The 288,358-nt window shown below is 43.3% G+C and overlaps 8 protein-coding genes, 1 non-coding gene and 1 pseudogene across 18 annotated transcripts in view; 5 read left to right on the top strand and 5 right to left on the bottom strand.

Annotated features, from left to right (window-relative positions):
* Positions 1–20,861: 20,861 nt before the first annotated feature.
* LOC145354866 (C-C chemokine receptor type 4-like) lies at positions 20,862–23,719 on the bottom strand. Its single transcript, XM_080206421.1, has 2 exons — positions 23,136–23,719; positions 20,862–21,348 (listed from the first exon to the last, which is right to left on the bottom strand). The coding sequence occupies exons 1-2, from the start codon at positions 23,717–23,719 to the stop codon at positions 20,862–20,864; spliced, it is 1,071 nt and encodes a 356-aa protein (XP_080062547.1).
* A 20,245-nt stretch (positions 23,720–43,964) lies between these two features.
* On the top strand, positions 43,965–47,493 carry LOC145352504 (chemokine XC receptor 1-like). Its single transcript, XM_080202455.1, has one exon. It carries the CDS (start codon positions 43,997–43,999, stop codon positions 45,071–45,073), a length of 1,077 nt encoding a protein of 358 aa, XP_080058581.1. The 5' UTR covers positions 43,965–43,996; the 3' UTR covers positions 45,074–47,493.
* Positions 47,494–62,862: 15,369 nt separating this feature from the next.
* LOC145360281 (C-C chemokine receptor type 4-like) lies at positions 62,863–65,157 on the top strand. The gene has a single exon (XM_080215416.1). It carries the CDS (start codon positions 62,887–62,889, stop codon positions 63,979–63,981), a length of 1,095 nt encoding a protein of 364 aa, XP_080071542.1. The 5' UTR covers positions 62,863–62,886; the 3' UTR covers positions 63,982–65,157.
* Positions 65,158–74,230: 9,073 nt separating this feature from the next.
* LOC145360261 (C-C chemokine receptor type 4-like) lies at positions 74,231–111,448 on the bottom strand. 6 transcript variants are annotated; one of them, XM_080215354.1, is made up of 5 exons: positions 111,254–111,448; positions 105,132–105,486; positions 86,817–86,863; positions 85,546–85,659; positions 74,231–75,464 (listed from the first exon to the last, which is right to left on the bottom strand). In XM_080215354.1, the coding sequence occupies exons 4-5, from the start codon at positions 85,570–85,572 to the stop codon at positions 74,415–74,417; spliced, it is 1,077 nt and encodes a 358-aa protein (XP_080071480.1). In that variant the 5' UTR covers positions 85,573–85,659; positions 86,817–86,863; positions 105,132–105,486; positions 111,254–111,448; the 3' UTR covers positions 74,231–74,414. The 6 variants fall into 6 exon arrangements, with proteins under 6 accessions (XP_080071480.1, XP_080071491.1, XP_080071509.1 ...); XM_080215365.1 differs by having other exon boundaries at positions 105,197–105,486; XM_080215383.1 differs by lacking the exon at positions 86,817–86,863 and having other exon boundaries at positions 105,197–105,486.
* Positions 111,449–111,870: 422 nt separating this feature from the next.
* Positions 111,871–264,026, top strand: fyco1a (FYVE and coiled-coil domain autophagy adaptor 1a). Of its 4 annotated transcripts, XR_013888544.1 has the most exons (19): positions 111,871–111,938; positions 114,064–114,149; positions 116,988–117,094; positions 119,725–119,850; positions 126,130–126,236; positions 131,321–131,464; positions 141,666–141,759; positions 143,639–146,236; positions 147,493–147,585; positions 147,728–147,846; positions 149,922–150,089; positions 151,928–152,077; positions 167,285–167,496; positions 169,528–169,675; positions 239,128–239,241; positions 241,195–241,405; positions 255,143–255,252; positions 257,413–257,562; positions 263,722–264,026. XR_013888544.1 is itself a non-coding variant. In XM_080202378.1 (18 exons), exons 2-18 carry the CDS (start codon positions 114,092–114,094, stop codon positions 257,492–257,494), a joined length of 4,641 nt encoding a protein of 1,546 aa, XP_080058504.1. In that variant the 5' UTR covers positions 111,871–111,938; positions 114,064–114,091; the 3' UTR covers positions 257,495–258,662. The 4 variants fall into 4 exon arrangements, 3 of the variants coding, with proteins under 3 accessions (XP_080058504.1, XP_080058513.1, XP_080058522.1); XM_080202378.1 differs by lacking the exon at positions 263,722–264,026 and having other exon boundaries at positions 257,413–258,662; XM_080202387.1 differs by lacking the exon at positions 263,722–264,026 and having other exon boundaries at positions 111,888–111,938; positions 114,061–114,149; positions 257,413–258,662.
* LOC145361890 (U2 spliceosomal RNA) lies at positions 139,692–139,883 on the top strand. Its single transcript, XR_013889889.1, has one exon. It is a non-coding gene; the product is annotated as a U2 spliceosomal RNA (small nuclear RNA).
* LOC145352498 (NADH dehydrogenase [ubiquinone] 1 beta subcomplex subunit 10 pseudogene) lies at positions 172,832–173,331 on the top strand (annotated as a pseudogene).
* LOC145352494 (C-X-C chemokine receptor type 6-like) lies at positions 202,001–203,797 on the bottom strand. Its single transcript, XM_080202429.1, has 2 exons — positions 203,719–203,797; positions 202,001–203,393 (listed from the first exon to the last, which is right to left on the bottom strand). The coding sequence occupies exon 2, from the start codon at positions 203,356–203,358 to the stop codon at positions 202,297–202,299; it is 1,062 nt and encodes a 353-aa protein (XP_080058555.1). The 5' UTR covers positions 203,359–203,393; positions 203,719–203,797; the 3' UTR covers positions 202,001–202,296.
* Positions 212,879–215,369, bottom strand: LOC145352489 (C-X-C chemokine receptor type 6-like). The gene is made up of 2 exons (XM_080202414.1): positions 215,279–215,369; positions 212,879–215,083 (listed from the first exon to the last, which is right to left on the bottom strand). The coding sequence occupies exons 1-2, from the start codon at positions 215,285–215,287 to the stop codon at positions 214,016–214,018; spliced, it is 1,077 nt and encodes a 358-aa protein (XP_080058540.1). The 5' UTR covers positions 215,288–215,369; the 3' UTR covers positions 212,879–214,015.
* A 5,733-nt stretch (positions 264,027–269,759) lies between the features above and the next one.
* Positions 269,760–288,358, bottom strand: part of LOC145360250 (C-C chemokine receptor type 9-like) — a 23,282-nt gene continuing 4,683 nt past the window's right edge. For both annotated transcript variants that reach the window (XM_080215332.1, XM_080215340.1), the window contains exons 2-3: positions 276,389–276,455; positions 269,760–271,223 (exon numbers count right to left, since the gene is read on the bottom strand). In XM_080215332.1, coding sequence (XP_080071458.1) covers positions 270,129–271,223; positions 276,389–276,391 — 1,098 coding nt within the window. In that variant the 5' untranslated portion in view covers positions 276,392–276,455 and the 3' untranslated portion in view covers positions 269,760–270,128. The remainder of the gene's footprint in view (positions 271,224–276,388; positions 276,456–288,358) is intronic.

Below are 288,358 nucleotides of genomic sequence, written 5' to 3'. Positions count from 1 at the left end.
CCTTAGAACTTGGAATACAGTGTTCAATTCTAGTCGCCACACCACCAGAAGGATGTGGAGGCTTTGGAGAGGGTACAGAAAAGATTTACCAGGATATTGCCTGGTATGGAGGACATTAGCTATGAGGAGAGTTTGAGGAAACTTGGTTTGTTCTCACTGGAATGATGGAGGGTGAGGGGTGACCTGATAGAAGACTACAAGATTATGATGGGCATGGACAGAGTAGATAATCAGAAGCATTTTCCCAAGGTCGGAGAGGCAATTACTAGGGGCCATGGGTTTAAATTGCGAGAGGCAAGGTTTAAAGGAGATGTACAAGGCAAGTTTTTTTACACAGAGGGCGATGGGTGCCTGGAACTCGCTGCAGGGGAGGTAGTGGAAACAGATACGATAGTGCCATTTAAGGGGCGTCTGGAAAAATACATGAATTGGATGGGAATAGAGGGATATGGTCCCTGGCAGGATGGGAGGTTTTAGCTCAGTCGGGCAGCAAGGTTGGTGCAGGCTTGGAGGGCCAAAGGGCCTGTTCCTGTGCTGTAATTTTCTTTGTTCTTTGTACACAGGAAAGGCAGGGGTGTGGCATCAGATGACAAGCTCCTCCAGAGAGCCAGCACAGACACAATGGGTTGAATGATCTCCTCCCTGTGTGGCAATTATTTTAAGATTTTATGCATTAAATTGGATCTGTCATTTGACCGCCCATTTCACTAGTCTCTCTCTATCCACCTGAATTCCAATACTGTCCTCCTCCTCACTGCTTACTAAATTCCTGAGACTTGTATAATCTGCCAACTTTAAAATGATGCCCTCTATATCCAAGTCCAGATCATTAATTTACATCAAAAAGTAAATAGTGATGCCATCAGCATGGGTTCAATTCCCGTACCAGCTGAGGATGTTCGTGAAGGCCCTGACTTCTCAACCTTGCCCCTTGCCTGAGGTGTGGTGATCCTCAGGTTAAATCACCACTAGTCAGCTATCTCCTTCATCTGGGACTATGGTGACTTTACCTTTACCCTTCAGTCCTCCAGCAGGATTTTCCGCCCACGCTCGCCCCAAGGCTGGAATTTCCTGCCTGAGGTCAATGGATCTTTGTAGGATCTGCCCCCGCTTGCTACGATCCCCCTGGTCGGTGGAATGGGACCATTCCAGCTTCATGTCGACCTCCAGGGACAAAACTGTGTACTGTTCTCCATTTTGAGAAGTAACTTCATCACTGCTCTCTGCTTCTTGTCTCTAGCCAACTTTGCAACCAGACTGCAAATACCACTTAAATCGCATAAGCCTCAACTTTGCAAGTGATGTTACTGTACAGTACTTTACACCAGAGAGTATTTACACCATACCAGTACTCTACACTATGCAGTGTTTTATGCAATGTGGTACTTTATGCCACACAGTACTTTACAACATGCAGTACTTTATACTATACAGTACTTTACACCATACAGTACTTTACAACATGCAGTACTTTATACTATACAGTATTTTACACCATGCAGTACTTTACACCATGCAGTACTTTACACCATGCAGTACTTTACACTATACAGTACTTTACACCATGCCGTACTTTACAACATGCAGTACTTTATACTATACAGTACTTTACACCATGTAGTACTTTACACCATGCAGTACTTTATACTATACAGTACTTTACACCATGCAGTACTTTATGCCATGTAGTACTTTACACCATGCAGTACTTTACACTATACAGTACACCATGTAGTACTTTACACCATGTAGTACTTTACACCATGCAGTACTTTATACTATACAGTACTTTACACCATATAGTACTTTACACCATGCAGTACTTTATACTATACAGTACTTTACACCATGTAGTACTTTATACTATACAGTACTTTACACCATGTAGTACTTTACACCATGTAGTACTTTATACTATACAGTACTTTATACCATACAGTACTTGATACGAAACAGTACTTTACACCATGCAGTACTTATGCCATGCAGTACTTTACACCATGCAGTACTTTACGCCATGTAGTACTTTACGCCATGCAGTACTTTACGCCATGCAGTACTTACACCATGCAGTACTTTACGCCATGCAGTACTTTACGCCATGCAGTACTTTATACTATACAGCACTTTATACTATACAGTACTTGATACAAAACAGTACTTTACGCCATGCAGGACTTTACACCATGCAGTACTTTACAACATGCAGTACTTTATGCTATACAGTACTTTATACCATACAGTACTTGATACAAAACAGTACTTTACACCATGCAGTATTTTATAACATGCAGTACTTTATGCTATACAGTACTTTATACCATACAGTACTTTACAACATGCAGTACTTTATACTATACAGTACTTTACAACATGCAGTACTTTACACCATACAGTACGTTACACCATTCAGTACTTTACACCATACAGTACTTTACAACATACAGTACTTTACAACATGTCGCCGACGACATGAAGGTTGGTGGTGTTGTGGATAGTCTGGAGGGATGTCAGAAGTTGCAGCGTGACATAGATAGGATGCAAGACTGGGTGGAGAAGTGGCAGATGGACTTCAACACGGATAAATGTGTAGTGGTCCATTTTGGCAGGACCAATGGGATGAAGGAGTACAATATCAAGGGTAGGGGTCTTAGCAGTGTTGAGGAGCAGAAGGATTTTGGGGTCCAGGTCCATAGGTGGAGGATGGAGTCAAGAAGGCGTATGGTGTACTGGTCTTCATTAATCGAGAGATTGAGTTTAGGAGTCGGGAGGTAATGCTGCAACTTTATAAGACCCTTGTCAGACCCCACTTGGAGTACTGTGTGTAGTTCTGGCCGCCTCACTACAGGAAGGATGTGGAAGCTATTGAGAGGGTGCAGAGGAGATTTACAAGGATGTTGCCTGGATTGGGAGGCATGCCTTACGAAGATAGGTTGAGGGAGCTAGGTCTCTTCTCCCTGGAGAGACGAAGGTTGAGAGGTGACCTGATAGAGGTTTATAAAATGGTGAGAGGAATAGATAGGGTGGATTCTCGGAGGCTATTTCCCAGGGCTGAAATGGTCGCTACGAGAGGACACAGGTTTACGGTGCTGGGAAGCAAGTACAGGGGAGATGTCAGGGGTAAGTTTTTCACTCAGAGGGTGGTGAGTGAGTGGAATCGACTGCCGTCGGTGGTGGTAGAGGCGAACTCACTGGGGTCTTTTAGAAGACTTCTGGTTGAGTACATGGGAGTTAATGGGATTGGGAGTTACAGATAGTTCTATGGCCTGGTAGATATGGATATGATCGGTGCAACTTGTGGGCCGAAGGGCCTGTTTGTGCTGTAGTGTTCTATGTTCTATGCAGTACTTTACAACATGCAGTACTTTATACTATACAGTACTTTAAACCATTCAGTACTTTACACCACGCAGTACTTTATGCCATGCAGTACTTTACAACATGCAGTACTTTATACTATACAGTACTTCATACCATACAGTACTTGATACCATACAGCATTTTACACCATGCAGTCCTTTACACCATACAGTACTTTACACCATATAGTCCTTTACACCATACAGTACTTTACACTATACAGTACTTTACACCATATAGTCCTTTACACCATACAGTACTTTACACTATACAGTACTTTACACCATTCATTCTCCCCGTGTCTGCATGGGTTTCCTCTGGGCACTCTGGTTTCGTCCCTCAGTCCAAAGATGTGCAGGTTAGGTGGATTAGCCATGTTAAATTGCCCCTTAGTGTCCCGGAATGCGTAGGTTAGAGAGATTAGCAGGTAAATGCAGTAGTTTATACTATACAGTTGTTTATACTATACAGTACATTACACCATTCAGTACTTTACACCATACAGTACTTTACAAAATTCCTGCTGAAAGTCTAAAACTGCATGACCTTCATCTCTTTCTTTTTCACTCTCTTTTAGTGCCTCAATATAAATGTTCCACTGACAAGGGAAATATGTCTCAGATTTTGTAGACCCATACAGGCTTATCTTTGAACACAAGGTGTGAAATCAGATTAAAAATTGCCAAGGTATAAAACTCCCCCTCCCCCAAGTGTGTGACAGAAATAGACGGGTTTGAAACCTTCTCACCGCCAGCCAACTCTTTCATCTTCTGAACCTGCAACAACAGTGCACTGATGAGCAATTTTATTGCTTCTGCGATCCAACACCTTCCTCCTTAACAAAACCCACAATATAGTCACTACTTTTCTGTCACACACCTAAACTACGGCAAGCTCCTATCACTGGATTTCACATTAACTACACCTCTCCAATGCCCCTCTGGCACATTCTAGCCAGGACATTTTGTTCTGTCCATTTTGCCTCGGTTTTTAAAATGTTTTATTCTCTATCATCCAGTAAGCTCCACCCCAAGTTTCTGCTCAAGACAGCCTCTCCCCTTCAGTCTTTCCAAAGTAACTTACCATCCTTACAAATTTCAACCTCCCTCTCAGCACACATTTTCCCTCTCAATTCTGCCTCTGCTGCCCTCATGTCGTCTCTTAGCCTCTCTCACTGTAGAATCTTCCTGACCCAAAGTCACAGCCACCCCTGCTATCTCATGGCAGCCCTTCTATTCTCATCAGCTCCAGCACAGACAAGGTCAGCGCCAATCATTCCCTTGTCTCCCTTACAACTAATCCCACTTCCAGCCCATTACCTCCTCTGTCTGTCTCTTGATAAACCCTACACCACCCCCCCCCCCTTCAAATTACTCAGTACAACACTGGGAACCTCCCAGCTGTCTTGCTTTGAGGCCACCATCCGGCACCAGATTTCCGTAGCTGTCATTTGTTCAGGGGGCCTGGGGTGTACTTGTACAAAGAACACAAAAAAAGCTAGCATGCAGGTAGAACAAGCAATTAAGCGATCAAATGGCATATTGGCCTTTATTGCAAGAGGATTGGAGGACAAGGCTGGGATTCTCTGGCCATTTACGCCCTGCTGTCACTACAAGCGAGGGCAGAGAACTTGGCACTTGGCCAAATCTCTGTTCACTGCAGCAGGACCAGAGGATCCCACAGGCATGAATGGCCAGAAAATTCCCCTGCAAGAAAAAAGAAGTTCTTTGTACATTTGTACAGGGCTTTGGTGAGACTCCATCCTGTCAATATAGCATGCACATTATCCCGCTCCCTTATTTTCTCCGTCTTTAAGAAAGCATACTGCACTGAGCAAATTCAAATTATCACATAGAGTCATAGAGGTTTACAACATGGAAACAGGCCCTTCGGACCAACTTATCCATGCCATCCGGTTGTTACCACTAAGCTAGTTCCATTTGCCCACATATGGCCCATCTCCCTCTACACTCATCTTACCTATTTAAGAGGCAAAATTGTACCCTCTATTACTGCCTTTGGCAGTTTGCTCCAGACACACACCAGCCCTGTGTGAAAAAATTGCCCCTCTGGACCCTTTTGCATCTCTCCCCTCTCACCCTGGTTGGTAACCAACATATTGAGGGAGGCAGCTACTGGTCATCAGGACACTTTGGTATACCAGGGAACAAACACACACTCAGATTCCCAACAGGCACAACCAGTATTGTTCGCTGGAGCGGGCGGAGTGAAGGAGCACTGAGTAAGGTAAGCGATTGCCTTTCAAAACCTTTTAAAACCATTTAAAATCATTTTCGCAGGCTTTTTCGTGTTTACTGCTTTAAAAGTACAAAGGGAGTGGCTCGCGGGGATTTGTGGGTAAGGAGTTTTTCAAACAGCGCCAGGTTTAAAAGGAGGCCTGCTGTAGACAGCGGGCAGCGGAGTGAGAGGGAAGTGGAGTGAGCTGTTAGGGCTTAGGATCAAAGGGCTTTGGAGAAAAGGGCCAGGTGAGTTTGACTTGAAAACTGTGTTCAGTATTACTAAAGGGGAATAATGGAGGGGCATGTGATGTGCTGTTTCTGTATGATGTGGGAGCTGGTGGACCCCCGGGTCCTTCCCAGTGACCATGTCTGCAGTAAGTGCAGGTTGCTGGAGGAGCTACAGCTCAAAGTAGATGAGCTGGCCTCTGAGCTTCAGAGACTGAGGCTTATCAGGGGGAGGGAGGGTGCCATTGATAATGGGGTGCAAGAGACATCCACCCCCCCTAGACTGGCTCACTCTAAGGGTCAGGAACAAGAGGGGGCTGCTGAGAGGAAGAAGGAGGGTGGGGAGAGGAGGAAGGAGGGTGGGGACTGAATGCCTCAGCCTCTCAATCTGCATAACAGGTTTGAGGTTCTTGCTTCCAGTGTGGACAAGAATGAGGGCTGTGAGGTTGGCGAGCAAACTGCAAACAGTACAGTGATGCAGACACAGAACATTGACAAAGAGAAGGTGAAAAGGAACGTAGTCGTAATTGGGGACAGTGGGGTTAGGGGTATTGACACTGTCCTTTGTCACAATGACAAAGTGCACAGAAGGGTGTGTTGTCTGCCTGGTGCTCGGGTCCAGGATGTTGCATCTGGGCTGCAGAGGAACCTGGAGTGGGGGGGTGAGAATCCGGTCATGTGGGTGCCAACGACATAGGCAAAATGCGAACTGAGGATCTGGGGAGGGAGTATGAAAAGCTGGGAATGGAATTAAAAAGCAGAACCGACAAGGTGGTTATCTCTGGATTACTACCTGAACCATGTGCAGACGGGCATAGGGTAGATAGGATTAAAGAGGTGAATGGGTGGCTCAGGGATTGGTGTGGGAGGAATGGGTTTGAATTTATGGGGCATTGGCATCAGTATTGGGGTAGGTGGGACCTGTTCCGGTGGGATGGTGTTGGTCTGAACCATGCTAGGACCAGAGTCCTGGCGAATCGTGTAGATAGGACTGTAGATAGGGCTTTAAACAAATCGGGGGGGGGGCGGGTGCGAGGGTAGGTGAAATTACAGGGTCTAAAGTAAAGGAGAGGGTACAGGTATGGGAAGAGGCCAAGGATGTCCCAATAATAAAGGGAGTAGGGGGCGTGAGTAATGTTGGTAGCGTTCCTGCAAATAGGGTACAGGTGAAAGCTGGGATGAAGACACTTTATCTGAACGCACAAAGCATTCGGAATAAAGTGGATGAGCTGGTGGCGCAGATCAGCACAAATGGATATGATCTGGTGACCATTACAGAGACGTGGCTGCAAGGTGACAGGGACTGGGAGCTGAATGTACAGGGGTATCAAGTGTTTAGGAAGGATAGGCGGGAGGACAAAGGTGGGGGGGGGTAGCTCTGCTGATTAAGGATAGCATCAGGGTGGTAGTAAGGGAAGATATAGGAGCCAAAGAGCAGAATGTGGAATCGTTGTGGGTGGAGATTAGGAACAGCAAAGGGAGGAAGACGCTAGTGGGTGTTGTCTATAAGCCTCCAAATAATGATCTGGAGGTGGGGCGGGCTATTAACGCGCAAATAAATACAGCGTACAAGAATGGAATGGCGATAATTATGGGGGATTTCAATGTATATATTGATTGGTCGACCCATGTTGGACGCGGTGGGCTTGAGGAAGAGTTCTTGGAAAGCTGCCGGGATAGTTTCCTTGAACAGTGTGTGTTGGAGCCGATGAGGGTGAGAGCTATCTTGGATCTGGTGTTATGTAATGAGGCAGGTAGCATTAGGGACCTTGTGGTGAAGGATCCTCTTGAAGAGTGATCATTGTATGGTGGAGTTTCTGATGCAGATAGAGGAGGAGAAAGTGGGTTCCCGGACATGTGTCCTTTGTTTGAACAGAGGGGAGTACGATAGGATGAGAGAGGAATTGGTGAATGTTGATTGGGGGAGGACATTGGAAGGTAGGTCTGCTGAGGAACAGTGGAGGATCTTTAAGGAGATCTTCCTTGGTGCTCAGCAGAAATTTATTCCGATGGTTAAAAAGGATCGTAGGAGGAGAGATAATCAGCCGTGGATAACGAAGGAGGTAAAGGGGAGTATTAAATTAAAAGCTGATGCGTTTAGAGTGGCTAAGAGTAGTGGGCGAGAAGAGGATTGGGAGAGGTTTAAATATCAACAAAGAATGACGATGAAGTTGATAAAGAAAGGAAGGATAAACTATGAAGCTGGGCTAGCGCTAAATATGAAAAAGGATAGTAAGAGTTTTTATAAATATATAAAAAGGAGGAGGCTGGCTAGGGTGAATGTTGGACCCTTAGAGGATGAGAGGGGGGATTTAGTGGTGGGGGATGAGAAAATGGCGGAGGCCTTGAATAGCTTTTTTGCTTCGGTCTTCACGGAGGAGGACGTGAATAGTTTGCCGGGTGTTAATGATGGAAAGATGGTAGGAGTGGAGGGCCTGAATGACATTATTGTTACTAGAGAGGCAGTGCTCGACAGACTAGAGGGACTGACGGTGGACAAGTCCCCAGGACCAGATGGAATGCATCCAAAGGTTCTGAAAGAAATGACGGAGGTGATAGTGGATGCCTTGATGATTATTTTCCAAACCTCGCTGGATTCTGGGGAAGTGTCGGAAGATTGGAAAACGGCTAATGTTATGCCGTTGTTTAAAAAGGGTAGCAGGCAAAAGGCAGGGAATTATAGGCCGGTTAGTTTAACGTCTGTTGTAGGTAAAATGCTTGAATCCGTAATTAAGGAGAAAATAGCGAAGCATCTTGAGGAGAATTGTTTGATAGAGCAGATGCAGCACGGTTTCGTTAAGGGGAAGTCGTGTCTGATGGATTTATTGGAATTCTATGAGGATGTGACTAGTGCGGTGGATAGAGGGGAACCGGTGGATGTAGTGTTTCTCGATTTTCAGAAGGCGTTTGATAAGGTGCTGTACAAGAGGTTGTTACAGAAGGTTAGGGGGCATGGAGTTGGGGGTAGGGTGTTAGCGTGGCTAGGGGATTGGCTGTCAAATAGGAGGCAGAGAGTGGGTGTCAATGGGCGCTATTCGGATTGGCGGTTGGTGACTAGTGGAGTGCCCCAGGGATTGGTGCTGGGGCCTCAGCTATTTACCATTTATATAGATGATCTGGAGGAGGGAACCGAGTGTAAGGTGTTTAAATTTGCAGATGACACAAAGATTGGTGGAACGGCAAATTGTGCGGAGGGTGTGGAAAGTCTGCAGAGGGATCTAGATAGGCTGGGCAAATGGGCGAGGAACTGGCAAATGGAATTTAATGTTGGCAAGTGTGAGGTTGTCCACTTTGGTAGGAATAACGGTAGGAAGGACTAGTACTTACATGGCGAAAAACTGCAGCAGGCGACGGTGCAGAGGGACCTCGGGGTCCTTGTGCATGAGTCGCAAAAACCCAGTCTGCAGGTGCAGCAGGTGGTCAGGAAGGCGAATGGGATGCTGGCCTTCATAGCGAGGGGGATTGAATATAAAAATAGGGAGGTCTTGCTGCAACTGTACAGGGCACTGGTGAGGCCGCAACTGGAGTACTGTGTGCAGTTTGGTCGCCGCACTTATGCAAGGATATTTTGGCCTTGGAGGGAGTGCAGAGGAGGTTCACTAGGCTGATACCGGAGTTGAGGGGGTTGAGCTATGAGGAGAGGCTGATTAAACTAGGCTTGTACTCGTTGGAGTTTAGAAGGATGAGGGGAGATCTCATTGAGACATACAAGATGATGAATGGGATGGATAGGATAGAGGTGGAGAGGTTCTTCCTGCTCAAAAAGGACAGTAGGACTAGAGGGCACAGCCTCACGATAAAGGGGGGGCAGTTTAGAACGGAGTTGAGGAGGAACTTCTTCACTCAAAGGGTGGTGAATCTCTGGAATTCTCTGCCCGTTGAAGTGGTGGAGGCTGCCTCGCTAAATATATTTAAGACGCGGTTAGATAGGTTTTTGGTAGGCAAGGGGATTAAGGGTTATGGGGAGAAGGCAGGAAAGTGGAACTGGGCCACTTCAGATCAGCCATGATCTTATTGAATGGCGGGGAAGGCTCGAAGGGCTAGATGGCCTACTCCTGCTCCTAGTTCTCACGTTCCCATGTTCTTATGTTCTTATGTATTCAGATCTAAACACCAGAAGATAAAAGCCCACCTCCTGTATACCTGAGACACTGCCTATGAAATACATTGCCAATTGAACCTTAATTATTTTTCATTATAAGACTGGGTATCGTACAGACGCTTACCGTTAGAATGACAGGCAACCTATAGAGTCTTAGAGGTACACAGCGCAGAAAAAGGCACTTCGGCCTATCGCATTTGTGCCAATTGAAGACAAGCCACTTAACTATTCTAACTGTACTCTTCGCACACAGATTAAAAATAGCAAAACTTTATCCTAACTTTTATTCTCAAAATGTTGCAGCTGAAGACCTGTTCTCTGGAACAAGTTGCACGTTACACGTGTCCACCTAAACTGTTCCAGTACAGAAACAAACACCGTTTCTGCCTGACAATGTGGAAAATTACCCAGTATGCCCTGGCCACAAAAAACAGGGCAAATCCAACCTGGCTAATTATCACCCTGTTTCGTTTAACCGTCAGCAAAGTGATGAAGAAATCACCAATGGTGCTGTCAAGCCACAAATAATCTGCTCATTGATTCTCAGTTTGCGTTCTGCCTGGAATGTTCAACTCCAAAACCCATTGCTTGCTCCACACAAGGGCAGTAAGAGATGAATTGAAGAGATGAGGTCAGAATGATTTCTTGATATCAAGACAACATTCAATCAAATAACCCAGAATACAGCTGTAGATCATCAATGCTTCATCAATGGCCTTCCCTCAATCAGAAGACCAGAAACAGGGTTGCTTGCTGATGATTGCACAGTGTTCAACTCCAGCCATAATTCCTCAGGAGTTGCAATCCGTCTGTGCATGCAGCAAGACCTGGAAATATTTAGGCATGAGCTGATATACAAGTAACATTTGCTGCACTCAATTCCTTGGAATGAGCAATTCTTTAACAATCCAAACAGTCCAAAGATGTGCGGGTTAGGTTGATTGGCCATGCTAAGATTGCCCTTAGTGTCCTGAGATGCAAGGTTAGAGGGATTAGTGGGTAAAATCTGTAGGGATATGGGGGTAGGGCCTGGGTGGGATCGTGGTTGGTGCAGACTCGATGGGCCGAATGGCCTCTTTCTGCACTGTAGGGTTTCTATGATTTCTGTGATTCTATGAACCTCCCTTTTACATTCAATGGTATTACTATCACTGAAACCCCCACCATCAACATCCACTCAGTTGTGACGACTAGAACCTGCCAGAAACTGGAAATTCTGCGGAGAACCTCTCACCTCCTGACTTCCCAAAGCCCCTCCACCATTTACAAGGAATAAATTCTATTTGCCTGGATTGGCGCAACAGCAAAAAAAAACTCCAAATGTTCAGCACCATCCAGCACAAAGCAGCTTGCTTATCTGACCCCACATTCACTGCCTCTACCACTGGACACATTTCCGTTGAAATGTGTGCCAACTACAAGTTCTCAGTCAGAAACTTGGCAAGATTCCTTCAACACCACCTCCAGAATTCCCGACATTTGTCTTCCAGAAGCAGAAGAGGAGTAAGTGCTTGTAGACACCATCATATCCAAATTCCACACAAGATGGCTTGGATATTTCTATTGCTGTTTCTTTATCATTGACCGGTCAAAATCCTGGAACTCCTGACCCAATAACACTGTAGGAGTATCTCGACAACATGGACTGAAGGAATCCAAGAGGGAGCCTCACCATTGCTATCTGCAGGGAACCAGGGATGGGCAATAAATGTCGCCCTTGATAGCAACACCCATATCCCAAACTCAATCTTCCCCAATAGGCATAGACAAAGGCCATAGATAGAAGAGGGCACTCACAATGTTAAAATGGTGGCGCGGGCTCGTTGGGCCGAAGGGCCTGTTTCCCGTGCTGTGTTGTTCTTTTGTTCTTTTTTTTGATGATTTGAAAAAACTGAGCACTTGAGCAGGAAGAAAGAGTCAAGACTTTCGCACTTACAGACACATGATGAATTGTGTGTGGCCATTAATCAGCTGTACTTTGAGGAAGTTGAAATCCTCTTTATTATTTCACAGTAATTTCACAGTAACTTCATTGCAGTGTTAATGCAAGCCTTACTTGTGATTAGTAAACAAACCTTTAAAAAAAAGCTTTACTTTCATAAATATTTCAGGTTGGTGGTATCCATTCTATTCCTTCCACCAATCACTTTAAATCTGTGCCACATTGTAATTGATCATTCCTCAGGGGAAACAAGTCTTCCCTGTCTACTCTACCTTGACCCCTCATAATTTTGTACACCTCAATCATGTCACCCCTCAGACTCCTCTGCCCTAATCACATGGGTGGCACGGTAGCACAGTGGTTAGCACTGCTGTTTCACAGCTCCAGGGTCCTGGGTTCAATTCCTGGCTTGGGTCACTGTCTGTGTGGAGTTTGCACATTCTCCTCGTGTCTGTGTGGGTTTGCTCCAGTTTCCTCCCATGGTCCAAAGATGCGCAGGGTTAGGTTCATCGGCCATGCTAAGAAATTGCTCCTTAGTATCCAGGGATGTGTTGGTTAGAGAGATTAGTGGGTATGGTATTGGGATAGGGCCTGGGTGGGATTGTTTGGTGCAGACTCAAAGGGCCTCTTTCTGCACTGTAGGGTTGGATGAACCTATCCTCATAGCTGCAATTTTCAAGCACTGGCAACATTCTTGTAAATTTCTTCTCTCCTCTTTCTGGCACAGTTACGTCCTCCATGTAATGTGGTGACCAGAACCGTATACAAAATTCTAGATGTGGCCTAACCAGCGTTTTATACTGTTCCAGTATTACATCCCTGCTTTTGTGATCTATACCTTGTTCCATACCAGTAACAGAAAGCGTTCCACATGCCTTCTTCGCCACCTTATCTATCTGTCCTGCCACCTTCAGGGACCGATGGCTCCTACCTTCCCAATGCTGAGGATAATGTAACACGTATCAGACGTAAGTGAGACCTTGTTCCGGTGACAGCACCATCGACTTGGTCTGAATTGTGTTTAGATGGAGCTTCATTTCATCAGTTGTAAATGAGTTCACTCCATTAGGGCTCCAATAAATATCCCCGGTCCGCAGGAATCACTCATCTGTTCAGCCTCCTCATTCTAAGATTGGAATTTAGTGCAAAATTCCAAGGCAAGATTCATGGCGGGAGGAGGCATGGAATGTTCCGGGAGTGCGTGAATTGACAGAGGAGTTAAATGGCCCACAGGAAATCAGTGAGACAGCAAGCCAGCATGAATGCAGCAGGAGGACAATTATGTTTGTTAAATATATTGTTGGGAGAGCGTGTATTGAATGTAATTAGATGCAACTTTTGGGGTTAAGTGAGTGTTGAGCTGGGATCAAAGGCTGACAGATCTCTGACCAGTGGAAGTTATTGAAATAGGAGTGAAATTTTCCTGTCCCGCCCACCATGGGAATCGCAGTGGGCAGGGCAGGACCATGCAAAGGTCCATTGACCTTGGGTGGGGTTTTCCAGTCCTGGGGCAAGCATGGCTGAAAAATCCCACCAGAGGTGTCTCTCCCAGGCAGAAGGCCAGCCATTTTGCAGCTGCCGACCACAAGAGGGCAGAAGGAGTTTACAATTTAGGACGTACATCAACACATCAAATCCAAGGCAGCAGCTAATGGAAGGGTTAAAATCAAAGCCCTACACTCAATATTGTGCGACATATGAAGGGTGGAGGAAGCTCACTGAAGGAGGCACTTTTATCGTAGGGGGAGGGGTGGAAAAAGGGCCAAGTAATTGGATGGGGCCCATGCCTCACCTCTCCTAATTGGCTGGTCACTGGGCAATCGTGGACCACTGGAGAATTGCAAGCCGCTCTGGAATCCGCCTGAGTTCCAGGAATGCTGGCGGAATCCGAGTTTCATGAATGAAATCCTGCCCTGTGACAGCATGAGCTGGTGCTAAGTTAAGGCCATCACCATTGGGTGGCACTTTGGCACAGTGGTTAGCACTGTTGCCTCACAACGCCAGGGACCTGGGTTTGATTCCTGGCTTGGTGACTGTCTGTGCAGAGTTTGCATGTTATCCCCATGTCTGCATGGGTTTCCTCCATGTGCTTCAGTTTCCTCCCCTAATCCAAAGATATGCGGGTTGGGTGGATTGGCCAGGGGGACTAGCTAGGATAAATGCATGGGGTTATGGGGCTAGGGCCTGGGTGGGATTGTGGTGAGCGCGGACACAATGGGCCGAATGGCCTCCTTCTGCATTGTATGATTCTATGATTCATTGAGTCCAGTGTATTCATTTTCCCAAGGCTTGTGATTCTGCAGGGCCAGGAAGTGCATTGCCTTCCAAAGGGAAAAGGCCACTTTAGGTGCTAAGCGTGCAATTAATGAGACTTAGTACACGTGGCGAAGCTGTCAGCTCCTGTCAGTGTTGCATTAACTCTTGGAGAAGTGATGGAATTGGCAAACAGTTCAAACAACCTGCTTTCTTTGAGCTACAGGAGTCCAAGAAACGAGATGTCTCAACAAGGAGATAAACGATTGGGAGAACTCCGAACATGAGTGATTAAAGGATAACCTTAGTGGCTGATGTAATAAATGTGCACGGAGGAGCAAAGTAATGAAAATATTGAAAGATTGTTCAGCAGCATGAGCCGTTAATAAAACTGTCCGTCGAAGGATTTAAAACAAATAACCATGAGTTCTTATCTGTGACACCTACACCATGTAGGGTGCAGCTGTTCAAGAAGATAGCTAACCACAACCTTCTCAAGGGCAATTAAAGATGGACAATAAATGTTAGCTTTGCCACTGACACTCCAATGAAAAAGAGTGAAAAATGGAGAATGGTTTTTACTGGGCCATCCTATAATCATTGTATAAATCATAGAAGATTGTGGGGAGATGCCGGTTTTGGTCTGGTGTGGGCACAGTAAGAAGTCTCGCAATAACAAGTTGAAGTCCAAACCTGTTGGACCCAGTGTTGTGACTAGAAGGAGGGAGGTTACCTTATGGTTGACCCATCCATAGGTTTGACGTGCCACCAGCACTGAGCACCGTTAAAAAGAGGGAGCTCAGAAATGCAATTCCCAAAATGCAATGAGCAATTTGTAACTTGTGGATTTCTTACAGTTATTCCAGCTGTTGCCATTCCGTTGTTTTCGGCCTGGAGTATTGGGCGGGATTTTATGGCCTCGCTCCAACAAGATCGGAAATTCCCGCCCGAAGTCAACGGGACATTTCCATTGTCCATCCCTCGTCCGCTCCAATTCTGTGGCGGGCAAGTCAGTAGAGTTCTGGCGATTGTGTCAGTCTGAGTAACAGCAGCTCTAGGTCTTTAGGCCACCAAGTGTCACCAGGCAGCCCCAGATGATCTAAGGTCAGGAAACTTTGATACAGCTTCCCATTAAACAGGCAAAGGGTGCCCTCTTCAGGCAGCTCTCAGTATCCACACCTCCACCACATACAATAGAGTTTTACTCAAAGGCTGGCACAATTGGATCGGGCTGAAGCACAGGCTCTTGAGATGGCTCCAGCCTCTGCAAATTAACTCTGTGTTTCTTCACTAACTTACGTCTCGTAAGATAGTGACCCAGTCCTTTTTTTATTCATTTATGGACTGTGGGTGTTGCCTGCTGGACTAGCATTTATTGCCCATCCCTGAGGCCAGTTGAGTCAATTACAGAGCTGTGGCTCTGGAGTCACATGAGGGCCAGACTACGTAATGATGGCAAAGAACATTAGTGAACCAGATGGGTTTTCCGGACAATCGACAATATTTCCATGGTCATTGCTAGATTTTAAATTCCAGATTTTTATTGAATTCAAATCTCACCATCTATCATGGTCGCATATGAACACGGGTCCCCCGAGCATCACTCTGGGTCCTTGAATCACTAGTCCAATGACAACACCACTACATCACTGCCTCCCCTGCCCACCACAACTCCTGAGGGCCAATTTATTCTGCTTCCAAAATTCTTCACAAAGATTGGATCATCTATCGCAAATGCTTTTTCTACTTTTCACAAATCATGGTTCCTATTCTGCCCCGTCTTCAGCCTTCCTGTCAAATTCGGAACTGCCAGACTCAAACAGGTCCTTAAGCGTTGACCCATTAGCAGCTCAGCTGGCGCTATTCCAGTGTTACTATGCAAGGTGGGTCTATAAGCTAACAGACAACATGCCTCTTTAGTTTCCAATGAAGCGCGGTAGCACAGTGGTTAGCACCGCTACTTCACAGCTCCAGGGACCTAGGTTCGATTCCTGGCTTGGGCCACTGTCTGTGTGGAGTTTGCACGTTCTCCTTGAGTCTGTATGGATTTCCTCTGGGTTCTCTAGTTTCCTCCCACAATCCAAAGATGTGCAGGTTAAGTTGATCGGCCATGCTAAAAAAAAAATTTGGTCCTTAGAGTCCTGAGATGTGTGGATCAGTGGGATATGTATGGATATGAGCCTGGATGGCATTGTGGTCAGTGTAGACTTGATGGGCCAAACAGCCTCTTTCTGCACTACAGGGATTCTATGCGGTGTTTTCTTCTTAGATTTTTTGAATTTATTCATTAGTGTCACAAGTAAGGCTTACGTTAACACTGCAATGAAGTTACAGCCACATTCCAGTGCCTGCTCGGGTACACTGGGGGAGAATTTAGCATGGCCAATGCACTTAACCAGCACACCTTTCGGACTGTGGGAGGAAACCCACACAGGCACAGGGAGAACGTGCAAACTCTGCACAGTGAGCCAAGTCGGGAATCAAACCTGGATCCCTGGCACTGTGAGGCAGCAGTGTTAACCACTGTGCCATTCCTTTATAACAGCCTTGAATGTTTGTACTGTGCGTTCAGTCAACCTATTTGATGCGGGGCGACATGGTGCCATACAGATGTTTTATTTGATTAAGTCCAAGAATCTCTGGAATTTGGTACTTGTGAATGCTGCACCACAGTCTGAGGAAAGTACTTCTGGTATGCCGCGGGTAGTGAAGCACAGGCGTAACTTCTCAAGTGTGACGTGTGAAGCTGCGGACTTCATTTTGAATACCTCCATTCATTGCAAATGGGCATCCACGAACAAAAGGAATATCGCACTTGTTATAATTCAGGTCAGAAACTCCAAAGTGTTTTATGAAGCCTGCCTGGATCACAAGTTTTGCATTTTGAATTTGGCTGGGGTAAGCATGAGATGTTTCACTTCAGGCATGATTCAAATGACCCACTAGGGAGCTTTTATCAAACAAAATTTATTGAAGAATACAGTTAACATGTACAGAAAGAAAATTAGCAAAAACATTTACCAATTACAAACAAGAAAAACAAATAACAATGATATTGTATAAACCTTCACTGCTAAATACTGTTCTGACCAAACAAATCTCATAAACAAAACCTTTGCCACAGGTATACCTTTAATGGTCTCTAAATGGATCAATGTGACCATCATGAAATTTTACCCTTGGCCATGGGTGTAGGTGGGCTGTAGCTGGTAGCTTTTGTGGAACTGGCACCTGCCACTTTGCTAACTGGGATGGACTAGCACCTGAAGACTAGGCATCAATGGGGCACTGTGGGCCATCAGCAGCAGCAGAATTGTTCTCAACCACAGACGGTAACCTCATGGCCCAGCAGATCCCCCCCTCTACCATTACCAAGGGGATCAACCCTGGTTCAATGCAATGCAGGAAGAGCATCCCTAAAAATAAGGTGTCAACCTGTCAAAGCTGCAACACAGGACTCCTTACATGCCAGGCAGTGATAACAGCACATGCCCAGGGATGGCGATGCTGGGTGTCTGACACATTATCTTTAATTTCGTGAGAGCGACTATGTCAGCCTGTTGCTTGAGTAATCTATTTATCCCAATTTTGGCACAAGCCTCCAGATATTAATGAGCAGGACTCTGCAGATTCGGCAGGACTGAGTTTGCCGTTGTGGTTTTTCAGCTCCTAGGTCTCCCCGATTTCATTGTTTTTTTTGTGGCCTTCATTATGGTCAACTGAGTGACTTGCTCGGCCATTTCAGAGACTGTGTAAGAGTCAACTACATTGCTGTGGGTCTGGAGTCACAGCTAGTCCAGACTTGGTAAGGACGGCAGATTTTCTTCCCCAAGGGCATCATTGAATCATATAGACTTTTGCCAAAATCAGCAAGTTTCATGGTCACTACTTAAAGGCTCTTTTTAAAATTCCAATTCTACCAGTTGCCATGGTGGGATTTGGATACATGTCCCAGATCATCAGTCTAGATCTGAATTACTATTGCCTCTCCCTGTATCGTAAGGTATATCTGAAGTTGTCCAATCCCATTTTGCCCCAGGCTGTTGCTAGGCAGTTTTACGAGGGGTGGATGCCCCTTCCTCCTCCCATTCCCCTTTGACCCTGCCCACACCTTGTGAGTTTTGCCCTACTTAGATCAGTTTCAGCCAGTTGAACTGAACCGCAAGTTAACAAAAGTTCAACTTTGAGCCAAAGAAACAACCTTAATACTTAGTCAGCAAGGCTTTCTTAAAGATGAACAGTCTCAGTTCTCACTAAAAGCAAATTACTGCGGATGCTGGAATCTGAAACCAAAAGAGAAAACACTGGAAAATCTCAGCAGATCTGGCAGCATCTGTAAGGACAGAAAAGAGCTGACGTTTCGAGTCTGGATGACCCTTTATCTGGACTCAAAACATTATCTCTTTTCTCTCCTTACAGATGCTGCCAGGCCTGCTGAGGTTTTCCAGCATCTTCTCTTTTAGCTTCAGTTCTCATGTAATCATTTGCAGACACCAAGTCCCTTAGTTTCACCATCGGCACATGGTCTATCGATGGGCAATTTTGACCTTTCTGCAGAAAAACACACTTTTAACCCTTGCCTAACGAAGCAATAGTCACAAAACTGTCGGTTTTTACATTTCTTCAATCACCTGATCTTCGTTTGTTCAACCACTCTTTGCCTATTGCTGAAAGGAGGGCTGTCAAGAGCCATTCACAGGTGTGAATATTGCATCTAAAACAACTCTGTCTACAACCATTGGAAAAAACCAGGTTAAAATAAAACATGGGAGAAAAACGCAGTTACAAAATAAAACTGGTTTACAAACATGTGCTGACCCTCAGCCTAAACCCACATCAGTTGCAACAACTTTATGAAACTGGATTTTCAGCATTAAGTTCATGTATCACCTCTCATTTGTAGTGGAAGGCTGTCATAGCAAGCCTGGGGATTACTCTGGGGGCCTGGGTTCAAATCCCACCCTAGAATGTGGTGAAACCTGAATATATTAAAAATCTAATGACTTTTTTAATACCCTTTGCCGATTATCATAAAGAAGCCATCTGGTTCACTATTTATTTGTATCACAAGTAGGCTTGCATTAACATTGCAATGAAGTTACTGTGAAAATCCCCCAGTCGCCACCCTTCAGTGCCTGTTTGTATAGTCTGAGGGAGAATTTAGCATAGTCAATGCACTTAACCAGCACATCTTTCAGACTGTGGGAGGAAACCGGAGTGCCCAGCCAAAACCCACAGAGTCATGGGGAGAATTTGCAGACTCCGCACAGACAGTGCCCCAAGCCAGGAATTGAACCCAGGTCCCTGTCACTGTGAGGCAGCAGTGCTAATCACTGTAGTACTGTGCTGCCCCAGGTCCCTGGTGCTGTGAGGCAGCACTGCTATCAACTGCGCCACTGTGCCATCTGAGGTCTCTGGTGCTGTGAGGCAGCAGTGCTAACCACTTATACCCTGTGCCGCTAATGTCCTTTAGGGAAGGAAATGTGCTGTCCTTATCTGGTCTGGCCTACATGTGACTCCAGAGTCACAGCAATGTGGTTGACTCTGAAATTGCCAAGCCCAACATCCCAATGATGGAATTTAAAAAAGTAATTTCTGTCTCCCCTTTCAAAATAAATTTTACATCCCATAAAGATTGTACCTGTAAAGCATGTGGGATTATAGTGGTCAGTCTCACTGTATTGCACTCAATAGGATGCAGGATCTGTACCTGAGAATACAATTAGTCTTTAACTATTGGATAATAGATCCACAGTTCTATTTGTGTTAATTGTCTTGTCAACCATTCGAGCACCCACAAGGCTGGGCTATGTAACTCGCTGAAATGTTTGGATCCAGTGGGTTCGATGGGCCTTAACCAGTAATTGACTTGTATTCCAACCATTATCTTGCAATTGAGTCTATGTCTATATATGTCCTGTTTGTGAACCCATCTCCCCACTCACTTGATGAAGGAGCAGCACTCCAAAAGCTCGTGCTACCAAATAATCCTGTTGGATGTTAACCAGGTGTTGCTTGACTGTTTCCTATGTCACTAACGGGCTATTGTATTAATCTACCCAGCAGTCAGGCTATTCCTCTTACAAATCATGATATGAAAAATATTATGTCTTACTCCAGTGTGAGATTTGCAGATGGATTTTATGGTCGGACATGGCTTAAAAGTAGCGTAGGTTTTAAATAAATGTGTGAACAGAGCATAAATACATCTATTTACAGCAGTTCCATATTCGAGTCACAGGGTGGGATTTTACTGCCTCACTCGGGTGAGACTGGACATTCACGCCCGAGGTCAATGGAAACTTCTTTTGTTGAACTCTCACCTGTGCTGATTTTGTGGCAGGTGAGGTGGTAGAGTTCAGGCCATAGAATTACAAAGGTTTACTGCATGGAAACAGACCCTTCAGCCAAATTGTCCATGCCGCCCTTTTTTTAAGCTAGTCCCAATTGCCTGCATTTGGCTCATATCCCACTATACCCATCATACCCGTATAACTGTCTAAATGCCTTTCAAAGGACAAAATTGTGCCCGCCTCTACTACTACCTCTGGCAGCTTGTTCCAGACACTCACCACCCTCTGTGTGAAAGAAACTGCCCCTCTGGACCCTTTTGTATCTCTCCCCTCTCACATTAAGTCTATGCCCACTAGTTTTAGACTCCCCTACCTTTGGGAAAAGATATTGACTATCTAGCTGATCTATGCCCCGCATTATTTTGTAGACCTCTATAACATCACCCCTAAAATGTACAGAAACAGTTGAATGTTGAACTACATAACCGTGGATTATTCATGGTCACCAGAAGATTGTGAACAGACAGAGGTAGTAACATGACGTGAAGTAAAATGAAGGTTTTTGCATGCTTTACATCTAAGAAGTCAAAAGCACAACATCCACGGAGGTACAATCTTAATCTTTCACCCAAAAATGCATCAATGACTGGGTTCAAACAGCAATGTACAAATATGATGGATTCAGTGACTTGCTGGGTAATACTGAGATATATGCGGAGTTGACAACCAGTTAAAACTTCCAATTCTCTCAAAAACTCCAGGAACGTCGCTATATTGTGCGGTACCCAAAATAAAAAAAACACTATCTCAACAGCAATGATCATTTTTATGGCTTTATGCTTCTTATAACTTTTGTTTTTCAGCAGAGTCTGAATTATTCTTGTATAACAGAAAACCATTACGACCATTGGAACCAAAAAACCAACACATAGGCTGGGATTCTCGCAAAAATGTTCTAATTGTGGAATTCACGGGAAAACTAGTGTAAATCATGCTGGTTTTATCAGTGGGAGTTCACACTAAACTCTCCCATACTCTATGCAATGCAGAGACCACCAGTGCGAATATCATTAGATTTCAGATGGCGTGGCCTATTCCCACCAGGGAAGCTGACAGTTTAGGGCCTCTGAACTGTCAGCCTCCCCATTTGCTGGCCAGCCCAGGACCCTTGGGGTGCTGTCCCCACCCCCCCAACCTCCTCACATCCCAATCACAGCTCCCCTGATCAGACTTGGCCAGTCCCAGCCCCTGTCCTGGACTGCCTGATCATCAGCCCAACCCCCCTGCCCCGGCAGTGACAATCCTCCCCATCCCCTCCCCAGCAGACCCCACCCCCCCCCCACCCATCCTGTCCTCCCTGCCCCTGCAACCCCCCCCCCCACCCCCCCAGGTGACCAGAACCCACCCTCCCAATCCCACCCCGATCTCTGGCCTCCCTCCAGCCCCCATCAATCGAAATGATAGAATGGCAGTGGGACCACCCCCACCGATCGCCCCCTAGGCCCCAGCCTCCATAGGCCCCACTCCCTTGGCACTGCCCCATGCCTGATATGCAGTGCCAAAGTGCCTCCTTGGCATGGGCTTTTTGCCCCTTGTGCAGCGCCAGGCAGCCCAGTCTGGAGCTGCCAGGGTGCCCATGCCCTGAGGCACCACCCCCTCACTGCCCGACCCCGGTGTGATTGCATCCCATTCACTCCAGCCGGTTTGTCCCAGTGGTTCTATGAAAGCGGAGAATGTAAAAGAATTTGTAGCCAAAACTTGTATTAGAATGTGTGTCAAAGAACTGTAGCTGAAACTTGTATTAGAATGTTTTTCTTGAAGTAGATTTAGGATGGGTGATGGGATAAGACTAGTATAGTTAATCAGCTCAATGTGTGTTACTTAATGTAATTAAGTATAACTGATATAATCAATGCATGCGATCCAATGAATTTAGTATAGTAATCACTCATTTGTGAATGTAAATAGTAGCCACATGGGAGAACAATGGACACTGCCCAGTTGTCCAACTTGATCTGTGACAGTAGCAAAAGAGAGAATAAAGTCAGCATGTTTTTCTTTACTATTCGGCTTGAGCTAGTTAAACTATGATTAGTAGGTAAGCAGAATGGTCTAGACAAGGGAAAAGGTTTAACCACCATGGTTTCAAAAAGGAAAGAGATGTAACAATGAATGACCAATCTCAAGCGAGATAGATAAAGGGTCGACCCAGAAACAATGGTGGCTAAACAAGATTGAATTTTGAAAGAAAGATAAGAGTCTTGAGATATGGAGCTGTAAGGTGTATAAAAAGACTGTAAGCAGAATGGTTCAGTGGAATGTTCCGGACATCCCGGCTTTATTCTCTTGTGCTGGAAAATAAAGTCTACTGCTTGGAGGATTACAACTCAGACTCTCTGTTTCAATCGGGTTAAATAAGTTGTCGTCTTGGGGAACCACGACAGGAACAAGTCTGAACCCCAGTGGAGTGAAATATTCCTTAAGGGGTGGGAGATGCCAGCGGGCCTGAAGAATTCATCCCCGAGCCCGGTAATCACATTAAAATAACATTAAAATCAAATACAATGTACTTACCTGGTGTTCCCACTGGTTTGCAGCATGAGTCAGATATCCAGCACTGGGAGATGCGTATGCGACAGGAACATGTGCGCAAATCCTGCAAATGCCCGGACACAGATTCTTCCACCTAGAAAATTAGCATGCATGAGTGGGAGAAATGCCCCCATAGTCTTTGAAAAAGTTTCCGACTCGACGAGTTTTCTGGGAAGAAAGTGTGACAAACTTTTCTTCCATCAATGCTGCCCGTTTTATTAAACATCATTGTGGGAAGAGAGGCGAATGTAACTACGCACCACATCACTGCACTCGAAATAATCCTGTTTCGAACTGTCCTAGCTCTGACTGAAGACACAGCGTGAACAATTGCAAGGTAGCGGTCTATACTTATCAGGATTATGAACATTAGGCCACCATAGTAGCCAAGCATATCAGCGACAATAATGATCTTGCAAAAGACATCGCTCCCCCCCCAACCCCCCGCCCCGATCCATTCATCTGCGGCCAAATAAGCCCAGAAGGGAAGCATTAGAACAAAAAGCAAATCACAAAATGCCAAAGTGTTTGTAATATTCTTCAACTGTTTGTATTTTAGTAAAAAGTACCTTCCAATGAGGTTCATCAGCAGCGCAAGCATAAGTTCATTTTTCCAGCAAAAGTAAATAAAATTCATTGCAGATCCCATGTCACAAGAAGAGAAACTGTCTCCATAGTTGTAACTAAAGTCACTGAACACGCTCAGCGGCATTTCAAATGTGTTTGTCACGGAACTCACCTCCCAGTAAACTAGAAACAAACAAACACCCAGTCAGTGAAGTTTATCATTGAATTAGTTCACAGTTGGATTTACAGAACTAGATTACAACTTGGTTCAAACTTCAATCAGTCCAAACTAGTAACAGTGCTAAACATGTGATGTTTCAGTACCTATTGGTCATAAAGGCCAAAGCACCAAAAATGGAGAATTCACTCTCTCCAGATTCATAACTTTAATGATGTACTTTAATGAATTATTAATTTAAAATCAGTTATGAATAAAATTTAGGAATTAAGCTACTTGTAAATAACTCTTACTTTTCTCTCAGACTGGTAAAATGTTTCAAGTTAAAGTTTATTTATTATTGTCACAAGTCGGCTTACATTAACACTGCAAATGAAGTTACTCTGAAAATCCCCTAGTCACCACACTCTGACACCTGTTCAGGTACACTGAGGGAGAATTTAGCATGGCCAATGCACCTAACCAGTATGTCTTTCAGACTGTGGGGGGAAACTGGAGCACCTGGAGGAAACCCATGCAGACACAGGGAGAACGTGCAAACTCCACACAGGCGCTGACCCAAACTGGGAATCGAACCCAGATCCCTGGCATTGTGAGGCAGCAGCGCTAACCACTGTGCCACTTTGCCATCCTGTAAATGTATGTTCTCTCAATGGCCACACAAATTATTGCTTTTGAATTATTGCCTGCAGCTCAAGAAGGCAAACAGAGCTCACCACCATCTTCTCTGGGAAAATTCAGGATGGGCAAGAAATGCTCGGTTTGCCAGGGAGTTTCATACTCCTTCACAGTGTAAGAAAAAAACCTCCCCATTAAGCAGCAGTGATCTCGTCTGTCATGTGCCTCCTTGAATCTTATCCTCATAAGACAGCAAGAATGTTGTCATCATGTGGTTTCACCAGATGGTAGCTGGAAGTTCCCTCTGGTTTAGGTTGTGAAATTGTGGAGTTTGGGCCGTTGAAAACAATGACTAAACCTGCTGGCAATGCCAGATTAGTTTCAACCTGGCCCTGAAACCCTTACCTGATTTTGGTAACTGTGTCAATTCGTTAACAAGTTTGGTTTAGTTCTTTCACAACCTCTGCCATTAACTTATTTATCTGAAACAAACTAGTCTTGTATCACATCGCTCAAAGTTAAACCACAAAGGCGAGAGTGGCAAAGGCTGAAAAACAAAGTCAGTCTGAAAAAGCACCAGGAACTATTATGGGCCCAACACTTCCTTATAAAATCACGGTTGTCCCTTTGTGGTCTATTCGTACAACACAAATTCCATTAATTAACTCAGTTTTCATAATTACTGGTATTGTGAGCTGCAGAAGGCTTTGTAGACCAAAATTTCATTATCCCAGAGTTTCACTAGTTCTTCTTCCCAATCGGGACCAGAGTCCTTCTCCCCATTTCAAATCTTGATACACAATGAACGTTGGCAATCCTGTGTGCCACCCTTTTCAGATTAATTCTGTGCTCTAATTCTTCTTGGGGTTCATAAATTTATTGTTATATTGCCAGTATAAAAGATTAGTCTCCCATCAGTTGCCAATTTCCTGAAGCTCATTTGACTCCATAGAGATTGGTATTTTCTGCTATCGAGTCATTGGCTGTAACCACCTACCTACACATCATTTAAAGCAACTTGTAGAAACTGGATTTTCACAATAAAATTCATTTGAATCCCTATGTTTACAACTTTCCCTTCTCATTACAGGCTTCCCATTCTGCATTTTAAATAGAATAAGATAGTGTGCACAATCATTTGGTGTGTGATTATAGAATCCTACAGTGCAGAAGGAGGCCATTTGGCCCATCAAGTCTGCAATGACCACAATCCCATCCAGGCCCTATTCCCATAACCACATGCATTTACCTTAGCTAGTGCCCCTGATACTAAAGGGCAATTTAGCGTGGCCAATCTACCTAACCTGCACAACTTTGGACTGTGGGAGGAAACCGGAACACCCAAAGGGAACACACGCAGACATGGGCAGAACATACAAACTCCGCACAGACAGTGACCCAAGCCAGGAATCGAACCCAGTCCCTGGTGCTGTGAAGCAGCAGTGATATCCACTGTGCCACCATACTACCCATTTGTCGAGAAGAATTTATTTGAAATGTGCTTCTTACTAAGATCTTATGCCAATGGGTGGCTAATGGCTGACAAAACCAATTCTAACTTATGTGGTTAATTATTTTATAAGTTTTTTTATTATTTACTCTTTCATAATGGCTTGGCCAAAAATTATTGCCCATATCTAATTGCCCTTGAGATGGTAGTGATGAGCCACCTTCTTGAACTGTTGTGGTCCATGTCATGTAGATACACCCACAATGCTGTTAGGAAAGGAGTTCCAGGATTTTGACCCAGTGACAAAGGAACTACGGTATAATTCCAAATCTAAATGGGATGTGGCTTGAAGGGGAACACTTGCAGATGTTTCATGTGTCTGGTCCCCTTGTCTTTCTATATGGTACTGGCCATGAGATTGGAAGGTGCGGTCAAAGGAGCCTTGGTGAGTTCTGCAGTACATCTTGTAAGATTCTGTAAAAGTTACCTGAGCAACAATACGGGTTACTACAACAAGGCACATATCTAGATCATTGGGCTTATCAAGAGTACGAACTAAGCCTTAAAAGGGTATTTCTGCTCCCTTAACAGTCATTCTGTTACATGTTCAAGCTCATGGGTTTGTATAGAATGTATTCTGCTGTACTCTGCAGAGAATTGTCATACAAAAGCTCTCGGTTCAGACCTTCCGGATGAGGTAGCCACAGTTTCTGTAGAGGCAGAGGTACATGGAGGGCGGCATCAACCTACCCATCAGAGGATTCCTCAATGACTGCAGCAAGGACAAAATGGATCATTGTTGCCTTCTCTTCAGTTTAACCCAACACAGTCACCACTGCCTCATCTCCTTCACACCCACCTTCAACTAAATCGCCGAGACCCAGTCCTAGAACATTTCACACGTCAACTCTGAGTGTGACAGTAATCATCACCTTATTAAATCAGGCAGCACAAAATAAGCAGCCACTTTCCATCTAACGTCAACCTGCACAAATAACAGGCTGGTTTGGAGTGTCATTTTGAATACAGAGAGTTCTCATAAGCCTTTGTCCTTTCTAATTGTTTTATTGGCATCTGTTGAAGGTCCTGAGCACGTGCTATTTTTTGGGGGGCTTTTTACTCTGGAAGTTAGTGTTTGCAAACAAGACCTGTTTTACTAGTGCTCCTGATTTCACAGTTACTACTGATATTACTGTTCTGCTATTGTTAAACTTTGTTATTTATGTACAGAAAAACTATGATTCTTCATCAAAGCATCTGAAAACCTTATTTGTGGTCTCAAGTTACCACATCTTTCTGGTAAAGAGGAGAAAACGACAAGTGAAGTGTTCATTGTGGCAACACAAATTTGCATACAGGGAGTAGCTAGCTTACACTGGTGAATTTATTTGACAGAATTTCAAGGCTGCCTCACCGTGGCTACATTAGGAGCAGTCAGAGAGTTTAATGAGAGTTTAATGAGGACTGGAGTGAATACATGGAGGGGTTACAGTATTTCTTTTTTTGGAGAGGTTGTAGTATTTCCTTTTAGCAAATGGAACAGGAGATAGGATGAAGCAACTGTCAGTTCTCCTGAGTGTGTGTGGGGTGAAGGCTTATAAGTTGATGAGGAACCTGGCCACGCCATGGAAGCCAGAATGATTTCATTTGCAGATTTAATTGCTCTAGTCTATAATCATCATCGTCCCAAAGCCCTTGGTTATTGTTCAAAGATTCAAATTTCATAGCAAAGGTTTACCAGGCTGATTCCTGGGATGGCAGGTCTGTCATATGAGGAGTGATGAAGTTGGTTAGGACTATATTCGTCAGAGTTTAGAAGAGTGAGGGGGGGGATCTCATAGAAACTTACAGAATTCTAACAGGGTTGGACATGGTGGATTCAGAAAAAATGTTTGCAATGATGGGAGAGTCCAGAACTGGGGATCATAGTTTGAGGATAAGGGATAAACCTTTTAGAACTAAGATTAGGAGAAATTTCTTCACCCAGAGAGTGGCGAGCATACTATTCACTACCACAGAAAATAGTTGAGGCCAAAACATTGTCTGATTTCAAGAAGAGATTAGATACAGCTCTTGGGGCTAAAGGATCAAGGGATATGGGGAGAAGGGGGGATCAGGATATTGAATTCGATGATCTGCCATGATCAAAATGAATGGCAGAGGTGGCTCGAAGGGCCAAATGGCCTACTCCTGTTCTAGTTTCTATGTTTCTATGAAGGTGACCAAGAATGTTGAGTAGAAATTTCCAGATGTGTTGAAGGATATACTGGGTACATTGCATGGTACAACTGGGAATATGTCCCATTCCACAAACAGGCTCTCTTTAGCAGAATTGTTGTTGAGTAGAAGGCTGAAGTCTCATCTGGATTTGCTTCATCCAGATCTCAGTGCAAAAATGAGCAGGATACAAGAGAAGCAAAAAGGAGGGACACGACTCTCACCCCCAAAGTGAGGCAGTTCAAACTGGATGATCAGGTTTACATTAGCAACTTTGGTAATAATAACTGGGAAGAATTTTAAACCAGAATGGACCAGTATCTTTGGTGATGAAACTGCAAAATGGAAGAGTTGAAGATACCAAGACCATCTTAATTTGTGTAATGACTTAGAGTCAGTAAGAGATTCTGAATCTGCGACTGTTACAGATAGCATGGCAGGAAGTAATGTTGTTGCAGGCAGGAAATGGTTACTGTGCGTCCAGGTTTATCAGTTGACTCTGCTGGGGAAGTGAAAGAAGAACATCCACGCGTAGATTCTCAATCTACTTCTTCACCTCCAATTCCACATCAACTTTTACAAGATTCACCAGTGGTATTATGCAGGCCACAACACGACCACAAAGCCCTTGACAGACTTATGTCAAGGCATTACTTTGTTATATTTCTGTCCTGATGGAAAGAGAAGTCTTACAGAGCATCATTCTGAGTACAGAGTGTTCTTATCAGCCTTTTTCCCGATGTAATTGTTTTACTGGCATCTGTTGAGGGTTCTGAGCACGTGAAGATTCTTGGAGGGTTTTTCAGTCTGTAAGTTAGTGTTCCGTAGAGAAAACCTGTGTGCTGGTTGCTCCTGTTTCATAGCAATTGCTATGAGTTACTTTTATTATTAAATTTCAACGTTACTTATAAGATGGTCATTCTTTAAACAACACATTTGACTACTTTTATTTGTGGTTTCATGTTGTCACATCTATTTGGAGACGAGGATGAGATCTCTGTCCATCCACCGCTTAATCTGCTTCACACTTACTGGAGACTGTGCCAGTGCCTTGAGTAAGAAAATTGTCTCAGGAGGTGTAAGAAGAATTTTCTGTGGTGTCCCACTGGGGTGCCCTGTACTTAGTTTGACCTCATTCAACCAATATATAGATTGCAAATGACAGTGTATAGTTAAAGAATGAAAAAGGAATTTATTTGCTAATGCACGCAGCAGGAGAAAGACACAGTCAATGAGGATTGACTGCCTCCTCTGAGCTAATCTCGCAATTGTAAAATAGTTATATTACTCTGGACATTTTAATATCCCGCCCAACCTCAACAATCAGACTGGAGGGCCCAATCACACAATATTACACATTATTACCTTAGCCAATAATGTTCCACCTGTCAACAGGAATAGGAGATTGTTAGCTCATTGCCCCTGTACATTCCACCCTTGTTACCTAGGAAACCTAACCCACATCAATCCCGGTAACGAAGGCCACAGCCTGCAGCTGCAAATTTTTATTGGCAAAAGGGAGCAATTCTCTGCTTGAATCTGGCCTCTCCTTGTCAGATTGTGAGCCTTCCCCAGCTTCACTACCCATGAACAAATCCACTCCCTTACATACCAGGCCTATTAAACTTGCATTCGCAAATCCAAAAACAGATAAGGGGGCTGCTGCCTTTCTGTGCCCCAATCTGTTAAATGAATTCTGCCTGTCTACCATTGTGTTTCCCCCCACGCTGAATTCAGAATGAGATTGGCCAAGGCACACAATACATATATATTGAAAATACAGTTTAAGCTAATAATACTTAGTTAATTTGTGGTTTTACAGTTTATAATACCTTTGCACATTTTGTTCCAGGCACATTGTGAATTCTTATCATATATATATAATGAACTGCATACTTACCTTAACCTAGTCTACTGGTTATAGTAAAACTAAAATGAAGGGCCTCATATTAAGAATTCTATACTACCCCTCCATCAGGAGGACACAATACCTTGGATGGCAAATTCAGCAATGGAAAATGACTCAACGTGTCCGCATTTGCCTCAAAATTCCCCCCTCCGCCCGTAACACAATATTATACTGATAAGCTGACAGCATAAGGGCCCAGCGCTGAGGCCATGGGAGGAATACATTTTGACTCATTGAAAAGACTCAATGTGGTCAGTGTATATGGTTAATGAATGACCATTTAGGTACTGATGGAAGCTTTTCACCGTGAAAACAATAGCTAGACCTTCTTTATCCAACTTTGGATATCCTTTTTCAGCCTTCGTCAGCCAATAGGTTTTTCGAACCTGTCCTCCATTAAATGAGAAAGTACCTACCCAACACTCTATCTGTAATCTCAAGTTACCACACAGGCCATGGCATTGAGGTAAACTGGCAGATCGACATTCTGCTGCCAGCCTAATTAAGTCTGAAATGAATTTTGGGTCTCATCCCACCCTTCCAGGTATTTGGGTGGAGGCAGGAAGACCTGCCAATGTTTGGGGAGACCAACCACTGAATCTGGTGACCCTGGTTTCCCTGGACCTGTTGTGGTATTGGGCCAGCTACTCCTGGTGGTGGGTCACCCTCCTCAATAGGGTCTTAACTGGCCACCAGCAAGAAGATGCATCTCTGAATCCCAGTGCCAGCCTAAGCAGAATAACCTGTTGCTATCGTCCCTCAGGGTATCAGTGGCTGTACATCAGCCCCTGATACCCGCAATGAAGGACAGGCTGCCATGATGTTGCTGCAAATGATGGTGGAAGACTCCAGGTGATTGTTGGTTTCTCTTCTATCAATGTTCAGAAGATCAGTTGTGGTGATGTCCATTGAGCTCCATTCTTTTTGTAGCCTTGGGTTCTCACAACTCAGAATCCTGCAGCAGTCCCCAGCCTTCATTGGGATCAGATGGCACATCCTCACCCACTTTCTGACCCTCCAAGTACCCTTGGCTTTATGAATCATCTAGTACCAGGTCCTGACTGACACAGAGTCAGCCTGAACCTGAACAGGGTCTGGGAATGGAAGGGCATCTGTTTCAAGTAGTGAGATCTTCAGTGCTCGTGCCAAGGAAGAGAAGGTTGTACTGCGAACTCTGCCATCCTTCATCTGCTCCTCTTCTTCATCTATTCACTTCCTCTGCGTCTTGGTCCTTGGCTCTTTGTTGTTTTCGTGGATTTGCCAAGAAGAAGGGTACAACCCCCCCAAAAAAATGTGTCAGCACAACTCCCTTTGGACTAAAGAAACAGGGAAGCTTCTGGCTGTGTGTTGTTTTGCGGGATACTTTGGTGATTGTATAGGGATAGCACCACTGATTTGGTACCGAGTTCAGCATCTCCGATAGTAAGAGCAGAATGTTCGTCCGTCAGCTGTGTGGTTTGTCTCTCAGAGAAAGTAAGCTTCTTGGTGTACATGATGTTCTAATGTGCCCCTGGCCTCTCACAGAACCTACGTGACTGTTTCTCTTGCAACAGGATTGAGTGATTTAGGCAAAAGGAAGCTGCATAAGACAGCTAAAACTGCTAACACCCACAGTGGATATGACAACAGAGTTAATATTTCACATTAATAAACTTCTGAAAGATATCAGTTGAAGTGACCAGCCAAGTTGAAATGCCTGTAAACTACAAGGCAGCAGATCAAGAGCTGGAAAGTTAGATGAAGTTGGGTAGCGCTTATTTGGTTGTTACAAACGTGATGGGCCAAATGGCCTCCTTCTGGGCCATAATCTTTTCTCATGATTCACTAACACATTGAGATACTGCGCCCCATCCACCACCACCCCTCTCATTAGACTCTTTCTGTCTATCCCCTATGTTCAACCTAGCATTCTTATCCCTCTCCAACCCAGTTAAACTGATAAACATCTGCAACTCATTGTGTTTAAGTTGGTACTCTTCCCTTCTCCTTTCAGATTTTATATTGAGGACAGTTCCCCACATCAACACCCCAAACATTCTCATGCCCCTTCTCTGTTGCTGCTCTCATCTCCGTTCTGATCTCGAAAGTACCACTCCCAGAATCTCTCTACTTCCATTTCCAACTTTTGCTGTAAGTATCCCTCCCCTTCAATTGCCAACTATTTCTCCCTTTTACTGCCACATATTTTCATACTTTTGCATTACCATCAATTTCTCCATTTACTCCCCCTTCACGGCCCTAGTTACTTGTTCTATTTCACTTAATTCCCTCCCCATTGGTCATTTATTTTCCTGTTTGCCTCCATTTGGTTGTCAACCATAGAATCATAGAATTGTACAGTGCAGAAGGAGGCCCTTTGGCCCATCAAGTCTGCACTGACCAGAGTTCCACCTTGGCCCTATGTCCATAACCCCACCCATTTACCCCAGCTAGTCACACTGATTCTAAATGGGAAATTTAGCGTAGCCAATCAACCTAACCTGCACATTTTTGGACTGTAGGAGGAAATCAGAGCACTCGGAGGAAACCCACGCAGACACGAGGAGAATGTGCAAACACCACACAGACAGTGACCCAAGCCGGGAATTGAGCCCGGGTCCCTGGCACTGTGAGGCAGCAGTGCTAACCATCGTGCCACCGTTATTGCCATTATCATCCACTTCCATATTTACTCTTTTATTTCTGTCTACCATTCTGTCATCACTGCATTTCAAAGACACAAAGGATGGGATTCTCCGGCTGCCTTACCCTCAAGGCCAGAAATGTCCACCCGACGTCAACAGACCTTTGCATGGTCCGTCCCTCATCTGCTACAATTCCCTTGGCGGACGGGGCAGGATAGGAAAATTCCACCCAACAGCATTTCTTGCACTCTTCCACAAAATGTTCCGCTCTGATGTCCAAGTTCAAGTATGGGCATGGAAGTTGGATTGATTCCCGTTTAGAGAGGAGGAAGGGGGAGTGGAATGCAGGACAGTTGAATATACACTGAATTGCTTTGTTCAACTCATTACTTACGCATTCATATGGAACAGCATCCTGTGACCTCAGAGTCGTGGAAGAAGTGAGACTTGTCAGGTGCAAGCCGCTTTCAGTGGTGAAAGTGGGCGTTCTATTTCCCGCTGGAACTCGAAGCTCAACCTGCCTTTACAGCTCCAGTCCCAAGACACTGGGAAACTAATTTTTGTTTGCAAGCCTCCTCACAGCGCCAGGGACCCAGTTCAATTCCAGTCTCAGGAAACTGTCTGTGTGGAGTTTGCACGTTCTCCCCATGCTTGCGTGGGTTTCCTGCAGGCGCTCCGGTTTCCTCCCACAGTCCAAAGATGTGCCGGTTAGGTGGATTGGCCATGCTAAATTGTCCCCTAGTATCGCAAGATACAAAGAACAAAGAACAAAACAGCCCAGGAAACAGGCCCTTCGGCCCAATGAGCCCGCGCCGCCATTTTAACATTACGAGTCCCCCCTCCACCCATGACCCTTATCTATGCTTATGGCATTCCACATTGAGGGAAAACTAATTTAGGGACAATTTATTACACCAATCAGCCTAATAGCACATCTTTGGGGTGTGGGAGGAAACCAGAGCACCTGGAGAAAACCCACGCAAGGATGGGGAGAATGTGCAAACTCCCACAGACACCGGCCCAAATCCATGTGTCTGCACAGCAAACAGTGATAGTCACTGAGCGGTTGTGTTGCCCAGCATCTGGTCCAGTTTAAGCGGATACTAACGACATGAAGTACTAGGCTATTCTCGAAACAACCAAGAGCAGCCCTCGTACAACCCATCGCGTGTATGCCCCTTGTTGGACAACAAGGCGGACCGAAGCACCTGTGAATTAAAAGAGAAAAACATTAGTATCATCCCCATCCTTATACGTTACCAGGGACATCCCAAGGCTACTGAACCTTATTTAAAACAATCTCCTATATCCCTCCATCTCCAACCCACTCATGTGCCTGTCTAAGTAACTCTTAAACAACTCCAGCATGCCTGTCTCCACCACCTTGCTTGGCAGAGCATCCCATACCCCCACTACCCTCTGTGTGAAAAACCTCCCTCTAACATCTGTGTTATACCTCGCCCCCCTCACCTAAGCCCGTGGCTCCTTGTAATGTGCGTTTCTAACATAGAAAAAAGCTTACCACTGTTTACTCTATCTATACCCTTCATAATCTTATACACCTCTATTAGATCTCCCCTCAGTCGCCTTCTTTCAAGGGAAAACAGCCCCAGTTTGCTCAATCTTTCCTCATAACCCAGTCCTTCCATACCAGGCAACATCCTGGTAAACCTCCTCTGCACTCTGTCCAGGGTCTCCACGTCTTTCCGGTAGTAAGGCGACCAGAACTGGACGCAGTACTCCAAATGCGGCCTAACCAACATTCTACTCAACTGCAACATTAGACTCCAGCTCTTATACTCTATACCCCCTCCTACAAAAGCTAACATACCATAAGCTTTCTTCACAACCTTCTCCACTTGTACTGCCCCATTCAAAGACTTGTGCACTTGCACCCCCAGGTCTCATTACGTTTCTATACGCTTTATAGGTCTACCCTTTATCATGTAACTCCCCCCTATGTTATTTCGGCCAAAATGCATCATCTCACATTTATCAGGATTAAACTCCATTTGCCATGTATCTGCCCAATGTACCAGCCTATCTATATCCCGTTGTATTTCCAGACACTGCTCCTCACTGCCCGCCAATCCAGCCATCTTAGTGTCATCTGCAAATTTGCTGATCACACCACTTACTCCCTCTTCCAAGTCATTTATGTATATTACAAAAAGAAGTGGTCCCAGTGCTGAGCCCTGCGGCACACCACTAGTGACAGACCTCCAGCTGGAAAAGGGCCCTTCCACTACTACTGTCTGTCTCCTCTTACCAAATAAAAAGTCTGACAACACCAGGTTTTAGTCCAACCTGGTGTTGTCAGACTTTTTACTGTGTTTACGCCAGTCCAACGCCGGCATACCCACATCATGTCCTCTTACCAAGCCAGTTATCAATCCATCTAGATACCTGGACTTGTATTCCATGAGCTTTAATCTTTTCAACCAACCCACCATGAGGGACTTTGTCAAACGCCTTACTGAAATCCATATAGACGACATCAACGGCTCATCCTTCGTCAACCGTTTTTGTCACCTCCTCAAAAAATTCTACCATATTCATAAGGCAAGACTTCCCCTTAACAAAGCCAAACTGTGTATTCCTAATCAGATTGCAGTGCTCTAAGCGCTCATACATCCTATCCCTAAGAATCCTCTCCATCAGCTTGCCTACCACTGACGTCAAACTCACCGGATATTTTGGTTAGGGGAATTGGCGGGGTAAATACATGGGGCTATGGGAATAGTGCCTGGGTAGATGTTCTGTTGGAGAGTCGGTGCAGGCTCAATGGGCCATATAGCCTCCTGCAAATATCCCTGCGCAGCCCACCTTCCCATTGCAGGTGAGACTAGAAATTGCCACCCCAGTGTAAGTAAAGATTTGATTCCAATTTCTGAAATTACTATTTATCATAAGGACATATGCCATTAGATACCATCAGTATCCATACCATTAGAGGCAGGAGGTACCATTTCCAGTAACACTATTTATATAGAAGGGTTGACAGCAATTTTATGCACTCAGTGTATGATATAAGGGAGATGCAGCAGCAGTTTCTGTTGCCAAGAATAATCTAATGCAAGTTACCCAATATGAAAACAAAGCAAAGAAAAGGAAGTCTATTTCTCTTTCTTCTAATTCATCTGCATTACAGCTAAAGATCATTCTTTAAAGTCCTGTTAGTTACTTCCTGGTTCCATAATGAGGGATAAGTCCCGCTGACCTAAGGATAATGAAGAGCTTGCAAGTTTCACATTGTAAATTTTGGCATTATAGAAGGGAGGATCCGGGACAAGGTTTGTGTTTTAGAAGGCATAATATTTGACCATAAATAATTTAGAAATTTGATAAAAATTTCATTGTTAAAAAGCAATGGTATTGGACAAGTAAAAGTGAAGATGTTGATTTGTGTATGTTATAATGGAAAATACTAGATACGTAGAAAGGAAGGTTCTTGTTCATATTTGTAGATGCATTTTAGATAGGACACAAAATACCAGGGCTACTATATGGATTTCAAAAGGAAATGTACTTGGCTGAAGGTTTAAGATTGTGTTCACATTTATCCTTTAAAAAAAGTATGGTACATTACAAAATTGTGGTCTATGTGATAAAGGAACATATTTAATGATTGTAGATGTACTTTAGAAAAGGAAGTTCTTGTACAGAAATGCTTCTACACTCATTGAGAAAGAAAGCAACATGGCAAAGAATGTTGGCACATTTTACAAAGAAATCTAGCTGGACAGTTTGACCAGATGTGTGTAATTTGCTTGACAGAATCTGTACATCTACATGTATTTACAACCTTAGGAACAGGGCAAAGTTTATATCTGTACCTATTTGGGGGATTTTATATGTGCTTTGAAAAGACGGCTATTTGAAAACATTTTCATGCATACTCAAAAAGGTGTAGTAATTAGCAAAGGGTTTAGAAGTTGCTTCACGAGGTCTGTATTTGTGTTTTGACTCAGAAGTTTCTTAGCAAGGCTTGGAAATGTATAGAAGACACTGACCAAGTGCTCCTACACTTTGAAGCGAAGACATTTGGGAATATTTGGAAGGGATGATACTGGTAGACATTAGATGGGAAGGAATTTGATGTGATTTACTGGTGCATTATACAAGGAAGGTATTTGGCAAGGATTGTTTGTGTGTTTTAGAAAGCGTAAAAATTCTGAAGTGGAAGTGCCTGAATCAGCTTTAATCCTGTAGAAAGGGCTGGTGTGTGTGGACACTATAGTGGGCATCATTCTCGACAATAGCGTGAGCACTTTGAAGACACGAGTGTATAGTTTAAGGAAGAAAAATTATTACTTTCAACTGATTACCTATATCATAAGGAAGAGATTATTTATTTTAGGCTGGTAGATCTGGGCGGCACGGTAGCACAGTGGTTAGCACTGCTGCTTCACAGCCTCAGTTTGATTCCCGGCTTTGGGTCACTGTCTGTGTGGAGTTTGCACATTCTCCTCATGTCTGCGTGGGTTTCCTCCAGGTGCTCCAGTTTCCTCCCACAGGCCAAAGATGTGGGGTAGGTTGATTGGCCATGCTTAAATTGCCCCTTAGTGTTCTGAGATGTGTAGATTAGAGAGATTAGCGGGTAAAACATGTAGGGATATGGGGGGTAGGGCTGGGTGGGATTGTGGTCGGTGCAGACTTGATGGGCCGAATGGCCTCTCTCTGTACTGGAGGGTTTCTATGATTTCTATGGTAGTGTTGGTATTGGGGTGGCATGGTGGCGAGGTGGTTAGCACTGCTGCCTCACAGCACCAGGGACCCAGGTTCGATTCTGTGTGGAGTTTGCATGTTAACCTCATGTCTGCATGGGTTTCCTCCAGATGCTCTGGTTTTCTCCCACTGTCCAAAGGTGTGCGGGTTAGTGGAGCAGTCATGTTAACTTGAACCTCAGTGTCAGGGGGATTATCAGTGTAAATGCATGGGGTTATGGGGATAGGGCCTGTGGAGGATTATTGTCAGTGCAGGCTCAATTGGTGAAATGGCCTCCTTCTGCACTGCAGGGTTCCTATGATTCTAACTCTTTAAGTGCCTTCTTTTTATTCAATCTAATGCTTCCTCCTGTACTGTGTCTTGGTTCACAAGTGCAGCGAAGCTGCAATGAGGAAGAGATAATGGGCACAATTTTCCTGCTGCACTCGCCCTAAAAATCCCATCTGTGGTCAACATTGCCAGGGACCCAGATTCGATTCCTGGTTTGGATCACTCTCTGTATGGAACTTGCACGTTAACCCTGTGTCTGCGTAGGTTTCCCCCGGTACTCTGGTTTCCTCCCATAGTCCAAAGATGTGTGGGTTAGGTGGATTGGCCATGCTAAATTGGGCCTTAATGACAGGGGAATTAGCAGAGCAAATGTTTGGGGTTACAGGGATAGGGCCTGGGTGGGATTGTTGTTGGTGGAGGCTCGATGGGCCAAATGGTCTCCTCCTGCGCTGTAGGGATTCTATGATTACAAGGAGGCAAGAACTTCTATTTTGGCCTAAGTGAAACAGGTGGGGAGAAATGAAGTTGTTTTGCTCTTTTCTTGAGAAATAAAGCTGAGCTAAGCCGAAACTTGTCCGTCCAAATCTTTATTTGTTGACGAAACACCGCTCACTTCTTGATTCTACAGCAGAAGGTGGATTTTGCCAAGTAAATATGAAATGAAGATCTTGCAGTTCTCAGTTTCAAGACTACAGTAGTTTCTGCATTATTGAGGAGCCGTTACGCAACGAAGTTTGCACTTCAGATGGGAGGCTGTTTAGAATCAGAAGCCTCGATAATTAGGGGGCGGACAGTGCATGGATGTTGGAAATGGCCAAGAACCCTGTGAAGTTGAAGGCACTGATCCTGCCACAGGATCTCATTAAAATTAATTGGATCCAAATGTGGGAAAACAAATTCTTCTCATCTCTACTTGGGTTTTTTTAACAATGATATTATATTGTGCATATTTTGTTGCACTTAGGCTATTTGACTTAAGGGGCGGAATTTTACCAGCAAGTCTGCCCGAGGTTTGTACGATCCCATCCGAGGCCAATGGAGAATGATGTTCTCCAAGCCTCATCCACCCTTGGAATTGGGGCAGGCATGCTGATAAAATTCTGGCCAAAACGTCTATGCCAGTGTTTAAGCTTCTTCTCATCTTTCTTAACCTAACTCATAAGAACATAAGAAATAGGAGCAGGAGTAGGCCATCTAGCCTTTCGAGCCTGTCCCGCCATTCAATAAGATCATGGCTGATCTGAAGTGGATCAGTTCCACTTTCCCACTTTCTCTCCATAACCCTTAATTCCCTTGTCTATCAGAAACCTATCTACCCGTGACTTAAATATATTCAGCGAGGTAGCCTCCACCACTTCAACGGGCAGAGAATTCCAGAGATTCACCACTCTTTGAGTGAAGAAGTTCCTCCTCAACTTCAATCTAAACTGCCCCCCCCCTTTATCTTGAGGCTGTGCCCTCTAGTCCTGCTATCCTTTCTAAGCGGGAAGAATCTCTCTACCTCTACCATATCTATCCCCTTCATTATCTTATATGTGTCTATAAGATCCCCCCTCAGCCTTCTAAACTCCAACGAGTACAGATTCAGTCTATTCAACCTCTCTTCATAGGCTAACCCCCTCATCTCTGGTATCAGCCTAGTGAACCTTCTCTGCACCCCCTCCAAGGCCAATATATCCTTCCGCAAGTGTGGCGACCAAAACTGCACACAGTACTCCAGCTGCGGCCTCACCAGTACCCTGTACAGTTGCAGCAAGACCTCCCTGCTTTTATATTCTATCTCTACTCTGGCAGCATTATTCTTTCTCCCTCCTGTGTTTGGCTTCTAGCATTCCCTAAAATACATTCCTTATTTGCCGTAGGCAACAAATTCCACATTCTAGCCACTTTCCCGGTAGTCTAGCCTGTGGTATGAAAGTGTAGCTGTGGTTTCAGCAACAGAACGGTTTGAGGCAATGGCAGAAATGTTGGTAGAAGTGAAAGCGACCTTCCAGTCTTTGTGGTGGCATCAGAAGCTAAATTCAGTTAGAAGGGCGAGGTTGTACCTGAGAGAATGGCTGGTGAGGGCAGAGGAAAGGAAAGTGGAGATTTTGGGGAAAGCTGCGGCCAACAGCTTCGGACTTCCCAATATTCAACCGGAGGAAAGGGAGCTCATCCAGGACTGAATCTTCAAAAGTCAGGCTAATAATACCAAATCAGTGGAGATGGAGAGAGGGAGAAAGCGGGTATTAAATTCTTTCCTACTGGGGAATATCTACAGCTGCAGGGCAGCACAGCGGTTAGCAATATTGCCTCACAGTGCCAAGGACCCAGGTTCAATTCTCGGCTTGGGTCACTGTCTGTGTGGAGTTTGCACATTCTGCCCATGTCTATGTGGGTTTCCTCCAGCATCCTCCCACAGTCCAAAGATGTGCTGGTTAGGTGCACTGACCATGTCCTGGGATGCGTAGGTTAGAGGGATTAGCAGGATAAATATGTGGGGTTATGGGGATAGGGCCTGGATCAGATGGTGGTTGGTACAGACTCAATGGGCCAAATGTCCTCTTTCTGCACTGTAGGGATTCTATGATTTGAACCCATTCCACAGACAGGCATCAGGGAACACAGGTCTTCTCTGCAGTCTTACTTCCCTCCACACTCCAAATGACAATTGCCATCTCATGGTGGCTCCGGGCAGATTACCCCTTACCCAGGGTCACCTGACTTATTTCCTTAAAGGAGTATGCCCCAACATACATAACAGTGGGATATAGCTAAATGTCATTGGTGCTTCTGATACCATTTCTTCAGATGATGTTGCAAAGGGGCAATATATTGATGAGAAGTAAGTGTGATGATGTGATGCACCTTTAAAGGCAGCGTATCTAAACTTTCCACTCATTGCTATTCATTGCAAAATAGGATATGAGGCACAACACCACTTATTCTGTAGGCAGAACAGATTAGCAGTCCTACACATCAGAGATAGCCAGCCAGATACCACTGCCTTTATATAGTTGTATCTTCAAATAAAGAATCCACATTATTTTTCTATCAGTAGAACATAGAACAGTACAGCACAGCACAGGAACAGACCCTTCGGACCACAATGTTATGCCAAATTAAACTAATCCCTCCTGCCTGTCCATATCTCACTTTCCTTGCATATTGATGTGCTTATCTAAAAGCCCCTTAAATGCCCCTATTGTGTTTGCCTCCACCACCACCCTTGACAACGCATTTCAGACATCTATCACTCTCTGTTTAAAAAACTTGCCCTGCACAGCTCCTTTGAACTTTCCTCTTCTCCCCTTAAGTGCATGCCCCCTAGTGTCAAGACATTTCAACTCTGAGAAAAATATTCTGACTGTGAACCCTATGCCTCTCATAATTTTATAGACTTCTATCAGGTCTCCCCTCAGCCTCCACTGCTCCAGAGAAAACAACACTAGTTTGTCCTGGCTCTCCTTATAGCTCATACCCTCTAATCCAGGCAAGATCCTGATAAATTCCAAAATTGTGTGGGTGAGGTTGATTGGCCATACAAAAATGACCCTAGTGTCAGGGGATTAGCAGGGTTAACATGTGGGGTTACAGGAATAGGGCCTGGGTGGGACTGTGTTGGTGCAGACTCGATGGGCCAAATGGCCCATCGAGTCTGGCACTGTAGGGATGGCACTGTAGGGATTCTATGATTCTATTCTACGATTTTAAACCTCTTCTGCACCCTCTTCCAAAGCCTCCACATCCTTCCTGTAACGTATCAACCAGAATTTAATGTGTGTAGTCCTTTCTCAAATAAAAAAATCCACATTAATGTTCCATCAATTCTTGTTGTATGATTGGTACCTTTACTAAACAGAAGATGACAATAATTGGGGGAAGCTAGGGAAAACCTTGGGGGTTTCCAGACCTTATGATATTGGGCTTAGAAGAGGAATGATTGCAGGGGGTTCTTTGATAGGATTGGATAACTGATGGCAGATGGAGGTAATTCTATTTGGCAGGAGGAAAATGGAATGGTTGACCATGTTAGTAGTTACTAAGAGGTTGAGAGAGATGAGGGAGGAAAACGCAGAACTGTCAGTTTCTTTCATTGAGTTTATACTGGTTACAGAATTCCACACATATTCCGAGAGGGAAAATCCTCGGATACCAGAACTTCCGTTTGAAACAGGTGGGAGGTCATCACTATAAGCAAATCAGGGTCACAGAACATTATAACAACCATTTCTTAAACTTATCCCTTGATAATGTTAAGTTTTAAGTTTATTTATTAGTGTTACAAGTTGGCTTACATTAACACTGCAGCGAAGATCACCTAGTCGCCACACTACGGCTCCTGTTCGGGTATACTGAGGGAGAATTTAGCATGGCCAATCCACCTAACGTGCATACCTTTGGACTGTGGGAGGAAACCGGAGAACCCAAGGAAATCCACACAGACATAGGGAGAACGTGCAGACTCTGTACAGACAGTAACCCAAGCCAGGAATCGAATCCAGGTCCTTGGCGCTGTGAGGCAGCAGTGCCACCGTGCCACTTCCTAAGGAAGAGAGTTCCACACTCCAATAAGAAAAAATTTCTCCTCATTCAGTCTTAAATGGGAGTTGTCTTATTCTTAAACTTTGTCCTTGAATTTCCCCCACAAGAGGAAACACCCTTCTAGTTTCCACCCTTTCCAGTCCCTTTGAGATCTTATATATTTCAATAAGATCACTTCCCATTCTTTTCGATTCCAATGAGTATTGCCCCAACCTCTTCAACTTTTCTTCATAAGCTAGCCAAACCCAGCATCCCCGGACTGAGTTGAGTGAACTTTCTCCAAACTTGCTAACACGATTATGTTTCGATTCCAAACGAGAAGACCAGAACAGAAAACATTAACCAGATGTGGGCTGGAATTCTCCAATCTCACCCATGGCTGGTATTCTCCAGTCCCGCTGCTGTGAATGGAGTTTTGGCTCAACACCAGAATTCTCCGTTCTGATGGGCAGTGGTGGCGGAGCGTACAACATCGAAGAATTCTGGCCATGTTCTCACCAAGACTACAGCAGCAGTACAATTTCCCCACTTGGATGGCACGGCGGCACAGTGATTAGCACTGCTGCCTCACAGCTCCAAGGACCCGGGTTTGATTGCCAGCTTGGGTCACTGTCTGTGTGGAGTTTGCTCATTCTCCTCGTGTCTGCGTGGAGTTTCCTCCGGGTGCTCCGGTTTCCTCCTACACTCCAAAAATGCGCGGGTTAGGTTGTTTGGCCATGCTAAATTGCCACTTAGTGTCAGGGGGATTAGCAGGATATATACATGAGGCTATGAGGATAGGAACTGGGTGGGATTATGGTTTGTGCAGACGCAATGGACTGAATGGTCTCCTTATGCACTGTAGAGTTTCTAAGTTCTAAGTTATATTTCATTCCCCTTGCAATAAACACCAACATTCCACTTGCCTTCCTGAACTCTTGCTGATTTACCTTACTTGACAAGGTGTGTACATTATCATGTGAATGCAAGATATTAAAAAGTATTTTCGACCTGCTTGAACCATAGAACCATAGAAATAATACAGCATAGAAGAGGACCATTCAGCCCATCGAGTCTGCACTGACCCAAAGACACCAAGATATCCTTTCTAATTCCACCTTCCTGCACATGGCCCATAGCCTTATAACTTACAGCACTTAAGGTGCAGATCCAGGTGCTTTTTAAATGAGTTTAGGATCTCTGTCTCCACCACCAACTCAGGCAGAGAATTCCAGACACCCACCACCCTCTGTGTGAAGAAGTTCCCCCTCATGTCCTTTTGCCACTTAACTTGAATCTATGGCCCCTGGTTTTTGAACTCTCTGCCAAGGAAAACAGATTCCTCCTGTCTACTCCTTCCTTATCTCTCACAATTTTGTAATCCTCAATCATATCACTCCTCAGCCTTCTCTGCTCCAATCGCTCCTCATAGCTACAATTCTCCAGCCCTGGCATCATTCTAGTAAACCTTATCTGCACTCTCTCCAGAGCAATTATGCCCTTCTTATGATGTGGTGACCAGAACTGTACACAATACTCCAGTTGTCGTCTCACCGGTGTTTTATACAATTCCAACATTGTATCCCTATTTTTATATTCTATACCTCTGTCAGTGAAGGAGAGCTTTCCACGTGCCTTCTTTACAACCTTATCTTACCTGCACTGCTACCTTTAGGGACCTGTACACTTATGCATCAAGATCTCCCACATCATCCACCCCTCTCAGTATGTTTTCATTCATTCTTTAGAAAGGAAAATACTTGGCGTGTTATAAGGGAAGGCACTTGAGCAGGTTTGTGCACATGTTTGGAAGCTGTATTAGATTTAATAGCCATCTAAAAATGATTTCAAAGATGCTGTTAAGAGGTTTATTTTGTGTTCCCATCCAGGAATGGTCACACAAGACTGTGTTTGAAGAATCCAACATGCCGACTGCGGAACCTGAATTCTCTACTTTCGATTATTACTATGATTACTATGAAACTGATCTTGACCTTGTTTATTTATGTGACAATTATGAATCCCACTTATTTGGAGCCGTATTTACACCGGTCTTGTACAGCCTGGTCTTTATTTTTAGCCTGGTTGGGAATACCCTGGTCTTGTGGGTTCTGGTGAGATATGAGAAGTTGAGGAGTGTGACAGACGTCTTCATTCTGAATCTCGTCACCTCCGATCTGCTTTTCGCCTTCTCGCTTCCATTCTGGGCTGTGGATCACACGTCTGGGTGGGTCTTCGGCAAGGCCACGTGCAAAGCAATGAGTGCAATCTTCTTCATCGGTTACTACAGCGGGATCTCGCTGCTGACGCTGATGACTGTCGACAGATACTTCACAGTTGTCCACCCTGTGTCTGCTGTCAGAATCAGAAAGATCCCCTACGCTGTAGCAGTTAGTTCAGCCATTTGGGTAATTAGTGTCTTTGTAACAATCCCTGAGATGATTTTCTCTGATACCTTGGCTGGCGAGAATGGAATCGTCTGCACCAGTGACTACCCACCCGAGAGTGCTCACATGTGGGTACTGTTAGGATATTATCAGCAAAATATCTTGTTCTTCTTAATCCCCTTTGTTGTAATTATCTTCTGTTACTGTCGAATTCTCAACACTGTCATTCGGTGTAAAGCGAGGAAGAAGCTCAAAACAGTGAAGGTTATCTTTTGTATTGTGGTGGTGTTCTTTGTGTGTTGGGCACCTTACAATGTTGTCATCTTCCTGTACTCCTTGGTGGAACTCCAGGTGCCAGCGTTCTCGAGCTGCGAGATGGAGAATGGATTGATATACGCGTACTTCATTTCCCGGAACCTGGCTTATACCCACTGCTGCCTCAACCCCTTCTTTTATGCTTTTGTAGGCTCAAGGTTCAGAAAACATTTAACCCAGATAGCGCGTAGATATTTACCTTTCACAAGGATCCAGAAACAACCCAAATACAGACGCAGAAGCCGTCCTATGAGCAGCTCAAACGAGTATTCCAATGCTTCCTCCACATTTAGCCTATAATTTGATCATTGGCCAGTGCAAAATAGAACAGACATTTACAGCATGAGGTCGATCCAGCCAATTCATTTTCTGCAAGATAGCGATTGAATACAGTATGGGAAAGATCCAATCCCATCATTTATGGGGCGATAAATCCAATGCAACCATTTACAAAGTGCAGTAACAATGAGGGAAAGCTGAATTTACAAGGCACCATTAACAGCATGCATTTATATAGCGACCTTTAACTCCCCAAGCTGTTTTTCAAATGCATCATTAGGCAAAATTTGGCCTCATACCCCAGAAGCAGTTGTTAGGACACCTTGGTCAAAGAGCTCAATTTCAAGGAACATCTTAAGGGGAGAGAGAGAGAGAGAGGTAAGCAGAGAAACAGGGGGATATAGGGAGGAAATTCCATAGTTCAGGACACAGGCAACTAAACACATTGACCGAATGCAAAAATTGAAGGAAGTAGGTTCAATCCCACCATTTGTCGGGAAGTGAATCCAATTGAACTCTTTAGACTGAGAATCACTCACGCTAGCATTAACTATTCCAGATACTTTACAGTGTGAGGTACACTCAGGTGAACACTTTATACTGTGAGAAATATCCAAACCATTACAAACGAGAGCCATAAAAATCATATTGTGGTCAGGATCAACTTTGGCTGAGTAGTTGCCTAAACCACATGGGCTACAGCCATTCTTGAAAGCATCTCACCAACACCTCTCCAAGGGCAAAACGCCAAATATACAATACTTTCAATCTGTCTTTATCCACCAGCCTAGTTACCTCTCTAGAAGATTCAGCTGGGTTGTTGAGAGGTGACTTCCTTTTCCAGAAGCCATGTTGTAAATCTCTATAACATCTAAACTGACCAGGTGGTTCTCCTGGGCGCTTTGATCCCTTCACCGATTTCCCTGTAACTGAGGTTAAGCTAATGGGCCAATGATTCCCTGGATTCTGATTAGTTGCCTCTTTTGAATAAAGATGCTAACACCCCCCTTAGTTTCCCTACCAAACCATCTACAATAGCACAATCAAGGAATCTAACAATATCATGCATTTTTAATCTGAACTTGATTTTTGTGTGGTATACCTGGGTAGATCAGTTGATATAAATCGTTAAGCCTCATTACCTGCACCAATTTCAATCAAAATTACTTGTCTCCCTGTGAGAATAAACACCCAATGCTTTTCTACATCTCACTGCTTCTAAACAGACTAACTTTGGCATGGTGGAACAATGGTTAGCACTGCTGCCTCAAAGCATCAGGAACCCGGGTTTCATTCCTAGCTTGGGTCACTACCTGTGTGGAGTTCACATGTTCTCCCCGTGTCTCCATGGGTTTCGTCCGGGTGCTCCAGTTTCCTTCCACAGTCCGAAAAATCTGTGGGGTAGATGGATTGGCCATGCTAAGTTGCCCTTTAGAGTCAGGGAGACTAGCTAGGGTAAATGCATGGGGTTATGGGGATAGGGCCTGGGTGGATTGTGGCTGGTGCAGAATCGATGGACTAAATGGCCTCCTTCTACATTATAAGATTCTATGATTCTAGGAACTCCTTGCATTCTGCCATCCACCCTGACAGGGCCTTCTGCAAATCTAGTATCTCTCACATTCCCTAATCGGAGCTAGGATTGGAATGATCTCAGCCCAGCAACAGCAGAATCCACCCTACTTTTGCAAACATCTCCGCTGAATTCAAATAAATAGAGTTTTCATAGCTAAGATGGATGTGAAAAATCACCAGAATGTTAAACAATCTTCTACTGTCTATAGTGCACTGGTTCAATTGTCCCTTCTGAATTTAAATCCATAAAATTGCAAGCCTTGCTGTCACATCAATTTAGTGGCTTAAAAGCTAAGTTCATCTCAAAAGTGCTATTTTAACACATGTTGAAGGATGGAGGATGACAGAATGATTATGGGTTTAATCTAGACAGAATAATTTTGGAGGCTATTTCAGGGCAGTACTGGAGTAGTGTTCCAGTATTGTTTTATTAAAATGCACTTTATCTTACTAAACTGCAGACTAATTTTTATTGTCGCATTACCTGCCTGTTATATCATTCGGTGATTCTTCCTTAACTGTATATTACTTCATTCACCATTCATAAGTGTTCACTATCTCACTAACTGTCCAATCTCTCATTAACTTGTTGTGTAAGTGTAAATTATCAATTATCCTTACCACAATCACTTGTTATTTAATTACTTGTGCAATATCTCATTAGACTCAATGTTATTTGATTGAACAGTTTTGTTATTTTCATGAGGTCCTGCCTTCTCAACCTTGCCCCTTGTCTGAGGTGTGGTGATCCTTTGTAAAATCACCACCAGTCAGCTCTCTCGCCTCAAAGGGGAAAGCAACCTACGGCCATCTGTGACTACGGCAACTATCTTACATATTGCATTATTTCATTAAATTGAACGTTATCTCATTAAAATTTACATTTGCTTATGAGTTAAATGTTGCCTTATTCAACAGCATTTGACACCATTAATCTATAAGCATTTCGTTAAGTAGATGTTGGTTAATCAAGCAGAGTATTACCTCATTCATCATGACATTACACCTTAGTTATCTCATTATTTTTACATTAACTCATCATCAAAAACAATAACCAACTCTAATTTAAATATTACCAATAGCGTAAAAAAATGTCCCAAGGGACCTCACAACAGCATTATGAGTGAAAGATTGGTATCAAGCCAATGAAAGAGAAATCAGGACAGGTGACCAAAGTTGGGTCAAAGAGGTTGGTTAGGAAGAGTGTTTTAATGAGGAGAAGGATGTGAAGAGACAGAAAGATTAAGGGAGGAAATTCCAGAGCTTAGGGCCAAAGTCAACTGAAGGCACGTCCGCCAGTTATTGGGCAAAGGAAGTGTTGAATACATAAGAGTCCAGAGTTGGAGGAATGTAGTTCCCGGATGCGTGTTCGGGAAACTAGGAACAGAACTAGGGAGGTCCTGGGGGAATTTGAGCATGAAGTTTTAAATTGAGGCGTTGATAAATCAGGAGTCATGTAGAACTGTGAGCATAGGGCTAATAGTTGAGTGCAACTTGATGCAGGTTAGAATCCAAGCCACAGATCACAGTTTTATGGAGGCTGGAATATGAGGTAAGCAAAGGACAGCATAGCAATTGTCGAATCTGGGGGTGACAAAAGCATGTATGAGGACTTCAACAGAACATTGGCAGAGGCAGAAGCAGAGGCAGATAACATTACAGGAGTGGAAGAAGGCAGTTTTTGATTTGATTTGAGTTATTATTGTCACATGTATCGGTATACAATGACAAGTATTGTTTCTTGTGTGCTATACAGACAAAGCATACTGTTCATACAGTGCATAGGGGAAAGGAAAGGAGAGGGTGCAGAATGTAGTGTTACTGTAATATCTAGGGTATAGAGAAAAATGAATTTAATATAGGGTATGTTCATGCAAAAGTCTGATGGCAGCGGGGAAGAAGCTGTTCTTGAGTCAGTTGGTATGATCTCAAACTTTTGTATCTATTTTCCTGATGGAAGAAGGTGGAAGAGAGTATGTCCGTGATGTGCGGGGTCCTTGATTATGCTGGCTGATTTTCCGAGGCAGCGGGAAGTGTAGATGGAGTCAATGGATGGGAGGCTGGTTTGCGTGACGGACTGGGCTTCCTTCACGACTCTTTGTAGCTTCTTGCAGTCTTGGACGGAGCAGGAGCCATACCATGTTGTGGTACATTAGAAAAGATGTGGTCCATCTGTAAAGTTTGGTGCGAATTGTAGCAAACATGCAAAATTTCCTTAGCTTGCTTGTGATGGAGAGAATATGGGGGTGGAAGAACAACTCAGGGTCAAATAGGATGTTGAGGCAAGCACTTGGTTCTAGCCTGGGACAGTAACCAAGGCAGGGCATGGAATAGATGATGAGGGGATAGAAATTGTGGTCAATGTCAGTAATGACTGCTTCCAAAAACAAAGAGTTGACTCTCCCATCCTGCTGTGATATGTTTTTAACGCACCGGGAGAATCACTTGTTGGTCAATTCATGGGATTTGCACATGTATTCCTGCCAGAACCACACTAGAAATTGGGGGGAATACCAGGTAATTTATTTTAATATATTTTACATCTCTTTTTAATGCGATTAGCGGGCCCAGGACTGAATTCTCCAGGCCCGCTGGTATCTCCCACCCCATCAGGAGTATTTCTCTCCAGCAGGGTTCAGACTAGCTCCCCATTATCAGGGAAGTATTGGGAGACCCAGCTCGAGTGAAGGAGGGACAATCGGGACCCCCAGGGGGTTGGGGAGCGGGGAGTGCTGCCCCCAGGCATGGGCACTCTGGCAGTGCCAACCTGTGTTCCCTGGCACTGCTCAAGGGGCAAAGTACTCAAGCCCATCAGGCATGGGGCAGTGCCCAGAGGGTGGGGTCTAGGAAGGAGGGACAGGACCTAGGGGCGATGGGTGGGGGGTCCCGCTGCCATTTTGCATGGGGATCGGTCAGGGCTGGAGGGAGGCCAGGGGTGGGCTGGGAAAGTTAGTCAGCAGTGGAAGTCTGCCAGGTGGAGGGTCTACCTGGGGAGGGGTGGGAGTGTGGGGGTTGCTGGGAGGGATCATCACTGCTGGCTGTTCTGCTATGAATGGCTCACCTCGTCATCCCCCAACACCTCTGCATCTTTTGGGTGTCACCTACGAGGTCCGAGTCAGGTGTTTGATGGAGTATTCCATTTACCTGGATTAGCGCAATGACAACAACACTCGAGGAATTTGATACCAGCTAGGAATAGACAGGCCGGTAGCCCATTGAAGTTCTGAAACAACCACTTCCTTCAAGAGCAGAAACATTCGTAGCCAGGGCATGTGCAGTCTATAGGACCAACCTCCCAAATCCTTGACTTCTATCATCTAGAAAGACAAGGGCGGAAGGCCCATGGGAACCTCTCAGCTTCAAGCTCCCCTCTGGGAGCTCCTGACTTGGAAATGTATTATTGCTGCTGGATAAAAATCCTGAAGTCCCTTGTCTAACAGCACTGTAGGTGCACTATCAGCACACAAGAAGGAGCTCAAGAAGGATGCTCACCACCAGTTAATCAAGGGAGCTCCAATGAGCAATAAAGTGTTTAATAAGTTGCCAGAGATGCCCTATCACAAGAATTATTTCTTTAAATGTTAGATGTTTAATTACTGGTATAAATACTGGTACACTGATTTTATTTGATACGATTTGATTTGACTTATTATTGTCACATGTAATGGGATATAGTGAAAAGTATTGTTTCTTGCGTGCTTTACAGACAAAGCATACCATTCATAGAGAAGGAAAGGAGAGAGTGTAGAATGTAGTGTTACAATCATAACTAGGCTGTCAAGAAAGATCAGCTCAATGCGAGGTAGGTCCACTCAAAAGTCTGATGGCAGCAGGAAAGAACTGCTCTTGAGTCGGTTGGTACGTGATCTCTTTTTCCAGATGGAAGAAGGTGGAAGACAGAATGTCCAGGGTGTATGGGTCCTTGATTATGCTGGCTGCTTTTCTGAGGCAGCAGGAAATGTAGACAGAGTCAATGGATGGAGGCTGGGTTGAGTGACAGGCTGGACTGCATTCACCATCCTTTGTAGTTTCTTGTAGCCTTGGTCAGAGCAGGAGCCATACCAAGCTGTGATACACCCAGAAAGGATGCTTTCTATGGTGCATCTGTAAAGGTTGGTGAGAGTCATAGTGGACATGCACGCTATAATGGCAAAACATACCACCCATGAAGTACATAGGGGTAAAGGAAAAGGAGAGGGTGCAGAATATAGTGTATTTAGAACACATAATATAAATTAGAACTATATAATAGAACTACATAATAGAGAACATTATGGGACTCATACTTAGCTGTTTGTTGGGACTAGAGATCAGAAAGACCAGACGTTCTGTGGACGATCAGCACGTGCTAAGAGTAGGCTGCACGTGTACAGTTCAAAACCATTCTTCAGGCCGAAGATAGGCCTGCTCATCAAAACAAAAGGACTTCAATTGCAGACCGTGCATGTACAGTTACATGTGTGGCTGGCATCTTTACAGGGAGCAATGTGTTATTTACTTTGGAGAACTAGTACCATACATCAAACTAAAGTGGCTGCCAATACTTCACACAATCAGATTGAGTTATGCATCATCACTAATTCATTGATCTTTCTAATCTGAAGAGATTTGAGAATCTGACAGAAAATACTGATGTTTTAAAGAAGATTCTGCCTCTTAATAAAGTGTTGTTTTTTAATTCATTCATGGGACATGGACATCTCTGGCTGGCCAGCACGCATTGCCCATCCCTCGCTGCTCTTGTTCAGAGGGCAGTTGAGATTCAACCACATTGCTGTGGCTCTGGACTCACATGCAGGCCAGATAGGGATGGCAGATTTCCTTTTCTAAAGGACATTAGTGAACTAGATGGGTTTTTCCAACAACTGAGTCACGGTCACCAGGAGATTCTTAATTCCAGATATTTCCTTATTGAATACAAATTTCATGGAATTCGAACCCAGGTCCCCGGAATATTAACTGAGTCTGTGGATTAATAGTCTGGTGATAATAGTACTAGGCTATCACCTCCCCTATTAAAACTAATAAGCTCAGTACAACATTGCAATAGTTTTCCTTCCTGTTTTGACCAATCCTTCTGAGTCACTAAATATTTAGAAATATTTATTCACAATGCTTGTAAATTGCAAAACAGAAGTCATTAAAATGAGTCAAAGTACTCGTGTTCAGTAATAGTTCTAGATTGATCTTGTCACTCTGTGTAAAATGGTCCGACACTTTCTCCCAGTGTCAATAAAACGCCCATGAGCTAAACATTCTGAGTGACCTGCTGAGCAAGTGAGCTGTGGAAATCGTAGAGTCCACAAGCTGAGGCCGCATTGCCATAACCAAATTAGAAAGCAAAACGAGTAGAGGATTTTCTACATAACCTGCTTTGTACGTGTCACTGGATTTCTGTGTGAGCCGGGGAGCAATGCCGTTACGTAGATACGTGTCAGTTGGCCACACTGTGTTGGCAGCAGACATAGTGGAAACACAGAAGAGGATGTGAAAACTCAGGAGACTGGGTGCGGAGTGCCAGAGTCAAGAAATGTCCCAGAGACAGAGAGGGACAAGGAAGGGAAACAGGGCAAGGTCTCAAAATGAAATCCCGGGTAAAGGACAAAGAGAGGGGACAGAACCCGATCCCAGTTAAGAAAAAGAGAGAGGAGCAGAGACATAGGGTGGTATTTTCTGGCTGCGCTCACCCTTCCCCAAAACTGGAAAATCCGACCCGAGGTCAACGGACCTTTACATGGTCCTGTTCCCCCCCCTACAATTTCCATAGCGGGTGGGACAGGAAAACTCCTCCCATAGACTCCAATTCAAAAATGGGCTGTAGGGACCAAACTTTAAGTGAAGTGAGCTGCTCAACAACATAGTCCTGGTCATCAAAGAGGGCCCCAAAGAAGCCCTGCAGATCCAAACCAGCAGCCAAAGGTTGGTGAATCCATGCTACGGATCCTGGGGACAACCTTTGGAGCAGTGGTGTTCTGCTGGGTGCTGCTGAAGAGCTGAAATTGTGCAGGTGAGTTGATGCTTGAGTGCATTCAAAAACCCAGAGGAACAGAGCCTCAGGAGATGAGACTGAAACCTTGCAAGGTGAGCTGTCATTGAAGCTGTCCGAGTTGGAACAATCTTTGGAGAGAATTCTGAGGCGAGATCTTCAGATCTTCAGAAAATTGGAAACAGTGAAGGCGAAAAATACAGTATTCGGCTATGGTGCACTTCATTCTCTACTCTTGAGAAAACCAAACGAAGGCTTTTGGAGTTTCAAACAAGGCCTTTATCACAAACAATAGAACAGGCTAGCCCCAGTGCTCCAAATAGTGGTTCATCAGAGAGAGCCCCAATCTGGGAATTATACAGACATTTATAGTTACCAATCAGAGATGTACATTTACATATAAATTATATCTATATCCACTCACAGCTATCAATTAGGTTTACAACATGCATAAGGGTATAGTTGTCTAATTACAACTTGCGCACGTCTACCTAATTATAAAATCACCAAGCACATATTTCTTTCTACATAATTATGAAATCATTTTTTTAGCCAGTGGCATATCAACTCCCTGAGTTTCCTCCCACAGTCCAAAGATGTGCGGGTTAGGTGGATTGGCCATGCTAAATTGACCCGAGCGTCAGGGGGATTAACAAGGGTAAATGCATGGCATTATGGAGATAGGGCCTGGGTGTGATTGTGGTTAGTGCTGACTCGATGGGCCAAATGGCCTCCTTCTGCACTGTAGGATTCTGATTCATTTTGTGGGGTCTACCTATTCTGCTTTAAATGCTTCCTTCAATGGCATAATATTTAAGGGTTATCTTCCTGCTGTTTTGTAGAGGTTCTAGAGTCCAACAAGCACACACAATATGATATTCTGATTCTGATCAAAATTCCACAGTGCTCACCATATGCCAAGCCTTCCTTATGGATCATTTATCCTTTAAATCCAGCCCCTTTCCTCTCTTCTCCACGATTCAAATCTGTAGCTATTCTTAAAGGTCGCATTGGACATACTCTCCGGTAGGGCTGCCAAGATGAATTATAAAGCCCCTTTTACTGGGCCCATGCCAGTCGAATGAGTACTAATTCATGTCTGTCTCGATGAATTTTAAGTAAATGTATTTTGTCCAGGGAGACAAATAAATGTCAGGGAATGGCTCCAAGTCTCATATGGGCAGCACGGTAACACAGTGGATCGCACTGCTGCTTCACAGCTCCAGGGATCTGGGTTCAATTCCCAGCTCAGATCATAGAACCCTACAGAATCATAGAACCCTACAGTGCAGAAAGAGGCCCTTCGGCCCATCGAGTCTGCACTGAACACAATCCCATCCAGGCCCTAGCCCCATATCCCTACATATTATACCCTCTAATCCCTCTAACCTCCACTACCCTGGATACTAAGGGGTAATTTCTTAGCATGACCAATCAATCTAACCCACACATCTTTGGACTGTGGGAGGAAACCAGAGTACCTGGAGGAAACCCACACAGGCACGAGGAGAATGTGCAAACTCCACACAGACAGTGACCCAAGCCGAGAATCGAACCCAGGATCCTGGGGCTGTGAAGCAGCAGAGCTAACCGTTGTGCTACCGTGCCACCCACTGTTTGTGTGGAGTTTGCACATTCTCCTCATGTCTGCGTGGGTTTCCTCCAGGTGCTCCGGTTTCCTCCCACAGTCCAAAGATGTGCGGGTTAGGTTGATTGGCCATGCTAAAATTGCCCCTCAGTGTCCTGAGATGCTTAGGTTGAAGGGATTAGCGGGTAAAATATGCAGGGATATGGGGGTAGGGGCTGGGTGGGATTGTGGTTGGTGCAGACTCAATGGGCCGAAGGGCCACTTTCTACACTGTAGGGTTTTATCCTTAATATCAGACATAGCCTCATTTAACATGAGATAGAGATGCCGGCGTTGGACTGGGGTGGGCGCAGTAGGAAGTCTCACAACATCAGATTAAAGTCCAACAGGCTTATTTGTAACCACGAGCTTTCAGAGCACTGCTCCTTCATCAGGTGAGTGGAGAAGTAGGTTTCGCAAACACGGCGTATATATGTATAAACAGAGACACAACTGCAAGATAATTACAGATTGGAACGTGAAGCATGATTGGAATGCGAGCCTTTACAGGTAATCAAGTATTCACAGGTACATACTGTGTGCATGGACAGAGGGATAATCACAGGTTAAAGAAGATCAATTAACAGATCTCTGATGAGATTTTCACATGCCTGTCCTTTGATTTGTGCCTCAGTGATCCTGATTATCCTTTATTGTTGTATTGAATTAACTGCCGAGTTTGCACATCTAAATAATCCCCCAGTATCTCCCACATATATACATTTATATTGTATCCACGATTCAGGAGCAATTCTGGAAATATAATCATCATTGATCCTCTGCAGGTGGACTTAATTGCATTGAGATGATCACAGCGAGTGGAAGGTAAGATTGTTTATAACCTGGAAATATTATAGGATACCCACTGGATAAGCCCTCTACTGTACATCATGCAATAGAATTTTAGCTTTCCCAATCCTGACTAATCCAACTGTTTGGACTTTGGTTAGGGTTTTGATAACCACAAATAATAAGATTATGACATCTAACATCCACACAACCCAATCTATCCATTACTTGTGTACATAATTCTTGACAATTAATCCCTCAAGCCCAGGTTCCATGACATTGCGTAAATATTTAACCATAAATTGCCCTCTGAGTCTTTTTCATCTGAGTCCCATCCCGGAGAGTGTTACAAACGGGCTGCCCCTTTTTGAATCCCTCCCGAATTGCCGCTGTATGGGGTGGCTATATTACTGGGTTCCCATGCTATTGTCCTATCCCATCCTTTCTCAGGCCATCCACAATCTGGATCAGTGATTCAGATTGGCATCTCTAAGGGTACAGATACCATACACTTTCCCATAGCTCCTCGCCACAATGGTGTGATTACCTGCATCCAATGACTGGTGAAAGTTACTCAATCGATACCCAGATGTTAGGCTTCTTGATCCAATCTCCTGTTCCGCTGGCTGGTGGCTGAACGTACTATCCAGGATATAGGCATGATCTGATCCTCACGTCCACCATCGGTGACTCCCATGACTTCACAAATGCCACCAGAGTGAATAGGAATCTGCGAAAATATTAATGTCGTTCTCCACCAGTCAGGTGGTTGCCAGGTTTTTAGGGTCCTTGTACATCTTTTTAGTTGAGTATCATGCTTCCACTGACTTCCCGTCTTTGTATCGACGAGTGCGCGCCCATCACTTGTCATAATTGCCTCATACGGTCCATGCCTCTGCGGTTGAAGGCCGCTGCCCCCTGGTCCCAACTTCACCATTACCCTATCACCAACTTGTAGTACTTTGGATTTTTCAAAATGCAGAACTCTCGCTAAACCCTGAGCTGTCTGTCAGCCTCTGACCTTTTTTTTGGACTATGTTGTCTTAGTCCTTCACATCTTGTCTCATTATTATTCTTGATCAATTTCTTTCTCTCCTCTAACTCCTGACTCAGGTGACCTGTGCCACAGGAAAATCCACTTCTCTTTTTTCGAGCTTCCCCTTCACATAATTTGTGTTAAATTCCATTAATATTAACTCGAATGTGATCTCTGAATAATTAGACTGATGCTCCTTTCTCCCTGACACTCCACACCTGCAGATCACCTCACTCAGTATCACTCAAAATAATTTCATGCAAGGACTTCAAGTATTCTCCAGTTTTCCATTTATCTGTATCCAGCTTATGGATATTTCTCACCTGGTTTACTTGCTGCGAGGCCCTTAATTGTTCCCATCCAAATTCTTTACCTTTTCACTATGATGTTGTTCATTTCTTTTTGGCAGGTTCTGGTGCGAAGAGGTTCCTCCTCAACTCAGTGAGTGGAGAAAGAGGAGACCAGTATCCTCGAGCTTGCATCATCTCTTGATCTGAATATCACCATCACCGTTCAGATGCAGATACTTGTGTGGACTTTAGAAGCGCCATTAGAGGAGACATCGACACATGGTGACTCATAGAGTACAGGTACACAGATGCTAGGGCAAAGCGCAGGAAAATGAGCTTACGAGACAAGCACTAAAGACTTGCATGAGGGTGACTATTTACACATTTGTCAATACCTGTGGATAAATGATTTGTGATTCTTTTTCTTTTACTTGTGAATCTGGTTTTGGCATTTTTCTTAACTGAAGTGAGGGTGAGACCTAGAAGTGAAGGTCAACAATTTGAAAGTGGTTACAAGAGGATTACAATGTGTAAGGGTTATGTGGCTGATGACAAATGGGGTCTTTGAGATCTCAGGAAGACAAGGACTCCGGTGGCCTTTTCGTCTCCCCCTCTTTCTCCTCCTCCTGTACCTTGAGCTGTTTGATCCCCAGGTGGTGGCAAAGGCTGAACCCTCATGGGGCAAAAGGTTGCGCATCGTGAAGCAGACACTGACACATCTGGATATCCACTGTGCAGTGCGTTGCGATGAATTTAGGATGTCCAATGCAATACTAAATGAATCAGCAAAGTGTTAGGGAGCAGAGGAATGAGGAGTAACATAGTGTCCTTAGTGAACAGGCATGTTGGAAATCATTGGCAAATAGAAGCAGAAATTTTGGTGTGATGGATAACCTCAGCAATTAACTTAGGTGACCATCGGAAGAGTTAGTGTCCAGGCCAGTGGTAGACAGGGACGAGTAATGATACAACTGAAACTGCACAAGGCTAGGGTTCCAATCTCAAGTTCTTTAAATTTCGCAGCATACTTCTCCATTTGACTTTCCCTAAAGAAGAATTACGCATGCTACACCAGTCATTTGGCAGACTCATCACAAAACTAGCTGACAGCAAAATAAAGCATCCTCTCAGTTTCCAACAGCTCGTGGAAGATCGCAATCATCACAGAGGAGGGAGGCAGTCGGTCCAACTTCATTCATCTATCAGGTAACTTGTGTGAAGCAGCATCTCCCAAGGTCAGTGCTGAAGTTATTACTAAAGTGTGAACTTTAATAGCCTTTGTCTGCTTCCTGTACTGTACCAGGTCATTTTCACCTAGGCTTTTGCTATTCCAATGTCCATCCAGATCATCTTTGAAGTGAGTACTGCAGGTTGAAAGCCCAAGAGAGGGTTTTAACCCTCTCCACAGCCCTGACCTGACTCCAATGTCATGGGGACTTACCCACCCTGAACAAGAGTCAGTGAATTACCATAAACAGTTAATTGAAAGCAGATCACTAGTTGACTGTCCATTTGTTGCTGGATGAATAGCTGAATCTGAGTTGTATCTGAATGGTATATACAGAACCTGAGAATAGGGCAATTAGTAACAGAGTGTTACAGAGAGGGCATGAGTCAATTAGTAAACTGACTAAAGATTGTAAACTAAATTATTTATTCTTCTTTTTAAACTCAATTACTTGATTGATTAAGGAGCTACTGAAGTCGAATTCAAAATTAATAAATAAGCTAAGCCTTTCTTTACAGAGTTACAATTAAGTAAATAATAAGGGAGGCCAACGAGAGAATAGGACAGTCCAATTAAACTGACAGACCCAAAATAATGACATAAGCTCAGTCTAATCATATTAAATCTGTTTGATCAGTTAAATGTCAGCAGGTCTGGCAGCATCTGCCCCCATATCTCTGTCACAGTTTACCCTCTGATTTCAGCTTTGACAAAGGGTCATCTGGACTCGAAACATCAGCTCTTTTTTCTCCTTACAGAGGCTGCCAGACCTGCTGAGATTTTCCAGCATTTTCTCTTTTGGTTTCAGATTCCAGTAGTATGTTTTTATCCTCTGATTTCAGCTTCTCTGCCGTTTGGCCTTTCACACCTTCTATTCTCTTTATGGCCTGCCATTTGCACCCCTTAACCTTTCCCCTTGTTTTTGTGGCTGTGACTCTTCTTTTGTTCCCTCACGCTACAGTATAAATATATCCCATTTGCTATGCAATTTAGCTTTGACAAAGGATCATCAGGACTCGAAACGTCAGCTTTTTTCCCTCCTTACAGATACTGCCAGACCTGCTGAGATTTTGCAGCATTTTCTCTTTTTGTTTCAGATTCCAGCATCTGCAGTAATTTGCTTTGAACATTTAAATGTGAATCACCATACACTACTACACTTGTTACTACAGCGGTGTCTCTGGAAGAAGAGGATAGATAATGTTAGCCATTAGGTAGCGTGCTGAGGCTGTACAATGTGAGAAATGGAGATTAAGATGAACTCATCTGTGGAAAATTCCTATGGCCCTGAATGTTGAAAGCTAACACTGGCTCTGCGGGGGAAGACTCCATGAAAGCTGGAGGTAAACCACCACAATATTGATTTAGGCCAAAAAGAAATCAAAACTCAGGGCCCATATTAGCATCTTAATGTAGTTAACTAAGGAGCCTAGCTCCTCCATATGAGGTAGTGTTCTGTTGTATTAGCTTGTCCAGCATCCAGGAACATCAAGTTTACAGGTAGTCTAAGTGATTGTCCAGCAAGGAGCCATGGCAGGTCTCGACTAACAAAGTAACTATTTAAAACATACTGGGTGGAACTTTACCGTCTTGCTCAATCCAAGACCGGAAAATCCCGCCCATGGTCAACGGACCTTCCCCACTGTCTGCCCCTTGCCCGCTCCAATTCCCATGGGATGGTAAAATTCCGGCCACTGACTCAACTGGGACATTGGCCTTCCTGAGCCCCACATTAAAACCAATGCTGTGGCCTACGACAACCCACCCCACCTCCCAACACCTACCCCCCTCCCCCCCAAGTCTCCAAATGATATAATGAGCAGCATTTAATGTAAGTGACCAGGACTGCGGCTGGGCTAGTAAAATGCCCACCTAAGATTGCTGTGTAACACAGGTCATGGGTCACAGGGGAGCCAGGGTGAGGGAAGGGTTCAACAGCAAGGGCAGAGGAACTGACTCTCAATAAGCCCCACCTTCCCCAGAGGACATAAGAACATAAGAACATAAGAACTAGGAGCAGGAGTAGGCCATCTAGCCCTTCGAGCCTGCCCCGCCATTCAATAAGATCATGGCTGATCTGTCGTGGCTCAGTTCCACATTCCCGCCCTCTCCCCATTACCCTTAATCCCCTCTCTTATCAAAAACCCATCAACCCGCGTCTTAAAAATATTTAGCGAGGTAGCCTCCACCACTTCATTAATGAGTCAGATGGGTTTTTACAACAAATTCCATTGCTTCATAGTTACCTTTACTAGAAATAGTTTTTTTTAAAAAATTCAAGCCTTATTTAATTGATTTTAGATTCCAGGAACTGCCATTGTGGGATTTGAACTCATACCCCCAGAGCATTAACTGGGGCCGCTGGATTACTAGCCCAGTGGCATAACCACTGCACCACTTTGCCCATGTCTGAGTGGTCCCATTATAATTTTTAGGTGTGTCTATGTGGTGAATGCTTGAAACACACTGCCAGAAGAAGTGGTGAAAGCAGGATCTATAACAACATTCAAGAGGCACCCGGATAGATACATGAATAGACAGGGAATAGAGAGATATGGACCATGTGGAGGCAAGAAAATATTAAGAGGCATCTGTGTCGGTTACTTTGTGGTCTATGTGGGCAGTTAAACAATCCTTCAGTTGTATAAAGACTTAGTCAAACATCAAACAGGAGTGTTGTATTCAACTTTGGATATCAAACCTTAAGATGTGGTATAGTGTAGATTCACACAAATTCACATATTAAGGATGTGGCACAGTGGTTAGCACTCAGAGTGCCAGGGACTTCAGTTCAATTGCAGCCTTGGGTGATTGTGTGAAGGCTGCAAATTGTCCAAGCATCTGCGTGGGTTTCCACTGGGTGCTATTGCTCAAAGATGAGGTTGCTTGGCCATGGTAAATGCATGGGGTTGTGGGGGAGGGCCTGGGTAAGATTCTTAGAACCATAGAACACTACAGCACAGAAACTGGCCTTTTGGCCCTTCTTGGCTGTGCCAAACCATTTTTCTGTCTAGTCCCACTGACCTGCACCTGGACCATATCCCTCCACACCCCTCTCATCCATGTACTTGTCCAAGTTTTTCTTAAATATTAAAAGTGAGCCCGCATTTACCACTTTATCCGGCAGCTCATTCCACACTCCCATCACTCTCTTTGTGAAGAACCACCCCCAATATTCCCTTTAAACTTTTCCCCCTTCGCCCTTAACCCATGTCCTCTAGTTTTTTTCTCCCCTAGCCTCAGTGGAAAAAACCTGCTTGCATTCACTCTATCTCTACCCAACATAATTTTTTACACCTCTATCAAATCTCCCCTCATTCTTCTACGCTCCATGGAATAAAGTCCTAACCTATTCAACCTTTTTCTGTAACTCAGTTTCTCAAGTCCCAGCAACATCCTTGTAAACCTTCTCTGCACTCTTTCAACCTTATTAATATCCTTCCTGTAATTAGGTGACCAAAACTGCACAGAATACTCTAAATTCGGCCTCACCAATGTCTTATACAACCTCACCATAACATTCCAACTCTTATACTCAATACTTTGATTTATAAAGGCCAATGTTCCAAAAGCACTCTTTATGACCCTATCTACCTGTGATGCCACTTTTAGGGAATTATGTATCTGTATTCCCAGATCCCTCTCTGTTCTATTACACTCTTGTGTCCTACTATTTACCATATATGTTCTACCTTGGCTTGTCCTTCCAAAGTGCAATACCTCACACTTATCTGCATTAAACTTGATCTGCCATTTTTCAGCCTATTTTTCTAGCTGGTCCAAATCCTCTGCAAGCTTTGAAAACCTTCCTCACTGTCCACTATACCTCCAATCTTTGTACCATCAGCAAATTTGCTGATCCAATTTACGACATTATCATCCAGATCATTGATATAGATGACAAACAACAATGGACTCAGCACTGATCCCTGTGACACATCACTAGTCACAGGCCTCCACTCAGAGAAGCAATCCTCCACTACCACTCTCTGGCTTCTTCCATTGAGCCAATGTCTAATCCAATTTACTACCTCTCCCTGTATATCTAGCGATTGAACCTTCCTGACTAACCTCCCATGCGGGGCCATGTCAAAGGCCTTACTGACGTCCATATAGACAACATCTACTGACTTTCCTTCATTCACTTTCCTGGTAAACTCCTCAAAAAACTCTAATAGGTTAGTTAAACATGACCTACTACGCACAAAGCCATGTTGACTCTCCCTAATAAGTCCCTGTCCACCCAAGTATTTGTAAATCCTATCTCTTAGTACTCCTTCCAATAATTTACCTACTACTGACATCAAACTTACTGGCCTATAATTTCACGGATTACTTTTTGAGCCTTTTTTAAACAGCGGAACAACATGAGCTATCCTCCAACCATCTGGCACCTCACCCATGGATACCGACATTTTAAATATATCTGCCAGGGCCCCTGCAATTTCAACACTAGTCTCCTTCAAGGTCCAAGGGAATACCCTGTCCAGTTCTGGGGATTTATCTACTCTGATTTGCCTCAAGACAGCAAGCACCTCCTCCCTTTTAATCTGTATAGGTTCCACAACCTCCTTATTTGTTTGCCTTATTTCCGTAGACTCCATGCCAGTTTCCTTAGTAAATACAGATTCAAAAGACCCATTTAATATCACTCCCATTTTTCTGGTTCCATGCAAAGCCAGCCACTTTGATCTTCAAGAGGACCAATTATGTCCCTTATTATCCTTTTGCTCTTAATATACCTGTAGAAGCTCTTAGGATTGTCCTTCACCTTAATTGCCAAAGCAACCTCATGTCTTCGTTTAGTCCTCCTGATTGCCTTCTTAGTTTCTTGCACTTTTTATACTCCTCAAGCATCTTATTTGTTCCCTGTTGCCTATACATGTCATACATTTCTCTCTTCTTCTGTATCAGAGTTGCAATATCCCTCGAGAACCAAGGTTCCTTATTCTTATTCACTTTGCCTTTATTCCTGACAGGAACATACAAACTGCACTCTCAAAATTTCTCCTTCAAAGGCCTCCCACTGACCATCTGCGACTTGTCGATCACAGTGATATAACCCACGTTTCCACTTCCTTTCTCACAGATCAGAATCGCCCCGTCAGACGGTAACACGAACACTGCTCTCCATCAGTGCTTCTCCAAACTTCACACCAAGGTAATGGGGAGATAGAGGAAATCATTTTTTATTCCATTCTTGCTGGTACGGTTTTATCAAAGGTTTGTTAGATATAAATATTTATTTCTCTCTTCCACAGTTTCTCAGGTATCTGGCACTTCCTCTGTGTCGAGTTCGTACCATGGATTACAATTCTACTGACTATAATGACAGCTATAAATATGATTATTATGATTACAACTCGACAGATTACACAGATTTTGTTCTTCTGTGTGAGAATGCTAATGTTAAATCCTTTGGAGCCGTGTTTACACCTATCTTGTACAGCCTGGTCTTTATTTTTAGCCTGGTTGGGAATGCCCTGGTCTTGTGGATTCTGGTGAGATATGAGAAGTTGAGGAGTGTGACAGACGTCTTCATTCTGAATCTCGTCACCTCCGATCTGCTTTTCGCCTTCTCGCTTCCATTCTGGGCTGTGGATCACACGTCCGGGTGGGTCTTCGGCAAGACCATCTGCAAAGTAATGAGTGCAATTTTCTTCATCGGTTACTACAGCGGGATCTCGCTGCTGACGCTGATGACTGTCGACAGATACCTTGCGGTGGTGCATCCCCTGTACGCTATCAGAGTCAGAAAGGCCCACTACACTGGGGCAGCCAGTCTGGCTGTTTGGGCAATTAGTGTCTTTGTAACAATCCCTGAGATGATTTTCTCTGATACTATGGCTCAGGAGACCGAAATCCTCTGCACAAGTATCTACCCACCCGAGAGTACTCGCATGTGGAAACTGTTGGGACAATGTCAGCAAAATATCTTGTTCTTCTTAATCCCCTTTGTTGTAATTGTCTTCTGTTACTGTCGAATTCTCAACACTGTCATTCGGTGTAAAGCGAGGAAGAAGCACAAAACAGTGAAGGTTATCTTTTGTATTGTGGTGGTGTTCTTTGTGTGTTGGACACCTTACAATGTTGTCACCTTCCTGTACTTCTTGGTAGAATTCCAGGTGCCAGTGTTCTTGAGCTGCGAGATGGAGAATGGATTGATGTACACGTACTTCATTTCCCGGAACCTGGCTTATACCCACTGCTGCCTTAACCCCTTCTTTTATGCTTTTGTGGGTACAAAGTTTAGGGCACACTTAATTAAGCTGCTGAGTAAATGGTTCCCCTGTGTGAAAATCTGCCAAGAATACAGCACCACTAGCAGCAGCATCAAACACAATAGCTCCCAGATTTTTTCAGATAACGAGCTGCCCCTCACTTCGATCAGGGATTGAAATGTAGGCCCCTGACAAAGGTAGCCAGAATTTAAGTGGTCTGTCTGGGCAATGCCTCTACCTGTGTGCTGGACAGGGCATGGCTGGCGGCTCAATGTCAGCGTTCACCTGTCCTGGGCCTTCAGTGGAATCCAGCTGATGGTTGGCATGAGGCAGGGCAAACCTCCCCAACGATGGCAGGGGCGAGGCTCAACAGGGTTTCCAAGTGCCATCATCACAAATCTGGCCATGCATGGGATCTCAAAGACAGAATTTATAAAGGGAGGAAAAATGGCTGGTGCTCGAGCAGCCCCCTTAGTGATATAGGCGCTCACCATTTGTAGCAAAATTAGGGAACCATCCCGGAATGTTCATCAGGATTGGCTACTGGGAATCCCAGCAGCACAAGCCAAGGGTAAGTGTATAGATTGCTGGGTCCATGGACATATGAGCCCAGCCCTGGTACTGAAGGATGGAAAGGGCCCTGCTAATGCAACAGAATGGGTCAGTCTAACAGCCTCCCCTCACAAAAATGGATCAGCTGCAATCTTCCCTTAGCAAGTTGGGTCACTTTGACAACAACTCAGCCCCACCCCACCCCTTCACTGGAATGGGTCGTTCTGATGGTCCTTCCCTCAGCAGAATGGATCAGCCTGATGTTTTCTCCACCACCCCTCACCCACCCCCTTCACCAGAATGGAGCAAACTAACAATTACCACCCCCAGACCTCCACTGTGAGAATGGGTCAGCTGATAAGAGCACCTTCTTGCTGACGTATGTGCAGTCAGATTATAATTTTGTACATAATGTGTCGGTTGGGTTTTTATATTATGCAACTGAAATCCAATTGTATGAAGATTCACACGTAAAATACATGAAATAAAAAATTGAGTTTGCTGCAGTTGCGACAGTACCGAGAAATGTGGAAAGCTAAAGTGTTACAAGATATATGAGATGTTAAAATTACGCAAGAGGTGTTAAGATTGTGCTACAGGGTACTAAAATTGTGCAAAAGGTGTTAAAATTATGCTAAATTTTCTGAGCAGTCAGCTACCGCATTCAGAGCAGTTATACAGTGAACAAACGCTGAGCACAATTAACAGATTAATGTTGGTATTGTTGAGCTATCTCTGTCTTAGGAAACTGAAATTATTATGTCAATGAAAATCGTTTTATTGAATGTCAAACTTGTAGAAATGGAATGCAATAAAGTCATTATTTGAAAATTGACTCAATGTTGGACTGTAATGTGAAATGAAAACCACTCGAGAAAACTGAGAAGAACTCTGAGCAAAGGCTTAAATCTCCAAGACTAGGCAGGTCTCTATAGCTCCTGAAAGCTTTAGTGGATTCAGGCAATCAAGTTGCCCGAGGTAAGTGAAGTGACAGCACATATCAAACCTATTGTCCACTGTCATATGTGAGGGGAAGTATTAGAACCTGTTATTAGGGACAGAATGACATACTTAGGTAAGAAAAAGAGTCAACACGGGTGTCTAAAGGTCTAATAAACCTAGTTGAATATTACTATAATAAGGAGTATAATATCAAGGGTAGGAGTCTTAGCAGTGTAGAGGATCAGAAGGACTGTGGGGTCTGGGTTCATAGGACTCTTAAATTGGCCTTGCAGGTGGAGGATGTGGTCAAGAAGGCATATGGTGTACTAGCTTTCATTAATCGAGGGATTGAATTTAGGATGTGGATGTGCCGGCGTTGGACTGGGGTAAACACAGTAAAAAGTCTGACAACACCAGGTTTTAGTCCAACCAATTTATTTGATAGTAAACTCACAAGCTTTCGAGTCCCCTTGAAAGCTTGTGAGTTTACTATCAAATAAATCGGTTGGACTAAAGCCTGGTGTTGTCAGACTTTTTATTGAATTTAGGAGTCAGGAGATAATGCTGCAACTTTATAAGTCCCTTGTCAGTCCCCACTTGGAGTACTGTGTGCAGTTCTGGTCGCCTCACTACAAGAAGGATGTGGAGGCTATTGAGAGGGTGCAGAGGAAATTTACAAGGATGTTGCCTGGATTGGGTGGCATGCCTTATGAGGATACGTTGAGGGAGCTAGGTCTTTTCTCCCTGGAGAGTCAAAGAATGAGAGGTGACCTGATAGAGGTTTATAAAATGTTGAGAGGTATAGATAGGGTGGATTCTCAGAGGCTATTTCCCTAGGCTGAAATGGTCGCTTCGAGAGGACACAGGTTTAAAATGCTGGGAAGTAGGTGCAGAAGATATGTCAGGGGTAAGTTTTTCACTCAGAGGGTGGTGAGTGAGTGGAATCGGCTGCCATCGGTGTTGGTGGAGGTGAACTTGCTGGGGTTTTTTAAAAGACTTCTGGATGAGTACATGGGATTTAATGGGATTGAGGGTTATAGATAGGCCTGGTAGGTAGGGATATTTTCGGCGCAACTTGTGGGCCGAAGGGCCTGTTTGTGCTGTAGTGTTCTATGTTCTATGTTCTATTATTAAAAATATTACAAGGGTGAAGGACATGTCTGTGGGTGTTTTTGTAACATCCAGTGTTTCCTGAGACTTGAGTAATGTAGACGTTTGCGGAAACAATGATAAGAAATAGTGGTGAAAACGGCACTCAAGAGTTCATACCTCTGCCACAATGTGTTAACTCAACATTATTACAGCTCTTTGGTTGATGTCCTGTAACTACAAAGCTGAAGAAAAATATTTTTATTAAGAACTTCCATCTCATTGAGGAAGTTTCAGACCAATCCATATTCAACAATCTGCTCTGAAAATTCTGCTCACATTTTGACAACTATGGACAAATTGAACCATAGCAGATCTGACAATCCCCAACATTTGAAATTAAAAATCGTGCAACATTTGTAAAAGAAAAGTGCTATCCTCCAATGTTAATGAAACTTTTAAAAGAATTCTAGGATTGCAATCTGCATCTTCACTGCAGAGTAACCAATCCTTCCTTCCTTGGGTCATGACCAAACTTTAACCAAGTGTTGTTCAAATATGCCCCCATTAATTTTAAAGATATAAAGTTTTAAAGTTTATTTGTTACTCACAAGTGAGGCTTATATTAACACTGCAATGAAGTTATATGAAATTCTCCATACTCCAGCACCTGTTTGGGTCAATGCACCTAACCAGCACATCTGTCAGACCATGAGTGGAAACTGGAGCACCCGGAGGAAACCCACGCAGACATGGGGAGTACATGCAAACTCCACACAGATGGTGACCCAAGCTGTGCCACTTTGCCACCCTATATTATTATAGAATGAATCTCTACAGTGCACAAGGAGGCCATACAGTCCATCAGATTTAAACCAACTCTCTGACAAAGCATCTTACCTGGGCCCTATCCCTGTAACCTCACAAATTTACCCCACAGATCCCCCTAATGTAGACACCTTGGCACACTAAGGGGATTTAGCATGGCCAATCCACCTAACTTGCACATCTTTGGAATGTGAGAGGAAACTGGAGCACATGGAGGAAATCCACGCAGACATGGGGAGAATGTGCAAACTCCACACAGACAGACACCCAAGGCTTGAATTGAACCTGGGACCCTGGCGCTGAGGCAAGTGTAACTAACGTGCCACCATGCCATCTATATTGATTACAACAAAAAGGGGTGAAAATATCACCTCTGCCCATCTTCAGTGGTAGAGGTAAAAACATCCCTAAGTAGACAAACTCATCTAAGATGACTGAGCTGGAAATCTATGGAGTGAAACATATGAGAAAAAGAACATAGAATCAGTGAATCCCTCAGTGCAAAAGGAGGCCATTTGGCCTGTTGAGGCTATGCCAACAACAATTCCACCCAGGCCCAATCCCCACATATTTATACAAGCTAATTCTGCTGACACTGAGGGGCAATTTAGCATGGTCAATCAACCTAACCCGCACATCTTTAGAGTGTGGGGAGAAGCTGGGGAACCTGGAGGAAACCCACACAGACATGAGGAGAACATACAAATTCCAGACAGGCAGTCATCCGAGGCCAGAACTGAACCCAGTGAGGCAGAAGTGCTAACCATTCTGCCACCACGCTGCCTGTTCAGCGCAAGGAATGGCTGGAAGTGAGTGCCACACACAAGTCGAGTCCAATATTGGGGCGGAGAATGAAAAGTGAGCTGGAAATTCACCAACCTTTCCATTAAGCCAGCATCACCAAATGTTGGCAAATTAGGGAACCTCCACCTTCCCCCAGGCAGTTGGCTGGTGTAGTAAATATTTATATGTAACATAATTGCTCAGACCATTGGACGCATCAGCCATTCATACCCATGATCCAAGCCTATTGGCAATATGAAACCCTTCGCAACCCTTCCCCTTTCCTCCAAGTATTCCTTAACTTGCAGCTTAATATGCAATGAAAGACTCACATGCATTAATTTATTTCCCACAACTATGCTCATACCCTTCCTGGAAGCTATTTCAAGGGCAGTTGGGCAATAAACACTGGCCCAGTTAGGAACACTCATTTCCTGTGAATGATTTAAAAATAAAAAGTTTCCTGACATCTGGGTTGGATCTTGATTGATGAATAAGCATCTGTCACGCACTGCATATTCCCTACAAAGAAGACATTTGACCCATAACCAGACAGGAAGCTGGTGAGGAGCCCCAAGCCTTGAACCATCCATTTAGTTGGAGAAGGAACTGGCAGGTTGGCACACGAGAAACAAAGTGGGAAATGGGCACATAGGAGGAGAAGGGCCAGTGATAAGTTATTCAGTATTTCTCCGCCTTTATTCTTTCGTGGGCAACCATGTGGCCATCACTGCCAAGCTCAACATTTGTTGCCTATCCATAATGGCACTTGAAATGATGAATTTATGGGCCATTCTGGAGGGCAGTTGAGAATCAACCACATTACTGTGGGTCTGGAGTCACATGAAGAGCAAACCATGTAAGGATGGCAGATATTCAGGGTGGCATGGTGGCACATCAGCGCTGATGCCTCACAACACCAGGGACCTGGTTTCGATTCTCGGCTTGGGTCACTGTCTGTGTGGGGCCTGCACATTCTCCCCGTATCTGGGAGGGTTTCCTCCGGGTGCTCTGGTTTTCTCCCAGAGCCTGAAAGACGTGCTGGTTAAGGTGCATTGGCTGCGCTAAATTCTCCCTCAGTGTACCCGAACAGGTACCCGGAGTGTGGCGGCTGGGGGATTTTCACAGTAACAAAATGCCATTTCACGTTAATGTGAACTGTTCAGTGTTTAGCCTTTTCTGGTGCTGTGGAGGAGGTCCTGTGGTGCAGTGCCAGTGTCCTTACCTCTTGGTCAGAAGTTCCAGGTTCCAGGCCCGCTTCAGGACATGGTGGCCACGGAAGGTGCATTCAGAATGTGGCCAAGCAGGTGATTCAATGACCTGTAAGTCCTAAATGTGCATGATAGCAGGTAGGAAGAGCAGGAGAGTCTCCTAGTTAGCCATACTGTAGAAGGCAATGGCAAACCACTGAAATGCTTTGCCAAACATAATCATGGACCAATCCAATGAATGCCCATGATTGCCAATGCCATCTTTGAGTGTGGAATCAAAAGGAGGAATTCTTCCAAGAGATCATCACCCCCCCGACCTGCTGAGTATTCCCAGTATTTTCCATTTTTATAGTCCAGTCCCCTAGAATCTCCAGTAGGGGGCAGCACGGTGGCACAGTGGTTAGCAATGCTGATTCACAGCAGCGGGACCCAAATTTGATTCCCGGCTTGTGTCACTATCTGTGTGGAGTTTGTACGTTCTCTCCATGTCTGCGTGGGTTTCCTCCGGGTGCTCCAGTTCCCTCCCATAGAAATGGGAGGATGTGCAGGTTAGGTGGATTGGCCACGCTAAATTAACCCTTAGTGTCAGGGGGACTAGCTGGGGTAAATGTATAGGGATAGGACCTGGGTGCAGGATCGATGGGCTGAATGGCCTTCTTCTGCACTATCGGATTCTATGATTTCACTTTTGATGTTGGATAAATATTATTAACAAAAATAATTGCCTTATTTATTATAAATTTATATTTAAAATTACAGACATTGACTTTCACAATCCCATTCAGTTATTAATGATAGCAGATTTGGAAACTGACTAACAACAAAACATACAAATTTGGGCCCATTTATGGTGATGTATTGGATTTGCAAAATTGCTATGTCAGTGTGCATCAGTCTATGCATCACTGCAAGCAGTGGAAATATATTTCCGCAATCACAGGTCTTAGTTCCTGTTTAGTGATGCTTTTGGGTTAACTTGTAATATCGAAACTGCCTCCAGAAACATTCTGGCATGCTATTTCCCCATGTAGTGATGGACTGGCACTTAATGGTGGTGATTGGATTAAATCATTAGGAATGGTCAGAGAAAAGTAAGTCTCACACTTCCCTTCCCCTTTGTCAGAAGCCCAGGCTGTAAGAACAAGGAGTCTGGTTATCCCTGGGAGCCGGTGATAATGCCAATGACAGTGATCCAGAGGCCTGGACTAATGCTAAGGAGACACACTGGGGAATTTACCATCCCACCTGCCACAGGAGTCGTAGCAGGCGGGACGGGGGAGGGGGGGAGGGAGGGGGGGAGGGGGGCGGGGGGAGTAGGGGAGGTGGGGGGTGGGCCTGCGGATCTTGCAAAGGTCTGTTGACCTCGGGCAGGATTTTCCGGTTCTGGGACAAGCACAGCCGGAAAATCACACCCATTAGTTCAATTCTCATCACCGCAGCTCGAGGAATTTAACTTCAATGAATGAGTCTGGAATAAAATATAATGTAATAAAATACAATAATGGGGTGTCACGGTGGCACAGTGGTTAGCACTGCCGCCTCATAGCAGCAGGGACCCAGGTTTGATTCCATGCTCTGTCTGTGTGGAGTTTGCACATTCTCCTCGTGTCTGCGTGGATTTCCTCCGGGCGCTCCGGTTTCCTCCCACAGTTCAAGGATGTGCAGGTTAGGTTGACTGGCCATGGTAGATTGCCCCTTGGTGTCCCAAGATTGGTAATAAATGTGTAATCAAACCAAATCAAAATGTGTGGGTTAGATTGATTGGTGATGATAAGTTGACTCTAATGTCAGGGAATTAGCAGGGTAAATGTGTGGGGTTACGGGAATAGACCCTGACCAGGATTGCAGCTGGTGCAGACTCAATGGACTCAATGGTCTCCTTCTGCACTGTAGGGATCCTATTCTGTTCTAATCTATTCTAAAATGCTAGCAATAATCATAAAACTACAGAGTGGTTGGAAAAACCTCATTTGGGGAGGAAGCCTGCTGTATCTTACCTGTGCCACGTTTCAGCCCCCACCAACATGATTGATTGTTAATTGACTGCTCTGTGAAACCATTCAGCTAATAGACTACAAATGCTGGCCTTGCCTGCAACACTCATGTCCTATAAGTGATGTGGAGATGCCAACGTTGGATTGGGGTGGGAACATTAAGAAGTCTCACACAGGGTTAAAGTCCAACAGGTTTATTTGGAATCACGTGCTTTGAGAGCGCTGCTCCTTCCTCAGTCTCACCTGATGAAGGAGCAGCGCTCTGAAAGCTTGTGATTCCAAATAAACCTGTTGGACTTTAACCTGTTGTGAGACTTTTTACTGTACGCATCCTTTAAACACGCGGGATGGAGGCGCCAACAAGCTGAAGAATGGGCTATTTGTATTGGCATTTTACTGATGCATGTATCATAACCAGTGCCAGCCAGGTGGTAGTGGGGAGGCTAATATTGTCAGAACACTTCTCAAAAGCAACCAGCACCTCTTAAACAGCAGGTGCAATCTGGCTGCAAAATCTTGTGCTCCAATCTGGAGGAAATAATTGAACTATTGTATGACAACGAGGGATAAATAATTGCCAAGGTTCTCTCTTACTGCCCTTGAGACAAATAATGGAGAGGAGGAAGGGCTGTCCTTTCCTCCCCCTGGGGAAATACTGATTATCCCACCATCACAGCGACTTTCTTCAAACACCTCATAAAGTTTTTGCACTTTGTCTACTTATTCTGTATGTTATTTTGTACTAATGGGGCGACAAGGTGGCACAGTGTTAGCACTGCTGCCTCACAGCACCAGAGACCTGGGTTCAACTCCCGACTTGGGTCACTGTCTGTGTGGAGTCTGCACGTTCTACTCGTGTCTGCATGGGTTTCCTCCGGGTTCTCCGGTTTCCTCCCACAGCCCGAAAGACATGCTGGTTAGGGTGCATTGGCCATGCTAAATTCTCTCTCAGCGTACCCGAACAGGCGCCAGAGTGTGGCAACTAAGGGATTTTCACAGCAATTTCATTGCAGTGTTAATGTAAGCCCACTTGTGACACTAATAATTAAACTTTAAACTTTAAAACATATGGTACTGATTCTGCCGGGAGAAAGTGACGGAAAGCATCAGATAGTGAACAGCTGCTGGAAAAGGAGGAAATAGAAGCAGCATAAATACCCGCTCACATGAGGAGAGCTCACATGTTATAATCAGCTCATCCTATCTGTATAAATGTCTTCAGGTGCTTTCAGCAAGTTAACTCTTGTGATATTCTTACAGTTAAGCTGCGGGTAATAGAGAAGCTGGTCTAGAGCTAATGCTAAATATATCAGAGCATGGTGGAGCCACCATGATGCCTTCCCCCCATTCTCCCTCAATTGTCTCTTGGGCTAGCACAGAGCATGGAGACCACCCTATTCAGTATGGGTTGGGTAATTGGTCCCATTAACACTAAATGAGATCAAAGAAAGCATGGAGAATTTGCAGTGCAGAAGGAGACCATTTGATCCACGGGATGCAATTTTACCGCCTCGCTCATTCCAAAGAATAAATTCCCACCCCAAGGTCAATGGACCTTCCCATTGTCCACCCCTCGCCTGCGCTGATTCCTGTGTCAGGCGGGGCAGTAAACTTCCGGCCACTGTGTCTGTGCCGCTCAAAAAACGGCAATTCAGCTTAATTTCTCTGGCCCACGCTTTGGGTCATGGCTCTTCAAGCAGACGCACAAGTACTTTTTAAATGGAATGAGAGTTTCTGTCTTTGCCTCCCTTTCAAGGAGTGAGACCACTCTCCTGATGGAAAAATGTTTCCTCATCTCCTGTCTAATCTAATTACTTTAAACCATTGTCCTCTGGATATATAGATCGTATGTTGCAGAGTCTTATGACAATGCTGGAGACTCCACAGCAACCCTGGAGACTCCATAGCAACCTCGGAGACTCCATGGCAACCCTGCAGACTCTGAAGCAATTCTGAAGACTCTATGGCAACACAGGTGGCTGGCAAGGAAGCTCATGTGATTGCCATTTTGGTTTTGGCAGCTATTGCTGTAAGAAGCTCCCAGAGTGACACATCAATCCGCAGTCCAGCATTCTGTTCTCCAACAAAGTCTTTAGGCCCTTGTCCTTGGCCCAGTATGTATTCTTAAGATGACCACTTGCCAGTGCTCCATCCTCCACTCCACCCTTGCTGGTGGCTGGTTAGCCAGCCAAGGCTGGGGGCTGGATGTAATGGAAGGGGGGGGGAGGTGGTGTGGTTGTGGCGATGGTGGAATGTAAAATCTTGGAGCTGAATACTGGATCATAGAATCGTAGAATCCCTACAATGCAGAAGGAGACCATTCAGTCCATTGAATCTGCACTGACTTTCAGACACAGTATATTATCCAAGTGCTCTCCCCCCACCCTATCCCCATAATCCCACATATTTACCATGCCTAATCCATCACACCTACACATCTTTGGACCCCAGGGGCAATTTAGTATATCTTTAGAGTGTGGGAGGAAACCGGAACACCCGGAGGAAACCCACACAGACACGGGGAGAAGGTGCAATCTCCACACAGTCACCTGAGGCCAGAATTGAACCCGGGTCCCTGGCGCTGTAAGGCAGCAGTGCTCACCACAGTAAAATTCTGCCGCCCTGTATATCACCTCTGAAGTAAATTCAGGATGATCCTCAAGTGCAAAAATCAATGGTACTTTTGCAAGTCACCCATTGCTATTTGCTCTTCACTAACTGAGTTACATGAACTCTGACCCCGAATTAGTTTGAAACCCAAGATTTATCAAGTGCACAGCGGATTGTGTGATGAGCCTATTTATTAAGCTTTTATTTATTTGTCATTTCTTCGAAGTATAATTTTCAATGCAAGCACCCAAAGTAATAATCAGTTACAACAAATGCCCAACCATGAAATATGTAGACAAAAAAATCTTACCTAAGTGTTGAGAAGCAGTATTGTGAAGAGGTAAATTTTTGCACAATGTAGCCAAAAATCAGCCGACACAACGCAGGCTTAGGGAAAAGACTAGACAAAGCCAATTTATTGTGTCCTGCTGGTTTGACTGCTAATGAAGAGTAAAACAATACTCTCTGCTGCTTTACTCTTATTACAACAAATCAATTTTGTTTACATGCCTTCAAAAAAAAACAGAATAGGTAAGTAGCAATAGCTCGAGAAATTACAAATATCCTCCAAACAAGTCCTTTTTTTAAAAGGAATGCCAGACTACCAGTTATTTGTTGTGTCGTTACCCAGGGAACCGTCAGAATTTTCCAAGTGGGTATTCCTGGTGACATATTGACGCTGGTAACAGGTTATACCATATGGGAAACAGCGGTCACAGAAATGGATGAGGTGCTTTCTGAATTTTTGGCCCACAAAAGCATAAAAAATGGGGTTGAGGCAACAGTGGAAATATGCCACAGTGTAGGAGATGGTGTACGCATAATCCAGATGTATCTCCAAATCACAGTCTTCAAACTCCAGCAACTCAAGTTCCAGCAGCGACTTCAAGAAGATCATCACATTGTATGGTGTCCAACATAAAAAGAATACCACAACAATGGTGAATATAACTCTCAGCGTCCTGTGCTTCTGCACTGTTCTACACTTCACCAGTGTCTGAATTATCCTAAAATAGCAGTACACAATGATGACAAGGGGGAGGATAAAGAACAGTATATTTTGTTGGTAATATCCTAACAGTTTCCACGGAACTGCGTTATTGCGTGTGTAAAGGTTGTCACAAATAGTACCATTGTCTGTCAGTCCAGCAAAGAAAAAGTCAGGGATGGTCGCTAAGGCGCTGATTAGCCAAACAATCACACTTGTCACTGTGGCATAGCGAACCTTACGGGACCTTGCAGCAGACACAGCATGAACCACTGCAAGATAGCGATCAATGGTCATCAGTGTCAGGAACATAATGCCACTGTAAAAGCCTATGTAAAATATACCGCTCATTAACTTGCACATAGCAACTCCAAAGATCCATCCTTTTAGGTGATGGACTGCCCAGAAAGGGAGACAAATAGCGGAAAGCAAATCTGAAATGGCAAGATTGAGAATGAATATGTTTGTTATGCTTTTTAGATATTCGTATTTCACAAGTACCAGCAGAACCAGTCCATTCCCAACGACACTGAGCATTAAAACTACCATATAGAAGCTGGGCATGAGGGCTGCCCCAAATGTGTTGACGCTTTCTTTCTCGCAGAGGTATTCATAGTCGCCATACTCAGCTGTGGTCTCCATCACGGGCAACTCAGCAGAGACCTGTTTTCACAAAGAGAATATTATTTTCATGACTTGTGGATGAATTGCTTCTCAGTGACTCTGACGTCATAGAATCATAGAATCCTTACAGTGCAGAAGGAGGCCGTTTGGCCCATCGAGTCTGCACCGACTCTCTGACAGAGCATCCCCCAAAAGCTTTCCCCCCCACCGCCTATCCCCATAACCCCACACCAGCCTTCCATCCATTGACTCAGTCTACCCTTCCCGCTGCCTTGGCAAAGCAGCCAGCATAATTAAGGACCCCACACACCCTGGAGATTCTCTCTTCCACCTTCTTGTCGGGAAAAATATACAGAAGTCGGAGGCCACCGAGTCAAGAACAGCCACCATCAGAGTTTTGAATGGATCTACCTCGCATTAAGTTGATCTTTCTCTACACCCTAGCTATGACTGTAACACTACATTCTGCACTCTCTCCTTTCTTCCTCTATGAATGATATGCTTTGTCTGTATAGCACGCAAGAAACAACACATTTCACTGTATGCTAATACATGTGACAATAATAAATCAAATCAAATCACATTTACCATGGCTAATCTATCTAATCTATACATTTTGAGACACTAAGGAGCAATGTTTTATTAACCATGGCCAATCCACCTAACTTGCATACTTTTGGAAATGATACCATTGAATCCAACATCTCAATGTGCCTGCCTGAAATTCTTCCTCTGCCTGCCTCAGCGCTTGCCTGATGCTGTTTAAATCTCCACTGGAATAGCAGCAGGGTGAATTACGGATCAAAATGTTTGCGGGCAGGAATCCCCTGGTGCATTTTCAACAATTTGCTGGTCCTGTGGAGGCTGTGCTGGTTTTCTAACCAGATAACTCTTCAACAGGAACTCCAGGAAAGTGACGAGTGGCCGTTCTGGGAGTGTCCCAGTTGTTTTGTAACCTCTATCGTCCTAGTACCAGGTGAATGGCAATCTGTGAGGGGAGGGAGTCTTGGGCAGCAATTTCCTGGTGCCAATATGAGTGTACAGCAGGCCTGTCAAAGTGTATAGTCCCTCAGGGGAGCGTACTGTAAAGCTCCCCCTTAACTGGATCAGCTAGGAGAATGCATGCCGGCTGAATGAAGATGTATAAAGTTGTAGAAGGAGAGGTATGGGATGCAGGCTGAGAAAATGACCTGGAATCATAATCTTCCAGTTCAATTCTCCTCCTCTTTCCCAGAGGCCCTGCAATCAATTCCTCTAATGGGACATGGGCGTCACTGGCTGGCCAGCATTTATTGCCCATCCTTTGTTGCCCTTGGTCACAGGGGCAGTTGAGAGTCAACCAGATTGCTGTTGGCTCTGGAATCACATGTAAGCCAGACCGAGTAAGGACGGCAGATTTCCTTCCTTAAAGGGCATTAATGAACCAGATGGGTTTTCTCTGACAATCGAAAATGGTTTCATAGTCATGAGTAGATTCTTAATTCATCGAATTCAAATTCCACCATCTGCCGTGGCGGGATTCAAACCCAGGTCCCCTGAACATTAGCTGTGCTAACATGTATACCCAACTGAAAGTTAAATGTTGAATTTGCTTTAACCAACAGCATTCCACATCATAATAACTCACTGAGCAAAATAAAATCTCCTTATCAACACCCTGGCATTTTTGCCGTTTATTTTAAACTTGTATGCTCAGATTACTGGCCCTCCTGGCAGTGGTTGTAGTGGGTGACTTTAATCTTCCTGGAGTGGATTGGAAGGGGCCTAGAGCTGGGGATACGGAGGGTGAGGAGTTTGTAAAATGTGTTTTGGAAGGGTCCCTAGAGCAGTATGTAACTAGCCCGACGAGGGAAGGGGCTATACTGGATTTAGTGTTGGGTAATGAGCCAGGGCAGGTGGTTGAGGTTGAGGTAGGCGAACATGTGGCTAACAGTAACCACAAGTCTGTCTACTTTAGGATAAAAATGGAAAGGGATGAGTGCCGGCCGAACCGGAGGGTGCTGAACTGGGGTAAGGCGAGCTATAGCCGGATTAGGAGGGAGCTGAAGGACACTGATTGGGAGGGACTGTTAGCTGGCAAGTCCATGGTTGGCAAGTGGGAGGCTTTTAAGGGCAAACTGAAAATGTTGCAGGAGAGGCATGTTCCGGTTAAGCCGAAGGATGGGAAAGGTAGGATTAGAGAGCCGTGGATTACAGGGGGTATCGAAGACTTGGTGAGGAAGAAGAGGGATGCGTGTGTTAGGTCGAAACAACTGGGTACGGAGAGTGCGCTGGAGGAATATAGAGAGAGTAGGAGGGAGCTAAAAAGGAGAGTTAGAAGGGCGAAGAGAGGGCATGAAATGGCTTTGGCTGATAGGATTAAGGAAAATCCAAAGGCATTTTATTCCTATATTAGGAGCAAGAGAGTAGTTAGAGGGAAAATTGGTCCTCTTAGGGACAAAAGTGGGGAGTTATGTATTGAGTCGGAGGGAATGGGGGAGATCCTGATTGAATACTTTGCGTCGGTATTCACGAAGGAGAGGGGTTTGGTGTCGTGCAGTGTCTTGGAGGGAGCTGTGGATCAGTGGCAGGAAATATCTATTACGAGGGAGGAAGTGCTAGGGCTTTTAGGAAGCGTAAGGACGGATATTATTAGCGTAAGGACAGGAATTATAGGCCGGTTAGTTTAACGTCAGTTGTAGGTAAAATGTTAGAATCTGTCATCAAGGAGGAAATAGCGAGGCATCTTGAGGGGAATTGCTTGATACAGCAGACGCAGCACGGTTTCGTTAAGGGGAAGTCGTGTCTGACAAATTTACTGGAGTTCTATGAGGATGTGTCTAGGGCGGTGGATAGAGGAGAGCCGATGGATGTGGTCTTTCTTGATTTTCAGAAGGCGTTTGACAAGGTACCTCACAAGAGGTTATTGCAGAAGGTCAGGAGACATGGAGTTGGGGGTAGGGTGTTAGCGTGGATAGAGGACTGGTTGTCAAATAGGAGGCAGAGAGTGGGGGTCAATGGGTGCTATTCGGATTGGCGGTTGGTGACTAGTGGAGTGCCTCAGGGGTCGGTGCTGGGGCCTCAGCTATTTACCATTTATATAGGTGATCTGGAGGAGGGAACTGAGTGTATGGTGTCGAAATTTGCTGATGACACCAAGATTGGTGGAACGGCAAATTGCGCGGAGGGTGTGGAGAGTCTACAGAAGGATCTAGATAGGCTGGGCGAATGGGCCAGGAACTGGCAAATGGAATTTAATGTTGGCAAGTGTGAGGTGGTCCACTTTGGTAGGAATAATGGTAGGAAGGACTATTACTTACGTGGAGAAAAACTGCAGCAGGCAACGGTGCAGAGGGACCTCGGGGTCCTTGTGCATGAGTCGCAAAAACCCAGCTTGCAGGTGCAGTAGGTGGTCAGAAAGGCAAATGGGGTGCTGGCCTTCATAGCGAGGGGGATTGAATATAAAAGTAGGGAGGTCTTGCTGTGGCTATATAGGGCATTGGTGAGGCCGCAGCTGGAGTACTGTGTGCAGTTTTGGGCGCCGTACTTATGCAAGGATATTTTGGCCTTGGAGGGAGTGCAGAGGAGGTTTACTAGGCTGATGCCGGAGTTGAGGGGGTTGAGCTATGAGGAGAGGCTGAATAAACTAGGCTTGTACTCGTTAGAGTTTAGAAGAATGAGGGGAGATCTCATTGAGACGTATAAGATGATGAATGGGATGGACAGGATAGAGGTGGAGAGACTCTTCCCACTCAGAAAGGACAGTAGGACTAGGGGGCACAGCCTCAAGATAAAGGGGGGGCGGTTTAGAACGGAGTTGAGGAAGAATTTCTTCACTCAAAGGGTGGTGAATCTCTGGAATTCTCTGCCCGTTGAAGTGGTGGAGGCTACCTCGCTAAATATTTTTAAGACGCTGGTTGATGGGATTTTGATAAGAGAGGGGATTAAGGGTTATGGGGAGAGGGCAGGAATGTGGAACTGAGCCACGACAGATCAGCCATGATTTTATTGAATGGCGGGGCAAGCTCGAGGGGCCAGATGGCCTACTCCTGCTCCTATTTCTTATGTTCTTATGTTCTTATAAAGCTCCGGGGCCTGATGGTATTTATCCCAGGCTGCTTAGGGAGGTGAAAGATGAAATTGCTGGGCCTCTGGCGCAAATCTTTGTCTCTTCTTTGGACACAGGTGAGGTCCCAGAAGACTGGAGGGTAGCAAATGTGGTACCGCTGTTTAAAAAAGGTAGTAGGGATAACCCTGGAAATTATAGACCGGTGAGTTTGACATCGGTGGTAGGGAAATTAATGGAAAAAATACTTAGGGGTAGGATGTATGAGCATTTGGAGCGTTGCAATCTGATTAGGGATACGCAACATGGCTTTGTTAGAGGGAGGTCTTGCCTTACGAATCTGGTAGAATTCTTTGAGGAGGTGACAAAAACGGTTGACGATGGGAGAGCCGTTGATGTCATCTATATGGATTTCAGTAAGGCGTTTGACAAAGTCCCTCATGGTAGGCTGGTAGAAAAGGTTAAGGCACATGGGATACAAGGCCAGGTAGCTAGGTGGATTGAGAACTGGCTGGGCAATAGGAGACAGAGGGTAGTTGTGGAGGGGACCTTTTCAGGCTGGAGGCCAGTGACCAGTGGTGTGCCGCAGGGCTCAGTACTGGGACCTCTCCTCTTTGTAGTATACATAAACGATTTGGAAGAGAGCGTACGTGGTGTGATCAGCTAGTTTGCGGATGACACCAAGATGGCAGGGTTGGCAGATACTGAGGTGGAATGTCAGGTGATACAACAGGATATAGATAGGTTGGTACATTGGGCAGATAGGTGGCAGATGGAATTTAATCCTGACAAATGCGAGGTGATGCATTTTGGAAGGAATAATGCAGAGAGGAGCTACGTGATAAAAGGTAGACCGATTAGGAGTATAGAAATACAGAGGGACCTGGGAGTGCAGGTTCACAGGTCTATGAAGGTTGTGACACAAGTGGAGAAGGTTGTGAGGAAAGCTTATGGAATGCTAGCCTTTATAGGAAGGGGTATAGAGTATAGGAGCTGCCATCTAATGCTTCAGTTGTACAGAATGTTGGTTAGACCGCATTTAGAGTACTGCGTCCAGTTCTGGTCACCTTACTACCGGAAGGACGTGGAGACTCTGGAGAGGGTGCAGAGGAGGTTTACCAGGATGTTGCCTGGCATGGAAGGACTGAGTTACGAGGAAAGGTTGGAGAAACTGGGACTTTTCTCCTTGGAAAGACGGAGATTGAGGGGAGACATGATAGAGGTATATAAGATACTGAAGGGAATAGATAGAGTCAATAGTGAGAGGCTGCTCCCTAGACTGGGTACAATTACGAGAGGTCATGATCCAAGGGTGAGGGGGGAGAAGTATAATTTGGATGTGAGAGGAAGGTTCTTCACGCAGAGGGTCGTGGGGGTATGGAACGCGCTACCGAGTAGGGTGGTGGAGGCAGGAACGTTGGACTCGTTTAAGGTTTACTTAGATAGACACATGAGCGAAACAAGGATGGAGGGTTATAGTAGGGGGTATTAAATAGGGTCAGAGCCTCAGGAGACACCGGAAATGCAGACTTACATGTTAACGTTTTTGTCTTTTTATTCCGCAGGTGGAGGTCCACCTTGTTGTCAAACGAGGGGCATGCACATGGTGGGTCGTGCGTGGGCTGCTCTTGGAGGTTCCGGGAGTGGCCTAGTACTTCGTGTCGGTGTGTGTGCTTGATCCTGGACCGGTAGACGGGCGCTGCAACAGCTCAGTGACTAGCACTGCTAGCTGTGCAGATACATGGATTTGGGCCTGTGTCTGTGGGAGTTTGCGCATTCTCCCTGTGGTTGCGTGGGTTTCCTCTGGGCGCTCCGGTTTCCTCCCACACCCCAAAGATGTGCTCTTAGGCTGATTGGTTTACCAAATTGACACTATTCTCCCCTGAATCTGGCTAAGTTAGGGGTTCCACTCGCAGACACGCAGGGCAGGGTAGGTGTAGGAGGATGCAGCGGCGCGGGGTCATTGGGCCGAAGGGCCTGTTTCCCGTGCTGGGTTGTTCTTTGTTCTTTGTTCTTTGGAACCATCTTATCCCTATCCACTCTATCAACCAACACACCTCCCGTTTCAATTTTGAACACAAAATTGTGTTTTGTGGCTGGGAGAGATCAGTGATAGGGCAGCATGTTCCCAGGACTTACAGTCGAGGGATACTCAGTCACAGATCAGTAGGCCACACCCCCTTTTTATTCAGCCCTAAATGCCATAAACCAGATAGGTTTAAAGGTCTTTGACAAGACAGGGAAAAGTTAAGCGTATAAAGTAAGTGGGTCGGATTTGGGAGGCTGGGGGGTGGTGTGGAGTCCTGTGAGGGGGCGCAGGGAGTTTGAGTTAGGTCAATGCCAGAGACACCCAGAAGCGACAAGCGTTTTCATTCTTCTAATTGTTTCCGGGTAGCTAGTTGGAACCACCTGTAGTTTGTGATTGAAATCATATTTTTGGATGGTTCGCAGTGATTTGATTTTGATTTGTTTTATTATTGTCATATGTATTGATATAATGAAAAGTATTGATCCTTGCGTGCTAAACAAAGCATACCGTTCATCAAGAAGGAGAGGAGAGGGTGCAGAATGTAGTGTTACAGTCATAGCTAAGGTGTAGAGAAAGATCAACTTATTATGAGGTAGGTCCATTTAAAAGTCTGATGGCAGCAGGAAAGAAGCTGTTCTTGAGTCGGTTGGTACGTGACCTCAGGCTTTTGTATCTTTTTCCCGACGGAAGTAAGTGGAAGAGAGAAAGTCTGTGGTGCATGGGGTCCTTAATTATACTGGCTGTTTTGCCGAGGCAGCGGGAAGTGAGGACAGAGTCAATGGATGGGAGACTGGTTTACAGGATGGATTGGGCTATATTCGCAACCTTTTGTAGTTTCTTGCGGTCTTCGGCAGAGCAGGAGCCATAGCTGTGATACAACCAGAAAAAATGCTTTCTGTGGTGCATCTGTAAAATCTGTGGAAGGCAATTGTCCAGCGGAAGTTTGTAACCCAGATTTACCTCTCAGATACGCTGCCCTGAAGCTCCGAGGTCACTTCCCAGGTTTTTCAGAGTCAGAATTACAATGAATTGTCACTTGGAAGAACATAAATAACAACCAACATGGATTCGTTGATGAACCTGATTTGAGTTCTACAATTAAGTAACAAAGAGAGTTGCTGGAAGTGGTAGATTTGCATGTGTGTGGAAAAGGAGTCACATTACAGACTTGATGGCAAAATTGAAACCCATGTGATTGAAGGGAGGACCTGGATATAAAAATGGCTAAATTACAGAATGTAAAGATGCCGGCGTCTTACTGTAAAATACAGAAAGCAGAGAGCAGCAGTGAACTGTTGTTTTTAAGACTTGTGTCCTCCAGAGGGCAGATTAGGACACTGTATATATTAATGGCTTTGGTTTGGGTTTGCGGGTGAAATTTCAAAGCTTACACAGAACACAAAGCTTGGGAATGTCATAAACAGTGAGGGAAACAATAATAGACTTCAGGAGGACATAGTCAGACTGGCAAAGAGACAGACGCTGACAGACAAAAATTTAATGCACGAAATGATGAAATGATGCATTTTTACAAGTGAAATTGTGAGGTGCGATATAAACTAAATGGTACACGGATGGATTCAAAATTGTGGGTCAAATTGAAAGACTGAGGTTGCAAACAGTCTGGTTCAGCCCCAAACAATTACCCTGGGGAATGGGTGGCTAGGGAACGAAAGCTGGGGCGGTACGCAGATCACAGCTTGCGTCTTCCAAGAATTGAAGTGGAGGAAATTACTGCTCATCCAATATTGGATGTCAGACAAGGGACACGCCAAGTCAAAGGCAGTGGAGATGTGCTTCATTAGTGCGCTCATGGAATGACATTACCAAGAGGCAGCATTGCAAACAAACTAGAAACTTATGGCAGAGATGGAGGCCATTCAGCCCATTGCGCCTGTGCTGCATTTGAATGAGAACGGACGAGACTTTATGGCCTCGCTCATCCTGAAACCGTAAAATCCCACCTGAGGTTAATGCACTTTCCCATGCTTCATCCCTCACTGGCTCTGATTCCCATGTCAGGCAGGACAGTAAAATTCCAGCCCACCTTTTTTTGTGTGTGCAATCCTAGGAATTCCTCATTCATCAGTACCTGCCCACATCCCTTTTAAACTCCCATCACCTTTTTGGGTAGACTGTTCCTGATCATTCTAATTCCCCGGATTTTAAAAAAATCACCATCTCCCCTCTGGATCTTTTGCCAATGATTCAAACCCTTTATTGAACCATTTACCCAGAGGGAATAGTTATTTTCTTTCCATTCTATCAAAGCTTCTCCTCATCTTCAAAACCTCAGCTAAGTCAACTCTTAACCTTCTCCAGTTCAAGGAGAGGTTTTCCCATTTCTTCTCCTAACTGAAGTCCCCCACCCCTGGTAACATCCTGGTGAGCATTCTCTCCATCCTTCCTGAGGTCTTTACATCTTTCCTGCATTGTGTTGCTCCGAACTGTCCATCATACTCCAACTGAGACCAAACCAGTGATCTGAAAAGTTTTAGCACAACCTCTAGCTTCGTATTTAAAACATCAAGTAACCTTAAAAATCAAGTAAAAATTAAAAATCAAGTAAAATTTTTAATTCTAGTTTTGATGTAAGGTCTCAGAGCTGATGTGTGCCTCCCTACCAACAAGACACACGGAGATAAGGACACCTCCTATATCCTATGATCTTATTAATTTCTTGATTGGTAAGGGGATCAAAGGTAAGGGGGCAGTGGCGGGGGGAATGGGGTTGAGAAACTTATCAACATTGATCGAATGGCAATGCAGAATTGATGGGCCTAATGACCTAATTCTGCTCCTGGTCAAAGCCATTGCAATGCTGATGATATAATTACAGTGCCTGGAAAGATCGGGGATCATCTTGGAGTATGCGCCCAGAATGGTAAAGCACATCGCATACTTCATGAATTTACACTTCGGAAAGAACTGAAGGTAGATACTGAGTGAGAGCCTGGCGATTATACTGATGGTAGGGTGCCAGTCTTTGAAGTAGGAAGCAGCAATGACACCTGGACACTGAGAAGCAGACACTTTTGGAATACTTTTGCAAATATATATTGTAGCGTTCAATCATTCTGTGTTTGATTATGTAAGTCTATTTGTTATTGATGCTTACTATGCTTATTTGGTTAAGCCTGGGTGCAGACTCCCAAAAAAAGTAAACACATGGTAGAAAGAGCTGGAAGCCACATGTGGAATAGATATTCAAAGCATTGTAAATAAAATCTGTGACACACAGAAACTAGTGTCATTTCTGCATAGATCAGAGATATAAAATGTGCAGCAAATAGAGGAAGATTATGGTATTGTTTTAATCCATAAAATTCTTTATCTCTTCTCAACGATCGCTAAGTCACTTCACCGCATTTAGTGTGCCAGTGGAGTCAAATACTGAAAAGACATAAACACAGGACGTAAGGTGTTTCTGAAAATGAATAAGAAAGCTTGGTTCACCAAGCTAGGAGAAAAGCCAGTGAAATGCATAACTGAAACCATGCAGAGTTAAATAGCAGTGATGTAGTTTGTCACCTCTCTCTCTCCTAGAACACCAGAGCGGTGGAACAAATGTTTCATGGGATCAGCTTCGCTGATTACTCTAATATCTTAAAGTTAATTTCAAGTCATTACATGCAGCATTGTGTGGCTCAATGGTCACTAATTTTACTTAAAATCTTGCCTGTGTAGTATAATGGTCTGGCACATATATGCCAGAATTCTACCGCCCCGCCCACCACAGGAATCGGAGCGGGCAAGGGGCAGATGAAGGGAAGGCCCGTAGATCTCAGACAGGATTTTCTGGTCTCGGGTTGAGCCAGGCTGTAAAATCCCACCCATAGGGTTGATGTAGGACTGAGTAAAGTACTGCTCGCAGAGTGATTGATCCATGACCTGCACCCAGGGATTAGGCAGAGCTGTGTGTATCAGTGAGTATGGAGACAATGCCTAGTTTGTATCCTTTACTCTATATTTTCAAGTAGTTCAAATAGCCAAAAAAGTCTTGCAGTTAATCTACATATGAACATAAAGACTTCTTCAAGACCTACCGAACTGTAACTAACACTGTATGACATGGTGGCAGCAGTGGGCACTACAACAGTTTGCAGCTTAGAATCCTTCCAGAATCTCTCCTTCCTGGAACATCAACTGTCTGCTGGCACCTGGAAGATGACATTCAAAAACAACTCTTCATTAACGGTTAACATTTCTTATCTAAGACAGTTAATCTTGCTTGAGGAAAACTAACACAGAAGGTCCGGCAGATGCAGGCTACTGATGGTAAAGACCTGGTCATAAGGCATCAGACTCAATAGGAGCAGCAGGTATACTACTGTGGCTATAGTGATGAAGAGATCAGTGGACCAGTGCCATATATACGTGAGTATGCACAAAGTGGTGCAGTCAACAATATTGCTTTCACGGTCACAGCTGTGCCAGGTTCAGAGCATCTTGTCACTTTATCTTCTCACAATCCCTGGAGCTGGCACATCCATTCTTAACTCATTTTCTTTTCTCCTGCAGATCATTTAGAGTCAATCAGGCACATAAAGAGGAGAAGACAAAGGGAGATGCTGGAGAGGCTGATCTCTGTCCCTAAGGCTTTCAAACATTCTATCTTTGTCCGACACCCCACCTTAAAGAATTCGGCTGGGGTACGGAGGGCACTAATGCTGGAAGTGACAGAGTGAGATTCACAGCAGATAAGGTTGCCCAAGGAGCAGAGAGCGGCAGTGTGCTTCATAGCACTCAGCAGAAGCTGCAAAGACAGTTACTGGAGAGCTAGGATTTCAAATGTCATGGATCACATACCAAAAAGAGCAACAGAACTTACGTACTCAGAAAAAGCCTCTCTCAGAAAGTGCTGCTGATGTAATTGTGCTTGCACACAGCGGCAGCAGGGAAGTATTGTCTTCATTGCTGAATTTAACACCAGGGGCATGATTATCTGCCCATGCTCACCTGAAAACTGGAGATTCCTGTCTGAATTCAATAGACCTTTACATGGTCTGTCCCCCTGCCCCAACCCCCCCACCCCTGCTAGAATTCTAGGGGCAGGCGGGATGGGAGAATCCCAACCTGGGAGTTTTGGGACCTTGATTACTGGGAGAGTAGGAGCAGGTGTGAATCAGATGAGCTTGATTGCGTGCCTTTGATCCATGGTCTTCTCACCAGGCGTGCAGTTACCCAACCCCAATGCTCTCCCTTGCTTTAGAATTAGCCTAATTGTATTGACAACACAAACATGTAGCATTTGTCAAAAATTATTTAACTAGTCAACAAAACACAAAGTATGGCTTTAAAGTAATGGTTTGCATACCTAAGCACAGCGAAATCCTTTTAATTCAATGGAGGGAAACATAAAATCTGTGGAGAAAGGAGTCAAACGTCAACTAAAGGGAATGTGGTTACTAGGAGAAATTTTCCACATATATCTCATGGAAATTTGAACATAATTGTTTTACATTGAGCTGAATTATTGTATTTTCTCTCTTTTGTCCCCAGTGGAGCAGTGATTAGCACTGCTGCCTCACAGCACCACGGAACCAGGTTCAATTCCCAGCATTGGTCACTGTCTGTGTGGAGTCTGCACGTTCTCCCTGTGTCTGCGTGAGTTTCCTCCAGGTGCTCCGGTTTCCTCCCACAGTCCGAAAGTCATGCTGACTAGATGCATTGGCCAAGCTAAATTTTCCGTCACCCAAACAGGTGCCGGAGTGTGGCGTCTAAGGGATCAGGTTTGTGTCGGTTGCTTGATAGGACATGAAATAATGTTGGGGCCAAAATTAGTGGATCTCTCTGCACACTGTGGAGATGAGACTGAAAATTCGTTTAGAATCCATATGTCCCAGGCCCTAGTCTTTCCAAACAATTTCCTTTATCTACCTGGATTAGTTATGAACATTCCCACCACCAGAAACCAGGCCAGCTGATGAAGAAAGAGCAATGTCAAACGGTACGAACTGCTCAGTCAGAATTGTTTTTAGTGCCCTCTGTCAGACAGGACATTGGTTGATAAGGAAGTAAATACACGAGCCTGCCAATCGGCTAAAAATTTAAATTTGTGCCCATTATGTGAGCAGCCCTGGCATGGCTGCATTTATTTCTGAATCTTAGTTGCTCATTATGGGTCAACCACTTAGTGTGGAACATTCCAACAGGGAAGGGTATCACCTGGTGGATGACCATGTGGGAGGGGGAGGCAGTGGCATTGGGGTGTTGTCACTGGGCTAATAATCCAGAAACCCAGGGTAATGCCCTGGGTTTGAATCCAACCATGGCAACCATTGTCAATTGTCATAAAAACCCATCTGATTCACTAATGTTTTGGGGCAGCAGGGCAGCATAGTGGTTAGCACTGCTGCCTCACAATGTCAGGGACACTGGATCAATTCCAACCTTGGGTCACAGTCTGTGTAGAGCTTGTACATTCTCCGTGTGTCTGCGTGGGTTTCCTGTGGGTGCTCTGGTTTCCTCCCACAGTCCAAAGATGTGTAGGTTAGAGGGATTAGTGGGGATGTATGTGAGGCTATGCAGAGAGGGTAGGGGTGCCTGGGTGGGATGCTTTGTTGGAGAATCATTGCAAACTCGATGGATCAAATCTGTGGGGATTCTATGATTCTATTGTGATCTGGGATACTTAGCAATGCATACAAATAATATCTAGAAAGTTGCTATATGCTCTCATTGTGTGGGCGTACCCACTACTGTCTGTGTGCCTTTTGGGAAACCCAGGATATTCTCAGGAGCAGTGCCTGTTGACCTCACTTCAAGCTGCCAAGATTCCAGTTCAGTACTAATAAAATGATGTTCATGAAGTCACCAGAATCATTTATGGAGCAGTTGACTAGCCTTTTGAAAGCATATTTCAAACCTCCTGATAGAGCTAGGGTAAACAGTGTAGTCCAAGTCAGCTATCTGAGCACTATGGTAGCTTGGTGTATACCATGCAATTTCCCAGTAAGTTCATCAGGAAGGGCAAAGTAAGAGGAAGAAGTGTAAATGCATCAGGGTGATCAAGTAGCCCATGCTACACAAAGGAGCCATTTCCCAGCTGCAAGGCATTTTTGAGTCCGTCTGTTGTACCTGATTGAAGATTGCAACCGGAGATTGGGGTCAATGCCTGGTTCCTTCTGTAAGTCCATGGTCTACACTTTTGCCCCTGGCCTCTCAAACTTCTCATTGTCACTGCCCAGTTCTCCTATCTCACCGGTGCTTTGTACATCATGCTGTGGCATACTCTATGCCACAATAGTTATAGTCAAATGGATGCATCTCCGTTGATGCTTAAGCTACACAAATTGCCAAAGTGGAATCAGGGGAGGGAATTAATGCATTTCAGAACTGCCAGGATGCTTGCCATGTTCTTTACGTGTTTGTGGCCGACATAAAGCAGCCAGCATGATCAGGGACCCCACCCACTCTGGACATTCTCTTTTCCATCTTCTTCCATCGGGAAAAAGATACAAAAGCTTGAGCTCATGGACCAACCGATTCAAGGGTAGCTTCTTCCCTGCTCCCATCAGACTTTTGAATGGACCTATCATATATGTACGTGACCTCCAACTTTTGTATCATTTTCCCAATAGAAGAAGGTGGCAGAGAGAATATTCAGGGTGCGTGGGGTCCTTAATTACGCTGGCTGCTTTGCCAAAGCAGTGGGAAGTGTAAACAGAGTCAATGGATGGGAGGCTGATTTGTGTGATGGATTGGGCTACATTCATGACCTTTTGTAGTTTCTTGCTTTGATACTTACATCCATTTCACAGTCTGCTTCTTCTGAAACCTAGCTTTATCCTTCTCTGTTTACATTTCCCAGTTTCATGCCATCTGCAAACTCTGAAATTATGACATATAGGGTGGAACTTTCCCAACCTGGGAATCACAGCGAGCGGGACAGAAAATTTGGTGGACCGTGCAATGGTCTGTTAACATTGGACAGGGATTTTCAGTCTTGGGGCAAGCTCAGCTGGAAAATACTGTCTGTGTTTATATATTTGTGTGCATGTGTGTGTGTGTTTGAGTGTGTGCGTGTGTGTGTGTGTTTGGGATATATAGATCTCTTTCCTAGTCTGACAAACAACCATCCACAACTACTCGCTTGCTTTCTGTCTTGAAGCCAGCCCAGCTCACTTCCTGTTTTAACGTCAGTTGGACAGAGGGCAGGTGACCAACCAGCTGCCAGGAGGTAATTCCCTCATTTCAATATTTTAATATGTCCATTAGTATTTTTTTCGATATCCACTCCGATGGTGAGCGATAAAGATTCCCAGGCTACAGGGAAGCGAGGTCTGCTGCATGGAGCAGGTAAATGTATTTCCAGCACTGTTTGTGTATCAGGAGCAGGAGCGCTGCATCCCACAACTTGCGAGGGGCAAGGTTTAAAGGAGATGTATGAGGCAAGTTTTTTACTTAGAGGGCGGTGGGTACCTGGAACTCGCTGCCAGGAGAGGTAGTGGAAGCAGACATGATAGTGACTTTTAAGGTGCGTCTGGACAAATACATGAATAGGATGGGAATACAGGGATATGATCCCCGAAAGAGTATGGGGTTTTAGTTCAGTTGGGCAGCATGGTCGATGCAGTCTTGGAGAGCCAAAAGGTCTGTTCCTGTGCTGTAATTTACTTTGTTCTTTGTTCATTGAAAGGCACTTCAAATCCCACAGTTCATTGGGAGGTCTCCTGTCCTCCACCAAAGGACATCATCCCCCACCGATCACTTGGGGATGATGTTAATCCTGACAGCAAAGTGGTGTCAGTAATTCTGCGGTGAGCTAGTAAAATCACACCCTTTGTCTCTGGACAAATACATGAATAGGATGGGAATAGAGGAATATGGTCCCTGGAAGGGTAGGGTAGGGGAACAGCTGGCTTCCCTGGAGAGCTAGGTCACCCCCCACCCCAATATTTGCCCCTCCATCTGAGAACACATGGAGGGGCAAATCTTCAAAGAAATCTCAGAAAGATAGAAAAACAGTAGCATTGTGTTAATGTGGGATTTCAATTATTTCAATATCACTCAGGAATCAAGGGAAAGAAGAATTTCTGAAATTCAAGATAATTTGAATCAATTCCAGCTTCCCAGACTATCTAGAATCACTACAGTTTGCCTACTGTCACAACAGTTCACAGCAGACCCCATTTCCCTGGCCCTGCACTCAACCCTGGAACACCGAGATAACTAGGACACATATGTCAGACTCTTATTTATTGACTACAGCTTAGCCTTCAACACTATTAGTCCCATGAAACTCATCTCCAAACTCAGTACCTCGGCACCTCCCTCTGCGAATGGATCATGAACTTCCTAACTCAAAGGCCACAATCAGTAAGGATAGGCATCAAAACCTCCTCCATGACAACCCTCAACACTGGTGTCCCACAAGGCTGTATTCTCAACCCCCCTACTATACTCCTTATACACTATGACTGTATGGCCAAATTCCCCTCCAATTCAATTTTCAAGTTTGCTGACAATACCACCATAGTGGGTCAGATCTCAAACAATGACGAGACAGAGTCTAGGAATGAGATAGAGAATCTGCTAAACTGATGCAGCAAAAATAATCTCTCCCTGAATGTCAACAAAATGAAGGAGATTGTCATCGATTTCAGGAAGCATAAAGGAGAACATGCCCCTGTTTACATCAACAGGGACGAAGTAGAAAGGGTCGAGTTTTTAGGCGTCCAGATCACCAACAACCTGTCCTGTTCCCCCCATGCCGACACTATAGTTAATAAAGTCCACCAAAGCATCTACTTTCTCAGAAGACTAAGGAAATTTGGCATGTCAGCTATGACTCTCAGCAACATTTTCAGATGCATCATAGAAAGCATTCTTTCTGGTTGTATCACAGCTTGGTATGGCTCCTGCTCTGCCGAAGACCGCAAGAAACTATAAAAGCTCATGAACTTAGCATAGTCCATCACGCAAACCTGCCTCCCATCCATTGACTCTATCTACACTTCCCGCTGCCTCGGCAAAGTAGCCAGCATAATTAAGGACCCCACGAACCCCACACATTCCCTCGTCTATCTTCTTCCGTTGGGGAAAAGGTACAAAAGTCTCAGGTCACGTACCAACTGACTCAAGAACAGCTTCTTCCCTGCTGCTGTCAGACTTTGAATGAACCTACCTCGCAATAAGTTGATCTTTCTCTACACTCTAGCTATGACCGTAACACTACATTCTGCACTTTCTCATTTCCTTCTCCATGAACAGTATGTTTTGTCCGTATAGCACGCAAGAAACAATATTTTTCACTATATGTTAATACGTGACAATAATAAATCAAATCAAATCAAATCCATCTCCCTATTTTCCTTCAAAAACTTCCTTAAAAAAACCCGATTTGACCAAAGCATTTAATCACCCTGCTGCTCCTCTGGTTCAGTATCCTGTACTAACTAAACCTCTGTGAAACACTCAGGGACAACCTTCTGCATTAAAGATGCTACATAAACTCAGGTTACTGATTAATCCTACTTTGAAATGTCATGGAACAAATATAAGCTTAAAGCACTTTAATGGATCTCAACAAGTATAGGGTTATGAAAGGGCATTTACCTACGTTCTTGTGACTTTTTTTATACTCATGAAGGTTCTGGCTGTGGCTCAATTGGCAGCATTCTCATCTCCAACTCAGAAGGTTCAAATCTCACTCCAGAAACTTGAGCACAAAGTGTAGTCTGAGAATACAGCGCAATGCTCAGAGAGTGCTGCACTGTCAGAGGGGTGGCATGGTGGCACAGCGGTTAGCACTCACAGCGCCAGGAACCTAAGTTCAATTCTGGTCACTGTCTGTGTGGAGTTTGCACATTCTCCCCATGTCTGCATGGGTTTCCTCCGGGTGCTCCGCTTTCCTCCCACATCCAAAGATGTGCGGGTTAGGTTGATTGACCATGCTAAATTGACCCTAGTGTCAGGGGGATTAGTAGGGTAAATATGTGGGGTCGCAGGGATAGGGCCTGGGTGGGATTATGGTAGGTATAGACTCGATGGGCCAAATGGCCTCTTCTGCTCTGTAGGGATTCTATGTGCTGCCTTTATTATGAGATCTTTAACCGAGGCTCTGTCTGCTCTCTTAGATGGATGTAAAAGATCCCCCGATACTATTTCAGGGAACAGCTGGAGATTTATCCCTGGTGTCCTGATCAATATTTATTCTTCAATCAGCATCACAAAAGAAATCTGGTCATTGTCACGTTGTGGTTTTTGAGAACCACATTAGCTGCAGTGTTTCCTACTCTGCAACTTTAAAAAAATCCTTCACTAGTTGCGAAGTTGTGAATGGCACGGCGTTAGCAGAAGTCTTTCTTTCTCTGACTTTCACTGGCATTGATTCCGTGGGCATTCTGGGCACCTCAACTGATTTTTCTTCACGTCTAACAGTCATCTTTTTCCCCTACGTATTACGATGTGGATGGAGCAAATCAATTCCATTGGCAATGGAATAACTTCACACGATGCATTTTTGCTGATGGCCAGAGGCCAACCGATGAGAGACATGTTCTGCCACAAGTGCCACATTTGAAGTGGTTATCAAATGCCATTGTGGCTTACAGTGTTGGAGTCCATTGCCAAGCCACTGTAACCACTGATTTTCATGGCTGTAAACTCAGCCTGGAGGTGATGTAATTTCCCTGACATCAGCTAGTGTCTGCCAGGTACAAAAATAAATATTTAGGGCCTTTAAATCATGTTTATAAGCATCCTTGAAGTAGAGCTTTGAATGTTTTACAGGTCTTTAGCTCTGGCTCCATATAGAAATTCCATGGGTAAATGTACATTTTCCTTCCAGAGGATGTGCCCAAACCTGCTTGTTCCTCTCTTTGATGAGTGCCAACATACTTGGAAGATTTGTCTCTGAGGAGACTGTCACATTGGTGACTGACTTTCCGTAAGATGCCCAGAATCCACTGCAACCAGCAAAGATGAAAGTTGTTGAGCCTCCTTTCTTGACAGATGTACATCATCCATATTTCACAGCCTGTCCACAAGGTGTTGAGAACAAAGGCCTCATAAACTGGCATCAAGAGTTAACTTGATGCTGATACAAGTGTCTTTTGCACATAACCTGCTGATGTCACTTTTACATAATGATGCACACGATGGAAAGTGGCACAGTGGTTAGCACTGCTGCTTCACAGCAGGGACCCAGGCTCGATTCCCAGCTTGGGTCACTGTTGTGAGGAGTCTGCACATTCTCTCCATGTCTGTGTGGGTTTCCTCCAGGTACTCCAATTTCCTCCCACATTCCAAAGATGCGCCAATTAGATGCATTGGCCAGGCTAAATTCTCCCTCAGTGTGCCCGAACAGGCGCTGAAGTGTGGCGACTAGAAGATTTTCGCAGTGACTTCATTTCAGTGTTAATGTAAGCCTATTTGTGACACTAATAAATGAACTTAAAACTTAAAGCATTACTATATCATTACCATGATTATTAACCTATTTTACTGCACATACATCTCTCAGGAATCTCTTTTATTTCCCTTCACTTGCCTAGGATTGTTTTCATCATCATGTCTGCTCTTCCCAAAAGCAGATCCTTGGTTCAGACTACACTTTCCATATCACTCCATCCTGTGCCATTTTTTTCATTTGACAATAATCTCTTCCGATTTTCAACCAACATTGATAGTTTCTTCCTTCCTCTTAAAAATCTTTTCTCTGTGACGTTTTTTACAAATGTTTCCTCTTAATGTTTGTCCTTTGATTTGAATCATTATTATTGTCACATGTATCAGCATACAGTGAAAAGTATTGTTTCTTACACACTATACAGACAAAGCATACCATTCAGAGAGAAGGAGAGAGTGCAGAATGTAGTGTTACAGTCATAGCTAGGGTGTAGAAAAAGATCAACTTAATGCAAGGTAGGTCCATTCAAGTCAGCAGGGAAGAAGCTATTCTTGAGTCGATTGACGCGTGATCTCAGATTTTTGTATTTTTTTCCCAATGGAAGAAAGTGGAATAGAGAATGTCTGGATTGTGTAGGGTCCTCAATTATGCTGGCTGCTTTTCCAAGGCAGCAGGAAGTGTAGACAGAGTCAATGGATGGGAGGTTGGTTTGCGTGATGGGCTACATTCACCACCTTTTGTAGTTTCTTGCGGTCAGGGACAGAGCAGGAGCCATACCAAGTAGTGATAGAACCAGAAAGAATGTTTTCTGTGGTGCATCTGTGAATGTTGGTAAGAATCATAGCAGACATGCCAAATTTCCTTTGTCTTCTGGTTAGCTTTCTTAACAATAAATGTCTTACTATAGTGTTTTAACCATTGTGTAGTAATCCTATCCAGTCCCTCTGCCTTTTCTGAAATACTTTCATCAAATTTCTTCATTCATCCATTCTCTCCAGCATTTCATCATTTGTTACTTTTCCTCTACACCAGATCCTTTCTAATCTCCTCCAAGCACGCATTTCAAAGCTACGTAGTAAGTTGATCTCCTTCAGTAAAGTTCACATCTCGCACCCAAACGAAACAACACTCCAAATCTGGCTCTTTAAAAGTCACCTCTTGAGTTGTTTATTCCGTTTTCCAGTCAGTAACCATCTTCTGACAAAATATGAGCTTTCTCACTTCTGTCCTTGTTCCTTTTTCTTTGTTGCACTTTCAATCTGCAGAGATCATGCTTCCTAAATATTTGAATTCTTTCACCTGTCTAAATTCTCTTTCTTCTGAAAATATGTGAAAATTTTGCAACATGAATCACAATGATGGGAAGGCACAGAACTACATTGGGGATGACTCTTTCAGATTTTCAGGAGGAGGAAGGACAAAAGGAGCAATTGCATAATCATAGAATTATAGAATCCCTACAATGCAGAAAGAGGCCATTTGGCCCATTGAGGCTGCATTAACAACAATCCCACCCAGGTCCCATCCCCATAACCCCACATTTTTATCCTAGCTAATCCCTCTGACACTAAGGGGCAATTTATTATAGCCAATCAACCTAACCCACACATCTTTGGAAGAAACCGAAGCGCCTGGAGGAAATCCATGCAGACACGGTGAGAATGTGCAAACTTCATGCAGAGAGTCACCCGGGTCCCTGGTGCTGTGAGGCAGCAGTGCTAACCACTGTGCCACCATGCCGCCCATAATAAATGAGTCAGCGCAGTTGACAGTTTGGACAGGAATGCTACACTTGCGTAAATTTTGAAAAGCATTTGATTGAGTTGACTGGGTTAAGCTCTAGACAGTGCTGAACGACATTGGAGTGGACTGGAGAGATAGGTGGCTCATGAGAGATCTATTTATGGGACAGACAGTAATGGAGGGGTATCAGAATCCTGCGTATTTAGAAGTGGATTTTGACAAGGATATGGCTCATCACTAATCCTCTTCAGTACCTTCATTGCAGCAATAATCAAAGAGGGTTTTAAAGAGACAGAACCTGACATTCAGATTGGTGGGAGCCGGGGATGGAAGTTATAACATCAATTAGATTTACAGATGAAGAAGCCCTTGTAACGAGCATGGTAACATGATTAGAAGAATCTGCAATGGCAAGCATTAACTGTGGGATGAAAGTGAACATTGACAAAACAAAGGCAATGCATACAGAATCATAGAGTCATAGAGGTTTACAGCGTGGAAACAGGCCCTTCAGCCCAACTTGTCCATGCCGCCCTCTTTTTTAACTACCACGCTAGTCCCAATTGCCTGAAATTACTCAAAATCACCACGAAATATTCACAAAAGAGAACTAGAACAAATGCAAGAATTCAAATATTTAGGATGGATAGTATCTGCTGATGGAAGGTGCAATTAAGTAACAAGAATGTGGATCGCAATGGGAAAAGCTAAACTCAGGGAGAAGAGATAGACACTTACCTGAAAGCAGAATAAACAGCTCAGAAAGGTGACTTATGAAGAACTTGATTTGCTTGGGATCCTGATATTAAACGCAGCACTCCAGGTGCCATCATATAAGATTGATTAACTTAGAATCGAGTGGGTATTCCAAACTGGGACATTTAATCCACATCCTTTAGGCACGGTAAGCCCAGTGGTTAGCACTGGGGTTTGATTCCCGGCTTGGGTCACTGTCTGTGTGAAGTTTGCACGTTCTCCCTGTGTCTGTGTGGGTTTCCTCCAAGTGCTCCAGTTTCATCCTACACTCCAAAGGCATGCTAGTTAGGTGCAATGGCCATGCTAAAATTCTCCCTCAGTTTACCCATACAGGCGCCGGATTGTGGTGACTAGGGGATTTTCACAGTAATTTCACTGCAGTGTGGATGTAAGCCTACTTGTGACTAATAAATAAACTTTAACTTTTACTTTAGGCTTACATTAACGCTGCAATGAAGTTATTGTGAAAGTCCCCTAGTCGTCACACTCTGGCACCTAGTCGGGTAACACTGAGGGAGAATTTAGCATGGCCAATGATCTAACCAGCCAACTGTGGCATATTAAGGAAAATATTTCTCAAATGATTCACCTAACCTGCATATCTTTGGACTCTGGGAGGATACCACAGCACCTGAAAGAAACCCACGCAGACACAGGGAGAATGTGCAAGCTCCATACAGACAGTGGACCCGAGGCTGGAATTGAACACAGGTCCCTGGCGCTGTGAGGCAGCAGTGCTAATCACTGTGTCTGGAAATGCAAAGCTTCCCTGGGCATGATGAAGTGATAATTTTCCTGCATCTCTCCACAAGAGATGCAAGGCAAGGAGCTGAAAATAGCCCCATGCACTTGTCTTGATTGTATCAACACATGATCCACAGCTAAGGGAAGGCGATCTCAGCCAACTGGGCAAGATGAGTTACAAAAGTAGGGAAAATACCAGCTGACCTAACCAGCACGCCTTACGGATTGTGGGAGGAAACCACAGCACCGGAGGGAAACCCGTGCAGACACGGGAAGAACATACAGACTCCGCACAGATGGAGACCCAAGCCGGGAATCGAACTCAGGTCCCTGGCACTGTGCTAACCATGCCTTGCCTTACTATTTGACTAACACTGAGGGAGAATTTAGCATGGCCAGTGCACCTAACCAGCACGCCTTACAGACTGTGGGAGGTAACCGGAGCATCCGGAGGAAACCCACGCAGACACAGGGAGAACGTGCAGACTCCACACAGACGGTGACTCAAGCCGGGAATCAAACTCAGGTCCCTGGCACTGTGCTAACCATGCCTTGATACGACACAGGTCACAGCTTTTACCCATTAGGCTATCAGGGCATCCATATTGAATGAGCTGGCATAGAATCATAGTGGGTACAATACCACTGTTTAATTCGGTTAGAAAATAGAAAATGATTCACAGATTGTACTTCAGGTGGGGAAAGATCTTTGTGTCAAATTGAGAAATTGCAAGTTGGTCCAAAAGGTTTAACTTCTCATTAATTATCACTTCTCACAAATTGATCATCAACTACCATGAAGAAGAACCAGTTGCTTATTTCCTACCAAAATAATTTTCCATTTTAAGAACATAAGAACATTCTGGCGTCAAACTTCAGATCTAACAGCTCTATGAATAAAGGGCCTCTCTCTCCCATCTGTACATTACCTTCTCTACCATGAGAGCATTTGAAGTGCTTCATTTAATTTCAGTACTCGTGCAAGGGGGAAAAAAGAGGCTCGTGAGAGATGTGATGTGACTGGGTCAAGGCTATGACACTCTGCATGGTCAAATATCCTGCGCTATTTATGTGAAGGCATGTTAGACATTTCCCTTACCATAAACACTGAGGAAACAGTGGACTGAGACAGGCTGTCATATCACTGCCTCTGATCACGCTAAATAACACCGCTACTGGAAATGGCTAATAAATTCTGCTATTTTGGGTCCATGGTGACAGATTATTTTTTCTCGATGCAGAGCTTTGCACACACAGAGGGAAAGCAGCTGCCACTTTTGGTCAACTCTGAGAATAATAGTAACATCAAACTGACAGCAATTTGAAAAATACATAACGGAAAATGTAACAGACATGCTACATGCGTGTACCATGGAGTTGGGTGTCTGAATCATAGAATTCCCATAGTGCAGAAGGAGGCCATTCGGTTCATCGAGTTTGCACCGACCACAATCGCACCCATAGCCCCACATATGTACCCTGCTAATCCCCCTCATGCCAGGGTCAATTTATCATGGCCAATCCACCTAACCCGCACATCTTTGGACTCTGGGAGGATACCACAGCACCTGAAGGACACTGGGAGAATGCGCAAACTCCACACAGACAGTGGACCCAAGGCTGGAATTGAACACAGGTCCCTGGCGCTGTGAGGCAGCAGTGCTAATCACTGTGTTTGGAAATACAAAGCTTCCCTGGGCAAGAAGTCATAATTTTCCTGCATCTCTTCACAAGAGATGCAAGGCAAGGAGCTGAAAATAGCCCATGCACTGGTCTTGATTGTATCCACACATGATCCATAGTTAAGGAAAGGGGATCTCAGCCAGCTAGGGAAGATGAGTTACAAAAGTAGAGAAAAGACCAATATTTAACCAACCTGGTTTCATCTGGTATCTTCCAAATTGGTGGGATTGGAGTTGAATCATTTCAGAAATATTTTCCTTAATATGCCACAGTCGGAAAACACATCTACTTCACAGGATTTGTCAATAAATATTGATCAATTAGATTTCCTCTGGAAAACTCACTCAACAACAAGAAAGCATTGAAAATACACAACCTGGCTATCTTGGCACTCTTCAAACAATATGAGAAAGTACTTTATTGCAATTTAAATTTTACAGTCGGAAGCAAAGGATGCTTTAAATGACATGTATTTACTCACTTTTTGGCAGCACAGAACTGATCGGTCGACAAATCTGCATCCATTCTTAACACTAATGTACAACCAACAGTCACAACAAAAATCTAGTCAGTCTTTACTGCATTTTTAATTGGGTTATGGACAATAAAGCTTTACGTCATGCTGAGAAAACAAGTTGGTGTTCTACAGACTGTTCAACATCAAATTGTCATCTGACTCACACCAACACCTACAATTCTAAGCCAGGTAGGAACAAATGTTTGCAAACCTTATTTTGATTGTAATCAGCCAGGGCTCGTAGGCTTTCAAACATTTACTGCAGTCACTCCAAATGACCCTTCCCTTGAGAAGATCCGCAAAAAAACGTTGAAATGAAATCTTTGCCCTTCCTATTTGGGATATTATCAAAAGGTTCACTTGTGTTTTTTCTCCAACCACCAAACCACTGCTGTGAATTGTTCTGAGCAACCTAAAGTTTCTATGTGGAATAGAAACAGTTACCAGTCATCCAATGTAATTTGCTTTAGCTCTTTAAGAGAAATATTTGGTGGGGGTGATGTGCAAAGGTTGGAGGGAGGTGGTAGGAAATGGACTAAGTTCTAAGCACTGTCATGATGACAGTTAAAGACTAGATCAGAAACTCCAAAGCATATTATTAAAGTTAGCCTAGACTCTAGCTTTCTTTTTAATTTTGGTGTTATGGTTTCGCTCCAGGTATGATTTAATTGACCACGAGGAATCTTTTATTAATGCAAACTTTATTTAAGAACACAATTAGAATGTAACAAAAAGAACTAGCATTACTTTTATCAATTAAAATACTTAAGCACTTACGGATGCAGAAAGACACTTGCCTTCTGACTCCCAAACAGTAGTTTCCACAGAAGTTCTACCAGCAGATCTTTAGAGAAAGAGACCTAGTTTCTGGCAGATACCAGTCTCCAGACTGTAGAGGAGACAAAGCTACATGGCACTGTGGCACAGTGGTTAGCACAGCTGCTCAGAGCGCCAGGGACCCAGGTTCGATTGGGTCACTATCTGTGCAGAGTTTACATATTCTCCCTGTGTCTGCGTGGGTTTCCTCTGGGTGCTCCAGTTTTCTCCCACAGTTGCGGCTATACAGGAGGGGAGGGATAAGAAAGGAGGAGCAAATTTGATAGGGGATTTGATGGTTTGGGGAACAGACAGGTGTTTCTGTGGCCACAGATGTAAGTTGAGGATGTTATGTTGCGTCCCTGGTGCGAGGGTCAAGGATGTCACACAGCAGTTGCAGGACATTCTTGTAGGGGAGGGTGAACAGCCAGAGGTTGTGCACTGGTACTAATCATTCATGATATGCAAATGCATGCTATTCAACACCGTCAGTTTGCTCAAGGGGTTGGACCTTGTTTGATATGATCAGATCACCTGTGTGAAGGCAAGTTAACCAAAAACAACTTGCGTTTACTCAGCTCCTTTAACATGTGCACAGTGTTTTACAAGAACATTATCAAACAAGATTTGTCACTGAGCTGCATGAGGGAGATATTAACTGAGGTCCAGAAAAGCTTGGTCAGAGAGGTACATCTCGGGAACATCTTAAAAGAAGAGAGAAATAGAGAGGGAGAGAGGTTCAGGGAGGGAAGGCCCATGATTTTGAGGCAATAAACCTTTACTGTGCCCAAGATTTTGACTTGCTTCAGCTGAGATATGTGGATTTTGCTTAGTGTCTATGATTGGAACCTGCATACCAATCTTCTTTCTTCCCATTATTTTAGGCTCTCAGTTTAGTTTTTCCTCCTGGAGTGACATTATTCTATCCAGCTGCGGCCTCACCAATGCCCTATACAGCCGCAGCAAGACCTCCCTACTTTTATATTCAATCCCCCTCACTATGAACACCCTACACACGGTTCCCTCCTCCAGATCATCTATATAAATGGTAAATAGCTGAGGCCCCAGCACCGACCCCTGGGGCACTCCACTAATCACCATCCGCCAATCTGAATAGCACCCATTGACCCCCACTCTCTGCCTCCTATTTGACAACCAATCCTCTATCCACGCTAACACCCTACCCCCAACTCCATGTCCCCGACCTTCTGTAATAACCTCTTGTGAGGTACCTTGTCAAACGCCTTCTGAAAATCAAGAAAGACCACATCCACCGGCTCTCCTCCATTCACCGCCCTAGACACATCCTCATAGAACTCCAGTAAATTTGTCAGACACGACTTCCCTTTAATGAAACCGTGCTGTGTCCGCTCTATCAAGCAATTCCTCTCAAGATGCCTCGCTATTTCCTCCTTGATGACGGATTCTAACATTTTACCTACAACAGACGTTAAACTAACCGGCCTATAATTCCCTGCCTTTTGCCTGGCACCCTTCTTAAACAACGGCGTACCATTAGCCGCTTTCCAATCTTCCGGCACTTCCCCGGAATCCAGCGATGCATTAGTGTCTACCTAACACTTCATATTAATTTAATGCTGCACTTTTTGATTTGATTTGATTTGATTTAATTTATTATTGTGACATGTATTAACATACAGAGGAAAAGTTTTGTTTCTTGTGCGCTATACAGGCAAAATATACTGTTCATAGAGAAGAAAACAAGAGAGTACAGAATGTAGTGTTACAATAGAGAGTTTAAAAGAGTTAGAATGAAGTTTTAGAAGCATAGATCGAGAGTAAAAGATAGAATTAGAAGGTATGCTGGGCACAGCTTGCAAGAAGTTGCCTCACTCCAGTGCCATCTTGGAATTGCACTGCACTCATCAATAGACACAAGCCATTTTTTTACCTTGCTTTGATGCGCTACATGATTAATCAGGACCATTGTCTGACATCTCTAGTGTCTTAATGGGTTTATTTCTTTCTTACCAACCAAACGCTTGTACACAAATTGATTTGAGATTCTTGCAGCTAGATCACTGCCTTCTCCACACTGGATATGGTTCCTTTTCTTTTTTATGATAGTATTTGTATTCAGTATTCTAGCTTTCTCTCCTGACTTTTCTGTAAAGGTCCTCCTTTTCTCCATTGTCTTGTACTTGGAAGACTTGTACTGTCCCTCAGCTTAGTGCACAGCCTCATCAATACTCTTCAGTTGATGATTAACCAGTTCTGCATGCGTCAATAATTCTCTTGAGAGCAAGTTTCTCTTGATGTACTGTCATATCGTGATCTCTTGTGCCTAAGACAGTTCTATCTCTGATCAGATCATCCTTCATTTGCTCAAACTCATAATGTTCAGCCAGGCATTTCAAGGCTTATGCGGGCAATTGATACTAGCTTAGTGTAATACTGGGCGGCGTGGACAAGTTGAGCCGAAGGTCCTGTTTCCTTTCTGTAAACCTCAATGACTCTCTAACAGCCACATACTGAACAATATTCTCCCTCTTGTCCTGAGTTGTTGGGTTTAACACCTAGCATTCATAAATGACATTAGTAGAGGGTCAAAGTGGGTCTCCAAGACCTTCAAAATTTCACAAGATTGACTTTTCTGCTCTTCAGTGATGTCTAGGATGTAATGCAGCTTGCAAAACTCCTTCCCCAGCACTGTTGCTGCTCCTAGATTCAGGTTTCTTGTCTAATTCTGTGGCAATTTCACTGTTCTGCTATTGAGACTGAAAAAAATTCTAGTTCCTTTCCAAATCTGCCTTTCTCTTCCATAGGAGCGGTTGTGGAATATTAAAAGCCATACTGATTCACCCAGTGACCAATCTCCAGTGTTTTAACTATTTTCTTACGGTTGTTGGCTCTATTGCAGCTGTCAAAATCCAATCAAATTCAGTTGCGCACTCCTGCATTCTCCATGTGCCACGTAAAATGACTTCTCTCCCAATCGTCAACTCACAAAAGAATGAAATCAGAGGTTACATAGTACTGGCAAGCCATAGTACACAACAGACGACCATTTCTCAAGTGATTACCTGCAAAGGCCTATCTGTCCTCCTGTGCATGCACACTCTATCTGTCATGCCAAGATTCTGGAAAGCCAACTGGAGAGGAAACTGTGACAAATTCTGAAACTGAAACACGTTGATTGTTGAGCCTGAAGCCTGGGGTCACCTGCCTTGCCGTACCTTGCCCAAGGAGCCTGAAGCTGCTTACAGTCTGCTATTGTTGCAGTAGCTGGTCTTGCTACTTGGGTCATGGTGTCAGAATCGTTTTTCAGAGACCCTTACGTACTTGATGCAAGAGCAAGACACTGATCTGTATAAGAAAACCCAGTCCTTTATTTTCAAGCAAGTACAAGCTCTTTGGAGCATCGCTTTACTAACTCAGAACAGTGTTCTGAGCTTAGCCGAGCGATACTACCTCGAACGGGGGGAATCTCCCCTTTTATACTCTTTTTACGGCAATTAATCACGTACACGCAGTGTAACCTCACCCAGCTTAGCAACAGCAAAAGTAAGTACAAATACAGTATGTGAGTAAAAATATGTTGAAAACCCAACCCCCAGTTGCCATCAAAACTGCACGTCCACCATTGCTCCTGTGTGAGATAGCAACTGTTCTTCTCATATATCTTGGGACGTTACTTTGCCCATAAAGTGAATGTTATCTCCTTCAAACAAGGATAGCATTTAGCCAAGTCCAGTCTAGACTGATTTAATAAAGCAAGAGTTTGTTATTTACAAGGCCAGGGTGACAGTTCACAATAAGGGAGTGTGCACTGGTATCAGCACAGGTTATTTCAAACAAGATGCAGTTAATCACAGCTTTTAAGCTAATGGAGACCTTTCACTTTACCTTAAAGCAGTCAGCTGCATTTGCAATTTTGCAGAATCTCAGCTTGCAAAACCTTTTTTACAAATGGCCAAGATCATAGGAGATTCATGGGATGTTAACCCCTTAGCGTCTCAATGGTATCGTTCTGTGATTTGCTTTGCAGTCAACTTCATCAGTAGACCGTTGCTTTAATTTTTAACCTCAAGGGCAGCTTGAAATCAGTTTTTGTGCTTGTATTGTGGACTGGTTGTTGTTTTATTCATAACAGTACAACTCTTAGAAAGCCACCAATCTGTGGTCTGTGGCCTTCAGTCTTAAAAGATGGTGGTTTGCTCTGTGGTGGTCAACTCTGGTGTAGCTCAGAATTCCCACTTTGGGAGAGCAGTTTCTGCAAATTTACTACAGAGGAAGATAGTGGACTGTGAAGGGGCACAATTCACTGGCCTCTGTTTTCCCTGGACCCTCTTCTCAGCCAGCTGAGCTTTGCATATCTGCTTGCCTCTTCCAATGCCCTTCATAAAAGTCTGCCTCCTGAGATCACAGCTGTCAATGACTGTCTCCCAGTTGTCTGCCATCCTCATATCCCACCCACAGATATCCTTGCAGCAGAAGGGAGGCGGTGACCTAGAGGTATTATTGTTCGACTATTAATCCAGCAACTCAGCTCATGTTCAGGGGGACACAGGTTCGAATCCCATCACCGCAGATGGTGGAATTTGAGTTCAATAAAAACTAACTGGAATTAAGACTCTAATGATGACCATGAACCATTGCTGATTATCAGAAAAGCCCATTTGATTCACTAATGTCTTTTAGGGAAGGAAGTCTGCCATCCTTACCAGGTCTGGACTACATTGACTCCAGAGCTACAGCAATGTGGTTTACTCTCAACTACCCTCCAAGGACAACTAGGGATGGGAAATAAATGCTGGCCAACCAGCGCTGAAAAAAATGTATAGATGCCTAGGTGGTTATGACCCAATGGCCAATTCACCAAACAGTAGATAATTGGGTATACAGCCATCATCCATCTGATGAACATCAGATGAACAACCAAGCCAGCACAAATGGCATCAACTTAACAATGAGTCTATGCTGATAGTATTAGTTCTGAGTTGGTGGCCTTATCAAGCGAAGTGATGCTGTGACAGCGAAGGTGGAAACCTGCTCACCATAGATTATCCAGATCTCACCACTGTGGACAACTGTACTGAGGATGAGGGCTTGATAAACTCACAGTTTGGTGTTCTTGGTCAGGTTGCTTTGCTCGGCACTCTCTTTTTCAGCTTAGACATAACAGCTGCGGCTTTTGCAAAGCATGTGTTGATTTCAGCATTAAGTGAAAGGTTGCTGATGATTGTGGAGCCTGGATGTATGAAGCTATCAATAATCTCCATCGTCACATTGTCATTACTGATAGATGGCAGTATAGCAACATCCTGGTCCATGACATTTGTCTTCATGATGCTGACTGCCAAACGAAACTCATTGCAGGTGTACTGTCCCTTCATCACTGAAGGTGTTTCTCTGTATGGAGTGATAAAACAGCATCATTAGCAGAGCGCAACTCTATAATGAGGATTTGGAACACCTTTGCTTTGGATCTCAGGCAAGGAGGGCTAAACAGCTTTTTGTCGATGCTAATATGTAACTTGACAACTGTGTTGAAGACCTGAAGGCATATGACAGATGTGAAATACTCGTTTAGCATCCTACCAATGTTCTCTGACTCCACACACAGACTACCCTCTCGGTGCCTAATGGGCCTTACTCTTTCCCTGGTTACCCTCTTCCCACTGATATTCAACAAAGTTCCAGGAAAATAAGGGAAAAGAAAAATTGGGAGACACAAAACCAAGTTGAAGAGAGATAACAAGTGGTTCCCACACAGATATTCTTAAAAGGGCAATGGGACTTAGAGCAATAACCACTAAAAAAATTAAATGGCCATGGATGGAAAATTAGAAGGCTAACCCATTTTGGTTAAGAACATAAGAACATAAGAAATAGGAGCAGGAGTAGGCCATCTAGCCCTTCGAGCCTGCCCCGCCATTCAATAAGATCATGGCTGATCTGTCGTGGCTCAGTTCCACTTTCCCGCCCTCTCCCCATAACCCTCAATCCCCTCTCTTATCAAAAACCCATCAACCCGCGTCTTAAAAATATTTAGCGAGGCAGCCTCCACCACTTCAATGGGCAGAGAATTCCAGAGATTCACCACCCTTTGAGTGAAGAAGTTCCTCCTCAACTCCGTTCTAAACCGCCCCCGCTTTATCTTGAGGCTGTGCCCCCTAGTCCTACTGTCTTTTTTGAGCGGGTAGAGTCTCTCCACCTCTATCCTATCCATCCCATTCATCATCTTATACGTCTCAATGAGATTTCCCCTCATTCTTCTAAACTCTAACGAGTACAAGCCTAGTTTATTCAGCCTCTCCTCATAGCTCAACCCCCTCAACTCCGGTATCAGCCTAGTAAACCTCCTCTGCACTCCCTCCAAGGCCAAAATATCTTTGCGCAGGTGCGGCGCCCAAAACTGCACACTGTACTCCAGCTGCGGCCTCACCAATGCCCTATACAGCTGCAGCAAGACCTCCCTACTTTTATATTCAATCCCCCTCGCTATGAAGGCCAGCATCCCATTCGCCTTCCTGACCACCTGCTGCACCTGCAAGCTGGGTTTTTGCGACTCATGCACAAGGACCCCGAGGTCCCTCTGCACCGTCGCCTGCTGCAGTTTTTCGCCACGTAAGTAATAATCCTTCCTACCATTATTCCTACCAAAGTGGACCACCTCACACTTGCCAACATTAAATTCCATTTGCCATTTCCTGGCCCATTCGCCCAGCCTATCTAGATCCTTCTGCAGACTCTCCACACCCTCCGCACAATTTGCCATTCCACCAATCTTGGTGTCATTAGCAAATTTCGACACCCTACACTCGGTTCCCTCCTCCAGATCATCTATATAAATGGTAAAAAGCTGAGGCCCCAGCACCGACCCCTGGGGCACTCCACTAGTCACCAACCGCCAATCCGAATAGCACCCGTTGACCCCTACTCTCTGCCTCCTATTTGACAACCAATCCTCTATCCACGCTAACACCCTACCCCCAACTCCATGTCCCTCGACCTTCTGCAATAACCTCTTGTGAGGTACCTTGTCAAACGCCTTCTGAAAATCAAGAATGACCACATCCACCGGCTCTCCTCTATCCACTGCCCTAGACACATCCTCATAGAACGCCAGTAAATTTGTCAGACACGACTTCCCTTTAATGAAACCGTGCTGCGTCTGCTCTATCAAGCAATTCCCTTCAAGATGCCTCGCAATTTCCTCCTTAATGACAGATTCTAACATTTTACCTACAACTGACGTTAAACTAACCGGCCTATAATTCCCCGCCTTTTGCCTGGCACCCTTCTTAAACAACGGCGTAACATTAGCCGTTTTCCAATCATCCGGCACTTCCCCGGAATCCAGCGACGTCTGGAAAATAACCACCAAGGCATCCACTATCACCTAAAGCTCTAAACCAGAACTGAGATTGGAAAAAGGGAATTTTTAGATTATAATGTACACATTAGGATTAAGTAAAGAATCAGAAGGAGCACAAGTTAATAAGTTTCTATATTTGTTTGCCATATGTGTGGATAAAGTACCTATACAACAAGGTATAAATGAATCCTCAACCACATTTGGTGAGATATTAAAACGCTTGACAAGTACTTTAAACTCCAACACAAAAGTAGAAAATGCTGGAAAATGTCAGGTGTGCTGACGTGAAATGTTGGCTTTGTTTTCTCTCCACAGATGCTGTCAGACCTGCTGAGATTTTCCAGCATTTTCTGTTTTTGTTTCGGATTCCAGCATCTGCAGTATTTTGCCTTTATTTTAAACTCCAAGTTGTGGCAACAGTAGACATCAAAAGAAGGTCAAGAACATCCCAAGGATTGAGGAGATCCCAGAGCAAGAGAGGCAGGAGACTCCAGAGTGAAGGAGACAGAAGACCCAGGGTGAGGGAGACATCGGACCTCAGGAGACAATACTCAAGCAAACCACAAGATGTGGTTGATGATATCAGTGCTATGAACTGCATAAGTCAAAGAGTTTAGTACAGAAGAAAGAAAAGGCTTAAAAGACAAAAGGCTGAAAGTATATAACGTTTTGAACATGCTGACACAGTACACAGACTAATAAGAAGTCTCACAACACCAGGTTCTTACCGTGCCCACCTCAGTCCAATGCTGGCATCTCCATATCATGAGTACCCAAACTGTAACAGCTGGCTGCAGTGTGGAATGTGCAGATGGCAGTGAGCAAAGTGAAGCCATCTGAGATAACCCCACAGGAACAAAAATGAAATGAAACAATTCTACAGGAAAGCGTTGTAAAAGAGTACAGCCAAGCACAATAGCAGGCAGACAAGCACTCAAAGAAGTTACAGCCTTGAAGATCTCTTTGAAAAATCAATAAGAAACCTTGGAAAAGATATGGAGAAGTAAGAAAGATGTTGAATACTAATTCAGCAACAGCAGCAAAAAAAAATGAGTTGGCAAATAGTCAAAAAGAAAATAAACAGCTGAAAGAACAGCTGCTTGTCCTTCAAGATGATCTTTTTCTTTACCCTTTTTACTATGACTAGCTTTCATTCACAGAATTATCAATTGAAGTTTAATTCTACCAACTGCCATGGAAGGAATTGAACCCATGTCCCCATAGCACTAGGCTGGATCACTGTATTTATTAGTCCAGGCACCGAATCACTATACCACTATCTATCCTAAATACGAACAAAGTAATTAATCCTTCATTACCATGAATAAATGGAGGCTGTGAACAACAGAATGGAAGAACAGCAAAAGAAACTCAAGGAGACTCTGTCGAATTAAAATAAAACTCAAGAAACAACTAAGCTTTGGAAAGAATAGGAAGACCAGGTGAAGGGCCTTCACATGTTGCAAGTGTCGCTCAGGTCAATGTTTATTCCTCTGGAAAATTATGAAGAGAAGCAAAGTGAATTTGACTTCACTCTGAACAAACTGAAGAATCATTGGCAAAAAAGACTAAGCAATGTTCAACATTCCAAGAGAAAACCAAGAGGTACAAGGGCTGAAGAACTAGTTGAATGGAAATAAGAGGCATTGAAAGGAAAAGCTGTGGAGCTTTCCAAGATGTGAGTGCACAATGAAGCCTTGAGTAGGATAATTACAGAACTGAGACCGGAGCACCCGAAAGAAACCCGTGCTGACATGGGGAGAATGTGCAAACTTCACTGTCACTGTGGGTTTCTCCCTGTCTGCATGGGTTTCCTCTGGGTGCTCCAGTTTCCTCCCATACTGCAAACATGTGTGGGTTAGGTTGATTGGCCATATTAAATTAGCCCTAACGTCAGGGGATTAGCAGGGTAAATATATGGAATTAAAGAAATAGGGTGGGATTGTGGTCACTGCAGACTCAATGGGCCAAATGGCCTCTTTCTGTACTGTAAGGTTTCTATTCTATTCTATTCTAAGACTTTGCCAGGGAGAAACCCTGACCAGCAATGAAAGCCTGGACTCAAGTGACTTTGGACCTCTCCTGTTCCCAGCATTTCACATGGACTGGGTTATACTAACCTTGATTCTGGTCATTTTTCCTTGAATATTGTGTGATGTTCCAATATTACAATGAAGCCTTGTTATGTCTCATGGAGTTGACAACTCAAATTGTTGATTATAAAAAGAACAAAGTGTTCCTGACAAAGCAAACCCTGAAAGAATTTGTGATGGGTGGCAGGACTAGGCAAAGTAGCCATAGCATAATCTCTTCAGGTTATGAAGGGTCCTAACCTAACTCCTAAGGGAGGAAATTAGTTCAGTATAAGTCATGAACTTACTTATCAACAGCTAAGCAACATGAGTGAGGAGGAATCCAACTGTGATCCATCACTATGAGGAGAAAGTATAAGATGGTGAAGTACAGGCAGCTAAGACGCTGATCACAATAATAGCTAAAGTGGATGAACTGTATGTAACGTGCCTAAATACGAGAATGGTCAAATCTTAGAAGCATTAGAGATAGGGAAGACATCTGTACAAATATGTTATTGTGGTTCCACACTGTGGAAAATGAGATCGGGCTAAAGAAGGAAATGATAGAACATAAGTACCGGAGAATTAAAGTAACTACAACTGTCAATTGAGAGCTTTTGCTTGCAAACCATTGAGTAGTGCTATATTAATCATCGAAACATCTGTGCACGTATCAGAGCAATCTGTTTAGGAGTGTATGAGAAAAAAGTCAAATAGGGAAGTAGCTAAAAGGTGCCTGAGAGCTGCTGGGTGTTGAATTAAAAGTTTGAGGAAATGGGAAATCCAGATTATCGTCAATGCACAATATAAATAGAAACACTCAGGAGTCCCGACTGAGGATGGCAATAGCAGAGTCAGTAACCTGAGGAAATTATGGTTTTGGAGATGAGGAGAATGAGTCGGAGCATTAGGAGGATGTGATCTATCTGCGCCATCTTAATGCTGATCCTCCCAAGGTAGTGACGGATACTGGAAAGTCAGGATTAATTAGACAGTTCAACAAGTTATCAGAAGGGTTACTCCAGCACCCACATATATCAACAAGCAATGGTGCAAGAGACAGGGTCAATTACAGAAACCAATGGTTTTTATTGGCACCACTCTTTATCACATTATTACAGCAAAGAAAATCAGTCAGATTGGTGTTTATTGCGTGCACATAAATGTCGATACAGTCCGGCACCTGTTTGGGAACATTGAGGGAGAATTTAGCATGGCCAATCCACCTAACCAGCACATCTTTTTGTCTGTGTAAGGAAATCGGAGCACCCGGAGGAAACCTAAGCAGACACGGAGAGAACATGCAAACTCCGCAAAAACAGTGACACAAGGCTGGAATTGAACCCAGGTTCCTGGCGCTGTGAGGCAGCAGTGCTAACTGCTGTGCCAACTGTGTTCTGTCCCCAGTGGATTCTGGAGTGTCCCAGATCATGATGTGGAGATGCCAGTGTTGGACTGGGGTAAACACAGTAAGAAGTCTGACAACACCAGGTTTAAGTCCAACCGCTTTATTTGATCGTAAACTCGCAAGCTTTCGGGGTTTGCCCCTTCGTCAGGCGAATGGAGGCCAGAACTCTCCATTCGCCTGACGAAGGGGCAAACACTGAAAGCTTGCGAGTTTACTGTCAAATAAATCGGTTGGACTTAAACCTGGTGCTGTCAGACGTCTTACTGTGTCCCAGATCACCCAGAGGAACAAGTTAAGTTTGTAGTTATAATATACCTGGACATGTTTACAACAGAAGAGGCCAGGCTGACGGTGGCTGGTTCTTGCTGCCCTGTGATTGACAGACCTGGGCCCAAGACTGGCGCTCCGACTGACAGGTCCAGGCCTGAGCAGGCACTTTGATGGGCAGGCCCGGGCCCGGGGCTGGCGCTGTGATTGAGAGGCCCGGGCCTGGGGTTCGCGCTGTGACTGATAGGCCTGGGTGCAGGGCTGGCGCTATGATTGACAGGCTCGCGCCCGGGCGCTGTGATTGACAGGCTCGCGCCCGGGCGCTGTGATTGACAGGCTCGCGCCCGGGGCTCGCGCTGTGATTGACAGGCTCGCGCCCGGGGCTCGCGCTGTGATTGACAGGCTCGCGCCCGTGGCTCGCGCTGTGATTGACAGGCTCGCGCCCGGGGCTCGCGCTCAACAATGTGTTTGCAGCCCCGGGCCTGTCAATCACAGCACGAGCGCCCGGCCGGTCAGCTGACGGCCCATTGTTGACAGCGCCGCCACACACTAACTTGACAGGTCAACAATCCCGCCCCCCCCAGCCCAGCCCGCCGGCTGATTGGGTGAATCCCCGCAGGCGGCGCCGAGACCCCCCGTGTTGATTGGTTGCCTGGCGTGCCGCTCAGCAGGCTGGGTTCATGTTGGGTTGCAGCGCGGCCTGATGCGGTGATGGTAGGGGCGGCTGGGGGTGGTAAGTGATGAGCATCCCGAGCAGGGAGGCCGCAGGTGTCTGAGTCAGAGCGCACTAATGGCTCCCCTCTTGCCCCTTCTTTTTCCCCTTTCCAGGTTTGTGATCTGGCATCTTCCTGATGGGGCATGAACAACTGTCAAGGAAGTAAGAGTGAGGCCTACACGCTGGGTGTGAGAATTGGGGCCTGTGGTGATGGAACCTGACCACCAGAATCAGACCCCCCAGCTGGCCATTCGGCCCATCTGTGTGGGCTCCCTGATAGATTAGTTCCTCATTCCTGCCCTTATCTGGCACACTTCCCCTTTACATCAACCAGTTTATCAAGTGCCCTAAAGTGAAATCAAATACCCCAGATGCTGGAAATCTGGAATGAAAACAGAAAGTGATGGCAGGGCTCAGACGGTTTGGCAACATCTGATCAGAGAGAACCCTTTTCACTCAGCAAGGAAGAATCATATCGGGCCTCAAAACCGTAACTCTGTGAGACAGATTTTCTGGTCACACTTGCCCCCAAGACTGGAAAATCCCACCTGAGGTCAATGGACTTTTGCATAGCCCGTCCCCCACCACGTGCTACAATTCCTCTGGCAGGCAGGATGGGAAAATTCTGCCGTATGTCTCTCCACAGATGCTGCCTGACCTGCATTTTCTGTTTTTATTCAACCACCTGTTGAAAGTCAGCATTGAATCTGCCTCCACTACCCAGATCATAACAGCTCTGTGAAAAAGAATGTCTTCACATTTTCCAACATCTCGCCTGCCTGTTTTTTGCAGTTACCTTTAGTCTATATCCTCAGATTATCAATTTTCCTGCTACTGGAAACAGTTTTCCTCTAACTATTCCATCAAAAACATTGAACATTTAGAATGTCTCCTGTAACCCTCTCAACAACTTGTATTTATATTTTGATGTTAATACAGTGAAACATCTCGATAGTCCACAGGAGTGTCATCAGACAAAATTTGACACTGAGTTAAAAAAGGGACCTTAAGATTGGGGACCAAATATTTTTTCTAAGATTTAAGTGGAGCCTTTAAGAAGTTGAGGGTGGTGGAGAAATTTGTTTTGGCGCAAATTCTGGAACTAGGACCTAGACAGCAGGAGGCATGACTGCCAGTGGTACCGAGAAGGAGGTGGGATCCATGAACACTTGTTCTGTGCAAGACAATAAATAACTCTTCCTCCTTTAGTCTCTTAACACAACCAAAGTCAATCATCCCTGGTACCATTGTGGCAAATACCTACTGCTCCCTCTCCAACACCTGCACTCCTAAAGAGTGGCACCCAGAATTTGACACAGTATTCCAGTTGAGGTCTAACCAGTCATTTATAAAAAATTAGTATAGCTGCTGTGCTTTTTTTATTCTAAGCCTCTTAAAAAGTCAAGGATCTTTGATACATTCTTTAAACAGTATGATTAACATGTTCAACCACATTCAAAGATTTGTGTACATGTGTGTGTGAAACTTTGCTGAATATTGATACAATTATGTGGAATTTGCAGAACAGAAACAGGCCATTTAAACCCAGCTGATCTATGTTGGTGTTCAAAGTTTCACATCTGCCTTCTCTCACAATGCTTCATCTAAGTCTATCAATGAGCCCTTCTGTTTCTTTTTCCGTCATTTACTTATAGAACTTCCTCTTCGTTCAACGTTGTTATTCACCTCAACTACTCCTTGTGGTTCTAGGTTCCACATTCTAACCACTCTGTGTAAGAGCCTGCTCCTTAAGTTTTTATTGACTTAATTATATCTTGTATTTATGAACCTCAGTTTTGAACACACGCACAGGTGGAGACACCTTAGCATCTATGTTATCAAACCCCTTCGTACTTTTAAAGACCTCAATTAGATCACCCTACAGCTTCTCCTTTTAAATCTGTGGCACAGAATTAGCAAAATATCCTATGGCCATGTGAAGTAAAGGGATACCGTCCCTAATTTTTTTGTGTTGTCTGTGTCTCCCTAAATGGACAAACTACACATCAGTAATATGGATGAGAAATCATTCAGCATGCCTGGCAGCAGATAGCATGCCATTCACATTGTTTTACTCTGCAACTAGTTGCTCAATGGTTATGATAATATTTTTTATAACACACAAGTATTTTCAATCAAGCAGGTTATAGACTCTTTGAGTTGAAACCTTTATGATGGCAGTGTCTGTTGGAGAAAGTCAGATCCAAAGAATAATTCGAGACCTAAAAGGTAAGGATTCTTAGATTTGCTTCCCATCTATATGAATTATAAATGAATAGAGAACATACTCTTTCAATGTTGTCATTGAGTATATCACTCGATGATGGGCAAATATTTAGTTTTTCTTGAAGCTGTCAGTGCTTCTGCACCTCTACTGTTAAGGAAACAGTTTAAAGTTTAACAGGCTACTTTGTTGAGTAGATCCTCCTTGGCCAGTCACAGAAGTGACTTGTGATAATGATAGTGACACTGGCAATATCCTATCCAATCTTTACAACCCAAAGAGAAACTCTGGTTCTCGTCAGGGGAGGCTACACTCATGAACTCCAAGCAGTGAAGGGGACTGACTATCTTTTCATTGCCAGCTGCTGTATTGTTCAGTAGATGTACCTTTATAACTAGCTGAACAATATGCATCAAGTTCAATCCCTAGTGGACCTTGAATTAACTAATATATCCCCAGCCTGGTCCTAAGATTTCTAAAGATGGGTGCCCACCTTTGTCCCAACCTCTGTTGGAAGTGTGTGTGCGGAAACATTTTCTATTCATTTCCAGTTCTGTCTCTATAATCACTCAGTCTTACTTTGTTGATTGCTCGATGATCTGGAGAGCCGCAAACAATTGCCCAGCTACTTCTGTTGTGGGTGTAGAAGAGGCCGGCAGATTGCCACATTTACACTGGAGGACAACCAGAAGGGAAATCCAGCGGCAGGAGACCATAAACAGGGACCCTTGTGGATCATACAGTGCAGAAGGAACCCATCTGGCCTGCCAAGCCTGCACCAACAACAATCCCACCTAGGTCCCATCCCTGTAGCCCCACATATTTATCCTACTAATCCCCCGACACTAAGGGGCAATTTATCATGGCCAATCAACCTAACCTGCACATCTTTGCATGATCTCTGGGAGAGGGGAAAAGGTAAAACTCCAGTGGTGACAGGTAAAAGAGAGGACATCAGGACTAGAAGGGTTGATGAGGAGAGTGTGGTGAAGTTGGTTATGAGGAGAGAGAGGCAACAATCAATGGAGGGAGGTTGAGGGTCTGTAGAAGGACAGCTGCTCAATCTGGCCCAAAAGGAGTGGCTAAAAAGGGCATTTACCTTCCTGCATTAGCAACTCCCCATTCACTTTTACTGCTCAGATTCCTGACTCCTGGGAGCCTGATTTAAGTTCATTAATGAAATGTCCTGCCTCTTCACTTTTGTACAGTGATGAACGTGAATAATTGGAAATGCATCTGTGTTGAATGGGATTGAAGTAAGAGGGGAAAACTTAGAAATTAGTCTGTGAAAGTCTGTACAAACTGGTAGAGCAATTGAAGGAGGTAATGGATATTGATCTAGAAAAAGAGAGTATGTGTGTGTGTATGCAGGTCTCCAAGCATATGTGTCTTGGTAAATAAAAGCTTATTAGTGCATTAAGATGAGGCTATAATGTTCTATCCTTCACTATCTGGCTTTCCGAGTTGCAACACTGCCTACTCTGGTTCAGATGTACAGTGAAGCAAAGTACCAAGCCAAGAATGGGTGAACATTGTTCCCTTGAGATTAAACAGATAAAAAGTTGAGAAAGTTTGTGGTGTTTCACAGGGCTGTCACGGCAACTGATAATGTGTTCAGTCATTCAGCTGTTCCTTTCACTCAACACCTCACCTCAGCACCGTTTATGATAAAGGCAGAATGCCTCTCCATCATCTTTAAGGCTGGCTTCTTATGGCAGGGATAGTGGTTATTTGTGTTATAATTTGCTGCTCATTTACTGAGTAAAGGAGGAATTTGGAGCCAGTCTTTCTTTTAATATAGGCTCGTTCACATTATTCTGAGAACATAGACTCCCCTTTTCTCTCCCCCATGGAGAATAATGCCCAAACCTTTCCCCAATTAGTAATAGCTCATCTCACCTACAACTAGTAATGCACTTCATTGTGACAGGATTCCAACATTAATAGGAAGGAGCTGAACTTCAGAGGTATTTCCTTCTTTTGTTTTTCCTCTTGTGGCGACTGTGTGAATTAGATGAAAGGTGTCGGTGGAGTATCACAGTTAAAGTAAAATATTTGTTGGTATCATCCTGATAAAATGGAGAAAAGGGTTTTAAGGTTGTGCATCAAGTAATTACTGATGGGGCATCTGGATGTCTGCACTGTAAGGTCTTAAGTTAGTGCTTTACCCAACCAGAATGCAATGTAAATGATTAATTATCTTTTGAGTATTTGTATAAAATGTATTTGTTTATGGGGATAGGCCATCATTGCCCGGGCCAACAAGTATTGCCCAACCCTAATTGCCTTTGTAAAGCTGATGGTGGTGAACTGCCTTCTTGAACCTCTGCAGTCCATAGCACTGTGGGTGTACCTACACCGTGTTAGGAAGGGAGTTCCAGGATTTTGACCCGATGACAGCGAAGGAACGGCAATATATTTCCAAGTCAGGATGGTAAATGGCTTAGAGGGGAACTTCCAGATGGTGGAAGTTGTCCTTCTAGAAAGTACCGGTTATGGATTTGTAAGGTGCTACCTTGGAGCCTTGGTGAATTCCTGCAGTGTTTCTTTGCAGATGGTACACACTGATGCCACTGTTCATCTGTGATGGAAGGAGTGAATGTTTGTGGATGGGATGCCAGTCAAGCGGGCTGCTTTGTCCTGGCTGGTGTCAAGCTCTGAGTGCTGATCTTAGCAACTAGTGATGAGAAACTGGTGTAGTAAATGAGAGCAAGAATGGAAAGGTGTTCTGTTTAGAACTGATAGATGTTGATGAATAAAACTGATAGATGTCAATATTTTAGTATTATTGTTAGCATGTTATATATCATTTTGAGATGATGTCACATTTGTTGGTTTTGTAGATGCGATTTCAGAGTTAAATCGAGAATACAAGGAAAATGGTGAGCCAGTCACTGATGATAGCACCAACCTGCACAAATGCTGCTTAAAATTAGAGTACCTCCTACAGGTAAGAGGAACCTAGAAGGCAGGAATTTTTACTGTCAGCTTTGTATTATCAACATAGATTAAACAGTTTGGGCTTGTACGCCCTGGAGTTCAGAAGGATGAGAGGGGATCTGATCGAGGTATATAAAATTCTAAGAAGGATTGACAGAGTAGGCATAGACCAAATATTTCCTGTTATGGGGAAATCTTGAACTAGAGGCCACAGATATAGGTTGAGAGGTGGTAGATTTAAAACTGAGATGAGGAAGAAATACTTATCGCAGAGGGTGGTGAATTTGTGGAACTTGCTGCCCCATAGCATGGTGGAGTCTAATTCATTAAATGGTTTCAAGAAGGAGATAGATATATTTCTGATTCTTGAAAAAAGATTAAAGGGATATGGAGAACAGTTAAGAAAGTGGATTTGAGACCAGGGAGAGGTCAGCCGTGATCTGATTGAATGGCAGAGCAGGTTCAAAGGACTGAATTTGCCAACTTCTGCACCTAATACATATGTTCCTATGATGATATCATTATTCTGTTTGATTTGCTTATCAGTGATAAAATGTAATTCAGATGGTTGGTATTTTATTTAATACTAAAATATTACTACAATAATCCAGCACTGCTGGCACAAAAACAAAATTAAAATCAGCCTCTAAACTCCTGCAATGTATTTTTTTGAGGAACTTAATACTGCTCTTTATTCAGGGTAAAGTGTTTAAAAAAACTTGGCTTGATAGGTCAGTTTTATTACAATAAAGTAAAGCCTGGACAGTTAAGAATGATTACAATAAAAATAAAAGTTTATCATCATCTGTACAGAATCTGGATTGTGATAACAACACGGTCTGGGTAAGTGAGAGCTAATTCAATAAAAATATGTTGAACCAAATTAGGGACTACCCCAAATACCTTCTCTGGTTTGTTGATATTTGTCAATTTCGTCATTGCTTTCATTTTTATGGAGTTGGCAAACACTGATTTATTGGAAGCGCCAAATTGTATTACATGCTGATTTACTTCATGATCTGCCTATCCAGCATTCTTCTGGTAGACTCCCATCTTGCCTGCCTATTTGGCATTTTCCTGGTAGATGCCCATCATGCCTGCTAATGCCCTCACTGAAAGAGAGTCCAGCCACAAACTGGCATGTGTCCTGCAGTTGCCATTTTGGACCTCACTGGCCACCTATAGCATCCAGAAAAGCTGTTACTGTGCATCTGCTTTTAGTGGCAGTTATCTCTAGTTATATCCCCGTGTTTCCCTAGCATAGCATAATCTCACTGTGGACTGGATATTTGTCTCTTAAATGTATTTTTATCTCAGCCTTAAGGCAGACCTGAGCATGTATTTGGTGAATTGAGGTCAGCTACAAATACTTAAGTAAGATGCACATGTAGAACAGCTGTAGTGACTGGACTCGCTTAATTCATTCTGTATAACTTATTTTCATGTAATAATACAAAATGAAGAACACACCAAGCTAGCCCAAATTTATTGTCTTATTGCTTAGCTAGATCACTTTAAATCATTCTCGAGTGTTTACACTCTACCCAACATTTCCAATCTTTTCAATTCAGCAAAAGTCCTCACAACTTTCTCTCTGACAGAATTGACAGGCTTCGCCATCTTCCAGTTTTAAAAAAAACTCCTATTTATACAAATACATTTTAAATTTGACAAACAGGAAGAAAACAGTTTATCCATCAACCTGACCCCTTTCACTTGAAGCCTAGCTGGACACATCTTTTCATTCCTGACTTCTTGCTGCATGTAATCTGATGAGGCAAAAAAGATTGAGAAGAAACTAGATCAATATGGAATCCAGTGACTTGGACAATCAACAATTGTCTCTCAGTTTCCCACATCAATGTCTGCCCCTGTCTACATCAATGGGGATGAAGTAGAAAGGATTGAGAACTTCAGGTTTCGGTGTCCAGATCACCAACAACCTGTCCTGGTTTCTCCCCCCGCCACATGCCAACACTTTTGTTAAGAAAGCCCACCAATGCCTCTACTTTCTCTGAAGTAAATTTGGCATGTCAGCTACGACTCTCTCCAACTTTTACAGACTCACCATAGAAAAGCATTCTTTCTGGTTGTATCACAGCTTGATATGTCTCCTGCTTGGCCCAAGACCGCAAGAAACTACAAAGAGTCGTGAATGTAGTCCAATCTATTATGCAAACCAGCCTCCCATTATTGATTTTGTCTACTCTTCCTGCTACCTCAGAAAAGCAGCCAGCATATTTAAGGACCACACGCACCCCAAATATACTCTGTTCCACCTTCTTCCATCGGGCAAAAAATACAAAAGTCTGAGGTCATGTATCAATTGACTCAAGAACAGCTCCTTTCCTGCTACCATCAGACCTATCTCACACAAAGTTGATCTTTCTCTACACCCTAGCTATGACTAACACTACATTCTGCACTCTCACCTTCTCTATGAACAGTATGCTTTGTTTGTATAGCATGCAAGAAACAGTACTTTTCACTGCATCCTAATACATTTGACAGTAATAAATCAAATCAAAATTGTATACTGAAAGACTCTGTTTTAAGTTTTCATCCTTGTAGTGCATGGAGCACATGTACAATTGCAAGGTTTGGTTTTTACATTTTTTTAATTCATGCCTTTTGTTAAAGTTTGACCAGAAGGAAAAAACTACTTTTCTCGGCACTAGGAAAGACTACTGGGATTATTTCTGCAATTGTTTAGCCAAGGTGAAAGGCGCTAATGATGGAATTCGCTTTGTGAAGTCTATCCCAGAGGTAAGGAGGTGACATTGTCGAGATTAATCACTTACCAATGGGTTATCTTCTGCATTTTGGTTCAAACTTCCCGTTCTGGATTTGCGAATAAGAGAACTTCTGGCAAATAGTATAGAGTTTGATAAATACTTTGAAGTGATGGTTCCTCAAGCTACAGTTTAAGCTTTATTAGTGTGCCTTTAGTTCTGAATTTTTTAACATTTAATTAACTCTTACGCAGGGAAGCCCTTAGGCAGAATTTTCCATCTCCCCCTGCTATGTGTTTTGCGGAGACAGCCCACCATCTGTTGGTGGTAGATTCTTCCGGTCCCACCGCTGTCAGTGTGTTTTCCTATTGTTTGTACCCTCTGCTGCTGGCAAGGACAGCCAGAAAATCCCACCCCTTGTTTTCAGACTTTAATAAATAGCGGAACAAGAACTTAATAATGTTAACAAACAGGAAAATCCTACTAGATGCATCAATCTGGCTCATTTTCAGACAACCCAAGCCTCTCCCTGTTTCCCTCAGTGCTTTCTAGTAACAAGTATCATGATTTTCTCTTGAACTCATTAATAGTAATTATTAAAGAGCTAAATGTGTATATCTAACCATAACTAAATTGAGGGAGAGTTCATTCACATGATGTCCAGTGTTCTATGTGACACCATTGGGCGACTGGGAGGAGGAGGGCCCTTGTTCACCAGTTGGAAAGCTGGTGCAAGTCCTGTGTCACCTGTGAGTGAATGCCCTCTGTAAGTGCCAGTTAGGCACTTCACTGGACAGCAGGAGGCCTTTGCCAGGATCAATGACCCGGGGTGGAAGTCCTGCCAATCAGAGGCTGGCATCTCAGTTGAATGGCAGGGTCACTGGGGAGGCAGTGCTTGCTGCCGATACTCAACCCACGCGAGGCCTAGGATCACGGGTGAGTGGTGGCAGAAGTTGCGGGGCTGGGGGGGGGATCAGCAATGAGGGCAGCTCCAAAGGGGTGGGCGCTGTCACATTTAAACAAAGAGGCCCCCCTCCCCTGACCCTAGGTTGCTTGGAGGCAACCCGTAAAACAGCGCCAGGTTTAAAAGGAGGCCTGGTGTAGACAGCGGGCAGCGGAGTGAGAGGGAAGCAGAGTGAGCTACTAGGGCTTAGGATCAAAGGGCTTGGCAGAAAAGGGCCAGGTAAGTTCACGTTGAATCGTTGTTCAGTGTTACTACAGGGAATAATGGAGGGGCATGTGATGTGCTGTTTCTGTATGATGTGGGAGCTGGTGGACCCCAGGGTCCTTCCCAGTGACCATGTCTGCAGTAAGTGCAGGTTGCTGGAGGAGCTCCAGCTCAAAGTAGATGAGCTGGCCTCTGAGCTACAGACACTGAGGCTCATCAGGGGGAGGGAGGGTGACATTGATAATGGGGTGCAAGAGACATCCACCCCCCCCAGACTGACTAACTCTAAGGGTCAGGAACAGGAAGGGGCTGCTGAGAGGAGGAAGGGGGGTGGGGACCGGAGGAAGGGGGGGTGGGGACCGGAGGAAGGGGGGTGGGGACCGGAGGAAGGAGGGTGGGGACCGGAGGAAGGAGGGTGGGAACCAAATGCCTCAGCCTCTCAATCTGTATAACAGGTTTGAGGTTCTTGCTTCCAGTGTGGACAAGAACGAGGGCTGTGAGGTTGGTGAGCAAACTGCACACGGTACAGTGATGCAGACGCAGGACATAGGCAAAGAGAAGGTGAAAAGGAACGTAGTAGTAATTGGTGATAGTGTGGTTAAGGGTATTGACACTGTCCTTTGTCACAATGACAAAGAGCACAGAAGGGTGTGTTGTCTGCCTGGTGCTCGGGTCCGGGATGTTGCATCTGGGCTGCAGAGGAACCTGGAGTGGGAGGGTGAGAACCCGGTCGTTGTAGTACATGTGGGTGCCAACGACGTAGGCAAAATGTGAACTGAGGATCTGGGGAGGGAGTATGAAAAGCTGGGAATGGAATTAAAAAGTAGAACTGACAAGGTGGTTATCTCTGGACTACTGCCTGAACCGTGTGCAGACGGGCATAGGATTGATAAGATTAAGGAAGTGAATGGGTGGCTCAGGGATTGGTGTGGGAGGAATGGGTTTGAATTTATGGGGCATTGGCACCAGTATTGGGGTAGGTGGGACCTGTTCAGGTGGGATGGGGTTGGTCTGAACCGTGCTGGGACCAGAGTCCTGGCGAATCATGTAGATAGGACTGTACATAGGGCTTTAAACTAATTAGAGGGGGGGAGGATGGGTGAAATTACAGGGTCGAAAGTAAAGGAGAGGATACAGGTAAGGGAAGAGGCCAAGGATGTCCCAATAATAAAGGGAATAGGGGGCGTGAGTAAGGTTGGTGGTGTTCCAGCAAATAGGGTACAGGTGAAGGCTGGGATGAAGGCACTTTATTCCGAATGCTTCGCGCATTCAGATAAAGTGAATGAGCTGGTGGCGCAGATCAACACAAATGGATATGATCTGGTGGCCATTACAGAGATGTGGCTGCAAGGTGACAGGGACTGGGAGCTGAATGTACAGGGGTATCAAGTGTTTAGGAAGGATAGACAGGAGGAAAAAGGGGAGGGGGGTAGCTCTGCTGATTAAGGATAGCATCAGAGTGGTAGTAAGGGATGATATAGGAGCCAAAGAGCAGAAAGTGGAATTGTTGTGGGTGGAGATTAAGAACAGCAAAGAGAGAAAGACGCTGGTGGGTGTCGTCTATAGGCTCCCAAATAATGATCTGGAGGTGGGACGGGCTGTTAACGCGCAAATAAATGCGGCATGCAGGAATGGAACGGCGATAATTATGGGGGATTTCAATCTACATATTGATTGGTCGACCCATGTTGGACGCAGTGGGCTTGAGGAAGAGTTCTTGGAATGCTGCCGGGATAGTTTCCTTGAACAGTGTGTGTTGGAGCCGACGAGGGAGCGAGCTATCTTGGATCTGGTGTTATGTAATGAGGCGGGTAGAATTAGGGACCTTGTGGTGAAAGGATCCTCTTGGGAAGAGTGATCATTGTATGGTGGAGTTTCTGATGCAGATGGAGGAGGAGAAAGTGGGTTCCCGGACATATGTCCTTTGTTTGAACAGAGGGGAGTACGATAGGATGAGAGAGGAATTGGCGAATGTTGATTGGGGGAGCGCATTGGAAGGTAGGTCTGCTGAGGAACAGTGGAGGATCTTTAAGGAGATCTTTCTTGGTGCTCAGCAGAAATTTATTCCGATGGTTAAAAAGGATCGTAGGAGGAGAGATAATCAGCCGTGGATAACGAAGGAGCTAAAGGAAAGTGTTAAATTGAAAGCAGATGCGTTTAGAGTAGCTAAGAGTAGTGGGCGAGAAGAGGATTGGGAGAGGTTTAAATATCAACAAAGAATGACGAAGAAGTTGATAAAGAAGGGTAGGATAAACTATGAAGCTGGGCTAGCGCTTAATATAAAAAAGGATAGCAAGAGTTTTGATAAATATATAAAAAGGAAGAGGCTGACTAGGGTGAACGTTGGACCCTTAGAGGATGAGAGGGGGGACTTAGTGGTAGGGGATGGGGAAATGGCTGAGGCCTTGAATAACTTTTTTGTTTCGGTCTTCACGGAGGAGGACGTGAATAATTTGCTAGGTGTTAGCGATGGAAAGATGGTAGGAGTGGAGGGCCTGAATGACATTATTGTTACTAGAGAGGCAGTGCTCGAAAGACTGGAGGGACTGCTTGTGGACAAGTCCCCAGGACCGGATGGAATGCATCCAAGGGTTCTGAAAGAAATGGCGGAGGTGATAGTGGATGCCTTGGTGATTATTTTCCAAACATCGCTGGATTCCGGGGAAGTGCCGGAAGATTGGAAAACGGCTAATGTTTCGCCGTTGTTTAAGAAGGGTGGCAGGCAAAAGGCAGGGAATTATAGGCCGGTTAGTTTAACGTCTGTTGTAGGTAAGATGTTAGAATCCGTGATCAAGGAGAAAATAGCGAGGCATCTTGAGGAGAATTGTTTGAGAGAGCAGATGCAGCACGGTTTCATTAAGGGGAAGTCGTGTCTGACGAATTTATTGGAGTTCTATGAGGATGTGTCTAGGGCGGTGGATGTGGTGTTTCTTGATTTTCAGAAGGCGTTTGATAAGGTGCCGCACAAGAGGTTATTACAGAAGGTCAGGGGGCATGGAGTTGGGGGTAGGGTGTTAGCGTGGATAGGGGATTGGCTGTCAAATAGGAGGCAGAGAGTGGGGGTCAATGGGTGCTATTTGGATTGGCGGCTGGTGACTAGTGGAGTGCCCCAGGGGCCGGTGCTGGGGCCTCAGCTATTTACCATTTATATAGATGATCTGGAGGAAGGAACCGAGTGTATGGTGTTGAAATTTGCTGATGACACCAAGATTGGTGGAACGGCAAATTGTGCGGAGGGTGTGGAAAGTCTGCAGAAGGATCTAGATAGGCTGGGCGAATGGGCCAGGAACTGGCAAATGGAATTTAATGTTGGCAAGTGTGAAGTTGTCCACTTTGGTAGGAATAGTGGTAGGAAGGACTATTACTTACATGGCGAAAAACTGCAGCAGGTGACGTTGCAGAGGGACCTCGGGGCCCTTGTGCATGAGTCGCAAAAACCCAGCCCGCAGGTGCAGCAGGTGGTCAGGAAGGCGAATGAGATGCTGGCCTTCATAGCGAGGGGGATTGAATATAAAAGTAGGGAGGTCTTGCTGCAACTGTACAGGGCACTGGTGAGGCCGCAGCTGGAGTACTGTGTGCAGTTTTGGTCGCCGCACTTACACAAGGATATTTTGGCCTTGGAGGGAGCGCAGAGGAGGTTTACTAGGCTGATACCGGAGTTGAGGGGGTTGAGCTATGAGGAGAGGCTGAATAAACTAGGCTTGTACTCGTTAGAGTTTAGAAGAATGAGGGGAGATCTCATTGAGACATATAAGATGATGAATGGGATGGATAGGATAGAGGTGGAGAGGCTCTTCCCGCTCAGAAAGGACAGTAGGACTAGAGGGCACAGCCTCAAGATAAAGGGGGGGGGTGCGGTTTAGAACGGAGTTGAGGAGGAACTTCTTCACTCAAAGGGTGGTGAATCTCTGGAATTCTCTGCCCGTTGAAGTGGTGGAGGCTGCCTCGCTAAATATATTTAAGACGCGGGTTGATAGGTTTTTGATAGGCAAGGGGATTAAGGGTTATGGGGAGAGGGCGTGAAGGTGGAACTGAGACACGACAGATCAGCCATGATCTTATTGAATGGCGGGGCAGGCTCGAAGGGCTAGATGGCCTACTCCTGCTCCTATTTCTTATGTTCTTATGTACTGTTTACTTGACGTGCTCCCCACATGGCAAGTTCCCTGCCCACTGTTGGGTTAATCATATTGCTAGTGGAATGAAACATTTAAGTGGGCATTAAGAGGGTGGGAAAGCTGTCCACTGGCCTTCTCACCATGGACTTAATTGGGATGGAGGCAGTAATGCAGTGAGGGTTCCCACCTGCCCCCTTCCATTTGATTAACGCCCTCACCAGCAATGGGAGAGGGCATTAAATTCTGTACTGAACGTATGTAATCTCTGGGATTGATATTATTTTTGATATCTTGTCATCTCTTTTGGAGAAGTTCCTTTTTTTAGGCCCATTTGGGTTCTTAAAAAAAAGTGGAAACGGAAACAGTGAGAAATGTAGAGTGAGGGTGCAGCAATTCGCTAGGATGCTACCAGAGCCAACTCGTTATGAGGAGGTTAGATGAACTGCATTGTTTCCATTGGAACAGATAAAATCAAGAGGAAGGTTTATATACTGGTGTTCAAAATTGAGTGATTTTTGGTAAAAAAAAATTGGGAGAACCTGTTCCCATTGGTCAGTCAACTAATAACTACAGGGCAGAAATCAAAAGTAATCATCAAAACAGCTATGGGAGAACCTAGGAAAATTTTATTTTTATTCAGTCGACTGTGAAAACCTATCAGAAACAGTGACTGTAGCAAATACCATGATCATTTTTGTGAAAGGGATTTTTTTTTTAATTCAAAATGAGTCAAGGTAAATTGGATGAGGGTGGGGTGTTAGGAATGGCAGTAATGGAGAATTGATTGTTGAAATGGGTTTCTGAAATTGGGCACAGTTTTTTTCCTCTTTTTGCCCTCACCTATTGTCTGGGAAGATGGTGCATGACAACAGACGTACCCTGATCATCAACTTTCTTGAGTGTATGCGAGAAGATAAGCACTCTGAAGTTGTTCCTCGTAAGCATCAATGAATGTATTGTTACATTTTTCACTGTGGGGTGGTCTTTATGTATCCCTTAAATTAAATGGCACTTTTTATTTTTCAAGCTGAAAACCTCCCTTGGGAAAGGACGAGCATTCATTCGATATTCCTTAGTTCACCAGCGCCTGGCTGATACAGTACAGCAATGCTTGATGAATGTAAAACTCACAAGGTAAGATCCAGATATTTGAATAGGTCAAGTTGCACCACAAAAGAGCAATTTATGAATAATTTATTAAACATAATTAAGGTGCTGCAAGGATATTGAAGGTTTTAAGAATTTTGTGAACTGTAAGCGTTGGAGTTTAACATTACTCATTTGAAGTTTCCTTCTATTCAACTTACTTCAACTGAATGTGTCGGATGTACATTAGCAACCTCTGCAATTACTGCAATTTAGAATATTTCAGGTATTATTTTGTCTAAATGTAATGTATAATTTTCAAATTAACTGTTCCTCTTGTTCAGAAGAAGTCCTACCCTTGAAATTTTGGGGGGATTAAAAATGTTCTCAATGAGCTTGTGTTCAACAAAGTATTGCCCTGAAGTTATTTATTTCCTCAATAAATTAATAATTTTATTGTGTGCTTTTTACTTAATTACTTTTGTCAGTCCAAAGGAGTCTTGTGGCATAGTGGTGGTGTCCCTACCTCTGGGCCCGAAACTCTGGGTTCAGGTCCCACTCAGGAGGCCGCTTGAAGGCCATGGAAGGTGTGTTCATAATGTGGCCAAATGAGTTGATTATCTTCTTATAAATCCTTCCATTACACCTGATGGAAAGTGGTAAGAATGGGGTAATTTCCTGCTCAGCCTGCTAAAGACGATAGCAACCACTCCAGTACTTCACCAAGCATGGACTAATCAAATGGAATGTCATTGTCGCCAACACCCCTTTTTGGGCATGGTATGTGAACGAGGAGGGCAATCAGTTCAAAGTTATTGAAGGATCGCAATGTTGTTTAAGCAGTGATGGAATTTATGATAAAAAATAAACTCAGAGAATGAAAATACTATTCTGTCAATCAATATTATTCCATCCAGAATCTATATATAATTATTATGAATTCCTCTCCCATACCACTTACTCTTATAATAACAAAAGTGAGTGCTGCTAACATCAATGTAGACCTGAATTACCTTCTCAACAGGTGACAGTACAACTGCTTTTGAAGGTGGCAGCTGACCCTAAATTAACTGTTGTGGGAGTCTGTTCCACATCCATCATCCTATGAGAACAAAAATGTTCCTGTCCTGTATTAATTTTCTCAATAAAATAGTGTGTTTACTTCAACCTTATCTACTGCATTCATTGTTTGATGGGCACTTCTGTTTAATTTCTCTCAAGTTTCTTGAATAAAATTTACCTGTAATTTGAGTATTGCTGTAATATTGACTTTTTTAGGCATTTCTTCTTGCACTCATCAGGACAGTTCACAAGAATACCAATGCCAGTAGAAATAACAAATTTATACAGTATAACAGATTGCTGATTGGTTGGCAAGTGGACTCTGATAGAGGCATTGCCATGGTACATGTACCTGTTGATGTTGACTGATAGTTAACTGCCAAGCATTGTTTGAAATTTAAACCAGGCAGCTTGACTCTGATTAGTCAAGGCATTGTGCTGAGGAATGAACCTGTGAATGGCTGTATCTTATTTTGTTGAGCTGAAACAGGCACAATCTGTGTACATGCTCTTGCTGTCTGCAAAGAACAGGGTGTTACATGTTAGATCTATAGCGCACACAAATGCACCACACCACAAGTTCAACTGACAATCTTAAATTGGGATAAGGTGAACAAAGTGGCAGATTCAGGCTCCTCATTAACCTATGCAATAGACACACACAGTCTGGGCAAGCAATTGGCAGGTAAAGAAAAATGTTATGAAAGATAAAGGCCTGAATTCTCCAGCCTCCCATCACTGACTTTTTCATTAGTGAGATATTTTTGATTTTGATTTGATTTATAATTGTCTCACATATTAACATACAGTAAAAAGTATTGTTTCTTGCACTGTATACAGACAACGTAACCATTCGTAGAGAAGGAAACAGTTGTAGCTAGGGTGTAGAGAAAGATCAACTTAGTGCAAGGTGAGTCCATTCAAAAGTCTGACAGCAGCTGGGAAGAAGCTGTTCTTGGGTCAGTTGGTACGTGACCTAAGACTTTTGTATCTTTTTCACAAAGGAAGAAGGTGGAAGAGTCAGTAGTGCATGGGGTCCTTAATTACATTGGCTGCTTTGCCAAGGCAGCAGGAAGTGTAGATAGTCAATGGGTGGGAGGCTGGTTTGTGTGATGGATTGGGCTACATTCATGACCTTTCGTAGTTTCTTGCGATCTAAGGCAGAGCAGGAGCCACACCAAGCTGTGATACAACCAGAAAGAATGCTTTCTATGGTGCATCTGTAAAAGTTGGTGAGGGTCATAGCTGACATGCTAAATTTCCTTAGTCTTCTGAGAAACAGAGGCATTGGTGGGCTTGCTTAACTATAGTGTCGTCGGGGGGGACCAGGAAGGTTATTGGTGATCTGGACACCTAAAATCTTGAAGCTCTTGACCCTTTCTACTTCTTCTCCATTGATGTAGACAGGGCCATGTTCTCCTTTAGGCTTCCTGAAGTTGATGACAATCTCCTTTGTTTTGTTGACATTGAGGGAGAGATTATTGTTGCCTCACCAGTTGACCAGATTCACTATCTCATTCCTGTGCTCTGTCTTGTCATTGTTTGAGATCCAACCCACTATAGTGGTGTTGTCAGCAAACTTAAAGATCGAATTGGAGGGGATTTTGGCTGCGCAGCCATAGGTATATAGGGAGTATAGTAGAGGTTGAGAACACAGCTTTGTGGGGCACCAGTGTTGAGGATTATCATGGAGGAGGTGTTGTTGCCTATCCTTACTGATTGTGGTCTGTGAGATAGGAAGTTCAGGATCCAGTCACAGAGGTATGCCAAGATGGCATGCCATTCGCTAGTGGCAGGAATTTCTGGTCCTGCCGCTACCGGTGGGATTTCCCAATATAACCATCCTAAGTTTGCAAGGTTTTAACACTGTCCATCTCACTCTCTCATGTGTAGCTTAGTCCCAGTAGATGCCTGGAGGTTCTCACCAATAGAGTTTCAGTGTGGAGGAGAATAGAGCCGGATCGATCCTTGAGATTTCCATCTCGTCTCAACCTCTCAAGTTTCCAAATACAGACACGTTCCACTGAGATGAGGATTCCTGCTTGGATCTTGATAACCACACTGTATTTCAGGAAAGGCAAGGAGACCATGAATTGGCCAGCTTTCCGCTTCTCGGTATATTTCAACTGATTTAAAAAAGTTCAAAACCGGAAGCTCATCTTCGTCAGTTGATTTCTAGTACATCACCAAGGCCTTTAATAGGAATTCCCATTGACAGTGGCAGAACCAGAGAATCCCAACGCTAGCAAACAATGTGCCAAGTCTCCCAGCAGGAAACACGCAGCTGGGAGACCAAAGAATCTCGCTCATGGTTTTCCAACATGATGACATAGCCCAATGTCTTCACACTGTTCCTGTGTCCCATTTTGATCAACAATTGACTGAATGTTTCCAGGATGTAATCATCCCAATTCATTTCCCTTTTCAACCTCTTGTAGTGAGAAGTCTTGTTATCCACATGCTAACTGTTGCTATAGATGTTATACTGCATTGACTTATGTTAAAACTCATTTGCCAAATCTCAGTCTAGCATAAGTAATTGGTCCAATTCTTTTGAGGATAGTCCAACTCTCCTCTGCTCATGTTGTAAAGCATTTGGCCAGGAAGTCAGCACATTTAATATTACTAAAGCACCCAGTTCAATTTCATTTATAAACATTGAAACTATTGAGACCGAAAGCAAAAAAAAGCATTTTACATTCATCTTCATCCTCAGAATTAACTTTAATGCATTTTGGCAACTTGTCAATTATCCAGTGGATATTAACATTTCCTACTGGACTCAATTTATCAAAATGAAAATCCAAATAAAGAACATTAAGCATGAAATTGCATGGACAGATGTGATGGTGGGGTGGGCAGGCCTTTGGGCAGGAAGCCCACTCTTACCCCAATAAAGGCTCTTAAGTGACCACTTAATGGCCATTCAAGGACCTTTTCCCACCCAGCCTTAATTTTAGGCTGGCACGTGCTGGATAGCTCAGGGTGCGAAGTAGGAAAATGTAACACCCTCAATCTCGAGCAGGACGATGTAGGGATGGCACCTCCATCAGAAGCACTCTCTTGACCTGGGGCACCATTCACTCAGGGATTGGAAAACTCCAGAAATCCCTCTCTTCCCTGCTCCCGACCTACGTTTCGATAACCCAAGCACCCCCACCTTGTAAAAACCTCCTGCCCCATCCCTAAGACCCCTATCACATAAGTCACCTCCATGTCCTGACAATGTTTCAAACACACAAGTACAATTTCTTTTCTGGTCACTGCAGTGCTGTGCCTTGCAGGGGTTGGAGAGATGTCAGCCAATCTAATTGGAATCTTCCTTCCAGGTGATAATGGGAAGTTGCACTTGCTGCCAATCAAAGCTCACTTGAGTGTAAAATGGCAGCAGGCCTGTTGGAGTTGGTGGAATGCATTCCCCTTTCACTCTCTGGTTTGGAAAAACTCAGGCTTGTGTTTCCACTATCTCACTATTTCCAAGAGCCTTGCGGATACTTAATTTTCCAGTTTCTGCTTTCCTATTTATGACATTTTATCTCTGTTGTGGATTATATAGCCCCATTTAAGAGTAATGAGAATTTTTTTTTACGCTGCAAGCTAACCTGGAATGCACTGTGAAAGAGTGACTGAAGCAGATGCTTGAAGGTCAATAGGAAAAAGGCTTCTCCAAAAAGCTAGCACGGGCACAATGGATTGAATGCCCTCCTGAGTGGTATCATTCTTTGATTATATTTGATGGGAATTTCTGTCCAATTTCACATTGTGGGAACAAATAAAGTGAGGTTTAGTTTAAATTAATCAACTTTGATAAAGCTATGGGAGTGATGTGGATGATTTGTCACTCACTTTGTGTTGGGATTTTCACTGTAGCTTCATTGCAGTGTTAATGTAAGCCTGCATGTGTCACTTATAAATAAACTTTAAACTTTTCTGATTTTCATAAGAGTGATGAATATCTCCTTGGCAACCAAGGTTCCAGGAAGTGTTTATTGTTCATCTCAGGAACAGTTTGTGATTTTTTTTTGTGATTTGTGATTTTAATAATTATTTTTCATCCTCAATTTTTATAGTGACTGGTACTATGCACGAAGCCCATTGCTGAAATCTAACCTTGGCTCTGACATTGTCAATCATCTCTATGAACTGAATGAAGTGCAGTTTGACTTGGCTTCTAGAGGGCATGATTTGGACGCTTCTTGGCCAACATTTGCACGGTAATACACCTTTCAATGCATTGGGTTGGATAATCAGTGGCTTGTCAACTGAAATCGATTGTAATGTATCAACATGCCCTGTGTACAACAGACTTTATTAGTCCAGTAAGTGGCATTGACATTATTTAGAATGATTATTAATAACTAACCCAATTACTCCAACTGCTACATGTAGAGACATTTAACATAGCAGTGACCATGCTGTTTCGTGTGTCTCAACATGAAGTAAGGACTTATTTCTTGGGTTTAAAAGATTGAAGAGCTCTAATCAAGGTGGTTAAAATTATAGTAGAATTCAATAGGACAGAAGCAAGAAACTGCTTCCTTCAGTGGCGAAATCCGAACATTGGTGTGTGTGTGTGTGTGTGTGTGTGTGTGTGTGTGTGTGTGTGTGTGTGTGTGCGTGCGCGTGTGTGTGCGCGCGCGCGCGCGGAAGCATTCCTAGTATTAGAGCCAAGCCTTGTAAAAAGCAGATATAAACTTGGGAAGTCCCTTTTCACATGAAATGTAGTGGAAATCTGGAACAGATTTCCTACATGGTAGTAAATGCTGAATAAAATGAAAATTTCAGGACATATTTAATAGATTTTTGTTAGGTGAGCATATCAAAGGATGATTTGACACTTCTTTATTTCTGCATCACTCACAAATAAAGAGTGACTTCCAGGAGACATGACAATGTTTGTGGGCCTCTACACCCTTTGGTTGAGGACGGGTTTAGGGTGATTACCAAAAAAGAAGTGTAATTTCCCATTCCGGTCAGTACAAGTGAAAGGGTGAACCAGAACTAATTGCATACCTGGTAACCTTATAATTTGGGAATACCTACAGAATTAATTGGAAAAGTAAAATGAAATCGATTCAATGGTTCATAGGATATCTAAGCTATTTTTAGTTGTAAGTATAACTGACATTTGTGTGGTGCTTTTAACATGGAAAGTATCCTATTGGGGATAAAAGCCTTTTTAAAAGACTTATGTCTAAGAGTATGCCCCCCTGTGTTCTGGATCCTTCTATCAAAAGAAGCAGCTTCTTGCCCCTGCCCTTTTGATTTCTATAGTGGCAATGTCAGGGTTTGGCCAAAGAGATATATTTTAAATAAATTCTTAAAGTTGGAGAGCTGGAGGCCCTTAAAATTAAAATAAAGTTTATTTATTAGTCACAAGAAGGCTTACATTCACACTGCAATGAAGTTACTGTGAAAATCCCCTATGTCTCTTCTGCTATAGGTTGAAAGAAAGGATATACAGTGAGACAAAGGTTTGGAAAGAGGCATGAAGGAGGTTGCAGCACCGAGATGTGTTAAACTATAGGGAGATTTAAAATTCAACATTTTGGAAAGTAGGTAGATAAAGTAGATGAACTGGGAAGTGTAGTAATGGACAAGTAGCACACTTAGCGTGGGATACATTGGGCCAAATTTGCAAATGACCACTGCGATGGGGCCAGAAGTGGACTGGCAGACAGTTTTCCAGTACTGGCTACATGCTGGCATGCCAGTTTCCTGCCATAATCTCAACTCAGTCATTTACGTTCAGGCAGGATTGGTGATTGATGGTTATTCATTTGCAAGCAGCCGATAGCTCATTAAGCCTATTAAAGGATTTATGTTGCGCACTTTGCCCATGCTGGCTGCAATCTTCCAGTCAGTCTGCAGAATCACCACCCCTCCCCCACAACCAATGGATGAGGTGACTTCCTTTTGGTTGACTCAGGAGGGGACAGTAGAGTGGGAGGGAGAAAGAAGGGGGAGCGCAGCATTCCATCCAGCAAGGGGAACTTTGCCCATGGGCTCTAGGAGCTAGATATCCTATGGAGGGGGTTGCTCCCCCACAATGACAGCGTGGCAGCAGTGATAAAATTTCTTATCTCTCTTCAGGGGGTGCCTTCACCTTGAGAACCCTCTCTCTCTCTTGCTCTTTTTACCCATCAGCTTCTCCCATCTCTGGCAGTGAGGCCATCAGTGTTTCAAAGCTGGAGTCCTCTTATTGCCCCTAGAGCCTGGGGAACAGACTGGAGTCCGCCATCCTTAATTGGACGGTGAGTGGAAGCCTAGCCACCAATTAGCCTGCATGTTAAGGATTCATGTTGGATGTCAGGCACTGATGTAACGTGAAGTCAGGATCTGGAAATGCACTCAACATCAGGATCCCAGCATCAAAACAAATATGCTGCCGAATGTGTCAAAGAGTTTCAGCTGAGTTATGGAGGGTAGAGTCTGGGAAGACACAAGAGGCATGTCGCAGATGAGGAAAGCATGAATAAAGCTTGGATATTTTATGCTGGCCTTGAGACAATCCCTTGATTTTAGATACACCTGGAGAGCCTTTGAAGTCCAGAACATGGGATGCAACTTTACAATGTTTTCGGGCTTTTTAAAAAATGTTTGTTTTCTGCTGTTTGATGATTCAGATCCAATACAGTATGGAAGTGATGTTCTGGCTTTGTTATAGTGAATTGGGAATTTACATAAAATGAGGAAACATTCTGCGTAATTACGAAAGAGGAATGCCAAATTGGGAAGTGCTGCACATAAGTTGTATCTTAGCATTACATATTGTTCTGTGTTTTTTTTCATTTTTACACAAATGTGCTTAATTGTAAATATGCAGTAATTCCATAGGAAGTGCATCAACTGTACAATTTGTAGAGAATACTCTTGTTCTAGTACATATATTGTATGTGTACATATGAACTGTTTGCATATAGTATAATTGTACGTGTCTATAAAACTATAAGAGGCATAGATAGGGTTGACAGTCAGAATATTTTTCCCAAAATTGAAATGCCTAATATTAAAGGGCATGCACTTAAGGTGAGAGGGGGAAAGTTAAAAGGCAATGTGAAGGGCAAGTTTTTTACTCGGAGAGTGGTAGGTGTCTGGAACGCACTTCCAGGAGTGGTGGTGGAGGCAGATATGGTAGGGGCATTTAAGGGGCTTTTAGGTAAGCATGTGAATATGCAAGGAATAGAGGGATGTGGACCAAGGGTAGACAGAAGGGATTAATTTAATTTGGCATCATATTCGGCACAACATCATAGGCTGAAGGGCCCTTTCCTATGCTATGTTGTTCTATGTTCTCTGTGTTTGTGTGTATACCTTTTAAACATATGTATTACATATATGTTTGTGTTTCTGTGTCTGCACCTTTCTTTTCAAAGTCTTCAAATTTGAAAAGTTGTTCTTCCTCAAATATGCAAGTGACTAAAAATGAACAGATAAGAAACAGCTTGGTTCATTGACTATATAACAATAAGGAACAAGTAAGCCAACAGATAGCTTGAGTGATCAAATTGCTGAAATATTTTTTGAAAACCTATCATTTCCAAACTGGCAAATCATAGAAACTAAGCATTTTGTGAAATTGGTTTAAGTTGCTATGTTTCGCTTGCCAAAATGTACTCTTGTCCAAATTGCTCAGCTGATTTTAGTGGGTGAGATTGTGAACTAAGGCATTTGCAAATGGGGAAATACCAGTGAGGAGTGGCCTGTACTGATAGCAGGGCAGCTCAAGAAAGAGCTCAGCAAAAGGAGCAGTCCACTGCTCAGCTGGACAGAGGTGAAGACTTAAGGGGCTTGACTATGAGGCAAAAACTGCTGGCTGACATCACGCAAGCTGTCGTATTACGCACTGGAAGGCCCGCCAAGGCCTTTCACCACTATGGCTGAAAATATACAGAAATCTACTTCCAGCTTATGTAGTTTCACCTCACAACACCAGAACACTGCAGTCTACCCTGGAGATTGTGGTCACTTCCAGGGACAGTGCAGCAGGGCCTTCACAACAGGTGAACACTTCGCAGCTTTGGTGGAAGCTCAAACAGCCATCTTAGAGTTTGGACTGAAACCTCTTGTCCATCTTGGAGAGGCAAATATTCAGCGTGGACAAAATGGCTGCCGGGGGTGGCCTTCAAAGAGTCAGTCATCTTCTACTGCCTGCTCTGCTGCAGAATGGTCTAAGTGCTGAGTCCCAGCCCCGGAATAGTGATGTTGGCCCAATGGGAGCAGTACTTGTTGAGTCTTTTTTTTTATGCTAGCAGGTCTGAGCATCCTCCATCAATATCCGCAATGGTGCCAGGATCAGCTGGGCCAAATGGCCCTCGCAGCAGCTATTTTGGAACATTGTGCATCCGGGTCCTCACAGGCTGGAGTACACAGAAATCACAAACCACCATCACCCTCAGAATCTCAGCATGAAGCACAGCACCCTTCTTGCAGTGCTGCTGAAGATACGAGGTGAGCACCTTGTTGGAACAGCCAAGTGAATCATCTTTCTTTCAAGAAAAACAGCATAGGATAATCACTTAGATGAAAATGACAGGAAGTCAGTCTTTTTGTGCATGTAACAATGCACATTGGGTAGGGGGGGATGGGGTTCTAACAGGATGGATTCTTCTGTATTTTCAGTCTGGTTTCAGATTGAGTACAGATTTACGTCATCAAATGCAATGCTGGTTAACAAGGTCATGAAAGATGTAAACAAAACATTTGATTTGTGAAGAGACAGAATTGAAAGCAGAGAAACTGTGCCAAACGTAGATTCTTGGTTAGGTCACACTTATAAAACTGCACAATTCTGGTCTCCATATCAGGAAAAACTGGAGAAGATGGAAAAAATACAAGACTGTTACCAAAACTGAGAGGATATAACAGTCAAACTCTTTTCTTCTAGAAAAGGGTTGATTCAATAGACGTCTTTAAAAGTACAAAGTGGTTTGATAAGATTGATGTGATGAAGCTTCCCCGTCCTCCCCCGCCTTTTATAGGGAGGTGGGGTGATGGAGTGGGTGTGAGCAAAATCATGGATCATGAGGAATAGGAGCGTTAGGAGGCCAGTTAGCCTGTTGAGCCTGCTCTGCCACTTCTTGAGATTATGGCCGATCTGATTCTGGCTTTAATTCCACTTTCCTGTCTGCCGATCCCCTGCCAATAACCTTTGACTGTCATGTCAATCAATTATCTGTCTAACTCAGCTTTGAATATATTCGATGACCCAGACTCCACTGCTTTCTGAAAAGGAGGAAGAGAGATCTGGGAACGCCAGGAATGTCGAGGCCCTGTCAAATTTTAAAGGGAGGGGCCTCATGAGCATCATGTGGGGCTGTCTCCCACCCAGCAGCCAGCCAACTTGACAACCTGGCTGGCAGACAAGAGAGCACAGCAGTCACTCATGACAATGGCCCTCAGCAGTGGCAAGGGAGCAGCAGATCTGGTTTGCAATCAGGGCCATGGGAAGATTTGCAATTGGACTAGTTGAGAATGCTGGCAATTTGAAGGAGCGGAAAGCATCTTTGAGGCAGTTGATGAGAGCATGTGCATGGAGCAGCACTAGGTATACCTAGAAATGAGGTATGAACTTGGTAAAGCTACAACCCAGCTAAAACTTGCATGCCAAACAGCAGAAGCAGTATATGATAGAGCTTGGTTATCTCACCACCAATGGATCTAAGCTCTGCACTCCCGTTGCATCTAGTTCTGAATGGTGACAGACAAATAAACAACAACATGGAAGAGGAGGCTCCATGAATATCCCCATTCTGAATTTGGGGACATCAGTGCAGAAGACAAGGCTGTGCAACAGTCTTCAGCCAGAAGTGCCGAGTGGATGATCCATCTTAGCCTTCAAATAACTCCACATGATGTCAAGAGAAGTCTGAAGGTAGTGGATACTACAAAGTCTATTGGTCCTGCCAACTCTTTAGCAATAGTACTGAAGACATTTGTGCTCCAATACTAACTGCATCCATAGCCAGTTGATGGAAGCAGCTGAAGGAAAGCATTGTGGAAAAGAAGATTGGAAAGTGTTGTATTTTTGAAGATAGAATTTGAAATCACTTGCGTGGATGCTGGACTTCATCTGGGGGGAATTTTGAGGAGAAATCCACAGAAATTTGTTCGTGTTCAGAGTGGAGTGTCTGACCAGAGTCAACCTGGGTGTTTAAAGGGACCGAGTGATACTGAGACCATTCATTATAGCCTAATGTGTACCTTACAACTCATGTTAACCTTATGCAACAAGACCTGGACAACATTCAGGCTTGGGCTGATAAGTGACAAGTAATTTCAGTTCCACAAAAGTGCCAGGTCAGAGTGACTGCCCTTGACATCAAGGCATATTTGGCCGAGAATGGCATCAAATAGCCCTAGCAAAACTGGGATCAATGGGAATCAAGGGAAAAACCTTCTGTTGGCTGGAGTTATACCTGGCACAAAGGAAGACAGTCTGATGGTTGGAGATCAATCATCTTGGCTCAAGGACATCACTGCAGGAGTCCCTCAGGTCCTAGGCACAAGCATCTTCTGCTGCTGCATCAAGAACCTTCCTTCTGTCATAATTGGCGATGTTTGCTGATGTCTTCACTATTTTCAGGATCATTCATGATCTGAAGCAGTCCATGTCCAAATGCAGCAAGACCTGGACAAGATCCAGGCTTGGGCTGACACATGGCAAGTAAAATTCACGCCACACATGTGCTAGACAGTGATCATCTTCAACAAGAGAGGATTTAACCATCAGCCCTTGGCATTGCCATCACTGAATCCTTCACTGTCAGCATCCTGGGGTTACCATTGACCAAAAACTGAACTGGACTAGTGATAAAAATGCCATGGCTACCAGGGCAAGTCAAAGGCTAGAAATCCTGTGATGAGTATCTCGCCTACTGACTCCCCAAAGCCTGCCCATTATCTACAAGGCAGAAGTCAAGGGTGTAATGGAATACTCTCCACTTGCCTGAAGGAATGCAGCTCCAACAACATTCAAGAAGCTTGAATCCAGGACAAAGCAACCCTCTTGATTGCAACCTGTTCCACAAACATTGAATCCTTGCACCATCAGTGAAAAGTGGCAGCCACATGTACCACCTACAAGATTCACTGTCGGAACTAAGGTTCCTTAGGCAGCACCTCCCAAACCTGGACCACTACCAACTTCTCGGCCTTTTCTGTGCTGCAGCAGTGACGAGGGCCATCTTCAAGTTTATCTGGAGATCAAAGATGGATCGCGTCCGGAGGGAGGCAATGCACAAATCTCCAGAGAACGGAGGGAAAAACGTTCCCAACGCCGCCCTCATCCTGATGGCTACCTTTGTGAGCAGCTGCATCAAGCTGTGCGTAGATCCTCAGTACACCAACAGCAAGTGCCACTATTTTTTGAGGTTCTACCTGTCCCGAGTGTTGCGAAGGATGGGTCTGGCCACACTGCTGCGGAACGCTCCGAGTAGTTGGACCGTACCGCAGCACCTGTCCTTCGTGGAGAAATTTTTCCGCAAACACACCTTTGACCACACGGCGATTAAGCAGTGGTCAGCGCGTAACGTCCTTGGGGCCCTGAGAGAAAAGGAGACGGCGGATCCTGTCGGATGGTTCCCTGAGCAGACTGTCAATGTCATCTGGCAGAACGCCTCATCACCAGAACTGACAAACAAGCACCAAGACCTGGCTTGGCTGGTGGTGAGAAGGGCACTCCCCGTCAGATCCATTATGCACGCTCGAGGTCTCAACAGCACCGCACACTGCCCTCGAAGCGGCTGCGGGGCTGATGAGACGGTCGCACACCTCCTTGTGGAATGTGCCTTTGCAAAGAAGGTCTGGAGTGAGATGCAGTGGTATTTGTCAAGGTTCGTCCCGAGCAGCTCGGTGACGCAGGACTCTGTGCTCTACGGGCTGTTTCCGGGGACGCACACCAAGACAAATATCAACTGCTGCTGGAAGGTCGTCACCTCAGTGAAGGACGCACTTTGGTCCGCCCGAAACTTGCTGATCTTCCAGCTGAAAGTACTGTCCTCGACCGAGTGTTGCAGACTGGCACATTCCAAGGTCAAGGACTACGTGCTGAGGGACAGGCTGAAGCTTGGGGCAGCCGCCGCAAAGGCACAATGGGGAAAGGCCACACTGTAAGGCCTTTTAACGGAGGCAGACCGAGGGCCCAGGAACTGCAGAATACCCTCGACCTGCGTAGCTGCGTGCCAATCTGAGCACTAACGGCACACAGTAATTTATTGAGGCATGTATATAGTTTTAAGTATTGAAATGTAATCATTGTAATTAGCACAAATCTGTAAATATTGAGACATGGATATAGTTTTTAAGTATTGAAATGTAGTCACTGTAATTTGGACAGATCTGTAAAAATGTTTTGATTCCACCTTGTTTGCTGCTCAAAGCCCTGTACATTTGCAATAGATTACTTGAGATTTTTATGAATAAAGTATATTTTTGGAAAAAAAAACTTCTCGGCCTTTTGGCTAAGATCGAGTGTAGTATCAACATGCTGCACTTGGTTGAAGTCATTAGGTTACATTTCAGCTTCATTTGAAGCAATTTTTTCAAGCAGCATCTTGGCCTTTTGGCTAAGATGCAAATAAGATCAAGCCTTGGAGGGGGAGCTACACCTACTCCAATTAGCTTGGATCATGTAGATCAAGCCCAAGACAGGAGGTGAGAGCCCTGTCTTGTCAGCTTGGATCGCGAATGTCCCAACTTGTTGGGACTCTGAATAGGCTTTAATTTGACTTGATTGGATTAGAATAAAGTAAACAAAAAAAAACTAGAAGGACAAGAGCAGCTAAGACCTGGGAACACCACTCCCCTCTAAGCCACGACCATCCTGACTTGGAAATATATAGCTGTTTCTTCAGTATTACTGAATCAAAATCCTGGAACTTCATCCCTAACAGCAAAGTGGGCAGTTCAAGAAGGTCTTCTCAGTGGCAATTAGAGATGCGTGATAAACATGCTGGCCTAGCCCGTGACATACATGCCCCGTTAAATTTTTTTTAAATGCTTACAGATTGACACAGATGTCTGTATGCTTTTGAGCAACAACTTTCAATCTGTGTTTTCCACAGCATGGTGCCCTCTACAGGATAACTGAATTGCAAAGTGTGGCTCTTCAGACAGAATCAGGTTGTAAAATTCTCATCCAGGCATGCAGTGCTTAAAATGAAAGTTTATTGATTAGTGTTTACAAGTAGGCTTACTGGATGAATCACAAGGTTGAGAATATTAACACTGAGGTGTGTATAGAAGAGGGGGCCAAAGTACATGGCGAGTAGGTGAATGCGACTCAGTGTGAGTTAGAATACTAGTAGCAGTGCTTATGAAGAGCTGAAGATGGGAAGAATTTGAGTAGTCAAATCTGGAGTTAACAAAAACACAGCCGAGGATTTTAACAGCAGTTGAGCTGAGGCAGTCACAGATAGGAAATCAAACATGACGATGTGTAAAACCTCTTTATTTACTGATCTGTTTGTCAAAATATTTAGACATGCACGTAAAATCTATGAAATATTATACTTTTTAACAAAAAAATCCCAGTTGAAATGCGTTCTCATTTACCACAATTTTTGCCTGTTTAATTCTAAACCTCTGCTTAATGGGTTTCTAAGGTTTAATTCTGGAATGAGTGTATATTTACTCACCAACTATGCAAATAATGTGATAAATGATACAATCTATCCTATTGTAAAACAATTATGCATTTTTTTCACATGTTGCCAGGTATTTAGTTATATATAAAATAAATATATTAGGGCTGACCCTCTTAATGCCCCCTAGCAGTAACTTTAATGGGATCACACTGGAAATTGGGACCTGGATTTATCAGAATTATCACTGGCTTTGTAAGGGATGGAGTTTGTGCCTGAACCTTACAATGCCCACATCCTGGCTATCAGAGGGAGCCAATCTAAGTTTGGTGATAGCATCTCAGACCAGATGTGCTGGACCCTGAATGGTGGGAGTGTGTGTCAAGGAGTGCAGTGGGGGGGAGGAAAAGTTCAAGTCTGAATTGGGATCTGGAACTTCAAAGAAAAGCAGATTAGCTCTTAAATAAGAATTGATGCAAAGAAATAACTGGTGGCAGCTAACTGATCTTGCCCAGGTGGAGTGTGCCTACACCACTTCACCTTCACCAAGATCAACAAGCTGCACTGCAAAATATAATCTAGTTGTATCCCAATGGCTCAGGTATTCAACATTCACATGTGATGTGTAAGAGGGCTTGCTCTTGGTCCTGTGAACTTTGATGGAGGAAGCAGCAGGAATGCTGGGAAAACACATGCTGAGCTGACATTGTGTTGGGATGCATCTCATTGTCAGATGCCTCTGCTGCATTAAGCACAATAAATTGTGAAAATAATTACTTAAGCTAAGAGTCCAGTAGTAAGTATAAAACAGCTGCATGTATTTTTTTTTAAGGAGATCTTTCAGTCTATCTCATTCTCCATCACATCTTTGGAAACCACCAAGTAGATGTTCCAGTGTAAGCAGTTTGGTCAGCAACTATTCACAAGTGAGTGCCAAAATCATAAGCTGCTGTGTGCACTTTGCAGAGATAATTAATTAATCATTTGGTGGTGTATGCACTTTATCTTGTATAATGTGATTACTGACCTTATCTTTCTCTGGTGATCTTCAGTTTTTGCCTATCGTCATTATCTTGCGTTTTTTTATCAAATTAAGTGATGCACTTTGTCTCCCCTTTTTAACATTTCTCTGTACATGTAACACCCACACTCTACAAGGCTGATATTGTATCCACATAAGTAGATGTGGGATTGAAGTTAAACATAGACAAGGAAAGGCAATAATGGCAGGTTTACTTCACTGAAGAACATTTTTATGACATTCCGATTAACTTAGGGTATTTTTTAAATTGTTGGCAGCATTTCATTTTCAGGTTTCATTTGTTGAAACTGAATTTAAATTCTCAAACTGCCATGATGGGATGTGAACCAGTGTTCTCTGGACCTGCATTGAAGCCAGCCAAGTCCAAGAGTGAGGGTACAAACTTTTGACCTGAACTACCCCACACCTTTAAAGGGCACTCCTGAAAGTCAAAATTCCTGGACTGCGATTGTGAATCAGATCCTGGTTGCCATTTTTAAAGAGCTCCCAAATCATCTGGATTCTGAAAATAAAGTCCACTGTCTCCCATTGTAATCATTTCCTACAGTACAGCCCACAGCTTTGCTCCTTCAAGTCTAAAGGGTGCAGATTTGCATGTATCTGGGACACAACTAGTTTGGTCATCCATCTCCAGATCTGCTGAACTGCAAGAAGTGCTCTAGGGCCCCATTGTTCGGTGAGAATCATGATGGAGAGAAAATATAGCTTATGGTTGCTTTTCTCCACTAACAATTGTCTCCTTATATTCCTCACATCTGCATTCTTCACCCTCACGTTGAAGAACAAGTGATAGGAGCTCTTTGACTACTTCGTCACTAAGTTTGAGCCCGTCTTTTCAGCTTCCTCTTCTGGCCCCTCCTTTGACCCCTCACCATCCTTTCCATTTGTGAACATGTCAGGTAATTTTCTCCCTTAACCATCCTGCCTCTCTGCCTGTCCAACTCCCATTCAAACATTAACATCCATCTTTTTGGCTTGATTTCCATTTATCAATTTAGCAGATGTAAAGCAGCTTGAGACATTTTCTATGTTTTGTATAAATGCAAATTGTTGTATTCATTCTAGTCTCTCTGCATTCCTTTTCTGCAGTCCATCTTTTCTATGTTTCTGCATTGCACAGAAATACTTTGATCCATGAAGTCAGCAAAATTTGCTCTGCATTAGATCGCCAACTATTCATTGACTGCCCCCCGCCCCAGAGTTTCTTTCTTCCCAATCTCACAAACATCCAACTGTTGCTGGCATCTGTTGTTCACACAAGCCCACTAACACACTCCTGCTTAATTACAGTTTAAAATTATTTGAGGATATGATTTGCCTTTGAACTACACAGAATTTATAGGACATTTGTCCCAATTGATCTGCGCTGTATTCATACTCCATCTCCCACTATCTTTCATCTTACCTTGACCTTATCTACATTTCCTTCTATTTCTTTCTCCCTCATGTACTTAATATCTTTAAGGCAAAGATATTTATGCTGTTCATCACAACTACTCTGCTTGGCACTGAATTCCATATTCTAACCATTTGCAGGCTGAAGAAGCTTCTTCTGAGTTCCTTATTGGATTTATTTGTGAATACCTTTACTTATTGTCCCTGCTTTTAGAATTAGTTTTGTTAATAAACCCACGCCTCAAGCAGGACCCATTTTTTTCAATTGGTACCTAGGGTCATTTTTCTGAAAAAAAGTTATATCTATGAACTTGCATCTAAATTGTTGAATGAAGCATAATTAATATATCGATTGTGTTTTTGTTTAGGCTCCGGACTATCTTTTGAATCCAGAAATAAACAACCCATTAATAGCAGAGCAGCTGGAAACCTGCGATGAGTTACGTGCTGAACTTGATCAATCTGATGTGAAGCAAAGGGAGATGAGGGAAAAGATCCAACAGATTGAGCTGGAGAAGGAAGAGTTACAGAAGACAATAACTTTGCATGAGCAAACTACAGAAGTTATGAAGAAAACAACTGCTGATACAATGGAGGAAAACCTTAAGTTGAAGCAGATGTTGGAAGAGTCAAATCTGCAGTCCGAGGGCTTTGCTTTTGCTCAAGACACTATTCAAGAACTTCAGAAATCTTTGCAGACATTAGAAGCCAGTTCCACTGAAAAACAACAGTTACTTCAGAAGAAGATTATGGAATTAGAGTCATGTAATCAGGACTACATAGTAAAGTTGCAGTCATTAACACAAGAAATGGGAAGGATCAAGGCCTCTGAGGAGATGAAAGATGGCAATTTGAGTGAACTTCAGACCAAGCTAATGATGGTGGAGCAGAAGAATGTAGAGCTGATAGGAAGAATGGATAGTATTTTGATTGAAAAGGGACAACTAACAGCGACCCATTATGATTCAGCGCAGAAGATACACGAGCTTATTGACAAGTTGAGTGAGGCTGAACGGGAGGAAATAGCAATGCAACGAATAAACAGTATGCAGCAGTCTCAGCTGGAGAAATTAACAGATGATTTGAAATCAAGAGAATCTCTAATAAATGAGCTTGAGTTACAGCTAAAAGAGACAACTTCAAAATTTGAGGAGAAAAATGCAGTGCTCGCAAAGAAAGACGAAGAGCTGGAAAGTACCCTAAATAAATTGAAAGAAATTGAAAATATACAAGAAAAGAACACTACAGATCTTGAGTCAGGGCACAAGTCAGTTCAGGAGTTGAGAAAAGAGCAAGAAGAAGCACAAATGAAATATGACAAATTAAAGGTTACTTTAGAGGAGCAAATAGACACACTTTCCAGCCATCTCAAAGCCAAAGAATTAGAATTATCTGCTGCCCATAACATGGCACAAAACCATCAGGAGGCTCAAAAAAAGCTTTTAATTGAGAAAGAAGATCTTAAGAAAAAGTTACAAGATTTAGAAGAGCTGCTAGCCAAGCTACAAACGAGGACAGAACGTATCAACATTGAGCATCAGAAATTGCAAGCTGAGAGTAAGAAACACCAACAGAATATGCAGAAACATGTTGAACAAGAGAAAGAATTGGAGAAGGCTTGTTTAACCCTTGAAACCGAGGTAGACCGGCTGCATGCGTCTGAGAAACAGTTGCAGAGTCAATTAGCTGATAGCATGGTGACAGTGGATGAGAAAGAAACAAAGCTAAGGGAAGAAAACAGGCAGTTGAATGAGGAGTTGCAAAATGCTCTCAGGCAGCTTAAAAGAGCAGAAACAAAGCTGGAAAAGAATCAGTCCGAACTTGACGATCTGAAACAAGAAGAAAATAAGTTGAATGACCGCTTAATAAATCTCCAAGTATGTTTCCAGGCTAGGGAAGAACTACTCTCCGCCTTGCAGAATAAATTAGTAGAATCAAAACAGGAGGAACATGTTCTTGTTTCCCTCCTAAATGAGAAAGAAGATGCTTTACTGAAAAAGGTTGACATGTTAAAACAGCTTTCGGAAAACATTGAGAAAAGCCAGGCAGCAGTAGAGGCCTTGGAAAAAGAAAAGTTGGATCTTGAAAATAATTTTCAGCAACAGACTATACTTTCAGAAAGCTTAATAAAAGATAAAAATGCATTGATGGATGCACAGCTCCAAGAGAGAGAGCTTCAGGAGAAAAAAATGCAAGAGATCAATGCAAGGTTAGTTACTACAGAAAATCAGCTTGGAATCCAGCAGGCTGAAGTGACTAGATTGCACACAGAGTGCCAGGAGCTGAAGTCAAAGCTTAAACACACACTTGAGGAAAAGGAAAATATATGCAATAATCTAAATCTTGCAGTATGTTCCAAGGAGGAATATAGAACCTTGGTTCAAAATCTAAAGGAACAGATAGAGTCAATTAATAGTGATCATGCTGAGAAGCTCTTGCTGTTTAAAGAAAAAGAAGATTATCTTAAAAATGATGTGGCGACGTCAGCGCAGCATATAATTGAACTGGAGGAACAACTTGTGTCTGTTAAAGAAGAATTGTCTCAACTGAGACTGTATATTGCAAAGATAGAGGTTGAGAATGTTGAGACCAAGGATCTACTTCATAGGGCGAATACTGACATGGCAGAACTCGGCATGCAGATTTGTACACTCAGTGCAGAAAAAACTGACACCGAGCAGAAATGCGTTGAAATTTCTCAACAGCAAACAGCATTCCGCGAGGAGGTGAAAACAGAACAAAACCAACTAAACCTTAATGTCTCCAAACTCAAAAGTGAGAATGAACAGCTGAAAGAAGAGTTAAGGAGATCGAAAGAGTCTGCTACAACCGTGAAAGAGCTGCAGGAAAAGCTAGCACATGCCCAAAAAGAAGCAAGAAACTTCCAAGAAGCTGCAAGAGAAGAGCTGTCATCAGTCAAATTTCAGATGAGTGGAGAGGTGATGGACTATCAGAATAAACTAAAGGTGATGACCAGGTTCTCTCCTTGTATTGCTACAGTCAGGCAATCTAGTTAACGATTGCATTGTAATACGGAGAATTTATATTTGCATTTTCATTTAGTTTTATTTGAACACGATGTGAAGAGCAGAATTAATTCCAACAGAGAGTTTACCTATTTTTCTAGTTTTGAAAGTTTAAGATTCTATAATTTACCTGGGTCTGATTGTTTTGTATAATTGAAAATTTGACATCAAATTTTTGCCTTTATTAAATTTAGAAAGTGAATATCTTGGCTTTTACATGTTTAAAAAGGGAAAAACTTTGGCTGGAATTTTCTGGCCATTCATGCCAGCAGGATTTTCTGGTCCTGCTGCAGTGAACGGAGATTTGGCTGAGTGCCAAATTCTCCATCCTCGCTTGCAATGAAGTGTGAAATGCAGGAAAATTCCACCCTTCGTTTTTGGCACTTTTTTCTTCTTTGCTGGCCTTGATGCTGCGTAATACCAGCAATGTAAAGGATGGGCATATGCCCACCTTACAGTTTCCATCAGTATTGTTGTTATCCATTTGCATGGAGATGTGCAACAATAGCTTGCTCTTAGGATCTTTATATCTAGTTTTGGGGAAGAGTTTTCTTAGCCTCCCTTACTTTAAATGCTCTGCCATTTTCCTATTTAATTATTACTCCAGTATGTTAACTCTCTTTTTAGATGTAATCCCCGTTCAGAATAGCTCCTATTTAGAACCAAATGCCAACGTTTGAATTCATAGAATCGTAGAATCCCTACTGTGTAGATGAAGGCCATTCATCCCATCAAGTTTGCACTGACCACAATCCCACCCAGGCTCCATCCCCATAACCACATGCATTTATGCATTTACCCTAGATAGCCCCCCTGATGCAAAGGGGCAATTTAGCATAGCCAATCCACTTAACCCATACATCTTTGAACTGTGGGAGGAAACCAGAGTATCCGAAGGAAACCCACGCAGACACAAGGAGAATGTCTGTGCGGAGTTTACACGATGACCCAAGCCGGGAATCAAACCCAGGTCCCTGGCGCTGTGAGACAGCAGTGCTAACCACTGTCATTGTGCTGCCCAAATTGTTTTCAGTTATTTTCCAGTGGATGAGTGTTAAATTTTCATTCCTAATTAAGATCAAGGTTCATTATAATTTTTAACTGTTGAGTACATCTGAGCAAAAGGATATTGCATTCTAGTGGAACTAGTAATTTCCTGGTACAAAATGTTGATACTGATGCTTTAATTTTGACAGACTGTTAGTGAAGAATTGGAGTCTGTGAAAAAGCACCTTAATGAGCGACAAATCCAAATAACATCAATGGATAAGCAACTCCTCGAATTCGAAGTGAGTCTAACATGTGCAAACCTTTGAGAATAGAAATTGGTTGTGTGGGTTTTTCACCTTGGCAAATCTTCTCACTAATATTTTCCTGTGTCTTATCCCAACTTAACGTTTGCCATTGTTTTTGGACGCATTTATTTTAAAGGCCCGCAACTGCAAATTGTCAGAAGAATTGGAACAAAAAGCGCAAGTAATTATGGATTCACAACTATTAATAAGTAAAAAGGAAGATAAATTAAAATCCCTTGCAGAGAATTTCAGCAGGTATGTCTTTAAAACCTGGTAGCTGAATTAGTCTCAGTCTGTTCCTTTGCTTTCTAGCTTGTGTTTTGCATAAAGGCTACTTGGATATATATGTAGTTGCAGTTAGTTGAAATTAAAAAGATAACATTCCCAAAGCAAAACGTGGTGAAACTTTCTATTTTTTGCCTCTAGCTGCAGTATGAGAGCTACTTTTCTCCAAAAGTCCACAGAGTGAGACATTGGCTAGCCATGCAGGGGAAGATATTATGTTGGAGCAACTTAGTTGCTGCTGAGTTCTTGAATTGGCTGTTTATTTGCAGCAGTTAATTGATCTGTGATCGACCACTACAAAAAAACCAGCGGTTTGAAATTTAAACATCCAAGTTTTTAGCAATGTTGGAAGCCTGGGGACGTACAAGTGCCCTTTGTGTTCAATTTTTCTGAGGTATAATTGCTGGGCAGTACATTGCTTGACACATTTCCCGCCTTCATGTTGTGCAATATTATGTTAACTCTCACTTCATATGGAAATTTTGCTTCTCCTTGCCAACCTGGAGAAATCAGAGATACTCAGATATTTTGCTCACTTGATCAGGGAGTAATTATAATGGGTAAATCTGAAACAGTCTCCTGTAGACCAGCAAATATTTCCTTTATGGACTCGGTAATGCCAGTTAGCTCAAGGCCAACTAAAGTGGAAATGAGTTAGCCTATTGGATAGACGGAGTTGCACTGCTTAAAGTTTTGTAGTATGAGGAGCAGTAAAAATAAATGTATCTCAGTGGAAGATACGTTTCATTCATGTATGCTTTATTAAAAAGGAATCATTAGTTTACAGTCAGCCTCATCTCACTGGAATACTTTTCAATCTGCCCACGCAAAAAACAGGAAAATACATGTAGCTTTATATGCGAGATCATGATATCCAATGTTCATGTGCAACTAGGTTCTTATTGTTAAGATTCCAAGGCATCACCATTATTTTACTAAATAATTGTGAAAGGCAAAGTCTGCTTGCCAGAATAATTAACCTCAGACTGTCAAACATAGATGCGTTGGCCAATATCTATAGGAAAATATGAAAATGACAGGCAATAAATGACCAGTTAGTGCATAAAACCTATGCCATAACTCGATGGCTAGCCCATCATGGCTAAGCATGCATTCCTCCCCCAATCCATCACCACCCCCCAACCTTTGATCCCTGTCTTAAACTCATACCTACTTCAAAAGTGATGTAATTACCTGAGGGAGGCAAAAAACCTAATAAAACAAGGCTTATAGTTAAAAGATAGTGTCTAAAAATTCATTCCCCCCTCCCCCCACCCAACCACCCCCACCACCCAGGTGATCACAACCAGTCTAGGAGTTACGTACCAAATATTACCTTTAAAGTCTACCTAATGTACCTTTATTATCTCTCAGCATCATCGTTAAAAAGAATACACTGTGGTTCGTGATACCTTAATGTTTTCAAATTGGCTGCTTTATCTCCAACCTCAGAACATTGACTACAATACAAATGTTAATTGGTTTTGTTAAGCACTTTGGGACATCCTGAGCTAGTGAAAGGTGCCAGTTTTTTCTTTATCTGCGTATCAGTGAACCATATTATCCCCAGCTCCTTCAGAGGAACGTTATCAAATATAATCTGATACTGAGTCACATGAGGAGATAGTGGGACAAATATATAAAGGCTTGGTCAAAGAGAGTTTTAAAGAGGTTCGTAAAAAAAGGATACAGAGGTGGAGGGATTTGGGGATAGAAATCCAGAGCTTGAAGGCAAGGCAGCTGAAAACATGGGGAGAACAAGAAAAATCAGTTAATTTAAGTTACCAATTCACAATACCTGTTGAAAAAGAGCTGGTTTTTTTTCTGCTGAGATGTCTAATAAGCCCCTAATTTCAGCAACTACAGTACTATTCATTTTAGATTACAAAAAAAAATTATATCGGCTTTGGAAGTAAGTGAACTTGCAGTGAAATTCCCTTTACGTTTTGAATATTGTTTAATAATGCATTGGATGCCTTGAGGCTTCATAAAGTTATTGACGTCTGCTGCTTCCAGTTGACTTACTGAAATGTGTTTTTCAATAGTACTCAGCAGGAGTTGGAAGCTGTAAAAAAGGAGCTAGAAGACTATAAACAACACCACAAGAAGACGCGAGAAGAGATGGAGAGAAATGAGCAGAAACATGTGGCTGAACTTGATGACTTGAACAGAACTAAAGAATTTCTGGAAGAACGCTTAATTGAACTTATTAAGTACGATGTGACAATCAAAGATCTGTTTTTCATTCCATTAGTTAATTATTATTTGAAATATTTCAATAAGCTGCTTAAGATCTAATAATCTCTGATCGTTACTATTTTACTTGATCCTCTCAGCATGCATATACAGCAAGGATTTAATGCTTTTCATGTAAAGAAGTGAAATATCTAGGGATACTACAAAAATTGCACCAAGAGTTATGCTCATTCTCAACTTTTCTCTGATCAACACTAGTTTCGTTAGTCCTCTGTAGACAAACAATGTTGTATTATTTTCAAGATTCCACTCTAGTATTAGCTAGAACAAAAAACAGGACAACGCAGGAACAGGCCTTTCGGTTCCAAGCCTGCGCCGATCACATTTACCTATCTAAACCAACAGCATATATCCCTCTATTCCCCTTTTGTTCATATGCCTATCATGATAAGTCTTAAATATGGCTAACGTAGCCGCATCAACCACCTCACTTGGTGGTGCAATAGCGGCTCGATTAGTGCAATATTTTAGGCTGGATTTTACAGTCAGTGGCGCTCTTTCTCACTGACTTCGAAGAAAACTGCCTGCAGAAGTCTTGTGATTTCTGTTGCATAGATTTCCGCCTTCCTGACATCTGTTTGAATCTGACATTACACCCTGCCCACACACACGCACACACACACACACACACACACCCCCGCCCCCGGCTTTCGGCAGCAGTGATGTCATCGAGCAGGATGAGTAGCCAGTCACATTCAGGGTTTCTCATAGGTAGCAAACCAGAAAGTGAAAACAACTGAATCCCTTCTCTTTTAACTTAAAATTTTACAGACAGCGAAATAAATGGGACGTAGAGATTAGGATAGAAGCCAAAATATCATAAACTTTTCTAAAAAAAAATTGATGCATTTGAGATATCCACATTACATTCATCCTGTGTTGCTTCAACCTGCATTACAATGCTTAATGGTACCCATATTATAATACCCACAATAACAAACACATTACTGCTATAGTCCAAAGAATAGCCTGAATTTTGCAGTAGTAATGTTTTGTGTTCAGTAGGTCTCACTAATAGGTTCTGAGTCTTGCATGGTTGAACATTAACCATTTATCAGTAATATACAAATCCATGTATGAATATAAAGGGGATATCCCAAACTATGGAGTAACTCCATACTTGCATCTACACAGGTCTCTGTTCAGTCTACAGCTAATTCTAGTGTCAAGTCATGTGTCTCTTTACGCCACATTGTTTCCCAGGTCTACACTAACCCTAGCTATGCCAGATTCCCTTATACTACACCTCCCCACCAACTCTTTGCAGTACATTCATACTACACCTCTTCCAGCCTCAAATCTTTGACTTTATAGATTTAGTCAGCCTGGAAGCTTGGCAGTTCTTCCAGATCTCATTCTGGCCACATTTTGAGGAGTGGTAGGCTCTGTTGATTTAGGCAACCTCTCTTGATGCGGAATTTAAGTTATTGCCTGTGTTTCTGGCACTTATTACCGCCTTCTGATATACTTTACTTCTCTTTGTCCACTCCCCATCTGCTCTGCTTCCGTGATCTGTGTGAGAGTTGATGATGTCTCGCCCTGTTACTTGGATATTCCTCATCATGGGCTTACCTTGCTGTTTGGTTTTTATCATGACACTGTGTTCTTCTGTGAGTTTTCATGCCTCACTGAGGTGTATTTTAGCAAATTGGTCATTAGGTCATTACTTCAACATGACTTGCAGCTTTACGCATTGGCTGGAAGTTGCAATGTTTGTGTCTTGCTGATGACAGGTAGTGTGACAGCAACTATAGGAACCTATTATAAATATACTTTATTTGCTTTTATTTTTTAGAGATAAGGATGCTCTGTGGCAAAAATCTGATGCTTTGGAATTTGAACAAAAGCTCCGTTCAGAAGCACGATGGCTTGGGGACCGGGAAGTTAACTACTGTCTGGATTGCCAAAGTCAGTTTACGTGGTGGTTACGTCGGCATCACTGCAGGTATGTCTTTAAAATGTAATATTTAATTTGAGAACCTTCAGTGACTCAGTGTAAAAAAAACTGGAATGTTTGGCCTTCATGTCCAAACCTGTAATTATTTCTGTTCATTCAATTTGGTGGACAAGCAAGTGTCCAAGTGTAAAAACCCAATTATCGTTTTCATACTAGATTTTATTTATTTATTCTTTTGTGGAATGTAGGTGCCACTGCCAAGGCCAACATTTGTTGCCCATCCCTAATTGCTAGGTCATTGTAGAGGACAGTTAAGAGTCAGCCACATTGCTGTGAGTCTGGAATCATGTGTAGGCCAGATCAGGTAAGGATGGCAGATTTCCTTCCTACAGAATGTTAGTAAATCAGATGGGTTTTTACAACAAACAGTGATGGTTTCAAGGTCACTGTTAATGAATCTAGCTTTAAATTCTAGATCTGTTAGTTGAATTTAAATTCCACCAGCTGCCATGAACCCATGTCCCCAGAGCCTTAGCCTGGACCACTGGATTACTAACCCAGCAACACTATCATTATAATTGACAAAGGGTCATCTAGACTCGAAATGTCAGCTCTTTTCTCTCCTTACCTGATGCTGCTAGACCTGCTGAGATTTTCCAGCATTTTTTTTCTTTTGGTTTTATCTTTATATCACTGTCTCCCCCAGATTGTTAACCCATTTGCAATAAATGAATAGAAAATGGAGCTCAAGTTGCTTTCTGAGGAGCCCACATAATTCCTAATTTGTTATGTAGCTCTTTATCTGAATGCCATTCAGCAATTTCACGTTAGTTATTTGCTGCTGCACTCATTTACATCACATTTTCAGATGCTTTTGAGAGATCTAATGCAGCTTTTTGCATAATCCAGTAGGAAATACATCTTGTATTTTGAGAGTTTTATAATATCCAAGTAACACTATTGTTTTAAATGAGAGTGAAATTGTGGACAATAACCTTTAGTATACATTTATTTAATTGGAATTATAATTGGTTATTTTCTTGTAGGATTGCATTTGTTTTCTATGGATAACTATATTGGTGACACCTGCAGCACAGTTAATCATACCTAAATTACAAACTTAATATTACACACATTGCTCACATCAGTAATACTCTCAATATGTTATAATACTTTCAGATAAAAATAGTATAATACCTTTAGAACAGAAACAACCCTTTCAGCACAACCAGTCTGTTGTTACTTATATTTCACAGGAGCCTCGTCCCATTCAATCTGCATCATCTCAGCCTTTCTGTACCAAGTGATACGTTGGCTGCAGTTCATTTGTAAAGCCAATGTCAGTAAAATTCACATTGCGTCAATGGTGCCCAGATTAGTAAATAATGCTTTTGTAATAAATGCCCACATCAATACTATCTGTATCCCAGTACCCATGTTGGTGATACAATCACTTTGGTAATTTTTTTTTTACATTACACTGCCCAAATCTGTGCTGCCCACATGGCAATGCATTTATCATATTATCCTGATTCATGATACCCTCATTACCTGTGTTATTTATACCTGTATTATCTGCCGCATTCTTTATTCTGAGCCAGAAGATCCATCTTAGTACTTGAACATGTAATCCATGCTGACATTTCTGTGCCATACTGAAGGAGTACTGCATTGGAGGTGTAAGCTGCACGGTTGGATAACTCTCAGAAGGAAGTATCATATAGATGAAAGATCTTTTCCAGGAGACTAGCCCCATGAACTTAGATGCAGTGCCGCAAGAAGTTTAATGACTTCAAGAGTAGCAAAAGCCAGTGAATGTATCTTCAAATGCCAACCAACCAACTACATTATGAGTCTCACATAGTGCTCATTGCACCACATCCCATCACTCACCTACCTACAATCTCTATCAATCTAGACTCATACCTAATATTCAAAGCTTCACCTCATCCTCACACAGTTAGCACTGCAGGAAACCTCATGCCTACATATTGTTGCAGATCCTACCAACTATTCAACCATAATAATCACGTCACCTGAATACATTCACCATGTTCACTGATTTTCCCCTCTGTCTTGCATGATGAGGTGATACTGAACTGAAGGCAGCATTACCAAAGTAATGAGGAGCAGATATATGTCCTTAACCCCAGGATGGAGATTATGCTTGCCATGACTGAAGCTATGGCCAGCGATGGGACTAAAATCACCATAGATGGCATCTTGAAACCAAATCCTCCTTCCCTCAACTCACTTCCCCCTCACCTCTTCTGAATTTTTACTGGTGTACAAGCTGCAGATCCTCCAAGCATGCACCTCACCACTGCCCACAACACAATCTTAAACTTCTGCCTTTTTCCTTTCAGATACACAAAAACTATAACTTGACCAGGAATTTGTGGAAGATCAAGAAAGCAGTTATAAAGAAAAAACACCATCATTCAGTCTTACACCTGCAGCCACAATCTCAGATACTGACACTGCATGTACTTTAGAAGATAGATTAGATCTGAACATGCTGAGAAACGATGCTTGGGTGACCTGCAACGAGAAAATGAGCAAGTGTAGCACTGGTGCTAGTTCCCTGGTTACATGATCACATACAAGATCTGCTGCAGAGCAATTAGATGTTATTTCAATGGTACTACAGAAGACTGATAGGTATGCAAAATGAAATCTTCACTGAAATGGCCCTATGGTATGGCTATCACCATAAGTGTTTGTGGATGCCATTTGGGAAGCAGAACAGTACTTATGGTGAAACTGAATTTCGTGACCCTAGCCTTTTGGTAGGTTTTAGTGGCCCGACTAAGAGTTATACTCCGATCGGCTCCCTGTGTGTTTGCACCATTTCAATGTGCGGTCAATTATCATAGAATCCTACAGTGCAGGAGGCCATCGAGTCTGCACCAACCACAATCCCACCCAGGTCCTATTCCCACAACCCCATGCATTTACCCTAGCCAGCTGCCCTGACTCTAAAAGGCAATTTAGCATTGCCAATTCACCTAACCCACACATCTTTGGACTGTGGGAGGAATCCGGAGCACCTGGAGGAAACCCACACAGACACGGGGAGAATGTGCAAACTCCACACAGACAGTGACCCAAGCCAGGAATCAAACTCAGGTCCTTGGTGCTGTGAGGCAGCAGCGCTAACCACTGTGCTGCCCCATTACCCTGAGTCTCTGGATTACTAGTCCAGTGACATTATCACTACACCACCACCTCCTAAATGGAAATGTCAGAAGTGGAATTGTAAAGGATTGCTCCAGGGTTGACACCTGTATTACTGAGATTCACATGCAGGGGCATCGCAAATGTATCTTAGTAACTGTGTCACGATTCCTGTTTCAGTGTATAACAATATGACAATGCAGACATCAATGAGAACTTTGTCACAGTGCAACCACATAGAACACCTATATGAATAATCTCAGCGTCACCATTTCCTCAGTTGAATAACCCAATTATTGATACATTAATAATAATTGGTATCCCCATATAACAGTGCCAACCTTAAGGGGTGTCTGGACAAATACATGAATAGGATGGGAATAGAGGGATACGATCCCCAGAAGGGTAGGGGGTTGTAGCTCAGTCTGGCAGCATGCTCGATGCAGGCTTGGAGGACCTGTTTCTGTGCTGTAATTTTCTTTGTTCTTTGATGGGGAGTCGGGGGACATGTGGCAAAATGGATCGCTAGCGAGCGGGAAGACATTGTAGTTCATTCAGTGTTGGAAGTGGTGTTTGACAAGGATCAGTGCTGGAACCACCACTGTTCACAATTTGCATCAGCAATTTGGACTTTGGAACCAAAAGCTCAATTTCTAAATTTGCGAATGCCATCAGATTGGCGAGGGGAGGCGATAGGTCAATGCTGAGGAGGACTGCAACCAACTGCAGGAGGGCAGCTGGCAGAATGGGCACTCAGTTAACAAATGAAGTTCGGGCACAGACAAATGCGAGCTCATACATTCTTTATAGGACAAATAGGAAGATCACTTATTACTTGGAAGGGTCAAGTGTAGGTGGAGCAGAGGAACAAAGAGATCTCAGAGTACAAATACATTAATCACTAAAAGTTGTACCACGGCCCAGTAAAGCTGTACAAAAACAAATCAAGCACTAGGATTTATTTCTAGAAGGATAAAATTGAAAAATAGCAAAGTGAAGCTAAATCTTTATCAAATCTTGGGAATACAGTCCTGGTCGCAGTCTTATTAAAAGGATATTAATGCACTGGAGAGAGGGTGCAGAGAATATTTACAGAGGTGATGCTGGAAGTGTGGACGTACACACTATTAATGGATTGATGAGTTGGGTCTCTTCTCTTAAAGAACAAAAAGGTGGGGCCTAGGGGAGAGTGGGGTTTGGGGGGAGGCGTTGGGTCTTTAAAAATTGCAAATGGTTTATAGAACCAAAAGTAAGCATGTTTTCTACTTTGGGGAAAAGCTTAGCTAGAGGCCTCTAATATTGGATAGTCACCAAAAAATCCAGTGAGGAATTCAGAAGAAACTTCTTCACCCTAGAGAGCAGGGAGTGGTTGAATATTGATGCTGTTAAGGGGCATCAGACATGCAAATGGGGAGAAGGGAACAGGGGGTTAGATAGAGAAGAGGTGGGAGGGAGGCTCAAGTAGAGCATAAGCACCCAGGATGTACAGGCTGGGCTGAATGGCCTGTTTCTGTACCATACATCCTATGCAATCATTGATAACAGTGTGAAGATGGATAAGTGGTCGATGTTTTGTGAGATCCTAATGTGATTGAGGTGTTTTGTTAGAGCGTTCCATATTTTTTTGTCATGCTTGATGACAATGTTATTCAATGTTTTCACGTACGTGAGGTGTTAGCCAAGCTGACAGGAAAGAGATGGTGAGTGGCTTGTAGTGACTAATGAGTGCTCAGTGTCTTACAGCACAGAGTCCTCTTACAACGATAAAGAAAATGGGGGCTTTCAAATTTGTTTTGAATGGGTGTCGCTGGGTGGTGATAAGTGGGTGGATATGATGACTCTTTAGGAGAAGAACACAATAACTCTCCGTGGGTTCAGCCATGGAAGTCCTGGAGACAGAGAGAGAGTGGGGGAGGCAGCTTGAGCGTGTTCAGCTTAGAGGAAGTAGGAAGGGCAGATTGAGATCTAGACTTTGCTTCCGCTTACGGCCCAATTCTCTCAACTTCTGGGAACGGCACGGTGGCACAGTGGTTAGCACTGCTGCCTCACAGCGCCAGGGACCCAAGTTCGATTTCTGACTTGGGTCACTGTCTGCGTGGGTTTCCTCTGGGTGCTCAGGTTTCCTCCCACAGTCCAAAGATGTGCGGGTTAGGTGCATTGGCCATGCTAAATTGCCCCTTAGTGTCAGGGGGATTAGTAGGGTAAATATATGTGGTTGCAGGGATAGAGCCTGGGTGGGATTGTTGTCGGTGCAGACTCGATGGGCCGAATGGCCTCCTTCTGCACTGTAGGGATTCTGTGATCTGTGATTAATCATACCAGTTTTAAGTGTATTAATTAGTGTCACAAGTAAGCTTACATTAACACTGCTTTGCAGTTACTGTGAAAATCTCCTAGTCACCATACTCTAACACCTGTTTGGGTACACTGAGGGAGACTTTAGCATGGCCAGTGCATCTAACTATCACTTCTTTCAGACTGTGGGAGAAAACTGGAGCAACCAGAGGAAACCCACGCAGACATGAGGAGAACATGCAGACTCCACATAGATAATGACCAAGCCGGGAATCGAACCCAGATCCCTGGCGCTGTGAGGCAGCGGTGCTAACCACTATGCCACCCATATCAGTTGTTGTTGTTCATCCATCATTGTCGATGAGGACCACGACACCATTAGTCATTTTGAGGCTGGATGCGATGTGTCCAAAGATGACTGAACAGGCCCATTTGAGCATGGAATGTCCTGGCACATATTGGAGAGGCTTGTGTAGGCACTGTAGTTGTTGCACTGGTAGCTCTGGACTTGCGCAGCTCGCGCTTAAGTTGTGCTTCAGCAATGCCCCTTGCTTCGTAAGCTTGATAGCCCTTGTGGATGAGGCAGTGCCAGATTGAGCTGTTTGGGGCCAGCATTTCCCAGATGGTCGTGTCTATGTCAGGCGACTTTAGGGAGGCCTTGATTGTGTCTTTGTAACGTTTCTTCTGCCCTCCATGCGAGCGTCTTCCAGCAGAGAGTTCCCCAAAAAGGAGCTGCTTGGGTACGCGCTCGTCTGACATACGGATGACATGACCTGCCCACCGGGTCTGCGCTCTCAACAGCAGTGTGTGGACTGATAGTAAACTTGCTCTAGAGAGAACTTCAGTGTCTGGTACTTTGTCTTGCCATCTGATGCATAATATTCTGCGAAAACAAGTCATGTGGAAATGATTGAGCTGCCTTGCATACCTTCGATACACAGTCCACATTTCACAGGCATACAGGAGGGGAGTGAATACCACGGCGCTGTAGACTTTCAGTTTTGTCGCTGGGCTGATTCCTCAACGTTCCCATACAGTGGAGCGCAATTTACCAAAAGCAGAATTTGGCTTTGCTATTCTGCAGTTAACTTCTGTATCAAAAGTCACTGCTGGGAGAGGGTGCTGCCAAGATAAGTGAACTGGTCCACTGCCTGTAGTTTCTGCCTTTGGATTGTGATTATGGGTTCCGTGTACGGTGCATGAGGAGCAGGCTGGTGCATAACTTCGATCTGTTTAATGTTGATGGTGAGTCCGAAGTTGTCACAAGCCATGGAAAATTTGTCCATACTGACTTGCGTCTCTGGCTCTGAGCCAGTATGTGGAGATGCCAGCGTTGGACTGGGGTAAACACAGTAAGAAGTCTCGCACCATGTTAAAGTCCAACAGGTTTATTTGGTAGTAAACGCCACTAGCTTTCGGAACGCTCTTCCTTCGTGAGGTGAGTGGAGAGTTCTGATCACATAGGGCATATAAAGGCACACAAAGTTTACAGAATACTGCTTAGATTGCGAGTCTTTACAGCTAATCTATTCAAGTCTTAAAGATGCAGACAATGTGAGTAGAGATAGCATTAAGCATGGGTTAAAGAGATGCGTATTGTCTCCAGACAGGACAGTAAGTGAGATGTTGCAAGTTCAGGCAAGTCATGGGGGTTACAGATAGTGTGACATGAACCCAAGATCCCAGTTGAGGCTGTCCTCATGTGTGCGGAACTTGGTTATCAGTTTCTGCTCAGCGACTCTGCTCTGTCGTATGTCTTGAAGGCTGCCTTGGAGAACGCTTACCTGAAGACCAGAGGCCGAATGCTCGTCACCACTGAAGTGTTCGCCAACAGGAAGGGAACAGTCTTGCCTGGTGATTGTTGAGCGATGTTCATTGATCCATTGTTGTAGCATCTGCATGGTCTCCCCAACGTACCATGCTTTGGGGCAACCTTTCCTGCAGCGCATCAGATTGACAATGTTGGCCAAGTTGCAAGAGTATGTGCCGTGTACCTGGTGGGTGGTGTTCTCACGTGAGATGATGGCATCCATGTTGATGATCCGGCATGTCTTGCAGAGGTTGCTGTGGCAGGGTTGTGTGGTGTTGTGGTCACTGTTCTCCTGAAGGCTGAGTAGTCGGACAATGGTCTGTTTGAGGTTGTGCGGTTGTTTGAAGGCAAGAAGTGTGGGGATGGCCCTGGCGAGATGTTCGTCTTCATCAATGACATCAATAATGCAAGACCACCTGATATGCTACAACAACAGATGAATGAACACCGCTCGACAATCACCAGGCAAGACTGTTCCCTTCCTGTTGGCGAACACTTCAGCAGTCACGGGCATTTGGCCTCTGATCTTCGGGTTAAACGTTCTCCACGGCAGCCTTCACGACATAATGACGAAGGAAGAGCATTCCGAAAGCTACCTTCGAAAGGAAGCTACCTTCGGTAGCTACCTATCGAAAGCATTTACTACCAAATAAACCTGTTGGACTTTTAACCTGGTGTTGTGAGACTTCTTACTCTGAGCCAGTATACAAGGCGCAGTCATCGGCAAAGAGGAAGTCTCTCAGAACAGTCTCCTTCACTTTGGTAACAGCTTGAAGTCTCATCAGGTTGAAGAGCTTCCCATCCACTCTGTACTTGAGGCTGATTCCAGCCACACTGTCCTGGGAGGCATCATTCAGCATGGCAGTAAACATTGTGCTGAACAGTGTGAGTGTGAGCACACAGCCCTGTTTGACTGGGAATGCCTCAGAGGATTCTCCGCCATCCAGTACTCTGGCCATCATGCTATCATGGAATTGGTGTACCATCTGAATGAATTGGGGGGGGCAGCCAAACTTTGACATGATCCTTCACAGGCCTTGTTGGCTGAAGGTGTCGAATTCTTTCGTGACGTCAACAAAAGTTATGTAGAGCTTGTGATTCTGCTGCTGACACTTCTCCTGAAGTTGGCGCACAGCAAAAATCATATCATATTAGTAATATGCATCTCACAATATCCAAGTAAATGGTACTGACCAATGTATCAATTTGTTGTTACATACCCATGCTGATACCCACAACACTATCTGCCTTAGTAATATTCGTGACAGGTACCTGCACCAATCTATCTCATGCTATTCCAAATAAGTTTGAAATACTTGAAAGTTCTCAAAATTAGTGACATTTCCATGAGAATGACAATACCACTGATACAGAATTTGTTGATAAGGTAATGCCCACATTGTAATAACTGAATTGCAAAAAAAGTTGAACACCTCCATTTGTGATATAAAGTTACCATAGTCCAGATGACCATAGGCAGCTTATTTACAAGTCGAAAATCTAGAAAAATATGATCTGTAAAGATTATGTTAAAAAACAATTAAAGACTATAGTCATTCATGATACCTGCATTACTGATATCCTGAGACTTGGGTGAATAACACATCTTACAGCAACTAAAGCAAAAAAAAAACCCACATCAAAATAGCTATCTCACGATTTGTACATTGGTATTACACACAGAAGTGATATCCTTGCCAAAATGGTTAAATCATGAGGTTCAGATCTGTACTAACCACATTACTGATACCTACGTCAAATTACAACATCCATAATAGTGACGCTACATTAAGTGAAACCAAGGGTAAAATAAACTAAATCACAATGTCCATATTAGTTACACCACATTAATGGTACCCAAGTTAAAATAAATTACAGTACCTACAAACTAATGATCCCCACATCTGTGATTGAGCACAGTCACAATCCTGCCTTATGTGATTTAGACTCAACTTGGAGCTTGCTCCAGAGCGAGCAATTCTAATCATACGCAAATCATTGTTAAAATCATAATTGCAATTTTATATAGTGTTTAGCATCTTCAAAAGAACAGATCTCGGAAAAGATCAACAGTGATAATTGTTGGTCTGTACATTCCATGTAATAGAGCAGGTTGTGAAAGTGTATTTGAAAATCTCATAAATCATGGGCTCACTGTAGGAAAATGAGCGCTGTTGGTTAATCATAGAAATGCTACAGTGCAGAAGGAGGCCATTGAGCTCATTGAGTCTGCACCCAACACATTTACCCCTCTAACCCACATATCCCAGGACACTAAGGGACAATTTAGCATGGCCAGTGACCAAACCCCCACACCTTTGAACAGTGAGAGGAAACCAGAGTATTCAGAGGAAACCCACACAGACAAGGGGAGAATGTGCAAACTCCAGACAGGCAGTGACCCAAGCCAGGAATCGAACCCAGGTCCCTGGAGCTGTGAGGCAACGGTTCTAACCACTGCGCGGCTGTGCTGCCCGCTAAAAACCCAATTGATTTTCCATGGCTTCTACCACTTAGGCAGTGTGACTCCAATCATAAAATATGTGCTCGACTCTGAATGTCCTCTGAAGTGATTTAGTAAGTCAATCAGTACTAAATAAAATCAGAAAAAATATCAGATGAGCTATTAGCAACGACCTAGGTGTTCTATTTTGGCTATCCTAGTGGAGTCTACATTGCAGAGTATTACTCACTAACCCTTAGGGACTGGTGCTCATGCAGGGAGAGCATTTTAATCTTGGATTGTGGAATTGATGGAGATTACCTCATGGGACAGCACAGTGGCTAACACTGCTGTTTCACATGCTGGGGACCTGGGTCAATTCCAGCCACTTCTCGCCTGTGCATTTTCTCCCTATGTCTGTGTGGGTTTCCACCGGGTGCTCCAGTTTCTCCCGCACTCCAAAAATGTGCGGGTTAGATTGATTGGCCATGCTAAATTGACCCTAGCGTCAGGGGGAATAGCAGGGTAAATGTATGAGGTTACAGGAATAGGGGGTTGGGTGGGATTGTGGTCAATACAGACTTGTTGGGCCAAATGGCCTTCTTCTGTATTGTAGGAATTCTTTGGATTCTATGATACAGAAATAAAGAGGGGTGAGGCCATTGACAGGTATTACAATAGAGATAGAAACATTCAAATCAAGATATTGATGTTAACCAGTGAGCACATGTGAACAGGACTTGGTGGGAGTTAAGTTACAGGCAGCAGAGTTTCTGATTACCTCAAGTTTATGGATTTTTTGATTTGATTTGATTTATTATTGTCACTTGTATTGCGATACAATGAAAAGTGTTGTTTCTTGCGAGCTATACAGATAAAGCCCACCATTCATAAAATACATGGGGGAAGAAGGAAAGGTGAGGGTGCAGAATACAGTGTTGCAGTTACAGATAGGGTGAAGAGAAAGATCAGCTTAATATGATAGGTCTATTCAAAGGTATGATGGCAGCAAGGAAGAAACTGTTCTTGAGTGAGTTGGTACGTGATAGAATGTCAAAAACTAGCCTGGAGTGGGGTGGAATAGTCAATTCTAGAGGCAAAAAAAGGCATGAATGAGAGTTTCAGCAGCAGCAAAGCTGAGAAGGGCAAAGTGAGGCAAAGTTACTGAGGTGGAAATTGGTAGTTCGGGTGACTAAATGTGAATATCTGATCAGAATCTCAATTTGGAGTCAAATATGACACCAACATTGAAAACAGACTGGTTTAATCACAGACTGGTGGCAGGGAACAGATGAAATGGATGTAACCAGGAACGGAGTTTTGAGAGGGATCTGAAAGCAGTAGCTTCAAATTTCCCAATATTTAATTGGAGGAGATTTCTCCCTATCCAGGCCTGCATGTTATAGAAGCAGTCTGATAATTTAGAGACAGTGGACGAGTCTAGAGAACTGATGATGAAATAGAACTGGGCATCACAACATAACACGTGATAACTAATGCTGTGCTTTCGGAGGATGTCACCGAGGGGGCAGCATGTAGATGGGAAAAAGGTTAGATCCTTAGGGAACATCAGAAACGTGGATTAATAGCCTTACAAATCAGACAACAATCAACATCCTAGATCACTATATTCCATCCTGCCTATTTTTGTTATATATCCAAGCTTGTAGACAGCAGTAAGTTCTGTAGATGGGAACAATAAGTTGCAACGGGACAGAAACATAACGGGTGGAATTCTCCCATTTTCAGGCTAAGCACTCAAGCCAGCAGGAAAACAAGAGTGTTTCCTGCTGGTGCTGGCAGCATGTGTCAGGTGGGATTCACCCACCTGAAAGATGCCAATCAGTTCATCTCAGAGAACCCACTGGCTAGCCCCACTGTTCATTTCTAAAGGGCGATCTGATCTGCTCTTGGAGACAACCCCCCACCAAAAAGATAAAAAGGTGCTTCCCGCAACACTGACCAGGGTGCAGGCCTTGTCTTGCTTACCAATCTGAAATCTACAGAGTTTATTGCCTATTCCCAAAGACAATCTACATGTTCTAATGAGAATGGCATCTTGAAACAATATACTAATTGCCTAAATTAATTAACCCTACCAAAGAGGGGCATTCTTTCTCCACCCGTACTACACAGACATGACGATGGCCCCCTTCCCCCTCAGACCCCCTCTTCAGGCCATTCAGGCCAAATGCCTTAGCAGTGCCAACAGTGCAATGCCCCCTGGCATCTGGACAATAACACCCTGGCCTGATGCCTTGAGCCCCAAGGGGGGATCAAGGAAGTAGGTCCAGTGGCTGTTTGCCCCTCTGGCGCTGCCAGGCTGTAGAGGAAGGGTTCCTCAAGGCTCTGGGGGGTGTTGAGTGGACTTGGGCTGGGGCAAGGGGTTGACATCATTCTCCCCAGGGTTGGGAGTTTCATGGCAGGGCTGCCCTTTCTAGTCTTGGAAAACCTGAAGATCACTCCTGGCGTGGTGATTTAAGGCAGCCCTGTGATCAACATCTGCATTCCAGTCAACTGTGAAAATTTTGAAGTGACCAAAAAAGAGGGGCATTTTTTATCTCCATGTCCCCTGCTCAATTGGCAGCCTTTAAGATGACCGTGATTTGATTGGTGTGGGCAGGATGCACCTTTTTTCTGAGAAGTTGGTGATGCTTCTCTGGATCCTTGTGGTCCAGCACATCATGTCCATGCTAGTGATTACCAGCATCAAAGTCTGCCTGGTACATTTCCCACTGCAAGGCCCATCTGCACAACTGGGTGCTGCTGGATGGGTTGTCAAGTATTACAGTTAGCGAGTTTGCATTATTATTGGGTTCCTGCCCATAGTGGGCAGCAACCCAGTCAGGGCCAGCAGGGCAGGTCGGGTGAATCCTGACTGCCTTGATGTCCATCAGGAATGCTGATTTTTGGCTGACGTCCCTTCAGCGGGGTATCGAGATTCCTGCAGGTCATCTGCCGCGGCTAATGAATCCCGCCCAACAGCCTAAAAAGACATTTTCTTAATGATAAGAAATTAGAGAAGTGAATGTATTTGGGTGTCCATGTACAAACCACTAAAGGCTAGCACACAAACAGATAACAAAAATAATTAAAAACACCATCAAATATTGATCATTATCTCAAGAAAAGTGAAGAACTTGTACTTCATTTGCTCAGATCACATTTGGAATACTGCAATTAATTCTGAGTATCATCGATCAGGAAAGATGTATTGGCTTTGGAGTACAGTACAATTTTACAGGATACCAGAACTTTACGGATTAAACTATGAGAAATCGTTGCATTAACTTCCTTATCTTCCCATGGGTTCAGAACAAGAAAGGATAATCTAATCAAGGTCCTTTCTTAATTGATTAAAGAATATAATGGGATAGATGTTTCCTCTGGTGGTGGAATCCAGAACAGAAAGGAAATTCGCATGTCAGTTACAAGTGTCACCAATTTTTACAGAGGCACCGTAGAAAGCATTCTTTCTGCTTATCACAGCTTAGTATAGCTCCTGCTTGTGTAGACCACAAGAAACTACAAAAGGTTGTGAATGTAGCCCAATCCATCACGCAGATCAGCCTCCCATCCATTGACTCCCATCACTTCCTGCTGCCTCAAGCATAATTAAGGATCCCACGCACCCCGGACATTCTCTCTTCCACCTTCTTTGGGAAAAAGATTTTAAAAAGTCAGAGATCATGTACCAACTGACTCAAGAACTGCTGCTGTCAGATTTTTGAATGGACTTACTTTGCATTATGTTGATCTTTCTGTATACCCTAGCTATGACTGTATTCATAGCTGCCCTCTATGCATTCTGCCCTCTCTCGTTTCCTTCTTTATGAACGGTATGTTTTGTCTGCAGAGCGCACAAGAAACAATAATTTTCACTGTATGTTAATACATGTGACAATAATAAATCAAATCAAAAGGGGCATAATCTTCAAATCACAGCGCAGCCATTTGGGAACAAACAACTCTTTCACATGGAAGATAGTAACCCTCTTGGAAGGATATGGATGCAGAGTCAATTAAAATTAAAATGTTCTGGACTGAAATTGATGTTTTTTGTAGGGTAAGGGTATCAAGGGATCTGATGCAAAGTGTTGAGATACAAATCAGCCATGCTCGGACAGAACAGATTTGTTCCTATGTTTTCTTGACGTTGCCAAGGGAAAATGATCCCTTGTCACTTTAGTATTCACCGAACTCCCCAGGATAACCCCATTGTCTGCCCTCTTCACCCCAGTTGTTTCTCATCCTCCTATTCCCCTCTACCTCCAGCATCCCTTTTGCCCTCCCTTCCCTCATCCATGCACTCCTCGCATGTCCCTTGCTTCTTAATATTCCTCACGGATATTAAGCACTGGGACACATACGAAGTTTCCTTGGGCACCCAGAGCAGGCTCTGGGCTGGTGAGCAGATGATATCAGTTGAAAGTGAACTGAAACCACAACAGCTGCCAAGTGACAAACAACAGCAGAGACCAGACTGGGAAACAGTCGTCTTCTGTTATTACTGCTGTAATAATTTCATAAGGCAGGAGCATCCCAATGCTAAAATCCACCTGGTTCCAGGAAACAAACAAGAAATGCCTGTCAGTTGCCGCCATTTAGAATTAACCTCTCCATTAATGCCTTATGGGTGAAATGTTGCATTGAGATGAATATTGAAAGCACTCATGGAGCCTGGGTCTGTTTGTTAGAAATAAAATGCTTACGTTATGCAATTCAGTTTGATCGCAGCATCTTTAGTATGACTGGTTTCTGATTAAAATATAGCCCCCTAAAATTGAAATCCCCTTATCAAGGTGCGTGTGTTATAGTTTAAACATGCTGGCTTAGCCGTGCAAGCATATTTCTGTCAGCTGCCGTTAATTATCAAAATATGGACCAAAAAAATCCTTTATTTTGCCTTAATCCAGCTTATAGGATCATCAAACAACTCTTTTTAAGGCTGTTAATTCCTCATTAATCCTAACCTCGATAAAAATATTGCTCATCTCAATTGCTACTCAGACGTTATTCTGTATTCTGTTCAAGTAGCAGATAGAATAAGTGGAATTCCCTTTTGGAAGTGATTTTCATTTCCTGAACAGCACTGTCTTCAAACAGACCCTTGTTTAATGCATCAATCGTTTTAATATGATTTCCTTTGGAATATTTATCTGCCATAGAGACTCTTCCACATCCTCTTCAGATAATCCTACAGCCCCACTTCCACATTCTCTAAAAAGTAATGCAATTACTTACTAAGCATTTCCACCACTACGTCATTTTCAAGTCCAAGTTGGCACTTTTATTTCTAAACGTTCCCATCCTTTTCTTGACTAACCTTTTTCTTCTTGCGTGCTCAATAATAGCCTTTTGTATTTCATTGATTCTTTACAACCCAGAAGTACTTTATGCACGAGCTAACATGGGTTGGAAACATAGGTCACTTGGAAAGTCAGCAAAAAGATTTACCAAATTTAATCTCCTCAGTTAAAGAAATTTGTTTGCACCTGGAAAACGATCATCTTGTTTTGTTTCACTTCAGGCTTTGTGGGCGCATCTTCTGCTATTACTGCTGTAATAATTTTGTAACAACAAAACACAATGGTAAACGGGAGCGCTGCTGCAGAGCCTGCTGCACAGAACATAGTGCTGTGGTTCAAAGGTTGAATGATCCCGGATCTTCCAGTACTCCAAACAGTCCTGATGAATCTCCCTCACGATCAGTTTCAGAAGGACCAACTAGCAGAAACACAGGTAATAATTACTGCTACAGTTTGGAGTCAAATTATCCTAATAACCATGGTACTAGTTGCAGTGCAGGTGCTACTTACTAATACATTACAGAAGTTAATCATGATAGTTCAACAACTGATTGTTAGTAGATACTAATTGCAAAGAAAATTCTTTGTTTTGTAGCACATTAATTGAATTACGCATAGAAACCCCACTCCATTAATTAGAGCATGTAGTCTAGGCCAACACCTCAGCATCGAGTGATTGCATCACTGTCATAGGTGCTGTTGTTCTGATCAGAAGTTAAAGCTGTCAGGTGGATATAAAAGATCCTTTGGTGAAGTCCAAGAAGAGTTATCTTGTTATCCTGGCCAGCAGTTGTGCCTCAACCAGAATGATATTTGGACCAAAAGGGTTAAGTTATAGGGAAAGGTTGGAAAAACTAGTCTTACATTTCCTTGAGTACAGGAGATTAAGAAGTGATCTAATTTAGCTGTTTAAGGTGATCAAAGGAGTTGATTGAGTGTGTGAAAGGGCAGGATTCTCTGATCTTGTCTGTACCCGCTCTGCTGCCAGTGAGAATGGAGAATTTGGTGCTCAGCCAAAACTCCATTCACTGCAGCAGAACCTTGCAAAAACAGGCGCTTCTGAATCTCGAATTGTGGATCTCTGGTTGAGGTCAGGTGCTTTGGCCTGCTAAGGTTCAATATCCAAATGCAAGGCACCACCTTCAATATCACTGCAGTCCCTCAGCACTGTGCTGAAATGTCATTCTGTATTATGTTCTGTATTTTCATCACTGAGGTGGGGTTTGGGAGTCAGACGAAATCACAGTTTGGCCTAACGTGGCTTGGGGGAATGTGCTCACAAAGGGGAATCTTCATTGCCAGGAGAAGGTGCAGGCTGAAGTTGGGCCAGCTGATCTGGGAAAATGTTTGGAGGCAGCTTGGTGGGCGGGGGGGTGCTGTTTAAAAGGCATTATTCAGAATTGTGAAACTTTGTTCTAGCTAAAATAAAAATACAAAGGCCCTCCTATTCGTTTTGTAAGGCAGGAGCATTCCAATAATTCCTATTCATGGTCCCATGCCAAGTTACCTCACCCACCTGCCTGTGGCCCTTCAAGGTGGAAAAGTAGGAGGTCAACCATTGTGAACCAACAAGACTAATTGCAATATGTTCTTAATCATGAGAAAATAACATTGGAGGAGCAAAAGGATTTGAAGAGGCAAGCACGCAAAATCACTAGAGTAATTAAAAAGGTTAAAAGCAATGCCATTAATGCTTCCGTTGCACACAGTCTTGCTAGGACCCCATCTGAAAATATGGGCTCAATTTTAGGTGCCAAACCTCAGGAAAGATGTACAGGGCTGGGAGATTGTGCAGTGCTGATTTACCAGAATGATATCTGGATTTAAAAGTGTTCACAGGTTGCATAGACTAAGCTTGCAATCCCTGGAGTATGTAAGATTAAGGGATGAACTAATTGAAGTGTTTGGAATTCTAATTAATTAATACCTTTGTTTGGTGATTATTATTAATAATAGTCCGCTGATAGAAGAGCGGAAAGAATGTTTCCTCTGGCGCCCAGAGCTGCTGATCAACAATGTTGTCAATCTTCCCATTGTTGTGGCTGACACTGTTCAACCGACTAATTACAAGTTGTTGTCTCTGAAAGGCTGTATGAACTGTTTCAGTCTTTTCATGTCCTGCTCAAGCAGTATCTATCTTTTAAGTTCGTACAAAAATGTTGGAAAGATGCAAGTCTAATAAACCTGTGCTTTCATTGGGATTTCCTTCACTATTGAAGCTGCTATGCCAGTTCATTTTGGTATGACTGTCTTAATACACCCAAATGCTGACAGTTTGTTGCCACATAGGTAGCATCGTCCTTTTCCATTTCCTCTTCAGGAATAAATTACTCCTTCAGTGGTTTATTCAAATTGATAGATTTGCTGGGTTAATGTAGTTTCTCTTATCTCCGATTTTCTTGTACTTTTAAATACTGAGATTTATCTGTTCCCTTTGTGAGTCTATGAATAATTCCACTTGCAGAAAGTTTCCCAAAACCAGATGATGCAACTTTTGATATAATCACAGATGAAGAGCTCAATGAAATCGATGATAATGATTGTTCTTTGGAATTCAGAAACCAGCTTCTTGCTACCTCATCGGAGCCAACGTTTCCAAACGTCCCATCGCTGTGAGTAAAATGCTTTCTGGAAAAACTATGGTTTCAAGTGAAACCATTAGCTTATAATGTATTTGTTGATTACTTATCAAAAACACCAAAGAAGTGAGCAAAGTGTCGTTGTAGTACATATGCCCTGAATTATTATCCTAGTTCCAAGAAAAAGTTTATACTGACTTTATTTGCAATGGTTAGTAACAAATAATTAATTGTTTAAAAATACCAGTTGAAAAATTCCAAACCTGCAGCAGGAATAAAACCTTTTCTATGGAAAATATAGTGGAGCCATGTAAATGTAAGGTGATAAAACCAAATAACAGATGTTTTGAGTGATGAGTCCTGAATGGGGTAGAAACTGTAAGCCAGATATTGTGGACTAAATTTTCACGGAGTGAGGGAGACTCCATGTGGTGTGGAAATAGTGGTCGGAACTTGATTCCAGAATTCTAGGCTCCATTTTCGGCGCCCTCGACTTTCATCAGTACTGGTTAAGGGCACAGGCTAGTTTGGATCGCAAGTCCACACCCTGCGTTCCCAACCTGCTGGCTCTGTTGTGGAGGTGGGCAATTCCTTGTCCTCTGAAATTTTCATGGAGTCAGGCCAACTTGTACAAGACTCATTTAAACCTCAAAGATGCCATGAATCATTGTCTGGATGAAGGAACCCTTTGAAAGGTAAGATCAAAATATTTTACTTGTGTTCTCTCCCCCCCCCCCATATAAAATGTTGCCCCTTCACCTACCCCAACACCCCACATACCATCCATGCCAAACTATGACACTTCCATGCCAGTTCACCCACTATATACTCTGTATAGAATCATGAAACCATGTCATGACACTGGTATGTATTTAAAAAAAAGCTTCAACAGATTCACTAATTCATAAAAATGACTTTTACCACAGTACACTAAAAGTCTCCATCACTGCCAGCACTTGAACCTGTTTATATTTTGGAAATAAACATCATGCAATTGACAGTATAGATCACATTGACCTATCAGTCAAGCACTGTTTGCCCTGGGTCAGAGCTGTTTCAACATTCTAAAGGATGTCTGGGCTCCTAGTTGGAACATTTCCTGATTCCCAACTTCCACTAACTGTTTTCAAAATGAAAATCCATTCCTACATAACAAAACAGAATTTTAAAGCTGTCAGAATTCCAGGTGATCACTGCTTGGATACTGAACTTAGTGGAAAGTTTGGAAAAGACAGGGACTGATACATAAAAAGATCCTTACTTGTTGTGTTTTCATATTCATTCCAAGTAACGCGCTCTAATGGAGGACATGTAATGAAGACCTGTTGTGCACAGCGCTACAAATTGCATAGCAATTCTAGGTGGCCATTTCTGTTCCAAAACGGTGAACAACTGTCAGGCTACTTAATTCAGTGCTTTCGCAGAATGAATGAGCCCATGGACACGGAGTGAGATTTTATGACTTCACTTGGACGAGGCTCGGAAAATCCCGCCCAAGGCCAACGGCACATTCCGGCCAGAGAGTTAAATTGGTCTCTTTGACACTGCTCAAACAAATTTCTGACCATGGAGTTTAGCTAGAAGGTTATGTGCAGCATGTTAAATTTCAACAAAAATCATTCTATCGAAATGTTTCTTACGTTACCAATGCGTGGTATAAATGCATGCACAATCATAACTTTAGAAACTTCCCTAGCTGCATCACTACCTCTGGAGTTGAATGTCTACAGGCAGAAGCCAGTCATAAGCAAGCGGCCAAGTTTGTGTACACACTTCAGTTAGAAAGCCTTATTCCTGAAGAAAACAGTATTTCAGGAAGTATCAACATTTATCAACAACAGGCATTAAATTGACCTTCAAAGCCTGTTTTGCAACATGCATGATTCTCTTTTCCATTTGAAAGGCCAATTTCACCATAAATAGGCTCCAAGCTGTTTGTGAAGTCCTCAACAAGACAGTAACATTCAATTGAGAAATCCTATCCCGTTTAGAGTATTGCTGTGATCCTTCCCTTGGAAACAAGGGTGCTGACATGTTATAAAGCAGAAAGTTTATATTTGAATTGATATAGTTTAATTTTCTGAGAAGCTCCTTGCATATGTAATACTTGCCATGTGAAGTCCTACATAAAGCAACTCAGACCATATCATTGTGTCAGGATTGCATGTCCGGTCAGTTCACCAAAGGTGTGCATTCACTTGCACACATTATTTTGACAAAGTAACAACCTCATGACCATTTTTAAAATTTATTCTCAGAATATGGTCATGGCTGGCAAGACAGTCTTCTATATTTGCCCCTTGTTGAGAATATCGTTGAAGTTGAATGAGATCAGCAGTTTATATCTGCAAAATGAGTGATGTTTCTCGGAAGTGTTCAGAAAGTTTGTGGTTAAGCAGTGCATTAGCGCTGTCTGACACTTGTCGCAAAAAAACATAACGTTTGGTTTCTATTTTATTTAAGAGTCCTAAAATTCATTTGAAATTCAAATTTTGGGAGAGAAGGGTGGGATTATATGCCTTGCAGAGAATAATCCCCTTAGGTGCTGCCTAGCTCTCCTGCACTCTCCCTTCCCTTTCTCCATTAAAATTAACATCAAGGGATTGCCTTATTAAATCTCAGAGCTTATTTCTGTGGTTTGAGGAAAACATTCCCAGTGGTGTCTTAGACAAATTCAGCTCAGTCCAGGAGGAAGACATTAACTCTAGCTGTGCCTCTAGCGAATTCCAAGAAAAACATTTCCATCATTAGCAGCCGATGCTAGCAAAGCCATATCTCATTTGTTTCATTTTAACTTACTGCTGCTGCACTGGGAATAAATGCCAGTATTTGGGGATTTTAGTGCTGTGTACCCTCGTTAACAACTTATGGTGACATAATCCTAGAAGCATTCACATGGGAAGGCCAGATAATGTAGAGCCCTTTAAGGTTGGAAATCTGCCCCTGTCCAGAAGATTATACACCTCAAATAAACAGAATCTCACCATGAATGGATTTAAGCTCCGGGCTATGAAGTTACTACAGGTTATTATTGCTGTTGAGATTGTGTTTGACATTAGATCAAGTCTGGTACAGTCTGGCCCTCATGTTACTATGGATCCACAGCAATATGGTTGACTCATTAATTGCCTTCTCAGGTGGCTTAATGAGTCATTCAGTTGTATGGCAAGGAGCATGTACTCTGGAGCAATGCCAGAGGACTGAGACAAGACTGTTTACCAGCAGCCAGCCTCCAGTAGTGAACGAGCAAACTGGCCTGCCCGATCTGGCGGTCAATGCCATCAAACTTTTCTACTACTTGGTGGATGTGCTGGTTACAACCTTCAGAGAATGGGTAGAACGCCAGCAGGAAAAGAACACTACTACCGTCAGCATTTCAGATGCGTGCCTGATATAGCTGGCTGCCAGTCAGGTGATTACCTCTGCTGCTTCGAGGTCGAGATGCAGTGGAGAAGAAACTACAAGGTTGATCAGGAAATTATAAAAATTCTTCAGGAGCATTTGAGGGCAGGTCACAGTCAGGTATAGAACTGTGCTAAGGAGCTGGAGCAGTTCAAGCAGGTAGCAAAAGGCAGGTAGCAAAATCAAGATATGGTGATCTAGGGGTTTATGGCAGTGCTAGACAATGCCTAATGAAACAAAAATATCAGATGATTGAAGAAAGAGAAAAAGCAGCATCCGAAGCTTAAGAGCAACACAATCTACTAGAAAATCATTATTTTAAATTAAGTTTGTGATACACCTTCACCTAATAATGTAGAGTCGAAATGTGTTTAAATTGTGCAACATGCCGAATTTCACATGAATGTGACAAAAATACATGGAGATCTTCAATGTCCATCATCAGGAATCGTTCGGTTGCACCGCTACTAACAATATTAGGTTAGTCCTGAAGAAAAGTTTATTTATTAGTGTCACAAGTAAAGTTTACATTAACACTGCAATGCAGTTACTGTGAAGTTCCTCTAGTCGCCGTGCTCTGGCGCCTTTTTGGGTCAATGCACCTAACCAGCATGCCTTTCAGACTGTGGGAGGAAACCGGAGTACCTGGAGGAAACCCATGCAGACACAGGGAGAATGTGCAAACTCTACACAAACAGTGACCCAAGCCAGGAATTGAACCCAGGTCCCTGGCGCTGTGAGGCAGCAGTGCTAACCACTGTGCCACCATCCCGCCCATACCTCTATGAACACCTCTCTGTGGCAGATAACAAGGGGACCAACACAAGAGAAAAATCTACTTGGCTTTATCCTCGCCAGTCTACCTGTCACAGATTCATCTATCCATAAAAGCACTGAATGAATTGACCACCACGTACTTCTTGTGAAGACAAAGACCCCTCCTTACACTGATGAGACCCTCCATTCTGTTGAGTGGCCTTATCACCAAGTAAATAAGATAGATTCTGATCAGATCTATAAAAAATCTGAACACGCGGGACTCATTATCAGTACTCAAGTTATACTTTCCCACATTCTGTAACCCTATGGTCTGGCAAATGCCCCACTTCACCATAACCATCAATTCTGATTCAATGAGGAATGTAAGTAGTCTCACAACTACTTACTGTGCCTACCCCAATCCAACACTGGCAATTCCACATAATGAGTTCTGCTGAAGAGTTCTGCAGGTGATCAAGAAGGCGAATGGAATGTTGGCCTTTGTAGCAAGGGGGATAGAATATAAAAGTAGGGAGGTCTTGCTGCAGCTGTACAGGGTACTGGTGAGGCCGCAGCTGGAGTACTGTGTGCAGTTTTGGTTGCCTTGGAGGGAGTGCAGAGAAGGTTCACTAGGCCGATACTGGAGATGAGGGGGTTAACCTATGAAGAGAGACTAAATAAACTGGGTCTGTACTCGTTGTAGTTTAGAAGGCTGAGGGGGAGATCTTATAGAGACGTATAAGATAATAAAGGGGATAGATAGGGTAGAGGTAGAGAGATTCTTCCTGCTTAGAAAGGATAGCAGGACTATAGAGCACAGCCTCAATAAGGGGGGGTGGGTGGGAGGCAGTTTAGATCGGAGTTGAGGAGGAACTTCTTCACTCAAAGGGTGGTGAATCTCTGGAATTCTCTGTCCCTTGAAGTGGTGGAGGCTACCTCGCTGAATATATTTAAGTCACGGGTAGCTAGCTTTCTGATAGACAAGGGAATTAAGGGTTATGGGGAGAAAGCGGGAAAGTGGAACTGATCCACTTCAGATCAGCCATGATCTTATTGTATGGCAGGGCAGGCTCGAAGGGCTAGATGGCCTACTCCTGCTCCTATTTCTTATGTTCTTATTAGGATCATTAGAGGTCATATGATTTTGATCTTAGTGGAGCATTTCAAATGTCCCAGGAATGCCAGACAATATGATTGCTGTTTTCTCATCCTCCAGTGTTCACAATAATTGTCACCAATGCACTTTTCACAACTATGTTAACATAGAGAACTGACAGAGAAGGAAGAAAATGAAGAAGCCATACACTCAAAATCAAGAACACAGCAGAAACCTTAGTGCTGTTTGGAAAACATACTCAACTAAACACCTGTGATTGCACCACCCTGATAATCACCTGATAAGAAACTAACTTGAACAACATCCTGCAACTTTGTCCTTTTACTCTTTCGACCTTTTTTTTTTACTATCCTTGGTATACAGGCAATGTTGGCAAATCTGCAGTTATTGTCCAACCTAGCTGCCCTAAAGTGGTAGCTTTCTTCTTGAACCACTGCAATTCTTGTGCTGTTGTAGTGCATGTAGGAGTGCATGCCAAGAGTATCTGAAAATGAGGTACCAGTCTGGTGATGCTGCAACACAGGATTACATGCATGCTATGCAGCAAAGGCAGTATTAATTTCCACCTTTAGTTCTTTGAGCTTAGGACGTATTCCAACTGGCCCAGGTATTTTGTGGAAACTTAATCCTTCCAACTTGAATGTAACAAATTTATAACTAATTTTTATGTCTGGAAATTGCCTGCATTCCTCATTTTGTTTAGCATTGTTGGTGCGATGATAAAGAAACATTATCATTGCCATGTTCTCCTTTGTAGCTCACATTAACTCAACATGGACAGATATTGCTGCTCCGTGATTGTTGATTGTTAAAATCCTAGCATGCTCCACCTAAAACTATCAGAATTGTAGTGGTTCAAGAAGAAAGCTATCACTTTAGGGCAGCTAGGATGGACAATAACTGCAAACTTGCCAACATTGCCCGTATACCAAGGATAGTAAAAAAAAGTGGAAAGAGTAAAAGGACAAAGTTGCAGAATGTTGTTCAAGTTAGTTTCTTATGAGGTAATTATCAGGGTGGTGCAATCACAGGTATTTACTTGAGTATGTTTTCCAAACAGCACTAAGGTTTCTGCTGTGTTCTTGATTTTTGAGTGTATAGCTTCTGCATTTTCTTCCTTCTCTGACGGTTCTCTTTGTTAGCATAGTTGTGAAAAATGCATTGGTGACAATTATTTTGAACATTGGAGGATGAGAAAACAGCAATCGTATTGTCTGGCATTCCTGGGACATTTGAAATGCTCCACTAAGATCAAAATCATATGACCTCTAATGATCCTAATGTCTTCAGCAGAACGCAATACAGTGCTTTTAAGTAGCTCCATTTTTAAAGTTGCATACACAATTTCTGCTTTATAGTTGTGTATGCTTTAATTTGATAGAAGTCGTACTTTTTTAGTTTTATATCTGCACGATTTATAAGTTGCACTTTTTTAAGGTTAAAAAAAACCTTTTCACTGTTTTGGAGAATATAGGGCAGAATTTTAAGAATGGCGTGTGAGTTGGTGTATAACATGCTATCGTTGACTCTTGAAATCTCAGTGCCATTTAACACTGCATTGATTGGCAATGTGTGAAACTTCCAGCCACCCTTGGAAGGAAGGCCACTCATCAGAGTTGTCAGCCAATCAGTTTGCTCCAGGCGCACACTGCAGTGGCCAGAAGCGGTACTGCAATGTTCTGCCTGGAATTAATTACCAGGTCCTTTGGAAAGACGGGCCCCAGGGGTTTTGTGGCAGGAAGGCAGGGGATGCCCTGGGGAGTAAGGAGAGAAGGGCAATCATGGTGAGGGTGCTGACCAAGAGGGAGGTCCAGAGCTCCAATGTCCCAGAGTGGAGGGTGCCCCAAAATTCCCATCTGTGATTGAGAGAAGTTTTTTTTCCTCAGTTTCCCACCCTATGTGCTCCCACTAGCCTAAAAATTGAGGCTGTGCAGGAAAAGGCCCTTAAGTGGCCATTAAATGGCCAGTTAAGGATCTTAATAGGTGAGAGGGTGAGTTTCCTGCCTGCCCAAATGTGAAATTGTGTCTGGGATTGGGCTGGCAGGGTTCTGGGGAAAATTCCATCCATTCAATTTTATGCTACTCAGTGCCTCAGAATCCGTCTTTGAGGGATGGGGGGATGGGGAAAGAATGTAAAATTCTGCCCATTGTTATTGAATGCCCAAATCAATGCTGTACTTTCCCACATAGCTATAGCTATAACAGTTTTTGCTTTGTTTAGTCAGTAAAACATTCTGTATAACGTGCAAGAAACTATACTTTTCATTATATACTATTATATGTGACAATAATAAATCAAATCATGGGTAGTACGGCTAAAAGTCCTGTTATTAAAAGTCGAAATGCTGACCATTAAAATTTTACTCTGCCTATGCCTTACACGTGTTAAAATGTGAGCAACATGATATGTGATCTTTAATTTCCTTCCTCTCATCAGTTTTTATTTTTGCCACTTCCTCTCATCTCTTATTCAGCAATTAGAAACAGTGGACTGGAATTTGGTGCATTGAGACCGGTGTTTTAGGGCTTGCAGGTGTTGGCCAGTAGCCTGCGGGAAACCTGGTACTAGGTAGGCACAGCCCATCTGCTAGTGGCTTTTTAATTAGTATTACCAAATAATTTCTTGGTTCACTGACCTTGAGCAGGCAGGAAATGACCGCGCAAAATGATTTTTTGTGTTTAAAAGTACATTGCAAACACACAATTTTGGAGTTGGGATCGCAACAGAAAGGATTGACATTATCGGATCCAGTTGTTCAAAGGTTACACCTCACTTTACTGATGTGCCTGTGGTGGGTTGGTGCAGAGGAGAGTGTAAGTGTGCAGAAGGAGATCAGAACTGCCCTCTACTAACAGGAAGAAACTTGCAGGTGAAACAAAGAAGGCTTGGCTGGAGATCATTCTATGAGATCAGCAGTATGAGTGTGATGGAAGGTGGGTGGATTTATCAGAGGGGCTAGAGTTGGCCAGGGTCCCTTGGTGGGGAGGTCTGGGCTATACTCCTAACGATCCTCTTCCCTCAGGGTTCCTGAGAGCCCCTGTGCCCCTCCATTCCATGGAGGGGCAGTTGGTGTGAGATCCAGAAGCCCCACCGTCCTCTAGCACCAACTGGTTGGGAATCGTGGATTCCCACCAGTGCCTACACCATGACGTCCTACACTAAGGTCTCCTCTGTGGAAACTAACCTCACAGTTCTTCAGTGCTGCAGTGACAGTACCATCTCCTCGGATAGAAGGTGATGGGACTCCTTCAATCAACCTTGCATTCTGCAGAGGGCTGCAGTCATCCCTTCCTGATGCTCATGACTCATGAGCTTTCGCTGCTCCAGGAGCTGTGGGATAACCACGCCCAGGGCACATCATTGGCAAAGGGGCTCGACCGAGTCCTAGGCTCTGGCATCCCTTAGAGTGCCAGTTCCCTTGGACTCCCCACCTGCTGTGAACCTTTAGGTGTGAGGTGCTCACCAGTGAATGACCCTGAAGCCTGCGTACTTGTTGGACTCACCAAAGGGAGAGTATACGCGTTGATGCCAGGTGTGATTGACAGCTATGCCAACTCTTTGTCTGCTGGAATTTGGTGGGTTCAGGGTTCAAGAGGATGGTCCAGCCTGTTCCACTGGCCAGCCTGCAAGCGAAGGAACATAGTATCAGTGCATTGCAGCTGATAAAGAGGGAACATTGATTACTCATTTGAGACTTGAGGAACGACAGCACATGTAAGGATTTTCATATTTCTTTGCTGCCCTTACTTCACCAGCAGTGCAGGCACATTTTTCCTCTCCCTGGCCAGATCGAGGGCTCATTTCTCAAGAAGTATGAGTGTTGAGAGCTCAGACATGACTTCAGCTGGCTGCGCCCACTTACATCTGTTGTGTTTGACTTTGTCCTGCAATGACAGAGACGAAAAGTGTAAGTGGGAGTATTGACATTTAATTGGTGATGAGTTATGGAAGATGTGGGACTTGAGCGAGGAGCTAGCAGCTACTTGGGAAACATGATTTAATTTGATTTGGTTTATTATTGCCACATGTATTGGTATAGAATGAAAAGTATTGTTTATTGCGCAATGTATAGACAAAGCATACCATTCAAAAGTCTCATGGTAGCAAGGAAGAAGCTGTTCGAGTCAATTGATACATGACCTCTTTTTCCCGATGGGAGTGAGAATGTCTGGGGTACGTGGGATCCTTAATTATGCTGGCTGCTTTGCCAAAGCAGCGGGAAGCATAGACAGAGTCAGTGGATGGGAGATTGGTTTGCGTGATGGAATTGGGCTACATTCACAAGCTATTGTAGTTTCTTGCGCGCGAGGGCAGAGCAGGAGCCATATCGAGCTGTAATACAATCAGAAAGAGTGCTTTCCATAGTGCATCTGTGTAAGTTGGAGAGAGTCATAGCGGACATGCCAAATTTCCTTAGACTTCTGAGGAATAGAGGTTGGCTTAACTATGTCTCTCACTATAGCGCAGTAATCCTATCCAGTCCCTCAGCCTATCACACCAACCATGATACAACCAGAAAGAACAAACATGGTGATTGTAGGGGGAGGGGAGGGGGTGCAAGAAGGTCCAATGGGAGACTGGGGTTGGTTCACTTACCCTGGCTGAGTGAAGAAAAGCATTCATGTTCTGACACTGCTGCTCCAGCTTCCTCTGGAGTACGCTTGCACTGACCAGGGCTGCCACCACCTCTGCTCCATCCCATCCAGGAACAAGTGCTGGAGAGACTTTTATATGGAGCTCCCCCGTGCTTGCAGCAGTTAATTCATTGCAGGATGGACAAATCAGAGGGAGCTCATTGCTGGAGCAGTGCAAAAGCGGTGAGAATAAAAATGATTGTTCATGAGGCATATGATTCAGCCTGTTAGCAGCAAATATTCCTTGTTTCACACCAGAACCAACATTCTGCTTTTTTTTGATAGTATTTTGCCCAGTATCTTTGCCTAACAGGAATCTCAGTTTCAATTTTTTTATTGACCTAACCTCAGCTTTTTGGGAGAGAGAGAGAAAGAGATCCAGATTTCCACTATATTTTGTGAGAAGAAGTGTTTGCCAACTTCTGTCCTGTATTGCCTGCCCCATGGAATTGCCCAAGTCAAATAAAGGACTAAGGACCACCTCATTCACCTACCAGCCTGGTAGCTGCACGATACAATGATGGATGTTGCTGACTGAGAGCAGTCACTATTACCAGTCCCACAAGTGATGTGTTGGAGAACCTAGAGCCTAAGTCAATGTTATCCTTTTACTCCCACATTACATTTAACCACATCACGTCACAAATTACTCATATTGTCACTGGAGTGTTTTTTCTGAAGGTAATCTACCTAATCTGCATCTGCTTCCATTATTTGTCTTGGTTTTTTTATTCTTTTATGGAATGTGGGTGTCTAAAGGATTAAAGGATATCATTGAACCAGTTGAGTGTTTTAAAGTTAGTTTAGTTATTAGTCACAAGTAAGGCATACATTAACACTGCAATGAAGTTACCGTGAAATTCCCCTAGTCGCCACACTCCAGCGCCGATTCAGGTCATTGATTGTTGTTCTGATTAGGTGGTGCAATGAGAGTTTCATGGCCACCATGACTGACTAGCTTTTCAATTCCAATTTATTAATTGAGTTTAAATTCCACTTACTAGCATGATGGGATTTGAACCCATGCCTCCAGACCATTTGCATGGGTCTCTGGAATATTGGCCAAGCGATATTACCACTATGCCACCGTCTCCCCCTCAAGATCAATGGATCTTTTCAAAGAAGAAAGAAAATTACAGCGCAGAAATAGGCCCTTCAACCCTCCAAGCCAGCACTAACCATGCTGCCCAACTGAACTAAAACCCCCTAACCTCCTGGGGACTTTATCCCTCTATTCCCATCCTATCCATGTATTTGTCCAGTCTCACTATTGTATCTGCTTCCACTACCTCCCCTGGTAGCGAGTTCCAGGCACCCACCGCATTTGCCTTGTATATCTCCTTTAAGCCTTGCCCCTCACAACTTAAATTTATGGCCCCTAGTAAATGACTCTTCCACCCTAGGAAAAAGTTTCTGACTATCCACTCTGTCCATGCCCCTCAATCCTGTAGACTTCTATCAGGTCGCCCCTCAACCTCCGTCGTTCCAGTGAGAGCAAACCAAGTTTCTCCAACTTCTCCTCATAGCTAATACCCTCCATACCAGGCAACATCCTGGTAAATCTTTTCTGTACCCTCTCCAAAGCCTCCACATCTTTCTGGAAGTGTGGCAACCAGAGTTGAACACTATATTCCAAGTGCGACCTGACTAAGGTTCTATAAAGTTGCAACATGACTTGCCAGTTTTTAAACTCAATACCCTGGCTGATGAAGGCAAGCTTGCTGTTTGCCTTCTTGACTACCTTCTCCACGTGCGTTGCCACTTTGTGACCTGTATACCCAAATCCCTCTGCCTATTAAAACTCTTAATTCTCCTTAAGATCTCCATGGATTAACCACTCACTGGAATATTATTTTCCACACATTAGAGTTGTATATTTACCCTGTTGAGCTTTATATTTTAGTTCTACAATTCTGAACAAGGTAAAATAGCTTTTCATTTTCTACATTATCTAGTCCCTTTGCAATCCTAAAGGCAGCAATTAGACCACCATATCTTTCCCATTGAGAACTTGCTTAGTGTGCATAATTGCTCATCAAAATCCAATCCCCCTCAATCTAATTGTTCTTTTATGTATCCTTTCACTAGCTGCAATACCCTTTTGTACTTAGACGGTGAAAACATGCCCAATTTACATCATCAGAATTCTAGCCTGGAGCAAAGCTACTCCACCAAAAACAGTGAACCCAGCTTCAGAGCACTCAGGTCACCATTTCACAAGGGTATCCTGAGCATGTTCCTCCACCCCGTTCCTGAAGGGTCGCTGGTTTGGAGGGCCCCTTGCCTGAGCCCTGACAGCTCCTCCCCACCCCTGCCAGTATCATGTCTCCAGGGCATTAGCCTGGACCTCTGGATTACTAGCTCAGTGACATTACCACAATATCATCTCATCATGACTCTCTTCATGCTCCACCCCTGCATAGCTCCAGCCCCCTGCCATTGACCCCAGAGCCCACCCCCTTGGTGTTGTCCTTGGCACTGCTGGGGTGCCTGGTGACCATTGCCACACCGTGCCCCCATCCACCCAGGGGCTTCAATGGCAGGTTACAAAAGATAACTTTAAATCGCAATGCCATTCAGTGACTGCTGATACATAGCATTAGTTTCGAATGGCATCACATCCTGCCTCGAACAAAGTGTTTGAACAAATACGGAGAAAACTGTTTCCAGAAACAGGAAGTTCATTACCCAGACGACAAGTATAAAATAATTGACAAAAAAAAACAGAGCTGAGAATCTTTTTTCATGTAGCGAATTGAGGTTCTGGAATTCACTGCATGCAAAGTTGAGTGTACAAGTTCAGCAGTAACTTTCGAAAAGGAAAAGTGTATATTCTTGAAAAGAAAGTATTTACAAGATTATAGGAGAGGAACAGATAATTGGGACTGGGTGGATAGTTCTTTCAGACATAGACCAAAAGGCCACCAGTGCATGTACCTCAAATGGCCCTCACAAAGGGCTGCTGTAGAGAATTATCAAGGTCTCCAAAGCAGTCAGCTTTATTGCATCTAGTTTGTTCCAAGCAGCCAAAGGAAAAATATTAGCAGTATTGGTTAATCTAGAGTTCCCAGGTGTGTTAGACAAGTGAATGATGCATCATTTCCCAAAGCAAACAATTTCATCACTTTCCCGATTGGTAGTCAACAAAGAATGAGGGCACTGTGTCATGTTTCTCAGATAAAAGCAAGTTTCTGCGGATGCTGGAAAATCTCAGCAGGTCTGGCAGCATCTGTGAGGACAGAAAAGAGCTGATGTTGAGTGCAGATTAATGCAGGAGTGCTGAGTATTCACTTTCACAATTATGTTATAGTTGCCTCAACTGTGCACATTCCACAGACAAACCTTGCAACTCACAAAATCCTTAAGAATGGGTCCTTATACACTCGATGTGCAGTTGACGGCGTTGGACTGGGGTAAACACAGTAAGAAGTCTTACAACACCAGATTAGAGTCCAACCAGTTTATTTGATAGCAATCCCACAAGCTTTCGGAAACGGTGTCCCTTCGTCAGTTGTGTTGAGTGCAGATGACCCTTTGTCAAAGCTACAGCTGCTTTGACAAAGAGTCATGTGGACTCAAAACATTAGCTCTTTTCTCTCCTTACAGATGCTGCCAGACTTGCTGAGATTTTCCAGCGTTTTCTGTTTTGGTTTCATGTTTCTCAGAGCTGAGAGTAGCATTAATAAATCCCATGCTGAGCCTATAAGCACCCATTCTTAAGGATTTTGTGAGTTGCAGGGTTTGTCTGTGGAACTTGCACAGCTGAGGCAACTGTAACAGAATTGTGAAAGTGAATTCTCAGTACTCCTGCATTAATTGAGTGAAATTTGTCAAAGCACCAGCTTGATTGTGTTTCACATTTCACTTGGGATTGGGAATGGTGTCAGAGAGAAAACTTTCATCTCATTGCCTCGGCTTTATTAAACTCCATGTCCTAAAAGACCATTATATTCACCGTGTCACCTAACTCAACACTTACTGTGAATGACAAAGTATTGAATTACTGAGTTAAATGATTTTGAAAGGATGAGATAGGCTTACACAGCAGAAGCAGCAAATGCTTGGTGACTGCTCCCACTGAAAGTCCATCTGACCACAGCACTGGACTCAGTATTGTTTAACTAGTACTGTAAACTGTGCTACTCAAATACATAATAAGTGCATGAACACCATCTTCAACATCATCTCAAAAAAATTACAGTTCCACTGGTAGAGTTATTCTCTTGCCATACTTATTTTGTGCTTGCTATCTTTTGTGATATTTCCTTTGTGATCTCAATGTACAAGCTGATGATAATCGTCAAAACCAATTGGCAAGTTACTGGCTGTTCAAAATGCTATTTTTGTAAGCCTGCAAAATTTCAGTAGTGAGAAATTGTTGATCTTTCCAACAGATGTTTCTCTTCCGCTGACCCATATTCTCTAGGTTATTAAAAGTACCAACCTCCACCTCTGCGGTATCACCCTCTGATATTGCCTCCTGCTGCTCTTGCTTCAATCTATTTGCCACTGAAACTGTATCTATCTCTGTAGCCCTACAACCCTCAAATATGCATTCCTCCAACATTGGCCTCTTGCGCTTACTCCAGAACTGGCAGCTGTATCAGGCTCTTGAGTTCTGGAATTTCCTCTCTAAAACACTTCCCCCCGCCCCCCTTGAGTTCCTGAAAATTCTACCCATCACCTAATGTCTCTTCGTATGATTTAGTTTCAAATTTTCTGCCTAATAGCTCTCCTGTGAGGCACATTGGGACATTTTACAATTACAAGGGCACTGTATTATGCTGCTCTTTCACTTCTTTGCTTAGCAGTCCACAAGCCAGCTGATTTCTTTCAGTAGCTTGAGCTGAGTTACTTCTGTAACAAAGGCTGGGATTCTTCAGCCCTGCTGTGGCACGGTCCATTGAGGTGAGTGCGGCAGCCCAGTCAAAAATCCATTGACTTGGCAGGACCAGAAGATCCCAGTGGCGGACAGGACTGGAAAATCCTAGCTCTAGGACTTTTTTTTGTTATGGTACAATCTTTTATGTCAAAGGAAGCCCTTCATATGTTAATCTTGAGACATTTAATATCTTTGCCTTGTAGGGAGCCCATTGCTGATCAATGCTTCATCTTCCCATTTGCAAATGGTCATTTGTGCCATGTTCTCAGCAGGTTGTACTTGATGGTATTCTGAGATTGATCAGTTTTTATGCAGTCAGGTTATTAGCCTGATCCACAACTTGTTACCCGAAGGGCAAGCAAAATGCAATTGGGAGCAAGGAATCACAACTTCACTCCCACCGAACATGAGCATCCATTGATTTATTTGGCCAGAGCTCAGCACCTATCAGATCCCAGTCTTTGTTTGCTAAAAGAGGAATTTCACATTGGCTAGGTTGATCTCAATGGAAAAAACAGAAGAGTTTAGGTTTCAGGGGTGGATTCTTTGTCTAAGCTAGATCAAGGTAAGAACCAGAAGCATCACTGACAAAAGAATAGGAATGCATTTTTCCCCTTTGGTTTCACATGGCTTTAAGTAGTTGAGTAATTAGTTAGCTGCCTCAGATCACACTATCATTTCCGTTGTTTCATGGTAATGCTTTTGCAACTTCTTCTGAAAATCTAACCCAAACTATTTCTGTTGCTTGGTATCTGAGGCAGTCTGCTTCAAACACAGCCCATTACTTATTTCCACAGGCTCCTCTACAGTGTGAATTCCCTTCTGGCTTCTCCACTGCTTTTGGAGGTTATTCTAAGGTAACATGTAATGTCATCAATGAATGCTGAGCAGCATTCAACCTCCCAAGCACTAGCCACTAGGACAGAACTGAAGGAAAGCAAACAAAAACTGTTCTTATATAGCACCTAATATATAGTAAAACATGCCAAGGTGCATCACAGGAGCATTGTCAAATAAAATGAGCACATGACATTGGGGATAATATTCTGGCATGGATTGGTTAACAGGCAGAAAAAGGAGTAAAAATAAATGGGTCAGTCAGATGGACAGGGTGTGACTAGCGGGTTACTGCAAGAATCAGTGCTTGGGTGGCAGCTGTTCACAATCTGTATCATGATTTGGATGCGCAGACTAAATGTAATATTTCCAAGTTTGCAGATCACAATAAAAAGTTGGAAGTGAGTTGTGAGGGGGATGAAAAGCAGCTTTAAGAAGGTTTGGACATACTTAGTAAGTGGGCAAAAACCTGACAGATGGAATGTAATGTGGATAATTATCAGATTATTCACTTTGGCAGGAGGAATATAGGTGCAGAGTATTTCTTAAATGGAGAGAGATTAGAAAGTGTCAGTGTCCAAAAGGACCTCGGTGTACTTGCTCATTAGTCACTGAAAGCTAACAAGCAGATGCAGCAAGCAATTAGGAAGGCAGATTGCATATTGGCCTTTATCGTAAGAGGATGAGTGTACAAGAATAAAGATGTCTTGCTTCAGTTGCCTGGAACCTTGATTAGAATGCATTTGGAATACTGTGTGCAATTTAGGCCCTCTTACCTAAAGAAGGATATACTTGCCATAGAGGGAGAGTGCAATGGAGATTCACAGACTAATTCCTGAGATGGTAGGACAGCCCTATGAACAGAGATAGTAGAGACTGGACCTTTATTCGCTCGAGTTTAGAAGAATGAGATGTGATCTCATTGAAGAATACAAAATTCTTAAAGGGCTAAGTAGGGTAGATGCAAAAAGGATGTTTCTTCTAACTGGGGGTTCTAGAACTAGGGGACAAAGTCTCAGAATAAGGGGCAAGCCACTTAGGACTGGGAAGAGGAGGAATTTCTTCTTTCAGCCCCAAGGAGCTGTGGAAATTCAGTTAATGTTCAAGAGAGATCTCAAGAGATTTCTAGATAATGATATCAAAGGATACGGGATAGTGCAGTAAAGTGACATTGAGGTAGATGATCAGCCGTGATCTGGTTGGATGGTTCAAGGGGCTGAATGGCCTACACTTGCTCCTCAGTTCCTAAAACATGATACCAAGTGGAGGACTTCTGTCTCAGTATGGGGACAGGGAATGGAAGTGGGCAGGCATGTAATTTCACACTGCTAGTCAGCAAGCTCGTTTGCCAGTACTGTGCCTTCCCAGAACCATTTTGCTGGAGGCCAGTTTGTAGGTGGAACAGCTACTCATTTGCAAGCAGTGAGATCATTTACAAGTCAATTAAGACCAGTTTTCAGAGGCCAGCTTTTTTTCTGTCTGCCTGTAGATGTCTGGTGTCAGGAGCCTGACAACTGTCTGAGGGCAGCAACCCAGAGAAGGTATCAGTGCTCTCTATCCACCCAATTGGCCCCAGTAACACCAGCAAGTCAGTCTGTTTTCCCCTCAATGCTAGTCCCACAGCTGGAGCCAGATTTTATTTCATTCTCGCCTGCAATGCAGACTGCAGTTTCATCCTGTTTGGCCATCCTCAATTGGACAGCAAGTGCACCATCCCCCATCTACTGATCAGCCAATTCCAGTATAGTCACTGTTGAGTTCACAACACAATGCAGGTTAGGGTCCCACATTAGGATCCTGCTGTGAGCCACATTTGGAAATATTAGAGCTATTGAGGACATCTTTGAGGCAAGAGAGGCTGAGGGGTTTAGGGAGGGAACTCAGGCTTAAAGAATGACCAGTGATAGAGAATAAAATCAGGAATGATTAAGCAGAGATGGGCATTAGAGATGGGGAGTGGGGAGGCCACTGAAGTTGTTCAGAAAACATGAGAATTTTAAGATCTGAGTGTTGTTGCACTAGGAACAAATATAGGTCAGTGAATACAGGGCTAATTGATGAACAGTGCTCTGGGTGTTAGAACATGAGCAACAGTTTCAAGTGACCTCTGGCTTTGTGAGGATATGATGTGGATGTGCCGGCGTTGGACTGGGGTAGACACAGTAAAAAGTCTGACAACACCAGGTTTAAGTCCAACCGATTTATTTGATAGTACACTCACTAGCTTTCGGGTTAGCCCCTTCATCAGGTGAACGGAGAGTTCTGGCCTCAGGCAGAGCATATAAAGCACAGACAGTTTACAGGTTACTGATTAGAATGCGAATCTTTACACCTAACCTGCTGTTCAAGTCTTAAAGTGGCTGACACTGTGAGTGGAAGGAGCACTGATCACAGGTTAAAGAGATGTATATTGTCTCCAGACAGTACAGTAGGTGAGGTTTTGCAAACCCCGGCAAGTCATGGGGGTTACAGATAGTGCGACATGAACCCAAGATCCTTGTTGAGACCATCCTCATGTGTCCAGAACTTAGCTATCAGTCTCTGCTCAGCAACTCTGCGCTGTCGTGTGTCGTGAAGGCCGCCTTGGAGAATGCTTACCCGAAGGTCAGAGGCTGAATGCCCGTGACCACTGAAGTGTTCGCCAACAGGAAGGGAACAGTCTTGCCTGGTGATTGTTGAGTGATGTTCATTCATCCGTTGTCGTAGCGTCTGCATGGTCTCCCCAATGTACCATGCTTCAGGACATCCTTTCTTGCAATGTATCAGGTAGACAACGTTGGCTGAGTTGCAAGAGTATTTACCGTGTAGCTGGTGGATGGTATTCTCACGTGTAATGATGTCATCCGTGTCGATGATCCGGCATGTCTTGCAGAGGTTGCTGTGGCAGGGTTGTGTGGTATTGTGGTCACTGTTCTCCTGAAGGCTGGGTAGTTTGCTGCGAACAATGGTCTGTTTGAGGTTGAGTGGTTGTCTGAAAGCAAGAAGTGGGGGTGTGGGGATGGCCCTGGCGAGATGTTCATCTTCATCAATGATATGTTGAAGACTCCGGAGAAGATGTCGTAGCTTCTCCGCTCCAGGAAAGTACTGGACGACGAAGGGTACTCTGTCCACCATGTCCCGTGTTTGTCTTCTGAGGAGGTCGGTGCGGTTTTTTGCTGTGGCGCATCGGAACTGTCGATCTATGAGTCGAGCGCCATATCCTGTTCTTATGAGGGCATCTTTCAGCGTCTGGAGGTGTCTGTCACAATCTTCCTCATCTGAGCAGATCCTGTGTATACGGAGGGCTTGTCCAAAGGGAATGGCTTCTTTAACATGTTTAGGGTGGAAGCTGGAGAAGTGGAGCATTGTGAGATTGTCTGTGGGCTTGCGGTACAGTGAGGTGCTGAGGTGACCGTTCTTGATGGAGATGCGTGTGTCCAAGAATGCAACTGATTCTGGAGAATAGTCCATGGTGAGTCTGACAGTGGGATGGAACTTGTTGATGTCCTCATATAGTTGTTTCAGTGATTGTTCTCCATGAGGCCAAAGGAAGAAAATGTCATTGATGTATCTGGTGTATAGCATCGGTTGAAGATTCTGTGTGGTGAAGAAGTCTTGTTCGAACCTGTGCATGAAGATGTTGGCATGTTGTGGTGCGAATTTGGTCCCCATGCCTGTTCCGTGTGTCTGGATGAAAAACTGGTTGTTGAAGGTGAAGACATTGTGGTCCAGGATAAAGCGGATGAGTTGTAAAATTGCATCTGGAAACTGGCAGTTGCCGGCATTGAGTGCTGAGGCAGTCGCAGCAATACCATCGTTGTGGGGGATGTTGGTGTACAGCGCCAAGACATCCATTGTGTCCCTGGTTCAACTGCTCCATGTGTGCTGAGTTTCTGTAGGAAGTCCGTAGTGTCGCAACAAAAGCTGGGGGTTCTTTGTACAATGGGTTTCAGGATGCCCTGGATGTAGCCGGAGAGGTTCTCACACAGAGTCCCATTGCCTGATACGATGGGACGGCCGGGTGTGTTTGCCTTGTGTATCTTTGGGAGGCAGTAGAGATCTCCAACGCGGGGAGTACATGGAATGAGAGCATGGAGAGTACTCTGAAGGTCCGGATCAAAGGTCTTGATCAGATTGTTGAGTTGACGAGTGTGTTCTTTGGTCAGATCTGTGGGTAACTGTCTGTAGTGTTCCTCATTGTTTAGTTGTCGGTACACTTCTTTACAGTAATCCGTTCTGTTCAGTATGACGATGGCTCCTCCTTTGCTGGTTTGATGACAATGTTGCGGTTGGTCTTGAGAGCGTGGATGGCGTTGCATTGTGCTTGGGTGATTTTCGGGGCTGTCTTGTGAGTGTGGCTGATGAATCTGGTGTTAACGCGCCTCCTGATGGTTTGGGCATACAAGTCCAGTCGAGGGCAGCGGCCTTTCGGAGGAGTCCAATTGGACTCCTTCCTCTTAGGTTGCTGCACTGTGGACCTCTCTGTCGGCTGTTCTGGTTCATCGGCTGTCTCATTGTTTTCGCTGTTGGCCTCTTGGGGTTTGTGGAAAAACTCCTGCAGCCTCATTTGCCTGATGAATTCCTGTGTGTCTGCTGCGAGACTGATGGGGTCCATTTTGGTGGTGGGGCAGAAATTGAGCCCTCGGCTGAGAACTTCGATTTCATCTGGTTGAAGTGTGTGGTCCGACAAGTTGACAATGGACCTCCCTACTGTACTGTCTGGAGACAATACACATCTCTTTAACCAGTGATCAGTGCTCCTTCCACTCACATTGTCAGCCACTTTAAGACTTGAACAGCAGGTTAGGTGTAAAGATTCGCATTCTAATCGGTAACCTGTAAACTGTCTGTGCTTTATATGCTCTGCCTGAGGCCAGAACTCTCCATTCACCTGACGAAGGGGCTAACCTGAAAGCTAGTGAGTGTACTATCAAATAAATCGGTTGGACTTAAACTTGGTGTTGTCAGACTTTTTACTTTGTGAGGATAGAAAGTGGGTGACAAGCCAGGAATGCACAAGGCAGGCACAAGAGTGGTTAGTATGTTTTTTGGGCAATTACATGAATTGTCATCTTTTCTTTGACACTAACACTCAGCCACCAGTCATAAAGACAGATGAGACCATTTGTGTCTGTAACCACAAATGCAAGACCTGCAAAACTTCTGAAAGCATAGACTTATCCCAGAGTAATACATCAAACCACACCTAGAAGCCAAGCAACAACCAGAAATAAATATGTGGCAAGCAGTTGATTGAAAATGGAAAATGTGGCTTGGAAGAAGTGCTGGACCCTGATTTATACATTGTGTATATTAATGTCTTGACTTAGAATGCATGACATGCTCTAGCCAGCAACTTCCTCTAACAATATTGTGGACAGTGATATTCTCGTCAGAAGTCTATGTTCATTTCCTGTCTGTTACACTGGGGGCTTAATGGAGTTACTTTGCACCTGAAGATGGACAATGATCAGAATTTTACCATCCCGCCTGCCATGGGAATTGGAGCAGGCGAGGGGCAGACCATGGAAATGTCTGTTGACCTCCGGGGGGACTTTATAGTTGTTTCGGGATGAGCAAGGCTGTAAAATCATGCCTTTTTGTTTTACGGAAAAGATTCACCAGAATGTTGCCTGGTATGGAGGGCATTTGTTATGAAGACAGGTTGGAGAAACTTTGTTTGTTCTCATTGGAACGATGGAGGTTGAGGGGGCAACCTGTTAGAATTCTACAAGATTGAGGGGACGGACGGAGTGGATAGTCAGAAGCTTTTTCCCCAGGGTGGAAGGCGCATAGGTTTAAAGGAAATGTACAAGGCAAGTCCACCTCCACCCCATCACCCCACCTCCACCCCATCATCCCACCCACCCGTACCTCCCACCCACTCCCACACCCCCAACCCCACCCCCCCCCAACCCTACTCCCCCAATCCCACCCCGCCAACCACCCTCCCCACCCCACTCCAAATTTACCATCCAGATTCGAATTAAAAGTGTAGAGTGACAACAAAGTGTAAGATAAAATTATTTGTCGGAAGTGAGAAAGATCTTCATAGTCAACAAGCAGTGATGTGGTTAGGAAAGAAAGATAGGTGTTAAAATGAATGTTTGCTTTACTTATTTAAACAATAATAGATACCAGCACAACTTAAAAGAGGTCCTAGAATTCCTGCCTTTTTCTTGTTCTATAAATTTTGTTTTCTTAGTGAAATGTAATGATTTGGCACGTTCTAAGTTGTAGCAGAGTAATCCAAAATCAAATCTATCATATTCTGAAGTATGAAGCAGAATCATTATAATACTGCACAGAAGGTCATTTGGCACTTTTTAACCTGTGCTGGCTCTTTGAAAGAGCAATCTGATTAGCCCCATTCCCTGGGCATTTTCAAACTCCAAATAATTATCCAATTCTCTTTTGAAAGTTTTATTATTGAATCTGCATCCATCACCCCTATCAAGAGATAGATTCCACATCATAAAGCTTGCCAAGTGGGATTTGATATTTGCATATTGGGACTACTGCAATTCTGCGCATGCATAAAATCTGGCATGATGATGTACAGTCATTTTCCTCACTAGTTTCCCATAGTACAGTAAGCTGCCAAGTGCTGAAACTGTCAGCCCACCACCATTTAAAATTCATTAGGGGGCAATAAGCCTGTTAATAAGCCAACGCCCCCAAATATTACACGTCCGTGCCATAAAGTCTTTGGCCATGGGGAGTCTGCTTTTTCATTTGAGGTAAAAAAGCAGGAAGGAAGGGAAGAATTGAATCCTTTGAGAAGTGTCTTGTGTGCATCAGGAGCATCCTCTCCAAGATAATAACCCACCTTTGTGCCTCCTACCTGACCTCCAACTCTTTCCTCTCCCCTCCTCTCCACCTTTCCTAAGATGCCCAAATCCTTCCCAACTTACCTGAATCCATGATTCATTGATCTCTTCATTGTGATCCCAGCAGTAGCCACTGTTGGGTTCTGATGGTAATGGCACTCGTGGATATGCCGGTGTTGGACTGGGGTAAACATAGTAAAAACTCTGACAACACCAGGTTTAAGTCCAACCGACTTATTTGATAGTAAACTCACAAGCTTTCGGGGTTTGTCCCTTCGTCGGGTGAATGGAGAGTTCTGGCCTCTGTCTGTGCTTTATATGCTCTGTCTGAGGCCAGAACTCTCCATTCACCTGACGAAGGGACAAACCCCAAAAGCTTGTGAGCTTACTATCAAATAAATCGGTTGGACTTAAACCTGGTGTTGTCAGATTTTTTATGGTAATGGCACTGCCAGAGCAACCAGATAGTCAGATTGGCGAGCAACTCTTGATGGTAGACTTCCTTCAACTGTGGGCAAAAACCCTACTCTGCTTGATTAAGCTATCTGCAGCATATTAGAGATGCAGCAGCCTTTTTTTAAAAGGCGGGTGATAGCACCATGCCCTGTAAAATCTCACCTCTTCACTTTCCAATTGCCTTAAATCTGTCTTCAGGTTGTGGATCCTTCTGCCACTGGGCACAGTTCCATCTTACCCTACTCCTAAACTCATTGTTCTCTAGTTTCTCTCCAACTCCCCTCAATGGGTCTCCAAGTTCATCTCATCCCAAAGACCCATCTACAGACAGCAATGGCACAGTAGTTAGCACTGTTGGGACCCAGGTTCGAATCTTGGCTTGGGTCACTGTCTGTGTGGAGTCTGCACATTCTCCCCATATCTGCAGGGGTTTCCTCCAGTTGCACCGGTTTCCTCCCCAGTCCAAAAGACATGCTGGTTAGGTGCATTGGCCATGCTAAATTCTCCCTCCATGTACCCAAACAGGCACTGGAATGTGGCAACTAGAAGATTTTCACAGTAACTTTGTTGCAATGTTAATGTAAGCCTACTTGTAACACTAATAAATACCTCCTGGACTCTATTTTAAGTAAATTGTTAATTTCTCATCCTAGTTTATCAAGTTAGACAAATTTGTTAATGGCTCTCTCCAGTACTCAGGGACCATCCTTCTCCATCTGATCTACTGTCCCCTCTCAGAGGAATTTTTGTCACACCACCATCCTTGCAAAGCAGTGCCCCATCTCAAATATCCTTTCTCTCTCCAACAAAGGGGATATTCACCATCAAAATCTGCGCCCATCTTTCCTAGAAACTAATTGTTTGAATCCATCCCATCATACCTCCACACCACCATAGTACCAAAATGGCTTTTAACAAAATCACAAATGACATCCTGCCTGATTGAGGCAAAGGTAAACCAGCCCTTCCTCATCTTTTTAGACAATCCTCCTTCAAACCTTTCCATCATTGTCCAGCTGAACAGGACTCCATTCACATCTATCTAATCTTAGCCAGAGAATCACTTGCAATGGTTTATTTTCCCATTCTCCTACTGTTATATCTTATGTTCCCAAGAATCTTTCTTTAGCCCTCTCAATTCTCATCAACATCACATGAAAGCATACTTCAGTTTTTATATATGCACTGATGATACTCAGTTCCACATCACCATGGCATCTCTCAACTCATGCACTGACATTAATTGGAGGAATTAATATAATTATGTGAGTAAAGACTCACATTCTAATCAGTATTCTGTAAACTGTGTGTACCTTTATATGCTCTGTTGTGACCAGAACTCTCCACTCACCTGACGAAGGGGCAAACCCCGAAAGCTAGTGGGTTTACTATCAAATAAACTTGTTGGACTTTAACCTGGTGTTGTGAGACTTCGTACAACAATAATTGTCCCCAGCAGACCAGCCAGCTGGCTGCTCACATTCTATACCAGTCCCAAATTACAAGTTCTGCTTCTTCATAAACTATCTTTATTTCTTTGATCCAACTCCACACATAATTCCACACTTATGGCCCCTTTATATATCAGTGACTTCTATTGAATAAATGACATCAAATTAAGACTTAATTGGAATGTTTATTAACCCATTCCTAACACCACTGACCTCATGCAATTCTCTCTGCCTCTGTACCTTTCTTTCTTCTTTAAAACCTTCCTCTTGATCAAGCATTGCTCTAATAGGTCATTTGCCCTAATATCTCCCTACATGGCTCTGTGATAAATTTTGCTTTAAAAATCTAAGTGACATTAAAGACACAAAGTAAACACAGGTTGCTTTTGTTGGTCATGATTTTGAGCACCTCTGTTAAATTCCCCCTAACCTTTTGTGTACCAAGGAAACCAACTCATTTGTTAACTTCTCAGATGTGAGAAGTTGTGACTGCATATGCAGTTTGACAAAAATAGCCCACTTAAGCAGACCTTCGAGCCCTTTTATCAAGAGAAGAATCTTTCAGCCAAGTATTTCAGAGTTCTTACTCATTTTGTATTCTCACAATGCACTGATTCTCGGTTTACACTTTAAAAGTTAAACTACCAGACTGTTTCTCATGACCTGCAAATGTCTGACTTCTTGGAACTTGTAATTTTTGTTTTGAATTTCAAATTACCAGAATTGTAAACTCGCCTTATGTACATATTCTGCATATAGCATATTGTGTTCAAGTTTCAAGATTTGAGCAGTCAGCATTTGCAGTGTATTAGTACATGAACATTATAAAGTCTTGGGTGAAACATTCTAACATTTATAAACTTTATAAGTCTGTATTAGTACATGAACATTATGAAGTCTTGAGTGAGACATTATAACATTGTAAAGTCTTTATAACTTCATAAAGAGAACACTATAAAGTCTTGGATGAAATTTTCCATTTCATGGATCTAAAAGTTGGCAGGACTCCCAACAGGCAACAGGATTGGAGTTCTATGAGGATGTGTCTAGGGCGGTGGATAGAGGAGAGCCGGTGGATGTGTCTTTTTTGATTTTCAGAAGGCGTTTGACAAGGTATCTCACAAGAGGTTATTGCAGAAGGTAAGGGGGCATGGAGTTGGGGGTAGGGTGTTTGCGTGGATAGAGGATTGGTTGTCAAATAGGAGGCAGAGAGTGGGAGTTAATGGGTGCTATTCGGATTGGTGGTTGGTGACTAGTGGCGTGCCCCAGGGGTCGGTGCTGGGGCCTCAGCTATTTACCATTTATATAGATGATCTGGAGAAGGGAACTGAGTGTATGGTGTCGAAATTTGCTGATGACACCAAGATTGGTGGAACGGCAAATTGCGCGGAGGGTGTGGAGAGTCTGCAGAAGGATCTAGATAGGCTGGGCGAACGGGCCAGGAAATGGCAAATGGAATTTAATGTTGGCAAGTGCGAGGTGGTCCACTTTGGTAGGAATAATGGTAGGAAGGACTATTACTTACGGGGGCGAAAAACTGCAGCAGGCGATGGTGCAGAGGGACCTCGAGGTCCTTGTGCATGAGTCGCAAAAACCCAGCCTGCAGGTGCAGCAGGTGGTCAGGAAGGCTAATGGGATGCTGGCCTTCATAGCGAGGGGGATTGAATATAAAAGTAGGGAGGTCTTGCTGCAGCTGTATAGGGCATTGGTGAGGCCGCAGCTGGAGTACTGTGTGCAGTTTTGGTCGCCGCACTTACGCAAGGATATTTTGGCCTTGGAGGGAGTGCAGAGGAGGTTTACTAGGCTGATACCGGAGTTGAGGGGGTTGAGCTATGAGGAGAGGCTGAATAAACTAGGCTTGTACTCGTTAGAGTTTAGAAGAATGAGAGGAGATCTCATTGAGACGTATAAGATGATGAATGGGATGGATAGGATAGAGGTGGAGAGACTCTTCCCGCTCAGAAAGGACAGTAAGACTAGAGGGCACAGTCTCAAGATAAAGGGGTGGGGGGGGGGGGGGCGGGCGGTTTAGAACGGAGTTGAGGAGGAACTTCTTCACTCAAAGGGTGGTGAATCTCTGGAATTCTCTGCCCGTTGAGGTGGTGGAGGCTGCCTCGCTAAATATTTTTAAGACGTGGGTTGATGGGTTTTTGATAAGCGAGGGGATTAAGGGTTATGGGGAGAGGGCGGGAATGTGGAACTGAGCCATGACAGATCAGCCATGATCTTATTGAATGGCGGGGCAAGCTCGAAGGGCTGGATGGCCTACTCCTGCTCCTATTTCTTATGTTCTTATGACAGTTTGTCATGCCAAATTGACTGCTTTCCAGCTCATTGTTTATGCATAAGCAAGCAGCTCGTTGAATCTTGTGGAGGGGCTGGCTGAGAATCATCCGTCCTGCCATTACCTCACAGGGCTGGAGGTCCCACCTTCGTTGTCAGTTAGAACTTACACACACACACATATTCAGTCTCTGAGCCCAGGACTTGTAAGTGGCACAATGGCCCCAAGAAGAAGCAAGCCCTCTGCTCTACGTTCCACGATAGCTCCCTGGAGAGACTTCTCCAGGCAGTCCATGATCAGCAGGAGGCCCTGTACCCTTGTTATTGAAGCTGGAATTCCACCATCTTCTCCATGCTTGATTAGGAGGAGGTTGTGATGTGGATATGCTGGCGTTGGACTGGGGTAAACACAGTAAAAAGTCTGACAACACCAGGTTTAAGTCCAACCGATTTATTTGATAGTACACTCACTAGCTTAACCTGACGAAGGGACTAACCCCAAAAGCTAGTGACTGTACTATCAAAAAATCGGTTGGACTTAAACCTGGTGTTGTCAGACTTTTTACTAGGAGGAGGTTGCCAGGGAGGTGAGAACCCGTGGGCTACAAAAGAAAGCTACCGTGCAGTGCAGGAAGAGAATAAATGATCTCATCCGCTTCTTCAAGATAAGCCAATCTTCTCACTCTCAAATTACATGTCTGTTAAGCTATCAGACATTCATAGAGTCACAGTGCACAGGAATCTTGCACACTACCAGCAGAAGGGACATCATTGCTGATTCTGTCACACACACTTTAACATCATCGTCTCCTGTGGCATCCTGCACAGATTGCATCTTTAGTCCTCACTGGGGGCACTCAGCACACACACAGGCATTATGATCTGCTCCTTCATCCATAGTGCCCATAGTCAACCCCTCAACATCATCCACAACAAGATGGAGAGATCCCAGACCCGAGCGAGGATGCTGGAGTTGAGGTATTCACTCCCTTTGAGGAGCCAGCCGACAGAATTGGTTGGTGAAGAAAGGAACCGTTTCTGTACTGAAGGCGAGATCGGCGTCTCCCAAAGAGCGAGGGAGGGGTAATCCCCCCATCCCAGTCACTCTATTCACTGCACCCTCCACCAGCACTGATGTGTGCACTTCAGTGGCTTCTACATCTGGGACAGGCTCAGGACCACTATCTGGTGAGCACAGCACGGAAATGTGTCCAGAGCAAGCAGAGGCTGTGACAGTCAATGTCTTCAATATGCGGAGGACTACTGAAGGCCAGACCCCTGTTCAGTTCGAATCTGATGAACCCTCAGAGAAATACTGGGACTCCCAAGACATGCAGGGGAACAGCAGGCAGGATTGCCAGAGGCCGTCACCTGATAAAAATGAAGGATGGAGGAATCATTCCACATTATGTCTGGTGTCAGGACTCTGATATGCAAGTGCATTGACGTCGTCCTTGGAAGAGTGGTGGCCATGTGGAGACTCTGGCCCAGCAGTATCTGCCAAATATATCCGGACTTGCACACCATCACTGTAGCCATGAGTGGGATCCATCAATGGCTAGGTGAAAGGAGAACAGGGCATCTCAATCTCCCTCTAGTTGCTCTTCTTCCTTGAGGAGTCAGCGAGGGGTCCTGGGACACCCACAGGGAGGACAGCATCAATGGGACACCCTGGGGGCCTCCACATAGAGCACTCCAAGGGTATCCGGCCCCTCCAAATCCCCTCTGCCTGTGACCCCATCAACTACAGTTGGTGAGGCCAAGGAGGGTACACCTGCCCCTGAGCAAGAGATCCTTATCAGACTGGGGCCTTCCAAGTCTTGGGCCTTCAGACAATGATCTAGGTCATCTCAGACATTAGGATGTAGCAGTTAGCAAACTCCCTCCACCTTTGCTGCAAATGTCAGAAATACACCTGGACATAAGAGGGCAAATTTTCCCGCTCCACCTGCTACAGGTATCTTCGCAGGCGAGGAGTGGACCATGGAAAGGTTCATTGACCTCAGGCAGGATTTTACGGTTTCGGGGTGAGTGCGGCTAGAAATACCCACCAGGGGCAGCATTAGAAAATTAAGAAGTACTGAGAGCGCAATGGTGGCATGGGTACTCGTGAATATACTTTGCTCATGTGTAAATATATTTTGCTTTTTTGCCTCAAAATCTCAGGCAGTGAATGACTGTTCCATGTGATGCAATGTTCCAAGGTCTTCCAAATGCAATAGATGTCCCCCTCAAGTATCTCCCATCATGCTCCTCAAGTTTGTGGTGTCACACTAAATCTCAGCCCAGTCACCTTTATGTCCACAGAAGTGACATGAACAAAGCCAGTTGTTCTGTGAACAAGATAGTTGAATAATTCATATGTAAGACTTGCATAAGAGGGTCATATAATGTTGCCTCATGAGTACAGATTTTGGGAAGTTTTTTATTATTCTGATGTTGTTATACTGAAGCCTGTTCTCTGTGGATGTTATAGATTTTAAACGTGACCCTCCTTGAAGCCTTTCCAGCCACGTGAAATTTTCAATGGCTTCCATGTAATGAATGACAGGTTTGGGCATAGGGTGCAGTGTAAGTAATCTTGGGGGAACTTAGGCTTTTATGTCATGTTACATTTACAGGTAAGCCTTACCACTATAATAGTTCCCACTCTCCACCTGCATGATGCACAGCAAAGCCAATCTCGTCAGCAAAACAGGGCCAAAAGGAAGGTTTTTTATCCTCGCTCACAGTCTTCCCAGCACACCATGCTGAATGACTGATATGACGAGCCGGTCTCTTACTTTTTGGTTATGGCTGATAGGATGCTTCAAATCCTACTGATTCACTGTATTTTTGTTTGGTATTTCTGGATGTCACCAAATTTCATCTGGACCTTGTTACCTTCTGTCTTATTTGGGACAGCATTGATGCTGTGGTTAATCCGCCCCTGGCCATGAAGTCAGTGAGAGTCATCCAGCACAAAAAAACCCTTCGACCCATCAAGTCTGCACCAACAATAACTGCCATTAAAGTCATGCTAATCTCACTTTTCAGCATCTCTCATATCCTTGAATGTTATGACATTTCAAGTGCTCACCCAAAACCTTTTAAAGGTTGTAAAGTGTCCAGCCTCCACTACCTTCCCAATCAGTGTATTCCAGATTCTCACCAGCCTTTGATTTTTTTTTTCCCAAAATCCCCTTTGAATCCTCTGCCCCTCATAATTGACCCCTCATCAAGGGGACAGGTATCGAGAAAAGGGAGAGTACGAGCTGGTGCTTCTTATGGGCTTCCCCAAGGCAGTCAGCCACTGCGGAATTGTCTCAGGGAGCTGCAGACTTCTTGCAAATTAAATTCTGATGAAAAAAGAAAACTATGCCTAGGTTTAGATTTGATTTGATTTGCTATTGTCACATGTATTAACATACAGTGAAAAGTATTGTTTCTTGCGCTATACAGACAAAACATACTGTTCATAGAGAAGGAGAGAGTGCAGAATATAGTGTTACAGTCATAGCTAGGGTGTAAAGAAAAAAGTTAGTGTAAGGTAGGTCCATTCAAAAGTCTGGTGGCAACAGGGAAGAAGCTGTTCTTCCTGTCAGTTGGCACGTGATCTCAGACTTTTTTATCTTTTTCCTGATGGAAGAAGGTGGAAGAGAGTATGTCCGGAGTGCGTGGGGCCCTTGATTATGCTGGCTGCTTTTCTGAGGTAGTGGGAAGCGTAGATGGAGTCTGTGGATGGGAGGCTGGTTTGCGTGATGAACTGGACTTCGTTCACACCCTTTGTAGTTTTTTGCGGTCTTGGTCAGAGCAGGAGCCATACCAAGTTATGATACATCTGGGAAGGATGCTTTCTATGGTAAATCTGTAAAAATCAGTGAGCCCATTCAAACAGAAACCTCAGTTCCCAGACATCTTTTTTCATTTTATTTCAGTCCTAACATTTCAGTTGTCCTGGACCGAGGTTCTAGCTAACTGTAAAGGCCACCTGCCTGCCAACTGTAAAACTAGATGGGCTATATAAAATAGCTTTCAATTAGCCACTTAATGGGCTTAATTGCCTCCTTAATTGTAGTGGGCCGCTTCTGACTCTGGCTGGGGCCTACCAACTGAAATTTCATATGATGTCAGGACATACGCCCAACATCTTCTCACGCAATTTCATGTACGTCCAAGCAATGTAAAATTTTGGCTTAGGTGAAATTTTATTAACTATTAGAATAGCATAGTTGAATCAAGGATTATTAGCTGCCAAAGATGGAGGCTTCATCCTCATACCTGTCAATAGTTTCTTCATACCTGCCATTGTTTCTTCATACCTGTCATGGCCAGAGTCCTGGATCGCGGAGAATCCTCTGAGGCATTCACATTCACCAATGCCGTCAAACAGGGCTGTGTGCTCGCACTCACACGGTTCAGCATGATGTTTACTGCCATGCTTAATGATGCCTTCCAGACATTGTTGCTGGAATCAGCCTCAAGTACAGAGTGGATGGGAAGTTCTTCAACCTGAGGAGACTTCAAGCTATTACCAAAGTGAAGGAGACTGTTCTGAGAGACTTCCTGTTTGCAGATGACTGCGTCCTGTGTACTGTATATGTAGAGCCATATATATATATGAGCCAGAGATGCAAGTCAGTATGGACAAATTTTCCACAGCTTGTGACAACTTTGGACTCACCATCAACATTAAAAAGACCGAAGTCCTGCACCAGCCTGCTCCTTGTGCACTGTGCACAGAACCCGTAATCACAATCAAAGGGCAGAAACTACAGGCAGTAGACCAGTTCACTTATCGTGGTAGCACCCTCTCTCAAGCAGTGACTATTGATATAGAAGTTAACTGCAGAATAGCAAAGGCGAGTTCTACTTTCAATAGACTGCGCTCCACTGTGTGGGAACGTCGAGGAATCAGCCCAGCAATAAAACTGAAGCGCCGTGGTACTCACTACCTTCCTGTATGCCTGTGAAACATGGACTGTGTATCGAAGGCATACAAGACAGCTCAATCATTTCCACATGACTTGTCTTCGCAGAATCGCATCAGATGGCAAGACAAAGTACCAAACATTGTAGTTCTCTTTAGAGCAAGCCTACCATCAGTCCACACACTGTTGATCCGTATGCTGGACAAGCGCATACCCAAGCAGCTCCTTTTTGGGGAACTCTCTGCAAGTAGACACTCGCATGGAGGACAGAAGAAGCAATACAAAGACACACTCAGGGTCTCCCTGAAGTTGCTTGACATTGACATGACCAATTGGGAAACACTGGCACAAAACCGCCCTACCTGGTGCTGCCTCATCCACAGAGCTGTTAAGGTTATGAGGCAAGGTGCATTGCTGAAGCACAACTTAAGCGTGAGCTGCGCCAGTCCAGAGCCACCAGCACAACAACTACAGTGCCTACACAAGTCTGACAAAATATGTGCCAGGACATTCTGTGCCCAAATTGGCCTGATTAGTCATCTTCAGACACACTGCATCCAGCCTCAAAATGACTAATGGTGTCGAGCTCCTCTTTGACGACGATGAACGAACAACACCTGTGTCTTGTGCCAAAGACCAAATTATTGGGCTACGTTCACTTCTCTACCTTCCTGTTGTGACCTGGTTGAATTACACACAATTTGTCGTGCAAAAACAGGCCATTTGGCCAAACAAGTCTACATTGGTCTTTATGTTCTACACCCAGTTGAACAGTTTTAGATTTTGAAAAAGCTAAACAGAGACATTAGTAGGGCTTTTAAAATACATTTTATGAGAAACTTGTTGAATATCTTTATACAGAATTACATATTTGTGCATAAACAAATTAAACAACATTTTATACTCACAGATCGTAAGATGTAAATATATATACAGCGTGGAATCAAACTTGATCCAGATCAGAGGTTCATTTTCAAACCCCGTTTATCAAGCATAACGCATAAGTAAATCAGAGAAATTCCAGTAAAAATTGGTGAAAATAGCCATTTGTGCTGTTCCTCAAAATTAAAATTATACAATATACAATTATACATCCTTTTGATCTTTCTTATTTTATAAAGGATAGATAGATGTTGTTTCGGATACTTTCGAAATAGGTCGTGATGTCTCACACTCAGTTTTCAGATACCCGGCCAATTGTTTTTGACTGATGCATCCAATATCTTTTAAAATCTTCAGAAAGCTATTTCTAAACTTTACTCCAAGAAAAACATAAAGAATAGGATTGAGACAACAGTGTACAAATGCAATACTCTCTGTGACAATAATTGCATAGTCTAGATTTGCAGAGTATTCACAACTAGTTTCTTCATTGTTGATCTGTAGAGTTTGCATCAACAAGATAATGTTGAATGGCAGCTCACAAATCACAAATACAGCTACAACTGCAATGATAATCTTTAATGATTTATGCTTCTGAAATCCCTTGGCTTGAAGCAGAGTTTTTGCAATGATCGAGTAGCATATGCTCATGGTTATAAAGGGTATCAGAAATCCAACTACCATCTGAGTTATACGCACTCCCATTTTAATTATGTTGCCAGAATTGGGAGGATACTCCATTTTACAAGTAGTTTTATTCAATACACCAATTTTTGTTTTGCTTAATATGAATTCTGGAAGAGCTAAAATGATTGTAAACACCCAAATCCCGACACAAGTGAGCGCACTGCAAATTTTTTTATGCTTATTATTGAGTGTTTTTGTTGCTTGAACAATGGCTCTGAACCTGTTGATACTCACAGAGGTGAGTATTAGCATACAGCTATAGAGGTTGACAGTGTATGCCCCATTCACAATTCTGCACATATATGTTCCAAAAATCCATCCAGTGTATGCATCAACTGCCCAGAATGGCAGGGTGCAGAGGAAGAGCAAGTCGGCAATCCCCAAATTCATCATGTAGACATCAGTCACAGTCTTCAGTTTCTCATAGTAAGCGTATGTAACAATGACCAAAGAATTCCCCAGCAGCCCAGTCACAAAAATGACTGAATAAAAACTGAGCCGGAAAATCTCTTCGAATTCTCCAACTTTGGCATTCTCACAGAACTCTGAAGACAAAGAAAAGGGGAATGATGTGCTGTTATCAAGATAATATTCGTATTCTGTCATAATTGGAGACCAGGAATCACTTCTGCGAAATACACCTGCAATAGAACACAGGACCGTGTGATGTACGATGATAGACTTTGATCCGCCTTTTCCAATAGGCTTGTACAATCATCTCAGTTAATACAGAAATAAAATTAGGATTTATTCAAATAATGTGACAGCATAGGTTAACCCTAACAATGCAGCATGATCTCGCAAATTTAATTCTTTCTGTTCTATAGCATTCTATAACTGTTATGTCACCTTTCAAACTAAAAGAGTAAAAGTAATTGTAGTTCTGTTTTAACGTTTCAAAAATAAATCTTCTTAATGCATACTTTTTAACGACCAACCTTGAAAATAATCCATGTAAGAACTTACCACAATTCGGGGAAATTCTGAAACTTTGGTATCGGTAGTTGAGACTGTCAGCCTTTGGAATTTTAGAATACCTCACTGCTGCACGTTGCAGGTAGTTTTAAACCAAACCTCAAGGCTGACTTGATGTCTTTTACATGTCAAAGTTCAGAGAAGCAACAGCTGCTTTCAGAATACTTTTCCGGTTTTGCCTGCCACAGGTTTGGTTTGCAAATTGATACATATCAACCTACGTTGCATCCTTTACACAAACCTCATGTTGTCTGTTCACTGCAAAAAAAATCAACAAATCCAGAGCAGAATTTTAACTATTCAATTTTATTTGTATCTATTAATAGAAATAACTTTGAATCTTGCGTGTTCATTCTAAAATCTTATTCATTGAGGAAATCAGTTTATGCACAACAAAGTCTCATGAGGGGCAGTTTTAACAGATTAAAACAATAATATGTTTGAGTGAGGGAGGAAGAGAGATAGAGGAGCTGGGCCCCAAGGGCTCTATGTACTTCCCCCACTGCCTTTCCTCAATGGCTTAACTGGCAAACTGATGATGGTGAAGTTAAAATGGGGAATGGAATACAAGGACTATTGGTATCAGTCGATGGATATCTGAACATGTAGCTGGCGAACACAGAAGAATATATTGATGGCCCTTTAGCAGGTCACCTTGGCGAAGTTCTAATAAGGTGTAACAGCGTCCTGTACGTCAGAAGAACATAGAACACTACAGCACAAACCAACCTTTCGGCCCACAAGTTGCCCTGATCACATCCCTACCTACTAGGCATATATATAACCCCCAATCCCATTAAATCCCATGCACTCATCCAGAAGTCTCTTAAAAGACCTCAACGAGTTCACCTCCACCACCACCGACGGCAGCCGATTCCACTCACTCACCACCCTCTGAGTGAAAAACTTACCCCTGACATCTCCTCTGTACCTACTCCCCAGCACCTTAAACCTGTGTCCTCTCATAACGACCATTTCAGCCCAGGGAAACAGCCTCTGAGAATCCACCCTATCTATGCCACTCAACATCTTATAAACCTCTATCAGGTCACCTCTCATCCTTCATCTCTCCAGGGAGAAAAGACCGAGCTCCCTCAACCTATCCTCACAAGGCATGCCACCCAATCCAGGCAACATCCTTGTAAATCTCCTCTGCACTCTTTCAATAGCTTCCACATCCTTCCTGTAATGAGGCGACCAGAACTGCACACAGTACTCCAAATGGGGTCTGACAAGGGTCTTATAAAGTTACAGCATTATCTCCCGACTCCTAAACTCAATCCCTCAATTAATGAAGGCTAGTGCACCATACACCTTCTTGACCACATCCTCCACCTGTAAGGCCAACTTAAGAGTCCTATGGACCTGGATCCCAAGGTCCTTCTGATCCTCTACACTGCTAAGAGTCCTACCCTTGATATTATACTCCTTCATCCCATTGGACCTACCAAAATGCACGACTACACATTTATCCGTGTTGAAGTCCATCTGCCACTTCTCCACCCAGTCTTGCATCCTACCTATGTCTCGCTGCAACTTCTGACATCCTCTATGTCTCGCTGCAACTTCTGATATCCATAGTCTCTGAGCTGGTGTATGCAAGGAGCTTGACAGTGCATCCTTGGAAAGACTGGTCTCCTCTGGTGTGCACACTATCTAAAATGAAAGAGAGGAACTCAGGTTAACTTTCAGTGTGAAGGGGAGTAGCGAGAAAGTGCTAAAAGCCGTTGTAATTTGTCATATAGAGTGTGTAGGGATAAATAGGGAAGAAGAAGATAAAGTATGAAGGAAATCTAAATGCCTCTCCTCCAAACTGGCAGTCACCATGACCGTGACTCTGTTCCAGCCTATGAGCACTGGCAACAGCATTCTTAAAAGGTTTTTAAATAGGCCTGGTGTCTCCCACTGACACTGTTTTGTCTGGAATTCTGAGTGATCGTGTGCTGCAAGAGAGAGGAAGTGTGTTTGCTTCTCTGCCCTTTGGCTGAGATCAAGTGTAGTATCGACATGCTATGCTTGTTTGAAGTCATAAGAACATAAGTCATTAGTTTCCGTTTCATTTGAAGCAACTTTTAAAAGCAGCATCTCGGCCTTTTGGCTAAGATGCAAATGAGATCAAGCCTTGGAGAAGAAACTATGCCTACTCCAATCAGCTTGGATCATGTAGATCAAGCCAAAACAGGAGGTGAGAGCCCTGTCTTGTCAGCTTGGATCGGGAATGTCTCAACTTGTTGAGACTCTGAATTGGACTTGATTTGATTGAATTGGAATAAAAACAAAAAAAAGTGTGTTCGTGATAGTGTCATATTTCCTTTAAATTTGATTATTCTAATGCTCTACATTCTAGCCTTGACTGTAATACCACATTCTGCACTTTCTTCTTTCCTTCTTTATGAACGGTATGCTTTGTCGGTATAGCATGCAAGAAACAATACTTTTCACTGGATACTAATATATGTGACAATAATAAATCAAATCAAAATCACTACTGGCCAGTCTTCCATATTCTACTCTTCACAAATATTGGTTCCCAGTTAAGACACCATTTTATAGTTCACATGTTCGTTTTCAAATCATTCCATAAATTCACTCCTCCCCATCTCTAGAATCTCCTCCTGCCCCAAAGTCTCTGAGATATCTAGTTCACCTCTAGTTTTGACCTCTTGACAATCGCTTATTTTAATCACTGCACCTTCATCCCAGGTTCAGGAAACACAACTTGGGGAAATCCCGGACTTCACAAACCTGAACTCATTGCTTCATTGCATACCCACCGTATTTTCATCTCCGAGAGATTTGGGTGGAAAAGGCTTGGATCTGCTGCCCTCTAGGCAAATGCAAGGTAATGTTGAAGGAGTGCAAGTGCCAAACCAGGCTAGTTGGAAGGCCCATCTCAGTTGCCAGCAACATTGGCCCAGCTCTCCACAGGGTTCTTCACATGATCTTCATCCCTATTCTGCCACCTAGCTGCTCATGCCTCCTCCTGTCACCCAAGTCCCCTCCATGCCTCCTCATATTCATATTTCTATTTCCTCTCTGTGCCCCTCCACCCTCAATGTATTTCCATAACCTCTTATTCAATATACATTATGGACAGACCTCATGAGCCATCTGCTAGTAATGGGAACCCTTTGAAATAGGTGTGAAGAAACAAACATTTAACAATCAAACAAAATTGTGAATCAAACATATGGTCATTCATACTGCATACAATAAAAATACTCAATTCCACTGAAAAAATCTTAATCCCTTAAGTGACCATTATGTTGCACAAACACACAAACAACTTCTTAGCAAACCCTTCAAACAAATAATTCTATTATAACCTCTTAAAATTGTCAATCAAACAATGCCGTCAGTCCCCTGAACAATGCGTAAACAAATTCCCCACAGAACCAAGTGCTTCAGAAGCTTTTGGAACTCAGCCATGCAGCCATAATGGGCTTACCTATCAATAGTACTCATGATGTGGATATGCCGGCGTTGGACTGGGGAAAACACGGTAAAAAGTTCTGAACCCTCCATTCACCTGACGAAGGGACAAACCCTGAAAGCTTGTGAGTTTACTATCAAATAAATCAGTTGGACTTAAACCTGGTGTTGTCAGACTTTTTACTGTGCTCACCTATCAAAACGGATTTAGACAGTGGATGCCTATTGAAATTGAAGGGCCTGATTTTTTTTCCCCAAATTTAAGCAGCAGTCTTTTTTTATATACGTTTAAGTTCTCTGGGTATGTGAACCACTGGTCAAACCAGAACAGGATTCCCAGGTACTGCTTTCTATAGTTTTGAATGCATAATAGTATTTTTTCCAGTTGGAAAAGGATTCTAATGGAATTCAACACTTATCCAGTGCTCTGCAGTATAATATCAACTTAACTTTGCAAGACAGAACCTTATGTTCAATCATTCTAGTAAAAACAAATCTTATCATATAAGGGCATCTAGTAATGAGCAGTTATAGTTCAATGTCAAGATTAAAATTTTTTTCCATGGCTTCAGCTAATGCAGTTTGAATGATGGTGATGCCATCAGGAATGGATCTCAGGCCAGAAGTTCAGAATACAGGCAATAGTCTGTCTAGAAGACCATATCTCAATTTGAGCTGTTCCTAACATTCCACTTGTGAAACAAATAGTGACATCTTCCATGGCCCGTCTTCCTGTCGTTAAGGATTGTCCAGATTTTCTGTGGAAGTTTGAAACCTGGGACTTCACCATTCAGATCAAGTTACGGGTCACAGTCGGTGATGCTTTCAGTCAACCAGGGGATGTGCCGTCAAATTCTATGAGTGAAATAGAAAGAATGCAGTGTGTGAGGACTGAAGTGTGGTGAAGTGAAGGTTGCAGTAATGGTGAGTGTGAGAGTCTGAGGAGGATGAGTTGTCATGAAGTGTTCTGCGATTAATCTAGGATAGTGAGAGGATAAGGGGAGGGGATTGTTGAGGTAGGTAAGCTGTAGGCGATAGACATCTCAGCTGATAGTAAGAGATAGTATACTATTTGCCCTAGGTGTTGGGTGGTCTGCCCAATGCAGCCCCCACCACTGGTAAAATGCCACCAACCATGGAGAGGGAACGAGTTCAGTAAACTCTGGCTAATGGGAGAAGGTAGATACAAGCATTAGTTGAGACACCTAGATCGAGGGAGTATTGTTACAGTATTGAATGTTAGAGCTTTAGCATCAAAAACAGGATAAATCTTTTTGCACAGAGGCTTGCGAGGCTGTGGAATTAATGTCTGGGGTTTGTGGTTGAAGCAAACCTATGGTCTGATTGTTGCGATTAACAAAATCACTGTGCCAACCAGTGGCTAATGAAGGGAGTTACATGCAGATGCACAGATAAATTTGTTTATACACTCATTAGTGCAAGCCTAAACCTGATCCAAACATGTGGGAAACAATTTTGGCAAAGTTGTTGAATTTTTTTTACAGTGGTACAGCCATGTTTTTGGAGCTCAGCTCCTGGCATTGATATCCCATTGGCAACAGAGTTATTGCTTGGCAGGCTTTCTGTCCCCTGAGGAAAAGAGGGTGTTCTTAATTTGGTCCACGGCCTACACCAGGCTATTCAAGATAGTATTAGAGAACCTGGTGCCCACTCAGCACTTGCTAAAGCCACTTCAGTTTTGGAAAATGTTCTTTCTGTGGCCAGTGTGCATTTTATTTTGAAGACAAGTTGCCTGCCCTTTAGTGGAATCCAAGATGCTTGATATCCAGCCCACCAAACAGAGATGATTCAGAGGTAGTGCTGGCTGCATGCCAGAGTTATCATTGTGAGACAGTGCCAACACCGCCTCCTCCGTGCCTGCTTAATGATGATTAAATTTCCGGGCCACTTCACAACTGCTGCTTGTAGGATGCTACTCGATAAAAATTGGCTGCTGTGGTTATCTATCTTACCATAGGGTGCACTGTAAACATACTTAATTAGGTCATCCTAAATAGCATAGGACACAATATCAATTAACGCAAGTTATTTATTTTCTTACCAGCGAAAGATTAGATCAATTAATTAGACGCAGTTCACAAAGGACCATAGGATTGAAAGCGCCGGGAAAACTCAGCAGATCTGACTTTTCTTTGGTTTAGCCGTATTGGACTCGAAACACCAATTCTGTTTCTCTCTCCATAGGTGCTGCCAGACCTGCTGAGCTTTTCTGGCCACTTACTGTTTTTATTTCAGATTTCCAGTATCTGCCCAAGAAGCATGGATTTGCTCTCCATTAGAGAAGCATGTTTGTTATGAAGAGCTTAAGGGGCACCAAAAAAAAGTTAAAGTTTATTTATTAGTCATAAGTAAGGCTTACATTAACACTGCAATGAAGTCATTGTGAAATTCCCCTAGTCACCACACTCCAGCTCCTGTTCGGGTCAATGCACCTAACCAGCACGTCTTTCAGAGGACGATATGAGGAAACCAGAGCACCCAGAGGAAACCCACACAGACATGGGGAGAACATGCAAACTGCACTCAGACAGTGACCCAAGTCAGGAATCGAACCCAGATCCCTGGCATTGTGAGGCAGCAGTGCTAACCACTCTTCACAAGCATGGGGTTAGGCAAGGTGACAGGCCTCCTTGTTGGCATTAAGTTGTATCCGTCATTGTTCATCCTCTCTCAAATTTTGTTTTGCTGATTCTTGTCTCCTACTCGAGTTTGTGATTATCTACAGATGTAACAGCTTTGCACTGTGTTTCAGAGTAATAGTCACCGATGCAAACTAGAAACAGTCATATTCTTGAGTAATAACAGTACTGCTGAGCCACTGGGGTGAACCCCAAACGATACACTACATATCCTGACATTACCCATTCAGTCAGTTTCTTACCCATACCAAAGTTTTACCAGGAAGGCTGAGAAACACTGGCCTGATTTAATGGCAATGCAGTTGCCAATTGGTTCAGGGCAAGACTTCAGCCCTCATCTGGGAGGAAGCCTCACTCGCAGGAGTTGCTCACCACTCAAATGACCCTGGCCCAGCCTCAGCAGCACCACCAGGAGCAGTGGCCATTCCTGGGACTACAGCTAGTCCCTGTTACAGAGCGTGTCCGGACAGTGGGAGGAAACTGTCCTCCCAGACAGGCCCTGGTGAAACACAGTATTTACTTGGGTGTCAAGTGCCAAGTAAATGGGGTGTTTCACCAGGGCCTATCTGATAGGATTTGTCGAGAGGATGGATGGCTGAGATTGAGAGAAAAGTGGGGCGGGGGGACGGGGGGGGGGTGGGTGGCAAATGCACTGGATGGGACCTGAGTTCAGGGTGGTGCCCCTTTTGGACACAGTGCCAAAACATGTGCTTACAATACACTATATAGCATGGATAGCCCCACCACTGGTCAAATACCAGCAGTACTTGGAGAAGGCCTTTCAATGGCCAGTAAATGGCCACTTTAGGGCCTCAATTTGCTCTAGGTGTTGGGTGGGCTGCCCGGTGCATCCCCCACCACTGGTAAAATGTCACCGACAACAGGTTGGTGACAGGTGTTGCACCCACTATCCCACCCATGGAGAGGGAAGGAGTTTGTTAAACTCTGGCTAAATGGAAGAGGGTAGATACAAGCATACTGTTTCCATTAGTTGAGATGTCTAGATCGAGGGAGTATTGTTACAGTATTGAATGTTAGACCTTTAGCATCAAAAACAGGAGAAATCCTTTTACACAGAGGCTTGCAAGGTTGTGGAATTAATGTCTGAGGTTTGTGGTTGAGGCAAACCTATGGTCTGATTGTTGCGATTAACAAAATCATTGCGCCAGCTAGTGGCTAATGAAGGGAGTTACATGCAGGTGCACAAATAAATTTATTTATATGCTCATTAGTGCAAGCCTAAACCTGATCTAAACCTGTGTAAAACTGATATATTAGCAGCTAAACTGCCAAGAAACTTGTTTCAGCCTTTTCAATGCACTGTTCAGTCTGCACTTCTCTGTAGTAACTTGGAGGGCAGTAGATAAAACAACAGTGGTTTAATTTCTGTCTCAACTTACTTCAGTGCATGACCTACGCAGTCATCACAACTTTGACCATTCAAGTGCTATCTGTGCCCAGAGGACAGAGTTCCATCCATGAGTGGGATTGCTAACCCTTCCGCATTGACCTGGAGTCTCCAGGAATTGATTGTCAGTCTCCAGAATACTGCTGCATGCATCCCTGGAGAAATATCATGGAGACATTCAGAAAAAAACATTTTTTCCCTTTTTCTTTGAACATTTCTCTTCACCAGATATCAACATATTAAAAATAAGGAACAAGCTGTTTGGCTGACAGTCAAGTATCATCCAATTGGACAATGAGTAGCACTGAAGGACAGATGTGTTAGCTGACTAATCGTAATGGGGGGGCAAGTCATATGATGAAACCACAGGAATATGCCTAATTGCGGTTGCCATCCCTATCCATGAGAAGGACACACAATCCCAATGATACAACCCTACCAAAAAGCATTGAAAAACAGGAAGCACAGACTAGGTGTGTGGGTTCTAAGCCTGCCAAGACTATTTGTGTCAATGGGTGCAAGGGGTTTGAGAACACGAATGAGAATTTTAATGACAAAGCATGTCATTAATATTTAAATCAAGAGTGCAAAGCCAATATCTCCGGCCAAACAATGCTGGTATGATGAGAGAGGTGAAAAGCCAGGGGTGAACCTGAGTTTTTGCTTACCACACGATCTTAACACCTCGCCTCATAAGATTGCACCCATAAAAACTGATGTGTTTTCGGATTATGTCAATGAGGGACAGTATTTAGATGAGAAATAGAAGGAGGGCCATTCCTACACGGACAACAAAGGTAACACTGAAGGTGTGCAAAGAGAAGTCATTGCAGGTGTTTCTGCAGCTAGGATTTGACAGATGCTTGAAGAGGTCAAGGGGAGCTGAATCCTCGCAATGTTGTCATGCACTACTTCCTATTTATGGAATGGAATCCCTTCCCATTTGCATAGGTGAGGAGGTACTTTACATTCCACTTTGGTGGGGAAACTACCAACCCCAAAAAATTCTGATAGTTTCTCTCTGATGCCAGGCTGTGATCCCAAAGCTCTTCAAGAGAGCTGGACTGCTGTAAAGGGAACAGTGACCTGGTTTGTGCATGCCAATAGTGCCCCTGCTGAAGTATATTACGGAGACCTTCCAAGGCTGCCTGAAAGGAGCTTAACTTGGAAAATTTGAGGGCAATGATTATCTTCATTGCTGCCGAGAGAGCAGGTGATAAGCATTCTGAAGAGCATGGCTTAAGGTCCAAACGGAACAGACTAGAGAAATGCAAATCCCTCTGGTGCAGACCTCCCCAGAGAAATCCCCATCGGACTGGGTGAGTCCTGCTTTATTGTGGCATGATGCCCAATTCTCCATCCCTCCAACAAATGCTGCTCTATCTTTCCCTTTGTGATAATGGAACAATGTGCCATGGCCAAGGAGAAATCCATGCCTGTTGCTAGATTCCTCAGGGGATGGGTGGGATATTGTTGCAGGGCAAATAGTGGCAGATGGTCAAATTCAAATACAAGTCTCAATAATGATAAATCAAAAACAAATTAAGTTTTTCTTTTAATTTTTTACATGTTATACAAAAAAGATAAAATAGTCCAGCATTTAAACCAAAAGATTATTATCAAGAAAATCATATTTATGCAGTTATGCATTTCAGTAATAAACTACTACAGACAGCCTTTGGAAAGAAAATCCTTATCAAATCTAGAGATAAATTCAAATTTATTGTTATTATTGCATTGTAAAGAATAAAATAAAGCAGAAGAGTAATTGCAGATATAACAAATATGTCTTTGAAATAATTCAGGACATTTTAAAATGCTTTGTTCTACAAAATTGAGCTTTTAGTTGGCATAAAATTCCAGTGCCTACAAAATAATTTATATAAAAAATACATCTAAAATCCCAACAACAAGTGGTAGAAATCTGAAATAAAAATGGCCAATATTCCTAAGAATTACATGCGGATTAGTGACCCTTTTCGTAATGCTGCTATTTCACTTATATGCTTGTGATTTCATTCTTAACCACGTCAGACGTATTTGGCACAGGCTGTCCCACATCAATATTTCACAACTGCAACCAAGTGGTCTTGACTGATGCAAACTGCATCTAAACTTCATAGCATGAAATACAAAATAGGATTGATACAGTAATGGACATTATCATACTGAACAAACCTGCCACATTTATGTATGCGATTACATACTTGTACTTAATTAAACACTTTATACCTAATAGGTGTTAAGCATGACTCACAATTTTGGTTTCAAGATTTCGCAAGCCGGACACCTTTGCCAGATGGAATCCAATGTAGCTGAGCTATTATGGCCATGTTCAAAACCCTGATCTTCTGCTACAACTTCAGCAGCAAATCAGTGAAACTCAGAAAAAAGGCGCACTTAGGTAATATCTCCAGTTTGTGTGGTCTCTTCAGCTTTTTTACCATAGTCAGAGAGGTCGGCATAATCCCTAATTAGGCCAAATGCAGGCCCTTAATGAGCTGCACACAAGTGTATCTGTGATGCAAAATCCCTTTCTATCACTGAGTTAATATATGCACAGTAGAAAGCATATTCCAGCATTTGCAAAGACATCAAATGGGAAGAATGCAGAATTAGAAGTAGACAATGGCAATGTTGTTATCTTTATAATGCCATGACAGGCATATGTGTGCCTCGTGGGCCACTGAAGCAGAACTTGTAATTATCCTTCCAAAGTTATGGAGGGCGGGGGGCACTTGTGGAATTTCCTCAAATTTATTATAGGCCCCAATACATCCAGTATCTGTTACAAAGGTTGCATAGTTGTTGCTTCGGATACTCCCGATGTATGTCTTGATGTCTCAGACTCAGTTTCCAGATACCCAGCTAATTCTTTTTGTGCAATACATCCAATATCTTTTAAAATCTTCAGAAAACTATTTCTGAACTTCACGCCAAGAAATACATAAAGAATAGGATTGAGACAACAGTGTACATATGCAATACTCTCTGTGACAATAATTGCGTAGTCTATATTTGCAGAGTATTCACATGTGGGAATTTCTTCACTGTAGATCTGTAGAGTTTTCATCAACAAGACAATGTTGAATGGCAGCTCACAAATCACAAACACAGCTACAACTGCAAAGATAATCTTTAATGATTTACGCTTCCGAAACCCCTTAGCTCGGAGCAGTGTTTTTGCAATGATTGAGTAACAAATGATCATGACTATAAAGGGTATCAGAAATCCCACTATCATCTGTATCAGACATACTACCACTCTGAAAATGCTGCCAAAATAGAAATGATCCACGAAAGTACAGGTAATTGTATCGGACATACCAGTAAATGCTTTGCTAAATATGAGTTCTGGAAGAGTCAAAATAATTGCACACACCCAAACCACTGCACAAACTAGCTTACAGTGAAATATATCACTTTTGCGGTTGAACGTTTTTGTTGCTCGAACAATGGCTCTATACCTGTTGACAGTCACGCAACTGAGTATTAGCATGCAGCTATAGAGGTTGACAGTGTATGTCCCAGTCACAATTTTGCACATAAATGTTCCAAAAATCCATCCAGTGTGTGCATCAACTGCCCAGAATGGCAGGGTGCAGAGGAAGAACAGATCAGCAATCGCCAGATTCATCATGTAGACATCAGCCACAGTCTTCAGTTTCTCATAGTAAATGTGTGTCACGATGACCAAAGAATTCCCCACCAGCCCAGTCACAAAAACAACTGAATAAAAACAGGGCATAAAAATCCTCCTAAAGTTGCTGATGCCTGAGGTCTCGCAGGATTCTGAAAACTCTGAAGAGTTGAAGAATATATCATCAATGATGTCTGGAAACTCGGTGTTAGGTACCTGAAAATAGAACAATGGCAATTGGTGAATACTGGAGCATAAATTAAACAGTTCCCTCTAAATCTGTTTACAGTCCCCAATTGTTGAAACTATGATGTCACATGCACTTACTTTAAAATGCAACTAGAAAAGCAGAACGAATAAGCCTGTCATCAAAATAAAAGTGATAATTTACATGCTAAAGAGAGCTTTTACCTTTGCCATCTCTTTGCTGGAGTAGTATTTGATGCACAGGGTGCTCTCTTATGATTTCAACAACTTTTGTTCGCACCATACAATGTCCACGGTTTCCCTGTCAGCGTAAGCTTATACTTTGAGGTGGGACCTATTGGTTGCGCGTTCGAAAAAGGAAGTATTATTTTTATACTTTTTGACCGAACGCTGACTTATAGATTTAATAGCTTAAGGACTTACTAAACGAGCTCTACCCTCCACAAGTTGATGTTCTTCCACCTCCCACCCCACCCTCCTGCACCTCCACCTACTTCCACACTTAGACTTATTGTTGCTATTATTTTTTGCTGCAGAACTGTACTGCATCCACCAATATTGAATTGCATCTGGTACCTTTTAGACTATTTCCCCATCTTATCAACATCCCAGCAGCGCCCTTTGGTCTTCTCAGAATTTTACTGTACCTCCTATCATCTGCAAATTTCATCATCAATCTATTTAAGTCCATAGTAAAATCATAGATGTATACAGTGAACAGAAATGTCACCAGTTCAGGGACAACCACTTCTGAGAAAGCTACCCTTAACAAGTCCTTTCTATTGTCCTTCTAGTCAGTTTTTAAATGGATTTCCTACCCTATCCTTAATTCCATGCTGCTTAATATTTCCAGTAATCCCTGTAAAATATTCTCACAAAGGCTTTCTTAATGTTCATGAACTCTACACTCACAGATTTTTCTTACCTGTTAGCCGCTGGGAAAATCTATGTTAAGGACAACTATGCATTTTAAAATCTGTACTATCTAAGTAGAGGGTGGAATTCTCCAGCCTCTTTTGCCCTGCCAACAAGAATGGAGAATTTGGCGCTCAGCCAAAATTCCATTCACAGCAACAGGACCAGAGATTTCCAACTATGGACAAAGTCAGAGAATTCCAGCCGAAGTGTGGTGGCAGGTGGTTCTGGCGGTATCTGTCTCTCTGATCAGAGTGGTAAGAACCCACAAGAGATTCTGAAACATCATTAACTATGCATGCGCGAGTTCCCCTCCAATTCTTCTCATGGATCAGCAACTAGATTCATCAGCCTGCCCTCAACTAACAGATTTGAAGATTCAGCCAGCATATTTAAACACAAATCCATTTGTTTGTGAGCTTTTTATGCAGCCATTTTGGGGTCCAGTCTCTCTCCCCTCAGTCTTGCCCCTTGCCTCTCTGCTTGTCTGCCATCATAAGCCCATGCCATACCACATCCCCCTGCACTCCTCTCCTCCCACATTGCCCCCCCTTGTCTTCGTCAGGCCATTCCCCTAGCCTCACCTAGCACTCCACTCCAATCCTGGTCCTCAAGCAAACTTTGAAACTTTGCTGCAGTGGCTGTAGGAGGCCACATCACAATACTATACAGATGGATGCCGGTATGTGGCACCAGATGGAGAAGGAATACTCCCTAACCTCAGGCACAGTACTGAACTGAGGCAATGACACAGGGTCCAGCAATGTCCATGGGTCCAGCAGCACAGTACATCCATGAAGACCAGCTTGATATGCAGATGCAGTCTGCCCTGACCTGACTGGTGAATAGCACATCAGGAGCAATGCAGCATTATGGCATTGTTGCATTCAACTTGGTGTCTTTGATAAACTGAGAACCGCCTTATGCATGCCACTCTTTAGCAATTGGGTTTGACTCCAACGTAATTTCCCGCAGGCAACATGATGCATGATGGAAGGGCTGACTGGTCACAGGTAAGCGGCTGTTTCAATCAGCATTCATGAGATGCAAATGAATACAAATGGCATTTGCATCACCCGCCAGTGGGATGTCCAACCAACCAGATTTTCCATGTCATCAACTCCACTCATAGTATTGTCATCCTTAATTAAAGATTGCGGTTCACAGCCTGAAACTGATGCAGGGACAATCCTTGTTCCTGAAAGACTAAACATGTGGTGCATAATGGATCTCAGACCTTATATCATTGAATTGATAACTGGCAGGCACCTAATCAGCATTCCTGGGCAGCTCACCAGAGAAAAGGACTCAGTGGCAGTCCCAGAAATGTCCTTGAAAGGAACCTGAAAAAGACCTGGTTGGAGCAAGCAGAAGTAGACTGAGATTGAGAAAGCTGGGAAGTGAATTAACTGGGATTAGAAGGGTAGTGATGCCAGTTGGAGTGAGTTAGGGCTGCAGTGTTCTCATGGTTTGAATGTGAAGACAGGAGAAAGACTTCTCATTCAGGGCAAGTAATTTTTGAATATTTATCTTGTTGACTGAAGCCTGCAAGTATCATTTTAAGAAACACCCACGAGGTTGCTTGCAAACAATAATCATCAGCCCTTTTGAAGATGCACAAGTCCTAACTCTTGTTTCAGGTGTGAACCCTAAGCCACTTTTTTTGTCTACACCAATATGGCAATGACCTTCATTTCCAGCTGGTATGAGCTGCCACTTCTTGCCCACCCTATTGGAAGCTTAAACACCCAGTTAGCCCTTGATAAATAAGCTTGTGCCATCTTGTTTCGGACCTGTAATTTTCCCTTCTGCAAAGGTTAAAAGTACTGCCTGGTAATTACTTAGATTTGTCTCTGAGTCATTTTGTTGTACTTCCTCCTTTTTCCAAAAAGAATTTCTGAACAGTATAGTTGAACTGTATTTGCTGCCTGTCTGCGAATCCTGCTTAGCCAGTTAGCCTGCAGCCTCTTACAGCCATTCTCACAATTTGTCACATCCTCCACAAATTTGGCACAATCAGCAAATTTCCATGTTTGTTCCTCAGTTACCAAGTTAAAAAGTAAGAGCGGTGCCAGCACCAACCCATTCACCAAATGTTTCCAATTCAGGAGATGTAAGTAGATGTCACAAATTGGATGCTGTAATTGGACAGCCGTTCTGGAGGCACAGCTGGAGGTTGAAGCTGACCTCTGTGGCTCAATGTGATATATGCATGTGCAGCCTGTTTTGTGCATGTACTGGAAGCACGGTAGCACAGTGGTTAGCACTGCTGCCTCGCTGCACCAGGGACCTGGGTTCAATTCCTGACTTGGGTCACTGTCTGTGCGGAGTCTGCGCATTCTTCCCATGTCTGCGTGGATTTCCTTCAGGTGCTCCGATTTCCTCTCTCAGTCTGAAAAAACATGCTGGCGGCATAGGGGATTTTCACAGTAACTTCATTGCAGTGTTAATGTAAACCTCCTTGTGACACTAATAAATAAACTTTAAAGTACCCTGTCAGTTGTGTTCTGCAAAATGAGCTGTAGCAAATCTTTGCTTCATAAACTTTTACAGACCAACAGGTGGTCATTCGACCCATCACACCTGTGCTGGCAATCCAGAAGAGCTATGTACTGAGTTCCCACCTCTCCGGCCTTTCTCCTATATGTCTATAACTCATATTACATTCTTTTTAGATACTCAGACTAGAAGATGCCTTATTCCAAAGTATAAATGTTAATTACAGTTATAAAATAAGCTTATACCAAGAAGCAGAGTAGTTGAAATGCAATGGTTATGCTTGAGTTAAAAGCTGCTATCACCTACAATGCCTAGAGATGATCAATCTCAAAGGGCCTTGTGGCCAGAAGTGAGCCTCTGTCTGAGAGTTTTCTAATATTCTGTACTTTAAGTCTGCTTTATGTACATTAATTGACCTGTTACCTTATTGGACTGAAAGCCTGCTTTTGTGTCTGCATGTCAGTCCACGTTGTTGTTTCTTTGACCAAGCAGCCATAAGAATTGCCACATTTTCCATTAGTTAGAAACTATCAACAATGGTTCTCATGCTATGATGTCATAAACGTAAGATAATTGTAGCATGTCAAATGTCTTCCAATGTAGCTTTATGAAGGATGGTTTCACAAATTGCTGGCAATGCAGTGTTTTCTTTAAACGGCCTGCAGTACTTCAAAAGTAGATTTCTCATGCATCGTTCTTTTCTCCTCCAGCATTCCGCCCCCCCTCCAAGTATCGGCCTCCTCCCCCTACCTCACCATCACAGGCAGTGATCCCCTTCTTCCTACCCCACTTATCATCGACAGCATCCTCCACCCCCATATTGCTGCCATCCTCATATGCTCATCGCTAGCAGTCTGCTCCCCCCACCCCACCGCCACAAGTAGGTGACTCCCAACATGTGAGACTCGTGCTAGGACTCACCCTCCTGCCAGCCTGTGCTAGGGAGCTGTGCCAGGCCATGTCCCTGTCCCGTGGGGCTATAGTTACCTTTATGCCCCTGGAGGGATCCCCACAACAGGTTCACATATGGGTGAACCTGTTGTAAACTGTACTGATGTGACGTCACATTGGAGAGGTACAAAAATCTAGTGGGGGGTTGGTGAGATCTGGCAAGAGGGGTCTTTAATTAGATTAAAATTTTTTCAGATGAACGCAAATCAGGTTCTCACCCATCATGAATGTGAATCTGATTACTTCGCTGGCAAGGGGTGGAAGAAATCACGACCTCACCGGCGAGATTCACAATGTCCAAGTTTTGCCAGATCTTGACCCGCCGCTGGATCTTACAGACAAGGAGCACTAAACCAAGATCCCACCCAGTGTTCCTGGCATGGCAACCATGTCTTCGTTAACCCATTGTTAATTCTAAACTCTCTCTTCTGTCTTCTGGTGACATCAAATGTATATCCTCCATTATTTAATCAACAATTATGGATCGCCAATTTAGTTTGTTGTCATTGGATTCATTTATATGTAAATAGATACATGCATTCTACTTTGGATTTTCTTGATATGATAAGTTTTTCAATTTTTGTGTCTTGTTTCTTATAATGCTTAATCCCTTTGCACCTTTTTATCTCTTTATTCCCGACACATCAAAATCTTATTTTGTCTTTTAGGCTGCCAACACATTTGTTTTCGCTCCATCTTACCATATTAATTTAAATCCTCCCTCACACAGCTTTAGTTAATCCTCCCGAGGATGGCAGGCCTCTCAGTTTTCTTAAGGCGTAGACCGGACCATTGTAAAACCCATGCCCAAAACAATTTGTCCACTGCCGACAGAATCTGAATTTATTCCTCCCCCACCATCTATCTCCCCATGGTCACACCATTTAGCTCCCTGGCCTGACTGTTCCTATACTGGCTATCATGCCTCTTACACACTTCAGTTTACTAAAGGCCTTTTCTTGGGCCTGTACTCTTCCAGTTTATTCAGGTCCAATTTCTTAAGTCACCTGCACTCAACCCTGCCTCAACCTTCCTTCAGTGTTATAACATACCAAACATGCTCTAACTCTTAAATGAAGCATAACCAATGGTATAGACCTGTTCCAAATGGCCAGTTTGTGTGTGATAAAGACATTTTAATAAATATTAGCAGATGCCTTGTTTCTCAGTGTCCCATTCTGAGTGACTACAAACCCATTCCAATATCCTAGCAAACACACGGGCCACAAAATACCAGTCCCACCTGATACCAGCATCTCCTCGTTTTGCCAAAAGTCAGTGGACTTTTGGCTGGCCCACCACATGCCCAGTATGGTAGGACCAGGTAATCCTGATCAAATGCTCCCCAAGTACTGCCAGACACCAGCCTAATCTGATGTCCTGACCAGAAACCTGATCATGGCCCTAATCAATACGACAGCCTACATAGCAACCTCACTCTCAAACCCTCATCCCGGTCACAAATCAATTAATCTCTCACAGCCTCTGCTTCTGTCTGTACAACTTCATTTCTCTTTTACGTGTGCTTGCTCCACCACCCCACCACTGTTCGCTCTGCCATCAATCAGCCCCCAACCACCTCCACCCAACCCATCTCCTGATCAGAATAACCACATCTTGCCTAGAAAATTCAAGTGCAACACAAAATTCTTGGGGAAGCATAGGCAGGTGGAAAGACGTGGATTGGTGGGTTTGAGCCTGGGTAAGATGCTCTCTCAGAGAGTCAGTGCAAACTTGATGGGCCAAATGGTGTCCTGCTGCACTGTAGGGATTTTATGATCTTCCCTCAAGACACTACAGCAACGTGATGGAGCTCTCCGATGGAAACTGCACTCTGCATTTCTGGAGAAGCCAGGTTCTGAAGACCCAGAAAGAAATGGAGAGCAGTGCCCAAGAGTGGAAATGTTTGAGCTAAGTGGCTATCCAATACTGATTGCTGCTTTGTGGAAGATCCAGCCCAAATGACTACCAGGAAGATTGAAGGCAAACTAGGTGGACCTTTGATTTTTTTTTTGGATAATATGCTGCTATGAATGAACAGCTTGCTAATGTCTGAGACAGATTCAGACGGCTCTGAGCCTCACACGGCAAATCTAGGGGCAGAAGTATCCTGAGAGTGGATGAGACAATATCTCTTCGTGGAGACAATTACACTCTCCTGGACTGCACTTTAGGACTCCAGTGGCTCTGCCTGAGTGTAAACTGTAATAGTGTTACAGCGGCTCATTGTCAGTGCTGGCTCCCAGAGCCAAGATGGCTGGATGATCTGTAATAGAAGCTGTCAGACCTATCAACAAATTATGTATCCTGAGGCATACCAGATGTGTATTCTTCAAGCTGATCCTTTGGTCCTTGTTGAACAGAATTATAGTTGTGCTCTGTGCAAATCGCTAACACTTAATTGATTGAACTGAAGTCTTCATGCACTGAGCCATTATACACAAGCACACTGACTAGCTACCCAGACCATCAGGCATCCACTGGAGTATTCCCATCAGCCCTCTTTGAAAGTCAGTGTCCTCAAAGTCTGTATAGAGTTCTCTCCAAGCACAGCTGGTCTTACTTTCTGGCTAGCTGACTCCGATCCTCCTGCCCTAGCTTCTGCACACTTCTGTGATTGATGATTCACTTTATGAAGAGCTTTCATCTAGCTACTGGTCGGCTGTAAAGGAAGAGAGCTTTTATTGCACAAAATAAAATAAATAAAAACAACAAGCCTGTGTGAACACAGCAGGTTTCAAACAGGATGGAAAGATAATGGACCCACTGAGGGTCCTGTTTTATATAGGGCTTGGCATATGAACTCTATCTGGTTGGTTTAATAATCAGTCCCCAGTGAACTCGTATTCAACAAATCCTATAGATCAGTTAGTGATCCCCATGCATCTCTAAAATATATGTGATGTCAGTTTCAGAATTGGTACTTGCTAAAGTCACGACAAATGACAGTGTACCTTCAAGAGTGTGGCCTCCTTTTCAGAAGCGCCGCATGGAAGTTGATACTTTCAATACCCAAAATGAAAGAAAAAGATAAAGGTTAGCCTTCAGTATTATAGAAGGCCAGGGAGCGATGACTGAGCCAGCATGGTGGCACAGTGGTTAACACTGCTGCCTCACAGCGCCAGGGACCCAGGTTCAATTCCAGCCTTGGGACACTGTTTGTGTGGAGTTTGAACGTCTCCCAGTGCCTGCATGGGTTTCCTCCAGGTACTCTGGTTTCCTCCCACAGTCCAAAGGACGTGCTGGTTAGGCGCACTGGCCATGCTAAATTCTCCCTCAGCGTACCTGAACAGGCGCTGGAGTGTAGCAACTAGGGGATTTTCACAGTAACACCATTGCAGTGTTAAAGTCCAGTAGTGATGCCAATGAATATAATAACACTGAAAGCAAATGGAACTTGTCCTGCTGATTAAATACAGTGAAATAGAGGGAGAAGGGGAAATGGCGCAAATAAACCCTGTAAATCCTGCAAACTTCATTCCAGTGGGAAAAAGGCTTGATCTCCTTCAATCACCCCCTCATGTTGACCTTCTACAAGAAAGAAAGTTGAGATGGTGGCAGTCTTGTGAGCAGGTTAGAAAGTATGCAGGTGTTTTATTTAGCTGTTTCTAGTTCTGTGTTTCTTTTAACTGGAAAGTCTGTAGTTTCACAGGAAAGTTTCAAATAATGCCATTATTTTTAGAATTTTTTATAAACTGATATCTTGCATATTTAAAATTAGGGCACAAATGATGAACTTGAGAACAACAGTGTTTAGCCCTTGGGCACATTATTTCCATTTTATATTTGGTTTACTTGGGTTATCATTGCTCAGGGAGTGGCTTCCTTATTAATTCCGACAAACGGTTAAAATGATTGAAAATTCCAAAGAGAAAGGTTCAAGTTTATATTGTTTAAACAACTGACAGTATCACTTCTTTAAACATGTAAAAATTGCTTCCTTCAGAAGCACAAGCCCTGAAACTCCTTGCTGCATGCTCCTAACAGTTATGTTTGGATTGTACTCACCAATGCTTATTAGTTCTCACCCTGCCAGCATTTATGAGGCTTGTGAAATGAACATCATTTATATTTTCAGTTGGCTGCAAATGCCCCTTCGGGCACGTGTTCAGTTGCTAATTCTTCAGTGTCAGCCTGAAATGTGTTGTCTGCCTATCTGTCTTGCCCAGGCCTCCTGAAGTCCTCAACTGCCCCTTTCAGATCCCGCAGACAGTATCGTAATTTTAAATCGGGGCATCATAATGGCATTACATAATTTGCATAGGGCTGACCCATGCTGCAGTGGGCTTAACCTCAGTGCTCACCTGCCCTGTCTATCTGGAAAATCTGGCACGGGACTGCCATCAGTGGTGTTGGTCAGGCCCCTTGCCCCAGGTCCCAATGTGCTCAGATCTGTGCCATTTTCCATTAGATTCCACCAGAATGCCTGCCAGTTATATTTTCGGTTTCTGTAAATCTTACACCTTCGCTCGTTTCACCGGTTTTCATGTCAGACATAGCCTGTGTCAGCCAACCTGCTGTCCTATCAGGCGCCATGGTGGCACAATGGTTAACACTGCTGCCTCACAGGAACCCAGGTTCAATTCCAGCCTCTGTGTGGAGTTTGCACGTTCTCCCTGTGTCTGCCTGGGTTTCCTCCAGGTGCTCCAGTTTCCTCCCACAGTCCAAAGATGTGCGGGTTAGGTTGATTGGCCATGCTAATCATGTGTCATGGGGGCTAGCAGGGTAAATGTGTGAGGTTACAGGGATAGGACCTGATTGGGATTGTTGGTGCAGGCTCAATGAGCCGAATGGCCTCGTTCTGTACTGTAGGGATTCTATGATCATTGTATTCAGTAGATTATAGATGCAGTGTTCATCAGGTATAACCAGTGTAGTCACTTAGACAGCAGAGATCAACTGGCATTGTTTCAGGGAGTCTAGCTAGGTAACGTGCTGCTTTATGCTCCTTCGAAGAAAGGCAGTACATTTCATAGATACATTGAAGGGTAAACAAGTTAAACATACGAGGAAAAAGGAACAAAAAGTTATGGTGAAAAAAGTAGATGAAGAGTGGTGACAGGGTGCTCTTGTGGAGAAATTGGGATTATTCCCCTTAACACAGTGAGGCTAAGAGGAGACTTGATAGTGGTGTTTAACATCGTGAAGGATTAAATAAAACAAATAAAACAGAAACTATTCCCAGTGGCTGAAGGATCGATAGATAACCAGATGACACAGATTTAAGGTGATTGGCAAAATTAAGATGAAAGTGGCATCAGGAAAAGAGTAGTTAGGATTTAGAATGTTTTGTCAGATAGTGTGGAAGTAGATTCAATAGTTTTAAAGGAGAATTAGAATAGATACATGAAGGAGAAATAATTGCTGGGATATGGGCAGAGGGCAGGAGTGGAACTAACTAGATTGCTCTTCAAAAGAACCGCAGAGACCTGATGGGCTGAATGGCTACCTGTACTTATTATTTGAAGATTTTGAAATTTGTCATGGACTATTTGGACTGAATGGCCTGTTTTGGTGCTAGATCATATAATTTCAAAATTATACCAATCAATGCCAGGCCAGTGGAAACTGGTTGCAGTCCTTATATTCAAGCAACCCCACATGCCATGATAAAAGCAAATTACTGTGGATGCTGGAATCTGACACCAAAAGAGAAAACGCTGGAAACTCTCAGCTGATCTCCTTGCAGCATTTGTAAGGAGAGAAAAGAGCTGACGTTTTGAGTCCAGATGACCCTTTGTCAAAGCCATGATTTGAGATAATAGTAGGTTTGATGAGTTGGCCCCTAAGGGACCATAACTACTACCGTTGCCATCACTCACTGTATGATACTGAACAACAGTATAGCAAGACCAAACAGAACCACTAGAAGGACAATTGGCATACTAAATTGAAGGGGGTTCAAATGCCAGGGTGGCTTATCAGTGGATGTCCCTAGTTACTAGAACCTAATTAGGGACAGAGTTGTTGAACACTGGGATGACCTGATCAGAGAGAGCCACTGTGATTTTGTACAGGGAATGTCATTTCTAACGAACCTAGTTGAATTTTTTGAGGCAATAACTAATGTAGATAACAAATGTCTTTGAATATTATTTCTTTATGTCTGCAGATTGTTGCCTGAGCCACACATCAATGGGCATAGGGTCAACAGATTGCAGAATTAAAGAAGTTGTTTAAAGAGTGATGTAAGAAGAAGGGGTTTTAATTCATAGGTCACTGGCAGCAGTACTGGGGAAAGAGAGAGCTGTTCCGATGGGATGAGCTCCATTTAAATCAGGCTGAGATCAGCGAAGTGTAAAGGAGGATAGAGAGGTAAGCTCACGTAAAGATATAGGAAGAAAATTTCAGAGCAAACATGATCTATTTACAATTCCTCGGTCTTTGATTTGGAAAGTCTTGAGCATGGGTGGAGCATCTGACACCAACTTGACGAAAAGATTCCATCATTTTCCATGTATCACCTGTGTTGCTGAAAACATCTTTGCATTAGAAAGTAAGCACTTACTTTTGTTGCTGCTACTGCTTTGGAACACTGTTGAGCTACTTTAGGAGCTGTGTTTATGTTAAAGACACTGTATCAGGGAAAATTTGGCAGTGCCTGCATTTAGGCTTCTGTCTGTTAAGTAGAAGAGGAGATGAATTTCGTCAAAGTAATATAATCTAGAGTATATGTTAAATTCATTTAAATGTTCCAGTCTTTGCTTCTACCAGTTTCTGACTGCTGATCTGAGAATCATCAGGCTCTAAGCCAAGAGTAGTATTGAGCAAGGCGCTGTTCTTTCTGGTTACTGATACTTCCTCTGTTCATGGAAGCTGTTGCTATGAAGCTAACAACCTATATTGCATATGACACATGTTATATATAAAGTGCACACTCTGAAACCACATTGGAAGAAATGGTCAATGAACAATCACCCTCTTAGAGCAGCTGGTCTACTGTTGTACACCATCATCAAGTTTCTAAACTTCTGTGGTTTGCAGTTGCTTTCCATCTGTTCGCATTCATTTTCGGTTTTGAAATTTTCAATAGCCTTAATAGTTTTTGATAGTTCTAGATTTATATTTCACTTTGTGTGAAGCAGTACCTCTAACTTCACCTCTGAACAGCCTAGCTCTAATTTTAAGGTAAAGGCCTCTTATTCTGGACACCCAGAGGAACTAAATTTATCCTCTCTGCTCTTCAAATCCCTTAATCATTTTAAACAATTAGATCTTAAAACAATTAGATCATCCCTTAAATTCAGATAGTAAAAAGAATTCAGCCAATTCTTTTCAATGTGTACTCACAATTTAGCTCTTCTAACCCCACTATCTTTCTAATGAGTCCACATTGTAGTCCCTCCAGAGCCAGTATACCTATTCTGAGGTGCCATATCAAGAAATTAATGCAGTACCATAGATGCAACAAGTTTTAAATATTTGTGGCATAACTTCTGTCCTTTTATATTCCTGCACATTGAGATAAAGACTGACATCCCAATGTGATTATTTTAGTGACTTCTGAACTCAGAGCTCTGAATATGTTTGCTCTTCCACAGTTCCTAGCTTCTCACCATTTAGAAAATATATTAACCTGTCTTCCTTAGGTCCACAGTGGACAATCTCACACCTTTGCCAAACTAAAATCCATCTGCTTGTTTTGCCCACTCATTCAACTCATCAAACCTTCTGCAACTTTCTACTCCCATCAGCACGATTTACCTTGTCATCTAACATGGTGTTAGTAGAAAATTTGAATAATTATGAAAGTGGAGCACTTATCTTCAGAAATATGTACAGGTCTTGTACGCGCCTCTATTTTTTGCAAAAAATTTACTTCATGAAATCTGAAAGATGCACTATAAAACATTTCAAATTGTTGTAACATTAAACGAAATGATATTCACATTTTCTCCAGAGATCAAGATGCTTCAGCTCAATAGTGAGAACATTACAAATATTTCAATGTTTTCATTACAGGGAGTACAATTATTTTCAAACCTCTTGTACTAATACTCACCTGTAAAGAAATTGGCCCTGTTTAGTGTGATCAGTTTCTCCTACGCCCCTTCAAAGCCCATCTTATGCATCAATAAATGTAGTATAGCCTGCCCTCGTTTTGATTCAGGAACATATTTATTCCAGAAAACTGTCTTGAATGCACTGAGGAAATTTGCTACCTTTGGGCTCGAGCTACTTTAATGCTTTGAGTCATAGAGTCATGGAGGTATACAGCATGGAAACAGGACCTTCTGCCCAACTTGTCCATACTGCCCTTTTCTTTTTAAAACCCCTAAGATAATCCCAGTTGCCTGCATTTGGCCCATATCTCTCTATACCCATCATCCCATGTAACTATCTAAATGCTTTTTAAAAGACAAAATTGTAGCCACTTCTACTACTATCTCTGGCAGCTTGTTCCAGACACTCACCATCCTCTGTGTAAAAAAGTGGCCTCTCTGGACACTTTTGTATCTCTCCACTCTCACCTTAAACCTATGCCCTCTAGGTTTAGACCCCCCTACCTTTAAGAAAAGGTATTGGCTATCTAGCTGATCTGTGCCTCCTCATTATTTTATAGACCTCTATAAGATCACCCCTCAGCCTCCTATGCTCCAGAGGAAAAAGCCCCAGTCTATCCAGCCTCTCCTTATAATTCAATCCATCAAATCCCAGTAGCATCCTAGTAAATCTTTGCTGCACTCTTTCTAGTTTAATAATATCCTCTCTATAATAGAGTGACCAGAATTGTGCACAGTATTCCAAGTGTGGCCTCACCAATGTCTTATACAACTTCAACAAGACATTCTAACTCCTTTATTCAATGTTCTGACCGATGAAACCAAGCATGCCAAATGCCTTCTTCACCACTCTATCCACCTGTGACTCCACTTTCAAGGAGCTATGAATATGTACCCCTAGATCTCTATGTTCTGTAACTCTCCCCAGTGACTCCCATTAACTGAATAACATGCCCTGGTTCAGTCTACCAAAATGCATCACCTCACATTTGTTTAAATTAAGTTCCATCTGCCATTCGTCAGCCCACTGGCCCAATTGATCAAGATCCTGTTGCAGTTGGAGATAATTTTCTTCATTGTCCACTACACCACCAATCTTAGTGTCATCTGTAAACTTACTAACCATGCCTCCTATATTCTCATCCAAATCATTAATATAAATGACAAATAACAGTGGACCCAGCACTGATCCCTGAGGCACAATGCTGGTCACAGGCCTCCGGTTTGAAGAACAGTTCTCTACAACCACCCTCTGGCTCCTGTCAAGAGAGTAAAAAGTCTGACAACACCAAGTTTTAGTCCAACCTATTTATTTGATAATATACTCACAAGCTTTCGAGGGACACCCTCTTCGTCAGGTGAATGGAGAACTCTCCATTCACCTGACGAAGAGGGTGTCCCTCGAAAGCTTGTGAGTATATTATCAAATAAATAGGTTGGACTAAAACCTGGTGTTGTCAGACTTTTTACTGTGTTTACGCCAGTCCAACGCCGGCATACCCACATCCTGTCAAGAGGCCAATTTTGTATCCATTTAGATACCTCACCCTGGATCCCATAAGATTTAAACTTATGCAACAACCTACCATGCGATACCTTGTCAAAGGCTTTGCTAAAGTCCATGTAGACAACATCAACTGCACTGCCTTCATCTACCTTCTTGGTTACCCCTTCAAAAAACTCAACCAAATTTGTGAGACATGATTTTCCACTCACAAAGCCATGTTGACTGTCCCTAATCAGTACTTGCGTCTCTAAATGCCTGTAGATCCTGTCTCTCAAAATACCTTCTAACGATTTACCCTACCACAGATGTGAGGTTCACTGGCCTATAGTTCCCAGGCTTTTCCCTGCAGCCCTTTTTAAACAAAGGCACAACATTTGCCACTCTCCAGTCTTCAGGCACCTCACCCGTGACTATCGATGATTCAAATATCTTGGCTCGGGGACCCGCAATTTCCTCCCTAGCCTCCCACAATGTCCTGGGATATACCTCATCAGATCCCACAGATTTATCCACCTTGATGTGCATTAAGACTTCCAGCACCTCCTTCTCTGTAATATGTACACTCCTCAAGACATCAATATTTAATCCCCCAAGTTCCCTAAACATCCATGCTTTTCTCAGCAGTAAATACTGATGAGAAATATTGATTTAGGATCTCACCCATCTCTTGGGAATCTGCACATAGGTGACCTTGTTGATCCTTAAGAGGCCCTACTGTCTCCCTTGTTACTCTTTTGCCCTTTTTGAGTCTGTGTGAAAATTTGAGATTTTTCATTATAACCGTTGTGCCTTGCATCGAACCTATCTAATGTCTGTACTTGAAAATCTTCAGCTGGCACTAAAGGGGGCAAAAGTTCTGGGGAAAGAGCCTACCCAGGTGAAGGATGGCTGCCCTGCAGCCATTTATCTAATGGCTAATTTGTCATAAGTAGACTGGAGGTGGGATTTCTGCCCATCATGGACCGGAAATCCCACCTCAAAGAGCACCCAACCAGACAGGAAGTGGTGGTCACTGCCATTGCTGCACTCAGGGTTTGAGGAGGCAAGCCGCACTGGATCGTATTCTAAGTGTTTGGAGTCTTGCCAGATGCTAAATGGGCAAACCTCAGTGAGGGTGGAGATTTGAAAGGCTGTGGGGAGTGGAACCTGGGGATTGGGGTAACACGCGGGGAGAGGGATTGGAGGGCAGGGGTGCAATTAAAGTAGGACTCATTGCCCGCCACCATTCCGCACAGGGGAACCTACCTTCTTGGCCACTTAGCCTGAGCCTCACTCATTTCTGATTATTAAATGCTGACAGCAGCAGGATGAGGCCCTTAAGCCAGCATTAATAGTCCAGATAAAGATCTTACTTGATCCACTGGCACTGGGCTGCCCAAATACAACGCTACCATTGGTAAAATTTCATTGGGTGCAAGGATAAGCTGATAGGCCACTCGCTGGATGTTGGGGGCCCCACCAGCAGGGGAGTTTAAAATCAGTCCCCTTGTTACTGTACCATGGCTGTAAGGAGGCCTGTAAAAAGGTCTCACCAAAATCATGCATCTTTTCTAATCCTCAATTCCTACTATCCAGACAATTACTGCTGACCACCCCTCATTCTCATGCTGTAATAGATTGTTTTATAAGTGAGCATACTCCTCCATTGTTTCCGATTTTCCTGTTCTTTATATAGTGACCTTATAATTTGGAATATTTATCTCCCAGCAATGGCTTTCTTTTAATCAGGTCTCAATGCCAACTATATCATACCATTTAAGTTGAATTTGTGCACTTGTTTTGTTTGTTTTATCTATTTGTGTCCACATCTCTTACTTAAACAACAGCAGCCACCCTGCCCAATCACCCAGATAGTGTTTTTTCTCACCCTTTAAGCTTACCACATTAATTGTTTTGCATAACTCCAGTTGTAATCTTAACAGGTTTTTTTTATTTCCTGTATTTTCCGAATTTTAACTATTTATATTGGGCCAAATTTGATGATGCAGGGAGATAGGCTGTATATTTTCACATTTTGGTTTTGAAAACTTTCACCCATGTAGTTGCTGGAAGTATGAGTTGATAACAGTGCAGCAAGCACAACCGTGAATTTGGGACCTTGGTTAGCAGCTGCACACTATAGCTAGATTTTCTCCATCAAGGCGAGTTAGAACATAGAACATTACAGCGCAGAACAGGCCCTTCGGCCCACGATGTTGCGCCGACCAATTAAAAAGCAATGACCTAAACCAATCCCTTTCCATCCATAAACCTATCCACGGATCTCTTAAACGCCCCCAAACTAGGCGCATTTACAACTGCAGCAGGCAGGGCATTCCAATCCCTCACCACCCTCTGGGTAAAGAACCTACCTCTGACATCCGTCCTATAACTACCACCCCTTAATTTAAAGCTATGCCCCCTCGTGCTAGCTTTCTCCATCCGAGGAAAAAGGCTATCACTGTCCACCCTATCTAAACCTCTAATTATCTTATATGTTTCAATAAGGTCCCCTCTTAGCCGCCTTCTTTCTAACGAAAACAACCTCAAATCCCTCAGTCTCTCCTCATAGGACCTCCCCTCCATACCAGGCAACATCCTGGTAAACCTCCTCTGCACCCTCTCCAATGCCTCCACATCCTTCCTATAATGTGGGAACCAGAACTGCACACAATACTCCAAGTGCGGCTGCACCAGAGTTTTGTACAGTTGCAACATGACGCTGCGGCTCCTAAATTCAATCCCCCTACCAATAAACGCCAAGACACTGTATGCCTTCCTAACAACCTTATCTGCTTGATTCCCAACTTTCAGGGATCTATGTACACATTCACCTAGATCCCTCTGTTCATCAACACATGGGAAATCTCCTGACCTTTGGGGAGGAAAGAGAGAATCAAGATATTGAATTTGATGAACAGGCTCGAAGGGATGAATGGCCTACTCCTGCTTCTAGTTTCTGTGTTTCTATGTACCTCCATTGGAACAACCCCTACACACACAATTTGTATTCCGGGGTCATGGTTGATACAGGAGGCAGCCATTGAGGAAGGCTGGTTAGAATTCCCACCTCGATTCTCCGCGACTTTAGACCAGCTGTACAAAAGGCTATTTGAACTCAGCACCAATTTCAAGTGTCCCAGCTGAGTTCTGATCGCCTGCTTGTATGATTGACATCCAGTTCCCCTCTCCCTGCTGGTGAAAATGGAATTTGCTGGAAATGCGGAGTGGTACCGTGGTCTATCTGGGTTCCGTCCACCATTTGTATAGGTCCCCAGAGTCAGTCTGACTTCACAAGAATCCAGCCATAACCAGTAAGATTAAATAATGAGAACTAAATAGAGGAAGGACTCAGGAGAAGGGTAAGATAGAATGAGTGAATTCAATTTCAAATCATGTACAGGCAGAGAAATAAAGAGAAGGAAAGCGAGATTGGATTAAGAGCAAGCGAGAAAAGGAACAGGAAAAAAATACAATTTGACATTTTTTTAATCATTTAAAACAATTCACAACCTGAAGGAATGAGACTGCACACTCATCATTGTTCACTTTCATTTATTAATGATCACCACATGTTTAAAAGAGCACTTAAGTTGATAATGGCTAAACTTAATTTCTGTGACAAGATTAATAAGAACATAAGAATTAGGAGCAGGAGGAGGCCATCTGGCCCTTCAAACCTGCTCCGCCATTCAGTAAGATCATGGCTGATCTTTTCAGGGATTGAACTCTACTTATCACTCACTATAACCCTTAATTCCTCTACTGTTCAAAAATTTATCTATCCTTGCCATAAAAACATTCAATGAGTTAGCCTCATCTGCTTCACTGGGCAGGGAATACTCATTTAATGTACAAATGCAGGAACCTCATGTAAGTTGTGGGGACGTGAAGAGCAAGATGGCATTTTTGAAATGCTAATGTTGGAACAGTGGGAATTGGCCAGCGACCTGCAGCAATCCGTAATTTTGGTTCACCACTTTCTCACCAGAAATTGTTGGATGATTTGAACACTAATGACAAGTTGCATCATTTACATGCCGTACTTTTCTCAGCAACATTTGGTTCAGCCTCTTTAACACCCTTTCTAATCTGCGTGTCGTTGCATCCCCTTTTTTTGGCCGTTGTCGGAACTAGGGAAATCTCAAGGTCAGCAATTGGCACGTGCAGCATTCTAGACTAGGAAAGATATTAGTGCGAGTGTGCCGTACACACGGCAGAAGCCTCAGGGCTTCAATCGATGTAACAGTTTTGAAACTTGGACCTCACAGATCCAATGCATGTTAGTTCTCATCAGTTCAGCTTCCTTGTTAGTCAATGCAATTCCTCATTAGTATAGTGGTTAGTATCACTACCTGTCATGCTGCAGACTGGGGTTCAATTCCTTGATGGCACTCTTCATAGTTTCCTTGGGACAGCACGGTGGCACAGTGGTTAGCACTGCTGCCTCACAGGGACCCAGATTCAATTCTGGCCTCAGGTCACTGTCTGTGTGGAGTTTGCACATTCTGCTCATGTCTGCATGGGTTTCCTCCAGGTGCTCTGGTTTCCTCCCACATTCCAAATATGTGCGGATTAGGTTGATTGGCCATGCTAAATTAACCCTAGGGTCGGGAATTGGCAGGGTGGGATCGTGGTCGGTGCAGACTCAATGGGCCGAACGGCCTCGTGCACTGTTGGGATTCTCTGATTCTATGTGGGAACACTCTCCTCCTCAGCACTAATTAAAGAACCGGCCTTCCAACTTTCAGGTGACGTGCTCTTGGTTTCTCCTGCCGTAGCAAAGTTTGTGGAAATATTATGGAGTGTTTTTGGTGGATGTTTGCATATCCACACAGGGAGACCACAGGAACAAGTCACTTATCCACATCAAGTATGCAAAAGCATAAAGGCTATAGATGCAGTGCCTCTGGGTTTGCAGCATGATAAACAAATGGGCCAGAGGCTGCAGAATGGGGAAGCTCTGCACAAGGAAAAGGAGGGCTTTCCACAGAAGACCTTGGCCACTATGAGTTTTCAATGAGCGCTTCTATTACCTCCACCTCATCCTGAGGTGTCTCAGATTCAACAAAGAAGTGGACAAAGATTCTGTTATTTCACACCAGGGCAGTGAAGGAGTTGGCAGTGGCTATCAAGGTTACTGTCACTTTAAACTTATACGCAACTCGGTCATTCCAGGAGGTGTAAACAATATTAGAAGTGTCTTGCAGGAAACTATCCAACATGACATCCGGAGATATCGGAGAATCTGTCCGTGAGGACAGGCAATTTCATTGTTTACAGAGATAGGTAAGATGAGCAGGCATGTGAATTTGGTAGAAAGCAGGATTTCAAATGTTGCAGGAAGCCATCAACTACAGGCACATGGTGCTACTGCTCCACCCCCACCCCATGTCAACAGGAAAAAGTACAGAAACTATATAGGTCACTACACCATTAACGTGCAGTTGCTGTGCAATAACTCACAAACCACGCTGTTGATGAGTTCCTGCTTTCCTGGAAGCAGTTGCAATGCCCTCAGTCTGAATCAATCTGCCATTCCTACCATTTAACACATCAAGAAGATTCAACATGTGGCTTCTTGGAGGGAAACCCCTGCTACCTGATCGCAAATTACAACTCCAGAGACCAAAAGTGGGAAGATTATCTCGCTCTTTTGCTTTTATTATTTATGCCTGAGCCCTCATTCCCCATCCTCCTACACCTCTATTGGCATCAAGTCTTTTTTATAGTCCTGTTTATTTTTCTGTTACCACCTTGCGCTCAGTTCAAATCCCACACAATCCTTCCCAGTGGTAGTTTCTTCTTGCTCAAATACAGAAGTTCTTGTATCACATAAAATAGAACCCCTCTTTCCTACACAAATTAATAAGTCTTAGATTGACTTTCTTGATCTTTTTGTCCATATGCCAATTAGCAGACGGTATGAATAATCCTGAAATTACTATCCTGTGATCCTGCTTTTCAAATTAGGTCTGAGCTCCTGATAATCTCTTAAGAAGGAACAGGAAGAAGGTCTGGACATGACCACGACAACTAGTTCTTCACTTTCCTTTTCCAAGCTCCTACCCTGCCTCTTCCTAAATGGGAAGGACATTATAGCGTGCAATGTCCTTATTGTGTTATCCTTGATTTAATTATGTGCTGCTAATTAGCTGCTGGCTATTGTGTGTTTTTTTCTCCTTACTCTAATGACCACTGACTGCTTGTTGTCCTAAACTTGGCTAATTTACGTGCAGAGGCATTGCAGGGCTTTGCAATTAACAGGACTGAGAACCACCCAAATTGCAGTGAGCTGCTGGTGAAACAAATTTTCTCCACACAAATGCTGCCAGAGCTGCAGAGTATTTCTAATACTTCCTGCTTTCAATTTATTCAAGAACGAATGGCAGCGTATGTGTCATGATGTGGAGATGCGAGCGTTAGACTGGGGTAAACACAGTAAAAGGTCTCACAACACCAGGTTAAAGTCCAACATGTTTATTTGGTAGCAAACACTGCTAGCTATCGGGGCTCTGCCCCTTCGTCAGGTGAGTGGAGAGTTCTGATCACAAACAGGGCATATAAAGACACACACTCAGTTTACAGAATACTGATTAGAATGCGAGTCTTTACCGCTTTATTGTTCGTCCATCGTCATCGATGAGGACCATGACACCATTAGTCATTTTGAGGCTGGTTGCGGTGTGTCCAAAGATGACTGATCAGGCCAATTCGGGCACGGATTGCCCTGGCACATATTGGACAGACTTGTGTAGACACTGTAGTTGATGCGCCAGTGGCTCTGGACTTGCACAGCTCGCACCTAAGTTGTGCTTCAGCAATACACCTTGCTTCGTAAGCTTGACAGCCTTTGTGGATGAGGCATTGCCAGGTAGGGCGGTTTTGCGCCAGCGTTTTCCAGATGGTCGTGCTTATGTCAAACGACTTCAGGGAGGCCTTGAGAGTGTCGCTGAAACGTTTCTTCTGCCCTCCATGTGAGTGTCTTCCAGCAGAGAGTTCCCCGAAAAGGAGCAGCTTGGGTATACGCTCGTCTGACGTATGGGTGACATGACCTGCTCACCGGATCTGCGCTCTTATCAGCATTGCGTGCACTGTTGGTAGACTTGCTCTAGAGAGAACTTCAGTGTCTGGTACTTTGTCTTGCCGTCTGATGTGTAATATTCTGCGAAGGCAAGTCACATGGAAATGATTGAGCTGTCTTGCATGCCTTCGATACACTGTCCACATTTCACAGGTATACAGGAGGGTAGTGAGTACCATGGCGCTGTAGACCTTCAGTTTTGTTGCTGGGCTGATTCTCGACATTCCCATACAGTGGAACCCAGTCTACCGAAAGCAGTACTGCTATTCTGCAGATAACTTCTGTTACTGCTAATCAAGTCTTAAAGGTGCAGAGACAATAGTCTCTGAACTTAAAGGTCTGGAGACAATACACATTTCTTTAACTTATGCTTAATGCTATCTCCACTCACATTGTCCACACCTTTAAGATTTGATTAGCTGTAAAGTCTTGCATTCTAATCAGTATTCTGAACTGACTGTATGCCTTTATATGTCCTGTTTGTGATCAGAACTCCCCACTCACCTGACGAAGGGGCAGAGCCCCGAAAGCTAGTGGCATTTGTTACCAAATAAACCTGTTGGACTTTAACCTGGTGTTGTGAGACTTCTTACTGAGCATTGGTGTCACACAGCTGCAATAAAGCACAAACACCAGAGGGCAGAACTGTGCCAAATTAAACTACAGCCTTTAGTACACTAGTACAACAACTTTTACTATATTGTAATAAAAATTCACAAGGCACTTCGTAGAGCCATTATAGAACAAAATATGTCACCAAGCCACATAAGGAAGAGCTAGGGTGGAAAACAGGATAAGAACTTTAAAATCAAGACTTTGACCAGGAGCCAAAGTAGGTCAGCAACACAGGGTGATTGACGAGTAACATTACTTGGTGCAATTTAGGACATGGGCAGCATAGTTCTGGATGACTTCAAGTTTACAGAGGTTAGAATGTGGGAGGTCAGCAAGAAGTGCACTGGAATAGTCAAGTCAACTGTTAACAAAAGCATGAATGAAAGTTTCAGCATCAGATGAGCTCAGGCAGAGACAAAGCCAGGTGATGTAACAGAGGTTAAAATAGGCGATCTCTGTTATGGTGCAGTTGAGTGATTGGAAACTAATCTTGGGGTCTAATATGACGCCGAAACCAAGATTTTACAGCTCCGCCCCAGCGTGTTTCCCTCTGGCAGGTGCAGCAGGCTGGTCAAATTGGTATCTAATTCAGCAGGATTCCATTGGCAGGAGAGACCATAAAATCCTGGCCTGAGATTGCAAATAGTCTGATTTCATCTCTGAAAGTTGCCAGGGAGAGGGACGGAGTCAGTAGCTGGGGAACAGAGTCTGGAGTGGAGACCAAAACAATGGCTTCAGTCACCCAAAGTGTAATTGAGGAAATTTCTGCTCATTCAAGTACTGAATGTCAGATAAGTAATTAGATAATTCTGACAATTTTGATAGTTCTGATAATTATCAGATAAGCAATCTGATAATTTTGCAAAAATGGAGAAATCGAGATGATGAGTTATAGTTAATTGTCTTCAGGGTGCATGTAGAACTGTATATGTAGATAGAAAATAGGAGGGGGACGACGTTAGATCCTTGTGGGACACCAGAGGTGATGATACGCTGCAGAATAATAGAAAGAATTTGCATTTATATAGCATCTTTTACAACCTCAGGAGATCAAAGTGTTACGGTCAATGAGGTAATTTTAAAGCGTAGTTACTGCTGTAATGGCTGAAAGGTGACAGCAAAGAGCAATATGTCACAGATAGCAATGGCTGGATAATCTGGCTTTAGGTTTGTAAGATATGTGCCAAGGAGGACTCCCCTGTTCCTCTTCAAATTACTGAATCTTTTACAACCACCTGGGAATGTAAATGGGGTTTCAATTTAACATTGTTTTCAAAGACGAAATTTGCAGTAAATGCCTCCAATAGATTTAAACATTTGGACAAACATATATGAAGGCAATATGAGATCTGAACAACTGCATGTTAAAAAATAGAATATGATGAATAATGTGAATGTAGGGATAGAAACAAAATTCTACTTTTCTTGACATTAACCCTCAGTATATTAGCTTAGTTTAGCTAACCTTAGTTAGACCTCATTTAGAATATTGTGTACAAATCTGGTCGCCACACTACCAGAAGGATGTGGATATGGTATGGGTAGCATGGTGGCACAGTGATTAGCACTGCTGCCCCACAGTGCCAGGGACCCGGGTTCAATTCCAGCCTCCGGTCACTGTCTGGGGGAGGTTTGCACATTCTCCCTGTGTCTGCATGAGTTTCCTCAGGTACTCCGGTTTCCTCCCACAGTCCAAAGGTGTGCGGGTTAGGTTGATTGACCATACTGAATTGACCCTAGTGTTAGGGGATTAACAGGGTAAGTATGTGGGTTACGGGAATTGGGCCTGGATGGGATTGTGGTTGGTGCAATTTCAATGGGCCAGATGGCCTCCTTCACACTGTGGGGACTCTATGATTCTAGGTTTTGGAGAGAATACAGAAGAGGTTTACCAAGATGCTGCCTGATCTGGAGGGTATTAGCTATGAGGAGAGATTGGACAAACTTGGTTTGTTCTCACTCAAACAACGGAGATTAAGGGGTGACCTGATCGAGGTTTACAAGGTTATGAATGGCGCGGACAGAGTGGATAGTCAGATGCTCTTTTCTAGGGCAGAAAAGTCAAGTACTAGGGGATGTAGGTTTAAGGTGCATGGGGAAAAGTTTAGAGGAGATGTGCGAGGCAAGTTTTTTACAAAGTGGGTATGAATGTCTGGAACACGCTGCCTGCGGAGGTGGTGGGAGCAGGTACAATTGTGGCATTTAAGGGGCAACTAGACGAATACATGAATAGGATGGGAATGGAAGGATACAGACTCCATAAGTGCATACATTTTAGTTTAGGCAGGCATCATGATCAGCTCAGGCTTGGAAGGCCGAAAGGCCTGTAGTTCTGTACTTTGTTCTCATATCATATGGTACTTCTTTCTGATTCAGATACAGATATTGAAATAAGGCACACCTGTCAGTTGTAAGTAATGTGACTTTCAGCTCTGATTCTGATTTATGTTCACGTCACTAGAGACATTGTGCATCCAGTGACCCAAATTTTCTTTTTCAGAAGTCCCACGGGTGACAGTGCATCAATAGATGGATCAAGAGCTCCACCTGAAGATGGATCTGCACAACCTATGCAAGATGCAGAGATTAATTTGTTGAAGTGTGGGGAGCTTACGTAAGTATCACCAAAATGCTTTGAAGCTGGATTGGAACATAGAAATGCGCAGGATCAGAATTACACTTCATCTGTCCCCTTCTCCAAGAAATATCATATTCTGTGGCAATTTTCATTCAGCTCTTTCAAGTATTTCTCCAAACATTTAGCCGCCTCTCAATTTAATGTGCTGATACAATCACAGTCCCTTGCTTCCAATAAGAATTACATTCTTTCTAATCACTAACCTCTGGGAAAAGTCTAAATGATATTTTTATTTTGATCTATTTTAGGAGTTATGTCCTCTTGGTTATGTCCACACTGAGGAAACCCAACATTGACTGCCACATCCTCTCTATAACCATCTCCTATAAAACCTTTCCTCCTTCACCAAACCATGCCCCTCTATCCACCCTAATGGCCCTTTATAACTCCTACACCAATTCAGTGCCAACCCATGACATCCCCCCACCCATCACCCTTTGCCCTTGCAACCCTACCCATGTCTACTCACCCAGTACCCGCCATGCGCAGACCTCAGGAGCCATGTCCTGTTGGGATAAAATAAAGTTCTAAGTATCTGTTGATGATTTTACTATTTAAAAAAATACTCTTGATCAAAACCCATTTGCTACCTTTAAATTCATTCACGCACTTAATCGTCTATGAACACAAATATATGTATTCATAGTCCTTCATCCAAAACTTTATAACTACTTGGAGCTGTCAGTCAGACTGTGAACTGCGCCCCCCCGTCCCCCATTCCTTCAATTCCAACGTAATGATGACAGGTTGTGGAATCAGTCCTGCAGCACCAATCTCATAGTGAAAGACCTCAGGCTTATGCCAACAGATAACTGGTGAAATTAGAAATAGTTACAGCAGTCTGTTATTTTTAACTTGAAGAGCTTGGGATTCAAATGCCTTGACAGAATGATAGCCCAGGCAATTTTATCCACTTTTTACACACATATATGCCTTATTGCAACAATCCCCTAAGACACATTACCTCTCCCAAAGGGGTTCCTGAGCCTATCCAAAAGGGCCCCCGTACCTCTCCAAAAGGATATCCACCTCCCCAAATTGCTCCTAATAGCAGCTGTATACATTTTCCTCAAATGTTTAAAACCAGCAAATCGTGTTTTGGTGTTTTGTACATCCCAATGACGAAAATTGCACCTGTTTGAAGGCAGCTACACTTCATACATGCATTTGCAGATATGTGAACTACAGTCTATTCCCGTTCCCTTCCTGCAGAACATTGTGAGTGCCATTTAAGCTAAATAGGAGATCATTTCGGTATCTGCCAACATCTGGTCCAACGTGAACACGCCCTGCTGCCACAGATGGTGAAGCAATATGTTAATATTTGCATCTGTCAGCTCCTCAGAACAAACATGGAGAAATGTCAGTGCTCCAACCAACTCTACTTCACTGTCTACTAAACTGGCGTTTGCTTTTCTGTTTAACCGGAAATACTGTTAAATCCAAGCCATATATTAAAATAAGAACAGGGTGAGTGACTTTAAATCAGGAAATAATTTCATCAGTGCTGCTTGACACAATTATTCGTTTGACATTTAAGTCCGCTTTATATAGAGACAGTGTTCAGTTTTAAATTGTTGTGCAATGCTAGTATTTTAAGTTTTGCTGGCATGTGTTTTTTGAGAAAATAAAAATCAGTAGAAAATTTGAAACTCAGCAAGTCATCTGTTTAGCTGCCTCAGCCTTAAGTGCATAAATTATCTCCCTAAACGCCTTTCTCTCTCTCCCTCTCCCTGTTCCTTGATGCTCCTTAAAACTTTGACCAACCTTTTGGTCACCAATCCTAGAATCTCTTGTGTGGCTTGATGCCAAATTTTTATTTAACAATGCTCTGTGAAACACCTTGGGATGCCTTACCTCATTATAAGGGGCATGTAATTGCTAGTTGCTGTTGTTGGGAGGACAAACATACTTGTTCTTTCATTTTAGCCTCAAGATACCCCTCAAGGTGGATGAGGTTAGACAGTTCGGAGACAACAGTAGAGAGCTTTTTGTGAAATCCAGCTGCTACAGTCTCATCCCTGTTGAAGTTGAAGAATGTGGTTTGACCATTAGCTGGATCTTTTCTTCTGATCCGAAGAGCATCTCATTTAGCGTTGTTTATCAAGAATCTGAAGAGATGCCATATGAACAGTGCAAGGTAAGAGGAATTGCATCTTCATTCAGGAATGTTGCTTATGCTGTTACTATGGATCAATTTTGACACATGTTTATACGGTGAATTTCAAATACAGAACTAAAGTTAAAATCATCACACTTTCATGTTTCTAATTTAATGTCATTATTATCCTCAAAACTATTTTTTTCTCTATTTTGCATTTTCATTTATTCTAAACAATTAAAGGTTAGAATGCAGGTGGAGTTCTTGTCATCTCCCATTGTAACCTCAATAGAAGATTGGTGGCAATCCCAGAGTAATGACGTTAATGTCTGATTACGATGTAACTCTTATTGCTGAACTTGTGACAGCAGGTCAGAAAATACTCGCAGAGCTTCCAGCCATTTATACCTATCCTATTATCCTTCTCGAAGGTTTCATACCCCAAATACATCCTACATTCTTAAATATGCAAGCCAGTTTGAACTGATCAAAGCTTGTTCCATTTGTTGTACAATAGAATCCTACAATGCAAAAAGAGGCCATTCGGTCCATCAAGTCTGCACCGACCACAATCACACCCAGGCCCTATCCCCATAATCCCATGCATTTACCCTAGCTAGTCCCCCTAAGACTAAAGGGCAATTTAGCATGGCCAATCCACCTAACCTGCACATCTTTGGTCCAAATGAAAACTAGTGTTGGTCCATAGCCAGTAACAAGCGCAGAACCAAGGGAATTGGTGATTTTGTTTTGTTAAAGTTGCCATTCACCAAGCAGCAAGTACTGCAAAACTGGCTCAGAAGGTCACCCCAAAACAAATACACATCTTTTTCAGCTGCCGCATATATTCGCAATGAGTAGGTTTCTATTTAAAACCTGTATACACTTACAATCTGCACAGTGATTCCCTGATGTTCAATTTTTGTACATTTCTGTCAGCTTTTCCAATTGTAAATTCTGTTTTAATTTATATCAGCATTTATAATATATTTTGCCTATGTAATTTTATCACCCCCTTTGACTGAATTCATCCACCAACTCCCACAGATCGCTCCTCACAGAAAACATTTTCGTGTTTTCTTCTCAGTAACTGAAATTTATAATACCCCAAAAAGGATTTAACCAAAAAAAGCAACCGATTCCATATTTCCTGTTACCTTAAATAAATGTACCAATCGAATTGTTCTTCCATATTTTTAAAGCCTTTGTTGAAGTTTTAAATGGAGACGTTAGTCTCTCCCAAAAGCTGGTTTCAAAATTAATATTTAACTTGCTATTTTCTGATTATGATGCAATGAGCTGAGTGTGGACTTGTCATCGAAGTATACATAGGGCAATCTTACCAGCCGTTCATGCCCCGCTGCCGCTGCAGCGAGGTCGGAGAATTTGGCACCAAGCCAGATTAGCAGGACCATAAAATCCAGCTGGCGTAAGATTCTGCTCATAGTGTCTTAATCTGCAAGTATCCATAACACCCCCCCCATCCAAAACTTTGTAACCGCATGGAGTTGTCAATCAGTCTGTGCACTTACAGCCAGACAGTTAAGGTGACAGCGCTGGTGGAATATTTTTATGAAGTTTCTGGCAGTTTTATCGTCAAACGTTTTTCAATATTATTTGAAGAAAAACTAATGGACAACTTTGAAATCTTTCCTCAGGTAAAGTTTAAGTTCAGATTTTTCAACGGGGAGGTATGTGGAGTTTTTAGATCACTGAGAGGATAATTTTGACTGGGTGATACTATAAAATGGCCAAATCGGTTCATTCATCGGTTTTTTTTATTCATTCATTGGACATGGGCATCACCGGCTGGCCAGCATTTATTGCCCATCCCAAATTGCCCAAGGATAGTTGAGAACCAGTTGTGGCTCTGGAGACTCATGTAGGCCAGACCAGATAAGGCAGATTTCCTTCCCTAAAAGACAATAGTGAACCAGGTGGATTTTCCCAACCACCGACAATGATTTCATGATCATCAGTAGATTCTTAATTCCAGTTATTTTTTATTGAATTCAAATTCCATCATCTACCTTGGCGGGATTCAAACCCATGTCCCCAGAGTCCCATCTCCAATTTCCTTTCCCTTTCAAGTCCTTGGAGCATGATGTCACCTCCCGAAGCCGTGCCAGCTTTCCTGTATTTTAATCCATCCAATCAGGTTTCTGCCCCTGCCACGGTATGGAACAGTTCTTGTCAAAGGCACAAATGGCACCCTATGTGATTGTGACAAAGATTAACTGTCCCTCTTCACCCTGATCAACTTGACTAGCATGGTTAACTGTCCAAAAGACGTGCCGGTTAGGTGCATTGGCCATGCTAAATTCCCTCAGTGCACCCAAAAAGGTGCTGGAGTGTGGCAACTAGGGGATTTTCACAGTAATTTCATCGCAGTGTTAACGTAAGCCTACTTGTGACACTAATAAATAAACTTTAAAATGGTTCACCCATACCTCTTTTTCTGGTGCATTGCCTCTGTCATCCAGCAGGGGGAGATCGCTCTCACCTGGTTCCATTGTTACCTTCCCGTTCACATGTTTGCACATAAGAATGAGCTGAAATGCAGATGTTCTGGTGTGGAAACCTGCTACTGCACTTAGTCTCCTCAGCAGAAAATTCCACCTTTGAAGTCTATGCATGCGTAGGCCATTGCATCACTTTCATTTAACGCATGCTTCACCAGACCTCCAACATTCTTAATTTATACAGTCTGCAGTCAGAATTTTATGCTGTATTCCATCTTACTCAGTTCACATCCACTGAACATTTTACTCAGTGCTAAGGCTGTCAGCAGACACCAAGAAGGCTTTGTTATTATGGTTAAGTTGGCTGCTATGGAGCTTAGACAGCAGTGTGGTTCTGTGGGGCTGAAAGGCCTGAATTTGTGCTGTAAAAATATATTTCTATGCATTCTGCTTCAGCTCGCCACTTTGTGAGCGTTGGATCTTTCTGCTTTGACAGAAACTGAGCTTTTATCTGTTTAGGTGTTTTTTTACAGTCACTAAGTGCCAGGAGTTGAGAATCTTTACATACCAGAGTGGGATCTCAGTGGCAGGCTCCTCTTGCAAGCCGACCTCTTTGATATGAAATGCAGAAGAGCTTGTCTTAGCCATGCACACGCTGAATGCTCTCTTGAAAACATAGGCCCTGCTAATTACCCAGAGCCAAGATGGCACGAGGAGGAGGGATGGGGACCTTTGGGCGAGAAAACAAGAAATTCACTCATGCCTGAGTGAATTTAACGGCAAGACTTAGTTTAAACATTTGGCACCCTCTAGCCAGCCAGATTGATAGGGTGGATGTCAGTGGGGTTGGAGAGTAGTCAGGAACAATGCCAGGTAAGTCTGACATTGCAGGTTGGGTGAGGGGAGTGGTATTACTGAGTTGTTATGAGGTGGGTAGGAGTATGATAGTCACGAGATGTAGCTGTTGGCTTAATGCCAATTCTTGCAGGCCACTCATATGGAGGTAAGCTTGTTGCATCGGTAGGATAAAATTTTCTACTCCTCCTGGCCCATAAGCAGTTCAGTAAAAGCGTTTAACTCATGGATCTGGCTCTTGTCTTCTTTCGTCCTCCCTGCATTAAAAAGTAAAACCAGAGTCATCGCCTTGGTGATCAAACCATCTCAGTTAAAACCAGAACCTGGTAGGTTGAAATTAGGTTTCAGAACTTCAAAATTATTAACTTTCTATCCACCCCATCTGCATCATTCTGGGCTACTGAATGTCAGGAGATTACAATTGAAAAACTGAGACTCCCCTTCAGGTGCATTTTCAAACTTTTACTAAACATCTGCTGCCAAACTACCCCCAACCTCAATCTCCCACAGCCTCTTTGCCTGTCTCTTTGGGATATCTAAGTCTTTCTCTTTCTCTGGATTCAGTTTTGAGTGTTGGCACTCGTACCCTCATTCATGGGCCATCTCCTGCTCCTATTTTTATGTTTTTGAGTTCTAAGGCTACAGAAAAGTTGGCCTTCACCTACTGGGGAGGTGGAAAGGGATAGGATTTATCTTCTAATTATATAACTGGTCGGACCCATCATTCAGAATACACTCTTTAGTTCTGGGCACCAGATCTTAGGATTCTTTGGATTGATGCAGCTATATTCACTAGAAAGATGTTTTATGAAGATAGATTGAAAGTAATTTTTATTGCACTGAGCATAAAAAATTAAGAGTGATCTGTGTAATTGAAGTGTTTAAAATGATTTAAGGCTTTTATAGGGTATCTTTTGTATTTCTTCTAATAGAGGAGTTTGGAACAGTGAAACATAACATTAAAATTTGAACTTGTGGTGGCACACAGCACAAGGGAGTCTGGTTCGATTCCCAGCTTGGGTCACTGTCTGTGCAGAGTTTGCACTTTCTCTCTGTGCCTGCGTGGGTTTCCTCCAGATGCTCTGGTTTCCTCCCACAGTCCAAAAATGTGCATGTTAGGTGGTTTGGCCATGCTAAATTCTCCCTCAGTGTACCCAAACAGGCGCCACAGTGTGGCAACTAGGGGATTTTCACAGTAACTTCATTGAAGTGTTAATGTAAGCCCACTTGTGACTCATAAACTTTACGTAAAAGGGTAATATCAGGAAACACTTCAACACACAGATGATAGTGGAAATCTGGGACATTCATTCCCAGACCAGGTCAATAGAAAATGTCATAATTGAGATCAATTAGTTTTTGTTAGATTATTAAGGGTTACGGAATAAGAGTTAAGTTACAGGTAGTGCAGAACAGGTTTGAAGGGAAAAATAGTTTCCTCCTGTCCCTGTGTCAAGAGGAAGAAAATCAAACCCTTTATGTTGAATACAGAGTTTCATTATTAACATGCTTTACATTAATATCTTAACGGAAGCTAAAAGTCTTTGTCAGCGGGGAAATTTTTGATAACTCAGGTTCTGCTTTTTATTGACACCATTTTTCACAAATTCTTTAAATCTTGTGTACATACTGGTGGGGTTTATCTAATCCAATGCAAGTTTATGAAAAAGCAGAAATTGCCAACTACTGTCATCCATTATCATCACAAACCCCTTAGGGTTAGCTGTCTAAAAACTCTTTCCTTAAGTTATTAATCCTGTTGATTTGTAAATGGAAACATATTTGAAAAATGTGTGCAGATATAAATTTTGCAAGAAAAAGAATACTTTTTGATTCGTGTCCCCATCAAGGTTGTCAGAAATGTAAGGAGCATTTTTTAATTCTTTCATGGGATGCAAGTTGTTTCTATCCCTAATTGCCCTCAAACTAGGGACATTAAGAAGGACATTGCTGTGGATCTGGAGTCACATATAGGTCAGTCCGCATAAGAATGGCAGATTTCCCTTATGAACAGTTGGGTTCTTACAACAATCAACGATAGTTGTCATGGTTGCCATTATTCCAGATTTATCTTTATGTTCCAGATTTTTATTGACTGATATAAGTTCCACCAGCTGCCATGGTGGGATTTAAGCCTATGTCCTCAGAGCAATAGATTGGTCTAGTGACATTAGATTAGTGACATTACCAGTATGCCACTACCTCCCAATTTGAAGCTATTACACGGCAGGAGAACATAGGTTAACATTTTCACGTATTGCTGTTGAACTTATTATGTTGAACTTATTTGTCATATGTAAACAGTATTTAGGTTGGTACAATTAATTTATTGCAGTTAGAGATTTGTTAATAAAGGTTACATCAAAAGCGATGATCATAGTAACAAAAAATAGTCACAACTATTGGCAGTGTTCAAGATAAATACACCAATGTGTTACTTTGAGATATTCTTATCCATTGCAGGAAATGTAGGAAAAGCAGAAAAGGTTAAGAATTGAGAAAGGCTGTTTGTCCCTAAGTGGAACCGTTCTAGGAAAGATTGTAATTTTTACATTTTCTGTTTGAATCAAGGTTAAACTAGAGCAATAATCTAACAGTGACTACAATGTCTGGTCCTTTGGCTTACATGGAATAAATATAGAGTGAAATTTATTTTTTATTAGAAAATGCAAAGTCCCCAAGACAAGCAATTTCTTCCAGTCCTGCTGTGTTAAGTGCAGGTTGACTCCATTGAGGCTTTGGTGAGGTGCATAGTTTACTCTCTCCTACAGGCACAGAGGCACATAGGGGGCTGGCACTAATGGCCCATCTGTGGATGTTGGCCAAGCAGGGGCCATGACCAGCCCTGAACCTGTTGAGAGTTGACCACTCTTTACTTGGAAGGTTGAAACCAGATAGCTGTTGGGTTGGGTTTGGGACCAGGTACTTGTTTGTCGTGTCCAATAAGTTCCCATTCATTTATCCAGGTGGAATTTGTGTTAAAGCCTTGTGTGGGAGGGTTTTTCCAGAATTGGCCTTCTTGATAGGAGTCATGTTTTGGGGCTGAATAGATCAGCAGGAAGTGGCAGGTGGGAGGCATTGCGAACATTTTGTGGGTTACTGCAAATCAGCGGATAGGTGGCAGAGTGATGTTTGTCAGGACAGGGATCCAAGTAAGTGGTGTTGAGAGTAGTGTTCCAGTAATGGTACAAATAGTAGCATTCAGCTGGGCGTCAACTCCATCTTTACCAAACAGTAACTTTGAATCAGCATTTGTGCCACACCCCCTGACAGTATCCAGGCTTGATCATAGCAGCAGACTAAATTTCCAAGGAAATCTCATGAGGAGAGACCACAGAAAGAATCCTAGTCAAAGTCCCAAAGCCAAAAGAAACTGTGGAATTAATAAAATGATTGGGGTAGGCAAGGCCTTGGATGGGTTGTGTCCACCTTTTCACCAACTGAGGCCCTCAAATGGATAATTATTGACCACTTAAGAGCCATTTCCCACCCGCCCTCAATTGTTAGGCAAGCTGGAGGATTTTTCAGGTATGGGGTAACCTGAAAATAAACAGGCTTGAGGCAGGAACTGGTTGTGTGTGTGGAGGGGGTGGGCGGCACCTCTATGAACAGCCCACTTTTAACTTCAAGCAAACCAGCCCCGAAGTTTGGTCTAGTAACCATGGAACCTCCCTTGCCCCCTAGTCTCTTCTTCGACACCCCAATTCCTCACACTGCCCTGCATCTCACCCCAAAACTCACCCCCATCTGGAATCCTGGGACTTAGGCTCTGGGGCCTGCATGCAATCCCAGTCCTGTCCAATTCAGCTTCTGGCACTGCAGAAACTAACAAACTGTCAGCCAATCAGATTAAAGTGAAACTTGCTCCTGAATGAGGGGCAGAAGTCCCGTCCCGCCTGCAGCCAATTAACATTCGTTAGAGCATGTCCAAACACTTAGACTGTTAGCTGTCTAAACACACTTTCCTTAAATTATTAATCCTGTTGATTTGTAAATGGAAACATATTTGAAAAATATGTGCAGATATAAATTTTGCAAGAAGAAGAATATTTCTTGAGGTTATCAAACCTCGATTGAGGTTATCAAAATTGTAAGGAGCATTTTTTAATTAATTATTTCATGGGATGCGAGTTGTTTCCATCTCTAATTGGCCTTGAACTGAGGGACATTAAGTGTCCACATTGCTGCTGCAGGTCAGACCGCATAAGGATGGCAGATTTCCTTTGTGAACCAATGACATTACCAGTATGCCACTATCTCACAATTCGAAGCTATTACACGGTGGGAGGGCATAGGTTAACATTTTCATTTATTGCTGTTGAAACAAAAATCTTATTCCTCTGGGTGAGCTTATGTTGAACTTATTTATCATATATAAACAGTATTTAGGTTGGTACAAACAATTTATTGCAGTTAGAGATTTGCTAATAAAGGTTACATCAGAAATGATGATCATGATAACAAAAAATAGCCACAACTATGGCAGTGTTCAGAATAACTACACCAGTGTGTTCCTTCAAGACATTCTTATCCATTGCCGGAAATGTAAGAAATGCCGAAAAGGTTAAGAATTGAGAAAGGCTGTTTGTCCCTAAGTGGAACCGTTCTAGGAAAGATTATCATTTTTACATTTTCTATTTGAATCAAAATTAAACTAGAGCAAAAATCTAACAGTGACTACAATGTCTGGTCCTTTGGCTTACATGGAATAAATATACAGAGGAATTAATATTTTGTTAGAAAATGCAAAGTCCCCAAGACAAGCAATTTCTTCCAGTCCTGCTGTGTTGAGTGCGAGTTGACTCCATTGAGGCTTTGGTGAGGTGCATAGTTTACTCTCTCCTACAGGCACAGAGGCACATAGGGGGCCGGCACTGATGGCCCATCTGTGGATGTTGGCCAAGCAGGGGCCATGACCAGCCCTGAACCTGTTGAGAGTTGACCAATCTTTCCTTGGAAGGTTGGGTTGGGTTTGGGACCAGGTACTTGTTTGTCGTGTCCAATAAGTTCCCATTCATTTATCCAGGTAGAATTTGTGTTAAAGTCTTGTGTGGGAGGGTTTTTCCAGAATTGGCCTTCTTGATAGGAGTCATGTTTTGGGGCTGAATAGATCAGCAGGAAGTGGCAGGTGGGAGGCATTGCGAACACTTTGTGGGTTACTGCAAATCAGTGGATAGGTGGCAGAGTGATGTTTATCAGGACAGGGATCCAAGTAAGTGGTGTTGAGAGTAGTGTTCCAATAATGATACGAACAGTAGCATTTAGTTGGGTGCCAACTCCATGTGTGCGTAATGATCCTTATCAAATAGGAGCTTTGTATCAGTGTTCATGCCACACCCCCTGACAGTATCCAGGCTTGATCATAGCAGCAGACTAAATTTCCAAGGAAACCTCACGTGGAGAGACCACACAAAGAATCCTCGTCAAAATCTTAAAGCCAAAAGAAACTGTGGAATTAATAAAATGATTGAAAGAATGATGTATGATATTTCTTTGGCATTTGCATTTTAATTGATTTGGATTACTTTCTTTAATATTTTATTGAGAGAATGCTGCATTGTCCCAACTGCTGTATTTTTGGATAAGACTTTAAATTGAGTCCTGGTTTCCCTATTCAATTGGATGTGAAATATCCACAAGTGGGGGCTAAAAGTTAAATTCCTTGCTGGGCTTTCTGTTGGATTCGTGCTCGCTTCTGTAATTTTATGTTGGGGTGGGCAAGGTCTTGGATGAGTTGTGTCCACCCTTTCACCAACTGAGGCCCTCAAATGGACAATTATTGACCACTTAAGGGCTATTTCTCACCCACCCTCAATTGTTCGGCAAGCCGGAGGATTTTTCGGGTATGGGGTAACCTGAAAATAAACAAGCCTGAGGAACTAGTTGTGTGTGTGTGTGTGTGTGTGTGTGTGTGTGTGTGGGGTTGGGGGGGAGAAGGGGGTGCAGGGGGCACCTCTATGAACAGCCCACTTTTAACTTCAAGCAAACCAGCCCCGAAGTTTGGTCCAGTAACCATGGAACCTCCCTTGCCCCCTAGTCTCTCCCTCGACACCCCAATTCCTCACACTGCCCTGCGTCTCACCCCAAAACTCACCTCCATCTGGAATCCTGGGACTTAGGCTCTGGGGACTGCATGCAATCCCAGTCCTGTCCAATTCAGCTTCTGGCACTGCGGAAACTAACAAACTGTCAGCCAATCAGATTAAAGTGAAACTTGCTCCCGAGTGAGGGGCAGAAGTCCTGTCCCGCCTGCAGCCAATTAACATTCGTTGGAGCATGAAATCGTTGTGGGGCAGACAGTGTCGGTGGGGAGGGGATATGTTTCCCACCAGCACTTCGGAAGACAGCATAGAAAACCTCACTATCCTAAAAGTCCTGCTCACATTCAAAATTGTCTTTATTCAATAAAATTAAGAAAAATGCAATGATACGAATGTAATGCTCCTGTATTAACATAAAGCACCCAAAGGGTATATCGCTAAGATTAAGATACATAAGGATCATGTGCTTGTCATTCAATTTACATTGCACTCATCCACAAATTGAACCACTTCCTTTCGTGCTTAATATCAATCAGCGGTAAGCAATCTCAGCAGACATTGCATGCTCTGTTCTCTAACCTCAAAAACACAAATAATTCAAAAACAGTGCCAACCAAATAAGGAATTCAAAAAAAGCCTTAAACAATTTCATGTTTTTGACATTAATCAGACTTTTTCAAATCAAAATGATATCTTTAACTGTATGTTTTAGTTGAAAGATAAATGACACAAAGGTCCAGAAGTGGATATTTCACAGTTAGAGAATGGCATTCCATTTGCAGACCAGCTTACATCTGTACCACCCTGAGTATATTTCCAGTGTCTACACAGTGCATTCCAGAAGGTGGTTCCCAGGCTATCCTCGCATGCATCCTTCCCATATTTGGGTAGCTCCTATTTACAAATCTGCTTCCCCTTATTTTGAGGCCGTGCCCCCTAGTTCTAGTTTCATCTGCCATTGGAAACAACTTCCCTGCTTCTATCTTATCTATTCCCTTCATAATCTTATATGTTTCTATAAGATCTCCCCTCATTCTTCTGAATTCCAATGAATATAACCCCAGTCTACTCAATCTCTCCTCAAAAGCCAACCCTCTCAACTCTGGAATCAACCTAGTGAATCTCCTGTGCACCCCCTCCAGTGCCCGTATATCCTTTCTCAAGTAAGGAGACCAAAACTGTGCACTACTCCAAGTGTGGCCTCACCAGCACCTTATAAAGCTGCAACATAACCTCGCTGTATTTAAACTCCATTCCTCTAGCTATAAAGGACAAAATTCCTTTACCTTCTTAATTACCTGCTGCACCTGCAAACCAATTTCCTGAGATTCCTGCACAAGGACACCCAGGTCCCTCTGCACAGCTGCATGCTGCAATTTTTTACCCTTTAAATTATAGTTCATTTTGCTGATATTCCTACCAAAATGGATGACCTCACATTTATCAACATTGTACTCCATCTGCCAGACCCTCATCCACTCACTTAGATTATCTATATCCCTTTGCAGACTTTCAGCATCCTCTGCACACTTGGCTCTGCCACCCATCTTAATGGCATTTTGATATACTTGGTCCTCAAATCCAAATCATCTATGTAAATCGTAAACAATTGCGGTCCCAAAACTGATCCCTGAGGCACACCACTAGTCACTGATCGCCAACCAGAAAAACACCCATTTACCTCCACTCTTTATTTTCTGTTAGTTAACCAATCCTCTATCCATGCTAATACATTACCCATAATCCTGTGCACGTTTATCTTAATAGCGCAGCATGTCCTTTCTGAAGTAGTCAAGAACTTCCAGTTTAGGAAGTCTCCAACCCTTTGGTATCCTTGGCCAAGTCACAACAACTTTCATTTGTATACTGCCCTCATTGCAGTCATACCACCCAAAAGACTTCACAGCAGCTTTGTCAAACAAAATTTGACACCAGACCAGACATCAGGACAGATGACCATAGATTGGTCAAAGAGTATCACCTTTGAAGGATTTTGATTTGATTTATTATCGTCACATGTGTTAGTATACAGTGAAATGTATTGTTTCTTGCGTACTAAACAAACAAAACATACCGTACATAGGAGAGAGTGCAGAATGTAGTGTTACAATCATAGCTAGGATGCAGAGAAAGATCAACTTAGTGCAAGGTAGGTCCATTCAAAAGAAGAGAGGTGAAGAGTTTTAGTGAGGTTTAGGATCTAGAGAGCTGAAAGCACAGCCATCAATGGCATTGCAAATAAAATAAGGAATGTGACAGAGGTCAGAATTTGAACATCCGTCTAGCACAGAGATAAAGAGGAGTAAGTTGATGAGGGACTCAAAAACAGGGCTGAGAATGATACAATTAAAGCTTCACCTAACCAGAAGCCAACATGGGGGTGGATTGAGGTCTTGCCATTTAGAGAGCTAATCAGGAAATCCCAGAGTTAGTGTGCATCCAGTGTAACCAGATCCTTGCCTTTTCCCAATGATCTTTGCTAGATTGTTGCCTGAGTTACAGCAGGAGTCCAGCAAAACCCTAGAATAATTTTAAGGTCAATATTTTGAAATAACCACAAGTAGGTCTCCTGTGAAATTGCTCATTAGTACCCCTGGACTGATAGTGCGGTTTCTGACGTTTACTGTGGTTTTGCTACAGTTTAAACACCGCAGCTTTCAAAGGAGTAAAACACAGGACCTAGTCAAGGTACAAACATCATAGAAAGACAGAAGACTTGTGGATAGGTGCTATAAGTTCAGCCATGTAACAGCCATTTTTCAGATAACTTCTTAAGTGTCCAGTATGCCAGGCAGGAAGAAGAAACTCATTATGAGCTGAAACTGAACTGCCCACCCATATTGGTACAGTTAGTAAATCACTATGCGGTACCAGCCTAAACATAAGCACTATGTTCTTTATTTATGCACACAGGGATAAATAAAGAACCATGGTGTCTGCTGAAGACCTCCCCTGCAAAAACTTGTTTGCCTTGAGGCAGCCTGTACCAGTTGCACTCAAAAAAAAACAGGTCTCCATGCAGCTTAGTACACAAACTGTAACCAATTAGATATCCCTGAATATGGGGTAGCGAGGAACAGGCTGTTACCTGTTCTCACTTCCTGGCCACCACTTCCTCCGAATCCGATTAACATCCTTCTCAATTATCCCATTTCTATCCTTCACAAAACTTCTCTATTATTTAATACATTTTTAATGTTCTATGGTTGATACATGAAACTTGTTTAAGCGTTTTTCTTTCTTTGTCTATTCTACCCTTTAACCTTCCTAAAACTGCACACAAACCACCAAACTGTCTCACATTGCTCTTTCCCTATCTTGTTAATATGCAAACAGTCTATCTCACGCTGCACTCTCTCAATTTTGTTAATATTGTTAAGGAATAGCACACTACGCTGTATTTTGTTAATATATATGCAAACCATTTCATACTGCCCTCTCTCTGTCTTATTAATACACACACTTACTATCCCACACTGTCCTCTGCCTTGTTAATACACATACAGACTATCTCACACTGTCCTCTAACGGCTACCAGTTACTCAAAATGATGACAACTTGTCCATCAAACTGCACCATGCTTTGAGTCTTTGTGATGAGACAGAATAGTGGCGAAGAGAAAAAAAAGCAAGTAAATCCTGCATTCTGGATACCACTACCTTATGGAATATTCTGCTGCATGTACCCAAAGATATCTGTGTCAGGAATTGGCTTATTTCAGTCAAAGGAAGACCAAAGGCCGAAACTCACAGCACTGAGTGGGGGTCAGTCTCGAATCAAGTGGAAGCTGTAACAAAATAATTGATATATTAATATCAGAGAAAGCAAAAACTAAATCTTTTAGTTCTTAATAAAGCGTTAAAGTTGCTGACACTAGAATATCAGACCTCTTAATCAATTAATTAAGATTATCCAGAGTGGCTAAATTGTACACTCCCAGCTTCTCCCGTGGCACCAATACTTGTTTGCCCACTACGCTGGAGTGAGTCTCACCCACTACCCATTCTTCATGCTCACCTATCTGGATCCTGGGTGGCTGCGATGTCTTGTGATTACTGCTGAGAGGAATGCAAGGTATAAACAGCTACTCTTCCAGGCCAATAATAACAGAATGGGGGCATGTGTTGCAGGACTAATTCCAAGTGATACCTTCAAGCAGACTTTGCATGTAATTTATGGTTATCGGCAGTTGTGTGAATGCTTGTGTATCCATGAATGAAAGAAAGAAGGAGTAGGATGTCACTGTAGCTCTGTGCTTGTGACAGGTCTCCACTGCACCTTGTCCTAATTTGCCAATGCTCTCATATACAATAATCTTCAGAGTTGCATCCTTTCGGGGGAGTCAAAGGGATATAATTTCCAAGCCATCGCTCATTTTAGATCCTAATGTTTTACAAAGACTTTTTTGTTATACACAGGTTTTAATTCCTTTAACTCGCTGCAATTCCCACAAGGAAACAATACAAGGACAACTGAAGGCTAGGAATCCAGGGCTGTATTTGCTGATTTTTGATAACTCTTTTTCAAGGTAAGCCACATTGACAATTAGCAAATTATAAAATGGTCCTAAGTCCAAACCCCAGTATACCTGATCCACACCATCTTTCCCACTTTAGTGGTTTTCTTTGCAAAGACAATTTTCTAACTGGCAGCATTCCTTATTCCCTGTTCCAAATTTCTGTGTTTAAAACATTAATCAGCAAAGTAGAACCTGCTCAACATCAGCTGCACCCTCCATGGATTGCCATCCTTTTTGATTCCTGAGTGAGAGAAGCAATCAGTGAAGTGTTTGTTTTCTTCAAGAGAATGAAGGAGAGACCCTGAGGACTATCAATCAGGAACCCTAGTGAAGGCACAGTGACAAAGACTATGCAATAAAGTCCAGGAAGTGGGAAACACACAGTTACGTTGCCACCACTTCTCTAGAGGGTAAGGGGTGTATAGTGCAAGCAGGACCTCAGCGTATGGACTACTACCTTCTGAAGGGACACCTAAAGATAGTAAAACTAATTATGCCAGTACATCTAGAAGATAGGCTGATGGCTGTAGAAATCAGTTGAATGAAAATAGAGGGGATTTAACAATGGGCAAACAATCTGATTTGTTAAATCACTGTCCAGATATTTAGAATGGAATTCTCCAGTTAAGTGTGGTGACGGGCGGCCTTTCCCAGTGGCCAGAATGGCAGAATCCCACACCTTGGAAGCTAACTAATTATGTCTCAGGAGCAGTGCAGAGCATTCATGAGATGCTAATGAATGCAAAGAGCGTTCAAGCCACCAGGCAGCAAGGAGACTGACCCGACATTAACCTGTCAGTGCGAGAATTGGAATACGTTTTTACACTGGCAGATTTCTGACTTTTTGGCTCCTATTAGAGACTCTGCTCCCACCCGCCATCTAACCCACTGTGGGCGGGATGGGAGAATTCCACCCTTAATGTGAGCATCAGGGGATTCACCCACCAGTTGGAGAACAAATGAAAATACTGCATCGCTCCCATTGTACACCCTGTAAGATACTTAACTAGCCAACATCGGGCTTTCCCTGGGACTTAGTACCCTGGGGGCAGAAATCCCACTTCCTGAGAAATGCCAGCCAATCAGAGGCAATGCCATTAGGAGTGGCAACTGCTGCCAGTAATGCTCTAATGATTTCACCAGGGATCTGGAGCCAGTGCTAAATGAGGTGGAATGGGGTCACAGGTAAGTTGGGTGGAAGAAGTTGGAGGTAAGAGCAGAGGGGCGGTTTACAGTGGCCCCCTTCACCCTCTTCCAATGTTGGGTCCATTGATTGGGCACTGACTGCCTGTAAATGAGGCATTTGCTCCTCTGGGCTTAGAAACACTATAGTGCAGAAGGAGTCCATTCAGCCCATCGAGCCTGCACCAACAACAATCCCGACCAGGCTCTGTCCCTGTAACCCTATGTATTTATCCTGCTCGTCCCCCGACACTAATTTAGCATGACTGATCCACCTAACCTGCATATCTTTGGACTGTGGGAGGAAACTGGACCACCAGAGGAAACAGAGACAGGGAGAATGTGCAAACTCCACACAAACAGTGATCCGAAGCCGGAATTGAACCCGGGTCCCTGGTGCTGTGAGGTAGTAATGCTAACCAGTGTGCCACCATGCCGTTTGCTGGGCAGTCTTTGGGAGGCACTGGAGAGCCATGTGACTCTAGTTCCTAAGTCACCACTACAATTCCATTGTACACAGGATAATTGACGTCAAGTGGTTTGACAATGAACATGATTGACATCCGCCAGGAGTTGGTGAGTTGCATGCGTCAGCTCCTTCCTGCCACCAATATACTTGCAGGAGGTTTTCCTACTCCTGCTGGACTGATGCACAGCCTCCCATCCAATTTTACCTACAGGAGGTTTTCCCACTTGTCCAGACTGACACATAGCCTCCCATGTGATTATGTGGGCCTGGCCACCATGTTTCCCACCACGACGGGCTGGATAAAATTCACCCATTAAGGTGAAAATGTGTTTTTACCAGTACAGCAAAAGAAACAGAATGTGAAAATCTTAAACCCACAGAATAGTGCAAGGTTCCAATTTAATCTCTCAAGTTTGAAGTTCATGTAGAAGTGTTGTGAGAAATCTTTGACATTCATTCATTCACTGGCTAAACCCACTATTCAATCAAAGTAACTGTTGCCACTTTATTTCTTTTAGGTTTACCTCAAAGAAGGTGTTTTATCACCTAACTGTTGAAAAGCCAATAATCTACGATGGAAGTGATGCTTCTGACCCATAAAACCCATTCGCATGTATTTTTAAACTGTTCAAGAATTAGCCAGGAGTATTTGGGGCATTACTTCCAAGGTTTGAAAACTATGCAAAAGCTTTATATAAAAATGTATGTAGTAACTTTTCATATATATATACCCACAATGCATAAATACCTATAGAGTGTCAGAGAGAAGCAGTATTTCTTTAGTGGGTGAGAATAGTCTTGCAATAGGAGCGACAGTTGCACTATCTTTTGTTCATGTAATCAGGCACTGGTATGGTATTTTTCCATAGCAGCAACCCACTTTTGCTGTACTCCTGTCACCACTTTTACCACACTTTCCAACTGTAGCTTATTGCAAAATTGTAAACTGTCATGCAAACAGAAAGCACCAGCATTGGTATTGTGCATGGGAAAGAATTAAGTGGGTTACTATCCTCTTGTTTCCAGTGTCATTGGAGAACAAGTGGCATGAATGTGGCCCATTGCGGTAAATGTGTGGAGACGATCTCCTAGTATGTATGGTTAAGAATGTCAGATATTAGAAGCAGGGCAGCTTAACAAGCAAAACTTATTTATATTAAATGTCACATATATTTTGACTAGAGATAGATATATTTTGAAAAGTTTGTATGCCTGGAGCTGAGAAGGGTGTTTGAGTAATTTTTTATGTAACTGCTTTGTAGTATTGCCCATTTTAATAGCGCAGGGTCTGAAAAATAACTTGGTAAAATAGTTTAAATATTTTTCAAATTGCAATGCGCGTTTTGCTCTTGTTCATTTGAATTAGTAGGTCGGATTTTTTTAGAAGATTAATTTACTTACTTAACCATAATAACTTTAAGGTGAGAAACACAGAAGTAGAATGTACTTCCCTCAGATTAGTTACATCCCCAAAAGCGAAGCTTGCAAAGAAACAGAGATCCTATTATGCATGCCATATTTAAATTGATCAGAATGGGGATGATCTGCACTGGTCCACATTGCAGTATGTTTGCTCTACTTCTTTTGCTTTTCCCACCATCCCTCTCAACCTATTCCAAGAGGATTGATTGGGTCAATATTGTAACGGTGATGTGACTGGTCTACTAATTACTAAAGAGCATCAGAACACTACAAAGAATAAACTGCCTACCTTGGGAAATCTAGGGTGCACTTTTGCCACATAAACATAAGAACATAAGAAATAGGAGCAGGAGCATGCCATCTGGCCCTTCGAGCCTGCCCCGCCATTCAATAAGATCATGGCTGATCTGTCGTGGCTCAGTTCCACATTCCCGCCCTCTCCCCATAACCCTTAATCCCCTCTCTTATCAAAAACCCATCAACCCGCGTCTTAAAAATATTTAGTGAGGTAGCCTCCACCACTTCAACGGGCAGAGAATTCCAGAGATTCACCACCCTTTGAGTGAAGAAATTCTTCCTCAACTCCGTTCTAAACCGCCCCCCCTTTATCTTGAGGCTGTGCCCCCTAGTCCTACTGTCCTTTCTGAGCGGGAAGAGTCTCCCCACCTCTATCCTATCCATCCCATTCATCATCTTATACATCTCAATGAGATCTCCCCTCATTCTTCTAAACTCTAACGAGTACAAGCCTAGTTTATTCAGCCTGAGGTGCAGAGGTGTATGCAGGCTGCATACCACTACCTTCTGAGGTCAACTAGGTACAGGTAATCATTTTTGTTTATTCATTCATGGGACATGGGCATCATTGGCTGACCAGAATTTATTGCCCATCCCTAGTTGCTCAAGGTCAGTTGACAGCCAGCCACATTGCTGTGGCTCTGGAGTCACATGTAGGCCAGACCAGATAAGGACAGCAGATTTGTTTCCCTAAAGGGCATTAGTGAAGCAGTTGGGTTTTTCTGACAGAGTCATCAATAGATTCTTAATTCCATATGTATTTATTGAATTTAAATACCACCATCTGCTGTGGTGGGATTCGAATCCCGGTCACCGGAATTATTAGTTGAGTTTCTGGATTTATAGTTTAGGGATAATACCACTAGGCCATCACCTCCCCCTAAATGCAATAAATGTCAACCTTGTCAGTGTCGTCTTTGTCCCAAGAATGAATAAGATAAAATCATAATGCTAATGAGAGTGAAACTATCAGTCCTGGACTTTTAGGGAAATTTATCTGAGATATCTAGTGCTATAGCCTTCTCTTACTAAAGAATAAATGTTACCCATACATCCTATCTAGTGCTGCATTGTCATAACATCAGATAGCATTGAAATGAGCCAAGGCAGTTTCCTGCTGAAATATAGGAATATTGGGAGAGTTTATCAAGTCTTCCTCTTATCTCTTTTATTTCACTATGTCACCTCATATTTTCCTCATATTTGTTGCTTGCTCACTCTTTCCTTCCATTGCCAGTACCAAAGCTGCCTTTTCTTACTCTCACAGCAGAGAAACCACAGAACTATCACATTGCCAGTGTCATAAAAAACGCTTCTTTTAAATTTAAATCTTTTAAAGGGTGGTGTTGCAAATTAGCTTAATTGAGTAAATTCAGAAATGGTGCTGAATGGGACACACAAGCCTGTGAATCATATGAGGAAGCAATGACTACAGAAAAGCTCTGGGAGTAAATGAGTTAAACTAGCTTTATTTCTTTCCTGCATTGGCATTTAAGATTCTAAATTTAACCCACCCAGGAGAGTATTCCTGTTGCTGTGAGTGTGAGACAAAAGCAAATGGAAGCACTGGAAATGAAGAATAGGTGGAGGTTGAAGTGGAAAGAAGAGAGTTTTAGTTACACCTTAGGCAATGCAGGGAGTGGGGAGGCGGTAACAGGAAAATTCAGAGAACAACAAGTATACAAAGGCTGAGAAAAGCCATGGGGCTTGGATCTACTCGCTGGGAGATGTCATTTAGGCAGATGTTTGAAACGTTGTAATAACCCACTCCGGAGGAGTGGAAGTACATCATTCATCAGGTCTGCTCCACCTGAAAACTTGCATTTATGTACCACTTGTCACAACCTCCCTAAACATTGCACAGCCAAGGAAATACTTTTGAATTGTAGTCACTGTTGTCCTGTAGGAAAATGCAGCAACATTTTTTTTTACATAGGATTACACAAACAGCAGTGAGGTAAATTACCCACTAATCTGTTTTGATGGTGCTGGTATTAAAAGTAACAACTGTGGTGCCCTGCTGTTCTTTAAATAACTACATAACAAGTTTCACATCCACTTAAGAAGACAGACAGGGTCTCAGTTTGATGCCTCACAAGATAGAACCTCCAACAGTGTAGCACTCCTTCACTTCAACGCTGAAAGACCAGCTTATACGCTCAAGTTTCAAACATGGCGCTTGAACTCACAACTTTCTGAATTGGAGGTAGAAGTACCACAACTGAGTCAAAGCTGACACCAAATGATTCCTACCCTCCCCCCGTACACTCAGTCTAGCCCATCATGGATCTTACCCCACCAGTGTAGCCCACAAGGGACCCTCTTCAACTCAGTTTATGCTTTCATGGATCAAATATCACCATGTATTTCCCATTGTGGACACTATCACCAGTCATAGAGGTTTACAGCATGGAAACCAGCCCTTCAGTCCAACTTGTCTATATCACCCTTATTTTTAACCACTAAGCTAGTCCCAAATGCCTGCGTTTGGCCCACATCCCTCTATACCCAACAAGTCATTGATGTTAACTTCCCAACCTGCCATATCATGGAAGGTATCTTGTATCATATGCAACAAAGGGCTGAAAGCTAAGCCTTTGAAAATATGGGAGCTGGTAAAATAAAGCTGGTTACCAGCCTGCTGCCTTCTTACCTACGCTTAACCTGTCCCTCAGATTATAGAGGGCGGGTAAGGTGTCCACCTTTAGGCCTATTGGGGCCTGTAAGTAGCTAATCCTCTGCCAATCAACGTCTTCGGTCAGCCTTTTCCACAATTTTTGGCCTGTGGGGAAGGCAGGAATATTGTGATTAGCCCAGCTATCACTGCGTGAGCTGCTCTTGGGTAACAAGTGAGTGTGTCACTTTTGGGGCATACCCATCAAGGGCACCCCCCCATTGTCTCTTGTGGCCTCTCTAACCTGGAAGCTCCATCCCGCAAATGGGAGGTCTACCAGCCAGGCCCGGGATTTACATCAAGTCCAGGAGACATTGTCCTTCTTCTATATTCTGTTCTGACACTGATGCAACTGCAGAACTGCCAGTTCTGGGGCAGGACATCCTTCCTGATGGGGACCCAAGAAAGGATGCCCCAAAGTAATATCACTGTGGGGCCGCTGGATTTCTGATGGATTAACTTTTAGTTGGGGACACATGTAATTTGTTCATTCAGTGTGGACTCTACATCTTAATGTTTCCTACGTTACAGTAAAAAGTCTGACAACACCAGGTTTTAGTCCAACCTATTTATTTGATAATATACTCACAAGCTTTCGAGGGACACCCTCTTCGTCAGGTGAATGGAGAGTTACAGCCATGTCTACATTTTAAAAAAAGCCCTCCATTGGCTATTGAGCACTTTGAAAGATCCCACAGTTATGAAAAGCACAAGTTCTCGCATTAGCCCACCCACACTATCCTGTGATAGATCTTGGGCTAGATTTGTGGGGCCAACAGGCATCTTGCCCTGTAGTCTGAGAACCAGCAGGGAGCTCCCATTGGTTACACGTGGGAGTCCTGGTGAAGTCAAATGCCCATCAAGGACTTAAATGGCCACGTTTGGGCTTCTCCCACAATTGAGATCCTTGGCATCCTATCCGCCAGTAGCTGCTGGCAAATCAGAAACCAACTTTGCCTGCGCCATTGGGAATGTTGGCTGCTGACAGTACTGTACCCACCAGAGGCTCAGAAACATTGTGGGACACCCAGTCCAAAGGTGAGTGAGGATGGTTCAGAGATCACTGAGCAAAGGCTCGGGAGGGCTTGTTTTGCAGCACTGTGCCCCTTCCCAATGCTGAGTCCCCTGATCAGGTACAAAGTGTCTAATCACGAGAGAACCTCGCCCCACCGCGCATGTTCCCCCTCAACCCCCAAGGGGCGATGTTCAAGCGCACAATCCCTGAGGCACAACTGAATTGCAGTGACCTCGAGGGATAATGGGTGTCAATTATCTCATAAATGAGCCTAATAGACATCCCACTCATCTCGCATCTGCCTCATCTGAGCTCCTACTTGTGGGCAGTTTTGCTGCCACTGGGAGACTGTCATGGGACCTCTCCAACAATCAATTGAACCTAGGCAGCGTTGATTACACCACACGCGACACTAAATCCAGCCCCTTGTCTCTCAAGTAAATCATAATTAATCAGTAAACGTTTAACCAAAAGCAAAAAAAAACTAGAGGCTGCAAAGTAATACCGCTTCAGCAGATTCCAAACACCAAACGGGCTCTTCAGTCTTCCAACGTAGCAAAAACCTTAGAATCTTTTTAATTCCTTTGAACACACTCTAGTAAACTGTGGAAACTCTAATAATTGCATTTTGTGTGAATTTAATCACTGCCAAAGAATTTCAAATTCAGTTTGCAAATTAACTTTGAGAGCAGAAAGTTTCCCACTTGCTTCAGGTGGCTTTCAGAGTTTCTTGCATGACTCTGTGACAAAGAATCATGTAACATCAGGCACTTGTTTCAGTGTACAAAGTTCTGATTCAGAGTTCTTGCTCAGATACCAAATAAAGAATGTATTTTAAAAATACAACTTGTGTGCCATCTATTTGCTGAACGGCATTTGTACTTTGCGAAAGACAGATGTCCAACACACATTTGTTAGAAATAAAAACAGAAATACTCAACAAACCTGGCTGAATCTGTGGAGGGAGAAACAGGGTGGGATTTTCTGGCCACACTCATTCCAAAACCAGAAAATTCCGCCTGAGGTGACCGGAGGTTGAAATGTGGTGAGTTTTATTGTGTTGACATAGGAGGGGGGGGACAGGGGGTTGAAGCTCAAAACGAGAGTATGGAATTAGGTAGCGGGCACAAGAGATTAAATAACAGATGCCATGGAGCAAAAGGCACTGGGAGTAGTAACGGTTGTAGTAAAGAAAGAAAGCATTGGTCCTGATTGAGTGTTAGGGGTAGAATAATGAACAACTCTGTCTCAAAGCAAAATCATGCAAACAAGATTCAGACTGGCAGGGGCATCTGTTTCTCTGTCCACAGGTGCTGCCAGACCTGTGAGTATTTCTAGCATTTTCTGTTTCTGTTTCGAACATACACAATATTTTGCTTTTATGTATTGTTTGAAGACTGTGAAACTTTTATCTTTCAGCAGTTTCAGCCCTGACTCCGGTGGCAGTCAGTAAGGTGGAGGTGACCACTGACAGAGTTGCTCAACCACGCAGCATAGACCAATGATGCAAACCTCCCTATCAGACTTTTCTCAGCAGCCAAGGAATAACAGGAAGGCAGAAGCAAATAAAGCGGGCCAGAACTTTCTGACAAACTAACAGCAAGGTTAACCTACAAGCTGTTATTAATGTCTAAGTTGTCCGACAGTTTGTGGCAAAGAAGGGCTGGATATGACTATGTCCTGCAAATTGTCACAGGCTGCAGGACGATTTGCATTGTTTCATTGTCAGTCCCACAAAATTGGCAGCTCGCCAGCCATCTCCCCAGGAGTTTCACAAAATAGCTGCACTTGTTACCAAATAAAATCACCGCAGAACCTCTCAGCAGTGTGAGGACCTTTTTTAATTGTAACATTTACACTCCTGTAGCACCGCTTAATCTCTCTGGTACAGTAGAAGCTATTCAAACTGTGGAATATCGTTCCTGGAAGTAACAAATTGCTTTTAGCTATTCCAGGAATGATATTCCGCAGTTTGAATAGCTCCTACTGTACCAGAGAGATTGAGCTTTTAGCAATTTGTGTTTTTTCCCTCACTTTTTCTCTTGCTCTCTCTCTCTCTCAATCCAATTTTTCTTCCCCTCTCTCGGGGGAAAGGATGAGAAGTGGAGTTTTTAACTTTCTGGCGCACTGGGAGAGGATTGGGGCTGGTAATCCTGTAGCCTACAGGAAACCTAGAAGTCATTGTTTCAAGTCCACAATGTACTTCCTTGGGCTCTGACAGCTGCCTCAGCTGGAAGTCAGCTTAGCTGGCAGATCCCAGCTTTCAGCCAGGCAGGGCATATTCCAGAGGAGGCTGCAGGACGAAGGAAGTCTGATCCTGGAGGAAGAGGAGCCTGCTCCTCAAGTCGTGATCTGGGATACCCAAGCCAAGTGCAGAGTAGGAGAGTTGATGATGAGGGAGCTTGTAGGGCCAGAAAGAAGCTCTCCTGTTCTTCTGGCCCGCAAGAAGTGTGTCCCATTGTTTCAATTCATATTACTGGGTTTCCTGAGGCACAATGAAAGTCCCTTGTCCATCTCAGCAATACAGCCTCAGAGCACTAGGAACCTGGGTTCAATTCTGGCTTGGGTGACTGTCTGTGTGAAGTTTGCATTTTCATAGAATCATAGAATATAGTGCAGAAGGAGGTCATTCAACCTTTCGAGTATACACTGACTCCCTGACTGAGCATCTTACTCAGGCCCTCTCCCTCACCGTATGCCCGTAACCCCACGCATCTAGCATAGCTAATCCACCTAACCTGCACATCTTTGCACCCGGAGGAAACCCATTCAGAGACTGGGAGAACGTGCAAACCCCACACAGTCACCCAAGGCCAGTATTGAACCCAGGTCCCTGGCACTGTGAGACAGCAGTACCAAGCACTGTGCCAACGTGCAGCCAGTTCTTCCCGTGAGGCCCTATGATCTGCATCATTTCTGTTGACAGCCATTTTCTGATGCATCCTCTAAACTGCATCTTGCATAACGTGTGCTAAAGATCTGGTGTTCACAGAATTTAATGCCAATTCTGATTATCAGCCAATCAGTCTGGTTTTAAATAAAAAAAAGACCGTTTTCAAAAACGGCATATTAATTGATTAAAGAGGACTGATTCATAGTTTTGCCAATCTGAGATTCGTTTCAGTTTCAACCTACTTAACACATTCAAAGCAATAGTGAAAGTTTTGTTATTGGTGGGACTGAAGAATTCCCACGAGCTGTACTGCAGATTCATGTTGTAGCATCAGAAAGGCAACATGCAACGATAAAGTGACTTGAAGCAGCCATTACCCTGTGGAGATACACGGGTATTGGAAGTACAGCGAGGGACTGTGTTAAATCTGCGCTCCAAGTAACCCACAGTGAAAAGAAGATTGATTTCAGCTTGGTTTTAATGGGGCCAGTGGCGATATGTTCAGAATTGCCCTACCAGCTTACCCATATTCAATAGTAAAAGTGAGAATATTTACTGAGAATGGTAGCTGATGATTAGCAAAATTACACCAATAGCAAAACTAACCATCAGCAATGCTAAAGATGCAGTCAACATATCTGTAATGAGATTAACATTTCCAAGCTGCAGAACAGTAGCTGAAATGACAATAATGTCACAATGTTGAGGCCCCCAACACTCACCCACCCCCACCCCAAACCCCAACCCAAGCTCTTATTAAGCTTAAGTATTAGTGTCACAAGTAGTCTGACATTAGCACCGCAATGAAGTTACTGTGAAAATCCCCTAGCTGCCACACTCCGGCACCTGCTCTGGTGCACTGAGGGAGAGCTTAGCACCTAACCAACACGCCTTTTGGACTGTGGGAGGAAACTGCAGCACCCGGAGGAAAACCATGCTGACACAAGGAGAATGTGCAAATCCATACAGTGACCGACCCAAGGCTGGAATCGAACCTGGGTCCATGTCACTGTGAGGCAGCAGTGCTAACCACTGTGCCACCCGTATTAGTTGCAGGACAGGTATCCTCCACACACAGGAACGGATTGTCGAAAGTTCCACTCCAGTGAGGCCATTTGAATCCTTGTAGGTTTTTAACTTAGAACTGAGGAAATCTTGCCCTTTGCCCCAAAAACACCATTTAAAATTGGTGCAATTGGTGTGTCAGAGCCTTTGAAGGTATTTATAAATGGGTACTTTGCAGTGTGTACACTTAATTGGGCGGCAAACCCAGAGGTGATCTCATATAAAGTTGCTTCAGCTGACACCCAGAGTCCATTCGCAGGCTCAAGACTCGCACAGGGTCCCAACAGCAGGACCCCAGTGCCTGCAGGAAAATTCAGACCATCAACTCTGTTTCTCCCTCCACAGATGCCGCCAGACCTGCTGAATATTCCCAGCATTTTCAGTGTTTATTTTTTAACATCGCAAACGGGGGTTTCAGTTGGATTTCTTTTGCCCAAATTCAGCCAAACCAGTGCAAAAGACTGAGGAATTTCCGACACAAATCTTTCGCACTGGAAGTCAACCTGCCCAGGAGACACCGCTGATTGAATTCATCACCATACCAATGTGCCCAATTTTAGGTTGATGAGGGCAGAGGATTTTAAAATGGAAGTTTCTTTTACTTATTTATTAGTGTCACAAGTGGGCTTGCAAGAACACTGCAATGGAGTTAACTCCAATGCACAATGAATAAATCTCCTCGTCGTCACACTCCGGCACCTGTTCAGGTATACCAAGGGAGAATTTAGCATGGCCAATGCAACCTAACCAGCACATCTTTCGTTCTGTGGGAGGAAACCGGAGCACCCGGAGGAAACCCATACAGATACAAGGAGAACGTGCAGAGTCCGCACAGATAGTGACCCAAGCCAGGAATCAAACCCAGGCCCTGATGCTGTGAGACAGCAATGCTAACCACTGTACCACCATGCCACTAGTTATAGGCACAAGGACCCTAACTACACCTTTTTCAACTATTTTTTGAATTGCCTCTTGTGCAGCAAGGAACCTAGTAAATAGTTCTGTTTCAGTTGTTTTTGATTTTCAGTTACTCAAAATTGGGTAACAAATGGTGGGCTACTCACCCTGATTAAAACTGCTTAAATTTTATGACTAACCCTAGTCCAACTGTATTAATGAAACTGCACTAGGTTACTTCTGTTAAGTACATCTAGGAATGTTTTTCATAGCAATTTTCAAAGCACTACATGTTAAAATGCAGCCCAATTGTGCTGGTTCATGGGGGATTTTAACGGACAAGATTGTTACTCACTCTGAACCCATTCACTTGCGGTGCCCTACATGTTCAACAAGATATAAATAAGTTTGAACTGAAACTTGAGCAGAAAAACACTAGGGCGAACTGGTTGTTGATTGCACGCACGGTGGAAGCCATTGGCATCCTGTTTGTCTGCCAGTTAGGGAAACAATACTAGGGCTTATAAACCTGCCATATTGTATACAAAGTGTACAAAACACTTTTACACAACGTTCCATACATGTATAAAACACATTCAACCACTTCAGAGAGGGTACAGAAAAGGATGGTTCCAGGGATGAGGAACTTCAGTGACATAGATAGATTGGAGGAGCTGGGGCTTCTATACTTCTTGGAGTATAGAAGATAAAGAGCAGATTTGATAAAGGTGTTCAAAATCATCAGGGAGTCTGAACAGGGTACATAGGGAGAAAGTGTTGCCATTAGTGGACCAATCGTGAACCAGAGGGCACCAATTTAAGGAGGTTGGCAAAAGAGGCAATGGCGACACGAGGAAAAACCGTGTTTCACTCAGCAGATGGTTCTGATCTGGAATGCCCTGCAGGAAAGGGTAGTAGAGGCAGGTTTGGCTGGGGCTTTCAAAAGAGAGCTGGATCATCAGCTGAAGAGGAACAATTTACAAGGCTATGGCGAAAAGGCAGTGAAGTGGGGCTAGCTGAGTTTTACTTGCAGAGAGTTGGCAGGGCGTCGACGCCAGCGGACTGGAAGACCCCGCTGGCAGGAACATCCGGAATTGTAATCTAACAATTACAAAGCCGATTAAGAGAATGATCATAAAATATTACTGCCACATGAATACAAAGAGGACGCTGAAGGCAAATCAGGAGCTACAGTTCACATAGTTTTATTGTCAAAATATATACAAGTGCAAAAGAGACTGATTACTTAAAATTCTTACAAAATATTGAAGGAAATGTAATTAAAAACTGAACAAAATGCATTTAAAGTTAGTATGAAGATGACTTTAGATGGTCATACCATCTAATGACATACATACATGCAATGTTTTACTACTTCTGCAAAAGCATTATTTAAAAGCAATTCCTTAGTGTGCCTGCCTTTATAGTCTGACATGGCTTGACTGATGGCACTGGATTCTATATTACATACATAAAGCATTTTAAAAATCATGAATACAGTAGGCATTTCCCAGATAAAAATCTAGTACAAATAATTTCCTTTCAGCTAGTGAATATACCAATTGCTACAAGTCACTGACATCTTATTAAAACACATTTTAATGCAAAAAAACTTGAAATAATAAAATAACTCAGATAGTAATTTCCTATTCAAGCATTCTAATGCCAAAAGAAAGTAACATTTTTAAAGCTATCAATGAATTCCACTGCATGAATGTTGGCCACATTAGCATCACCTGACGTCTCTTTATCCAGTTTTTTTAAATGTGCACCAACTGATTCTCCCTTGTCACTAACTGAGAGGGACACTGGGCATCCTGTTCTCTGGATATTGTTAGTGGCATCCTTGAGGTGAATTTCTAAGGGGGCACAGCTTCACTTCATTCTGTCTGCAGCATGCAAGAAACACTAATGATGGGGGTCACACCATGTGGGGGAATTGCAAGTGCAAGCAAATTTCCTTTCTGTTCATGGTGCTGCTGATTCAGTTTTAAAAGTATTTATTAGTGTCACAAGTAGGCTTATATTAACACTGCATTAACATTAATACTGTGAAAATTGCCAGCTTGCTATACTCCAGCACCTGTTTGGGTACACTGAGGGAGAATTTAGCATGGCTAATGCACCTAACCAGCACCAAAGCACTCTGCCACCCTACTGTCGGTGTTACTTTCAGTTTTCTGCAGTCAAGTAAGAGTTTTGAGACACATTACGAGTTTAAAAAAATAAAGTACTTCTCACAGTTCCACTCATTTAATAGTTATTTATCTTATAAGAATGGTACAACTGCTTTCCCATCTAACTGCTACTTTTTAGAACCCTCTTACCCAGGCCCAGTCCTAGCCACACTTTTACCATGGCTAATCCACCAAACCTGTACATCTTTGGACACGAAGAGAAAATTTACTATGGCCAATCCACTTAACCTGCACACCTTTGGCACAAAAACAGAAAATACTGGAAAAATCTCTGTTGGTCTGACAGCATCTGTAGAGAGACAATAGAGCCAACATTTCGAGTCTGGCTGACCCTACTTGAATCGTTGGCTCTCTTCTCTCTCCACAGATGCTGTCAGACCTGCTGAGGTTTTCCAGCATTTCTGTTTTTGTTTCAGATTCCAGCATCCACAGTATTTTGTTTTTATCTTACTGCACATCTTTGGACTGGGAGGAAACCCATGCAGACACTGTGAGAATGTGCAGTCTCCGCACATGACAGTGACCCAAGGCTGGAATTGAACCTGGTCCCTGGTGCTGTGAGGTAGCAGTACAAACTACACTGCCACCATGCCACTGTGCCACCCTACCTAATACATGAACATTAAGTCCAATTAGAGAAGTATAACAAAAAGAAACTCTTCAGTTCTTTCCTTTTAAGTAACAGATGTTTTGATCCAACGAGGAACTGGAATGTGGAAATATTTATGCATCTGTCCCATAGCTTCTTAATTCTGTGCTTCTACAAATGGCATTTACAAGGACAATGTCCGTGTTGTGTCTGTTTCTGAATGAACAGAAGAGCGTTTCAAGCTGTCACGCCGTGGTCTCATCATTTTCCTGAACTGTTCTTGGCTCATACATCCGCTATCTTTCAAAATTTTCAACAAATCTTGACGGAACTTCACACCAAGGAATACATACAGGAATGGGTTCAGGCAGGAGTGCAGGAAGGCAATGCTCTGGGTGATCTGGGTGGCGAAGTCCACATTCTTGAGTATGTTACAGTCCGTTATTGTGATGTTGACAGCATCCATAGCTTGCACGATCATGATGCTGTTGTATGGTAATTGCGAAAGGATGAAAGCGCTCACCACTGTCCCTATCACCTTTATAGCTCTGTGCTTTTGGAAGTTTTTCGCCTGGAGCAGTTTCCAAACAATCATGGAGTAGCAGAACACCATGACAGCAAGAGGAACAAAGAAACCAACAGTCACCTGTATTGCAAATCCCACCGCTTTCAGAATATTCCCTGGATAGACTGTTAAGCAGCTCTTTTGGCTTTCATCTTTTGAACTATAACAAAAATCTGGGAGAGACAATAATACTGCGGTTACCCAAACAATCAGGGAGATCAGTTTGCTATGAAGAAGTATTTTATGTTTTGAGGCACGGGCCTTTACTGCTTTAACTATAGCAATGTATCGGTCAATGCTGATGCAGGTCAGCAACAACATGCAGCTGAAGAAGTTTATTTTGTAAAGGCCCTTGACCGTTTTGCACATGAAATTTCCGAATATCCATCCCAGTTTTGCATCTAGTGCCCAGAATGGTAGAGTGCCCAGGAAGAGCAGGTCAGCAATGGCCAGATTTAGAAGATAGACATCTGTCATGTTTCTCATTCTCTTGTAGGAAGCATAAATCACCACTACCACCATATTCCCTACAAAGCCCAAGAGAAACACAATAATATAGAAAGGTGGGACATAATACTGGGCAAATTGTCTAACTTCTGATCTTCTGCACATTCCACTGAAGTCGTCATTATCAATATAGTAGAGACTGTAGTCAGTAACTGTGGTCAGTGAAAGGTCTTCGTTGCTGTCATCTCCATACACGTCTGAGACGTCCTGCAATTAAACAACTGTTGGTTAACTACAGTTACAGATCATACAATATAATTAAAGTTTGTTTATTAGTGTCACAGGCAGGCTTACATTAACACTGCAATGAAGTTACAGCGAAAATCCCCTAGTCGCCTCACACCAGCAGCTGTTCGGGTACACTGAGGGAGAATTTAATATGGCTAATGCACCTAACCAGTACGTCTTTCAGACTGTGTGAGGAAACCCACACACACAGGAGAGAACATGCAGACTCCACACAGATAGTGACCCAAGCCAGGAATCAAACCCAGTTCCTTGGTGCTGTGAGGCGGCCGTGCCATTCAGATTAAAATGTAGATTTATAAAAAGAAAATGCACAGCAGAGATTTTCACAAAGGAATTATTTTTAAAGCAGTTCTACAGGCATGTAGAATCAAAACCAAGGCTAAAAATATTCTCCTGATCACATCAGTGAAAGAGCAACTTAGATCTTGAAAAGATTAGTGTTGAAGTTAAGAGTCAAATATTTAAAGGATTAAGTTGATTGTATCCAGAAAGCAACCATCTAATTTTTTTTATTTTTAAAAAGTAGGCTTATGTTAACACTGCAATTAAGTTACTGTGAAAAACCCCTAGTCACCACACTCCGGTGCCTGTCTGGATACACTGAGAGAGAATTTAGCATGGCCAACCAGCCCATCTTTTGGACTGTGGGAGAAAACCTGAGCACCAGCTGGAAACCCAGGCAGATAAGGGGAGAATGTGCAGACTTGGGGAGAACGTGCAGACTCCACACAGACAGTGACCTAAGCCAGAAATTGAACCCAGTTCCTTGGCGCTGTGAGGCAGCAGTGCCAACCACTGTGCCACCTACAACCTTCTCTGCTGAAAAATATCCCATAAACATTGTGAGGTCCACTTTGCAGGAGAGCTGAAGATCCAAGAAAACAAATCACCTAGTCCAGATGTTATGTTTCTTCGGGTTTTGAAGAATAACAGAGGCTACGTTCCTGGTGAGCTCTGTCTAGACTGAAAGCCACAAATTTAAAATTCCAATTAAGTGGAGGACAATTCCAGACCAGATAATTCAATTCTATTAGCTTAATGAATTGTAAAATGATGGAGCTCATTTTCAGTTGTGAAGTAAAACTTAACAGGCCAGGTTTTGTTGCTGAGGGTCCTTTTCACAAGTTTTGACTTTTAATTTTATCATTTTTTTTCATACAAAGGCATCTAAGACATGAGTAAAGAAAACAAGCATCTGTGTATCTCCTTAATCACTCGAGAAGGAGGGTAAATTAGAATTCACTGACACTGAGGTACAGAAAAACAAATAAAGGTCATCAGCCTGAAATGTTCACTCCCTCTCTCTCCACCAACAAGCTGAGTATGTCCAATATTTTCCAATTTTAAAAGAAAGGAAGATTAGAACAACAAAGAACAACACAGCACGGGAAACAGGCCCTTCGGCCCAACGAGCCCGCGCCGCCATCTTAACAATGTATTTTTCCTACACCTCCCTTGATCCGTGTCTATGCTTATGGTACCCCCATTGGAAACCAGATTCAGGGGAGAATAATTTAGGGACAATTTGTTACACCAATCAGCCTAAAAGCAAATCTTTGGGGTGTGGGAGGAAACCGGAGCACCCGGAGGAAACCCACGCAACCACAGGGAGAATGCGCAAACTCCCACAGACAATGGCCCAAATCCATGTATCTGCACAGCTAGCAGTGATAGCCACTGAGCTGTTGTGGTGCCCATCTGCTGGTCCAGTTTTAAGCATACACAAACGACGCGAAGTACTAGGTCACTCTCGAAACATCCAAGAGCAGCCCACGCACAACCCACCGTGTGCATGCCCCTCGTTAGACAACAAGGTGGACCGACACACCTGCGGAGTAAAAGAGACAAAACATCAACACATGTAGCATTAGATTTCCAGATTAGTGTTAAGAGAAAGAGATAAAAGTACGACAGAAAGGAAAAATAAACACGGATTTAAATTTCACATTTTTAAAAACCTCCAACCATTGTTAATAGCTGAAGGATTGAGATTCCACACTTGTAAGAGTTAACTGCCAGAGGTGTTGATTAGTAATAAAGATACATTGTAATGCTAAATGGGTAGAATAGAATAGAACTGTATAGTGCAGAAGGAGACCATTTGGTCCATGAAGTCTGCATCAACCCCAATTCCATCTTGGCCCTATCCCCATAACCTCATGCATTTACCCTAGCTAGTCCCCTGACACCAAGGCGCTACGTGGCATGGCCAATCCACCTAACACAATCCTTGGACTATGGGTGGAAATTGGAGCACCTGCAGGAAACCCATGCAGACACAGGGAGAAGGTGCAAACTCCACACAGACAGTGACCCAAGCTGGGAATCGAACCCGGGTCCCTGGCGCTTGAGATAGAAGTGCTAACCACTGTGCCACCATGCTGTCCATACTTTTACTTGTAATGACAAAAATTAACTTTTTGTGACAAATTTGATTCATGCAATTACAAGAAACTGAACACTGTTCAGTGCCCAACAGTGAGGCAAGCAAGTTGCTGTTTTTTTTAATGAAGCTAATGGTGGAGCAGCACAACTGGGACATTACTGACTATTGACACTTAATCTGGCATCTGCCTCTCACTTGAAGCTCCTGTACCATTTCTGCCTATTTAACAGCGATTATCACTTGACTCATCATTATTTTCGCAGCAAACGCTGCTTTAGAAGGGAAAAACCCTGCCCGATGTAACTTCATTCAGAAAAAGTTTCACATGAAAGACTTATCATTAAATTAAATTGTCATTAATTCAGATTAGAAGCTGAAAAGGATAAGATTGACAAATCCAGGAAGTAACACGTTGTCTTGATACGTTTATTGGGCAAATTTTACTTCTGGTAGTGGGCGTAAAACCAGTGGTTGCTGCTCAGTTGCCCAATTTACACCACACTCCCTATGTTTTCTGTCCATTGAAGCTGATGGGGGAAGAAACAAACGAGGTGGACAACTAGTAACTCATCCAAGTTTCTGCCAGTTGCAAGAATGAAAATGGACCTCCATAATTATTCTTGTATCTTTCTTATAAACCCCCAGTATTTCCTGGTTTACACTGCATCCTGCTGTGGAGCTTCTATTAGGGGACCTATAGATTACTCCCACTAGGGACTTCTTTCCCTTGCTTTTTCTTATTTCCACCCAGACTGATTCTAATGAGCTAACTAATGAGCTTCCATCAGAATTGGAAGGGAGGCTAGACCTTGGGACGGTTACAGCAGTGATCAGAGTAACACTGAATATCAATGAGACATCGACAATCAAGGGAGAGTTGGAAACAGAGAGATCACGTTTAAACTGACATCCATGTGGACCGAGAAAAAGAGATCATCTCCAACATATCCTCTAATTCCATCTTTTGCTCTCATTTTACGCTCTTAATTGAGTTGATCTTTCTCTACACCCTAGCTATGACTGTAACACTATATTCTGCACCTTCTTTCCTTCTCCCTTATGAACTCCTGCTCTGCCCAAGACTGCAAGAAATTACAAAGGGTTGTGAATGTAACCCAGTCCATCATGCAAACCAGCCTCCCACCCACTGACTCTGTTTAAACTTCCCACTACCTCAGAAAAGCAGCCAACATAATTAAGGACCCCACCACCTCAGACATTCTCTCTTCCATCTTCTTCCATCGGGGAAAAGATACCAAAGTCTGAGGTTGCCTACCAACCGACTCAAGAACAGCTTCTTCCCTGCCGCCATCAGACTTTTGAATGGACCTACCTCACACTAATTTGAACTTTCGCTACACCCTAGCTATGACTGTAATACTACAATCTGCACTCTCTTCTTGTCTGAACATTATACTTTGTTTGTATAGCGCGCAAGAAACAATATTTTTCACTGTATACTAATCCACATGACAGTAACAAATCAAATCAAGCCAGAGGTCGAGACAGTGCCTGAGGAAAGATATAGGTGTGAACTTGAGTTTCAGCAAAAATAGGATCAAACACAGGAAGAGAAATGACATTGCAATGAAGATTAACAAGGTAAAAGAGGAAAACAGTGAAGAGAGGAGCTGAACCTCTCATGATGAGCATTCCTGGCGAAGTGGCAGCAAATAATAAAACAAGAAACCAAAGTGGCAATTTGTCATGAAAACAAAGCGCTGAGAATATACAGCTGCTCAGGCAACATCTTTAGAGAAATGAAGAGTTGGTATTTCAGATCATCGGCATTTCAAAGTTCTACGCAGGGCCACTGGACTGAAATATTTCTCTCTCCACTGATGCTGCCTGACCCACTGAGTATTTCCAGCCTTTTCTGTTGTTATTTCACATTTCCAGAATTCACCGTGCTTCAGTTTTTCTTTCATGAACCAAGCTGTGTTGTCCTTGCCCTCTCCGAGATGGGAAACTGAAGCCTAATAACTAACTATCCATCGAAGTTGGCTAATGCCAATTGTAGTTTATACACAACTCTCTCTCAACTTTCTTTACTCTTTTATCATCAGCTCAATAGACTCAGGTTAAAACTAATGGATTTAGGAGTAAATTTAAGATTAATGTTACCTGACACAGAGTTTTGTTCAACGAACACGCATTTTGGGAATTTGGGTGCAGAATTCAACTCAACCCATTTGCAGGTTTCATAACTTCCTGTCCGATACTTTGACATTTAATGAATTTTAGGAGGGAAAACAACAGCCAGGTAAAAATAATAGTGAAGCTAGAACAGTTGAAATGGAAGAGTGATTCAAGTATTCTTTGATAATTCAGCCACTAACCATCCCTTTATGTCGCACCTTTCCCTCAGATACAGACAACCTTGGCAGGAATTCTTCGACCTTGCCCGTGGCCGGAATTCTCTGGTTCCGCTGTAGTGAATGGAATTTTTACTGCGCGCCAAATTCTCTGTTCTTGCTGACAGCGTGCCAGGCCACAGAATTCCAGCCCTTGTTCCTATTGCTTTACAACAATGAATAAAATCCACTGTAATCATTTATAATATACACCACCACCAATGCTCAGTGGCAGCGGTGTGCACTATCTAGAAGATGCACTGCAGAAATTCACCAAACACCCTTGGCACCTTCCAAATCCACGACCACTCCCATCTAGAAGGACAAGGACAGCAGATACATGGGAACACCACTACCTGCAAGTTCTCCTCCAAGCCACTCACCATCCTGACTTGGAAATATATCGTCGTTTCTTCACAGTCACTGGGTCAAAATCCTGGAATGCCCTCCCTGTTGTGAGAAATTTTCAAAGTGGCCTGATTAATTTAAAGGCTAAATCTTTTCATTGAACATTTCATTTCACAAAGGCAAAAAATGTTTATTCAGTTCAATGAAATTCTTCAATTAAACTAGTTTTATTAAAATATTGAAATGTTAGAATCAAAAAATTACAAATTAACAATATTCAGACAAACATACAATTAAGACAAGATAAATCTCATTTTGGCCAAAATGGGAGATCAATGGTTCCACCTACACAGCTAATGAGCTAGCAGGCTTTCAGATTTCATGCCAAAGAGCAGAATGGTTATAGTTTTCATTATCAAATTATACAGCCCAGCACTAAATTAAAAGCAATTCCATTCATTCATGTTCTGTCAATCTAACAATGGCACGTCCTTCAATCAATTATATTTTTCCACCTTCAAATATTGATCTGCTATTCGTCTGTCCATTTTACTGAAGTTCTCTCCCAAAAATGGCTCCTTATGACTCAGCGTTTCTCTAACCAGTTTAAACCAGCTCTAAAACCAAAAGACACCTTTATCTTTTAGCATTATCACCCGGCCTGGGTGTAATTTACTTTGTTGCATAATTTGACTTACGCCGAAATCTTTCATGAATATATCTTTCATTTTACTGGCATGTTACAAATTTATTTCTTAAAGACATTATTAAGATATTACTCAAATATTTTGTATTGTTCTCAAACCACATATTAAAACATTAGCCTCAAATTGTCCTCATTTTGGGTATTTAGAATTAATCAGAATTCTCAACTATAATTCCCCCGATTGACCATACTGGCTACAGCAATACAAGGCCAAAGTTGTGTCAAAAAGTTCTATTAATGTAATCGACCCTATCCTACTTAAGTATTTTCTTTATAATCAATGCGTTAATGCATCTTTAACTGATTCTTTATTGATGCTCATAAAGTATTAATTGTTTTTGGTTAAAAAAAGATTCATGTTTTAAAAGGATGGTCTAGTGTGTTCATTATCATAAGTTGGAGCATTATCATAAGTTGAAGTCATTGGTATTTCTTCCTTCTCTTCCTTGATCAGAGCTACTCTTGCAATAGTCTGGCTTGTGGTTGAGCAACAACACTCCCTAATGGCATTGTGGGTCAACCCACAGAACATGGACAGCACGATTCAAGAAGGCAGCTCACCAGCACTTTCTCAAGGGCAGCCAGGGATGGGCAATAAATGCTGGCCAGCCAGTGACGCCCATGTCCCATGAATGAATTTAAAAAAACAGACAAGAAGTAAGGATGGTTTCTAACCAAACTGCTTTCAAGTGTAATCCAACTATGATTGGCATGATTAGTTTGTTTTTTTTTATACCGTGTTAAAACACTCTAAGAGTTTTGCAATTCTGAATTGCAGAAGCTTACACCAAGAATCTCCTTGAGAATTGCGGTGATCTACTGCATGACTTCGACAGTAATTCGGTGGGAGCCAAGCCTATGCATGTGTTTGGGATTTTCACCAGGCTTCTCCCAGAGTTCTGGCAGCTAGTCAGAGGGACTTCTGAGGAAATTCACTCCCTCTAATATTACTGAAAAGGGAGCCAGGTTGGCAAATTGTTAGTCTTGCACTCTTCAGGACTAAAGTGAGAATGCCGAATTTCAAACGATCATGACAAGCCACACTGTAGGAGAAAACTCCTTTTGGCTTTGCACTGATGGCAATCTTATAAAAAGGCAAGTCAGTGTGAAAGTTTCTTCTGATTCTATCAAAGTGAGCATTATCTCCTGCAGGGAATCTGACTCCTCTTGATCGGTTGTGTGCACTGTTACTAAAGCTGCTGTCGTGTTAATGGATTCATGGAGAGAATCCAGATCCATACTGATCAAAATGGCCACAGAGTGTGACCTATCATCAGGACAGCATTTCGCAATAACATTTTCTATGTGCCATCTTTGAAGTATCTTCAGTGTTTTTAGTCATGCCATTTGCTTATCTTAAATGGTGGGCGCAGGCCACTTTAACGTAACACTGGGGTTAAATGCTAACATTTTTTTTGGTACACTGCGATCAGTTGGGTGGTTTTCAGTTAAACGTTGCATTTTTTATTCAAACCACTGTCATCCAAAGATTTACATCAGTCAGGTGCAGAACTTGTGAGTGCAAACCACAGGTTAGCCCACATCCTTAATGCTCTCAGTCACTTCAGATCATCACATTGTGCATTTCATAACATAAACAAGAAAACAAGACGGGTGCAATTGGAGCTGATTTTTGCCTCAGCATCGCTCAACTTACGCCTGTTCACAAAACAAAAATTGCAAAATTAAAACAGCCCGTCACCTTACCAGTCAAAGCTTGCCCCTTCTGATTTTCGGGCAGATCTTAATTTTATCTGTCAACATACAGGCCAAAAAACAGATGGCGGTAAAGTAACCACACTACAGTAGCTCTCAGATGTTGCAGTAGAGACCGTAAAGTTAGGTGCCCATTTCGTATTTCTTCCAGTGCTGAAATAATCTTCCCCCATGGATCCACTGGTTGTTCCAGCCCTGTCTCGTCAGGGACTGTAGTAGCTTTGTGATCACTGCCTGTCCTGCTCATTTTCTCACTTTCCCTGTTGGTGAACTGCCAGAGATTATTTCAATGATATGGATAAACAAACTACTTGCTCTACTGCCTGCTGCTCTGCAGTAGCTGGGAATGTTGAGCTTTGAGTCTAAGGTACCTAGATATACTTCATCTTCAAACGTAGCTACTTCAACACCATTCATGCACTATACTGAGGCTGAGGTCATGTACCAACCGACTCAAGGATAGCTTCTTCCCTGCTGCCATCAGACTTTTGAATGGACCTACCTCGCATTAAGTTGATCTTTCTCTATACCCTAGCTATGACTGTAACACTACATTCTGCACTCTCTCCTTCTCTATGAGTTGTATGCTTTGTCTGTATAGCTCACAAAAAACAATACTTTCACTGTATACTAATACACATGACAATAATAAATCAAATCAGACCAAACACTGGCCGACTTACCCTATCTTATATGTGCCACCTTATGCTTATCTGCGATAAATTGCATCAACCATTGTTGCTCACACTTACAAATGTTTTCCAACTAATTCCACATTTCTTGAACCTATTCTTCCGAGCCAAAAATGTCCCTCCTTTCAGACCACCTGCAACTTTGAAGAATTAGCATTCAGTCTCCAAATCCAGATCATTGATGAAATGTCCCAAAGACCAGTACCTTGAGCTGAACAACTCTGCCACCCTCATCATGGCTTGTGTTTGTCTGTTAGGAACATGCACTTTAGATTGTTATCGTGATAAGATTACCACCCTGCTGTGTGTAATACCATAACATTGCCAATCAGTTGTAAAGGGCAGGCTCTTACCCTATGCTTTGTGCAGATACTGTTTTGCTGTTCTACAATGTGGTGCAATATTGCTATCCATTGTGGTAATTATGTTTTTCTTATTTTTATTGTTTTTTACTAATACCAGTTATGTACCAGTGTTGAGTATTTTTCCTTTGCCAACTGCATTCCTTGTTCTCCCACGTTCGTGTTGGATAGGGAATTCTGGATATTGGCCGAGTGCCAATGAAGAAATGATAATATATGTCTAAATCAAGATATTATGTTACATGTGGCAGTCAGTAACCCCAGTATTATTGTTCATTGGTCAAAGCTAAGGGAAGTGCAATCACATTAAATTTGGTGAGTTGCTACAATGCATCATGTAGTTTGCATAAACTGTAGCCACAGTACATTTAGTGATGGAAGGAATGGATCTTGAGTCCAGAGAAGGGTGGTAATCACTTGACCTGCTAGCTATCTTGGATGGTGATGAGAATCATGAACATTGTTGCAGCTATACACATTCATTTAAGTGGTATTACATCACACTCTGAGCTTTAACACTATAACGGTGGATTGGATTCACAAGTTCAGGAGGTAAGCCTTTTCATGACACTGGTGTTCTATGGCGACTGCAGTTTGTACAGTCTACATGGTGCGCTTTAGAACTCAATAGGTCTAAAGAAAAAAAGAACTACCTTTGTGTAACCACAATCTTGATGCACTGATTCAATTAAGGTAGTGCAGAACTCAATTCAAGGTGTGGATGTTAAAGGTAGCACAGGTGTCTGGTGCTTCACTTGCTTGAGATGGTTATTTGGTCATTACGTGGCATGTTACCTCAAACTTGTCAATTCAGGTCTTGATGTTATACAGGCTCTGCCTTGGTTAGAATGGGCTGCTTTGTTATTGGAGGAATTATGAATGGAGCTTAATGTTGTGAAGTCAGCAGTTAACAGCTCCATACCTGTCCTTGTTGTAAAGCTGAGGTCAATGAGACAGTGGTCAAGACATTGAGGAACTTTTACAGCAACACCCTGGAGTGTAATAACTGGTCTTTGACAATCACAACTACATTCCTTTGTGTCAGATACTATTCCAGCCACTGAAGCATTCCGGCTTTATCTCCATTGAACTGATATTAAGAGCAGCTTTTGGGTTATACTTGGTCAAAATCTATCAGCGGCTGTGGTCACTTCTTTTCTGGTGTTTATCTGATGTGGAGCTGAGTGTTTTCTCGAAACCCAAAGTGAACATTGGAGAGCCTTATTGGTAAGTAAGCATCCCTTCATGGCATTATGGTGACCCCTTCTACATTAAATGTTATAGGCTGCACTCCCTTTTCAATTACCTTAAAAACCTATTATTGATATTATTGTTTGCTCTTCAGTCCCATGCTCCTGATCCACAGGCACCCAGTGCAGGGGGTGGGGTGGGGAAGGCGGAGGACCTCCTCATCAACCTGATTCTGGGCCTGGCCAAACTTGCATTCAACAGGGCCAGTCATCGAGGGATCAAGGGGGTTGTCCGACCCGACTGTCTGCCCCTCTATCGCGACTACATTCATGGCTGAGTGTCCCTGGAGAAAGAGCACGTGGTGTCCAAGGGCACCATCAACGCCTGTTGATGGGGGCACCATCAAACCGGTGGTTATGGTGTTTCTTGATTTTCAAAAGGCGTTTGATAAGGTGCCGCACAAAAGGTTGCTTCAGAAGTTAGGGGGCATGGAGTTGGGGGTAAGGTGTTAGCGTGGATAGAGGATTGGTTGTCTAATAGGAGGCAGAGAGTTGGTATCAATGGGTGATATTCTGATTGGCGGTTGGTGACTAGTGGAGTGCTGCAGGGATCGGTGCTGGGGCCTCAGCTATTTACCATTTATATAGATGATATGGAGGAGGGGGCTGAGTGTAGGGTGTCGAAATTTGCTGATGACACAAAGATGAGTGGAAAAGCAAATTGTGCGGAGGGTGTGGAAAGTCTGCAGAGGGATCTGGATAGGCTGAGCGAGTGGGTGAGGACCTGGCAGATGGAGTACAATGCTAGCAAGTGTGAGGTTATCCACTTTGGTAGGAATAATAGTAGGAGGGATTACTATTTAAAGGGCAAAAAGCTGCAGCATGCTACGGTGCAGAGGGACCTGGGGGTCCTTGTGCATGAGTCGCAAAAACCCAGTCTGCAGGTGCAGCATGTGATCAAGAAGACGAATGGGATGCTGGCCTTTATAGCGAGGGGGATAGAATATAAAAGCAGGGAGGTCTTGCTGCAACCGTACAGGGCACTGGTGAGGCCGCAGCTGGAGTACAGTGTGCAGTTTTGGTCGCCGCATTTGCGGAAGGATATTTTGGCCTTGGAGGGAGTGCAGAGGAGGTTCACTAGGCTGATACCGGAGATGAGGGGGTAGGACTATGAAGAGAGACTAAATAGACTGGGTCTGTACTCGTTGGAGTTTAGAAGGATGAGGGGGGGATCTTATAGAGACATATAAGATAATGAAGGGGATGAATAGGGTAGAGGTAGAGAGATTCTTCCTGCTCAGAAAGGACAGCAGGACTAGAGGGCACAGCCTCAAGATAAGGGGGGAGCAGTTTAGAACGGAGTTGAGGAAGAACTTCTTCACTCAAAGGGTGGTGTATCTCTGGAATTCTCTGCCCGTTGAAGTGGTGGAGGCTACCTCGCTAAATATATTTAAGACACGGGTAGATAGGTTTTTGGTAGGCAAGGGAATTAAGGGTTATGGGGAGAAAGCGGGAAAGTGGAACTGAGCCACTTCAGATCAGCCATGATCTTATTGAATGGCGGGGCAGGCTCGAAAGGCTAGATGGCCTACTCCTGCTCCTATTTCTTATGTTCTTATGTTCCTTCTGTGCCCATTGGGCACTGCAAGGGCTGGGATGTATTATCAGCCTTTTTTATCACATCCTAGTTTGATGTTTTAAATTTCCTTTCTACTTTGTCTTTTGTCTCGGGCGGTTTCCTCCTTTTTGGGGGCTGCCCCTTTTCATTTATCCCTCAGTTAATTTAATTTAGTTAATTTTGATTAGCCAAAAGATTGACTCTCTTTGACACTGTACTGATGATTGGGAGGAGGCTATTTGGCTGGCAATTGGCTGGTTTAGATTTATCCTGGGTTTTTATTTGTAGATAGGGCAAACCTAGTCAGACAGATGATGATCAGCTAGGACGTTGTCAGGTCCTATAGCCTTTACAGTATTCAGCTCTCAACCAGTACTTCATGTCACACAGAATGAACCAAGTTAGCTATGTAAAAGGGCCTGGTGTTAAAATGAAGTTTTCCTGCCCACAACAAAATAATCTCAACTCTTAACTTCCAGGTCTTCTCTACTGCACTGCCAGCTTATACTGAATGGAACATCACACCAGATAATGTATTGCATTGGCAATTTAAGTAACAACAAAGTCCATAGGACTATGTGACATTGGCATGATGTGGGCACAGTAAGAAGTCTCACAACACTAGGTTAAAGTCCAACAGGTTTATTTGGAATCTTGAGCTTTTGGAGTGTTGCCCCTTCATCAGGTGAGTGGAGAAGTGAGTTCACAAACACGGCATATATAGACAAAGACACAATTGCAAGATAATGGTTGGAATGTGAGTCTTTACAGGTACAGACAGTGTGAGTGGAGAGAGGGATAATCACAGGTTAAAGAGGTGTGAATTGTCTCAAGCCAGGATAGTTAGCAGAATTTTACAAGCCCAGACCAAATGGTGGAGGTTACATATGTGGTGTGACATGAAGCCAAGATCCCAGTTGAGGCTATCTTTGTGTGTGCAGAACTTGGCTCTCAGTTTCAGTTTGGCTATTCCTTGCACACATTTGTACCTCAAAATCATCATCTATGCTATAAGTCTTTAATTTATATCCCAGACGTGGCCTCCCTATTTAAGACAGACAGTGCTCACCATTCTTCTAAGCATCTTGTCCAAGGTGGCAGAAGTCATACACCAATGTAAAGAGGTGGGAAAGTGATTCGTCACTATTGGGTGGAACAGTGTCACAGTGGTTAACACTGCAGCATCACACTGCCAGGGACCCAGGTTCAATTCCAGCCTTGGTTGACCGTGTGGAGTTTGCATGTTCCCCCCTTGTCTGCGTGGGTTTCTTCCATGTGCTCCTGTTTTCTAACAGAGTCCAAAAATGTGTAGGTTAGATGGATTAGCCACGATAAATGTGTGGGGTAATGGAGAGAGGGTCTGGGTAAGAAACTCTTTCAGAGAGTTGTTGCTGACTTGATGGGCTAAATGGCCTCCTGCACCTTAGGGATTTTATGATGAAGCTGCTACAGTCTCTTTTACATAGGACAGAGGTGGTTAAAATCATCTGAATAGGATCTCAGCACAGATATTCAGTCAATCCCCTGTGTTTAAAGAGGCAGGCAGGAATGGATATGAAATTATCGGAGGAACAGAAAGCAGTGAAAGGTGGAGAGTGGTTGTATTTAAGAGTGGAGGGAAGAAACAGCAATGCTTCCAGGGGTTGGTATTAGGACCACTGCTTGTTTGGATCACTATCTCCTGTCAATTAAAGACAGCCACCAATACCTACTTGTGCATGTGCACTGCTCCGCGCATGCCCAAGGACCAGTGATGTCACTGTAATGCGTCCAGCCCCACCAAGTCACAGCTGATTCTGAAACATTTTGATAAACTCCTTCCACTGGTTGGATGCTGAGTAACAAAAGGGACACATTTGAGATGGTCGACAAAAAACCAAAGGGAGAGATTTGGTTTTTTTTTATTCACTGGGCTGTTCTCATTTGGAATTTGCTTTGAGTGATGTTGGTGTAAGCAGATTTCATTGAAAATCAAAAGGGAACTTGACATCAACTTGAAAACAAAATGTATTGGCAGAACTGTGGGAAAGGACAGGAGAGGTACTAATTGATCATGCTTTCAAACTCATTCACCTCACACAGAACATTTGTTGGAGAGCGGCAGGGGGGAGCTGTTTGTGTTAGTGGCAAAATATTTGACATGGGGGAAATGACTACCTTCTAAGGCTGCTTCACATCAGGACTGAATGTGGTCAGTCCGATTTTAAGCTGTTATGAATATCACTTAGAAGATTGCAACCAGCTAACTGATTTGGGACAGACCTTGCTTTCATGTAGACCACACTCTTTTCAAGCAGCTACCTGGAATAACTAACTGCTGCAAAAAGAATGCAGGGTGCAGTCACATCAGGGTGTGATGTAAGGTTTTATTGTGGATGATGCCTTTTTACATGTGTTCTTTGTAAAAAATGTTTTTAGGATGATTCTTTTTAATACTAATATTGTCTTTAAGTTTTGAATTAGAGGTGTCCAATTCCTTTCCCCATTTTTCTGTCTTGCTCACCATCAAATACATATCCAGTTCCCGTTTTAATTTCAATCTTTTCCTCAATTGAAGGAACAGCATGATATGTTTTAACAATCTCTTAACAACTTCTAACTTCCCCTTTCATTCCTTGAGTAATGAATGACCTGGTCAATTTATTACTGACACAAATAAACTTCAACTTTTACCCTTTCAAGTCTTGCTTAATTCTGAAATCTGCCCTTAGCCTCACTCTTCTGCTTAATAAATCAGCAATTTTTGAGCCTTCATAACTTTAATTTCTCTAACTATAACTCACTTATTCATCTAAGTAGGCTTAATGTGTAAATACACTATGGAAAATTTGGTATGATCCAGCTAAATTGAATCCATGTCTGCGTGGGCTTCTTCCAAGTGCTCTGGTTTCCCCCTACATTCTAAAGATGTGAGGGTTAGATTGATTAGCCAAGCAAAATTGACCCTAGTGTCAGGGGATTACGAAGGTAAGTATGAGTTTATGGGGATAGGGCCTGGGTAGGATTGTGATTGTGCAGACTCGATGGGCTGAATGGCATTCTTCTGCGCTGTAGGGATTCTATGATTCTAATTTATGATTTGAGGTTAAATTGATTCAGTAGGTGGTGCTTAAGCCTGAAAATCCCAAACGGTACTCAAGTTTAAAGTTTCATCATTCAAGTTTCTGGAGAGGTGTGCAGTCATGATGTGGGGATGCCAGCATTGGACTGGGGTGAGCACAGTAAGAAGTCTCACAACACCAGGTTAAAGTTCAACAGGTTTATTTGGTAGCACAAGTTTTTGGACTGTCGCTCCTCCTTCAGACGAGTGAAGAGTCTTCACTCACCTGAAGAAGGAGCGACACTCCGAAAGCTCGTGCTACCAAATAAACCTGTTGAACTTTAAGAACATAACAACATAAGAAATAGGAGCAGGAGTAGGCCATCTAGCCCTTCGAGCCTGCCCCGCCATTCAACAAGATCATGGCTGATCTGTCGTGGCTCAGTTCCACATTCCCGCCCTCTCCCCATAACCCTTAATCCCCTCTCTTATCAAAAACCCATCAACCCGCGTCTTAAAAATATTTAGCGAGGTAGCCTCCACCACTTCAACGGGCAGAGAATTCCAGAGATTCACCACCCTTTTAACCTGGTGTAGTGAGACTTCTTGAGGTGTGCAGTGTCAGCCTTGAATTTTAGATTTGATTTTGAATGTGAGTCTCAGGATTGAAGTCTGCCGCCCCATGGACAAATCCCTTAATCTTCAATTGCTCAATGCTTGGTCTGGTTTAGTTTTCAAAGCTTATAAAATGTCGTGTTGTCATGACTGCACAGAGGGAGGTCATTCAGGAGGTTTAACTGTGCAGGCTGGTGTCAGGCAAAAGATGAGGAAAACCTCTTCTGTGGAACCCCCTAGACCCACTGGAGCTACCCCTCCCTAGGTCTGCAATTTCCACCCCCCCACCTTTAATCATCCTTTTCTGTCTTCTTGAACTGAGCCTTCCACCCTCCCATCCTCATTCACCCCCTCACCACAATCCTTAACCCTGGACTTACCTGTCAGCTGGACTCCTCAGCATTGGCCATTCCTGGCAGTGACCATATAACTGAGGCTGTCAGCCATTCTGAATGGCCAGTAGTTCTTTAAGGCAGGACTCCCTTCGAGAAAGGGGTGGAAATCTCGCCTTAAAGCAACTAACACTATTCCTGTGTTAAATTACAGAGCATCTGTCAGTATCATGGGTGGGCTCCAACCCCCTTCCGACTATGCAGCCAGGGGTCCAGAGACCGCGTGAATGTCCAGAAATATTCCGTTTGGCCCAGATCCTAATCTCTTATTCTCTCCCCAGTTGTGAAGAAACAGAGAAACTATTTCTGCTGGTGGGGCAGTGCTGATCAAAGGGAAACAACTTCAAAATTTAAAATTTGAGCTAGCTGGTCAGGGGGCTGAATGAAGTCAGAATGCAATATTTCTCAAAGTGAGTGAAAACATGGAATTCTCACCCCTCCCCAAAAGCTGTTAAGGCAATTGGAGCAATTGCAATTTTCAAAATGAGATTGATAGGTTTCCTCGCACTTGGCCATCTGCCTTTTGCAATGGTCAGCACTGCTACCTCACAGCGCCAGGGACCCGGGTTCGATTCCCAGCTTGAACCACTGTCTGTGTGGAGTTTGCACATTCTCCCCATGTCTGAGTGGGTTTCCTCCGGATCCTCCAGTTTCCTCCCACAGTCTGAAACACGTGCTGATTAGGTACATTGGCCATGCCAAATTCTTCTTCAGTGAACCCGAACAGGCACTGGAGTATGGCGACTCGGGGATTTTCACAGTAACTTCACTGCAGTGTAAATGTAAGACTACTTGTGATGAATAAATAAAACTTTAGAAGTGCTACTTTTTGTTGCAGCTTCTACAGTTACAGCCTTTCAGTTCTAATGAAGAGTCTAAGGTCTCGAAATGTTAACTCTCCTGAGGAATGCTGCCAGGCCTGCTGAATATTTTCAGAGTCCTCTGTTCTTGTTTCAGCTCCCATTGTCCTGCTTGTTTTGATAGATTTTTGTTGATACAGTTCTGCCATGATTTCATCAAATGGCAGTCTGGGCTGAATGGCCTGACACAGAAATCAAATTGCAAAATATTCCCCATGGGGGTAAAATTTTTCAAGACTTCCCTTTTTTTAGTCTCAAACCTTCTGGGAGGCCCTTAATACAGTCATCCTAACCAAGGAAACAATATATCACTGTTTAACAAGCAATAACTTAATAATTTGAAGACCTCAAAAAGATCTTACTCAACTGCAGTGCAATAAACCCAACCCCCCTAGATTCTCTTCATAACCCTTACATTTAGGCTAAATCAATCTCTCCTGTGCCATTGGCCATTCATCTCTTTATCTTTTCCTTTGGCGTCTGCTGAAAAACAGTCCCAATTTTTTGACACTTCCACTCATAAAAATGAAAAGGACTTTGTTCCCTGTTGGTTTTGAGAATGAGAAAAGTAATTTCTGTCTTATGAAGCTGCTGAGATATCAAAGGGGTTTTAATATCGGTATTGGTCTCTGGTTTTTACGCTGGTGACAAGCATACTCTCTCAAATTAACCACTTACTCATCTAACATCTAAAACCGGGCGCCTCAAACAAAAATTATCAGGCGAATTACAAAGTGCACCTACAAAACCTCTCTTAACTTTTCTGAAGTTTAGAAAAACTACTTGCCCAATCAAACATTCTTGACTTCTCTGT

Source organism: Carcharhinus amblyrhynchos, chromosome 2 (assembly GCF_965287045.1).
Source record: "Carcharhinus amblyrhynchos chromosome 2, sCarAmb.v2.hapA, whole genome shotgun sequence".
NCBI lineage: Eukaryota > Metazoa > Chordata > Chondrichthyes > Carcharhiniformes > Carcharhinidae > Carcharhinus > Carcharhinus amblyrhynchos.
This window is presented reverse-complemented; position numbering and strand designations above follow the sequence as displayed.

Bases quoted from the DNA above. Each gene is read 5' to 3' on its own strand.
- LOC145360261 (XM_080215354.1), bottom strand. From the start codon at position 85,572: ATGTCATACAGTGTTAGTTACAGTTCG. The intron at 75,465-85,545 runs GTAGGTCTTGAA...TTGTGAAAACAG, and splicing joins ACAGTGTTAGTTACAGTTCG to GTCTCTGCTGAGTTGCCCGT.
- LOC145352494 (XM_080202429.1), bottom strand. From the start codon at position 203,358: ATGACAGAATACGAATATTATCTTGATAACAGCACATCATTCCCCTTT.
- LOC145360281 (XM_080215416.1), top strand. From the start codon at position 62,887: ATGGATTACAATTCTACTGACTATAATGACAGCTATAAATATGATTAT.
- fyco1a (XM_080202378.1), top strand. From the start codon at position 114,092: ATGATGGCAGTGTCTGTTGGAGAAAGTCAGATCCAAAGAATAATTCGA. The intron at 146,237-147,492 runs GTGATGACCAGG...TAATTTTGACAG, and splicing joins ACTATCAGAATAAACTAAAG to ACTGTTAGTGAAGAATTGGA. The intron at 147,586-147,727 runs GTGAGTCTAACA...TTTATTTTAAAG, and splicing joins AGCAACTCCTCGAATTCGAA to GCCCGCAACTGCAAATTGTC.
- LOC145352504 (XM_080202455.1), top strand. From the start codon at position 43,997: ATGCCGACTGCGGAACCTGAATTCTCTACTTTCGATTATTACTATGAT.
- LOC145354866 (XM_080206421.1), bottom strand. From the start codon at position 23,719: ATGCCGCTGAGCGTGTTCAGTGACTTTAGTTACAACTATGGAGACAGT. The intron at 21,349-23,135 runs GCATTTCTCCCA...CGAGAATCCCAG, and splicing joins CTTTTTCAAAGACTATGGGG to CCTATGTGTTGGTTTTTTGG.